Source organism: Magnolia sinica, chromosome 11, assembly GCF_029962835.1.
Source record: "Magnolia sinica isolate HGM2019 chromosome 11, MsV1, whole genome shotgun sequence".
NCBI classification, from domain to species: domain Eukaryota; kingdom Viridiplantae; phylum Streptophyta; class Magnoliopsida; order Magnoliales; family Magnoliaceae; genus Magnolia; species Magnolia sinica.
The window spans coordinates 83,095,044-83,383,401 of NC_080583.1; the positions used below are offsets into that span (position 1 = coordinate 83,095,044).

The 288,358-nt window shown below is 41.5% G+C and overlaps 12 protein-coding genes and 1 long non-coding RNA gene across 15 annotated transcripts; 8 read left to right on the top strand and 5 right to left on the bottom strand.

The window, feature by feature from the left end:
- Window positions 1-846: 846 nt before the first annotated feature.
- LOC131219537 (cytochrome b561 and DOMON domain-containing protein At2g04850) lies at window positions 847-2,449 on the bottom strand. Its single transcript, XM_058214734.1, has one exon. The coding sequence runs from the start codon at window positions 2,386-2,388 to the stop codon at window positions 1,183-1,185; it is 1,206 nt and encodes a 401-aa protein (XP_058070717.1). The 5' UTR covers window positions 2,389-2,449; the 3' UTR covers window positions 847-1,182.
- Window positions 2,450-10,743: 8,294 nt separating this feature from the next.
- Window positions 10,744-11,882, top strand: LOC131219538 (HMG-Y-related protein A-like). Its single transcript, XM_058214735.1, has 2 exons — window positions 10,744-11,000; window positions 11,074-11,882. Exons 1-2 carry the CDS (start codon window positions 10,944-10,946, stop codon window positions 11,605-11,607), a joined length of 591 nt encoding a protein of 196 aa, XP_058070718.1. The 5' UTR covers window positions 10,744-10,943; the 3' UTR covers window positions 11,608-11,882.
- Window positions 11,883-20,407: 8,525 nt separating this feature from the next.
- On the top strand, window positions 20,408-33,517 carry LOC131219539 (GCN5-related N-acetyltransferase 9). Its single transcript, XM_058214736.1, has 6 exons — window positions 20,408-20,743; window positions 23,885-23,956; window positions 27,510-27,597; window positions 28,756-28,888; window positions 30,929-30,967; window positions 33,050-33,517. The coding sequence occupies exons 1-6, from the start codon at window positions 20,569-20,571 to the stop codon at window positions 33,119-33,121; spliced, it is 579 nt and encodes a 192-aa protein (XP_058070719.1). The 5' UTR covers window positions 20,408-20,568; the 3' UTR covers window positions 33,122-33,517.
- Window positions 33,518-36,167: 2,650 nt separating this feature from the next.
- LOC131219541 (uncharacterized) lies at window positions 36,168-98,228 on the bottom strand. Of its 3 annotated transcripts, XM_058214737.1 has the most exons (23): window positions 98,068-98,228; window positions 97,772-97,892; window positions 93,815-94,729; window positions 92,879-93,408; window positions 91,369-92,011; window positions 88,400-88,486; window positions 87,110-87,156; window positions 86,166-86,272; window positions 85,920-86,020; window positions 80,356-80,448; window positions 79,940-80,023; window positions 79,324-79,407; window positions 79,023-79,091; window positions 68,075-68,134; window positions 65,317-65,388; window positions 63,867-63,974; window positions 63,686-63,762; window positions 52,291-52,374; window positions 48,706-48,817; window positions 48,366-48,455; window positions 42,417-42,482; window positions 42,206-42,301; window positions 36,168-36,633 (listed from the first exon to the last, which is right to left on the bottom strand). In XM_058214737.1, exons 2-23 carry the CDS (start codon window positions 97,853-97,855, stop codon window positions 36,505-36,507), a joined length of 3,738 nt encoding a protein of 1,245 aa, XP_058070720.1. In that variant the 5' UTR covers window positions 97,856-97,892; window positions 98,068-98,228; the 3' UTR covers window positions 36,168-36,504. The 3 variants fall into 3 exon arrangements, with proteins under 3 accessions (XP_058070720.1, XP_058070721.1, XP_058070722.1); XM_058214738.1 differs by lacking the exon at window positions 52,291-52,374; XM_058214739.1 differs by lacking the exons at window positions 36,168-36,633; window positions 42,206-42,301; window positions 42,417-42,482 and adding an exon at window positions 42,685-42,824.
- Window positions 98,229-108,061: 9,833 nt separating this feature from the next.
- LOC131219542 (chloroplastic import inner membrane translocase subunit TIM22-2-like) lies at window positions 108,062-119,882 on the top strand. Its single transcript, XM_058214740.1, has 5 exons — window positions 108,062-108,275; window positions 117,225-117,289; window positions 118,052-118,124; window positions 118,228-118,281; window positions 119,482-119,882. Exons 1-5 carry the CDS (start codon window positions 108,107-108,109, stop codon window positions 119,727-119,729), a joined length of 609 nt encoding a protein of 202 aa, XP_058070723.1. The 5' UTR covers window positions 108,062-108,106; the 3' UTR covers window positions 119,730-119,882.
- Window positions 108,282-115,520, top strand: LOC131219543 (uncharacterized). The gene is made up of 3 exons (XR_009158252.1): window positions 108,282-110,009; window positions 110,058-111,367; window positions 114,520-115,520. It is a non-coding gene; the product is annotated as an uncharacterized LOC131219543 (long non-coding RNA).
- Window positions 119,883-122,668: 2,786 nt separating the features above from the next.
- Window positions 122,669-129,191, bottom strand: LOC131219544 (probable cytokinin riboside 5'-monophosphate phosphoribohydrolase LOGL10). The gene is made up of 4 exons (XM_058214742.1): window positions 128,885-129,191; window positions 125,535-125,663; window positions 124,326-124,510; window positions 122,669-123,420 (listed from the first exon to the last, which is right to left on the bottom strand). Exons 1-4 carry the CDS (start codon window positions 129,074-129,076, stop codon window positions 123,036-123,038), a joined length of 891 nt encoding a protein of 296 aa, XP_058070725.1. The 5' UTR covers window positions 129,077-129,191; the 3' UTR covers window positions 122,669-123,035.
- Window positions 129,192-132,337: 3,146 nt separating this feature from the next.
- On the bottom strand, window positions 132,338-142,582 carry LOC131219545 (inositol monophosphatase 3). Its single transcript, XM_058214743.1, has 12 exons — window positions 142,462-142,582; window positions 142,288-142,343; window positions 142,167-142,217; window positions 140,137-140,217; window positions 139,899-140,002; window positions 138,319-138,403; window positions 136,785-136,839; window positions 136,302-136,345; window positions 133,928-133,996; window positions 133,745-133,845; window positions 133,454-133,510; window positions 132,338-132,685 (listed from the first exon to the last, which is right to left on the bottom strand). Exons 1-12 carry the CDS (start codon window positions 142,472-142,474, stop codon window positions 132,589-132,591), a joined length of 813 nt encoding a protein of 270 aa, XP_058070726.1. The 5' UTR covers window positions 142,475-142,582; the 3' UTR covers window positions 132,338-132,588.
- Window positions 142,583-146,852: 4,270 nt separating this feature from the next.
- LOC131219546 (putative MO25-like protein At5g47540) lies at window positions 146,853-163,831 on the bottom strand. The gene is made up of 11 exons (XM_058214744.1): window positions 163,520-163,831; window positions 160,828-160,989; window positions 160,439-160,557; window positions 159,984-160,058; window positions 158,555-158,648; window positions 152,364-152,423; window positions 151,565-151,633; window positions 150,520-150,618; window positions 148,395-148,439; window positions 148,177-148,282; window positions 146,853-147,124 (listed from the first exon to the last, which is right to left on the bottom strand). The coding sequence occupies exons 1-11, from the start codon at window positions 163,646-163,648 to the stop codon at window positions 147,048-147,050; spliced, it is 1,035 nt and encodes a 344-aa protein (XP_058070727.1). The 5' UTR covers window positions 163,649-163,831; the 3' UTR covers window positions 146,853-147,047.
- Window positions 163,832-195,216: 31,385 nt separating this feature from the next.
- Window positions 195,217-197,130, top strand: LOC131218217 (uncharacterized). Its single transcript, XM_058212898.1, has 3 exons — window positions 195,217-195,468; window positions 195,994-196,410; window positions 196,507-197,130. The coding sequence occupies exons 1-3, from the start codon at window positions 195,217-195,219 to the stop codon at window positions 197,128-197,130; spliced, it is 1,293 nt and encodes a 430-aa protein (XP_058068881.1).
- Window positions 197,131-238,930: 41,800 nt separating this feature from the next.
- Window positions 238,931-243,725, top strand: LOC131219547 (pirin-like protein). The gene is made up of 6 exons (XM_058214745.1): window positions 238,931-239,086; window positions 239,723-239,772; window positions 239,865-239,903; window positions 240,052-240,080; window positions 241,362-241,528; window positions 243,107-243,725. Exons 1-6 carry the CDS (start codon window positions 238,971-238,973, stop codon window positions 243,609-243,611), a joined length of 906 nt encoding a protein of 301 aa, XP_058070728.1. The 5' UTR covers window positions 238,931-238,970; the 3' UTR covers window positions 243,612-243,725.
- An 11,841-nt stretch (window positions 243,726-255,566) lies between these two features.
- On the top strand, window positions 255,567-260,391 carry LOC131219548 (pirin-like protein). Its single transcript, XM_058214746.1, has 6 exons — window positions 255,567-255,729; window positions 256,366-256,415; window positions 256,508-256,546; window positions 256,695-256,723; window positions 258,005-258,171; window positions 259,773-260,391. Exons 1-6 carry the CDS (start codon window positions 255,614-255,616, stop codon window positions 260,275-260,277), a joined length of 906 nt encoding a protein of 301 aa, XP_058070729.1. The 5' UTR covers window positions 255,567-255,613; the 3' UTR covers window positions 260,278-260,391.
- Window positions 260,392-270,758: 10,367 nt separating this feature from the next.
- On the top strand, window positions 270,759-275,084 carry LOC131219549 (pirin-like protein). The gene is made up of 6 exons (XM_058214747.1): window positions 270,759-270,922; window positions 271,643-271,692; window positions 271,789-271,827; window positions 271,994-272,022; window positions 273,428-273,594; window positions 274,458-275,084. The coding sequence occupies exons 1-6, from the start codon at window positions 270,807-270,809 to the stop codon at window positions 274,960-274,962; spliced, it is 906 nt and encodes a 301-aa protein (XP_058070730.1). The 5' UTR covers window positions 270,759-270,806; the 3' UTR covers window positions 274,963-275,084.
- Window positions 275,085-288,358: the final 13,274 nt, after the last annotated feature.

A 288,358-nucleotide genomic window follows, 5' to 3' on the forward strand; every position in this document is an offset into this window, starting at 1 on the left:
TTGATGAAATGCCTCCAAGCAGCTGCTGCTGTTTTGCATACGGTGAGAAATTGAAGGTGCATTCCATATATTTGAGAAAATGTTGCAGAGGCTCAAACTAACCTAAGCTGCTGACAGAACCGAGTTGAGCTGGCCAATCAGGCTCGAGGACTGAGCTGTGTTTGGGCTGGGGTCAGCTACTGGCCGAGCAGAATCGAGCTGTGCCAAGCACGACTCGGTTCAACTCGTGTACAGCTCTAAGTATATTATATGTATATTATGGAACCATGTAAATTTTTGTTACCCTTATCTCTTAATTTTTTTTATTTACTTTTAAGATTTTATTTTTTAAAAAAAATATTAAAAAAAAAAAATTCTTTCTTTTATATTGCTTGCATCAATCCTGGTAGGTATTTTTTTTATAGCGGAGGTGATAGCATATGTTAAAACATTTGAGCTATTCTAGGCCTACCATTGATCTTTACGTGGCATCCAAGAGCAGACCACCCTGACCCGTTAAGAGCCAAGAAATTTTATATATATATATATATATAAAAATTAAAAAACCCTTCAATTCTGCAAATGCTTCAGCAAATGGATGGTTCAAATTGCCTATTGGACATTTCTTCATAAACAATCTTGACCATCAATTTTATGGCATCTTGATTAGACGTCTAGAATCATCCAATCTACTGGGCTGCCTATGTGTCCTGCAAAATTTGAAATTTGCCCAAGCTTCAAAGTAAAATCCTCTCAAATCCAAAAAATCTTCTCTTTCAACCCAACAGAAAAAAAAAAATGAATTACATGAAGGAATAACATTGATCCAATAAACCCAAACACAAAACAACTCATTTTAATACAAAATTTCAAAAGAACACATTTTCTTTATAATTGAAAAGAAACACCCACATGATATAAGGTGTGGGCCCCACCAATCACATGGCAAACATGAATGGTAATCACGACTCTCCATCTGAAACCCCACTCCATCAATGGACCACATACCAAAATTAGCACCCATCCATGCACTAATCCTACTCATCTGATCAAATCTGAACCGTCCATTTTAGGTTGTCAATCGAATGGCCAAAAATCATCCAATTACGTTGATTTTTTGCCCATATCCAATCCAGACGGAGATACATGAAATCAACGGTCCTGATCACCAAAATCAAGCCCCACATGTACGGTGGAGATGTTTTAATTTGAATTACTCCCACACCCCTTTTCAAATCCACCCATCAATCCCTCTCTCCTCAACTTCTCTTCCTTAGCTTTTCTACAAAAAACCACCCAACTATTCACTTCCAATGCAATACAAACCCCCACCACTGTAGAAAGTGACAAACAATACCCTAATTTTTGATAGGATAGCCCATATCCCATCACTTCAAACCCCTGAAAAACATTCACAACCCCCAAAACTACACATGCATACCCCACAAAATGGTGGTATGATTTCCAATATTTCCTAAACTTGTGTGTTGTTTTGGGCCTAAACAAAAGAGCCAGTGTCTGTGTGGCCCCTAAACAAAATGCAGCGATCCCCAGCTTCCTGTGGAGCCCATACACCACGCCGGGCGAATCCTGACCGAGCCTGATCCCGATCGCAAATCCAACGGTCCCGATTGAGAATCCAGCTAGCTGGGTGGCCGCATGGGCATAGAACCATGTCGGGCCCAGTGACTGGACCTGGCGTAGGTATCGGGCCCCGATTGCTCCGACGGGTAGTAAGAACCCCCACGAGATTGCGTTGAGGATTGCGTGGGCGGTCTTTAAGGAACGAATGTTTGTGGGGCCCACTGCGGATCCACCGGACATGAGATCAACGGTTGCGATGGAACTGAGATCAGTTATGGTGGTTGGATGGACGGTTGGGGAGTAGCCTTGGACGTAGAGACCGCGATTCCAGACGTTATGGATTTTGGTCCTGTTGGGGACCAGCTTCAACGTGGCGAAGATCTGCACCGTTGATCCTTCTCGGACGGCCATATTTTCCCGCCCGCTCGTTAGTGTGGCTGATGAGGCAATCAGGTGGACATCGAGCGGTCGAGATAGAAGTGGGCCCCGCTGGAGTTTAACGGATGGATCGAGGATGTATGGGAGGATGATCAGACGGCCAGTGCTTGGATCGGAGAAAGCAATCAACGCGCGGGTCCCAGTCATCTCAGGAGATGTGGGGTTGATTCCCCACGCGACCCACCCGGATGGTGAGATGAACGTCCCTGAGAAGGCCACGTCGAGGGTGGCGTTTTTTGGGTGGTATGTCCATGCAATGGAAGCTTGTTGTGTGGGCAGGGACATGCACTCCTGATAGGTTTTTGCACCGATCTCAGCCGTACAGTGGGCTGCAGCTGCTGTGGGTGGCCCACATGAGAGGAGAAGAAGGAATAAGAAGAAGATCATGGTTTTGTGGGGAGTAGAACAGAGTGGTGGAAATGAAAGAGAAGTGTCTGTGTGATAACTTGTATAAGATATGAAATGGATGGTTTTGATGGGAAGTTGGGTGGTGGGCCAGGGACTGATCAAGTGGTCATGATTGTTTTTTGTTTGTGTCTTAGCTTTCAAGGCAAGGGAGCTTTTGGTGGGACGCGGATTGCGTCCGACCCCCGGTCCGTCTCCAGCTGGGAACGGGCAGGAGCTTTGAGTGGTGACCGTGATGTATGGGTCTCATCCACACCGTCCATCCATTTTTTCGTATCATTTTAGAATATAAACTTAAAAATTAGACAGATCAAAGGTTCAAGGGGACTACAAAATGGGGATTAAACTCTTACCGTTGAAAACTTCTTGTGGGCCCCAGAAGTTTTGGATGGAGCTGATATTTGTGGTTTCTCTTCATCCAGGTCTATGTAACTTTATGAATAGGTTGGATGGAAAATAAACATCAAGGTGGACCGTAGAAAAGTTTCAACGGTGACAACCATTATCACTGCTGCTTCCTGTGGTGTGGTCCACTTGAGTCTTGGATATTCCTAATATTTTGAATTATGATGTAAAATGATAGTTAAAAATGGATGGACGGTGTGGATAAGGCCCATACATCACAATGGACACTCAAAACTCCTACCCGTTCCCAGCTGGAGACAGGCGGAGGTAGGACGCAATTCGCGTCCGCTTTTGGTATATCGCGGGAGGATTGATTTGGTGGGTGGGCCGTTTCGATTTGAAAGTTTAAGGGATATCATTGCTACTCTGATTGAGTGTGGCCATCTATACACATGCACACGGTGGATATGGAATTTTGTGTAAATCTAATTCAATCCAAACCGTCCAAATTGTTTCTATGAGGTAAATGGTGGCAGATCCTAAAACCATCAGATTGATTGCTTGATCGTTTATATTCCGATTGATTGACAAGTTACTGTGTTGAATTTGGAGATGGCTATTGATGACAAAATATATAGTAATCCGTTAAAAGATTTTTAGATTACGATTTGGACGGTTTAGATCCCGTACATGCAAGACAGTTGCACGGGCCAGCAAACCTCACAAATTCCCATTGATTTGAATTCGTATAATGAGAGGAATTATATAATCCACTACTCGAGGAAATGTACACTGTCCTCTGATTTTTACGAGTGGGCCCCATATTTAGATGATCCATACGGTTAATGCGACATACCCCACACGAGATGGACCAGCTACCAAAGATTCGCTCCGTAGGATAATGTTAACCATCCAATTGGGGGCCTGCAGATTGGACGGCTAAGAAAAGAAATACAGCAACGGTCCCTGCTAAAACTAAAAGAAGGCGAAAGTTTTGGATGGCTTGGATCTCCCAATCAAGGAGATCTTTGGGGCATGGTGCTTCCAAGGTGGGACCCACTAGACTGACGTTGATCATTGAAGGAAAGATAGAATTCACACATGTAGTGATTGTGAGGGTGATAGAATTCACACAGGAAGTGATTGTTGTTTGTGACTTTTGTGGCAAGTGCTTGTCTTTTAAGGAAAGATAATGATGGTGATTATTGAGTGTAGGTCACAACTGGGCTGGCTGGAATCTGGGCCTAGCCCAAGCCCAGTTCTCTTCGCGCCACTTGACATGGGTCCACAGCCAGCCTATTAAGCCTTCAGGTCTGGCCCGCCATGGATCGGCTAAGATCTTATTCACCTGTTCGATCGGCTCGGTTAAAAAGTCCATGCCTGATGATTAGGGCTGTCAATGGATAGGATCGAGAGGAGCCCACAAAGTAAGATCTAGGCCCAAGCCCAGCTCGATCTGGCCCAAGCCTTGCCCTTTTGTGCAAGACTTGGGTTGTTCATTAAGTGTGCCTACTATCGTGATATATGACAAAAATACCCTTGAAACCCTAATGGGCCGGGTCAATAAGCTCTTAGACAAAGATCGAGCCTGCACTATGCCTAGTCCATGGGCCTATATTGCAGTCCAAGCCCAGCATGAAGCAAGCCAGGCCCAAAAGCCCGATGAGCTAACCTAACCAATTGATAGAACTACCCATCTTTAACCCAGTTGAGTTATGTTGGTTGATTTGCCTAGTCATATTAGGATAAGTATGCGACTTTTGTAAAGGAATCCGACTCCTCTACTTGCTATAAGTAGAAATATCTTACTTTCTGCATCATGATTAGTTCATGTCATCATTGATGTTGTCGTTACTGCTGCATTAAATGTAATATGTGATGATGTGGTCCAATAAAATTGCAACAAGCAGGATTTTCTTACTTGTGGCAAGCATAGGATTGGGATGCATTAGCATGTGTATGTAAGTGGAATAATGATCCAGTGGGCTAAGTGTATGAAACCCATTCATGCACGTAGTTACTTTTGGATTTATTTGCATATGCATCACCTATGTGGACCGTCAACTAGACCCCTTATCTCTGCTACTTAGTAGCATGACACATAAGGTATGTAGATAAAAATACTCTCTTTTTTTCGTATTAAAAAAATAAATAAATAAATAAACAAATAAATGCTTTTCATGTTCTTGCTTTTTTTCTTGTAAAATCTTAGCCATTCAAATCTTTAAAGGCTTGTGGGATCCGTAGATTTGAGGGGATTTGAGGGTATTCCAAATCTATTGGTCATCTGGCGGGGTAGATCAGAGGTTATTTTATATCTAGGGGATTTCAAATCCTCACTTGTGATGAGTTTTTACATCCCTCCCTTTTAATTGGATTACTAATTCTCTCCTTTTTTTTGTTTTTTCATTTTTTTGTTGGAGAAATGCATGCATAACATATATGTCACTGGATCATTAATCAATTGTACACGTGGCCCACTGGTGATATCTCAAAATAATTAGATTATCCACTGCATCACTAAAATTACATTGATAGAATGACCTGAGCAATTCAAACGTTAGCCATATAAATCAACGGTTAAAAAATGTTGGTTAGTCACTTAGTTGTGATCCTATGATTGTGGCTCATCCAAGGCTTGGAATTTCATCATTTTTTGCCATTCACCAGGCTTTCTACAATAATTGTATCAAACATCGCATTTATACACTAATTATGGATTTTAAAGTTGATTTAGCAATTACATTTAAACTCTTATAAATATACTACATAATTTAAGTGCATGGCTATTTTTTATTTACTAGGAATTTGAATCCAAGGTTATAAACACAAATCAGAGAATTATGAATCCATGAATTCCAAATTTAGGGGATTTCCAAACCTGGTAATCTAAATCCACGGTGCCAAACGAAGCCTAATATGTCTTAGAAAAGTGTTACATTTTTAAGTTCCTAAAATACGCCCTCCGCCACTAGTAAACTCATTGCACGGGTAAAATTGACTAAACATTATTTATGGTAAGTACAAGTATGTAAGGGGAATTGATGAGGATACATACTCCTTGCAATTATTATTATTTACTTATTTTATCTTTTAATACTTGACCTCATGAAAGGACATGAAAATTTTCAAATCTAAATAAAAAACATTTAAAAACCCTAGTAGACAAGGCAATCTATTGATGGTACCACAGATCCATAGGTATCAACTGGACCTAAGTTTAACAAGTTCAGGTATAATTTTTAGACCCATTAAGAAATCAAGTTGGGTCCAGGCCATGACTATGGATGTTGAGGGGATGAGTAGAATATGTGTGTGAAACATTGTTTCTATAGGCACCCCACCCGAAACGAGATTTAAATTATTCTTCGGTTTTAGTATAAGCCAAGCTAACTTTAGCTAAATCATCAAAGTCCTTCAGAGAGCCTAAAAACACATCATGGATACTGTCATCTTTGAATGCCCACAACAGCCTTAGAAGCCTAGACAATTCCATTAGAAATGGCACATGGCGCGACCCGAGGATGATTAACGGGTCAAATTGGCAGGCTCATAGCCCAATCCAAGCATATGACAACTAATCTCTCAGAATGTTCAAACATTTTGAAAGTAGATAATGATGATTAAGCCATATTTTCCAGACTCCAGTGGACCTGATCAGTTGATACTTGAAGACTAGTGATGTATGGAATCCTGTAAACCTCGGAGCCTTGTATATAACAGTTACAGGGCAAATAATGACAAAACTCCGTAACAAGTACCTAAGGTACAGTTATCAAAAGCAACACCTGCCATTGTAATAATAAACTATACGAGGTGGGCCATTTGCCAAAAGCGAAAAGCAAAGTTATGGAGGTTTATTTAAATCCCATCACAATAGACCATTTGGTGTAAGGGAGAAGATCCATAGAGGATTATTAATTATCTGTCAGGTCAGTTGTGCCAATTTGAAGGATCCGGAGTTATTTGGGTTTTGTAAACAATGTTCAAAATACTATTGCCTCTGATTTGACAGTCCTGTCAACGTCTCCCTTTTGTGCCACCTAGGAACTACACTAAACTCGAACCGAATAATATAATGAAGGTGAAAGAATAGAGTTAGAATTGGAGACATTCAACCATCCTTTTTATTGAAGAAATGGTGCGTGGTTTCTTTATTTTCGTCTCACATCTCAAATTGACTGACTCTACATTCCACATTCTAACACACTTGTAAAGCTCACTCTACATTCTTTACTTCTTTTATTTTTTTACTTTTTTCTTTTGCGGACCGAAGATTTCAACACCCTACAAAGTATGGCCTGATATATTACTATTAAAGTTTAACTGAATCCCTTAAAACCCTGAAAAGTTTTGTAAAGTACAAACCACACTTTGTGTGGGCGAAAAAGGTTACCTAACTCATTGTTTCATAACCGTGACCCTTATCCAAAATTTATGATACAGATCAACCGCAAGAGTCACGAGGGATAGAAAGGTTATGTGATTATTCAGTCCTCAAATGATTCTATGTTTTATAGCCAACCATAGATTCTGAAATTTATTTGGCTAGTGACAACTCCAATCCAAACATCTAAAACCCTAGCATGCTCCATTGCATAGCACAATCAAGGAAACAAAAGGCAAAATAATCATACAAAAAACTAATAGCTCGGTGGTGCTCCCGCGTGGCGGCATCCACAATTTCCTTATAGGAAACGGTTCTCCTCCTCTTATGTATGCATATTGGTAAATCCTAAGTTCCTTATGATTTTGCATGTGCTCTTTATGGGCAATGTCGTTTATATAAGGGAACATATGTGGAGATTACAGTAATATTATTTATCTTCCTCGATGGGAGATTTCATATATAATAGAAGATTCAGAAAAGGGTAAGCCTTATGCTTTTGATTTATACTATTTTAGGAAAGAAGAAAACTTTATGTTGTTAACCCATTGACACAGGTATATTGCTAGATTGTAAATCTCCATGCCTCTAGTCTCTTATTTTTCTCTTTGCCTTTTGGATTTTAATTTGCCTATTTTCTCTAATGGTTTTGTTTTACTTATATTGATTGTGTACAGGTGTTTTGCATAACAAATGAAAACCTTGTTTGAAAGCTAGAAAGTAGGCGTCCACGCATCCCTATCGGATCATTTGTGGTTGCATGTGTGGAGCATTGGTATATATGATAGAGTAATAAATATAGAACTAGACACACTTGGATTTCTGATGTGACGGGTTTTGGGATCCGTCAAGTCATAGAACATACGTCCAAAGAGTTTCTGGAATGCAATGCATGAAAACCAGGCTATCATGAGTCATTTGATGAGACGAGATCCAAAATTTCAGCAAGTTACAAAGCTTAGACCCCATGAAAAGCTAGCGAAGGGGGTTGAGTTCTTTATTCATTTGCTTCTGACTCTTCTTGAAGTCTTCATAGACTTTCATCAGTGCGACTACGAGATCAATTGGTAGAGTTCTTTAATTCTCTCTCATGATAGGCAAGGTTCATCTGTCTAATCTAAGTCAACTAATCCACTACGAGATCACTAGTACTAATTCTATCATGTGGTAACTTAGAAAGCATTTTAGATCATATAACTTATCGCCTATATAAAGATATAAGTGTGAAACTAGTACCTTTAGAATTCTCGGCATTTGGCTTTGGGGCATGATCCGTTGATGGCTTTGGGCCCTCACATGGTGGTGCAGTGGCATCGTACTCCTGAGTCACATCGTCCTGTGGTGGTGTTGGGTCAACGTAACCCTAAACAGGTATTATTGGGGTGTGTACTCCTGAGGCTGAACTAGATTGTTTGCAGATGATGTCAGGGCATAGATGTGCCCTGGAGCCGGTGGTCACGGTGTCTAGATTTTCGATCTCAATTGTTAATGTGGAGGCCTAACTTGTTGTTGCATTTGTTAAGGCTACGCGGATCTTTATGTATATGGTTGTGGTGGCATTAGAGTCAATTGTATACCCTGAGAAGGTAGAGAAGGTGTCTGGTATGAAATTGGTTGCACAAACAATGGAGGCAGTCAGTAGAATTGTTGTAAAGGTCCTTGATTTTGCAAATATTGAAAATGGAAGGACCGTCAACAGAGGCGGACGGAATGACCTATGCGTCCACAGTTATACAGTGAAGGTGCCTAGTATGGTCTTGACTGACTCTACTCTTCACATCATTTCTGAGCTCTTGGTTCTTCTAGTGCTCATTCAAGTCCTCTATTGCGATGGCACGTTCCAATGCTTCAGCATAAGTCTTCACGAGAAACAGTGCTAATCAGCTACAGGTGGAGGGTCTGAGTCCATCAATAAACTTTTGCGCTTTGCAGAGTTCATCAGGTATCAAAAATGTCATGAAATGTGACAAGTCAATGACCTTTGTGTCGTATTGTCATACCGTTATGCCACATTGCTCTAGCTTTGTGAATTCTACTGCTTTCTGATTGCATACATATGCGAAAAAATATTTGTCATCAAACTTAGCACAAAATTGTGTCCATGTCCAAGTTTAATCTCGTGGTTCTCCCTGACGGTTAATTCACACCAATAGTCAGCTTCTCCATCAAGCTTGTATATAGTTAATTCAACCTTTTGGTGTTCATAGCATTTCATTGTCGTAAATATTTTCTCTATATGACTCTTCTATCCTTCAGCTTTGCTTGAGTCAGGCCCACCCTCGAATGTAGGCGGCCTTTGTTTCTTAAACTTCTCAAGCAACGATTGCATTCCTTCATGGGATATGTACACAGATCGGGCTTCATTCTGGGTATTGGCCCTAAGCATTTGAGTGCCCATGAGGGCCGTGAATCCTTCCATCGCATTGAGGATCTTTCAAACTCCATCAAAGGCACCATCAAACTCTATCAAAGGCGCCATTGAACATATTGCGCGGAGTTTTGCAAAGTTGCGTATCTGCGAAATTTGTTTTCGATTTCGATTGTGATTCTTCCTAAGGCTATATATAAAGGTGTAATCAGGATTAGAGGTATATTAGAGCTTTTCCACTTCGTTCCTAGGGTTTCGAGGGTGTAGCTTGGGGTGATTCGAAGCTTATTCGAATAAGGTATTCTCTAAACTCTTGTAATTTCTACTTTCATGGTGATTATTTGTCACTTTGCGATGAGGTTTTTTTCTGAAAGGATTTTTCCACATTAAAATCGGTGTATTTGCATTGTGCTTGATTGGTGTGATTGGATTACTTCACTTGATTCATCTCGGTGTACTTCTATGGTCCACAACAATTTAGTGGTTAGTAGAGTTGTATATGAGTCGAACTGAGTCGAGCTTGGCAGCAACTCAACTCGACTCAGCCACTAGCTGACCCCAGCTCCAACTCGGCTCGGTCCGATACACGAGCTTGACCGGCCAGCTCAACCCGGTTCGGTCAGCAACTTGGGCTAGTTCAAGCCAAGATCGACCCTATGCGGCATTTTCTCAAACACGTGGAGTGCACCTTCAATTTCTCACAATATGTAAAACAACAGCAGCAGTTTATAGGTATTTCATCAAACACTCAGTAGGCAACATCATAATTAAGATACAGGGGCATTTGTTTTATATCCATACCTTCCTCACCACCAGCCGACACTACGTTAAGTCATTTCATCAAACACTTGGTGAGCAACATCAATATTAAAATAACCGAATCACTGAATTGGTTCGATCCGAGTTCGATTTGAGTTGGGGTTCAATCCGAGTCGACTCGAGCTTGGACTAGCTCGAACTTGGCTCGAAATTTTTTCAAACTCCAAAAATCAGCTTGACTCAACTTGAACTCAGTTTCGAATTGAGAGACGAGTCGAGCGAGTTAACCAAGCTAAGTTCATGTACAGCTCAGGTGGTTTAGACACATATCACAAAGTCGCATTTATTAGTCAAGCTCGGATGAGATGGACCCTGGCCCAACCCCTTGAAGCCCTTCCAGAACCCTTTAGGGTTGCAATGGCTCAAGTTGGCCCACCCATCAATTGGTCTATTATGTGGCGGGTCTGGGCCCAGGCTAAATAGGTTGCTACTCAGACTAGAATCCAACCCTGCCTTACCCCCACACCCACACCCACCACATGGGGTACATGTTAATGGAAGGAGACCTGCTAGCCGGTGGCTTTTCTTTTCTTTCTTTCCCGTATTTTGTTTTATTTTCTCCGAGGCAGAGCTCGCTCCTCCCCCCACTCTTTCTCTCTCTCTCTCTCTCTCTCTCTGATGGCAGGTTCTTTGGTTCATCTCAGTCGCACGCCAGATCATCCACCTTATGCAGAGGTAAAATCTCTCTCTCTCTCTCTCTCTCTCTCTCTCTCTCTCTCTCTCTCATTTTCTCCTCCTATAATTTCAGATGATCTCGGATGCGATCATGTCCCTGGGGGAAGAATGCGGATCTAGTGAGTCGTCCATCTCAACATACATCAAATCGAACCACCAAGATCTGCCCGTGGCCCACTCCAACCTCCTCTCCTACCATCTCTCCAAACTCATCCGGCTCGGTGAAATCGACCAATCCACCCCCAATTCCTACTCAGTTTCTACTGACCCAACCCCTAAAAATCCTAACCCTAATCCCTCCCCCCCACCTCGCCGTGGTCGCTCTCATTCCAAAAACCCTAACCCTAATCCTTCCCCCCCACCCCCACCTCGCCGTGGTCGCCCTCCCAAGACGGAGACGCTCAAAAACAGAGGCAGCGAGCGCAGGAGAAGCGGGAAACCACCCGAGCGGAAGCCCGATCGGGACGAGAAGGCGGGTTTGTTGCCGGGCGCAGCTGCGATCGATGTTGGGGATGTCCCGCTGCCACTGCCACGACGTCGTGGACGGCCTCCGAAGCGTAAAAATGCTTGCGCGGTGGGCCCCAGTGGAGTGGGGTCGGAAGGGTAAGAGGGTTGAAGACGAGCTCGACGGTGGTTAAAATGTCCAAGGTAGGAGGGAGAGAGGCCGTGAATTTGAATGGTTTTAAATTCAAATTTGAGGGGGTTTAAGGGGATTTGATTTCAAATTTGAGGGTTTCAACGGTTTCAAATCCCTCCAAGCTAAAAGCTAGGGTTGTATGTGTAATATGTGTGTCACTAGATTATTAATCTATCGGGCACATGGCCCACTGATGATATTTCAAAATAATTAGATTATCAATTGCATCACTATAATTACTTTAATGCAATGATTTGTGTCATCCAAACATTGTCCATGTAAATCAACCAATAAAAATCGTTGGTTAGTCACTTGGATGTGATCTTTTGCCTTTGGCTCATCTAAATCTTGAAATTTTATCATTTTGGGGCAAAGTATATATGTCAACAGCCTTGTTATAAGCATGATGTCAAACATTATATATGTGCACCAATTAGAGATATTGAAGTTGATTTGGTAATTAAATTCAATCACTTGTAAATTTACCATAACTACCTTTTGGACTATAGGAGATTCTGAATCCAGAATGTGAATTACGACAAGAGGATTTCAAATACAGGGGCTCTGAATCTAGGGAGTTCCAAATCCATGCTCCGAAACTGGCTTTTTAGAGGAATATTTTCCCATCTTTATTAAGTGACGGTTTGGAAACGTGGAATCAATAGATTTTTTTATATGAAAAATGTGATGATTATCGATTGCTAAGTTCATTGCTTACTAAAAATTTGATTTTAAGTAGGTTTTATTTAATTGTAACAGGAGTCCTCAAATTAATTAGACTACAAGAAACAAGAAATCACCTTTAAAAATAGAAAATAAAAATAACGACGGAGAATTACGTTGTTTCTTGTGTAAGAAATCTCTATGGAAAGTGTATTGATTATTTTTGGAAAATCCACGTATCAAACCAACCGTCTTGTCAGTGGATTAATTTTCACAATGACCTTGTGTATCCAATCATGACCTAAGTGTTTTAATTACTGGCAATGAGTTGGTAGAAGGATCACACATGTGACGTGATCATATGTGAGGTTATCTTTATTGGGTTAGACTTTATGCACTGGGGCATGTGTACATTAGTGCATGTGTATGTGTACGTTAGTCTTTTGAGTTTTTGGTAGTGGTTTTTAACTATTGGGGATATTTTTGTAATTTCACATTTTATTTTATTTTTTAATGTCCTGGTGTGATAAACAAAAGCGGCTAGGGCTGTACACCAGGACCACACCATTTTTAAGTGAAAGCTTTAATATAATAAAACAAGTAGTGGGATTTGTGGGGATGTTTTTCTCCAAAACCAACATGGCATCAGAGCTATGTTGATCCATTATTCTTCTTGATCTCTCACTTCTTCATCTTACTTATTATTATTATTATTATTATTTTCATTCTCTCTGGTGGGAAACCCTAACGTGTTTGGGTTTGACCCAACCTAATCTCTTTCGGTTGTTGTATCCCCACGTGATGGGTGGTGAAATGATATTTAATGAAGGTGTGTAAGGCCTACTTTTGCATTCTACCCATGTGAGCCATCTTTCATCCAGTATGCAATCTACCGCCTATCCAATTTTTCAGATCATTTTAGGGTACAAACCCAAAGAAAAATGCAGATTTAAAGCTAAAGTGGACCACACCATTGAAGATAGTAGGAATTGATGCTACTGTTGAAAACTTCGTGAGGTCACAAAGGGCTCTGGTCAAGCTGATATTTGTATTTTAACTTCATCGGGTTATATGGAAAATAAGCCTCACGGATGGCCCTAGGAAAGTTTCAACCAGAGTTTGTTCAATCCCATTGCTTTATGTTGAGTGAGCTTTCGATGTACTTCATTTTTAGGCTAATGTTTTAGAATTATCTAGAAAAATTGATGGATGGTGTAGATCTAACACAAAAATCATAGTGAGAGCTAAAAAAGTTTTATATGTTAAAAGTTGTGTTGTGTGGTTAGCAATCTATTTGGGAGAGAGCAATTTGGCGTATCTTTGTAACGTCGTGAATTTTTGCTATTTTAAATTTTTTTAAAATTCTTAAAACTTTTTCTGACCAACCTATCATTGACCAATCGAGACAACCATAATCAAATAAAGACCTACCTAAAGCCCAGATAACTATGGGTTAGATCTTAATTAATAAACCAAATCAACACAGTTACTCATTTAGCCTAAGAACTAACGGTCTAGAGTGATCATGACTGAATCATCATTTTCGCTAATTTCAAATAGGTCACACTATGAATTTAATTAACGCAGACCCTAACAACTGCGCACAAGAAATCTTTTTATCCAATTCATTCAAAAAATGTCATGATTATCTGAATAAGCTCTAAATCGCTCATTAGTGGACTACTAAATCCGAGGCTATAAAAAGACGTTCGTCTTAGTGGGTTTGACGTCTATCGCGGGTGGCGAACGAAAATAATATCTAGAATTACTCTACTTAGGCCAAAGGTCGAGTGCTTGGAATACACAAATGTATTAGACTGAAATCTGAAATTTAAGTGAAATAGACCCCTCACTCTTTTGTGAACTTGTGACTTTTTCACCATTAGATCACAACGGAACTCGAGGTACGAGTTAAAGATATTTTCTCCTCATATTCATATAGTCGTAGCCCCGATTAATCACCGACGACCGTCTATCGCAAGTGGGGTCCCCATGGTTTATCGAAGCGTCTAATTGTCGCCAAATTGTGATGTAACATAGATCCCATGGTGGGACACCTACCCTCTGGTGCGGATGAGGCTGTGGGCCTCCATTGAGGTCCTGTAAGTCAGAAACACCCTCCACCAAGACAAGTCTAATGGAAAATGAGGCACCGGTGCTATTTGTGCACATTCTGGTACTATAAATAGCTCCCATTTCTCACTCTCTCACTCCCATACGAATTTTCACTTGCAAAAAGAGAGGAGAGAGAGGAAGAGAATGTGAGAAAGTGTAAGAGGGAGTAGATCGGAGCATTCACCCCATTCCCACTAGCCCGTGATGTAGCCGCAACCACACCACACATCAGAATTGCCCCGACGACAATCAAAGGTAACTAACAAGCCATTTTTTAAGATTTGGGCCTTGAGGGCTGATTGCATGTGCCCTTACAAGCTAACCTCACTAGCATAGGGCACCGGCAAGCTAATCCATAGGACCTTAGCCTTAGGTGTGGACCATTACCTTTAGGTTGCCGATTATGGAGCCCATGTCGCAATCAACGATTTATGTAGTGAATGGATGATTGCATGCTAACTAGTGTATACTAGTTCGATTGATTGCCCTTCATAAATTTCGAATTTTTGTGTAATGTAGCCTGAACATCTGATTGCATGCTAGAATAGGGTGAAATTGTTGAAATTTCATGCTTATGCTCCGTATTATTCTCCTACATATGCACCTAATTTTGCCTTATCACATGTAAATTGTGATGATTTGGGTAGTACGCCTACATGTTTGATAAAATGTCCAAATCAAGTAGAATTTTTCTTGATTTGTTGTTTGGTACTCTTTCCTATAATTACGATAATTAATTTATTAAGTATATTGATTAATTGTAGCTATTTAATTAATTGGGTTGGCCGGTAAACCATAAATTTACGAGGGCAGCCTTATTTGGATTGGCCACCGCAGACTAGTCTGATTGACCCGGGGCGAACACGGACAACCGATAATAGTCAAACTACATGAGATGCTTACACCCAATGTCGGTTACACCGAGGTTTGCCCAAGTCAACCGAACCAGCCTAATAGCCAACCAACCATATATGTCCACCATGTACAATCATGCCTGCCTGAATCTGGAGCACCCCATGCCCATGAGAGGTTTACTAATAACCATTAGTGATACGATCCTCAAGTCTCATGAGCTAGGCATGGTGTTATGGACACCGTGTCCATGTTGTCAACCTATGCTGTCATGACGAGCCTCCCCGTAGTGACCAATGAGCAACTAATAAGGCTATCAGCCTAGTACATCAAACTGTAATGATGCCGCGATCGTTCCACAATTGCGTTTGAGTGATGACCCTTACATCATTTGTCGGCGGCCTAAACCTGTGCGTCCGGGCTGTGTCATCCGGGTCCTAAGTGATTGGTTGGGCCAGTGTTAGCCTCATATTAATTGAGGAGTTATCGTCTAAGTGGTAAACCCTAATATGGATCAAGGATCACAGGCACAGAGCCGCTACGGCCGCCCTGGGCCTAACAATCTAGATAAGGTCATTGATTATATGGAGGTTTTCAGCTTTTCCAATTTTGTTGGATGAACGGACTTAATTAGTTCACTTGGTTAGTATGAACATTCATTGCATCGCATTAGTTTAAATTGTGGTGACTCGAGAATTGTGGTCGTGTGATGAGGGAGTGTTGGTATTTGCGAATGAGACGTCGGAGTCACTATGAGGGAGTGTTGGATTGTGAGGACATGCATCATCTCATAATAGCATGCACGTGCATTAATAAGAGCATCTAGGATCTAAATGTACTTTATCATTGACCGTGTTTGTGAAATTGATAACATGTGTAACTTGATGTTAATTGAACCACTGAGTTGATCCCTCACTCCCACTCTGGGATGGTGTTTTAAAACACCAACCAAACACTGTTATAGATGCAGGTACTATGGAGTCCAATGCGTTGGAGGAGGCGCACACAGACTCGAAGGAGGAGTCCTCGTACTTCTAGTTGCTGGGTGGGCCGATGTCGGACACCTGTGGGACGTCAATGAAATTTTAGAGTCGACACATTTTGTATTTTTGGAACTGTAAATTTTTCTCAGTTGTACTTTTACTTGTTAACTGATTTACTTGAATTAAAATTTACGTTTATTACAGGGTATATCGCATAATCTATTTTAATTCTATAAATTGCTCAAATGCCAGGTGAAACGAACTGTAGAATCCCGCTTCCGTAAAGCATAAGTGGCATCCGGGATAACGGGAGTCGAGCATTTACTCGGCTCCTAAAATCTGGGTCGTTACAATCTTGTTAGCTGGAGTCATCGAAATTCCTATGCCTTCAACATAAATGATCTGTGCTCTTTGTTAAAAAGCATATCCTAGCGGAAGCAGATTACGTCCTACCCTCACCAATATCTAGCCATGGTTGTGCATATATGTATGGGGGCCACCATTATGTATCCATCTATTCACACCATTTTTTCCAGTTCTCATATCAATTTAAGGTATGAGCCAAAAAATAAGGCAGATGCAACACCGAAGTGGACCATACTAAATAGTAAACTTGGGTTGCATTAAATGCAAAAGCATTAAATGTAGGTTATTTTTGCGTTGCATTAAATGCAAGAGTCATTTTTGGTTTGGTCCACTTAAGCTTTGTAGCTGCTCATTTTTTAGCTCATACCTTAGTATGATACGAGAAAAGGGATGGACAACATGAATAGAAAAATACATCACGGTGGGCCCTCACACAAATCTGCCCATTCGTGGCTGGGGGTAGGACCCAATCGGCGTCCAATCGTCCAATCCTGGCTGACAATTTAGAATTTTTGTCATAATGAGGTTTTACGTTATATTAATTATTTAAAAAAAAAAATGTCTGACCCAAATTACTAAATGCTTTATTTATGTGTCCTCATAAGATCAATTGGATGGCCACCCTTATTTTGAATGGGTTGTAAGATTCATCATCTAAAAGCTTTATCCCAACTAATTAGCGTAAGCTACATGAACCCTGTGCCATAATTCCACTCTATCAAAGGTAAAAACTTCAATTAGACCACTCATCTTAAAATTTTAATAATAAGAAGAAAAAGGGTGTTTCAGTGATTAGATGTGCCACACCTGTACGAACAAGTTAGACTGTTTGTTGTCCAGTCATTCAAATGGTGTGGCCCATCTAATAAGTGGATTTCCCTGATTTTTGTAAAGGATGACCTTCATGGTAGGGCCTGTCATTTGCATAGTGTTAAAATTACATGGCATGTTGATGAAGAAGATTTGCTCTACCATCCCTATGGGTGAGGAGATGATCTTACCAAAACCTAATAGCACTCATGATTTCTTTAGAACACCAATCACAAATATTTTAGTAGTTTTTAAATTTTGGTTTCTCATCATTGAAATTTAGAATTTTTTTGGACGAAGGTTCATAGGATTTTACTATGTGGATGACATTATTCGAAATTAAGTGGGACTTATATGAGGTGTATCATTGTTGGTATGGTTTTCTCGATCACCCGTGTATGCTCATTTTGTTGTGCGCAGTGTGCTAGGACCGATGTGAGTCTCGGTTCAAACCGCGATCACCGTTAACCCCGGCGTAGAGATAGAGCGGCGGGTCGATCAACCACCGTCTATTCAGCCAACAATCTTGCGCTCATTTTTAAGTAAATGATTTGTAAGGAAAAGAATTTATCCTTTAATGAGCTCTTTTTATCTTGTCAATCAAGGACTTACGAATGTGCAACGTTGTATAATTGAATGGGTGGAGGTGGATGGAAACGAATGCAAATTTTGAACGTGATCGATCACGGTCTTCTTACCACTAAGCGGGATTGCCAACCCTAGCTAAGAGCAACAACAGATCGATGAGCGGGCGTTGGCAATTGAGATTACAAAAAGCTAATGTTGGACCAAGATTTGAGCATAGGTGGCCAGGTTCTAAGGCTAATAGTCTTCATTCGAGATCCGGAGTGCATGCACATATGGAATGAAATTACAACCACGAATTAAAAATATGAATCGGTCCGGCATGGTCATAGGGACGGACTGATGTTACTTCTATCCTAAAGGTCTCACCTAATGAGCGATGGATGAAGTAAGCTAAGATGTTATGTTAAGATAATCATCAACATTGCGGGTAAAGAATTTGTGTTTGGATTAAAGGATTGGAACCCTTCTTCTATGTTTGCTCTTGCTTTTTATAACTTATCATGTTTTAGGTTGAAGATAATGGATGGCCCACGTGGCACCTCCGCGTGTATCCAGTTAGAAACGAGTAGTTATCATCCTCTTGATAATAGTTGCCTCAGTCGAACATGCTTCAACACTGACACATCCATAACGACTATTCATCATTATCCATAAATTTTGTTGGTTCGATCTAAAGAGTTTTTTTAAAAAAAAACATGGTGTGCCGCTAGACATATGCTACATGGCATAATCTGTGTTGTTGATCTGATCTACTAGATTTTGGTATAAACATTGCCCCCTTATGTTTCTTGTCATTCGGCAAAGGATAGCGAGAAACGTGATATGATATTAATGGTTGTCAATGTGTCACATACCTCATTCGTCAAATCTCTTCTCGATCTGAACCAAACCCAATATCCCAATCCTTCTCTTCTCGATCTGAACCAAACTTATTAAGTCATTCTTACTAAGATGAACCGAAAACACAAGTATCAGCATGATTCAAAACTTTTGTAGCCCCACGGATATTTCAACCGTCGATGTTCAATCCTTACGTTTTTGGCCCATTCGAGTATTGAATGTACGGGTTGGATTTCTTACAAACATCCCTAAAATGAACTCCCAGCAATTGCTGGAAGCCTACCCAGCAATTGGACTTCTACAGTTGAATGTGGACTGGTGTTGTATATATCTTCCTAACCATTGCCCATCAAGGAAATTTTAGGGCATGGTTCATCCATGGCCACAATCGTGAGATCAACGGTCTTGATTTGTGCATTCTGAAAGCCCACAAGCATGACCAAACGCAGATTCCCAGAGTAAGCCTTTTGTGTGAAGTCAATTCAGTCCATCCCTCTTGCCAGGTTATTTTAGAACATGTTACAACATGTTACGGAAAAGAAATTTAGGTGTACCCAAAACTCAAGGGGTAATTTTTTACTATAGACGCGGCCTTCCATCGATAGGTTTTTCCTTAACCAACAAAAACTAACCTATTAATCTAGACTTCCACCCATATGAACAAACTAATAGAAATAAAAATACTCAAACTTTTCACTGCTCTGATTCAAGGACAAAGGTTTTTTGTCTAAATCCTTTTTTCCATACCTAAAAAATTTACTTTAGTAACATAAGTTTTCGGCTGTTTAGGAAAAAAAAAAATGCATAAAAGGTAAGCATATATGGTGCTACCATATCCAAAACTCAAGTGGGTCACACATGAGAGGAGAAATTTGGGAAATAAATTTCTACCGTTGAAACCTTCCTAGGCTCCACCTTGATGTTTATATGCCATCCAAATCGTTTATAAGGTCATTCCCACTGAGATGAAGTGAAAACACACACACAGGAAAAAAAGAAAAAGAAAAAGCCCAATATAAAACTTTTATAGTCATAAGAATGTTTCAACGATGCTCACTAAATCCCAACTCTTTCCTCTTGTGTGGCCCACTTGAGTTTTGGATGCACCTCAAAATTTTTACTACATTTACTAAAATAACCTCTCAAAAAGGATCAACGGAGTTGATTTCTCAAAAACATGGTGGTGGGCCCCACGCAACAACCTTGGGTTAGGAAGTTCCTCAAAAAGCCTCGGCTGGAAATCCACGTCCACCATGACCTGACACTGGCCCGCATATAGGGGCTGGGATTGTCCTGTGGATGGGGCTTCAAAACGAAACGTACGGCTTTGATTTGACGAATTTAAGGGGTGGGCGAGAACGGGCCCAATCACTTCGGCCTCGGGCTTTAACAAGAAGGGCGACACCGAAGATGGGCCTTGGGCCACATATTAACAGGCTTGGCCCAAACCCATTGTCCTCTCTACCGGGGCTTATCGGATAAACGATCTGGACCACAAATCCATCGGGCCGACATGTCTATATTTGGAGCTCGAGTATTCCACAAAATCCACGACTCCAGGAACATGCGAGAGAGTGAGGCCCCTACTTGGATCTAGTGAATGGACGGTTAGGATCACCAATCCGTTGGGCCCACTTGTCTGTAGTCAAGGCTCGAGGATTCCATTTATATATCCTCGGCTCCACTGTCACGAAGAGAGAGAGAGAGAGAGAGAATGGGAGTGATCTTGGAAGGGAAGAAGGTGATATTAGTACCGTACATGAGGGAGCACGTGCCCAAGTACCACGAATGGATGCGGGACCCATATCTCTTGCAGGCCACAGGATCCGAGCCCTTGACACTGGACCAAGAGTACGACATGCACCTCTCCTGGACCCAGGACCCCAACAGTAACCTCTCTCTCTCTCTCTCTCTCTCTCTCTCTCTCTCTCTCTCTCCTGCTTTTGATGCCCATACCCCATTCATACACTGGCAATGGTTGCCATTCACACGAGTATTTCGTCTACCCAAACAGAAAGGGGTGTGTCTATCAAAATTTAGGGCGTCAGTATCAACTTCACTGTTTATATATATATATATATATATATATATATATTATATATATATATATATATATATATATATATAAAGGCGAATTATTTGATACTCTGGCCGCGTATGTAGCTTGATGCGCAGGCATTTGGAAATTGTACACATGGCACACAGTAACTCAAATTAAACCAACTAAATTGTGGGCCCGGAGTGTCGTTAACTCACAATCCTGAAATCAGATTGGTTGAATAATCCGAACCTCTGATTCATGGACACTTGCTGGTTGACCATTAGGGCCTGTTTGGATGCCTGTAAGCTCTTTAAGTTGTGACTTACAGGTTTTGGTGTTTGAATGTAAGCTGTAAGTCACTTATAAGGTAAGTTGGTTTTTGTTTTTAGGTAACCTGCATGTTAGTTACAGTTAAGAAGTTGTATATTCACACCAAGTAGAGAATGGAGTAGAAAATTATTCCAAAATGTTATAATCATATAGAAGAAATGTTGACACTAATTATGACATGTTGTTAAGCTTGTCTAGATGAATATTTAAGTCAATTATTAGGCTAAACCAATCATCAAGTGGGTCATAAAAATGGGCTCACGGATTCAAACTACCTACAATATAGAAATCCTAATAATGCTAAGATGCGCCAAAACAAAAAAACACAAGTCAATGGATTGATACAACTCATATGCAACTCACAAGAAGAGGAGAAGCATTGTACAATAGCATTGGATTACATAATCAGATGCTACAACTAGAATTCATGGCTCCCTTATCCAAACTATTGACCTGGTAAGCCCTGCTCAAATAGGGCCATGTAGAAGGAGACAAGATCAATTGCTTCAAGAACAAAAGGTTGCATAGGGATACATGGACAGTCCAATCAATTGTTCCGAATCGGGTCCCACCGTCACGGCCTCACTGAATTGAGCCCACTTCAAATAAAAGTAGAAAAAAGCTCTTAACCTTATAACTATAGAGAGGGAGAGGGGGGAAGAGAGAGAGGCGCACGTTGACCCTAATCGCATAGAGAGAGAGAGAGAGAGAGACAGAGAGAGAGAGAGACAGAGAGAACTTACTAGAACTTCAATTGCTGGAGCTTTGCTGTAATGGAGGTGTGTTTCCCCCTGCTTCCCCTCTTTTTAAAAATCAGACAGTTCGCATGTAAGTCACTTACAGGGAAGTGACTTCTCACCCCCAGCCCCTGGAAGTTTCCTGGCAATTTTTCCTATAAGTGACTTACATGTGAATTTCCTCCCCCAAACACCACGTGTAAGTGACTTCCTTATAAGTCACTTCCCACTAACCCAACTTATAGGCATCCAAACAAGCCCTTAGATTTTTTCATTTTTAACCGTCCTATAAATGTCCACAAATCCAATAGTTAAATAATCTCATAATCTCAATTTTTAGGTTCATGATACATCTAAACTAGGGGCCCTTAATTTGGACAGTTTAGTTTGAATTACTTGTATGCCACGTATTCAGTATCTATATATTCTCCATTCATACTCAACCCCATTATTAAATGCAATGTCCCTTTTTCCCTTAAGGATGAAACACTTATTTTCATTGTCCCATCTAGCGAGAATAGAGTCTAGAAATGTACTAGATACGCTTAAATTCCTTAAAGAGAGTATCTGATATTGCTTTAATATCTTGTTCTTTTAATTTTAGTTTATTAATAAAATTAAAAACTTTGATGGAGCATATCTAGTAGTATAATTGATATTTGTTGATTGAAGGGTCTCTTCCTACATTTAATGAGAAACAATCACGATTGAACCCAACCCATACTTTTTTACGTATTCTATCGTAATTCATTCTAAATTTGATCAACATTATCCAAAATAGAAGGAGAAATTACTCACCATGTATAACTCAATGTGGCTTGAAGAAGATGTCACACTACATGAATATACCCTTATTTAGAGGACAATTAAAATATGAGTGGAAATTAAAGTGATAATATAAGAAAATAAATGCTTCGAGATGAGACTAAATTTGGAATAGGCTCAACCCAAGCTATTCAAATTTCAGGTCTAATAGACTATTGAAGTAATTTTTATTTTTATTTTTCAGTAAGTTTAAATCAATTTTTTGTATTATCGTGTATTTCAAAAAGTTTTAAATAAATTTAAGCCAAACTCGTGTCCATTCTAAGGAACAAGTTGTACGAGAAAATATTAACATTTTTGTTGGGTAGAAGCTTAGTGAAACTAAGTATCCTATTGTTGCTTCGATGGTCCGTGACTTCTTGGGAATGAGTGTGATCTATTGCTGCATCTTACATAGGTCATTTTGCATTTAATATCGAAGGTAGACTACCAGTTAGCTACAGAAGAAGAGTTAAGGAATTTATGAAAGGTAATTTTGATTTCTAAAATATAAATTTTTGGTGATTTGTTTATGTTTCTATTTAATGCATTGATTACATTTTATGCAATCTAGGTCGAATCTGGACCGAAATCAGGTTGGCCTGGTTTGCTCAGACCAAATTGACTTGAGCCTGGTAGATCACTAACATCCGACTCAAATCAATGATTAAAAAAAAATATTAAGAAACTTGAACAAAGCTTCAACAGTTAATCAACTTCAATACAATAGGTCAAACAAGATTGGGGTGTGTATTCACCTTTTTTTTTTCCAAACTTGAACAAAGCTTCAGCAGTTAACAAATCAATGATTGAATGAAGGCAATAGTCTATCCAAAGAGAAAATTGTGTGCGCGCCCCCCCCCCCCCCCCCTTTCAATTGTCAAGGTTTTCTTGGGAAATGCGTTAAGGCCCCCTGTTTTTATAGATTCATTCTTTTGTGTACATATGGCAACAATTAGCATCTACTATGTATTCTATTCAGATAGAAGGGGTGTATCTATCAAAAACTAGGGATGTAAAGATCAGCTCTTCCATGTTCCCTTTTCTTTGTTCTTTGATTCAAGATCTGTTGCTAGTCTTTAACTTGATGAAATGAATATGAGATGTGGGTGTTGCAGAGCACACATTCATTGTCTTGGATAAGCAAATGATTGTTGGAGACTTTGTTCATGGAGATCCCCATGTTGAAGGTAAGATTATATATTTCTTTCTTTCCTTCTTCTTTTCTATGGATTTTGTTAGGAAATAGATATTCCGAGTGGTTATTTCATTTTTATTCCTGCTTGTCTTATTTGTGGGTGATAGAGGCTAGGGTTTTCCAGGATATAAAATACGACTAGAATTGTGTTAGTGGACTAACTTACAACTGATGTGTTTTGAAGTCATCAACATGAAGTATGCTTTTTAGAAAGTAAAGGAAAATTATAGTAAAGCCCTTTAACCAATTCCTATCAGTAACACTCCCCTTCAAGCTAGGAGCAATGGAGCATAGATTTCAATCATACCAGCTTGGAACAAGCTTCAGCATTAGGTTCTGGAAGGGCATGGGTAGGGACTTTATTCCTGGGCCATGGCTTTTCCATCTATCTACTCCCTTGACACAATCAAGGAGGTGAAAGTGAGTGTTATGAGCTTTTGGGGGAACCCATGGTTTGGAATGTTCCTCTCATACAAAATCTAAATGAGGATACTAGAGACTTTGCTGCTCTGATGGGTATCCTTCATGAGGCACATATTGACACCTCACGTGAAGATACTAAAGGGGCATTTGGATCGTCAGTTACTTGAGATAAGCTACTTATGGCTCAAGTAATTTATCTTAGTTTCTACTTATTAAGCAAATAAGTATGTTTGGTAAACAACATACTTATCAGCTTCTCCTCTCTTTCATCTCTCCTGTTGCCTCTCTTCAACAACTTATGAAAAGTGAAAAAGCTAAAAAAAACTAACTGAAGTGATTAAGTAATTTTAAGTAAAAAAGTTTCTTATAACTAATCATAAACCAAACTTATCTGAAATAAGTTACTAATGCTGTAAGTAGAAAAAGCAACTTATTTGGTGGTATCCAAACAGGCCCCGAGTGGCGGAGGCGAGCAATGAATGGTAGGTTCTCAGCCAAGTCCATTTTCTCTAAACTATGTGTTGGGTGTGGCTCTGACTACCCTTGTGCTAAGATATGGAAAGCCCCTATTCCTCATCGAGTGTGAGCATTTACTTCATTAGCCGTTGCCAATAAAATCCTTACAGTGGATAATCTTGAAAGGAGAAATATGGCGATGGTGAATATGTGCATCGTGTATGGGAAAAGCAAGGAATCTGTGGCTCACCTCTTCGTACATTGGCTGGTTGCAAGTGAATGTTGGGGTCAATTGTTTAAACCGTTAAAAGTTAAATGCGTCAATGGGGGAGGTTTTTGCAGGCTGGACCAGTGGTCCGTTTTCAGATCACTGAAGGTGATTATTGTCCCTTTTCCCCTTCTCAGTTATTTGGGGGTTATAGAAGGAAAGGAACATAAGAATTTTTTAAGGCAAGAGCATTTCAAAGACAGCTCTGTCCTATTCTATTGTCTCTTCGGTTCTTGGTTTAGCCTCCCAGAGTTTTCAGGAATCTCAGTTACTGACTTGAGAGGAAATGGGAGTCAATACTTTCTTGGTGGTCTGAACCGTCTGATCAGGGTTCAGGCTTATGTTTTTATTTTATTTTGGATCTGCTGTCCCCCGTCCTTTGTGTTTTGTTTTGGTCCCGCAGTGGAGTGACGATAAGGTCACCTTCTTCTGCAAGTTCTTTCATTTTGCTGTTTTGGGTTTAATGATATTGTCATCTTCTCAAAGAAAAAAAAAGGGGGGGTTCCATAAAGCGTGCCTTTTCCAATTTCCTATGTAGATAATAGATGAATCATCTTAATGGATTCCAGTCTCCATAAATAGTTTCACAAACAGAAGGAGAAGAGTATATTAGAGAGGCTGAATTTTCAGCTATGTAGCACAAGGCCATGAAAAAGAACTCAAAAGACTTCCCTCATCCCCATCATAATCTTAGCCTTTCCCCAAACAATTTGGTGTTGGCTTTTAAATGGTAGGCTGCCAAAAAAAGTTCTATGAGTGGCTGCCCACTAGACATCAACCTTCCACTGTTAAACTGGCCATGGTAGCGGCTCACATCGAACTGCATATATATGCCAAACACATTCCCTCCCAGTAGTGAACCTAGCCCAATGATTACAAGCACACCCTAATAGGGCCGTAATTTGGGCTTGGGTCAACCTGAACCCAATTGATGCAACCCAATTTCAGGTTGGGTTGGGTCAGGTTGTCAAGGTCGTTGTGTCAGGTTTGGGTTGGTGTTCCAACCCGATTTGCAAATTCGAGTTGGGTTGGGAATAGTCACATGTATTTGGGTTGGGTGGTTTGGGTTGGTGTTCCAACCTGATTTGCAAATTTGGTTCGGGTTGGGAATAATCACATTTATTTTGGTTGGGTCAAGTATAGAGAAATTCAGGTTGGGCACCTCATGTTAGGCTGTGGGTTGGGTCCTCTTGAGATTGGGTCGGTCTAGGGTTGACCATCAACCCAACCCAAACTGCTCTAGTTGCACCCCGACACTCCAAAAGGATGAGCAAGCAAAGGAAAGTCATGGAGGGGTGTACTTGTCAAGCAAACCGTGAAGCAACCACACATCTGAAAGGTCATGCTCATGTAGTTGGCTGCACAAAATAGTAAGGAACCCACTGATACATTATAACCAACACGACTCGCATGCCGACATGATCAGGCCTGACATTTCACCTTAGCACAACTATTGCGTTTCCCACAAAGAGAAATTTGCAAACAGAACCATCCAACAAATTATAATTGATTTAATGGGCCATTCATAGTTTCAGGGTCCAAATTAGTTCATATTTGCACATGTATTGCCTAGTGCAGTAATTATCAAAATATCACCTTTAAATCATCTCGCCCAAAGTTGGAGCCATCCCAAAATTCATTAAAATTGAGTTCCAATTTCCAAATATCGCTTGCAACTTTCTTTGTTTCTTTCTTTCTTTTCTCAGATTATTCAGCTTTAGAACCTTATTTAAGCTAGCAGTTCAACAAAAAACTTTAACCTTTGAGGGGGCATCACCAGACCATACTGCACCCCAAATTTCATTCGACCAAGCATGGATTACAAAAGGATCAGGAAGAAAAAATGCCATCTCGTCTTGTTGAATGGCCCAGATTTTTGTCAGGAGCCAAATACTGCATAAACAGTAAAACGATGATGATATCTCTATACCAGAACACTGTTGGTAATCGAATCTTTTACACAAGATCATCTTCATCATCATCAGCTAAGCCTTATACCAAACATGAATCCTTTTCTGCCATTCCACTCTATCAAGGGTTTGGAATGTCATATTGTTCAGATTCATGTTGGAAGTTCACGGCATAAGTTTGACGCTGGCTGCCAACCTGACGCAAGCCTCCACTATCTGGGATGGGGACCGGCAATGAGAGCATATAACTACCACAGGCACAAGGTAATAGACTATTACATAAGTTGATTACAATCAAGTGCCATCAAATAGTCTATTACATAGGTTAATTACAATCAACGAGTTGAATCTTTTACACAAGATATTATTAAATATTTTTCTTCCGTGATCTTCGAACAAATTTTAATTAATTGCTTGCTTGATACTGTGCATCATGTTTTTAGTGTTTGCAATTTGCAAGGTGATAACGATAGCATTCTTTGTTTCAGCTATGGTTGGTGACGTGAATATTTACATGAATGACCTTGATGACTTACAGATGGCTGAGATTGAAATAATGATCGCAGAACCCAAAAGGTACCGATCAATTCCATTTACGATATATTCTACAAGTGTGTGTGTGTGTGTGTGTGTGTGTGTGAGAGAGAGAGAGAGAGAGAGAGAGAGAGAGAGAGAGTGTGTGTGTGTGTGTTGTGCTGTTGCTAGTTGCCAACTTATTAAAAAATGGTTACGTAATGGCCATTACAACTTACAACCATTACATAACATTAATGGTGGTAAGCGTTACGCGTTATGGGGCAATAACGACTGTTATATAAAAAATGGCCCAATTGACCGTATCGTAATGGTAATGGTACAGCCACCGTAACCATTATAGAATACCTTGTTCCTTGCTTTAAATCCGCATCTGTTGTCTTATTGACCATTCATACATTTCAAAAACATACTAATTTTGGCCTTGTAGATTCATTTTTTTGCTGTGGCATGTGATTTATCGCAATGGTTTTATTCTCATCATAGTTCAAAAAGCTCGAAAAATCAACTTGGCTCGATATATAGCCAGGTTGGGTCAACACAAAGACTCAACATAGTCTTAATTTGACTTCACTCGTTTAAATAATTAAATTTAGAGTATCTAGGGCGGCTTGGAAATTTAAATTGTGGTAAATAGACAGTTTGAAAAAAATACCCAACATAAAAGACAACAATACCTCGTAGCCCTCTGGTAGTATGTATTGCCATTTTAAAATGAGATTGCCTGTTCGACTCTTTCTACAGGCATACTTTTTCTGACAACAAGGTTAAATAGTTGACTAGTCGAGTGATTTGGTTGAGTTGTGCCAATCTCAATGTGTCGACCGAGTTTGTGAGCCGACTCAACGAGTCTTGGCTGAGTCTCTGCTGTTAGCAAGTTTCTAAGAGTCTCTGCTCGAAATCTTGCGAGGTCCAGTTGACTTGGCCGAGTTTCAAGTCGACCAACTGACTTTCAGAATTATGATTCTCATTGTTTCGAGTTTTGGTTAAAATGCAAAGATTTTGTACTCAATTTCTAGGATTTTTGTATCTAGGGGGAAATAAAATATTTTCTCACATGTGCTTCACTGCTTTGTTCTTGTGCCATTATGTTCTTCGAAAAACGCTAGAGAAGTTTTTCTTTTTTGGATGTGGGACTTCTTACTAATCTTTTTAAGGGTTTGTCTTAGTTTGCTAATGTGGCTCCTATTGGTAGCACAGCCGTGGAAAAGGGCTTGGAGAAGAATCTGTTTTGATGATGATGGCTTTTGCAGTCAAGAATTTCGGGATCCAATCATTCCGTGGTAAAATTGGAGAATCAAACACTGCATCTCTTAGGCTCTTCAGGAAATTGGTCTCTCTCTCTCTCTCTCTCTCTCTCTCTCTCTCTCTCTCTCTCTCTCTCTCTCTGTGGAAAAATTGTGCCCATCTGGTGATCGTAAGCGTCCGATCAATAGCATGAAAATGGACAGCCAAGATTGATTGGAGAAACAAAATAGGTCCAATCATCATCTTGAAACATCTAGTAGATAGATCCCACTTTGTATTTCTTATGATTCTAAACTAATACATTGATTTGAGGATTCTAACCATGTGATTTATGCTTGTAAACAGCAGACAATTGTAACAATTGGCCCCATTCAAAGTGTTAGGATCATCCATGGCGTGATTCTTGCACCATGGCTTGCTCCTAGTTGTATGAATGAATGAATGGTTCAGATCGACAGTAGGTCACCCTTGCCATCTAAAAGGTTTAGGGACATCGCTAAGGTCCCCATGAGGGTGGAGACATCGGATGCCCAACATCCCCAAACCTTCTTAATCCTATGTGGGATGCCTATCATTGATTTGAACCGTCTTTTCATTCACAAAACTTGGAGCAAGCCATAGGTCAAAAGTCATACCAATATGATCCTAAACATCTGATCAATAGCGCGGAAAATGAACCGTCAATATTTTGTAAAACAAAATAGGTCCAATCATCACTCGAAACATCTATTATATAGATCTCACTTTGTACTGTTTATGATTCCAAAGTAGCACTTTGGTTCAGTGATTCTAACCATGTGAGCTATGGCCCTTAAACAACAAACGATTGTAACAAATTAGCCCCATTCAAAAGCTTGGGATCATCAGATCGACATGATTCTTGCACCATGGCTTGTTCCTAGTGGTACTACTGAATAAACTGTCCTGATTGATGATTGGATGTCTCACATGTCATTCAAAAGGATTGGGGACATTGCTAACATCCCCATGAATGTGTGGATGTTAGCAAAATCTATGTGCGCGCCTGTGCATGATGCATGCATATAAACATGCGTATGTATATATACAGGAGAAATGCTCCATTGCTTTCAGAGCACTACAAGTTATACTGCTCCTAATTACAGTCCAATTGATCGATCTGAACTGTCTGTTAAGTCTAGGACTCATTTCATGGACCACCACACAAAAATCACATTGATCCGATACATCATCCATCCTTGATTTGGCCTTGTTTTCTATTGCCATACCTTTTCCAAGTTATGGATGGGATGGCTACAATTGCCTTAGAAAAGTTTTAGAATCATACGCGATCCATGATGGGCCCCAATGAATAGATGGATCAAATTGTCGATTGGACTTGTTTTGTGGAAACAATCTTGACCGTCTAAATTAATGGCCATTGATCAATGGTTAATATGTTGAATTTGTGTGTTTGCATTGTAGCCCACGAAATGTGCGTCAGACCTAGTGAACAGTCTGGATCAACGAATTGGATTGTCTGAGTATCCCAATGCAACTAGGAGCACTATAACTTTTTTCCTTTTTTTTTTTTAGGAGAGAACTGGAGCATTTCTCTATGCTCGATAGTGTTGAGCAAAACTGAGGCCCACATGCTGTGCATGAGTAAAACTTTGAACCTTTGGCCGTCTGATGGTTGCAAGCACTAAGGAATTGCAGATGTGGCATGCAAGTAACTCAGATTGCACCATCCAGACTGTGGGCCCTAATTTAGATAGATCATAAACGAAACTTGCACTGATGAAAGTTGAAATGGAAAGAACCAACGATCTGAGTTAAAAAGACAAATGCCCATTAATCAGCTTTTAGGATTGTCCAACTGATCTGGTTTTTTAATGATGGCATATCTACAGTGGGTCCCTCAATTTGGATGGTTTAATTTGAGCTAATATATGCCACATGTAGAACTTATGTCTTCCTACATATTAACATCACACTGCTAGAGTAACAAATAACTCCCCTAAGCCTTGGACAGCTTTTCACATCAGCCGTCGTTTTAAGATTGAGCTAATATAAGCCACGTGTGTGTGTTTGTATCCATTTTTGTGCTTGTGCATGTCGGTATGTATGATAGAGAAACTAATCAGAGTCATGTGGTTGGATGTAGGGCTTTGAAGATGCTACTTACAGTGAAGTCTTCAAAGAGGTGAGGTTCAAGCTCAACTATTTACAGACATCATTAACTCACATGAATGATTATCGCATTGCTAGTGGGTGTAGCTGGTGCAATGCACATAGAGAACGGAAGGAAGAGAAATCGTGCTAGCCTGTTTTGTGTAGGCATGCGGAGGGCTTGACTTGTGCTAACTGATTGCTATGCGGGACAAACACGCATCCGATCCACCCTGTCCATCGGATGCGCCGTCACATTTTCACCATGGATCTAAAATGCTGTAAAATCCAAGACTTATATTGCCCTCACCATAGGGAACGGTGTAAAATCATGCCTAAAACCCATAAATTCACATTGTTTGGGCCCCGTGAGTCTTGAAATCTCTTGATTTCTGGGGAGTCCATTCATCCTGGTGTGTAACATCAGTTGAGCGGATTGGATGGCATGTACAGACCACGGTGAACACCTCACGCAATTTGGATGATTTTAATCGTGTGACTTCCAATATCAACTGCTTCCAATGGTGTAGCCCACCTGAGTGTTGAATCGGCCTGGTTTTTGGGCCCCAGTCCAGACCATGGTATTAAAAAACAGTAATGTTACAGCCATAACAGCTGTGACATAACGGCAACAGTGGTGTCCATTATACAATACGATGCCGTGCCCAATTTGCAAAGATAGCCATAACGACAGGCCGATATGAGGACATAACAGACTGGTACCGGGCTGACATGGGACCAATACATCTTTTCCTTTAAAAGGAATTTGGACCGTTCCAGGGTTGTAACAGCTGTAACAGCCCAAATCGTATGGCTATAAGGCTGGATGTTATGGCCACTATTACTGTTATTGAATGAATACCTTGGTCCAAACAGAAGGTGGCACACCTGATGGACAGGGTGGATTTCATCCACACGAAGTTGTTTCGTCCACATCAGCAAAAGTAATGTCCTCATACATAAGCTAGGAAAATTCAAAATCGGATGAGAGAATTTTCAAAAATCAGCAGGAGAGAAAAAGTCGGCGCTGTGGGAGGCTTGTGCAGGTAAAACATAAGCTGTTGGTTGGCTTTTTGCAGGTGAACTATGAATTGTCTATTGGACAACACCCACATTTTCATTTTCTTAATATACCCCTATCTTCAATTTAAAGGTCTTCCAATGTCATTTGAATATCTGAACCTCGAAAACTAATTGCAGGGCCAAAACGTCCAAAAAGGCTATTTGCATTATATATTGTATAGATACATACTGGTACACTTAGGTGCCATTGCTCTTATCATGTTTTCTTTAGGTTTCCTTTGGATGCATCATCCAATTGAGTTGGTATGATTAGTTTAATCAAGTGAAACAGACTAGAATCCAAACCACACATGTTACTGGCAGGTTGGTTTAGATAGGAATGTGATTGTAGTTTGAGAGACTTTTTTTTCAGGTTTTTCTTTAATGGCATGTCCTATTATCTTATCGCAAAATTATTGTGATTTAAATGTGAAATTATTTCAAAATTTAAACAATTCATTACATACATATTTTAAAAATTTTAATTTATTTGTTAAATTATAATAAATATTTTTATATTTTAATTTCAGTGAGATTTGACAAATAATATCTCAAGAAAGACCTTAGAATTTGGAATCTCCTGAGAAAATTGCAAACTGAAAAATTGCCGAGAATGCAATTTATTACTATGGTTACAATATATAAAATAGCTGAAATTAACAAATGCACACCTTAGATCATGCTGGCTACATGGGTTTGTTTTCCTCGTCTTAGGTTGCGACTTCGAATCTCACCATTCTGAATCAGCGAGCAGATTCGACGAGTCTTGTTATCTCATGACCAGGTCACACTCATGATCAAGTTGCAAAGTGACTCAGCTTGAAATCTAGCTGAGTCAAGCTGAGTCAGCTGAGTCTTGAGTCGAATCACCCAGTTTTAGAACTATGGTTTGAACTGAAGGTTTGCAATTCAGTTCACTTGTGCATCCAAACACAGCCTCATGTTTAAACAGTAATGCTTGCAAGTAAATTCACCCAAGCATCCAAATGCGGTGTAAACCATGTTTATATGCAGTCATTAATTTTGAATTATCCTTTAATTGGATGTTTGGCAGGTGACTTTGGAGTTACTGGCGAGCAAGCTAAGGTGTAATGAGCTGGTAGATAGCATGACCATTCATTCGTAGCCATCCGTTGCCATGTCGGTCAGTTCAAGCCATTAGCTCAATGTTGCAATCTTGAGTTTGGAGGTCAGATCTTTTTCTTTTTTCAATTGAAGAGCTCCAACATTGTATTGATACGTAATTTGAACGGTTTAGATCATATTTATATAACTTGTTGCTGTCCACATTTGTATGATAGAGTGAGAGATATTGACTGTTCAGATCGTGTTGATGTAACTTGTTACAGTCCACAAGTAGGCTGTAGCTTATATGATAAATATGGGAGGCTGCCTGTCCATGTATCTCGAATCCGAACTGTCCAAGTGGTGAGACCTGTACATTGGCTATGAATTCGAAATCGGATAGTTGGACACGTCTTTTATTATTATTATTATTATTTTGGTGGACAGTTTGATTGAATTCTGATTAGTGGATGCGATTTTGTTGAATTTGGACTGTTTTCTACTGCTGATATTTTAAACAGTTGAACAGATTTCCATTGCTGTACTAGTTATGGTCATTCATTCAATGTAAGATTTTGTATGTGGCCCATCCAGAGTGCGTCCCAACATTTGGACGGTTTGGATTTGAGGCAAACAACTGCGAGCAGGTGGGGGGTGCCTTGTGTGTACGCTAGCTTCAATGCTCGTGCCGTGATGAATCTAAGTGCTCTACCTGACTTGCAGGCATTTTCATTTGGGCCTGCATCGGGCAGATGGAGCCCACATTTTGGTCATCCAAACCGTTCATCTGGTAGACTTCACTGTGGATTGGCATTGCTGTGAGAGTTACCCGTAAAATGACAGCCATCCGATTATTGGTCAGCAAGGAGTGGTTGAAAGTGAGGATCTAAGCTGAGTTATTGCCATTGTCTGTCATCTGGTCAGCTGGGCTGAAATGGACGCCAATCGCGTGGTGACTCCAACACCACCCCACGTAGCTGGGGTCCTCTGTAGGTTATGTTTTATCCACACCGTCCACCCGTTTTGCTGGCTCATTTTAGGACGTGAACCCAAAATTGAAGCAGATCCAAAGCTCAAGTGGACCACACCATAGGAAAGAGTGGGGATTGAACGCCTACCATTGAAAACAAAAGGGATGGACAGCGTGGTTAAAACACATACATCAAAACACATACCACGGTGGGCCTATGGAGTCCTGACACCACGTAGCTAGGTGGTGTTGGGTCACAACGCAATCCTCCAGCTGAAACTGTGACACGTGGGATAGTGATTTAGGAGAACCATGACCTGGACTTCCGAAGACCGTTTATAGAGCGACCACTTCCAATATAATGGGTAGCATTAATCAAACGGTTAGGAACAACCCATTAAGTGATTTTGAGAGGACAAGCTATCAACGGTGGGCCACACATGATGAGCCATCAGGATAATCTTATCAAAGCGATTCTTGACAGGGATAGGCCATCAAAGGTGGACCATATACTAGACGGTCCATACCAGTGATCAAACCTTTTTCTAGTAATGCTCAAAATAAAATGGCCATTCTCCCAACCATTGACTAGATGGTTAGATCATCCATTCATAGTGAATTGTTGGGGATGGGCCAGCAAAGGTGGACCACACGTGATGGACAGTCTGGATTAATTATCTTACCTTTTTGGTTAATCAATGTGAACCATCCATTCTCCATGCCATTAATAAATGGTTGGGATCATTTGATGAGTGTTTTTTTTTTTTTTAAGAATGGTCCAGTTTAATGATCAGACCTTTCTTTCCTGGTACAATGAATATGGATCATCCATTCTCCGTATCATTGATCATTTGGTTAGGGTCATCTAATCAAAGTAATTTTAAGATAGATGGGGCATGAAAGATTTGAGCCCTTTGTGATATAATCAACAGGAACCGTTCATCATCCAAGAAAATTGATAAGATGGTTGCGATCGTAAAATCATAGTCATTTTCCAGAGGCATAAACCCTCAAATGGTGGCTGCTCAAGATGAATGGTTTATATCAATGGCCAGTCCTTTTCTAGTACAACCAATATGCACCTTTCAGTCTACAAGCAGTTGATTATATGGGTAGGATCATAGGCTCAAAAGAGATCTTTGAGAGGGATGGGCCACAACTGATGCATGGTTCAAGTCAAGGATTAGACCTTATGTAGTATAATTAGTTGGACCATCCACTCTCCTCAGAATTGATCAAATGGATAGGATTGATCCATTAAATTGACATTTTTAGAGGGGGTTGGGCCATCAAAGGTGGGTTGCCCATGATGGATGGTCCTAGTATTAATTGATGAAATGGCTAAGATTGATGGTTCAATGTCTCCTTTTCAGCAATGGTTAGCCCATCATAGACGGCCCACACAATTCGACCTTTCCTAGCATATCAGCATGGATGTCTATTCTCCAAACCATTGATCAAATAATTAGGATTATCCAATCAGAGTAATTTTTGAGAGGGTTGGGCCATCGAAGACGGTCGCACATACCTCCAAACAATATGATCACAATTTTAGGCCTTCAAAGGTGGCTACTCATGATGAAGGGTCCAGATCAATGACCAGCCCTCTTCTATTACAATCAACTATGCACCTGTCAATCTCACCATTGATCATATGGTTAGGAATTAGGATCATCTGCTATAAAAGTTATTTTTGAGAAGGATGGGCCACAAAGGTTAGAGCACACTCATCTAGGTGGGCAGCACATACCTCTAAAATTATCTCCCTTTGCCTTCCATTTGTTTCATAAACCCAGTGGTAAGGGCCTGATTTTGGGGCAATACCTACATGGCAGGATCCACCTGAGCCGGGCCGCCTTATGCACAGTGACAAATTTCATTCTTGGCAATTTCGTGGCCAGGAAATTTCTTGGGAGCTTTTCAAATTTGAGGTTTTCCTTGGGACATTATCCGGAAAATCTCACCTAAATTAAAAATATTTACTCTTTGGGTAAGCAAATATCTAAAAAAAATTCCAGATTATTTTGAAAATATTGCGATAATCTTCTAGTGTATTTTTTGCGAGATTTTCAAAATGGCAGTGATATTTGTCACACTGCTTATACACACATCTGACATTAGTAAAGTTCATCTTCAATGAGATAAAATGGATGTTTAAAAATACCTGATGTATATATACATACCTCTCTAATAAATTTAAAAATAATAGAGGGAATAACCTAAATACGTACATGGAAACATACAGCATGAACCAGCTCAGCCAACAATTTCTGTTTTCCTTTTCTTTTTCTTCTTTTGGGCTTCAGTGAGCCTAACTTTCTCTATTGATGAATATGAATGAAAAAACATCCCGCCGCAAAAAAAAAAAATTTAAAGACAAAAATAAAATAGAAACTGTTATTCATGCCTGAATCTTGCATGGCTTCTTCAAAATTTCAGGGATGGCGATGGCACCTCACCTTTACCTCTTTATATTAAGAAAACATGGCTTCCATGGCTTCTTCAACTCTCGGCTTGCCTTTAGGCCTTCCACATTGCTTGGCGTCTTTACTCGCCAAATATTTGAGTGCTTTCTCTAGCGTGACACTATGAGGATCCATGCCCTGCTTTGATCGTTTAAAAGCCCACATGCATATGAAAGGAAAGATTAACATCTCACACATGCAAAAAAAATAAAATAAAAATACACCACCTTGCAAAAGACTTGTCTACACAGGCCGCATTAAAGACTGAAGGGTTGGGATCTCTTCCAATCTTGACGTGTGTTAGGGGTGAGCCCATCAAATCAATGGTGCATATTACCGTATGAGGGACCCCACGTGTACAGAATCCTGCTCCTCGGCGAACAATCTGTTTGCTAAGGCTCAGGACCCCATAATTCCTCATTATTTACATGAAGATGTAAGTCAGCTAAAGGAGCAAGGACAGAAGACTGAAGCAAGCTTCATAAAGCCATTTTACGATTCTGACTACTATGAAACATAAAAAAGGGAAATGGAAAAAGCCCAGACCATGGGAAACAACAACCAAATTTTTTACTGATGGTGCATTTGATTGCACCAAATATCATTAAATATGAAATTTCATGATATTTGGTGCAACAAAATGACATTATAATAAAATAATGTAACGCTAATGGTTAGGGAAACTACTCCATGCATAATGACCATTATTTCATCATCTAACGACTGTTATTGAGAAAATAACTGCAGTTATTTTTTTAAAGAAAGGTCGGTGTTTAGTTGGTGTTGTCCGTTACATAACACAACGATAGTGGCAATTGCTGTTATAACAGGTATTCTCACTTCTTCTTCTTTTCTTTTCTTTTTTTTCACAAGTGTGGGCTGAGGTTGTCTCCTCCCTGAAGGACCATAATAAATTGGGTTTTGTCCAAAAAAAAACATCATAACAGCAAAACACAGACAGATTATTAAGTGGAAGTGGTTGCAGATTCATGAGTTGATAAATGAAATATAAGCATCAAAGAGATACAGTAAGTTAGAGGAGAAATGATTTATAACAGTTGATAGCCTTTAAAACGGGAAAATAAATAAATAAATAAATAAAAATATAGTGCCAGTCACTATTTGTGTTCTGTGCAGTGATTTAAATAACAATAGCCGGTATCACACCAGCAATACAAAATCAAGGCAGAGTTATAAAACTACCCTGTATTGCCAAAAATATCCCATGATTTTGCAATATATCAATGATATATCAGCATATTGCGATATGTTGAATAAATCACAATATAAGACTCTGGTGTACTGTTGATATATACGATATGTATCAACGATACCAAGACACTTTTCTTTTTCTTGAAAGATATCTATACGAAGAGACATCATCGCCTTTGCAAAAAAAAAAAAAAAAAAAAAAAAAAAAAAGGGAAGAAGAAGAAGAAGAAGAAGAAGAAGAAGAAGGGAAACTCTCTCTAATTTTGGGAAAATGTTGAATAAGGAAAAATATGAAATTCCCCATATTCACCCATTTAACTTGCAACTAGAGTGTGGAAAGATCATGGAGAGTGCTTCTAGGCTGATCTACAGATTGACAGAAGTTCTTAGAATTTTTGAAAAAAAAAATTATTTAATTAAAAATATTGATTTTTTTAAAAGAAAATTACACTGGGCAATCAAAATTGGTTCCCGTCTCTCGTTGCTAGCTCAAATTTGGTTTATTTGGGAGGAGAAGAAAAACCAGTATTTTAGAAATCAAAGTGGGAAGGCAGTAGAGGTTTTTAGAAAAGCTAAATTGAATGTTATGGAATGGGCTTTAGCTCTAAAAGCTGGGTGGTAGTTCTTTTTTTCCCCTTTTTCTTTGTCTGATTTGTAATTTTTTGGCTTTGGCTCTTTCTAATAAACTCATCACCTTTAGAGAGGGGGGGTAGGGAGAACAAAAAATTGGTTCCTAATATGTGTTGATGAGTGAATGTAAATAAATCCAATAACCTTTCTCTTTTGGTTGTAGAAAGAGACTCGAAGCTAGTCGTAGAGATGTTTCTTAAATGGCAGCAGGCAGCTGTGCAATGTTTATGATTTCGGGATGGAAGCTTAGGAGCTTATGTTGGAACAGGCTGCTCTGTTTCATGTGTTTTGTGAGAGTAATCGTTTTGCTGATGCTTTGGCCAATAAAACCTGTGATTTGAGCCAAAACCATGGTTACTCATATTGTCTTCTTTAGGGCCTGTTTCCACAAACCCCTTTTTCGTCAATTTTCTCGGTTGACTTTTCCGTCAATTCGCCAAAAACCAAATTGGTGAGTGGGTGCTTTCTAGCACCGATGTTGTTGAGTGGAGCATTAGATGTTTGCAGAAGTGCATCCAAATGTGGAAGCCAAGCTGGGGTTTGGCGCAAAATGATATTTTAGCAACAAGAAACCCAATGTGCAAGTCCTAATGGGCCTTATCAGGCAGGGTCAGAAATGTTCTTCCAACACCCCCCCCCCCCACCCCCCCGGCAAAAAAAAAAAAACATTATGTTTGAAAACAATTCATATATTATCCCTAAATGAGCTGGATGGACTGCAGCTGATGCGTAATAACCGGGTTTCGTTTTCTTCTTATACTTTCACACTGATTTTGATTATAATATGAAAAAAACAAACAAACAAACAAATAAGGCCACTGCATAGATTCTGGGGAAAAAAGGGGGCCGCTCAGAGCTTCTCTATAGAGACAAAGTGATGGAGAGAGGGGAACAAATGTCAACAACTACGAACTTGAGAACAACGATGTGGAATAAATAGAAGGATGTGAAAGCTCTATTTTGTCATCCACAATCCCTTCTTACAACACAAATAGACCATGAAGTTGCATTGATGGGGACATCTCGCACATACGCACACCCCCCTTACGCACGTACGCAAGGAGGAGGGCCCCACCTTCGATTTGGATCGATGATGACATCCATGGAGGACCTCCTAGTTAGAGGACTGTGTTTTGGTTCCTTGAAGTAGACCCGATCATCATGTGGATCACATCATTGGATCTCATGATCGTGGCCCACTACCCTAGGTGACCTAGGACTTTGAGTTTTGCTTATCACCGCTATTAGGAACATCATGAACGGTTTAGATTGCATTGATTAATTGTTATTTTTTATTACTTATCTTTAAGTAATAATATGCGCACATGGCACGGCTTTTAGGGTATAAGATTTTTTTATAAATAGGCATCCCTTGTAGTCTTTTTTCTCATTGAAGATGATTAATAAAATTCTGCGTTTTCCTGCTTCTCTAATTCTCTGAGTTGTGGAAACCTAATTGGGTGCGAAACCCTCCCTTCTTCGAAGGGCTAACTACCATGGTTCGAAGCCACACCCATCCCAAATCGCCACAATTTCCTACCCTCCATATTCCTCAGCTCCTACAGCCATCCCCTCATCAAATCCACCCACGTTTGCAGCTAGTCTTTCCCCTACAGCAGATTTCTAAAATTTGGCCCTGCGGGAGGGCTGAAACTTCGGCGGAGCACCGTGTTCAAACCGATCATCCGTGTGGCCTGAAATTTGGAGGGAAAGTGGCTCAACCCTGGCCGACTAGGCCCTTGCTGGCGGATTCCAGATTCGTGGGCCCCACACATGTGCAGGTCACCATCCACGCACATGCGTCAGGCCAGTTTGTTGTCCACTCGTGCGGGCCGATCACAGGTGCTCTCTCTCCTCTCCTTCACTCCTCTCTCAACTGATTTCCCTAGCTCTAACCCTAGATTGTCCTAAATCCCTATTTCTATGCCCCTTTTTCAACCCTAGGGTTCCCCGAATTGAAACTTGTGAATCCCTTGGATTGGGGAAATATTTCTGTGCATGTGTGGATGAATTTACTCTCCTTTGAGCATTGTTTTGTCTATAACTTTATTTGATCCAGCCCTAGCATGTGTAAGCCTGGACCCGCATAGATTCCCCTTGTTGAATGCTTGATTTTTTATTTTTTTTTGGTGGGATGTGGAATTTTGTGTGATTGTTTCTGAACTAGTATGATCTAAAGCCTGGAATCTCGCATAGCATATTTAAATTTCCATGTCCCGCATCATGCATGAATCCCAAAAGACTGACAAACTCAACAACGGAAGCTAAGAGATTAAGCGAGCAAAGGAGGATTACTTGAACAGGGAGCATAAAAAGGGAGAAAAAAAAAAAAAGGGAGAAAATCAACTCACAAAAGAAAAGGGTTAAACCTTAAAGGTGAACTAAATCTTCCAATCTTTTGGTTATCAAAATCCAATAACAACTGGCGGTTGTTTCTGTTGTGAAACAGTCCTTAAATAGTCACTAGACTAACCTAAAGCAACCTTAATCCTAAGCCACACATTGGCTTCTTGTCTTCTTTTTTTTCTTTTTTTTTGAAAGATAACGATTTCTATATAAGATGGCAAAGGATAACAAAAACAGAGATAGTCGGCCCGCTGAGATAGCAGGAAGACTACTCGCCTAGAAAAGATAAATTACATCCCTTTAAGGAAACAACATTAGAAGCCCATTCTACTATCAGATATTTCGCCCCTTTAACTAGAGACTCCGCTCAGTTTGAGGTATCCTTGAAGCATCTCCCATTCCTTTCTTCCCACACGGACCACCAGACAGCTAGGAGGGCCATTCTCCAAATCTCCTTTCTATGATTGCCTAATCTAGCACCTTGCCATGCATTGAGCAACCAACCTGTGGATTCTGGAAAGGACCAATACATTCCAAAGAGGGACAGAATTGCTGGCCAGATTTGGTTGGTGAGCAGGCAGTGAATGAACAGATGGTCTACTGATTCTTCGTTTTCCATACAACACAGGGAGACATTAGTGATTATCATACCTCTTTTTCTCAAAATATCAATTGTCAGGACCTTCTTCTTTCCAACTAGCCATCCGAAGGCCGCTATCTTTGGAGGAACTTTAGATTTCCACCCTCGATCTTTCAAGTTCTCAAAATTGGCAGAGGATTCGCTACCAATAGAAATATATAAGGACTAGACCGAAAATGTGCTGGATTTGTCTAATTTCCATACTAAGGTATCTTCACTGTTCTAATCCGGCTTGCAAATATTTATTCAATTAAGGAGAGCCGTATAATCTTCAATCTACCAGTCCTGGAGATCTCTTCTGCACATAAGGTTCCATACAATTTCATCCCCCACAACAATATAGCAATCTGCAACTTTGATGGATCGATTTGGAGCTAAACGAAATAAGCTCCGGAATTCTTCTTTGAGAGTAGCTTCTCCCATCCAGACGTCTTCCCAGAAACCAGTATTTTTGCCATCTCCTAGAGCAGTACCAATGCCTTTTAGAGCCTCCTTCTTTATGGAAAATACATGGCTTTAATCTCATATATACCTTGAAAAACTCATTTAAAGACTTACAATTAGGTGGCTTAGACCCCATGAAATCTGCCAACTCTATTCATACAATGCAAAACTTATAACTTAAGCTTCTTAGTTAGATTAGAAACATTAGTTTATTAAAAACTTGTAACCAGTAACTTAAGCCAGCATAAACCTCAGCTCCAAAAGATAAAAATTCAAGGGAGAGTGAAATATAATTTTGAAAACAAGTTGACCACAAAACCATTATTGACATTGTAGCACTGTAAAGCATAGCTGTAGAGATGTGCGGAGAGACTAGTGAAGAGCATCACCTTTCAATGGGGAGGGAAAAAAAAAAGAAAAAAAGAAAAAGAAAACTACCTTTGGCACTGGTGCAACGGTGCGCCGATGTCTAACTGAAAATCCAATTTTTGATACTCTTAGTGACACTGGTTCTTGATCCTGTGGATGACTCCCCTGCATCAAGAGAATAAGGTTGATGAGAATTCTTTTCATTGTCATACGAGTAATTGAACAGAACAGGAGAAACAAAAATTAACTTTGCAAGAGAACTAGAAGGGCAGAGGTATACCAATGTTACAGGGTAGCGCAGCAACTCAAGAGCATCCTCTAACGTGATAGACTCTACATCCTTTGCCTAAAACAGACAATCAATACAAGGTTTCAGATCCAAATTACCATGTCAGGTTTGAATGGTCAAATAAAACTCTAGTTACCTTAAGTATCCAGGAAAACAATCTCAAAATACTCATTTCAGCTGGCCATCTCCTTAATAATTGCTTACCTCAATGAAATGAGCATAGAATTCTTGAAAAGAGAGCACCAGTGCTCAGTCAGTTGAATTCTTTTTATATGTTTTCATTGTGATGCTTAAGCTAGCCTATATATTGAAGAAAGCCCCAGCACGCCTCCTTGGCTAAGTAATATTACCCGTGCAGCAACGAGAACTCATGATGGCTTCACCACTCAGAACCTATACCTACTCACAAACTGTGGTTCCAATGATAGAATTGGATAGCATATAGACCAATGCACACATGATAAGAATGTGCAATGATGTTGCCCAAGGAAACCCTTGTAAATGATGCACCCAACTGCAAGGAGACCTCAATTGGCTACAATATTATCAAATCCTGGCACTGAACCATCTGAATTTTACAGGGAGCATTCACCACCAATAACATAAAATCTACATCCCAAAATAAAGTTATAGCTGAAATCTATGTACCTCAGCAACTAATCACATAATTTCAAGCAATCATCACCATAAAGATTGTCAATCCACACACTACAGTATGCCCTCTGATAAGAAGGAAGTATTATATGTAAGTTCTCTTCTTTCATAAATTTTTTTAATTTTTTTTTAAAAAAGTGACTCTATTATAATATCAACTGCAAAACTTCTAAATTGTTACACAACTATTTTTGTACTAGAATGTATTCAGGAACAGATGGAAGAGAAAACGAATGATGCAACAGTCCATGCAAGTGGAAGCACGGTTCGTGATACAGACCATTGATAATCAATGAGCTCCATTATGGAGGCGTGATGACTGATGCCTCAAAATCTTTCTCAAGCTAAAGTATCCTAACCCTTCAAGCAGCGGCCAACAAATTGACAGGAAAAAAAAAAAAAAAAGGACGGCCAATCTGAAAGATACTTTGGCCTTATTGACAGTGGATTACAAAATTCCCACAGTTTAATGAACCCTTTACAAATTACAATGTGATTGCTTGGGGTTGTATTCCGTTAAGTTCTCTCTATTTTTGTGATGGAACGCTATCTTCTTCTTCTTCTTTTTTGTGAAAGGCAAAGATATCTTTATTTTAATTTTTTTTTAAAGCACAAAGCAAAACAAAAATACAGATGATGAGAGATCATCTAGGACAACAGAAGCAAAGAATGCTAACCCCTTTACAATCTTCATGCTTGCCCATCATAGAGTATGTGCTTTGTTTTTGTTTTGTTTGTTTTTGTTTTGGGGGGGGGGGGGGTGCAGGGCCCACCGTGGTGCATGGCACCCAACTGGTCTAACGTTGTTGTTCCATAATAAAAATAGGATGCCCCAAAAATCAAGAAAATCCCAACTATCAAGTGGGACACCATGTGAATTTTCATTTTTTTTCAGTGGCTTTCCATTGTTTTCTATCATGTGGTCCACATGATTACACCACGGTGGGCGCCACATGCAGCAAGTTGCACATTTTCATCTACAACTGGTTGCGTGTAAGACCTTCCCTGTGTGCGCACGCACATCATATCACAATAATCATCATCACCTAAAGCCTAATCTCAACTAATTGGGGTTGGCTACAAAACCCCCCACCGTCATTCCACTAGATCAAGGACCATATCTTCAGTTACTCATCTTGCCACCCATCCATCTCAACATCCTCATTTCAACTATATCATTCTATGAATGTGTTGCTCCTCGAATGCCCACCATTCTGTTCCATAAAGCATGGTTGGTCTTGTAGTTGTCCTATAATATCTCCTCTTAGTTTGATTGGTATGCAGCGATCACATAAAACTCCAAAGGCACATCACAACTTAATCCACCTAGTTCTAATTCTATGAGAAAAATCATTCTCAATCTCTCCATTCTCATGAACTATTGACCCAAGATATCAGAAGTAGTCATTTTGGTAGACTTCATGGTCATCAATCATAACCAATTCCTTGTTTCCACTCCTATTGCTATTAAAATTGCATTCATATACATTATTTTTATCCAACTATGTTTTTTTAGAGAGAACAACAAATTTATTAAGACGGTTGCAAATATGGGAAAAGAATACAACACCCTCACCACACTAAGAAGAAACAAAAAGATTACAGCCAAATTGGCCCTCACATATCTAGCCCAATCCAACACAAGACCCTTGATCTTACTGAAAACCTCAACCACCTCCATTCTTTTGTTCCTAAAGCAACGACAATTCCTAGCCCCCCAAATAACCCAAAGGATATCCATGAGGGTTGACCTCCATTTAGCCTTTTCGGATTTCCCAATGCCTCCTCCATGCCAAGCCTACAAAAGATCACCCACCGACTTCAGCATCACTCAATCGGTACGGAGCAACCTTTAAAAAAAAAAAAAAAAAGGACCCAGACTTTATATACAAAACCACAATGGAGAAAAAGATGATCAACTGTTTCAGCATTCTCCACGCACATCAAATAGACATTGGGAAGAACCAATGATCTCCTTTGAAAATTATCAACTATAAGCACCCTCTTGTGTGCCACAAGCCAAATGAACACCGCAACTCGGGAAGGGGGTCCATAAAACCAATGTTGAAACGAATGCAACAGACGAGGAGTAGACAACCCCGTGATGCATTAAAATTCCCTTTCAATGACCCATTAACTAAGATGGAGAAGGAGGCTAATTTGACACAACACAAACGATCAAGCATATAATCTAAAAAATCACAGTCAACATGATCATACGAATTTTCAATATCTAGCTTGCACACAACACCGCCCTTCCTATCCATATGCCTAGAATTGATGCATTCATGTGCAATAAGGGCGCTATCCAAAATTTGCAACACCCCCCCCCCCCCCGATTAACCGATATGACCTTTGATTAAAGTCCCCTGAACCTGCAAGCCAGAATCTTGGCCAACATCTTATAGCGCCCCCCAATAAGACTAATCAGCCTAAAATCAGATGATTTGACCTTTGGAATTAGGGTTATGAACGAAAAGCTCCAAACTCATTAGAAAGCCAACCACGCTCGAAGGTTTCCGCAAGATACTCTATCACATCCTTTTTAACTGGGTGTTAGGGCTTCTAATAAAACAACATAGGGAAACCATCAGGGCCCAGAGCCTTGTCTCCGCACATGGAGCTTAGGACAACAATCACCTCTTCCTCTACAATTGTCACTTCCAGCACCTTAATGTCTTCATTACTCAATCTTAGAAATTCCAAGTTATCAAGCCACGGTCTCAGCCACCGATCCTCGAACAAAAGCTTAAGAGTAAAATTGGACTATGGAATCTCAAATCTTGTTTTTATTTGAAGTTCTTACCCCATTCACAACTAAAGAAGAAATTCTATTCCCACAAGCCCGAGCACTAGCAACATTGTGGAAAGAGTGCTTATTTTTATCCCCTTTCTTAAACCACAAAGCTCTAGATCTCTATCACCATTTTATTTCCTCTTCCCTCGAATGACTGGAAAAAGAAGCAAACAATCACCCCTCCTCTTTTTATCTCCCTTTGAGAGCCCACCACCTTCTTCCATAAGGTCCAATTCATACGAATCTCTTCTGTTATGTTATAGAATTCAGCCTTCCTAGCACCAAGCACTGCTTCCTTCCACAATTTAATTTTAGCTTTCAAAATTTTGATTTTGCTGCTCAGTCTAAAACCAGCATAACCCTCTACCAAGAAGGAAGTCAACCAATCCACCACAAGCTGATCGGTCAATTTCCAGCCAAGCCAATTTGAACCTGAAAGATCTAGGGCCCCAATTTTCTTCAGCCACCTTTAGGATAATCGGACGATGATCGAAAGCAATTCTCGTCAGTTCGCGCTAAATAACTAAAGGAAATTTCTCAACCAATCCGCCGATAGTAAAAATTTGTCCAAATGCACTAACACTACGTAATCCTGCCCGATGGACCATGTAAACCCGCACCCCCCAATGAAAGGTCAACCATGACATGACAGGCCACCCAATCTGAGAAAAGCTTCCTACTCCTGGTTATATGCCCACCCCTAGAATTTTCATTGGAAAATCGAACCACATTAAAATCCCTAGCAACACACCATGGTATCTCCCACAACAGCCTTACACTATCAAGCTCTGCCCACAGCTATTCCCTCAATCTGTATTTACACGGCCCTTAAACTACTATAAACACCCGTTGAAAACCTAAAAATACATTGCAGAGTCTGACTAAAAGAGACACAACACCAACAAAGACTTCCGCTCTATTCCACTTATTAGAATTCCAAGAAAATAAAATCCTTCCAGCAGTCCCATTCACGTCGACAGTAATCTAATCTTTGGGCCCCTCAGAGAAAATCAAGCATACCTCTATCAATGGATTAAAGCTTGGATTCCTAAAACCTTTATATTCTGAAGCATTCTTCCATATTTCTAGCTTTGTGATAATCACCAACCTTGTCTCGTTATCAAAACTATGTCATCCAGGGAGTGTTTGATTGGGTGAAAAAAAAGAGTTAAAGTAAAATATAGTTGATGACATAAGTGAGTCTAAAGTTTGATATAAACACAAAGAAAAGGAAATACCTTGCACCAGTTTGTCTTGCTAGAAAAATGATAAAGAAAAGTGTTTTCCCTTTCCATTTTCCAGTGGTTGAGTTGTAATTTTCAAAGAGAAACCTCTCTTCCCTATAATTTTATGATTAAAAACACCACATTAGAGGGAAACATCTTTTCCAACCAATTGACTATTTGAAAAGGAGAAGGTTTTACTCCCTTGTTATGGAAAGGAAATTGATCTCCTCCTCTTTTTATATTTCTCAAAAAGGGAAAATGTGACATTAAATGAATACTATATGTTTTCCTTTGTTCTCCTTCAGTTTCCCTCAATACAAACGAGCCCCTACAAACAAAGTGCACCATTGGACCTTTTCCAGTAAATGCCTGGTTAACTTGTCCATAAAGCAATGAAAAAAATATACAGACTCAACACCAACCCCTGGTGTACACCCAGATCCATAGCTCCAGTGGTAGACTGAGTGAAAGATACCTCGTTTCAACACTGAGGTCTTGGTATCGATCCCTAGTGGGGGTGGCTAATAGTGAAGTGTGAACTGACAGTGGGTGTACTAACAAGCTTACCAAAAAAAAAAAAAAGACACCAACCCCTGGTGTAGACCTATTGTAATTCGAAACTCACTTGTCTCTCCAATAGTGGTCAGCATATTAGCTAGCCTCGCTCATACATGTCAATATATCCTTTGGAGATTCCTTTCTTTCCTAGCATGCAGTAGATTCTCTCTAGTGACAATATCACATGCTTTCTCTACATAAATAAAGACCGTGTGGAGATCATTTCTCCTCTCCTTGAACTTCTCCATTGACTGTCTATGATAGCCTTGATGGCTGACCTCCCCACCATAAATCCAATTGATTTTCTTATACATGTGTCTTGTGCCTTATTCTTTGCTCAATCGCTCTCTCCCATAGTTTCACAGCACGACTCACTAGTTTAATTCAACGATAATTATTGCATCTTTATTTTTTATTTTTTTAAGATTGCCAAAAGCTTTTTAGAAGGCTAAAAGTCCAAAGAAGAAAAACAAGAGACAAACACCAAAAGAAAATAACTATACAAAAACCAAAAGAAAATACATAAAGAACAAAAAGCAAGAACCAAAACAAAGCAAAACAAAAGAGCCTAAACCACTATACAACCCAAGTTGGGCCAAAGCCCAGACCGAACTAGTACCGTGGGAACCATTTACAAGAATATAGGAGTCATAAAGATGCATATTATCAAGGGTAAAGAAAATTTTAAAATATTAATAATAATACCTTCAAAATAGAGGCTCTTTTTGGTGAGAATCCTTTCCTGTCATCACCCAATTGTACATAGAATCCATATGGGCCATTCTTCACATATATCTAAAAAAAATGAAAGCAAAAATGTTGAGTATACATCCATTGCTAAAAACCAATCAAAAAAGGAAAAAGAAAAAGTATCACTAGAAATAAATCTAAAAGTTCAAACTTTTTAAGATATCACAATTGTTAGATGAGCTGGTGAAGACAGTGTAGTGTGTGTGAGTGATCCAGGGTTCAAACCCGGGTAGTGTTGTCTTTTTTGAAAAAAAAAAAACAAGTACCAAAATGATAATTAAAAAAAAAGCACAACCTTTTCATTAGAACCAGGATAAAGACCCAGTAATTTTGGCTCAAAGCTCTGGTCTGGTTTTTGAGGAGCAACACCATCATCATCGTCGGAAAATATCGTCCTAGCGATGTACCTACATACAACATTAGAGATAATTCAGCCATTTACTGGAATGGATCAAATGAGCACCATAATTAAGAATGCATGGCCAGTAGCAACCCACTGGAACTACAATGACAAAACTGAGCAATAAAAACCACTCAAGCATATTAAATATCCTTCTAAATTCATTGGTGATAGAGACATAATGCCCATATTCCTGTATTATAATTGCTTGTTATTATATTATTCATTTCATAATACTTTTCTGGTCATTCTACACATCTATAAGGGTGTATATATATCATCACATAAAGTTTCTTTCACTCTCATGACTTTTGTACCTAATATCATTCTACAACAACTTCAAAAAACGTTTCACCTGATGGTTTTTTCCTTCTTTCGTCATAGTCATCATTATATCAGAGGACCATCCCAAATTCCAAATTACCGACAGAACTAACACCTGTCGAATATGTACTGTGGAAATGTCTTAAACTTTAAACCTGTTTATGTCACTGTGACTTAGTCACATATTGATTAAAAGCAATTATGTGCACCCAACTCCTAGCGAAAGGAGTGTTGTACTTTCTTCTTCTTCTTCTTTTTTTTTTACACACGCACCCCCACACACACATGCTTACACACGCACACGCACACACACGCACGCCGTGGGATTTCACCACTGGTGGGTACTCGAACCCTTGACCCGGTGTTGAAACTCCTGGGAGTCTACCACCCGGGTAAGAGTAAGGACCCAACTCGAAAGGAGTGTTGTACTTAATTTTCAGTAATTGAGTTCTATCTCCATGTCAAAGCTAATGTTTTAAAAACCAGATCAGACATAACAGTCAGATTGGATTCGACTGGAACTGGAGCTATTTCCGGGTTGATCCAAATTTAGTCATTTGCTTTCACATGAAACGTTTCAAAACATCCAATCACCAGTGGCTCGCTTATGGTGTTATGGGTTGCAAAAATGGGGACATTTCATTATTCCATCTCGATTACATAGGCTGTACCGCAAAAACAAACCAATACATCAGCAGGACTCGAGTCCAAGTCTCCCATCTAGAAGGAGGCATGCACACCAACTCAGCTAACAAGATAGATACATGTGGACAAGATTTGGGAGGAAAATTCATAGAAAGTTGTGTCGTCACCATAAAATCAAACTAAAAGGGTAATTCTAATGTCCATCAATTGGAAGATTGATATGTTGTCAGGGGTACAAAATCAACAATGTCCATTGTGAAAAGTTAGGATGGTCCAATAAAAAGAAGATTTTTATTTTATATCCAATATATGTTGGGGTCCCACACGTGCCACATGTACATTCTGTGCATGCGCAAGTATGGATCATTATTTCATTACATCTAGTTTATCAAATGGCTACTGAGAACTATTTCGATTATAATTGACGATATGATGATGATGAGCAGAATCGGCTAATGGGCGGATGGTAACAAAACCAGTGGTTTGACCAAATCAGATTGGACAGCCAACCTTTCCAGTGTGATGACTGGTCCAATTATTAAGATATTGGTCAAGACTCGGAGTGGTGATACTGATATGCAACAATCATGTTAGCGTAGGCGTAATGCATAGTTGTATAACTTTGTAAATTGAGTATAAGAAAATACCCCATGATCATCATTCGGCCGATGCATGCATCGTCTTGCCTAAAGTTAGATTATGACACCAAAAACTAGGAAATAGAGATAACTTGAGTAGTAGTGCCATACTGCCATTATTAGGTATAACCATTGTTTTAAGTATTGATGATATCGGCTGATATATCCCACGATATATCATGTATCCCACCCGTGCGATACAAAATACACAAGCAGTGGGATATATGATATATCCCACATGTTTGATCCAGTGAGCATTTTCGATTTTTGATCCTTTTTTTCTCTATAAATCATGTTAAATCAGTGTCAAATTGTTACAAATCCATACTTTTTCATGTTTTGCACAAAAAATCATGGATTGGGAGCTTCGATTTCGAGATTTGTAGGAGATGGGCCAAGTTACATAAAATTGAAAAAAAAAAAAAAAAAAAATTTCCTAATTTCTCGCAAATCGGTTGCAATCTATATGTCCAAACATAAAATTAAATATGCAAGTAACCTAATCTAGTGATTCTTCTTTTGCTTTTGAATGTATTGCTTGTGTTTCCACACGTCTTCTTACATTTATAAATTATATGAATAGACTTTGAATATATTTGCATCAATTCAATTAGACGATGCATAGATTAGGACCGCATACAAAGAAAACCTATTATGTGCACTTGTTTTTTGTAATGTTTTGATTTATAAGTGTGCATTGATGTCTATTTTTAACAAGTACTAAAGTTTCATTGAAAATTTCAACCAAATTCCCAATGTTTCCAACAACAACAGTACGTTATGCGATACAACCAATATATCCCATGTGATAACTGATACATATCTGTATTCCAAGGGTGCGATACGTAACGCGATACCGATATTTCGAACACTGGGTATATATAACATGCACTTAGTATGGACAAATATATGCTCCTAAATCTGATTATATGTATATTATTCTCAGATCCTCAGTCTGTATAATGAGTGGCCATGGTGCAGGTGATCAAGGCCATTATCTACTGAGCCCCAAAATCGATGGACCATCTGACAAAAATCTCCCATGCGGGAGAATCCTGACCATCCAATCCTTTGCCTTTTCCCTTTAAATGTCGATCATAGCTGCATTATTTCTTTACCAGCTATTTGCAGTGCCAATTTAAGGCCAAGGCATGATCTATCAACAATGGGGCCCACCAAATCAATGGTTGGTAAGGTGAACTACGGATCCCACTTGTCCAAACTGAGGACCCAGGGATATCGTATTTATCCTCGATTAAGGAATAATGTCAAAAACATTTTGATATAACATGATCCAGGGCAAAACATGATCCAGGACAAACCAGTGAGTGAGTTCTGCAGCATACTTGTGTTACACACATAGCATGTATTCATTTATCAGAGTACATTATTACAAATTTTAATATGATGATGAAAATTTTCAATTTTACCTAGCCTACACAAAAGTTTGAGTTCCAAAGCTTTCCACAAAGCATTGGAGCGCTTTCAATCCACAATACGAGCTAAGAAAGGATGATACATCATGAGCGAACAGATTTACACGAGGATTCAATAGAATATTTGATTGATATATCAAAATCTTGATTTAGATCCAGTCACATTTAACATTTTAGTTCTGCACCTGACATCTATTGATTTCCTACAACTAAGAAGAGCCTAAAATTAGCATAGCAAGAACCTAGAAAGAAAAGAAAATCAATGAAATCATGAATCCACATGTATTGAAGTAATGTACAGCACATGTTCAGGTAGCGAAATGATAAAGACAGCAATAAAATCATAGTACAACAATCCAAAAACATGTTATTATGTAAACAGAGAAAACAAAAAGAATAACAACAGTTGAAGTGAAGTCATGTTCAATAAAACTCACTTGCATTTCGGATGCTGGTTACAACCAATAAAATAGCCTGCTCCAAATCTACTTACTTTGAAGACCAAAGTGCCCTCCATACAACTGTATCAGGTTTGCACTTAAATGTCATAGCAAGAACAATAAGGCAAAAAAAAAAAAAAAAAGTAGTTCAAATGCAGTTTTTAGATGTGAAGAAAATACAACAACATGCGGGTTGCATTTCCAATAACCAGATGTTTAGAAGAGAAAGCACGAACTTGATGATCATTGATAACTGCAAAAACAATAAAGAACTCAACAATGCACCTGCTCCCACAAAGTTAGAAAACTAGAGGCATTCTGTCCATACACCATTTTCAAGCAAGGATATACCAGTGGTTTAAATAGCTTTGCGATGTAGCATGTAGCTTCGCGATTTAGTGTGTAGCTTATGCTACATAACACAGCTTAGCCTTAATGCCAAGTAGATCATGAACGTACCTCCTTAAGTCGCATGTAGCCAATGCTACATGCTAATTTTGCACACTCTACATGCTACATAGCCTACGATACACGCTACGTAACTTGTGCTACAAGTTATTTTTCAATAATACCAATTAATGTTTTCAATGGTTTTTTACATTTTTCATTTGTAAATAAAAACTAGTTGATCTTTTCAATGATTTTAGTAAGATAATATTAGAAATAGTATTAAATCAGTTAGGTTGCTCTTTACCTTTATACTTAATCTTTGCCTACTTTTCATATTATTTTAGGCTGTATTTGGTTGCACCAAATGTCATTAAATTTTATTAAATTTCATTCTTAATCAGACTAATTTGATGCAGAACAACGTGATATTTGGCGCAACCAAGCACAATCTTAACTAAAAATCTAGAAGAGCTTTAAGCCTCACACCTCAGATGGGTGAACACTACGCTACACACTATTCACTATTTAAGAAACTGGGATATACGTACTAGATTCATGTCAATTGTGTGCCGAGCAAGTCAATAAGCTTCCATATGCATGATTTTTATTTATTTTTTTAATTTTTACAGAGAAGGTGAGGAGCAATAAACCAAGATTTTGGAAATTTGAAAGCACATTTTGTGTTATCTTTGCTCAACAATGTTTCCTTTGTACTGATTTAATTGTTTGAGTGCTCGAGCAACCAAATGTATGCGTGAGCACAAGGAAGTGTACGTGTATAGAGGAATATTGTGGATAGCATAATACCTTCACAATAAACACCTTCTTAGAGGATTTAGTCATAGATCACATCAATTCAATTTGGAGCTATCAGTGTCCTATCAAATTAGAAACAGACCATTGGGCTCTAGCCATTATGTAGCCTCTCTCCAAACTGCTCCTCAAGAATTAGTATGGTACAGGAGCGGTGTTCGAATTATCTCCGATATTCTCTTTATCTCCAGCTCAGCGATACCGATAACACTAGTAGCGATACCGATAACCCGGGTAGTATAAAAAATTCCAGGTATTAGCAATGTATTGCTAGGTATCGCCAACGTATCAATATCGATAATGTAATCGCCAATATTCAACTATGTAAATTCTAGGTGTCGCTTGTATTGCCAATGCATCAATAACGCCAATGTATTGCCAATATTTTCGACAATGTAAATTCTGGGTAATGCTTGTTTCACAAGTGTATCAATGATATTTCAATAATATCGCCAACGTATTGATATCATCAAAATTTTGTTTATTAGTAAAAGTATATATATATATATATATATATATATATATATATATATATATATATATATATATATATATATATATTCCAATTTTTTTTTCATGGGCACATGGTTTAATGTAGTGTTCAATTTGTCATTGATAATATCTCGATATTATCGATATCGCAACATGCACAATATTGAGACCACAATCTTTCATTTCCTTTCCAATTGTTGATGATTTCTTGGTGAAATATCATGTGTTGTTGATATTTTGCAATATCGATGGATGTTTGGATGGAAGGATGGATGGTTAAATAGGCCAGATGAGATGGTTGGACTGATTTCTTACAACAACACATGCTTTTAAGGGCCCATTAAATGGTTTATTGTGTATGCATTTTATTTTTATTTTTTGCAATTTTTTAATTTCTAAATATGTACATTTTAACATCTCATGAAGTTTCGCTAAAAGTTCCATCATTTTTCCCATGTTTCCCTGCATTTTTGGTTATTAACGATATTATCGTCGATATCGATACTGTTTCCGTATCCCTGACCAACGAAACTTGTATCAATACCGATACTTTGAACACTGTACGGGAGTTAAGGAAACAATTAACTATCGATTATCAATTAATTGTGGTTCAAAATATACAACTTGAATGTGTCTGACTTTATCCATTTCAGTATTTTTATCATTGCATTTAAAGTATCTGTGAATTTCATTAACATTTCCCAAGAACTTGTTGGAGACTAAAAAGTTCTATGAATGTTACAAATTAACCCCCTAAAGCTCATGACATGGTTGACTTAAAACAGGCATAAGGGAAGAAAGTAAAGAAGATTATTCGCAGATAATTCAATCTTAGCATCCGTGATCCATCCTTAGGCTACATCCATGAACTTACAACCCCACAATAGGTTAAGAACCTTGACCAAGGACTCTATATATAGATTGTAGCACTATCATGGTTAAATGCTACATATTTGAATGCTTGAAAAAACTGGAGTGCCTGACTTGGGCACATGGATAAGTGATCCCCCTCCCCAGAACTCGAACACTAGATTACCTAGGTTTGAAACTGTAAAGAAAGAGAATTTTGTGTATACCTATGTATATTTTCTTGTATTCATTAGTACTACCATACTCCATATTTTATTTCATTTATATAGTGTTAGTCACTTTGGCTAATATACAAGACACAAGTGGCCCCGAACTGCCTTACTCCTTTCCTCTCCTTTCTTTTCCCTTTCTTCCTTTGTTCCTTCTCTCTCTTGCTTCAAATCTCTCTCTTTGTCTACTTTCTACTTGGTATCGGAGACTCCTTCCTATGCTGACTACAGGCTACATTGGCGGGGCCCATCGCTGACGTCATTAGACTATACGGATGATGGCTGCAATGTACGCTCGGGTGGCCCTTGAAGGAAAATAAGTAGGGGACCTAAACGAGCATGATTTTAGTGGAAATTTTTATGATTTTCTAGGGGTTTTTTTTTTTTGGAAGTTTTAGGGATGTTTTCTCAAAAATAGAGGGAAAAACAAAAAAGAAACCCACCCTAGTTATACGAAGAGTCGGAAGCACAATGTATCTTGAGAAATCGAAAGCACGAGAAGAGATTGTCGGGTGGCAGAAGGTGATACAAAGAACAGTATTGAAGGAGGGGAAGGATCTAGTAGAGTATCTCATGATCTTCATTGCCAGATTTCCTGATGGCTGGCTTCCCATCAATTTTTCTAGGGTTTTCGGGAATGCAGGGGTAGTTATGGATGTTCATATCCCCCGAAATTGAGATACGAATCTCCATCAAGGATTTGCTTTCATAAGAATGAGTTCTAATGATGAAGTCCATTGTGCAATCGAGATGTTGCATTGAGAATGTTTCACATGGGTAAAGTTTCGAGTGTAGATAGCTTGTTTTGGCCCGGATGTTAAAAACGGGGAGGTTAGGTTTAAGCATGAAGGAAAGAAGGGAATAAGCAAGAAAGGTAGGAAGGAGACCTCTATCAAGGTTGTGTCCGAACCAATGAGGCAGCCATTTATAGCTTCAGTGGCAGAGAGCAACTCGCCTTCTTTCAGGGACATCTTGGTGAGTAATTAGCCAACCTTCGGTGAAGCGGTAGTTGTCGGAGCACAAAAGGAGGCCCCTCATCTTCAACAGACAGTCAAAAACACAGAAAAGGTCGACGAGGTAAAATGGATTTCAACATCAATGGTCAGTGACGGACGGTCCTATTGTTCATATTAGACTAGAGGTCATTGAAAGTCGTTGGTTAATCTTCATTGATCACTTATAGCAAAAACGATGCCACAAGTGTCACTCCTGCAAACAGTGTCTTGGTTTCGAGAGCTTGACATTCCAAAATCGGATTTCTCAGTGAAACCCATAGCTGTGGATGAAATTTGGGTTAATTTCAGGGATAGGGCATGCTGTGATAAAATGCTACTAGCGGGAGTTTGGCTTCCTGATTGCCCCTTCTGGTCCCTTAAGTGGTGGTCGGAGAACAACATTTTGGTAGGGAGATGGTGTGGATCTTAATCTGGGGGATTCCGATGGAGCTTTGGTTGCAAGATGTTTTCATCACTTTGAGTTCTACTTTGGGAGAATTGATCGCTATCGACCCTTTGATAGAAAATGGGGAGGAAGTCGGAGTAGCTCGAATGTGTATTAGAAAGAAACGTAGTAGGGCTATTCCAAATTCGATCAAGATCGTTGTCAAGGAAAAATAGTTGATTCTGAAGGTCTAGGAGGAGGAGAGCTAGGGAGTTCCAAGTAGACGGGGTGGAATATGGGCTAGTTGAAAGGTAGCATGTACTCCAGCGAGAATCATCGATAGCAACAGAGGGGAAGATGGTGTACTGCATCCATGTTCCAACGTTCTACCAAATTTTAGAAAGGACGCGTGTCACCTACCAGCACGATCAGCAGTAGTAGGTGAGGATTGAACAACGGATATCTCGTCTAATTTCTCTCCATGTGACGCAGGTGTCGGGAAAGAGCAGTACTCTAACGAGATCACAGCCTTGGACCCAATTCTAAAGCTTGCTACCCTTGGTTTGGAGCCACCCATGCGGCAAATGCAGCTTCAGCAGATGGTTTGCGACACGCACTTGGTCATTCCAAATTAGCAGGCTAGGTCGTAGCTCCGACACCCTAATGAGCCTAGCTCCGAACTTATTTTTTTAAATCCGAGCTTGTTATTTCGCTCACTTCACACACATGTCCTTCCAAGATGGATGATATATTTTTGCCATCGCCACGTGCCGATAACCCTTGCCTTCGTCTAACGCTCATGAGTCCTTCCACACGTATCGATCTTAAGTCTGCCACATGCAAATCTCCAGATATAGAAGCAAAAAACATATCCTCTCATAGGGAGATTCCTTATCGCAATGTTCTTCTAAGCCTTCTCCAGCCTTCTAAAGGAGAATGAGGAGTCGTGGGGTCTAATTTTCAAGTTTCAACTCAAGATTCTCCCTCAGATACAGAAGACCACTATAAGAACCTCAGCGGCATCCTAAAGGAGTAGGAGGATGACTCTAGCAGGGAAGTGGAGTTTCTTCCGGAAGAAGCAAAGGTCGATGAAGACAATTTGACTCCTAAGAATTCGACAGAGGCTATTTTGGTTGATTCCCTTGTTGTTGTTGAACTTTCATCTGAGGATCGGTTGATGGAAGAGGCCCTCATAGTCGCCCCTCTGTGTAACGAAAGGACCAGGTAATCAGGGCTTCTTCCCCAACCAGATGGAGTCCTCATCGACGAATCTCAAGACCCAGTGTCTACTCAACCCACTCTATCTCAAACTCAAATTAAATGGTCCAAGGATATTCGTGAAGAGTGGTAGGGATGGTTGGTATGTCCTTTGGAGTGAATGACAAAGATGTTTATGATTTCTTTCAGTTTGTAGAAGGGAAGGGGGATTAGAGATTTTGCTCGAGGAGCAGTTTTTGAAGGCTAAAAACTACCAAAAATGGAGGGAAGCAGAAAGCCTAAGGCTAATATCACTTTAATTCAAGAAACCAAGCTGAATTTGATCAATAAATGTATGCTTTCTTCCATCTGGGGTATTTCGAATGTTGATTGGGTTTCTCTAAATATGTGTGTGTGTGTGTGTGTGTGGTGTGTGTGTGTTTAGACCTTTGGTGTGGAATTCCGATATTTGAAATATGGTCGACAGTATGACAGGATCTTTTTCTCTGTCTGTTGTTTTACAAGATTGCTCCTTTGGTTTCATTTGGGTTCTTTCTTCAGTATATGGGCCCCGAATCCTCGCACAACGTGAACAAAGTTGGGTTGAACTCTCTTCAATCAGGCAGAGATAGGATCACCCATGTTGTATTGGGGGTGATTTTAATTAAGTTCGATTTTCCTATGAAAAGTCTAAGCAAGGTCCAGTCTCCAGTAGCATGTGGAAATTTTCTGATTGGATCGAGTTTCATGATCTAATCGATTTACCTCTTAGGGGGGCTAATTTCACGTGGACCAAAAATCAAGCTTCCCCAAGTCCCTCGCGTTTGGATCTTTTTCTAGTTTCTCACTCTTAGATTGATAAGTCTCCCTTCGTCACTCAACGAGGCCTACCGAGAATGTTTTCTGATCGCATGCCTATACTTCTCATGGTCAAAGAAGATAGCCGAGGCCATCATCCATTCAGGTTCTAGTGTGCATGGTTGGAAATTGATGGCTTTAATGATCTCATATTTGATTGGTGGTCGTCTTTTGAAGTTACAGGATATGCAGGGTTCAGCTAGGGAATTAAGCTTAGGCAGCTTAAGGAGAAGACTGAAATATGGAAGGAAAAAAAAAAGGTTTTAGGGGTTCATAACGCAGAGTTCAATAAAATGTTGGGGAAAGTTCACAAAGTGGATCTCAAGGCAGAAGGCAGTCGGTTGTCGGAAGTAGAAAGAATTGAGAGGGATGATTTAAAGGCTAAGTGTGCATCCGTCTCTAAAGAAGAAGAAATCAGGTGGCATCAACGGTCTAGGGCCTTATAGCTCAAGGAGGGAAACAAGAATATGAAATTCTTCCACAACATGGCTAGCGCCCGAGCTCGAGTTAATCGTATTAGCAATTTGGTTGTTAATGGAGCTAGGATCACCCAAAAGGATCAGATTTGCAGCACCATTGTTCAATTCTATCAAAATCTTCTCATCGGGGAGTAGTGGAGGAGGCCCAAGTTGGATAAACTATTTTTTTCCCTCTTCAGCAGTCCAAGAAGCTACTGATTTAGAAAAGCCATTTTCGAAAGAAGAAGTGAAATCAACTCCTGATTCAATGTGCGGGGATAAAGCTCCCGGCCCTGACGGATTTCCAATGATGTTTCTTCAAAAATATTGGCGGACAGTCAGATGGGATGTCAAAAAAAAAAAAGGATGGGATGTCGAGGATTTTTTTCTTCGAATGCTACGAGAGAGGTTGCCTTTTTAAGGATCTCAAGGCCACCCTTATCGCCTTGATCCCAAAAATCGAAGGTGTAGAATCCCTTAAAGAATTTAGGCCAATAAGTCTTATAGGTAACTCGTATAAGCTGCTGGCTGAAGTCTTGACTTTGAGATTTAGAAGGGTTTTGTCCTTTGTCATTTCCGAAAATCAAGAAGCTTTCATTAGCGGTAGGCAAATACTTGATTCCGCTGTGATAGCCCATGAAAGCTTAGACTCTAGATATAGAAAAGGTATTGGAGGTATTGTTTGCAAGGTAGGTATCGAGAAGACCTACGATCACATTGACTAGCAGTTTTTAGATTATATGTTGGAAAGGATTGGATGCAAAACCAAATGGTGAGGTTGGATGCAAGGTTGTATTCGGTCTCCCTAGTCCCTCCTTTAATGTTTTGGTTAACGGGGCCCCTTTTGGTTACTTTAAGGCTTCTCGCGGTATTATGTGACGATCCTTTGTCCTCATACCTTTTCGTTGTTATCAGCCAAGCGTTGAGTATGATGCTTGTTAAAGAGGAGGAAAATTGTCTTATTAGCGGGTTCAATGTTGCAAATCCAAGGGTGAAAATTAGCCATCTCAGTATGCAGATGATACAATACTTTTTTGTGATGTGGACTTCACTTGGGTTGACAATCTTCGTAAGGTCGTGGTTTGTTTTGAAGCAACTTCAGGGCTCAACATTAACATATCCAAAAGCGAAATGTTGGGTGTTCATGTCTCCCAAGATAATCTTCGCTAGTTGGCTACTGTTTTTTGGTGCAAACCAGGGTCTTTTCCTTCGTCTTACCTTGGGTTACCATTGTGTATCAGCTAGTCGGCTAAGCATCTTTGGGGCAAATTGGTCGACAAAATTGAGAGGAACCTATCCAGGTGGGAAGCATTGATATCTTTCTTTGGGGGCCCATTTGACTCTCATCAAATTGGCATTTTCCAACATGCCTATTTATTTCATGTCTCTTTTCAAGTGTCCCAAGTCTGTTTTGGATAGACTAGAGAAATTGAAGAGGTTTTTTTTTTTTTTTTTTTTGGAAAGGAACCGAGGATTCCGCCAAGTTTCATTTGCTCAAATGGGGGGAAGTTTGGAAGCCAATAGCGGAGGGAGGGGCTAGTTTGAAGCGTCTTGATCTAATGAACATTGTCCTTCTTGGTAAATGGCATTGGAGATTCGCGCGATAGTGGAAAGTTGTGGAGAGAGATTATTGTTTTGCGGTTGGGGTATAAAATCCCCTTCACTTTATCGTGCATCTCATATTTGGAAATCCATTTCCGCTACCGATCATCCCTTTTGTTCGGGAATCTCTCTCTTGGGAAAGGGCAACCGTAAACGCTTTTGGTTGGACATTTGGTGTGGAGATAGACCACTCCAGGATCTTTTCCCGAGACATGCCCGGCTCGCTCCTAACTGTTTCGTCATGGTGAATCACTCTCTCTCATCTCGGTGGTGTTGTCATTTGGTCTCCCCCTTCTCGGTGGAATCTGTCAAATGAGTTGGATGAGCTTCTTTCTCTTCTCAACTTGTTGAACCTTAGCATGCCCCCGATTCAAGATGAAGACTCCTTAGTTTGGAAAGTTCATGCTTCTGGTCGTTTCTCTGTGGGCTCATTTTATGGGTTGCTCCTTCGGCTTCAATCTTCCCACTTCAGTTTATCACGTCATTTCCCTTATTTCCATCGGTCGTATGGTGCTCCCCTGAGGATAGCGGCATTCACTTGGCTTGTGAGTAGAAAAGGAGTTCTAACGAAAGATAACCTTCAAAGAAGGTCTCTCATCCTCCCGAACATCTGTCTCATGTGCATGAGGGAAGAAAAATCCATTGACCATCTCTTCATTCACTAGGCCTTTGCCCAGCAAGTTTGCACTTCTTCCGCATTTTCCATAACTCGTGGGTGATGCCAAAGTCGGTTGATAAGTTTTTGTGGGCTTGTCATGGGAGTGGAGTGGGAAAGTCCCAAAAATCCATTTGGAGACTCGTCACAACAGGAAGTTTTTGGTTTATTTGGAGGGCTCATAATAATCGATGCTTAATAACAAGGATTACTCTATTATGAAAACTATTCATATGGTTACAAACGATGTTTCCAAATAGGCCTTTTATGTAAATTCAGCTATGCACACGCTGATTTGCCCTCCTGGTTTTTTTTAATCCTTGTATTTTTCCCGCTTTGGTGGTCTTCAATAAAAATTCTTTGCTCTCTCTCTCTCTCTCTCTCTCTCTCTCTCTCTCTCTCTCTCTCTATATATATATATATAAACCACCCTAGTTTTCTTGTTGTGTTTGGCTTGGATAACAATGTACAAACCTCATAAACAAGAATTGATAAATTAAATCAAGATTTGGAGGCATGGTGAAGATTTTCGTGGAGTATAGTTGCCATACAGCCTTGGCTTAGGGTTTTTTTTCTGCTGGTTTTTTGGTTCAAAGGTGTGAGTCAGTAATGGGCAGTGTATATTCTCATTTGTGAGAAGTCTTTTGTGAAGCTTGGCATAAGTGCCTGAAATAAATTTTTGTGAGTTGTTTGGGGTGTGGTTTAGGCTTCATGGTGGGTACATCTCCAAATTCAAGTGATGTTTCAAGTTCCTTGATGGCTCCAAAGGGAATTAATGCTCCTAGGGTGGGTGATAATCCTGGATGCTAGATTATAATGTCAGATTTAATGGCCAGAACTATTTGGCATGGTCTTGATATTGCCAAAGTATCGATATTGCCAAAAATCTGTTTATTAAAAAATTTTCCATTTCAAACATTTTTATGGGCGTGTGGTTGTATCATGTATGCAGCGTTCAAATTGTCGACAATAATATCAATCATATCATGATATTATCGTTATCACAATATAGGCTATATCAAGACCATAGTCTTTCGTTTCCTTTCAGTTGTCGATGATTTCTTGATGAAATATCATGTGTCGATATTTTGAAATATCAATGTATGTTTGGATGAAAGGTTCGAGGGATAAAAGGGATGGATGGGATATGGTTGGACTGGTTTCTTACGACAGCACATGCTTTTAGGCCCCCATTAAATGGAACCTTATTATGTATGCATTGTTTTTGCAATTTTTTGATTCCTAAATATGCAAATATCCATGTTTTAGCATCTCTCGAAGTTTCACTGAAAATTTCCACCATTTTCCCCATGCTTCCCCAATGTTTCCCTGCATTTTTTGGTTGTCCGTGAAATTATTGGCCATATGGATATTGTTTCCATACCCCTGACCAAAGAAACTTGTAGTTACCGATACTTGGAACACTGGTTTGAAGAAGTTAGGTTGTGGGTGGAACAAGTAAGGAGACAGCAGAAGATAAATCCCACTCATGCTGATTGGGAGGTTGAAAATATGACTACCTTGTCTTAGTTATTTCACTCCATGAAGCTAGAAACCAGTGAAAGCTTCATGTATTATGAAATAGACAGAGATTTGAGATTCTGTTGCGGGCTTGCAGCTTCATACTCTACAAAAAAGAATGGTGCTAGAATATTTCAACTGACCCACAGAATCACCCATTTTTGTCAGAGGTAGAAGTCTTTGAGAAACTACTGTACTACTCTTTACGGCCATGTTTTTAGAGGGGGTCACCATCAACCTATTCCATCTTGTTGCGCTCAAGAACATGTTGAAATAGAGCTGCAGCAAATCTTCGACCTTCTTGCAGGGCTCAACTATAAGTATGAAACTACTCATACTCAGATTCTTAGTTGGGAGCCTCTTCCCTCTTGGGACTGTCTTTGCTCTTCTTCAACAGGAGGATAGCCCAAAGAAGGTTATATCTAGTATTCCAAAGATATCTGCTTTGGCCAATTCATACAGTGATCTACGTAGTGTACCAGGTAAACATGGCGATGCTCTGGGGCAGTCAGATCGGAGTGGAAAGTTTGGATCCAGTACATAATGGGATTCTCCTACGTTTTCTCTCCATTTTACAATTACCTAATAATTCAGGATTCTTATTGAAAGGTCATTGTAAATTTGTAATCCATTCTCCTACGTTTTCTCCCCATTTTAAAATTACCAAATAATTCATCATTCTTTTTGTAAGGTCATTGTAATTCATGAATTAAGAATAAAATGCAAACTATAAAATAATTTGTTCTTTATTTGAGAAAATGGATTTTCTTTGAAATAGCAAATAATATCCGATGCTTTAATAAGTTTATAACCTTTTTTTTCAAATAGTCCATACAGAAATGTAGAGCATGATAAGTCACTCAAATACTTCATGCCATCTCTCTCCCACTGCATTCCAATACACAAAGCTCAATCTACACACTAAATATCTCACAACACATATATACCTTGGGCATCTCCGGCTTTTATCAGGAAGGGATGCAAACAAGAAGTGCCCATACGTTTCCTCCAACATTTTCTCAACCTACAATTTACAATAAGCAATTAAAGCAGGTTAAGCCAATGAAAACATTGAGATCATGCTTAACTAGAAATTCTGCATACCTTCAAAAAAGAACCAGTTCATACCTGCCGAATATCAACCTTGCCTGCACGATCGCAATACATGCTAAATCGTGCCCAATAATCTTTCAAGAGGCCTTTCCATGCAGTTGTTCCAGCAGAAACATTGTCTAGCTGATAAAAGAATGAACAAGTTTAAGCCTATATATATATATATATAAATTCAAGAGTCCATTGGCAACAATAAACAGGAAACTTAAGGAAAATGTTGGCATACTCATTATCTTCCACCAAAAGACTATCAGCAAAGTCTTGCATAAAGCACAAAAGCAACACATGGAAGTAATGCTAAAAAGAGCAAATAAGCTAGCATTCAGACTCTAGGGGAATGTCATAGATACCATGAGAAACACCATATTTTACTGGCAAAGATTAAAATATTTATCAATGTTCAATCAATAGATTCATAAGCCACATCTGAAATAACTGGCTAACATTCTGATCACCAAAAATAGCCAGGCGCTGTGGTGGCTGTGCTTGTTAGCATTCTTCCAGAACATATGGGGGGAACGCAATGCTCGTTGCTTCCGCAATAAGGAGGGGCCTTGGGAAGAAGTCCTTATGGAAAGTTAAGAGGGACATTCTGGATTGGGCAGCAGGTTATTGCCTGGTACATTTTAGTGATGCTCAATCAGTTTTGGGGGTGTAACAGTATTTTTGGTGTGTTTTCTGTTGTTTTTTTTTTTTTTTTTTTTTCTTTCAGTTCTTTAACAAAATATATTGCCCTTAAAAAAAAATAGATTCATAAGCCACAAGGCACGAAGGCAAAGACCCAAGAAATCAAGCTCCTTGCCATCAATTCCCCAAAAGAAAAAGCTCTTAATGCCAAACAACACAAAACCCATGTCCGATGCCTTGATGCACCCTCTAAATAGGGATTAAAAGCATGCTCTAAATAAGCGTGATGCACCTCTCGTTCAAATGAAAATTAATGTGAACTTTTCCTTGAATATTTTGTGCATCAAATAGCATCTTTGCAACCTCAGGAAGTCTTTGAGAGACCGCAAAAACAAAAAGATAAGAGCAGTACCTATTTTGCAGGTGAGAGAAAAAAAAAAAAAAACTAACAAATAGTTTCGAAAGTATGAAACAAAGCTACTACCTGTCCATGCAACAATCCCTGTTAACATAGGGAGTTGGATTTTTCTCATCATCATGTCCATGATTCACATTCCACCAAGTTTGTCTAAGCTGGTTAATTGACCCTTTCAACAACCTCATCAGGCTAAAATATATTCAGATTCCACAAGAGAAGCATCAAATAGGCCCAAGCACATATTACTGCTATGTTAGATAAGTCTAAAAACCATAGAAAAATAAAATATTTGGATGCAACAAGTTATAATTACATATTATACAACATTCCAATAACACAGATACTCCGTACTCACAAACATTATCTTGGTATGTAAGGAACTTAACATGACTGAACGTACAAATTTGACAAGACAAATACCTCCGTCTCCATATCAGCTGTGAAACTATAATCTGTAACCTCAGAGAAATGGTGGGAGAGAAATGCAGACACCTGATGTGAAAGAAAAAAGAAAAGAAACCAGTCAAATCTAAAAAGATGAGGATTCTTGAACAAGAAGCTATTGGACTAAAGCAAATTACATATAAAAATATTAATAGCAGCAGTTAAGCTAGAAAGATATGTTCAAAATGGAAATCATAAAAAACAATTGAATTTGGAAGAGAAAAAAAAGATGAACAATGACCAACCACGCTACTATCATGAAATTTTCTGAACTTTCAAATTACATTTAAAAATTATTAAAAGTGACTGTTAATCTAGTAATACATGTACAAAACGGAAAGCATGAACAACAAATGAATTTGGAAGAGGAAAAAAGATGAACGATGACATCCAACCGCTTTTTCTACAATTCAATTTCGCAAGTTTGAAGACATCTTTCTCACCTTCTTTTGCCCTTCCTCTCTACCATCTTCGTAAGTTTGAAAACATCCTTCTCACCTTCTTTTGTTCCCAATCTATTATACAAATCAACGTATGGCTTAAGTTTAGCCTCACTACTTTCTTACTATTCATTTTGGCACTAAATATTCCTTGTTTCTAGTTACTTGCCTTGAAACAAGATCATTTCTCACCAATAGCTTTTTAGACCCCATCATTCACCACTAGGTTTCCTTATATGGATGGCCTTTCCATTTGGATACTCCTGAAACTTCTGTTGCCGCAGTCATCTCGTTCTACACAATATTAACTTCATCAACATTCCACTTCTCCCATCAATTTAATACTAAATAACTCTGCACTCTCTCCTTTTAAATTCCACTAGTCATTTTATAAACCCGTTAATTTCACTCCCTCTCTTCCATCTCTTCCATCTCTTAATGCAAACATCCATAACCACTAATGCATGTTGCATCGACACACTCTCCCCTAACCTTGCAGTCTTTCATATCAATCCTATGTGGAGAGAACTGAGAAGTTAGTCTGGCTTGCATATGATCTGCTTTTGAAGGTTACCAAACATTCATCTTTCTTTTAAAGTATGTGTTTGCAAGAGATATATCATATGTCATAGCAAAATCTAGGATATTACTTGCATTGATCCATCCATGTCCTCCCAAATTGTCTCCTTATTCTATCCTCTAAACCTGTCTGCGGCGCATGTGCCCTAATGATGTTCTCTCCTCTCCCCGCACAAGATTTATTAATTAAAGCCTATTACTTGCTCTCTCAACATCTACAACTTTATATTTTAAATATTTGTTTACCACTATCCCTGCCGGGTTTCTATTGCTGTCCTTTCCTATATACAAAAGTTTATATCCATCAATCTCTAGTTTTTGCCTATTTATAATTGTCTCCCACATGCAAGCTATGTTAAATCTCCTTCGTTCCATAGTATCTACTAACTTCATACTCTTACCAATCAGTGTTCCTACATTCCATATGGCAAGGAAAATCCTATTTTCTGGGACTCGCTTCTTTACCCGCACTCATCCAAAATAGCACCAGAGCCCTTGCCCACTTCTCGTTGCAACTGGGGTGTCGTTGCGGCGCATCGCTTATAGGGGTTGCCCTAGCCAACACTAACCCATTTCTCCTTGCACTGGGGAGCCAATGCACTGGTCACTTACAAGGAAAACCCTACGCAACCCTTGTCAATTTCTTGCTGCACCTAGCTGTCGGTATGCGTCGCTTATAGGGAACCCCCTAGCATGAGCTCAAAATGTTAGATTGTCAGAATTCGTGATAAAAGTAGTGGCAGAAATTTGATACCGGCTAGCAACTTGACACAACCCTCCTTTATCTGAACTTAGGATAGGTAATGAGAGCGCAAAACTCCCACTAGCGGAGTTTGGCATAACAAACTGTAAAGTTGAGAAAATGTAGTGGCAACTTGCAAGGGAAACCCCATCAATCGAATGTCCTCCAAATCTTATCTATCAGATTACCACTCTCACATCAAATTGAATCACTTTTTTAAACACACAGCCTGTTGAGCGACAAATGTCACTAGTCTTCCTCTTTAATAGCATTTTGGTTGCATATGTATCTCATTATAGTGTAAGACATCGTCCATGATAGTTCACCAATCATGTGAGATACTAGTGACAGGACCGTAAGATACCATGCAGTATATATAGGGTTGTCAAGCGGTCAATTCAGGTAGGATCCAGGTGCACCCATACCCAGACAGATCGGGCCATGGGTCTTGTAAGATCGGGTCCCGCGTGGTCAGGATCCAGATCCCGTTGGACTCAAGTACCCATCGGGTTAAATAAACCTCTTTGATGTTGTAATTATAGGAACACGGTAGTTGTAATTTCCCCTTGCCACACGTACTTTGAAAGGACTTCTCTTCCATATTTCAGTTTTCCTGCATCTACTGTTTCACATTCCTGCAGTGAGTGACAGCTGCAACTTTAAATGTGATTTCTTGCATTAAATGTCTCAATCTTAAACATTATAGTCATACGTTATATGTATACAAAATTATACATAGTACTAATGGGTACCCGTCATCAGGCAATGGAACCGAACCCAACCTGGTTTTAAAACAGAACATGTAATTGGACCCAAACATGTTTTAATTGGGTCGGGTTCCTTGTGTACCTGGACCTGCGGGTGATAGCCTCAAGTATTTAGATGTACCTAGCCTATCATTCAAAGCTAACATAAAGTTAGAGCACTATGATAAATAGTGGAAGTTTCTCTACTGTTGAAAAAGAGAACATACCATGCGACCTCTGAACTCTGGAAACAGTTTTCGACTTTTCATCGTTACGTAGTTTCTTTCCTGGATGCCACCAACAATTCTAGAGTTAAAGAATGGCTACAAAGTCCAAATAAATAATGTAAAATTTTCAATGTAATCAGCAACCATGAAACTTTTGCAAATAAGATCATGGACTCAAACTAGCGATATCCATTCCCAGAAAGAACCATTTATATTTGATTATCCAACATTTTTGTGAAAATTGCACTTATAATCTGCCAATAAAGTGAAATCACGAACAAATTAGAAATAGTAGGTTATGTCACATGCTAAGTATGCCAAACATTAAAAAGATAGCATCCTACTCGTACTTAACTTCATATCTTCTTGGTAAAAGCTTGTTTATTATAATTCTCTCTCCTTTGTTTCGGTCATTTGTTGCTTCTTTGTTAAATTCCTTCTAGCGTCACAGACTATCTTGCTCATCCAAAATGGAATGAGGCAATGTAAGAAGAAAATGCAAGCACTTGAAAAAATGGCGGTGGGGGGGGGCGGGGCGGCTCACTGTCAAGTGCTGTCCAGATGGCTCCATTGGCAAGTATAAAGCCCATTCAGTTGCAAGGGCCTTTACACAAATATTTCATCTAGACTATCTAGAGACATTTGCTCCAATTGCAAAGCTAAATTCTATATGAATTCTCTTATCTATTGCCACTCACATGTAATGGCCGATGTATCAATTGAATGTGAAGAATGTGTTTCTGCATGAGGAGCTTCACGAGGAAGTTTATATGGCCTTTCCTACTAGGTTTAAGCCTAAGGAGGAGATTGGAAGAGTCTATAGGTTGAAAAAGGCTCTCTATGGCCTAAAACAATCTCCCATGGTCTGAAAGATCAGTAGTGTCATGCTGAAGATAGGGTGTAACTGGAGTTGAACAGATCATACACTTGTTGTGAAGAGAAAGGAAGAGAGAATTACTATCCTGATTTTATGATAGGATATGACGCAGCTGAGACTGACAGGCACAAAACGTATTTACATCAGGAGTTCGACATTAAAGATTTGGGACCACTTAGATACTTATTGGGAATTGAGATTGCTCAGTCAAAGCTTAGGATACTTGTATCCAATGTTTTAAATATCGACGATATCGGCCGATATATCCCACGATATATCTTGTATCCCACCTGTGCAATACCAATACAAACAGGTAGTGCCGATATATCCCACATGTTTGATCCGGTGAGCATTTTCAGTTTCCAATCCCTTTTTTGTTGAAAATATGTTAAATCAATGTCAAATGGTTATAAATCCATTAGTTCTTTATGTTCTCCATTTCTTTTCGAAAATTTCCTTCAACCAGTTGTCAATTGAGACTAATTTCGAAGTATTTAGGAGCATTTGATGAAATGATTATCACATACATTCTAATTTTGAAATTTGAGTGTAGGTGGTCCAATTTGGGGAAATTTTGAAATTTTCCCAATTTCTCCCAAATTGCTTGTAATGTTGCACCCTAAACATGAAATCAAGCATGAATGAGGGTTAATCTTCTGATTTGTTAAGTCCTTATCAATTTTTGGAAAATTAAAATCATTTTCTAATTAAAAATTGTTAAATATTTTTTTCTAGAAATTTTCCTTCAACCAGCTGCCGTCAATTGAGACTAATTTCGGAGTATTTAGGAGTGTTTGATGAAATGATCATCACATACACTCTAAATGTTATGCATTCAATTTGAATACAGTTGCATTAGTTCAATCAAACAGCACACAGCTTGGGACCCTATACAAAGGAAACCTATTATGTACACTTCTTTTTTGAGATGTTATGATTTAAACATGTGTATTAAGGTCCTTTCTAACAATCCCTTAAGTTTCATTGAAAAATTCAACCATTTTCCTAATGTTTCTCCATGTTTCCCAAAAAGTACGATAAATTACCTATTACAAACGATATATCCTGTGCGATAACCAACACATATCTATATCCCAAGGATGCGATACGTAACACGATACTGATATTTCGAACACTGCTTGTATCTCATACGCATTGGATCTATTAAAGAAACGAGTATGTTGAGGCAAGGCCGGTTAATACACTAATAGAACAAAATCTCCAAGGTGCTAAAAAGAGCTCGTGGGCAAGCTCATTTACCTTAAAATAACTAGATAAGATATTCCAAATGCGGTCACCTCAATCATCTCACATGACAACCATCTACAAAATATTGAGATACCTGAAGCCAACACTTGGGAAAGTATTTTGTATTCAAATCATGGGTATAAGAACATGGAGGAATACAATGATGCAAATTAGGTTGGACAAAATAAAAGCAAGCGATCTATTACAGGATTTGCACCTCCACCAATGGGAATCTTGTCACTTGGAAGAGCAAGAAAGAGTCTTTGGTGGCTAGAATGAGTGTTGAAGCAATGTATCAGGCTATGGCATATTGTACCTATGAATTAATGCATCTCAAGATGTTTCTGACTGAGTTGGGATTTTGATCGGGACATCACGCGCACAGGCACACCCCCTATGCACGTACGCAAGGAGGAGGAGGGCCCCACCATCGATTTGGATTAATGACGACGTCCAATGAGGGCCTCCTAATTAGAGGACTGCGTTTTTGTTCGTTGGAGTGGACCCGATAGTCATGTGAATCCTATCATGGGTTCTCATGATCGTGGCCCGCTATTCTAATTACTCTAGTACTTTGGGTTTTGCTTATTATTGTTATTAGGAGTATCATGGATGGTTTAGATTGCTTTAATTACTTGTTATTTTTTATTACTTCGTCACCAAGTAATAGATTGCGCACATAGCGCGAGTTTTTGGATATAGGGTTTTCTTATAAATAGGCACCCCTTGTAAATTTTTTCTCATTGAAGATTAATAAAATTTCTGCGTTTTTCTGTTCCTCTAAATTTTGAGCTGTGGAGATTCAATTGGGTGTGAAACCCTCCCTTCCTCGAAGGGCTATTACTGTAGTGCGAAGCCACACCTATCCCGATTCGCCCCCACCTTCCATCCATATTTCTCCTCCTACAATCATCTACGCTTCAAATCCATCCTCTATTGCAGCCGTTTTTCTCTACAGCAGATTTCCAGAATCCGGCCCTACAGGAGGGCTAAAACTTCGGCGAAGCACCACGCACAAACCGTACATAGGATCGAGCTGAAATTTAGGGGTTGTGGAGTTTACTCCCGGCTGACCAGGGTCAAGCTGGCCTTTTTCTGAATAGTAGGCCCCACACACGTGCGGCCTGGATCACACGCACATGCGTCTGGGCCATTGTTGTTGTCTACACGTGCGGTACTTCTCTGGTTCGTCTCTCTCCTCTCTTTCACTCCTCTTTCAACCAAAATCCCTAAACCTAACCCTAGATTAGTCAAATCCCCAATTTTATACCCTTTCTTCAACCTTAGGATTCCCCGAATTGAAATTTTTGAATCCCTTAGATTGGGGGAAGTATTTATATGCATGTGTGGATGAATTTACCCTCCGTTGATTCTTGTTTGGTCTATAATTTTGATTGATCCGGCCCTAACATGTGTAGGCCTGGATCCGCATAAGATTCTCATTGATTGAGTGTTTGAGCTTTTGTGTGTGATGTGGAATTTTGTGTAATTGTTTCTGAACTAGTGTGATCTAAAGCCTGAAAATCTTGCACGTCATACTTGAATTTCATGTCTTGCATCAAATTAGGTATCAGAGCCCAAGGTTTTTTATAGGGGAAAGCATTACATGTTTAGGGTTTAGTTTATTTGTGTACATTATGCATTAAATATCATCATATAGAGTTGTTTAGAGGTCCATAATTTCTGATATAGGCTGCTGAATTTTCTGCTATCAGAAAATCCGCATATCTCTTTGCTGGATTTTCTGTTGACAGATTTTTTGGATAGATAGGTTGCTGGAAATTGAGTAGTATTGTGTCGTTTTCTCCATATAGAGTCCTATAGGAGCATTTAGTCCTATCTAGGCGCATATAGTCGTAGTAGAAGGTCCTTAGATTGAGTTAGTAGTTGTATGCCCACACGTACGGGTCATGGTTTTGGCTTACACCCTACACTAAATATGGAGCAATTGCAATAGTCAATGAACAAGCTAACCAGGCAGTTTGAGTCTTTAGGTAAGCGCTTAGAACAACGTATGGACCAACACTTTGAGCAGTTTAATGTGCGCGTTATCCAACTAGAGACCTCCGTCGAGGCAAACCCCACCATTGGGGAGGATGCCCAATCTCAGGCAGGTGGTCAGGAGGTTAGACCAAGGAATGGAGGTGGCTAAGGAATTGGTCATGGGCGCACACCCGTGCACCCACCCAGCGAGGGACATCATGATCAATATGACCCATATGCGTAACTCTTCAAAAGAGTTAGAGTAGATGCCCATACGTTTGATGGTCACTTAGACCTTAAAGCTTTTTTAGACTGGCTGGCGGATATGGACCACTATTTTGAGTGGTATGACATGTCGGATGCTAGTCGAGTCCGATTCGCCAAGATGAAGATTGTGGGCCAAGCAAAGAAATTTTGGGCTACTGTAGAGCGAAAGAAAAAAGCGAGGGAGCTCCCAATAGTCCATTAGGGAGAAATGAAAGAAACATTTAAGGAGAAATACCTCCCTTTCTCTTATCGCTTACGGTTGATCGAGGAATGGCAGTCTCTTACATAAGGTTCCATGAGTGTGGCGGAATACATTGAGAAGTTCGAAGAGTATTTGACCAGGTGTGAAGTTGATGAGAATCCCATACTCACCCTTGCTCAATTTAAAACGGGCCTTCGTACTGATATTAGGAGAGAATTGCTCGCCAAAGACATATACACTATTGAACAGTTGTATCAAGTAGTGTTAGAGGCTGAGCAATAACTCAAAGCATCTGTGGGAAGGCGATTTGAGTTTCGCGATTCTGGCGCCAAGGCCAACCCTTCTGGGGCTAAGCCTAACGCTGGATACCAACCCTACTAGTAATTTTCAACCCAAATCCAAGGATAATAAGGGTAAAGAAGTTATCAGGTCTAGCTCATGTAAGAGTGGAGCAACTAGGTGTTTTAAGTGTCAAGGATTTGGTCACTTTGCCCACAAGTGCGGCACGAGAGAGGGCACCAAGGTGCTACTTATTGATGGGCAAATAGAGGTAGTGCCCCAAGAGAGTGAAGGCGAAGAGGAAGAATATGAGCCAATAGAAACCCCTAGTGATGAGGAAAAGGGAGCATAAGAGTCTGCGACCCTCGCAGTTGTGCGATGCGCCCTTGCTCAAGCCAAGAACACTGACAATTGGCGTCGCAACACGATCTTCTATACTTATGCAAAATGTGGAGAAAAGAGTAGTAAGATGATCGTGGATAGTGGTAGTTGTGGCAACGTGGCATCAACTAGCACTGTGAGCCATTCGATCTTGAAGCTTGAAGCCCATCCTCAACCCTATAGAGTGTCCTGGGTTGATGAAACTTCCATTCCAGTCTCGCACCGTTGTCTTGTTCCTATTCAGGTTAGATCTTATAAAGACACACTTTGGTGTGATGTTGTTCCCATGGATGTAGGCCATATCATTCTAGGTAGAGCGTGGCTCTATGACAAGGATGTCACCATATTTGGCCATTCGAATGTGTGTACATTCTGGTTTGAGGGCAAGAAAGTCACCACTGGAAAGGAGTCCACCACACAGAGTGGCGTGAGCGACTCAAAAGAATTGAAGGAGTCGAAGTCCAAGTTCAAGTCTCTCCATATTCTAAATGCCAAAGCCTTTAAGTGAGAAACTGAAGCGGACTCGATGGTATACGCCCTTATGGCTAGGGAAAGTGTACCAGAGACTAGCGTAGAGTTATCCACTGAGGCCATTCAGGTAGTGCATGAGTTTCATAATCTCTTTCCTAATGATCTACCGAATGAGCTTCCCCCTATGAGGGATAAACAACATGCCATTGATTTAATCCCTAGGGCGACTCTACCAAACCTCCCTCATTACAGAATGAACCCAAAGGAACATGCAGAGTTGAAGAGACAGATTGATGAGCTTCTAGAAAAGAGTTTCATTTGAGAGAACATGAGCCCGTGTGCCGTGCTCGCCTTTCTTATACCTAAGAAGGATGGCACATGGAAAATATGTGTTGATAGTAGGGTCATCAACAAATCACAGTCAAGTATCAGTTTCCCATACCGCGTCTTGATGACATGTTGGATATGATGGGTAATGCTACTATCTTTTCAAAAATTGACCTCAAAAGTGGGTATCACCAAATCCATGTACGCCCTGGTGATCAATGGAAGACGACCTTCAAGACGATGGATGGGCTATATGAGTGGCTAGTAATGTCTTTTGGGCTAACTAACGCCCCAAGCACCTTCATGCGTGTGAGGACCCAAGTGTTGAGGCCCTTCATGGGGAAGTTCCTGATCGTATACTTTGATGATATCTTGATTTATAACATGACCAAGGAACAACACCTCAACCATTTGAGGCAGATTTGTAGGATCCTTAGAGTCAAGAAATTGTACGTCAATCTAAAGAAGTGTGCGTTTTTGTCTAGTAGTGTTATCTTCTTAGGTTTTGTTGTGTTAGCTGAGGGCGTATCGACGGATCCCGAGAAGGTCAAGGCCATCGTCAATTGGCCTGAACCCTGCAATATTTATATGTGCGCAGCTTTCACGGTTTATCCACCTTCTATAGGCGGTTCATTCGAGGCTTCAGTTCCATTATAGCTCTCATCACGAATTGCATAAAAAAATGGAGAGTTTCAATGGACAAAGGCAGCCTCGAAGGCCTTCAAGGAGATAAAGGTCAAGATGACCGAAGCTCCAGTCACGCGACTTCTGGATTTTTCGAAGGCTTTTGAAGTCGCATGTGACGCGTCAGGAGTTGGCATAGGAGGAGTACTTAGTCAAGAAGGGCATCATGTAGCCTTTTTTAGTGAGAAACTGAATGAGGCGAAACAAAAGTATTCCACCTATGACAAAAAGTTTTATGCGGTAGTGCAATCACTGCGCCATTTGCGTCATTACCTATTGCAGCAAAAATTCGTCTTATTCTCAGATCACGAGGCCTTGAGATATCTTAACTCTCAAAAGAAATTAAACCCTAGGCACGCCAAGTAGATTCAATTCCTTCAAGAGTACACTTTTGTGCTTAAGCACAAGACCGGTGTAGAGAATAAGCATGCCGACACGTTGAGTCGTCGAGTCGCATTACTCAATTTCATGTGTTGAAGTCACGGGCCTCGAATGCATCAAAGAAGATTATTCTGAGTGTCCAGATTTTGGAGTTGTGTACGCGTCGTTGTAAGAGAGTCCGTCAGGACCTAGCAGTGAGTAGTTAATTTTAAACGGATATTTATTTAGGAGTGACCGCTTGTGCATACCACGCACCTCCCTCCATGATTTTCTTATTTAGGAGTTATATTCAGGAGGGGTCGCAGGTCATTTCGGTCAAGACAAGATCATTGCCCTAGTGGAGGATAGGTTTCATTGGTCAAGCCTCAAGCGAGACGTGGCCAAAATTATAGGGCAATATCGTACTTGTCAACTGGCAAAGCAAAAATAAAATAAAATACAGGATTATACACACTTTTGCCAGTTCCATTCATCCCTTGGCAGGACATCAGTATGGATTTCGTGCTTGGACTCCCCAAGACTATTTGGAAACACGATTCCATATTTGTTGTCGTAGACCACTTTTCTAAAATGGCTCACTTCATTCCTTGTTCTAAAACCTCCAACGCATCTCATGTTACCAAGCTGTTCTTTAGTGAGGTCATCAAACTGCATGGGTTACCAAAAACCATAGTGTCTGACTGTGACGTGCGATTCATGAGTTACTTTTGGAAGACACTATAACACATGATGAATACTAGGCTCCAATTTTATTCTGCCTGCCACCCTCAGACCGATGGTCAGATTGAGGTGGTCAATAAGAGCCTGGGGAGTTTGCTCAGATGTTTAGTGGGGAAGCACATCAGGACGTGGGACACTGTATTACCTATAGCCGAGTTTGCATTCAATAGGTCCACAGGTCTAAGTCCTTTTGAAGTCGTTACTGGTTATAAGCCTAGGAAGCCTATTGATCTTGTCCCTATGTCACTGTCCCATAGGCCATTAGAGTCTGCAGAGTCATTCGCACATCACATTCATTCATTGCATCAAGAAATCAGGCGAAAGATCATTACTAGTAATGAACATTACAAATTTTCTGCAGACCAGCATAAACATTTCAAGGAATTCAATGTAGGAGACTCTGTGATGGTCCGTATTAAGCCTGAGCGGTATCCTCAGAGAGCCGTTCGTAAATTACACACGTAACGCTGGACCCTTCAAAATTATAAAACGAAACGGTCTCAATGCGTATGTAATAGATCTTCCACCTTCCATAAGAATTAGTTCCACATTCAATGTGGAAGATCTAATTACTTTTCAGAGGACCACTGATATTTTGTCCAGCCCTTCGCCCAACCATCCTGCTTCCCCAGACCTGTCCCTTGATTCATGGCCTCTTCCTGACCCTTCCTCTCAGCCTCTACCTCCCATACCTAACCTTCCCACACCCAGAAAGGAAATAGAGGATATTCTGGACCATCAGATAGTATCAACGTCGGACGGCGGGTTTCAAAAGTACCTAGTTAAGTGGAAGTCACGCCTAGCTTCAGACAGTACGTGACTCACTGAGGAGCTTCAGAGACTTGATCCTGACATCTTGGAGCGGTTCAGGAGTTTTATTTCGCCAGTAGCGAAATCTTCGCAGCCGGGGAGAGTTGATGGGGACATCACGCGCATACACACGCCCCCCTAAGCACGTACACAAGGAATGCCTCACCATCGATCTGAATCGATGACGACATCGAGGGAGGGCCTCTTAGTTAGAGGACTACGTTTTGGTTCATTAGAGTGGACCCGATAGTCATGTGAATCCCACCATGGGTTCTCATGATCGTGGCCCACTATTATAATTAATATAGTACTTTGGGTTTTGTTTATTATTGTTATTAGGAGTATCATGGACAGTTTAGATTGCTTTGATTACTTGTCATTTTTTTATTACTTCGTCGCCAAGTAATAGGTTGCGCACATGGTGCGAGTTTTTAGGTATAGATTTTTTTTTATAAATAGGCACCCCTTGTAGGTTTTTTTTCTCATTAAAAATTAATAAAATTTCTACGTTTTTCTGCTCCTCTAAATTTCTAAGTTGTGGAGATTCAATTGGGTGTGAAACTCTCCCTTCCTCGAAGGGCTAACTACCGTAGTGCGAAGCCACACCTATCCCGATTCGCTCCCACCTTCTTTCATCCATATTTCTCTTCTCCTACAATCATCTACGCTTTAAATCCATCATCTATTGCAGCCGTTTTTCTCTCTACAGCAGATTTCCAGAATCTGGCCCTACAGGAGGGCTGAAACTTCGGTGGAGCACCACGCACAAACCGTGCATCGGATCAAGCTGAAATTTGAGAGTTTTAAAGTCCACCCCTGGCCAACCAGGGCCAAGCTGGCCTTTTTCTGAATAGTGGGCCCCACACACGTGCGGCCAGGATCACACGCACGTGCGTTTGGGCCATTGTTTTTGTCCACATGTGCGGTACTTCTCTGGTTCGTCTCTCCTCTCTTTCACTCCTCTTTCACCCAAAATCCCTAAACCTAACCCTAGATTATCCAAATCCCCAATTTTATGCCCTTTCTTCAACCTTAGGGTTCCCCGAATTCTGAATCCCTTGGATTGGGGGAATTATTTTTGTGCGTGTGTGGATGAATTTACCCTCCTTTGATTCTTGTTTAGTCTATAATTTTAATTGATCCGGCCCTAGCATGTGTAGGCCTGGATCCGCATAAGATTCCCCTTAATTGAGTGTTTGAGCTTTTGTGTGGGATGTGGAATTTTGTGTAATTATTTCCGAACTAGTGTGATCTAAAGCCTGAAAATCTTGCAAATCATACTTGAATTTCATGTCCTGCATCAAATTTGAAGTTGTTTCTCCTATAGTTTTGACGATGATGGCCAAGTAGCAATGCACATTGCAAATGACCCAGTGTATCATGATAGAACTAAACGTATAAAAGTAAATTGTCATTTAATCTAGGAAAATGTTGCCAAAAAAATCATTAATATGCCTTGGATCCGATCAGAATTTCAAGGGATTGATATTCTTAGTCTCCCACAGCTAGGTATGATTGATATCCATGCCACAACTTGAGGGGGAGTGTTGGGATACATATCTTATTTTATTAATACTAGGGGCATTCTCGTAATTTTGTTTTGCTTAGTAGGGGCATAATTGTCCTTTTGTTTTGATTGGTTTTACCCTAATAATAGGAAATGGTGGAGAATAATGAGAAGAGGTGCAATCTCCATCCGTTTTCTCCTCGCTTTTCATCTCTTCTTCTCTTCAACAAAGTTATCCCAAAGCATCAGCTAATGTAAGTCCAACTTTCAGCTCCTCAAGAACTCCTCAATTTCCCAATTTTTCCTTTTATTCTAAAATTTTCAGTTCATTAAGACGACAGCATGGTTTAAGGTATCAACTAATAAGAATCATTGCGGTGATTCTTATTAATTTTGGCTGTCTGAAGCACACAAAAGGTAGATATCTAAAAACGATGGAGTACGCCTAAAAAAATGTAAACAAACAATGCTGAACCATAACATTTCTCATTAGTACTAGTGCTACAAACTATTCATCCAAAAAATCTAGGTATGAGCAGCTGGAAACGTTGGGAAAATCTAAATTTTTTAGAATAACAGTAACATTACTTTCATGTAATGGCATTTAGCACTTCAATCCTTCCACTTTCTTTAGGAGTATCAGTTCACAAGTTTTATGGCACTAGATATACCACGAAAAAAATTTCCAGTAATTTTCATTCAAAACCAGAGAGTAACACATCAGAGAGTATATCTGGTAGTATATCTGGTAGAATTTCATGTGCCAAAAACATAACTCATAACGGACAAAATTGCCATATATGAGAAATACCTTTAACACTTTCATTATGGATGCATAAGTAGAGGGTCTTCCAATTCCAAGTTCTTCCAGCCTTTTAACCTTTACAATAGTAAAATGAATAAAAGAAGGATCCATAGATTAGTAGAAGAATGAGTAGCTATTAAGTTTGGTCATAAGTAGTGTTATGCCAAAAAGAAATTGGGAGTAACTGTATTTGATGAATAAGAACTAAAAGACAAACTGGCAGGATTCCTTATAAGTTATACCAGACATGAAAAGGATGGCCAAACTGGCAGGATTCCACATACCAGACATGAAAAGGACGGCTTACCAATGTTGCCTCAGAATAGCGCGGAGGAGGTTCTGTATGGTGTTGTTTGAGTTCCACCTTACCAAGATGCACTTGATCCCCTGACTAAAAACCAGAACACAGCAACATTCTTGTAACTCAAAGCAAAAATTGTTTTATCAAAATTAACTGTGTCTGTCTGTCTGTCTGTTTGTCTGTCTGTCTGTCTGTGTGCCTGTCTGTGTAAAAACTTCTTATAAAAAATACTATATAACTTTTCCAAAAAGGAAAAGGAAAAAAATTCTCCAGAAGTATCTTTTTTATTCAAGTATCCGTTTTAGTCAAAGTTAATATAATGATTAACAGGAATAAGGTATCCTCTTTAAGTGTGTAGTTATTAACTTATTATTCTTAGACACAGTAACAATATGTTAAGCAGGAAAAACATGAAGAGTTTGACTTAGATGAAGTAAGATTCTGTTTTCTTTTCATGATTTTTCATATGTATTTCTTATTGTGAAACCAGGCACTTCATCTTTGAGTAAGATAACAAAAGGGCAAGAAGATATTCACAAAAGAATCCATAGCATAAGTAGGAATGTAACCAGTTTCATGCGTAAGTGTGATTTTGCAATGATCACGCAAGGATGATGGCTACCTTCAGTGTGCAGAGAACATTAAAAGCTTCCTCACGAGCAATCCCTTCATTTTCATCATGTCCAACAGCTGCAGTTTCTCTATCCTAGAAAATTGTAGAAAAGAACTATTGAGCAATTCCAGAAATATTCATGGTAAAGTTCACGGTAGAATGACAAACTACTCCTAACCATTAAAAACTGACAATTCAGAGTACTTTTGGCACAAAGAAGAGCATATGTTGAATATCCGTACTAGTGCAATACGATGGGCAAAGAAATTCAAGGACTCCAGGGAACAACGTGTATATTGAAAGATGTTGAAAGATTAAACATATCTATCCCAAAAAAAAAAAAAGTGAAAGATTAAAAATATCTATCAAAATGTCATACACCTGTACTCCTGATAATAAAATGAAAATGTTTAGGAAGGATCAACCTTATAAACTGCTTGGTATCCAAGAAACCCAACTCTCGAACTCGTTGACCGGAGAACCATTGCCTCTCCAACATTCGCAATATTAACTTGTACCTAGGTTGGTCAATATTGACATCAAATAATATATTAAACTGGAAGGGAATACCAATCTTAGTCGACAAACGAAAATCCAAGCACAATAGTCACAAACAATAACTGTGATTAACAACAGAAAAGAACCTAAGAAGGCCAAAATCAACAATATGTAATCAATTCCACTGTGTTGAGTTGGCAGTTGGGACAATAAAACAAGAGGATAATGATATCTAAATGCAATACACAGTTTTCTTGAAAACTAATTAATATGCAAACGCATGGTCGTGCAAACAAACATGCATGTCCATGATAACCTGCACTTAGAAACTGTTCACATTGCAGTGGCTGTAAGTGGACAGGGAAAAAAGAATCAACAGCACATCAGAGAGATACTAAAAACCACAAAATGATTGCTTTCTGAAGTGGTATTGAGGTTATTCAATGTGTTCTTTCTATAATTAGAAGAAACTTTACAAAAGAAAAAGGAAAAAAGCAAAACCAACTATCCACAGAGGCAATGGATAATCTGTGCCATTACAAAGCACATTTCTCCAAATCCATTCTTTGGTTAAAACATCTGCACATCCACTTCTCTCGGAACTTGCCTAAAGAAAACAGGAAGAGAGGCCAACATATTCCTAATATTCCAAGAAATGACACCTCCTAGTAGTTGAATAAGCTACCCAAAAAGCATTGTTCGAGTCCCCTTCCAAAATCAAAAGCCTGCAAAACAACTCAACAAATAGACTGGCCCCCACTTTTTCTTTTCCCCCACTTCAAGTGCCATGAGCTACGCATAACTAGGCTCCCCTGCTCCCACCGGCTCAGAAAACATTAAACCTATGGAGCTCATACCATTATGAAGAACACCATTGATGCCAAAGAGTCGTCATGGGAGTTCCCATCCACATTCAGGTTCCACCCACCCAATGGAGGGGGCTGCCAAGAGATCGACACCTTAAGTGGCACTCCAATTCCTCATCAAATCTGTCCCCTTGTATCTTTTGACTGCTCCAAGAAACAAACTATTTAACAATTGCCGATGTGAAAAAGTGATGTGCCATACGTTCAAACCGTGCATCAGGATAGGAAGTATGGTGGTGGAGGGTAGAAGAGTAGAGGAGAAAGAGTAGGTTTGCGAGAAGGCAGTCAGCTTTTACTCCCTACTCAACAATGATGGGTGGGCAAGACCCCATCTTGATGACCTGGTTTTAGTAGATTCTCGGAGGACTAGGCAGCTTCACCCTTCTAGGAGGTTGAAGTCAAAACAGCAGTGATGTCATTGGAAAGGGGCAAGGCCCCGTATCCAAATGGATTCCCACTGGCCTTTTTCCATTAGTTATGAGATATGGTCAAAGGTGATTTGATGGACTTCATGGCGGAGTTTTTCGAGAGGGGCCATTTGTCGACTGAGTTAGGAGCGTCCTCTATAATTATCATTTTAAAGGTGTCAGGGGCAGAAAGCTTAAGGATTTCAGGGTAATCATTTTAATTGGGGATTCATACAAGATTCTCACAAAGACATTGACGACCAGATTCAAGGCAATGCTAGCAAATGGCGAATCTAAGAACTAGGAGGCTTTTATTGAAAGCAGACAAATTTTAGATAGTGCACTAATAGCCCACGAGCGCATCAATTCTTGGTTCAAGGAAGGAGCAAAAGGCTTGGTGTGCAAGCTGAATATGGAAAAGGAATATGATCAAGTCAATTGGAACTATTTAGACTATGTATTATAGCATATGGGGTGCAGCCTGAAGTGGAAGGGTTGGATGAGTGAATGCATTTAGTCCGCAAATTTCTTGGTATTAATTAATGGATCCCCAAAAGGCTTTTCCAAGCCGTCAAGGGGGATTCCACAAGGTGACCCCCTCTCCCCATTCCTCTTCATCACTGTGGCTGAAGCTTTGAGCAGAACGCGAGCAAGAGATAAATGAAGCAGGAATCATAAGTGGTTCCAAAGTGGATAAGGAGAATCCTCCAATTTCACACCTTCAGTTCACAATGACACTATCCTATTTTGCGAAGCAAATGATGCTATGGTGGACAAGCTAAGTAGAGGTGGGCATCGAGTCGAGTCAGACTGGATTAGGTCCAACTCGACTTGATCTGGTTTTTGCAAGTACCCGACCCGAACTCGATCCGATTCGGGACTGAGTCCAGCGGGGTTGACTCGATCTGAACCGATTCCTTGCTGGCCTGACCCGAACCGAGTCTGACCCAGTCAGGGAAACCGAGTCGGATCGAGTTGAGTTTGTCCGGTTGATTCGGACTAGGCTGAGTCAAGTCAAGTCGGAGACTCTGATGTTAGGAAGGAAACGGGAGGGAAATCGGAAGAGAAAGAGAGAGAGAGAGAGAGAGACAGAGAGAGGAGGAAAATCGGAAGAGAAAGAGGGAGAGAAAGGAGGAGGGAATGAGAGGAAGTCGGCTTGAGCTGCGGTGCCGCATAAGTTCATCTGGCGGCGTCAGCTCGAGTAGGGTTAGTGTTCAGGTAGAAGAAGGGTAAAGGTTTTTTTAAAAATAAAAATAAAATCTGACTTTATAATACCCAATTCCGGATTAGATCGGATCGAGTTGCTACATGACCCAAACTCGACTCGGTTTGGCGTCGGATCCGAGTGGGTCTACTTGATCCGACCCAACCCTGGCTTTCAGTTCGGGTCGGATCGGATCCGACCGATTCAGTCGAGTCGAGTCGGAACCTACCCACCTCTAAAGCTAAGGATGGTGATCTTATGTTTTGAAGCAAGGTTCGAGCCTCAAAGTTAACATGGCCAAGAGTGAGATATTAGGGGTGTGAATGACTAAGGAGGAAGTTGAGCAGATGGCAGGAATTTTTTAATGTCAAGTGGGATCCTTCCCATCTGCTAATCTCGGGCTTCCTCTCTACATTGGAAAGCCAGCAAAGCATTTGTGGGATGTAGTTGTGAAGAGATTTGAAAGAAAATTATCAAAATGGAATAGTCGGTACATTTCCTTCGGTGGCCGGATTACTCTCATAAAAGCAACTTCATCGAAACTCCCATTAAATTTCAAATGCCAGAAGTCAATTTTGGCTAAGTTGGAAAAGTTAAGTGATTTTTTATGGCAAGGTTCAGAGGACAAGAAAAGATTTCACCTTATAGGGTGGGAAAAGGTGTATAGGCCGTATAAGGAGGGGTAGGTATTAGGGACTTGGAGAAGATAAACTTGGCTCTCTTAGGGAAGTGTTTGTGGCGTTTTGGGACAAAGGAGGACTCCTTATGGTGAGGAGTCATAGTAGGAAGTATGGATGTCAAGTAGGAGGTTGGGGTGTCAAAGATTCTTCTCTTTACAAAGCGTCGTGAGTTTGGAAGGGTATATCTAGGCTTGAGTTTAACTTCAGCGCGAGGATTGGCTTCTCTATTGGCAATGCAGAGAGAACTCATTTTTAGGAGGATGTGTAGGCTCAAGAAACTTCTCTCCAAACAATGTTCCCAATAGTTGCACATCTATCCACGAAAAGGGATAGCATGGTCTCCAATTGCTATTCTTTCGTTTGGACTTAAGTGGTGTGGATACCACCATGTTGAAGAAATATCCTAAATGAGGAAATTGAAGAATTTGTGAGGCTTCTTGTCGATCTTCACCTCCACATGTTGGTAAGAGAAGGGGAGAGAATGATATGGTTAAAGGACAAATCAAGATGCTTCTCTGTACGATCCTTTTATGAGTCTCTTTGGAAGTTTGAATGGTATAGCACCCGCGAAAACATGGCAAATGTTTGGCACTATGGAACCCATCCAAAAGTCGCAGCCTTTGGGTGGCTTGCAGGAAGGAAGCGAAATCTTACCATTGATAATCTCCAAAAGAGGTCCATGATTCCTCCCAATGTGTACGTCATGTGCATGGTGGATGTTGAGACAATTAATTAGCTTTTCATCCATTGCCCATTCGTGAGAAAGGTGTAGAGCTGCTTCATTGGCCTCTTCGATATACCTTTCGTTATGCCGGAGTCTATTGGGGAGTTGTTTTTGCTTTGGCATGGAGTTCGGCTAGAAAGGTTAGATCAATTTGGAGATTGACCTTGTTGGCTTCATTATGGTCTATTTGGGGGGAAAGGAACAACAGGTGCTTTTGAAATGAGCCCACCAAGGCGGCGGAGGTCTTCTCCAAAGAGAAGCTTCTTATAGTGGAATGGGCCTTGTATTAAATCTTTAGAAGATTGTAACTTTTCCTTTTTGCTTCAGTTGTAGTTGGTTCTTGGGCCATCTTAGTGCTCTTAATAAAATGTTTGTTACTCTTCACAAAAACAAAAACAAAAACAAAAAAAAAAAAAAAAAAAAAAAAAAAACCTTATCCTCAATCCAAGACAACTACCAAATTGTCCTTGAATCCGAAGACGGAGGATTTGCCCACAAATTTCAGTCAATACCCAACCAATTACCCTCTAACTTCTCTCATTTTGTAGGAATGACACTACATATCTCTATAAAAGGACTAGAATTCCCCATTTTCCAGGCCTTTTGATCATTCTCATGCACTAAGTCCCGTATACTTCAGAGAGGAGAGAGAAGTAAGAAGAGAAGAGAATCGCAGAGAAATGGAGAGATGAAGAAGGGATTAGTGCTCAGTAAGATGCATGGTTTGGCTATTTCAATACAGGATTTTGCTCTAAACACGCCAATTACCCTGGTGAAAGGTGAAGATTGAAGAAGCTAGACCAAATCCGAGGCCCTTGCATAAGATCATAAAAGCTTAGCATCCTTTTCTTTTCTTTTATATTTCATTTACTTGCAATGAAATTTATCTCAGAGACTATATTTGCAGATGAAGGAAGGTGCCTAACCCCTTCTTCCTTCATAACCAAATCCCTTACCTTTGAACCTATCGTTAAATCAATGTATTGAAGTCATTCGATTAGATCTTCTGTGTGCTCTCTATATACAAACACCAAAGAGCTAATGGTGACTCCCATTTCACCATTCCAGCCGATTGCATCCACACCATGATCAAGTGCCTCAAAACTGTGCTACAGTTCCTGGCGACTCCACAGGGGAGTTTTGAGATCTAGCTCCAGTTCGAGAAAGATCACAAGCTAGTGCAAATTTCCATCACATAGTTCATTTTACTGCTTTTATATGTCTCCCTTTCATCTTTGGAATTTTGTTTGAATCCCTCTCCCACCTCTCCTTCTAAACTTTTCACTTTTTTTACTAGAAATCACAGCCCACAATCTGAGAAATCAGCCGGAATTTTGAAGAGATGGGCAGATTTAGCAGGTTGCAACAAAAACTGTCGGCACGGAGCAGGCACAAAAAAGATCCACCTGCACCAGTTGTGATTTCTGTGTAGATTCAGCCAAGGACAGGGGATCGACCAGATCTCTTTATGTTTTCTATGAATGGTATGGACATCCACATAGTGGTATGGACATTCCTAGGTTCATTAAAAGGGTCTACTTCTATGGCCTATTTACTTATTCATCATTTACTAATCACACAAAGGGGGTGGGTGGGTGGGGGGTACGCACCTTATCGACTGTTGCAGCTTCCATTTGGCATGCCATTGTCCGAGACCATATAAGAGTGTATAGTTTCAAGGAATCTTCATCAAGTATTCCAACTAGCGATGCTGAAGCAAAGGAGAACATTAGAACATTTTTTAAGACTAGTTAGTTATAGTAAGGGGAAGCAAGATAAAGAGCTCCAAGTTGCAGCGTATGTGAAAATATAGAATGAATTAAGAAACTTAAACCTAGGATTATATGCAAAATTACATGGTAACCTCCTTATATTTGTTGGCCGAATAGCTTCATGGGCCTCTTGTGCATTCTTCACCTTAAAGTACTTGGGAGTGCTCTTCGGTGTATAATCCTGTCCATACCTATAAATTAAAGTAAGAACTAATTTAATAAACTGACAGAATTTGAATAGCAAAACAAACCTTTTTCTTTATACATAAGCTGGGCTGGAACCCGAGACCTCAATGTTGAAACATGCAGTCTACCACTGAGCTACAATCTTGCACCCATTACTAGCTAGTTAACACACCACGAGAGACGCTAAGAGTAAGAAACTATAGGCGGGGAAGGAAAGAATTGCACTTTGTTTCAGTTTGCATTTCATTCTGAAGCATAAACTCTGCTGACCTTATGTTGAAAAAGAAATGATAGCTATCAAATTAGAGAAGCTCAGGGTAAAAAGGTGGGACTATGATGCCAAAGAACATGGGAGGCGTAACATATGTTGACACAGGATTTTCATAGGTAGAGATAAAATTCGTCTTTCTTTTCTATGGTGTAATAAGATCTCAGGTCGGCTATCACTGTAATTTATCTTTTAGGCACTAACAGCACCATTCATGAGAATGATGAACGATCCCTCTAGATTTGCTCAGAAAGATGGTGAGCCATCCGTAATTGTCCAAAATGGAATATCTGAAAGTGTACAAGAAGGTGCATGAAAGTTTTTCACCACAAAACCTAGTGAAATGCAATCCATTCTAGACAACAATCACCATGATGATGTGTAGGAATCAATGAATAACTGGATATATAACTTCTTTATGACTAAAACTTCTCCTTTTTTTTAAACGACTTCTCAATAGAGGAATATCACAAACAAAAGCACGCCCGCACCATGCAGATATGCTTGCAATGCAGCCAGAGAAACATCTATCAACCTACTTGCAGACTAAGCATAGATGTCATAAAGTGCTTACCTTTCCATAACCAAGGAGCGGATATCCTTCACAGCTTCATCACAAACCTTAAAAAAAAGCAACAATCGATAAGAATTTTTATCGGAGGCAAAAACAAGACCATATCACCATTAACAAGGAAAAAAGCAGCAGATAACCAGTCTGAGACGTGAAGGGGCTGCCACAGTAATACATGGTTTAGTTTCCGAGACCCAATATTGAACTTTCAAACTTAAACAGTCTGAAAAACCATAGCAGATAAAGCTAGTTTCAAATCCATTAGGAACGTCAAACACAAATGCTAGTGCTATGATTGTAGCTTAACACCAGCACTCCATCCATATGAATGCTCAGTGAAAGAAGTTAAGAAGAGAAAACTGGGAAAGTGGCACGCCAATAGTTGAGGGGAAGTTCTTATATCCACACTCAAAGAATCAACTCTGAGCATAAACAGCTGTAATTGATTTTTAAAGCTTCACACTAGGTTGAATAAGATATAATGAGAATATGAATTATTCTCTTTAAGAAATGTATATAGATTAGAGAATGATAAGTCATCAGCATTCAATTTGAACTTTCAAAGATCAAAACTAAATTACATGGATTAGAATTACTCCGCAGAGGCAGGCACTGACTTCAAACACAGGCGATCTAATGCAAGATAAGCTGTGGGTGGTTGTTGGCTTTATTTCAGATGGATCAGTTTATACCTGGGATGATCAGAACAATGTTCCAAGCTTGCTAGTGGTGAGGTGCTGGTAAGAAAAGGCAAGCTTTGTAGAGGCTAGCTTTACTCGAGGGGACTGATCAATTTAGAACAAGCATAACCTCAGGACTTCCAACAATAAATCAGATAGATCAACCGAGATCTTTCAGTGCACAGAGGATAGAGTGAAAGAATGGGCTTTGGGATCAAAACATTTACAGAATGTTGTGAGGACTTCTTGTGGTGCTACTTAGGGTTTGCAGGGGGCTGGCTGATCTCTCATCATCATTCTCTTTTGTGGCTCTTGCTTTGTAGCTTTTTGTTTGGTTTCTAATAAGATCTGCATTAGCATTCAAAAAAAATGTAGATCGACTATACAGCAGCCAAGGAAAAAAAAAGTTTGCAGAAAAAGCTAATGGTGGTTAAAGATGGATAAAGGAAGCATATGAATTACATGAGGCCGAACATGCATCATAACAGGCTAAGGAAGTTTTACGTAATTATTTTTGGTCTCCAAGCAGCGATGCATATTTCAATTGAATCCATTACCCAAGGGTCTAAAGAAAGACATCATGAAGCCAAGGTGACTTATAAATGATACCTACATGCAGACCATCAGTTCGCATGTACGTTATCAACCCAGTAGCCTCATCATTTGATAGTTTAACTCCTTCGTACAGCTTTTGAGCCACCTGAAATTAAATGACAAATGTAAGCACCATAGCAAACAACAGGCACCAATGACATTATAGAATGGATTTACAAATTCAGCTTAACAGGATCATTGTGTGTGATGTCTAACCTAGAAAAAGCTCATGCAGGAGTACAATCATTGAGGGTGTGTTTGGATTGGGAGTAAACAAGGGGAATGCAAGGGCGTGTTTTATGTCTCTTTAAATAGTTGGAACTGAAAAAGATACCCCCATTATGGCTCATTGAGGAATAACGGTAACTATAGTCGATATCAGCCAATATATCCCACAATATATCTTATATCCCACTTGTGTGATACGAAACGCACAGGTAGTGCGGATATATCCCACATGTACAATCTATTGAGCATTTTCAATTTCCAATCCCTTTTTTAATTATGTTAAATCAGTATCAAATGGTTATAAATCCATTGGTTCTTCATGTTTTGCATTAAAAATCATGAATTTGGAGCTTTGATTTTGATATCCATTGGTTCTTCATGTTCTCCGTGTTTTTTTTTCCCAAAATTTTCCTTCAAGCAGCTGCCAATTGAGACTAATTTTGAAGTATTAAGGAGTATTTGATGAAATGATCATCACATACACTCTAATTTCGAAATCTGAGTGTGGGTAGTCCAATTTGGGGAAATTTGAGGAAATTTCAAAATTTTCCCAATTTCTCCCAAATTGCTTGCACTGTCACACTCCAAACATGAAATCAAGCATGTATGAGGGCTGATCTATTGATATGTTAAGTCCTTGTCAATTTTTAGAAAACGAAAATTATTTTTTAATTAAAATATTTATTAAAAAAAATTCCTTCAACCAGCTGTCAATTGAGACTAATTTCAAAGTATTTAGGAGTTTGATGAAATGATCATCACATACACTCTAAATTTTATACATTCAATTTGAATATAGTTGCATTAGTTCAGTCAGACAGCACATGGCTTAGGACCCTATACGAAGGAAACCTACTATGCGCACTTCTTTTTTGAGATGTTATGATTTAACGGTGTGTATTAAGGTCTTTTTTTAACAATCCCTGAAGTTTCATTGAAAAACTCAACCATTTCCCCAATGTTTCCCCATGTTTCCCAAAAAGCACGATAACTTGCTTGATACAAACGATATATCCCATGCGATAACCAATACGTAGTATCCCAAGGATGCAATACATAACACGATACTGATATTTCGAACACTAACTGTAGTTTGTTCCTTTCAAATTGCTTTAGGTTTCTTTTTCTTCTAATGCCTACATAAGGTCATTTAGGGGTGGAATTGCTCTTCTTATGTTATGCTTATTGAATGAAAGATATAACGGCTTTCTTTGAGGGTTTAGCATGTGCTGCTAATCGATAGAAGAGAGTGGATGTGTAATCATTATTTCAGACTATTGGACTGCCAGTCTTAGTTTCTTTGTCGGTGACTATCCAATCTGGCTTATGCTGTTAATCAAAAGTAGAGAGGGTGTGCTGTTAATCGAGCACTTCTTTCTTGGAGTTTTAAGCAACCCATAATGCCCTATAAACAATATGATTGGGTATTTTCAATAGTTTTGGGATTCTTGTTGGTTACTTACTTTCTAGTCTATATTTGGTTATTTTCTTTTTCATACTCCAGCTAGCAAGGCAAGAGAAGTCTTCATTGGTTAAGGAAATAAGCTTGTAGACAAAGTTCATTTCAAATCAGGAAAATCTTGTAGACAAAGGCGGAAGGCCCATACAGGTGAAAGGCCACATGTTTTGACCATACTACGAATATTTGAGTGAATAATGCAACTTGATGTTTTTGATTTGATTCATTCTAATTCTATCAACTAGAAGATTGTATTCTTCAAGAATTTTTTTTTTCTAGTTTGTACGACTAGAAGGCAATCAGAAACATTCTACATTCCCTTTATTCTATTTGGGGTTTTCTTATCTACTTGTGGCATCAAAGAGAGGAGATCTTAACTGCTGCAAAGGCCTCTTCTTCTTCTATTGGTCCTTCCACCCAAGCTTCATCAACCTAGTTTATTTGTTCAAAGACAACAATTTCCAGATTTGGATGGTTCGACCCATACCCTGACAGCACCTCATAGAAGTTAACTATCACCTTACAAATAGTCTTTCGGAACTGCTTCCCATGGCTATCATGCGGTCACTTTGGAACGAGCGAAGGGTGTTCGATGACAAAAAGAACTCCAAAAACAGTGGAAAACAAAGAATAAAGTGGAATTAAATTACCAAAGAAGCATCTGGATCCATGGCGGTGCAGACAGCCAATACTCATGCCTGAATCTACTTAGTAGGGCTGTTTGGATACATTTCTACATCCATTATGCAGATATGCATTGTATGTGTATACTCGTCTTCTTTAATTATCAATTAATAACATTTTACCATTTCCAATCAAAATAAAATAGAATACACTTGAGAAAAGCTGGTTGATCCCTTTTAAGAAACTTCCGTTAGGATCATAGTCAAAAACTGTGCAAGTTTGTGTTCATGTGCGTTATTGTCTATCTATTGCCAGTGATCGACCTGACATGTACTAGATAAAGCCAACATTATCACTAAGTTTCTAACTCGGCGAATTTGGTCAAATAACTACACTAAGCAATATTAACCCAATAAAGCCAACAGCTTGACAGAAAATGAAGTTATATCAGTATGTTTAAACATCCATCACCATTTTCCGAATTAAGTTTCTATCAACAGCACAATTACAAATTAGGATATCGTCGTAAATAAAAAATGGTGAAATAATAAGCATTTAGCACAATATAATAAAAGCATGAAATGAAAGAATCCTTAATGCTAAAATCATTCTCCAAGAGAAAAATTCACTTGCACAATTTAGCAAAGTGGAACAACTCAAACATCATAACCTCTGACCTTCATTGTATATTCAGTGTAAAAGTTTAATCTGTTTGAAGCGTCCTGCTGAAGAGTTGATGTAATATATGGTGTGGGCGGATTTCGCTGCATTTTGCTTCTTTTAGTGCCCACCACTTGAAAGTTAGAAGAAGTAACATTCTGCTCAATAGCCTTTGCCTCTGCTTGCGAGCTTATGGAGAATTTCTCTAACTTGTTGGAATCAAAATGTGTCAGCTGTGACTGGAAGTTAATGCCCCCTTCTTTCACTTTTTGCAACTCAACTTCAACAGTCCAATACTCCTGTGACTTAAATTCATCGATCTCTGTTTCCCTATCACATATGAGGGCAAGAGCCACAGACTGGACTCGACCAGCTGACTGGCAACCAGGTAATTTCCTCCATAAAAGTGGTGAAATATTGAATCCAATCAAATAATCAAGAGCACGCCGTGCAAGATAAGCATGGACCAAGTCCTTGTTTATGTCTCTCGGAGACTGAAGTGCCCTTTTAATGGATGATTCAGTTATTTCATGAAAGACGACCCTTGCTACAGTAATGCCTTCATTTAAAGCATCCTGCTGTTGCAACATCTCAGAAATGTGCCAAGCAATTGCCTCTCCTTCACGATCAGGATCAGATGCAAGTATAAGATTTTTAGCTCTAAGAGATGGAAGATGAAAAAAAAAAAAAAACAATGAAAATGATCAGAAGATTAACCAAAGCACAAAATGATGAAGTGGCTCAGCACATGATAACAAATAGAAACTATATAGAAACTTTCTTATCATTAACTATTCAGAATAATGACAACTTGGAATCCATCACATATTCACAATAAGAATCTCAGAAGATAAACAAACATTCGACAAATTGACAGGTTGGCTGAGAAAGTGCCCAAGTTGTTCTGCATCATCTGGAACGCTTCATGTGAAGAAATGGGTCAAATAACCCATTTTCCCAAAATGGGAAACAATCCACCAGAGACAAGAACACAAGTCGACCAATTTAACTTGCCCAAATCACAATTTCAGAACAAGCTAGCTGCATCAAGTAATGAGTGACTCGTCCACTACACCAATTTAACTTGCCCAAATTGCAATTTCGGAACAAGCAAGCTACATCAAGTTACGAGTTTTCAAGCATTGACTCAGATATGTAGACTGAAATATGAAAAGCAGTCTTACCATCCTTGCACTATAATGAAAAATTGAAAATATGAAGTTTCAATCCACAAAAAGAAAGAAGTACATAATTCAGAAGTTATTTAGGAAACAAGAGCAGCAAAATGCAATAAACAATACAATGTCATGAAAAAACAAGTGCAGTTGCATCCATCATAAACAATGCAGTATGACAACAGTGTTACTTCGCAACTAAGAGACAACACTCATCCAGCTCAAGAGTTGAGTTGGTTCACAGGCGCCCCCTTTAGAGGGGAGACTTCAGATCGAGTCTCGTAGATGAGATTTCTTGCAGAAACCCAGACCAAAAAAAAACTAAGAGAAAGCACAAAGAAAAGAACCATACCCCTTTAGTGCTACCTTAATGCTCTTAAGATGAGTCCAGGCAGCAGCCGGAACCTCCCAAACCATGCTGAAATCATCATCAGGCCGTACAGATCCTGACCTACCAGCCAAGTCCCTCACATGGCCATAACTAGGAAGGACTTCAAACATATCTCCAAGGTATTTCTGAATAACATTTGCTTTTGCAACAGACTCCACCACCACAATAGATTTGCCATCAGGAGGAAACAAAGGACCTAACTTCCCACTCCAGGTCTTTACTTTGCATGCAACAGGCCTACTGCGTTCAGCTGCGCTTGATGCACGGGCTGAGGTCGCTATAGATTTGGAAGTCAGTGGTGAATCGCCAGTGGATAACACCTGCAATGCAGGCTTGCTCTGTTTTGCTGGGATCTTATCTAAATTCGTAACCGTAACTTTTTTCCGAGGACTTCTCTTTCTGGAAGAGTTTTCAGCTGTTTTCTTGGATTGATGAAGCGTGAGAGCCTGATTATCAACCACTGGCAAGGGCGTCTCCTCTGGTTGATGAATCTGAAATGCTGCAGCATTAGTTAAAGTGGAAGTATAAAATTTCCATCAAGCATTTTCTCAGCCAATGAACTTGATATCTAGTGCCCACCCTCTGGTAATCCAAATTGTTCATATGATGGACCCCATGGCAGATGAAAGATACCGCAAAATATCCCCACATCCCAACCTTCTGGCTGGGCCCCTGTTATTGATGGACCTTGGTTGTAGTTGTCCTCTTTCATCAAGTGGCTAGCATCAACAGAGGAAGACACTTGGGTATAATGGGTACTGTTGCTGGGATGAACAACACAGCACCTTTTCTTTCAATCAAGCATCATAAGACATCTTTGTTAAAATTAGTAAAAAAAATTTATGGTAGAAATGTAGTGGGCTCAATCGGATTCTTCAACGGAACAATCAGATTTACCTCATTAGCTGCATTCTTAGAGGTCTGGCCAGAAATAGTGCCATTAGGTCTCTTCCCTTGCGAAGCCCCATTAGAAACTTGGGGCACACCTGCCCCAGAAGGCTGGTTGATGTCAGAAAGAGGTTCCTCTTTCTTCTTACTTCTTGTCCGCTGACTTTGTTTCACCCGTGCTTTGGTATTTTTGGTAGTATTGCTGCTCTTAGCAGTTGTTGTAGATTTCCCAGATATCACATCCTTCATGGCTGCCTGATAAACATTTTCATCTGTGCTCTTCTTGTCTCGACTCCCCTGTTTATTGGGTTGTGCAGTAACTACAATTTTCAAGACCGACTTACTGCTCTTTGAAGGTCCCTTTTCGACAGGCAGGTTGGGGACTGTAACATGCAGCCCACCATCAAGGTTGCTATGAACGTCCAACAAATTGGCCTGCTTTTGTGTTCCATGGACCACCTGGACGGCAAGAGTATTTTGACTCTGTCCGTTGCCCATGACCATATTATTGCTTCTCTTTGTCATTGCTCTTGGAACCTGAATCTTTCCCATAGCCTTAACTGATAAGAATCTCCTAACCATCAGTTCACAAAGCAATGAATTCGATCTACCACTGTCATCAGCTTCAAAACTCCTAAAAGTGAAGATATTCATCGGATTCCTTGTATTCAGAGTCCCGAATCTTAATTGAGCATTGAAATTAGCAGTGTCTCTATGCACGTGTCCATTCGTAAGGCTTCTTAACAGCGGATGACCATGCTCGACCTTTAACTGGGAATTCTTTAATCGATCCATGGAAGCTCTGCAATTATCCCCTGCTTTCCTAATTTTAAGCTGAATGCACTTTCCATGTTTCCCACCATTTCCAAATGACGAATATGGCAGGCAATTGCCTGAGAATTTCTGCAGCGCACTGTTTTGAGGCTGAAAATGAAACAGAGAATTTTTTTGAAGAATTAACAGAACTTAGTATAATCTAGTGGAGAAAAAACTGAACAATTCTAAGCAGATTTATTTAACGATAAGTGTGTTGTGCCGTGATGCCTTGTGTCATCAGCATTTAGGACGTAAGAGTCAACACCGATTTACCCAATGAACAGATGGATGAAGATATTATGATGAACAAGGAAAATGATGATGGTAATATATCTATACTACAATAAAAAGTCAGAAAAACTTTTCATATTGTTATTTTTTAATCATGTATTTTTCTGTACTTTACAAACTACCCCTAGAAATGTAGTTCATTCTTAAGATCCAATTTGTGTGCCCCACGGCATCCATACCCTCCAAACTGTAGTTCCCTGTGATGGATGGAGAACATTTTCAAAAGTCCAAGTGCATAAGCAATCAGGATTTTTTTCTCGCATTCACATAACAAAAATGGATCAGCAGTCAGATCCAACTCGTCTGGAATGCGGCAGCCATGTGAACACCATGCATGAACGCCGAACAGGACCCACAGGTTTTCAGTTTTAGCAAAATGGGCCCATGGTGGGTCAATCCGAACCGTTGATATGTTATGGATCAGTGCGGATGGACCATGCTCCAAATAATTTCCAGATTGGTGGCCTACGGTGTTACCTAGACACATGGCACATGCTTAGTTTCAAAGTCTGCTAAAGTGTTGGCATCGCAACCTCCAAAAATCTAAGCACAAAGACACTTCTATGCACAATAAATGGTATCTTAATTAAAGAAATGAAATGGCAAGTTAAATAAATATTAAATAAAAAATAAAAACATTGTTATTTCTTTATAGGTAAGCTAGACTCAAAACCAACACTTAACAATGAATAAAGAAAAAGGAAATTAAAACAGAATATTCACATAGCTCCAATAAAACAAATTACTAGCAATCTAAACAAACCAATGATTAACTAATGAAACACAGAAAATCAAGCAAAATCATCTCAAGAAGCAATAGGTTATATGAACACCACTTGTTCTTTTAAGAAATTAGGGTCCCCAGCAAATGAGCAAAACGAACAACAAAGCTTGTGTTTTTTCGTTATGTGGGTCATCGTAACCATAATGTGAGTATGACATAAAATCTAGAGAGCGAGGAGATGAAGCCCTTCCAAGAAGTTTCTTTAACAACAAGAGGATGGAGGCAAGCTTAAGGGCCAAGAGTTACATAACCAAAAGAAGGTTGCGTAACCAAAAAAAAAAGAAACATGAAAGAAACCTTTGTTGATAATTTTTCACACCTTTGACCTCACTTAAAGTGTCCAATATGCACCATTTTTCAATGACATCACCAAAACTGTCCATGCAGATATTGAAGTGTTGTGTGATGTCTAGGAGTGTCCAAGGATCCCCAAATGTCAGCATGGCAAAAGCCCATAAAGTAGAAGTGTCCAGGCAGAATTAGCAGCACATAGATACTAAGATAGTTGAGAGAACAGTACATATTTTAACACAAATAATATTGGTCACTGAATTGTTCCAAGCTGGAAAGTTTTGGGGGCATGTTCCTTCCAAGATGCAAATCACCATATCAATGGCCTGGATTACCAAACCATGGGCTCTCTTTGTCAAAAATGGAAATAGAGGGTGAATCGGCTGAGTCAGGCAACTCAGCTCGACTCGACCCAGTCCGCCCCAACTCAACTCCAGACTGGACAAGTCAGTCCAGGTCACTGAATCTAAAAACCATGCTATTTACACAGATAAAATAACCTTCCTATATTGTCTGAACTTGCAACGAAGATAAATACTAAAAAGCAATCCAAATATAAAGAAGTCCAATCTCATTAAAACTCCTTTTATACCAATTATATTAGGTGACGAAGTAACTGGGGGGATAACATGGAATGGCTGAACAGAACAGAATTCATGCAGCCAACCCCATTTAGTTGGGATAAGGCTTAGATGACGATGACAAAATCTAGATACCCAGGAATGACTGTATACCCAGTCTTGTGGTGTTCGTAGGCCATAAGGTTGTCCAAAATCCCAATCATTTGATGAATTATCCAATTAGATCTGCAGGCTGCGATCTGATCACACCACACCTGTGATCAGGCAAAAAACCGGGGCCCATTGTGGACCCCAAGCAAAATCAAACAGTCCAGCATCACCCACTGAGTAACTAAGCCGAGTTGAATGGGGCTTGGACCTAACAGTGGTCTTTTTTTAGTTGGGCCTCAAGCTTAAATTCTAGATCTCTTTAGTAAATGTGTCAGGCTTGCGCCACACTTTGTGGGTTGTGGGTCGGCCTCAGGTTTTAATTCTTAGCCTGTTAAATCCCTCAGAAATAAAAATAAAAATATTGGCCTGTTTATCATGGGCTCAGGTACACATTCAATGAAAATTCAAAAATTTGGAAGGCTCAGATCTTCCAATCTGGAATCTACTTGTGCCATTGTCCATCCGCCATGGGTTCCACCAGATCTACAGTTTGGATCACTGTACCATAGGCCCCAGGGGTACAAACCAAGGGCCTTGTGATACTGCATTATCATCAGGTCAACTATCATATACTTCCTCAACTACAAGAGCTTACTCACAGTGACAACATCAGTGAAATCCAATAAGGACGGATAAAAAAGCAAGACAGGAACAAGTATTGATAATTCCACTGCCGCGGAAGTACTTCTATGCAGTCATGCGAAAATTTGTAATGACCAAATTACCCCTCCAGGAGTCAGAAAATTGAAAATAAAAATAAATCAATTCAGCAGTGGGGATATGAATTCCCAAAAACCAAATCAAAGTCCAACAGATTGTTAACATTTTCAAGCCAAAAAACTAGAAATACCGCAAAAAGAGAATTTGTGTCTTCGGAAACGAAAGTAGTGAGACATTTACACAAGCTTATCTTTTCAATGCACACACACCCATTTCTACTCTTGGTACTTGGACGGCCGTACTTGCTATTCTAACACCAGACAGTCGGAAAGGCCAGTGTGGTGAATCAAAACAAGGGGTGTAAATAACAATTCCCTTTGGGAAAATACTCACCATGATTGGAAAACGAGAGAGATTGGAGAAGCTTCTTCCCTGCACGCAACTTGCCGGAAAGAGCTTATGAAGCCGAAGCGCCATCTGCACTTTCCGGGGATCGATTCAAAGGCGGAAACCTCTGCAGAGAGATACGAGAATTCAAATCAGAAGCAGAAAGAGACGAAGAACAACGCAACGAAGACGACGAAATGAGGATGATGATGACGATGGATGATGCTGATGGATGATGATGATGGATGGTGATGATTGTGGATGATGGTGGTGGTGTTGATGTGTGGACGGTCGTGATTTACCTGGGTTTTGGTAGGGTTTTTGCGCGGCATTTGAAGAACATGTTCGGCGGAAGGAAGAGGGTGGAGATAGGGAGGGAGGGAGGGAGGGATATATAAAAGGCGAATTATTTGTTACTCTGCCAGCGTTTGACGCTTGATACGCGAGCTCTTAGAAATTGTACACGCGGAATATATTAACTCGTACGAAACAGACAGAGTACATGTCTCTTTGTTATAGCCCAGAAATCAGATTGGTCGAACAATGGTAGGCTGTGATTCGGAGATACTTCTTTGTTGAAATAAGACTACTGATTTTTTCATTCTGAACTGTTCATTAAATGTCCACCAAATCTGATAATCAGATCATCAAATAAGCATCAAAATCGGTTTGTGGTATATTTGAACTATTATCTAAAGTTTTGACGGCCTAATTTGAATCATTTCTATGACACGTGTGCATTTTCAAAGTCCAGGCGTATCATTTATCACTCTCTATGAGAGTATTGAAATTTTTTTTCAGACACAGAAGGCGTTCGGAAGTACCGAATTTTAATATACGGGGGGAGGGAACGCGAATCTAGTCTTAGGGCGAAAAATTAGCACAGTAGATGCTTACTCTTTCGGTGCTCTCTTTTTTTTTTTTTGTTTCTGGCCGAAAACTTATATTACAAAAGTAGTTTATTTTTCATATACCGATAAAAACTTTAGATGAAAGTATTCATATATTTAAATAAAAGTAGCTGAAAAAGTTAAAATATTTATGTCTTTATTAAATTGTTTGTACAAATAAAGATTTAGATTAATAAGATGGGTTTTGTCCATGCCGAAAAAATGAAGGTCGGTGATAAGCCAGGTCTATAGTAAAAAATTACCCCTTTTAGGGCAAAGGAAGGAAAATTGGTGCTTTAAAAGAGGATGAAGATGTGTGTGAATGCAAGGAGCATCTCTACATGTGGGTTTCACGTGGCTCAATCAACACCATCCAAGTCATGGGCCCTGTTTTGATTTTGTGACTACCACTAGAGTTATTTCTAGTGGAATGTGTTCATCCCCATTACTGTCACTCTTCACAAGAACCAATCAAAATAGGTTATGGATAAATTATATGAATCTACACGATGTATTGAAAGATTTGAAGATATGTAGATGAGAGATTTCTCAATAATAAAAGCGGGAACATACCAACAATGTTGCATCATTGTTCGAGCAGCCAATGGAAGAGCAATTATGAAAAAAAGGTCATAAGACAAATAGCCAAAGAAACAAATGCAGAAGGAGTGATGACAAGACAAATAGCTGAAGAAACAACTTTAGTAATGAATAGTTATGTTAGTTGTTAGAACATGAGAATGATCTAAATGGCATATCAAGCTTCAAATAGTAAAATATGTCATTGGAGATAATTCATCTTATACTAATCTAATCAAATTAAACATTATCTTTCAATTATTATTTTGATTACCAATTAATTTACAATTTTTATTATAATTCATCAATTTTCAAACAAAGTAAATTACATTTCTTAGTATAATCCTCTACTTCACCCTGTCATTTACATTCCGGCATGTAGTTCACAGTGATAATTAAGTAGTTGGTAAATTTAATTGTAATTTGGGTCTATACTCACATGTTGAATTCAATAAATTTACTTATAAAAGTGTTTTATTACTATTCTTTGTAACCAATTAGAAAAATTCATTTCTCATTTTATTTTATGTGTTAAAATTTTATTTCATATGGAAGTTAAAAGTTCGGCCAAGTATCAGATGACAACCTCATTTTCTAGATATCAATTAATTGTGTTTACGCATTAAATGAGTGGTTAAATAAGTAACTGGTTTCATTATATTTTGGTCATACATCATGCATCTGTTAATCTTGGCACTTAGGGTTATAGCTGTTCAGATTAAATTAATCAACAAATTCAATCATAGCACGCACTACAGCCAAAAACAATGGCCAACATACTGTTTTGAAACATGACTAGTAGAAACTCAACGGTGGTTGTGATGATAACATTACAAATTCAAGGGCCAGAATCCATTTATTGTACGCCACCTGTGTATATCCAATTTGATTATAGTCTTTTGTCACAGTGGAGCCTATAATTTGGACGGTTTGGATCTATTGCCTTGAAGCGATTTCTACATTTGTGATGTAGGGCGGAAGAACCGTGTACCTCTCTACTCATGGTCTGTCCCACTGAGCATTGATCACGAATGGTGAGAAGTGGGGCCCAAGAGATGACGGTCTGGATCGCACTAAGGGCCCCGCAAAATATATATTCAACGGTCTTGATTGCGTAGCCGGACCAACAGATACACTATTACACTTTCGTATCCACTCGCTTGACTTGAAAATACCAAAAATGCTAGTATCGGTGCAGTAGATCTATGGTCTGGATCGCTTAGCAAAGGGGCAGATTGATGGGCTTGTATTTGCAAATTAGTGGACGCAGGTTCGGTAGATCCGGCACTGCAGTGATGTATTTGTTTTATATCCGCACCATCCATCCATTTTGCCGGATCATTTTAAGGCATGAGCTAAAAAATGAAACAGATCCAAATCTCAAGTGGACCACACCATAGTAAACGATGCTGATTGATTGACCATGGACCGCCTAGATTAATGATAGAGCCCTTTCCGTTACAAATGATCTTGACCATCCATTTGGACGCTACATGATTATGATGGCTTTCGAATCATTTAGATGAGCCAGTGGGAGAAAACACACAACATAATCTGGATGCGGCTAATCAGGTGGGCCCAAACATTTAGATTCTGGGTAGAAAACCGAGCTGGTCAGCTCTTACGTTGGGACCTACGGAACTGACCAATGGCCCACAATAAAAATATAAGCGGGGCCCACCACCCGGTCATCCCACCAGTGGGACCCACTTTCGCTGGCAAACACGCAAGCGAAAAATCACAATTGGGGTTGAATAGTATACAAAAGAGTCCAGCTGCGTATCGGAACCATCAAAATGGTGGGCCGAAGCATGGATATACCATTCACATGTTTTACTTATACACCGTCTATTTGAAGGCCACTGAAAAAAAGTGTTATTATCTTCCAAATTAAGAAATTTTTGGAGAACCAGCCATCCACATCAGCAGCCCTCAGATCAACGGTCTTGATCACCTAACACTGGGCTCCATGCATCAGTGCATCGTTCACGTACGGATGCATGAGGGCGTTCCGCAAACGAAGTTTCACCAGCATCCAGCATTTGAAGGTCGACCCATTTATGGCCCTATTTACGAGACCAAGCCCACCTTATTTTCCCCTGTGAGAATACGCCCCAGCTGTACGGATGACTTGCCAAAGGTCAAAAATGCCCCTGCTCGTTCCTTCAAGCGGATAGGTGGTGCTCGAAGACGAGCGCTGGCACTCCTCGAACTTCAAGATGTACGAACGGTTCAAAAGATATCAAAGTTGAATGGGCCCCAAAGTTACGTATTTATTATATCCACAACGTTCATCCATATTTCGAGATCACTTCGGAGCATTATCCAAGCAAAAAAATTCATATCCAAAGAGCGACTGGACCACACCACAAAGAGCAGCAGAAAATTGAATTTCACCGTTAAAAATTTTGTAGGGCCCACCATTACATTGATTTTCCATCCAATCTATTCATGAGGTCACAAAAGCCGGATGAAGAGGGAAAAAAATTTAATAATGATCCAAAACTTCGTGACCCCAAAAGGGTTTTGATAGTAGACGTTCAATCCTCCATGACCTTTTACGGTGTGGTCCACTTGATAGGTACATCTGTCTTATTTTTCGCCTCAAGCCTTAATACAAGTTCATTGAATATACGGACGGTTTGAATATAACACATACCTCATAATAGGACCCACAAAAAGCGTAGGGGATCTTCAGTAGTAAAAAATAAAATAATAATAAATAAATAGACTAGGAACTTATGGCTACGGTATTTTCTATAGCTACGGATTATAACCGTAGCGATAGTCATAGCCCTGCCATTTCGATATGTCATTTTATATGTATCGAAGGTCTTTCAATTAATCGAAAAAGGTCCAAACCAATGAGTTTGCCTCAAAAATCTTGCATTTTCGATACATATCGAAGAGTATTCGATATGTATCAAAGGTAATATGACCAATATTTACGGATTAAAACCGTAGCTATAAGTTTAGCTGATCTCTTTATGAAAAAAATTTAATTTTTTAATTTTTAATTTTACATGGAGAACTTTATTCTACCTTCAATTTTCTCTAAAACATATTTATATAAATATGTATATATATAAGCATATAAAAAAAATTTCTCTCTTTTTCTCATTTCTTTCTTTACTCATTTAACTAGAATATCTTCTAAACCAAAATTAGTTACTTGACGTACCTTATATGATTTTGGGGTAGGAGAAGCTACTTTAGCCAACCAACTTGGTTATTTTTCAAGATTCCATTAGATCTATGGTTGAAAATCCATTTCATTCACTTCGCGGTCAATTTCAATCAGTTCGCGAATTTCATTCATTTCCCTTCACTTCACAGTCATTTCCATGCATTTCACGGTCAATCCCAGCGATTCCATTTTAATTCACGGTCATTTCCATGCATTTCACGGTCAATTCCCTTCACTTCACGGTCATTTGCATGCATTTCACGGTCAATTCGCTTCAATTCATGATCATTCCCATGCATTTCACGGTCATCTCAAACTATTCCGTGTTGATTCACGGTCATTTCGAGGCATTTCACGGTCAATTCCCTTCACTTCACAATCATTTGCATGCATTTCACGGTCAATTCGCTTCAATTCATGATCATTCTCATGCATTTCACGGTCATCCCAAACTATTCAGTGTTGATTTACGGTTGTTTCGAGGCATTTTGCGGTCAATTCCCTTCACTTCACGGTCAGTTGCATGCATTTCGCGATCAATTCGCTTCAAACCATGATCATTCACATGAATTTAACGGTCGTACCAAACAATTCCGTGTTGATTCACGGTCGTTTCGAGGCATTTCGCGGTCAATTTCCTTCACTTCACGGTCAATTGCATGCATTTCGCGGTCAAATCGCTTCAAACCATGATCATTCCCATGCATTTCACGGTCGTCCCAAACAATTCCGTGTTGATTCACGGTCGTTTTGAGGCATTTCGTGGTCAATTCCCTTCACTCTACGGTCATTTGCATGCATTTTGCGGTCAATTCGCTTCAAATCATGATCATTCCCATGCATTTCATGGTCGTCCCAAATAATTCCGTGTTGACACGGTCGTTTTGAGGCATTTCGCAGTTAATTCCTGCACTTCACGGTCATTTGCATGCATTTCGGATCAATTCGCTTCAAACCATGATCATTCCCATGTATTTCACGGTCGTTCCAAATAATTCGTGTTGATTCACGGTCGTTTTGAGGCATTTCACGGTCAATTTCCTTCATTCCACGGTCATTTGCATGCATTTCGCGGTCAAATTGCTTCAAACCATAATCATTCTCATGCATTTCACGGTCGTCCCAAACAATTACGTGTTGATTTACGATCGTTTGAGGCATTTCACGGTCAATTCCCTTCACTTCACGATCGTTTGCATGTATTTCGTGGTCAATTCGCTTTAAACCATGATCATTCTCATGCACTTCACGGTTGTCCCAAACAATTGTGTTGATTCACGATCGTTTCGAGGCATTTTGCGGTTAATTCCCTTCACTTCACGGTCATTTGCATGCATTTCGCGTCAATTCGCTTTAAACCATGATCATTCCCATACATTTCACGTCGTCCCAAACAATTCCGTGTTGATTCACTATCGTTTTGAGGCATTTCGTGGTCAATTTCCTTCACTCCACTGTCATTTATGCGGTCAATTCACTTCAAACCATGATCATTCCCATGCATTTCACGGTCATCCCAAACAATTCCGTGTTGATTCACGGTCGTTTCGAGGCATTTCGCGGTCAATTCCCTTCACTTCACGGTCATTTGCATGCATTTCGTGGTCAATTCGCTTCAAACCATGATCATTCTCATGCATTTCACGGTCGTCCCAAACAATTCCGTGTTGATTCACGGTCGTTTCGAGGCATTTCGCGGTCAATTCCCTTCCCTTCACGGTCAGTTGCATGCATTTCACGTTCAACTCGCTTCAAACCATGATCATTCCCATGCATTTCACGGTCGTCCCAAACAATTCTGTGTTGATTCACGGTCATTTTGAAGCATTTCGCACAAATTGCTTCAAACCATGATCATTCCCATGCATTTCATGGTCGTCCCAAACAATTCCGTGTTGATTCACGGTCATTTTGAGGCATTTCACGGTCAAATTCCTTCACTTCATGGTCATTGCAGGATTTCGCCATCAATTCGCTTCAAACCATGATCATTCTCATGCACTTCACTGGTCGTCCCAAACAATTTCGTGTTGATTCACTGTTTGCATGCATTTCACGCTTAATTCCCTTCACTTCATGTCATTGCATGCATTTCGCGATCAATTCGCTTCAAACCATGATCATTCCCATGCATTTCACTCGTCCCAAACAATTCCGTGTTGATTCACGTCGTTTCGAGGCATTTCACAGGCAATTCCCTTCACTTCATGATCATTTGCATGCATTTCATGTCAAATCGCTTCAAACCATGACCATTCCCATGCATTTCACGGTCATCCCAAACAATTCCGTGTTGATTCACGGTCGTTTGAGGCATTTCACGGTCAATTCCCTTCACTTCATGGTCGATTGCATGCATTTCGGGTCAATCGCTTCAAACCATGATCATTCCCATGCACTTCACGATTGTCCTAAACAATTCGCGTTGATTCACGGTCGTTTGAGGCATTTCGCGGTCAATTCCCTTCACTTCACGTCATTGCATGCATTTCACGGTCAATTCGCTTCAAACCATGATTATTCCCATGCACTTACGGTCGTCCCAACAATTTCGTGTTAATTCATGGTCGTTTGAGGCATTTCATGGTCAATTCCCTTTCACTTCACGGATCATTTGCATGCATTTCGCGTCAAATCGCTTCAAACCATGATCATTCCCATGCATTTTACGGTCGTCCCAAACAATTCCGTGTTGATTCACGGTCGTTTGAGGCATTTCGCGGTCAATTCCTTTCACTTCACGATCATTTGCATGCATTTTCGGCAATTCGCTTCAAACCATGATCATTCCCATGCATTTCACGGTCCCAAACAATTCGTATTGATTCACGGTCTTTGAGGCATTTCGCGGTCAATTCCCTTCACTTCACGATCATTTGCATGCATTTCGCGCAAATCGCTTCAAACCATGATCATTCTTATGCATATCGCGGTCAATGTGTTGATTCACGGTCATTTAGGCACATTTCACGGTCATCGTGCATGATTTCGCTTCGCTAAACCATGATTATTCCCATGCACTTCACGGTCGTCCCAAACAATTCATGCATGACCGTGAAGTGAAGGGAATTGACCTCGAAATGCCTCAAACGACCGTGAATTAATACGGAATAGTTTGGGATAACCGTGAAGTGCATGGGAATGATCATGAATGGAATTTGCCGCGAAATGCATGCAAATGACCGTGAAGTGAAGGAATTGGACCGTGAAATGCCTCTCAATGACCGTGAATCAACACTAATAGTTTGGGATAACCGTGAAATGCATGGAATTGTCCATGAAGTGGAGGGAATTGAGTGAAATGCATGGAAATGACCGCAAACTGATTGAAATTGACCGCGAAGTGAATGAAATGGATTTTCAACCATCGACCTAATGGAATCTTGGAAAATAACTAGGTTAGTTGGCTAAAGTAGCTTCTTCTACTCCAAAATCATATAGGGTACATCAAGTAACTAATTTTGATTTAGAAGATATTCTTGTTAAATGAATAGAGAAATAAATAAATAAAAGAGAGAATTTTTTTTATATGCTTATATATACATATTTATATAAATATGTATTAGAGAAAATTGTAGGTAGAATAAAGTTCTCCATGTAAAAAATAAAAAATAAAAAATAAAAAAATTTGCATAGACTTTTACGGCTATAGCTATAATCTGTAGCTATATCTTCGATACATATCGAATACACTTCGATTAATCGAAATTTGCAGGATTTTTTATGCAAAGTTGCTGGACAGTTTTAGACCTTTTCCGATTAATCGAAAGACAATCGATATATCGAAGTACATATCGGAAGACCTTCGATGTATGGTAGAGGACATAATTCGTAGCCATAGATACTAGACTTTTTTTTTTCCCTGTTGTAATCCCCACCGCCTTTGTGGGTCCTTTTATGAGGTATGTGTTATATCCAAACCGGCTATCTATTTGGTGAACTCGTAATAATGCTTGGGAAGAAAAATAAGGTAGATTTAGCTATCAAGTGGACCACACTGTAAAAGGCAGTGGAAGATTGAACGTCTACCATTGAAACCCTTTTAGGGGTCCCAGAAGTTTTGAATCATTACGAAATTTGTTTTTCCTTTTCATCCAGGTCTTTGTGACATTATGAATAGATTGGATGGAAAATAAATGTTATGGTGGGCCCTACAAAAGTTTCGACGGTGAAAATCAATTTTCTGCTGCTCTTTGTGGTGTGGTCCAGTTGCTCTTTGGATATGATTTTTTTCGTTTGGATAATGCTCCGAAATGATCTCGAAATATGTTTTACTTATACACTGTCTGCTTGAATGCCACCGAAAAAAGTGTTAATATCTTCCAAATTCAGAAATTTCTGGAGAACCAGCCATCCGCATCAGCAGGCCTCAGATCAACGGTTTTGATCACCTAAAACTGGGCTCCATGCATCAGTGCATCTTTCACGTACGGATGCATGAGGGCGTTCCGCAAACGAAGTTTCACCAGCAGCCAGCGTGTGAAGGTCTGCCAAAAAATAAAAATAGCAATCTGAATTTTTAGGGTACGAAGTTTCATTTTTTTAATGAAAATATTCATGCTGGTTAGGGTAAATCAGTTGAAAAGGACGTGTATTTTTATCTTTTTGGGTTTCGATATTTAAAATTTAAGTCTAATTTAATAATTAAGGTTTTTTTTTTTATTTGGTTGAATGAAAAACACGTACGTAGTACGTCAGTCTATACTAAAAAACGTACCCAAAAAAAACAGTGTATACATGCAGAGGACAAATAAGCTTATTCTACAGACGTTGAGGTGGGGCCCATCTTGTTGCATGCATTACATCTGATCCGTCAAGAAGAATCTACCAGCTATGGAAGTAGGACGCTCCAAAAATCAAATCTATCCAACCAGAAACTGGGCCATCACATGCATTTGGATGGTTTTGGGTGGTTATCCTTTATTTTCATGGTGTGGCCCAAATGAAGATTATAATGGCCTAAATTTCCGGAAATCCTACCATCATGGTGGGGCCCACTTAACGAACAATCTAGATGGCATTAAAAGAAAACCCGGTGGGCCACCTACAGAAAACATAGACAACCCCCAAAAAAGAAGCTTTGAATGACGTGGTGTCCTGCATGATCGTTGGATTGCAGTGATTTCAGAGGTATCCATATCCCACGATGGATAGACCCTTCTGGACGGATCAGATGCCATGAAAACATCAAAGTGGGTCCCACGCGCTAGAGTGGTAGAATAAGGTTATTGTACAGGAGAGCTTTGCCAAGTACACACGCATGTGCAATAAAGCTCATGTACACGCACGCTAAACGTATGCCAGCATGGAATATGCGTGCAAGATCTAATCCATCCATCAGGTTGGTCTAACATTCTCCGAAAAAATCTGATCCATTCAGAATGGGCACCCAACACTGGAAACAGGTGGACGGTTTAGAAAACTTCAACCAACTTTTTCAGAGCGGTAGATTTATTTTGAAATCTGTGGCCTATATGAGCATTGGTTCAACGTGAATCTTGGTCCATGATTTCAATTCAGCGGTACCTTTCTGATGGATGGATTAGATTTCATGAAAACATCAAGTGGGCCCCACGTGCAAAAGTGGTAGAATATGCTTATTCTACAGGATCTGTCCTTAAACAGCTGAAGAGATAAAACTGAATTACAGCAGGCAGAGAGAGAGAGAGAGAGAGAGAGAGAGAGATGGCGATGGTGGCGCCTCCAAGCAGCGAGTCCGAGCCTGAAATCGAGAACAACGAGAACCCAAATCGCCCAGATGGCTTAAATCCATCTGGCTCTCCTCTGGTTTGCGTTGCAAGGTTTGCGGGCGACTCAGCTGCCGGCGCTCTCATGGGCTCGGTGTTTGGTTACGGTCCGTTTTTTCTCTCATCCCTTCATCATATCTTCAATGAAAATTCAATCAATGTATGTTGATCAATCGAATTCTTCTTATATGGGTTGTTCTTGCATCTGGGGTTTTCTCAAATTTCCTTTCTTGTTTGGAAAAATTTCTCCTTGTTTTTAGTTCTTGGCGCCGCCCGTTTGAATTTCTGGTTTATCGCGGTTGAATTTTAATTCTGGTTATTTGGGGCTTCTTTTTTTCTGATAATATTGAGTTGGGTTGCTTTTATTTACGATTGAAAGGATGTTTTTTTTTTTTTTTTTGGGTTGAAATTTTGGGGGTTTATATTTGAATTTGATTTTTTTTGGTTCTGTTTGATGTGATGTTATAATGCAGGTTAGTTTTTTGCTATTTCCTGTCAGGATTTTAAAATTGCCTTTGTGGAATAGTGGTGGGATTGTTTTCTAGTGGTTTTGGGAAGTTTTTTAAGCATGGACATCTCATATTGCACCTTTTGACAATAGGAACTATTGCGGGATATTTCGGCAAATATCGCAGATATTGCGTAAAGTATCACAAAGGGAAACATTGGGGAGGCTTAGGCAAATGGTGAAATTTTTCAGTGAAACTTCAGGAATTGTTAGAAGTAGGGGTGGAAATGGTTTGGCTCTGCCCACAGGACAAATGAACCGATCCGCTTCTGGGGTGAGTTTGGGCCAAGCTAAATGGGTTAGTGGGTTGGGTTCGGGTAGAATATGTGGCCCATTAAGTAAACGGGTCGGGTTCATGTTGAACCCTACCCAACCTAAACTGTTCATAAATTTTATCAGTGGGTTAGATGACATGGCCTGACTCAACACAAAACCCAAAACAAATTAATACACAATAAGTAGATACATGCATAGAGTGTATGTATGTTGGTATGTATTCTCTAATTGGATCAGGCTGGCGTACCTTTAGCCCCGTATTCCATTCTTAAACCCAAGCATAGCCATGCCACATTGGGTCAAGTTGGTCAAGCTCGACCTGATTACAATTAAATGGGTTTGGTGAAGTCAGCTTGGGTTTGGTGAAGTTTAAGTGGGTCAAGTCGGGCCACAGGGTAATGGGTCGTGGGTCAGGTTTGGGCTGAAACTATTGGTCCGTTTAGTAAATGGGTCAGGCTTGTTGGACTGACCTTGACCCGGCTTGAATCCAACCCACCACCACCCCTAGTTAAAAGAGTCGTGACTATACAACAGCAATTCATACATTACAAGAAAAAAGTTTAATAGTTTTCCATCTCTTTGGTGACAAAACTGTGTGTTGTTTGTGTTGCCTTTCAAAAAGCCTCTATTGTTGGCCACATCCAAAATGAGTTCATATCATTCAAATGTTATACAATCCAAGCAATAAAACACAAATAATACAACTAAATCCTAAAAGGAACAAAAAAATATGTTGGCTTTAGATATGCATGGAGTTAGAGGTGGCTCAAAGTCGTTGTCCCTATCCCTACTGTGGGCAATCATAATAATGCTGCTCCACATCAGTGCTATACTATGCCCAACTCATGAGTTGATGATACCTGGCCATTTACTCTCCAACATATTGATGGTACTCATCCCCAATAATGTTCACCGGATTGCTTAATGGTGGATTCTGATCGTAACTGTCATAGTTGCTTACTGTGATGCCAATTGTGGTTGTGGCTAGACACCTCTGTTCTCATATGCGTATCTTAGAAAAATCTGCCCATAGCCATACTCGTGTTTGTATCCATAGGTTAACTCATAGGCATAACCATAGCTATACTCGTGTTTGCATCCATAGGCTAACTCATAGGCATAACCATAGCTGAATGCCTGCAAATGGGTGTAATAGCTACATAGATGCTCATCCCATGATCACATGAGCCATTTTCATAAGGCAGCGTGGAGGTGGAGCTCCCTGTTCATCACTAGCATATATGGACCCAAGGCTCCGTGAAATAATCTTCTCATCGCGTGGCAACTGTTTCTTACAATGCAAAAAATGTTCATTAAGCTTTGTTGCCTATGCACAATTGTGGCATGAGTGTCATATTCTAGTCTCGAGTGGCGTGGTGAAAGTGCTCTTCTTAGTGAATGGGCCAACATGCATCTAACTCGGGCTCATGAACATCATTGACAATGCCACTACCACCCCCATTGTCATTGCCTCTGTTGTTGTCTCTATCGTCTCCATTATCATCTCTTTGAGATGGGGACAAAGTCCTATCATTGCTCTCTTCATTACTCAGGCTCAACTCATGCAATGCCTTGTGTGACTTTAATCTACCACCCTAGATGCTGCACTGGTGAGGTCATCAACAAGTCTTCATGCTGAGACCTTATTTTAACATCCTTTCACCCGCATCAATGCCATGCCTATTGCAGCTATAGCTTTCGTGGGATTAGAGCATCCATTTGGCTCATCCAAGTATGATCGCATAATCGACTCATAAAGTGGGTTCTCCGTGCACTGCTCATTAATGAATGCGTCTCCATTGACGGTCATTAAGTCCTAGGTGTCACACTCTAGCTCTTACCTAGTAGAATTTCCAATAGGAGATAAAATGATAGAGAGATAAATTGATGTGTGGACGCTGGATCACGGGCAGATCGTGTTCACAGGTCCATTTTTAGGGCTTTCATGTGTGTTTGAGGCATGGGGTATTATATTTGACTGAGAGTCGCCACTAGTCAATTACTTAGATTTCCACAGTCAACTAGACCTTGTAAAAACCTTAAGAAGGAATAGTTGGATTCCCTGTCTTAAAATGACTACTGATCTGTGACTGGAAATTTTGAGTAAGGGACCACGGTTACAAAGAGGGAAGGTGTTAATCACCCTCTCTGCCTGTATAACTATACGATTGTTACTCAATAGGATTAAACGAAATATTAGGGATTGGATTGGTTCTTGTATACTGATGATGCGAATGTGTGTGTCATGTGGTGTGGCGATGTGGTGTCTGCAACAAGCGATGGCTTGGGTCGGATAAATCTACCTTGACGCACCCACTTAGAGAAGCAGTCAAAGCCTAGTTAGAGTTTTTGATGGGCAAGATCCAGTATATCGGCAAGTCGCAGAGCATACACTTGGACCGACTAGACCAACAGGTGGGTCAAAGTGGAAATGATGATGCGCAATTCTAATGCAAATATGAAAAAAGTTTATCCGAGCTAAACAAGTGAACGAGTCTATCCCAAGGGTTGATTTGAGTGGCTTGGATTGGTGTTTTGTTTGCTCAGGTGGATAGGGGTTATGCTTGGCTAGATTGACCTAGGTTAGAACTCCTTTCTTGTTATTCTTTCTTCTCTTTGGTGGATGAATGAAAAATCTAAGAGATATGAGATTTTGAGATGACTTGGTGTGTGCAAGATGATTTGAAATGAAAGACAATGGGGTATTTATAGGTTTTTGGGATAGCATTTTGGTTATTCTTGAGAAGTCTATGGGTAAAAGAGGTTCCAAGTGGTAGGATTGGCTGCCACCATGTGGTGCAATCCGAGCAATTGGATTGAGGACAAATGTTGTAATTTTGGCCAAATGTAAGGGTAACAGGGTCTTTTTTTACTTTAGCGCGTTTGCCATTAAGAGTAATATGATGTCATCACTCTACCTAACCTCCCTGCGAAAGATGGAGGTTGTTTACATGCTAGGCGCGTCTACATGGATAGCCTCCATTTTTTACGGGGGTGCTCTTGGGGTAGTTTTTCCTCTTATTCACTCGTATTTGCATTATTGTGGTCCTAAGCGCTAATGGGCTTGGGCTTGAACTGAGTTTAAATTAGGGCTCGAAGTTGGGCTTAGGTTGGTTTGATTGAGTTTGACTGGGTTGATCGGGTTGACTAAGTTTGATTGTGTTCGACTGAGTTGACTGGGTTTGATTGAGTTGACTTAGTTCGATTGAGGTGGTTTTAACTGTGCTTTAATCAACTTGTCAGCCCTGGGTGGGGTGTCTACAAATGTCCCTCTTTGGCAGAGGTTGCTTGCAACCAGGTGCCAAAGCGAGTGGACACCCCACTTTCACTAGTCAGTCTTGGGTGTGGTTGGGATTTGTTGCCTTCCTTGGTGTCAGTGCCAGTTGTTTGTCCGGAAATATATAACTTGCACATATCCAGAGGGTTTGGGGAAAACATTACAATTGTCCCTGCACTTTCCGGCCAACCAATCGCAACCCTTTCACATATGATCGGTACTAGTAATGGAATGAATCTGGAAAGTAGTGCCCTTGAGCTTTATGCGGCCTTACGGGGATCCCCTTTTGGATCTGGAATGTCCTTTGCTTATGCGATCACCCCAAGAGTACTTGCATTGCATAATCGTCAAAGTCGACCTTATGGTAAACTCACTACGCTGACTTGGACTCGATCAAGTTTCGCAAGTATCCAGGACTAGGTATGTGCATGTGACTTTTTTTCCGTGCAACCTTCTGGATTCGACACTTAGGTTGCAATTCTTCTTTTCTACCATTTCAGATGGTTTCTTCTGACTAGGACTTGGCCTGTAATTCATCCTCACATTGAGCATTTCTTACGACTGTCCTAACACTAGAGTTCAGATTGATCGTACTTTGTGTGCATACGGATCGGACTATTCTAGGAAAACCGTAAGACATCTGTAGACACCTCACCTAGGGCTGACAAGTTGATTAAATCACAGTCGGAATCACCTCAGTCGAATCCAATCAATCTAGTCAACTCAATCAAACCCAATCAACTTAATCAACCCAGTTAAACTCAATCAGACTAAATCATGCCCAATTTCGAGCCTCAATCCAAGTCCAAGCCTAAGCCCATTAGCGCTTAGGACCACAATAATGCAAATCCGAGTGGATCAGAGGATAAAATCACTCCATGAGCACCCTTGAAAAAAACAAAAAAATGTGGGCTATCATTTAGTGGGGGGCGCATTGTGCACCACCCGTCAAGTGGACAGCTTCCATCTTTCGTAGGGAGGTTAGGTGGGGTGATGACATCATTGAACTCTTTTTGACAAATGCGCCGAAGTAAAAAAGACCCCGCTGCCCTTTCCTTTGGCTAAAATTATGGCCTTTGCCCTCAATCCAACCGCTCAAATTGCACCATGTGACGGCAGCCAATCTTAGCCCTTGGAACCTCTTTTACGCATATGTTTTCCAAGAAAAATCAAAATACTATCCCAAAAACCTATAAATACCCTATTCCCTTTCATTTCAAATCATCTTTCATATAAGTCATATCAGACTCTCATATCTCTTAGATTTTCTACTCATCCACCGATGATGTTACTACTTTCTTATTTATATGGGTAATATATATGGCTGGTTGGGCAGGCCAAGTTACCATGCCCGACCCATTTACCTATATGGGGCACGTTTTGTGGTCTGACTTGGATATAATTAATTCAGCCTGATCTCTCCGTTTAGCGGGGTTGGGTTGGTTAGCCTGTCAGTTGACTCAACCTGTCGCTAGCCTAAGGTCCATGGGCTATTAGTAACACGAAGTTTGGTCAGCCCACGTGCACCTCCTTGGCATGTGTGCTAGGTATCAAAACCAAGCATTAGTTGATGGATTTAAGTAGCAGTTTTGCAGTATGACTTGCCTAGGCACTGAAATCAGTACAACTCAGTTCGACTTGGTCTGCTTGATCCTCTATCAATGTCATGTCTCATTTCGTTTCATTTCAGACTGAAACAGATGCGAGTCAGACAATACCTAGCCGTATTGGATGATTTGTCAAACAATTTCAGGTGGGACCCAGACCCACCACGAAGATGACCTGGCCCAAAGTCAGGCTGCTTGCTCATTTACGCAGGTCCCATTTCTACTTCTATGGACTATTTGCATTTTTTACTGCCATTGTTTTTGTTAATGCGGGCCCCATAGATACATAATGAGGCTCGCTCGATTCACTGCTTGGATGTCCCATGCACTTGCATGCTAGCATGTGGCTGTTGTGTTGATGCTCAGGCAGAGAGGTCCATTTATTGGCTTAGCCGAACTCTTAATAACACTTCTGAAACTGCATTTTCCCTTTTATGAGTGATTTGAGCTCGCTTTAATGCTAGATCTGAGAAATTTTAGTTTTTAGAGATTGATGATTAGGACACTAAGATGCGTTATGCAATTTTCCCAATTTGTTGGCAGTGTCATCGCGGTAGTAGTAGTGGCCTGTCACTTTTGTAGAGCACTTTACATTACAAGTGGTTTTACAAATTGTGCTTCCTGATTTCGAGGTGCCCTTTCTACTATAATTGGGTTTGCAAATTGTGGCATTTTGTTTCCAGGGAAGGTTTCACTGAATTGCTCTGGGGGAACACCATAGCACACCCTTGCACACTCTCCAATGCCAGGTTGGAAAGTTGTGTAATGTCTCATCCAGGGAATGCCGTAGCCCAATATGATTGTAGCATCAGTTCCATAATAAGAAAGTATGATATTTTGATCTGTGTGTGGATTTTGAGTGTAGGAATGATGTGGGCTTTCTTCAATTATTTTGTTATTGGGATTAGTCATGGGATTTTGCCTAGTTGGTGGTTGACATTAAGGAGTAGCCCAAGCAAGAGTGCAAGCATAGTTTCCAGATTCTTTGGCCTGGTTAGTAATTTTTAAAATTTGGGGAATCTAGTTATCTGCGCCTTTTCACTTAGATCAGTTTGTGGTTTAGATTCGCTAAGCTGGCAAACTTATTTTGTTCAATTTATGAGTACTGGAGAAGCCTCTCAATCGTCACTCTAGGTCTTATCTTCAAATCTTCTGAATCTCAGATATTTGTCACATCAGGTGATATTTGAGAGTCAGATGAGCTTAGGTGTTGGGGGTTCACAAAATTTTGACAAGTTCGTGTACAATAGAAATAGAGAATTCTGGCAAATTGAATTTGCTGAATTTGGCAAATGGAGATTCATATAAAAAAGAATTGCTGACCAGCTTGATTCACTGAGTTGAAATCCGCATCAGCAAAGGCTGGCTGCTTACCATAGATTATGGTTGCCTTCATCACCTCTTCTCATTGATTTTTCTTTTTCTTGTTTTTGGTAGTATTCTTCCGGGAGGACAACCATTACTTGGATCATCACTAATGGCTAACAATGGTGGCCCGCCAGCAGCTGTAATAGTTCTTAATGATAGATTGTCATACGTCATCAACTCAACCTAAAACCCTTAACTGTTTAGTTCTGACCCTCCCTTACGTGATTTTTCACCTATTCTTATCGCCACTCTCCAATATCAAAGTATTGTCCAAATCATGTGAATTTAAATGTAGATTGGCATCATCATGCTTTGATTGGGAATTTGGGATGCCAATTTTGTGTAACACTTCTTACAAAAAGTTCGTGTAACACAGAGCTCTGTGGGGCTTGCTGCGATGTCCATGTGAAATCCAATCCATCCATCAGTTTTGCCAGCTCATTTCAGGATGAGAGCCCAAAGATAAAGCAGATCTAAGACTCAAGTGGGCCGTTACCTCAGGAAGCAATTGGGATCGGTGTTTCAAATAGCCCCCGTAGCGTAGCGTGGCCGTAGCACTACGTAGCGTCCCAAATAGCATAAATCCCTTGTAGCGCTACAAGGGTCGTAGCGTACGTAGCGTAAGGTACAATGTATTTTTTTTAAAATTTTTTTCACGTTTTCTTTGTTTCTAATGTTGAGGAATGTGACACTTGTATTGTACTTGATACTTGTAACCTATGGGATTTTTATTTCTTTTTATAATTGTTACTCGTGGTTTCAATTAGACATTATTAATTAAAGTGGTTTGCTTAGAAAGTAATTGATAAAATGAATCATCTTTTAGGCGCGCGCGCGCACACACACATATATCCTTTTTTTCACTATTTATTATATTTATCCTATTTTTAAATTAAAAAATAGAAGTATCATGTAGCTTACGCTATACGCTACATATTTACGCTACACGTTATAGAGGGCTGAGCGCTACGCATCATGCCACCACTATTTAAAACACTGGTTGGGATTAAAAAAAGCCCACCGTTGGAACCTTCCTGGGGCTCACCATGACGTTTTTATGCCATCCAACCCGTCCATAAGGTGATTCCCACCAGGATGAGTGGAAAACCCAATAACAGCCTGAACCAAAACTTCCATGGGCCCCAAGAAGGTTTCAATGGTGGTTGTTCAATCCCCACTATTTCTTATGGTGTGGCCTAGCTGGCAAAACTGATGGCTGGAATGGATTCACAAGGACATCATGGTGGGCCCACAGAGCTTTGTGTTGCAGGAACTTGAAACTCGCATCCCTTTGATTTCTTTCACAGCTCAACAGAGCTAGACTATGTTCATCAACAATTTGGTCATCTACAACTTCATGCAATTCTTTTTGTATGAATTTTGTTATAAAGAGATGTGTACGCCATGCCGTTTCATGCCAACATTTCGGCCCCACATCACATGGGTTCCACCTCACACGAGCTACCCGCCTCATGCGGGTGGGGCCCGCCTCACATGAGCCACCCGCCTCAAACGGGCCGCCCATCCCAAGTGTGCCCCTGCATCCCACAGGCCACCCCACTTGAGCCCAATGTGAAAATGCCCTTGCATTAGTGTCTCTCCCTTTTCCTCTCCCCTAATCTCTCCATGTTTTTTCATGTGCAATAACCCCTGGTGTTAAAAATTGCAGAAGGTACTTTCCACTTAATTGAACTAGTTATTGTAATTCAATACAACTGTTTCGTCCAAACACATCCTCAACAATTCAAGCTATTGTATTATGTGAAATTAATTAACCACTATCTCCATGATCTCTATGTTCACAAATAGGGTTAAACGGGCTGGTTCTGGGTTGGTTGGGTCCCAAACTTCAAACTGATCAGGCTGGGCCTGTTGGGATGTCCCCATTAAAACCTTTAATTTGCTAAGCTAGGCATGGCCCACTTGCCACCTTATTCACAAAGATGTGTTACTTAAGACTGACTGCTTTTATTTATGTTCCAAACAATATGTATGCACATGCAATGTCTTGTGCTTTCAGGTTCAGGATTGCTGAAGAAGAAAGGATTTAAAGGATCCTTCGCTGATGCGGGGTCTTCTGCAAAGGTTTGTGGTGTGTTTTTTCAAAGAGGTTTGCTATGTCCAAACATGTATATGCCATGCCATTTCATGCCAACATGTCATGTGCATTTGAGTTCTGAGCAACCCGTTAGGTGGTAGGGATGCAGCTTGGGTGGGTTGGGCTTGGGTTCATCCTCAACATGACCCCAACCCACAACCCAACCTAACCTGAATTCCAACCTGAGGAGCCCAACTGAAGTACTCTATACTCGACCCGATCCAATCTAAGTCAACCCATATTCACGTGATCATTCCCAACCTGACCTAACCCAGGCCATATTTGCTTAAAGCGAACCCAACCTGAATTCAAATCGAGTTGGCTTTCCAACCTGCGGACCTTGACAACCTGATCCAACCTGACCCAAACCTGACTTTGCAGCCCTATTAGGTGGGCACAATATGTGGAACTTTTTCCCCAAAATTCAGGCAGGTCAATTCATCGAGTGGGCCTAGGGTATGAAGTAGATGGATGGCTAAGATTTTTTTCCCATCCATCTATTTGTTTCATCCACCAAGATCCACTGACAAGTGAACAACCCGACTTTTGCTCCAGGGCATCTACAAGCATGTCCCACCTGACAGACTGCTCAGATCTTGCACACGTGCCATGTTGGCATGTGTCATGACCTTTAGATTGGCAGATCGGTACATGTGTGGGCTTGGTGGACCTTTAATTCTCAATATTCAGGGCAGGCTTTCTAGGCAGCTGTTCCTAAACAAGATTATTTCCGCCCTTGCATGTATCAGACATTTGCAGTTTTATCTGGAGTTCACAGCCTTGTTGTCTGTTTCTTGAAGAGACTACGAGGAAAAGATGATGGTACGTTACATCCCGATCATGGCGTTGTTGCTCTCTTCTTCGGTTGTGGGTTTTATTTATTTATTTATTATTTGTTTAACGGCATTTGTGTTGTTGTTTGCAGTAATCAATGCAGGTGTTGCAGGATGTTGCACAGGTCTTGCTCTGAGTTTTCCAGGTACTTCAAGGTCTCCTAAACCAGTATAACATTCATGCATCATATTTACAGCCACAATCTGCAATCACCAAATGTTACACACATGTGAAATCTGCACCGTTCATCAGGCAGGCAATGTGGTGTATGTCCCTTAGCGCAAAACTCTGCCAAGTTCACTCACCAGGTGTGCCACGCATGTGTAGAAAAACGATGGTTAGAGGGTAACCAAATGGTCCGCATTGGAACATACATGGATCACCACTTGATGAGTGGGCCGCCTGATCTTCATGCTAGGTGGTATTCTCTAAGAGACCCGCTTGATGAACAATCCGTAGTTCTAAAACTTGCTGACTTGACTTGAAACTGGGCTGAATCAACCTGGGTAGACTCGTCAAGTCTATGGGAAACTCAGTCAAAAGAGTGACTTGTTCCTGATTTGGGTAGACTCATCAAGTCGACTCGGCACAACTTGCGGTGACTCGAATGGAGTCGGTCAGTTTGTTCCAGCATGTGAGAATCAAACTCACGGGTGTTGTCATATCCGTAACTTATATTACATTCATTATTTCTGACAATGTTAAAATTTCATCTCTGTTCATACTACTAATATTGTAATATTAAATATCGAGTCGTGTCGGGTCGAGTCTTCGAGTTTGACCAACCTGGCTGAACATTGAGTCGAGTTGAGTTTTTGGGTTTTTGAACTATGGAACAACCCAGGATCTTGCATATACATGCAATGTCGGCAAGTGTGCGATGCTTGAGCTAGCATGTGCTTAGCTGCAAACAGCATATAACATTTATATCTTTCCATGGAACTTTGCTATGCGCAAATGTGTCACCACACATGTGCCAGCATGGCATGATAGGTCTGAGATATGAATCCACCTTTAAGAAAGTAACCGCTATATTAATGTCCTAGACCATGAATAAGGTTGATCCATTGGTCATGTGGGCTGCATTTTGCAAAACAAATGTATGGCTCTGGAAAACTCGATGAACTTTTCTAGCCCATCCACCTGTTTCCAATATTGGGGCCTAGATGCTGAGTGGGCCAGATTTATTTTCGGGAAAACATGTAGAAGGATTGGATCTTGCACCAACATGCCGTGCTGGTACATGTGTGGCATGTACATGAGCTTTATGGTGCACGTGTGCTTGCTTAGCAAAGGAGCTCAATGCCAGGCTAGTTGAGGTACATCTGATTATTCTTTTTCTCAGGTGCCCCACAGGCTCTTCTGCAGAGCTGCGTTACCTTTGGAGCTTTCTCATGTATCATTGAAGGGCTGAACAGGCAGCAACCAGCACTGGCCCACCCTTCATCAATGGCTGTTGGTTCCACACACCCACATGCTGTTCTTCCTCCATTTACACTCCCTCTCCCAAATAACATCCTACAAGGCTTTTCTTCCTTTTGTCAGTCATTGCCAAAGCCTCCCAAGAAAATGCACTCACCACCCTTCAACTAAAACACATCACAGATGGCCCACTTCTGTTTTGGGCCTTTTTCTAGAGATTATGTAGCTTTTGAATATTGGATTCTGTAAATGAAAGTGAGTGTATTTGAATTGGATCTTTATTGCAGCTGATTTAGGGAATTTCTCCTCTTTATTGTATTTCAATCATGGGTTCTGTTCACATGCATTTGAGTGCATGTTAAGCTAACTGCTTTGTGGGGCCCACCTGTAATATTTATATGCACTTCAAATTGTGCATATGATGTGCCACATCATGTTTGTCTTATATCTCAAGAATCGTCGGATCCAAAATTTAGGTGGGATACACCAGAAGGAGCAATGTACAATCACCGTCAACAACCTATATATCCATGTCTTGTAGCCATCTGAGTTGAGTTGGACCGAGTTGGGGCTGACCCGACTCGACCCGATTTTGAAATAGACCTTACCTGAACTCGACCCAACTCGGTACCGACGCATGCCTGATCCAATCCGAGTCTGGGTCTGGCCTGGACTAACCCGGACTGAGTCCAACCCGGTCACAGGTACCTGGTTGGATCGAGTCAGCACTGAGTTGGGTTGGGTGCAGCGGGTATATGCGGGCTGAAATCACAGTTCAGAACTTAGTTGCACCTGCCGGAATTGCAACCTCCAACATGGCATCTTAGATCTGAAACCTCAAATCTGGGTTATTTATTTATTTATTTTATATGTCCGGGTCGGGTTTCAGATCAATTTGAGTTAGTATCAAAGTGGGCCTGTTTTTCAACCCTAACGCAACTCAACCCGGCCCAGCTGGAACTCGGGTTGGGTTAGTCGGGTTTGTTTTGACCCGAACCAAGTTCAGCTTTAGTCGGAATGCATGTGAAAAAATCCTTTCATCATATGACCGATGGAAATGAGATGATTTAGCCACCCTGCACCCCTGAAGTGGAAGGCCAGACAGGGGATTGGGACCGTCCGCCTAGTGGGCTCTGCCTTAAATATCCACTGCTGCAAAAACGACACTAACCAGGACAGTCCTATCCACATGCATTTTACTCACCTTTCCTGCGTGAACTGCAGCTTCTTAACCCCTTTTGCACTTCAACCATTTGAAGGCCAACCATCTCATGTTTAGAACATTCATTTAGGCTGAAATTCTAACTGTGGCCCACCTGTGATAGAGTCCAGATCCACCATTTACCTCGGCTCTATCTCATCATTTCCCATAACAGTATTGTGGGCCTTGGTTGATTTTGGGTAAGTTGTGTGGTTTTGCTGTACAGCCATATCCGGTGTGGCCCGATCATCATAGAACTTCTGCCAATGTATCATTTAAAAGCTGACCTCAATTTGTTGGAAGAAAGCTTGCACTGGTAAGAAAGGACTCCATTCATACTTGTACTTGCTGGCCTTTTAGATCTTGTAGCTGATCTTTCAAGAAGATGTTCGTGGCCCACTAAAGATCAAGTCAGGAATGTCAAGATTTCTCTAATACAGACAACGAGACCACGATCAGGACCGGTCATCTGCTGGCCCACCTCTGCCACTTTTAGGTGTTGGGCAGTCCTGATCAAACCACCTCTTGTATTTAACCATCCGCCTCCGCCACTTTTAGGTGTTGGGCAGTCCTGATCAAACCGCCTCTTGTATTTGACCATCCATAAAGTGATGGTTTCAAGTGAGGCGAGATTTGATACTATTGATATGTTATTGGACTGGATTGGATCTAGTTCCCCTGTCCTCTTAATCCCAATTGATGTATGGAGAGGGGAACCTGATCTAACCGATGTGTCTATCTCTCTTTACTTGAGTTTGAACCAAGGCCGGATGGGCTTGGAGAATGGTCCAGTCTCCTAATATTCAGAACCTTCTCAAGCACTGCTAATTCTCTTAATGTCTTTCAAAAAATCTCTCATTTTGGAAGAACTAAGAGATGGCCTCACCAAAAATATCATAGTCAGATATGTAATTAGATTCATTCTTTCGACATGTTCCTCTAAAGCCCTTAAAGGCATACATAAGGGTATGTGCCATTACATTAATAACGAAATACATAATACTAAAGGAAAATCAACCACAGATCTCTTCAAGTGCAAGTACAACTTTCTTGCATGCCAAACGCGTAGTGTCACCATGTGGTGGTTTTTAGGGCACTGGAAATGAGTGTAAACAAGGGGCCCACCTTTAATGGGGACCATCCATCATAGGGGGCTCAACTTTGAAGTTGGTTGTACATCATGTGGGGCCCACTTTGGATGTGGGCCATTCATTATTCAGGGCCAATCTTCGATGTGGACTGTCCATTTTGTGGGCCCCACCTTGATGTGAGTAATCTATTATGTGGTGCCCACCATCGATGCTATTTACCCATCATGTGGGGCCCACCTTCAATGTCCACTGCTCACCATGTGAAGCCCACCTTTGATATGGATCATCCGTCACATGGGGCCCACCTTGATGTTGGTTGTCCATCATGTCCTTCCCATTTTTATTTTTGTTTTGCTTTAGGTCATAGGTCATTTTAAGGTGTTCAGTAGCTTTTAAACAGCATTTTACAAAACTAACTTCAGTTAAATTAGCCATTGATTTATTGCTGTCATAGAAATAAGCAGCTTATTAATGTTATGAAAGGATAAATGATCTGATAAAATGAAAAACACCATTTTGGCCAAAGTGATCTGATTGGGTCTCTGCTATGTTCCTAACATGTGGGGTCCAAAATTGGAAACCAATCAGGTTTTGTGTCCATCAAGTGCAATGACATCTACACATCACACATGTGCCAGCAGGGCATGATAGATCCAAGGTGCAATCCATCTATCAGAATGATACCACTATATTGATGCCATAGCCCAAGTATCATGGCAATCAACTAGTCAGGTTGGCCACAGTTTGCAACCCATCCACCCATTTCCAATATTGGGACCCACAGGCCGAGTGGACCAGATTTATTTTTGTAAAACATGTAGAAGATCAACCAACTTGATGGATGGATTGGATCTGGCGTGTACATGAGTCTTACTGCACATGCCTGTGCACTTAACAAAGCTCACTATTTTAAATATCTACTTCCACTACAACATTTAGATATCAAATACCGAGTCGAGTCAAGTAACAAGACTCAGTCTCAAGTCATCAAGTCAACCCGGCCGAATCAAACATAGGGTCAGAGTCAAGATTTTTCAGTTTTCAAATCATGAATTTTTCATGTCCAAAATTTCCCAATCCATCTTTAGAGCTACGAGAACATTGATATTCAGTTCTTTCCATGGTCTCCTACAAGCTTTGGGATTGGATGAAGGAACTCCTATAACAACTGAAACTCTCCTCACTTCAACTACTACTATCTCTTCCAATTTCATTTTTATACTTTCTTCTACTTTGAGGGAGATTATAGAACTCTGCCAAATACTCCAAAGCTTCAAAGTTATCACTACATACCTTCCACAGTGCTGCAACCTCTCCTTTGGAAACAGTACCCCAATCTTCACAATCATCAAGGAAACCTAAAAGCTTTGAATAGAAAGAGTCATAGTTCATTAGTATGAAGGGAACAGGAAGTGTTGATCCTATCCTTTTCAGCTGAAGTAAGGCTAGTATCTCAAAGATTTCATCTAGAGTACCAATCCCGCCGGGCAATGCGACCACGGCCGTCCGTTCCGATGGGGTGTTCCTCACTACCGCGTCGACCAATCCGTGCTTCCTTGCGGAGAAGAACCTGTGGCATTTCTAGCGGTGACGGAGATTTCATTGGTGGATGTATGTGGTGTGCTTGGGTTTTCAGTTTGTACAAGTGGGGCCCATGGTTCGTGATCCGGATTGTTGGCGTGGTAGGAACATCGAAGCATTGGTTTTGGTCGGAACATGGACGAGTTATGAGACCAAAACGAGGATTGACAGGACCAGAATAGGAGTCGGCTTAGGGGAAAACAACATAATGAGCATAAAATTCACCCCATCCATCAAGTGAGCGTTGGTACCAAAAATCAAGCTGATTCAACACTCAGGTGGGCCACGCCATAGAATCTGACCTAAAAGCCTCTAAATTCACATGGTATGGCCCACTTGAGTTTTTGGAATAAGGTGATTTTTGGGTAGTTCTTTCACCCCAAATGAGGAACATCACACTAACAGATTGGACGGCATATAAACACAAGTGGGGGCCCTACACGAACACTATGGTGCGCAGCCTGTCCCAAGTTTTTCCAAGGGTGTGGCCTACCTGACATCTGGATGGTCATGATTCCTGGTTTCCAAGGTGAAAATGAGGCAATGTACCTGATAGACGGGGTGGATCTCATGAAACTTCACCCACGAGGCTCTTGGCGCCCAAGGTACCTAGCGTCACTCATTTCAAACCATGAATGGGACCCGGTGTGGATGCATGGTGCCCCAAATTCTACCAGATTGGGAAGAGCCTACTAATCCTATTTTTGGCCTTTCCTTTGGTTGAATGTGGAATGTCCCGTCAAGGACTTTTTTTTTTTGTGGTGTGTCCATCCATTGTGGGCCCCATCAGATTAACGGCCTGGATCACCAAATCATGGACCAGCTTGTACAAACTTATATTCTCGGTATGGTTCTTTGCAAACTCATCAAACTAGGTTGTTGCTAAATTCTTACCTGCAAGTAAGATAGGTTTCAGAAGGGAGGTAGGGATGGAATTTTGATGATGTCCATTGGCCTGCTTCTTTGTCTATCTTGAATCCACCCACTGGTTTTTGTGCTTTGAGAGCACCTTTAGTAGCGGCGTCCATCAGACCCGGGCCTGCTCCTGTCCATGAGGTGCAGTCCAAAAGGCTTGCAATCTGTAGGAAGAGGATGATAGATGGATCAAATAGTTGATTGGGCTTATTTTGTGTAAATGATATTGACCATCCATATTAAAGGCCATTGATCAAATGGTCAGTATTGGTCAAACCATGTGCTGTTTGCGTAGTAGCCCATAAAAAGTGTGTTGGACCTAATGAATGGTCTGGATCGATATATCGGACTGTGTAAGTGTCCCGATGCAACCATGACAATTATAACTTATAGTGCTATGAGAGAATTGGAGTATCTCTCATACATGACTAAATCGACATAGTAAACCTCTTTGAGGTTCATCATGCTTAGCCCATCAATGGAGCACATGTCGCTGCGCTCTCAGATGAAAATCACGCTGATTGGACAACATCAGCGACCTATTGTCACTGTTGAACATGGAGGGTTATCATTCATGTTTTTAAATGTCCATTTGAAGTCCAGAAATCAGCTGGATAGAAATAATCGAGTGGAAAGGTTTTCACTATAATTATAGTGCAGTCCAGTTGTGTGCGCTCCACCATGATGTGTTCATGACATCCATCGTGCAAGCCATCCCTCGTTTGGCCATGGACCAAAAAAATCAGGTCAATTCATGACTCCAGTGGGCTGCACGAGCAAGAATAGCTGGGAGGGGGAGGACATGCCATCTCAAGTGTTCCCTATGGTGTAGCGCACCCGAGTCATCGATCGGCACGATTTTTTGGCCCATACCAAACATGGGAGGGTGGGCATGATGGTCAAAGTGGATGTCATGACCACATCACAATAGGGCCCCTACCACCAAAAATGGGGGTAGTGCATGATGGTTTGAGTAGATGTCATGACGGCCCATACAACTCGTTTGTACCACAAATGTGGTGAAAATGTTTGCACTCGATCATTTTCCACTGTCCAATCAATGATATTTGATGGATGGTCCGCCTTGTACATCCACACATCAAATCAACCCAATCATGGATGGGCCAAGCGATGAACCCTAAGCATGACAAACTCTTTAAAAATGTTAAGGAGAAAGAAATTACTTGCCTCTCTCCCCAGCTCTAATGTTTGCAAGTAATGTGGATGGTCAGTCTTCACTCTCGAAGAACCCAGGTAGATGACTCCTCTTCCAAGCCTATGTATGAGTTCATAGCACCCCTGTATCTCTTTTTTCACCTTCAAGCAATGCAATGGCATTGACTAATCAGCCGTTTGAATGCATCTCTATTTTCAAAATGAGGCCTTGCTTGAAAATCCTCACAAATTGTAGCCTTCGAGGATTGGAACTCTACAAGTTGTTAGGACTATCGACGCTTTTCCCTATCCACATAAGCTATCGAAATGGTAAAACGGTAAATCTATCTTCTATCAATACATAGCATCCATGTTCACAGAGATTACAAACAAAAGAAGCGAGAAGAGTTTGAAATTTTTGTTGATTTGAAAGCCTTTCAGTTTGAAAAGGTATGATAAACGAAAAGAAAACGGAACTACGATGATCTTGGTACCAAGACAATGATCTCTAACCATCTGAAATGGACTAAATGCAAGAAAGCCGTCCATGTGAGAGGTTTGCTCAAAATGGTGTTTAGGTGTCAAACGGCCCTTTTGAGGGTGCATCCACACAGTCCCTAAAGTTAGTTCAGGAAAAAGAGCAGGAGGGATTAGAGTACACACGACAACCTGAATTTAAATTCCAAGAGTTACTTGAGAAAGCATGCAATACGGAGAAAATCTTACACAACTCTATCCGTGAAAGAGCATATTGTTACTTGTACAACAAACAGATAAATGATATCCTTGAAACTGTGCAAGAGAACAGCCTATCTGGTCTTGACTACAGCTGGTGGAAACCATAGTTATGGGAAGCTCTTTTTCCCCTTGCAAACATCAACATTTCTACCTTCTCATTTCCTGCATTTGTTTCACATGTCTAGCTAAATACTATAACAGTTGTGGTAAAATGAGATGCTTTACGCATCCATCTCTTGCATCATCTCCTGCATCCATTTCTCCGTCTAGTAACTAAAGTGAAAATGATGAACTGCCAATAAAGTTCAGCAATAACACATTCATTGAACTAGACTTGCCAGAAGAGATTTACATGGAGTTATCTCCTTCCCTCTTCAAGCAAGCTACAGAAGGTGCCATGTACAATGTACAATGTACAATAATGCAGTCATATATTGAAGAATGCTTGAAGCTGGCATTAAATAGGGAAGGAAAGTGAAGAATAAAAAATTTGTTTTACAGCTCTCCTTTTCTAAAACAGGTATCAATAAGAACTATTCGATAGAAAAGAAATAAGCTCAAACATGTGCAAAGAGGAGAAATCAGATCAAATAATGAAAAACAATCCATTCAGCTGCCCGTTTCTATACTTACAAGGCATTGGTTGTGATGCTTCCACCAGAAGGGGAACAAAGATTCGACCCCAAAGTTTTAAACTCGAAAACTTGACCTGACTCGAAAGTCCGTCGAGTCAAGTTACTCAAGCGATTTTCTTTGAGTCTTGAACATCAAGACTCGGTAATATTTTAAATTTACCGGTATTGTAGAGTCTTGAAAAGTTGTGTTGAATTCATCAAGTTTTTCAAAGTTTTGCTGAGTCAAGTCAACCAAGTCAAGCAGAGTTTTGAACAAACCCTGACCAAGTTGTGACCCAATTGAGCTTTTTTCAATCCCTGACAAAATATGACCAAGCCAAGTCCACTCAGCCAAGAAGCCCCCAAAGTTTTCAAATAAAGGTCAATTCAGGTGCTCAACCAAGGCTCAGGTTGACTTAAGCCATATCGAGTTTCATTAGCAGCTAGTGGCAGTGCTTTAAGACTATATAACAAGGACAGCCATTTACTAAAACAGTTGTGTCCGAAACCCATGCCAGGGCACACATTGACATACTAGGAAATTTAATAGTCCTTGGGACATGAGGTAATTGGCCCAGGGACTAAGAGCTAGTGGCATTACAAAATCTACATTGACATCCTAAATAGCACCGTGGTTTTAGACATTGGTTTCCAAGTGTGATTCACCCGGGGACCAGAATCGATACAATTCATTCCGATGAGCCAGATTCAGTCCATCCATTTCATTCTCAATTCTCAGATGTCAGCGGATACTAGGCACTTCACTTTGCGACCTTCCCATACTTATCCCTTGTGATTTCGGGTCAAATAGAAGTCCATTTAATGCAGTTACCATATTCCATGCTACCCTAAACACCAAGCTTGCCTCATTGGTTAGGAATTCGCATTAACCATGAGTTAGTAGTATATTCAAACATTAACCATGGTGCATTTGGTTGCACTTGCACCAAATATCATGAATTTCATGACTGATTAATCATGGAAAAAAAGAGGGAAACATACCAAAACAAAGAGAGAGAAATGGCAGAGACGTCCAGAAAAAGTCAATGAATGGAACTCCACAACTTAAATTTAAAATAAATAAATAAACCTAGTGGCACCATGCAAAAGCAAAACACAATATATGTATTTTGGCTAATATTAATGGTGCATTTGGTTGCACCAAATATCATGAATTTCATGACTGATTAATCATGGAAAAAAAGAGGGAAACATACCAAAACAAAGAGAGAGAAATGGCAGAGACGTCCAGATGAGCTAAATTCACGTTCATCGAACAGATAAAATAACTTTGTTTTCTATAAGGAATCCTGCATTACATTAGTTTCACCCAAATGGGTCTTCTCCTAAACTATCCAAAATCACCAAATTTCAAAGTGGCCGAAGAAAAACAGAGAAAAATATTAAAACAATTCAAGAAACTAGCATTCAGAGAAGGAGCAAAAAATTCTAAAAATCGAGCAAAAATGGGGAATGTGTTTCTCTCAGCTACCCTTCAATTAGATAGCTTAGTTTTCTACAACAAATTCAGCATAAAAGAATTTAAAAAACTAACCAAAAACACAAATTTCAAGGAACCCAATAAAAGCACAATCATGAAAAAAGGAAACTATGTTTTCTACAAGAAACCCAAATGGGACTAACTACAGAACTAACAAAAATCACAAATTTCGCTGATATGTTTCGACAAGAAATCCAAACGGGACTTATACAACACTAACAAAAATCACAAATTTAAAAGAATCCAACAGAGAGAGAGAGAGAGAGAGAGAGAGAGAGAGAGAGAGAGAGAGAGAGAGAGAGAGAGAGAGAAAATCAAGAAAAAAAAATGTCAAATGGGTTCTTCTCATCTCAGCAACCTTCGATTCTTCAAACAGATTTTTTTAAAAAAATTGATATGTTTTCTACAAGAAATCCAAATCTCTAAATCATAATGTCAGATAATCCAATATAGAAACGGCTTAAAATCAAAGGGAAAAAAAATAAATCAAATTGGTCCTTTAAAAAAAAAATAATTATTATAAATTTTACCTCATCTGGGCTTGTTCTTTCTGAAAATTCAATAGACTCATTCCTGCACATGAGAATTCTTCCAGAGAGAATCTTAGATTTAAGCTTAAAACATGAAGCTTGATTCTTCACATGAAGCTTCATCATTCTCTGATGAGTAGTATTTCTGTACAGAAACTGAGAATCCAGAGAAAAAGTCATGGAAAATCCCATTTTCAGATCCTAAGGAAATGTAGCAGAGATTTTCTTCTTCTTCCTCCTCTTTAAAATGGTGGATGGATTTTCGTAGAGGGGATTTAGGAATTAGATTCGCTTTCAAGCATTGTCAGTGCAGGCGATCTGATTCTTCCAAGTTGCCTGTTGAATAAAGAAATTTTGTACTCTGGCGGAGTTTGACGGATGATACGCAGGCACACAGAGAGGTGCGGGAATTGCCTCGGAAACTTGGTGGGGCCCACCATGAAGTTTTGGAGAAATCCACCCGTGCATCTATTTTTCCAGCTCATGTTTGGACATGAGCCTAAAATTGAGGCAGATCCAAGACTCAAGTGGGCCACTCCAAAGGAAAAAGTAAGGAGGGAAATGCCCACCGTTGAAACCTTCTTAGGTCCACTGTCATATTTTAATACCATCCAAACCGTTGATAAGGTCATGTCCCAGTGGGATGAACTGAAAACACGAAAATATTATACTGAACCAGAACCTTTTTGTGGCCTATAATGGGCATTATATCCCCGATATTTCCTATGGTGTGGCCCACTTAAGTTTTGGGCCCAACCGAATTTCCATCCTGAATTGCTATAACTAATCCCATCTTAGCAGTGCCAGTTTTCTAAGCCAGAGGTGTCCTTTCATAAGAAGGATATAAACATTATTTTACTTCAATACCCTTAAATGATTTAAGTGGTGAATGATTTTATAGCCTTTTCAGTTTGGTTGTTTGGATGCCCTTAAATGATCTCTGTGGTAAATGATTCACAGGTAAATGATGGTATAACTTTTAAAATTTTAGCCGCAATAAATAATTGTCTGTGTTTAATTAAGCTTCTAAAGAATTTGGATAATCTGGTTACCACAATCTGATTGGGCCACATCATCCCACACTATTTAATGCAGCGGTACGAAGGAAAACATGTGTTTTCTGTTTGTTGCAAGCAGATATTATCCTCTAAATTATTTAAGTCTTGTAAATGAAGAGCGCAGTCTTTCCATCTATAGTTTAATAGAGCATGCAAATGAAATCACATCTTTTTTACTTGCAAATGATTTACAACAAATATTTTTTAACATTCAAACGTAGATTATAAATCATTTACAATTAGCCCCATTTATAGGCATCCAAACAATCCCTTTAAAGAAATCTTTATCCTTTCCTTGTGAGATCCATCTTTGACACACACATCCACACCCGGCGCTTTTTTTACTAGGCCCATGTCAATATTATAGGGTATTCCTATGAAGGTTATGGGCAATTCTGACCCACTTGAAAAGCACTTAGAAATTGCATACATGGAATATAACTAATCTAACCTAACCCACTTAAAATTTATCAGGCCCAAGCTTGTCATGACCTCACCTATTTAGTTGTAATTGGGTTAAAAAAAATTGGAACATAGGACGAAAGAATAACAAGGCCTACCTGATTAGTGGATACATACATTTTACTTATTATCTATTAATCTGGTTCGGGTTTTAGCCGGGTCAGGTTGTGTCATTTAGCCCAACTCATTGATAAGCTATATGGGTGGGTTGGGTTGGATAGGGTTCAACTCAAACCCGACGGCTTATTTAAATGGATAGCATTTTACACGTAAGTTCAGCTCACTCACCCATTTAGCTTGGCCCAAACCCACCTCAGAAGCCAGTCGGACTAGTTAACCCACAGGCTGACCTGACCACTACTTTTGAAGCCTGGAAAATGCCTACATGGACTGAGCAAAATCTTAGGATTGGACACAGTGTCTAAGGTCCCAAATATGAGACTAGGAGCATGCCTAGATTGGCAATCTAAGATACACCTTGTTTGTATCAGTAACTGCATTTCAAATACGTCCTCTTCAGATTTGCTAAGCCCACATGCATGCAAGGCATGATCCATCCAAACACAAGCATGTGTGTGAGATTTGAGCTTCCATCAGGTCGGCTACATTAATTAGATCTTCTCACTGAAATATAGTTCCTTCCAACGTTCCCAAAGTTGAAAAGAATCTCATGTCCATGAGGCAACAATTCTATGATAAGCAGCATTCACTGGAATCGAAAGGTTTAAGCGAGAGTGCACAACACAAACATGTGAAAGGTTAAGCCAGAGTGCACAAAACAAACAGGTAAGTTGAAATTTTTATCCCTACCCGACTTTGTGTTTCCATTAATATAAATAGGGTGGTAATGGGGCCAAATGGCCCAACCTACTTCTGAGGTGGGTTTGGGCCAAGCTAAATGGGTGGTGGGTTGGGCTTGGGTTAGAAATGTGGCTTGTTTAAGTAAATGGGTTGGGCTAAGGTTGAACCCTACCCAACTGACTGGCATAGATGGCTGATCAATGGATTGGGTCCAATAACCCAACCCAAAAGAAATAAATTAGTAGAAAATAAACACGAATACATCCTCATGATGTACGATCCAAACACGCTTAAGTGGGATGTGCTGAGCAGACATTTAGCCCATATTCCATTCTTTTTTGCAAAAGATTCAGTCCACTGTCCGATAGGAATTTCGCTTCAAAGGTGTGGGGGGGCTTTCACCAACGACACGGGCTCATGGGGGCCTTGCGGCCCCTACCGTGGGTCGGCAAACGGGCAGTGGGCACTGCATGTATGGACTACATGTGTATAGAATACATTTATCTAGTAAGGACCTTCCCTAATCCGCTCCATTAAAAAACACCACAGCAGAATTCTGACTACGGGAGGGCATTATTTGGTAAAATCAGAGCTAGGGAGGAATTTCAGGTTAAAATCTCGAAAGGGTAAAGAAAGGAAAAAAGAATTCAAAATACATTGAACGCTTTCTAAAGAAACCAGAAAGAAAATTAGTTGATACTCAGGCCGCAAAGAATATGGTAAATACAAAGATGGCTAATAATGAATTTGTTGAATTCATTTTCTTTACAAATTAAAAAGCAGAAAAATGTCAAATCAGGAGGGACTATTTTCTTTTTCCATGGAATCCTCTAAATCAAAGAGGCCCATAGGGCCCGTTTAGACGTGTACTTCCTTAAAAGGGAGTTTCTAGAAAGGGGGTTTCAACCTGCTTTTCCGGTCGATCACACGTTTCAGTGCCAATTTTGTCGACCAGGTTTTGCAAAGTGCATCCAAACGCACAACATAAAACAACAGTTTAGATCAGAATGGCATTTAAGGCCTCAAACACCCCTTCAAAGGGTGCGTCCAAGCGAACCCTTGGCATGCTTTTCCAATGCCGTTCAAGTAACTACACTACTAAAATTCCTGAATCACCCTCAAAATCATCATATTGCAAAATATACTATCAATTACCAAAATGATTCCCACCTTTCAAGGACTCCTGTAGGGGTTAAGTACACCTCATATAAATATATAACCTCAATAGTTGTTCAGCTTTCCAACTAAAAAATGGGCATTAGAATAAGTGGCTGGGGCAGCAGCCAGTTCGCTATCGTATCTTGATATGTATAGCTAAGTGGCATATAAATGGTTAAAAAAATACTAATAAATGAAGGCCTTCCAGTCTCGGGACTGGCAGCTCTACTCGGCTTCCTTTAGTGCATTGACAAGGAGGTCCTTGAGATAAGCATTCGTCGCTGCTACTCTCCTCGACATGATGTCAAAATCTCCACCCAATCTGATGCAAACCACAAGAAAAAATAAAATAAAATAATACCAGATGCTTATTCATGTTTGTAACACATAGGGGTCATTTGGATGCTTGTGAAAATTTTAGTTGCAAACACTCTACACCCGTAAAGAGTTTCATTAGTAAGTTCTTTATATTCTATCATGTTTGGCTTTAAGTGGAAAAGTTCTTGTAGGTAAATGGTTTTCTGCATTTGGCTAACTTGTCAAGTGCTTATCATGTAGAAAGTAAGGCATTCACCCCACAGCTCTTCTAAAATATTCGAAATGTTGTGTGAATCAATCCCTTGACCCTCGACACAACACAGAGCTTAGAGCGATAAATCCCAGGAATGTCTTCAAATAACATAAGGGCTTGAATTTGTTTTAGGACCCTAAGAGAGGGTCAATGGATGCACATGATAGGCAGATTGGATGTCCTGCACCTGTTATAGTTGGCCCCACACAAGCAGGAAAGTTTTTAATGGTCGACATCCCATCCCAACTGTTCCTGTCATGGGACCCACCTGATGAATGACCAAACCATCTAAGTCTACCTTACTACTAAATTCCCTCAATTGCATTTATTTATAATTCTATCCTTGTCTTGCCACTCATCTATCTCAACATCCTCATTTCAGCTACACTTAGCCAATGGGCATGCTGTTCCTTAACTGCCCAACATTTAGTCCCATAAAGCATGACTGGTCTTATTTATAGCCATCCTATACAATTAAATGATTTTACAGACAGGGTTTCTCTGTAGGATGGGACTTACGGATCAAACACTAGACCGCCTGCTTCTTGAACGATCACAGCACCACCAGCAACATCCCTGAATGTCCCCAAACAGCCCAGCAAACATCAAGAAACAAGGTTAAAGAAGATTCTTGTGCTCAAATGAATTGAAGGGGAGTGTTATTTCCACCTTTACAGAAGTAATTTGGTCATCTGAAGAGCTTCAAACGGTCTCTGCAATGACCAAGCTACCCTTGCTGTGGGTGGAAGTGAGCATTTAAAAGGGTGGATATATCAACTCCTGAATTTAAACCAATTTTCACAAGCATACCAAGGGCCGCCGAATCCAAACTCGTAGCAGAGATCAAGCCTCCCGCACGCGATGCCGCAGAGGTTCAAAGCACATGAGCCGCTCATCCTAAGGGACCTCACCTGATGAACCACAGGACCCAACTCTATGATTAAGAAGCGCTCGAGTCCGAAATGGAGATTAAACGACCAATTGTAGCTTTACCTTGAAAATCAAGCTGTTAATTCTATTTGTGGTGGTATCCACTGTTGATTTATCACGCGTTGTTCCGACCTGATCAAGTCATTGGCAGAAAACAAATATTAGTATGTTTCTATGAACAAACCTCTTTCATACACTTGTGCAGGTGCCTTATATGGATAGCAAGGTGTTCGGCAAGGTGATCTGCATAAGCATGGATAGAACGGTGGCAGTGTTAAAAATGTCATTTCCCCATCTAGGAACATCAAAGAAAAAACAAACATTTAGACATACATCTTTGAGAAATGCTCCAATGCTCTCGGAGCTCTATCACTTATAGTACCCCTAGCTGTATTCGGTAACTTGGACAGTCTAATGGATTGATCTAAACTGTCTAGTAAGTCTAGAACACATTTTAAGGGCTATAACAAAAAAAAAGAAGACCAATCAGATGATTAAATCCATCCTTAGATTTGGCCTTACCTTTTGTTGCCATCCTTTTAACAAGCCATGGATGGGATGGTTAGGATTGCGTAACAGAAATGATTCTTGAGAATCACAAGCAATCCATGATGGGAACTATAACGTAGATGGATTGAATTATTGGTTAGACCTATTTTTTGCACAAATGACCTTAACCATCCACATTACAGGCCATTGATCAGATGGTTAAGACCATCAGATTGGTGTCATATTTGCACAGTTGCCCATTAAATGTATTCTGGATCAATCAATTGGACTGTTTAAGTGCCCTAATGCAGATAGGAGCACTGTCTTGGGCATCTAGTTAGAAGGATCCTGCAACTAACCCATAAGCAGATGGAGTTCTACTTAGCAAGGGAGGTTGAATTCAAGTGCACACTGCATGTGGGTGGACAACCAACATGAAAACAGTCAATGTCACCACAAATGTAGCATTCTATGTTCTGGTTATGGGGACTCGATTCAAGCGGAGTTACTTGCAATCGAAGTCGGTGAAAGAATATTTTGGATTGCTTTGTTGGGCCTTGTTCAAGAAGACTCCTCAAAATGTAATTGCCTAGGCTCCAGGGTCTTTCTTGGAAACTATCTCCCTCTCAACAATGAGCTTAGGTTAACCTCATCACCCTCGTAGATTGCCTTGGACCTCATCACTAGGGAAGCAAACACCAATGCCAATTTGTTAGCCAAGGGGTCTCTAGAACCTCTTTTTGTATCAATGATTCCTAGCCAATGTATTGATGGGTTTTTGTGATTCTTTCCCATTTAACAATATCTCATTGTTATAGATAACAAAAAATAAAATCTGATATCCTTTGATTAGCTTGCCAGTTGGTTACAGCTTGGACAAATCTTGACCATCACCTCTAAAGGCCCTGAATCACCTGGTAGAGATTGTGGCAGTTGGTCCCAAGCCCAGGTAGAGGAGGTTTGATGACAGGTGGAAAGCCAAACGTCGAACTTTCACCAAGCAATTATAAGAGTTGTTTTTTTTTTTTATGGAAAGGTAAAGAATTGTATTAAAAAAGCCTGGGGAAAAAAGAATACAAAGCAAAAGGAAACAACAAAAGAACAGGGAAAACAGAGAGCAAGACCAAACTCTAATCAGGGTCCCATTTCCAGATGGTTAAGAAAACTTTGGAGATAGTTGCCGAGAGGGACCCACTCATTTCCTAAAGCAGTGATCATTCCTCTCTCTCCAAAGAGTCCACAAACCAGCCAACAAGGCTAGTCTCCGATTAGCTATATCGCTGGCTATTGGCATGGTGTCATGCCAAGAGGCAAACAATCCCCCTATAGATCCTGACAAGTACAAGAGTTGTTGCTTCAATTTCTGGTGAAACAATATTTTTTAAGCCAATTCCAAATAACTGGGACAGGACTATGATGATGATCGTCATCATTTTCCTTGAATGGTAAAGCTGAAATTTGCTTAGACCGAACAAAAGAAGAATACAAGCAAAGGGACATGGCAGTGAGGAGGATTTTGCGGAGTAACCCCACAACACCCCCCTTACCCCTGAAAATATAAAAAACCCAATCACCCATGACATCTTCCCTTCTAAAATCCATTAAAAAAAGATTGAGCTCCATTGTGCAAGAAATGACTCTTCCATTGGCCCTAAGGAACACAGCCTCTTTGGTGGCAGACATATTATTGAAAGTACGATTATTGTGTTCCTTCCGCAACAATCACACCTCAATGCCATCATTCAGTATCATAAACACCGAAAGGGAAACACAATTTTGCACGACAATGATGAAGCAGGCTACAAGACGAATAAGCCCCAAGAGCTTTAGGAACCAAAGCTATGTAACTGCATCAAAAAATAAAAGAAGCCGATTTCTCGCAGTTATTGCTAGAACCCATATATTATGTTGGCACTTCACAATAGAATCATGTGAAAGGTTTGCATACCTCTGTTGCGAGGAGAGACTTAACCAACTCAGTTTGCGAAGATGCTGTATCATTCAAGATTTTGGCATATTAGGGTTTAAAAATGACAGATTAAGGAACTTAAGGACACTGTTTAAGAATTCGAAACATTCAAGATACAAAAGAATTTCTGAAGGGGTTAAATTTAGCGTCCACTAGGGTAGGGGATCCTGCATAATCGAGATTAAATCTAATCCAGATTATAGCAGGCCCAATGCCCTCCATGTAGGATTTGCCTGATTAGAGTGGTGCCTTTTATCCCCACGATAATGAAGTTTTAAATTTTAAAAAAAAAAAAAACCAAAGACACTGCTAATGGAGTTTATGTGGAGGAAAGCACCAGTTTAGTGCAGAAAAATCCTACATGGAGGGCATGGGGCCCGCCAAAATTGGGATTAGACTAAATCCTGATTATGTGGGATCCCCTACCCAAACAGACGGACCCTTGGGAAGAAGTGTTCTCACCTTTTATGCATTTTCCATTTAGGAAAGCACCCTGTCCACGAATGCCAGTGAAGAGCTAAAACTCACAAACAGCACAAATTAGAATGGAGCTATACAAATTCACTCAGAATCATAATAAAACACAAATCTAAACTTGGAAGATGATCAAACCAAAAATAACATATAAATCAAATACTACCTGTCCTCTCAAAACGCTTAGGAGGACACAAACATGAACATTGAAAAGCAATATGTCCGGCCTGATAATTCCATGTGGTATTCCAGAGACACTTGTATAAATTCGACCAATGCCACAACTTCAGAACAAAATGACTGATTCACTAACATGTGTGGTTTCAGTTTAAGCAACAAAAGAAGTTCCAGAAAGGGCACTGTTAAGAGAAGTTGGGAGATCCTCTTAAGAAAGCAACTAGGTTTCTGAGAGCATTGATATCCCTTTGGAGAAGGTGGTGGAGATCAACAAATGCCAAAAAATGCCAAATTGAAATTGGGCACTCTTGAAGATGGATTTGCCAGGGCATCAGTATTGGATTTGATGAAGAATTATAAGGGTACAGTGGATGGTGGTAGACCAAAAATTAAGAAGGAAAGATGGAGGAACCCACCGTTTGGCCAGTAGAAATTGAACATAGATAATGTTTTATGTTTCGACTGACAATCTAGGCCCATCTAGTGTACAAATTTTCAAGACTAGAATATGGGATAAAAATAATGACTTTCTCTGGGCCAGCAGGTTCACCCAATTCAAGGCAGAAGCTAAAGCATCTAGAGAAGAATCAACATCTGTACATCAATTTACAAGTGGTTTCAAGGAATGTAATGGTGTGGGCATGCATTCAAGTACTTAGAGCCTTAGAGGTTGTCATTCATCTTCAATGAATACATGACTTGGTTATAGTCAAATGTTTGCTAGCATAGGGAAACAAATCACCAACACTCGTGGGAAAGCGGGCCAGTTGACCTTCTTTAATGTGGGATGATTTTCCACTTCTTTCATTTTATTTTTTATTTTTGAATAAATTGTTTCCATTATCCAAAAAGAAAAAAAAAGTTTAAGCTCCAATGACAAACTCCAGAACTTGATTTTTGGTCCTAGCCGTGAGCTATGCAAAAAGACCCAGCCGGAGTTCTCTCTAGAGTCTTATGCCTGTTTAGGGACTGGGCGCGTAAAGCTTTGGGTTAGGTTTCGCTGGGGTGCAGTCGTGGGGCTGCTGAGTGGTTTTTTTTTTCTCTGCTAATAAAATCTCATCTTTCAAAAAAAATATATTCAACATTATCATACAGTCACATAGAAATGTGAGCATGCAGCTCACAGGGATCATCATTTATAAGATTTCAAGTCTGTGCATGTGTTACGAGGGATGATAGAGTTCATGCATTGGTGCAAACCAGACAGGTCGTCTTTACAGTTAACTGAAAATTCCTTGCTCAGCTAAAAGAAGAAGCATATACTGAAACCCAAAAGAGAGAGAGAGAGAGAGAGAGAGAGAGAGAGAGAGAGAGAGAAGAGAAGAGAATATGGCATGTGCCCCACCTCATTGATTATAGGGTTGTAAACGACACCAACGGTAGGAACCTTTCCAATTGTAAGACCAATCGATACACACACAAAAGGAAACCTACACATAGCAAGTCACAATTACCACACTGCTTATAATAAATGCAGAAACTTAGGATGCTTGACAAAAGTAAATGCCCTTTGTCTGTTTGGCCAGCAACTGTACAGGCAAGTTCAGCTTTCTGTCGTACAGACATTTAGTTTGGCAAGCCCCATTATAAAAGGGTCATTCCCCAAAAATCTCTTCATTATGATAGGTGGGCTATATCCTGTCACATTAGTTAAACCATCCATTTGCAAGCTAACTGCCAGATGGATGAGAATTTTGTGGTATGAGCATCCATAATCCTTAACAAGAACAGCCTGGATAGTGAAAGGTAGGGGTAATTTACACTTTCTGGGCCACACAGAAAAGCCATTTGGTTAGGCAGATCACCAGTATGTCCCTTAATCATTTAAGGACTCATGATTATAGACAAGGAAACTAGGATGCCTGACAAAATTAAATCTCCTTGTCTGCTTGGCAGCCAAGTCCACCTTTCTGCGATCCAGCAATTCATTTTGGTGAGCCCCATCATGAATGGGGGCCATGCCCACCAAAAATCTCCTCACTATGATAAGTGGATTCTTGCTGAATTTAAACCATTGGCTAAACCATCCATTTGCAGGCTACCAATCAGAAAATTAAGATTTTATTTCATTATTATTGTTTTTTAAATCAATAAAATCAGATAGTTAAGAGCATCTGGTGGATGAGAATTTTGAGGGAACCACCATCGTAGACTCGTAATACATAACATGAACAGTTTGGATCACTGAAAGGTGGGGCCAATGTACGCTTTCTCAACATCATCATCTAAAAGCCTTATCCCGATTAATTGGGGTTGGCTGCATAAATCCTGTTCTACAGTTCCGTTCTATCAAGGCTATACCTTCATTTAGATCACGGGTCATCAAGTCTTTTCTTACTCCATCCACATCCATTTGGGCCTTCCCCTTGCCCTTTTAGAACCTTCGACTTGTACTGAATCACTCTTAATCAGCGCAGTTCTTGGTCTCCATTGCACATGACTAAACCAACTGAGTCTACTTTCCCTCATCTTATTACCTATTAGTGCTACCCCTAAGTTCCCTCAAATGCATTCAATTCTGATTCTATGCTTCATTGTCTTGCCACTCATCCATCTCAACATCTTCATTTCAGCTACACTCATCCTATTTACATGTTGTTTGTTAACTGCCCAAAATTCTGTTCTATAAAGCATGGCTAATCTTATAGTTATCCTATAAAATTACCCTTTCAGTTTGAGTGGTGCACAACGATCATATAGAAGTCCGGACACACATCTCCATTTCCAGCTAGCTTGAAATCTATGGGTAACATCCCAATATCTCCACTCTCATGAATTATTGCCCCATGGCAACAAAAGTGGTCATTCTGGGAAACTTCTTGGCCAATGTACACTTTCTAGGCCAAACAATTGGTTAGGCAGCACCAATACAAGTTTCTTAATTATAAAAAGACCCACTACAAAAGAGAAGAAATTTGCACTAACCCGTGAACAAAATTAGTTGTTCCGTCAAGAGGGTCGACAATCCATGTAGGCTGGTCAGTCAGCTCTGCAGTACCAAAGGCAGCTGAAGTTTCTTCACCTATGAACTAAGAGAGCTGAATGAAATTAAGACAATACCAATAGTGCAGATACAAATCTAAAAACTTGACATCGCATCAATACCACTGCTAGGTTTTTATATTGGTAAAAAAAAAATAAAAAAATCAGTAGAAGAAATCACCTTGTGTTCGGGATAATGCTGCTTAAGATGATTAAATATGAGATCTTCACAGGCTTTATCAGTTTCTGTGACCAAATCCACCTTCAATCCAAGAACAAAAATCCATTATTACAGAAAGGAGGGAAAAAAAAAGAAAGAAAGAAAGAAAAAAGAAGGATTAAAATATGGAAGAGGGAATGATACTCCAAGACTATTTTCACCAAGTGAAATGAAATTAGTAGTAGTTTTGCATGTATCAAAAAACTGGCCTATGATCACGACCATCCATCCAGTTGGCACCATTGCAGATCAATGCATCATCCTTTAGCACAAAATGCATTCCGTTTGGAAGACCATAACCATCTGATTAGGGCTGTCAATGGCCTAGGCCAGGCTGGGTCTTTCCAAGCCCAACTTGCAAAGTGAAACCTAGGTCTGAGCCCAGTCCAAGCCCACGACAGAAAAAAAAAAAAGAAAAAAGAGGCCCAACCCGCATGTGAGATGGTTATGTCTGGGAAGAGCACACGCCAAGCTCAGCTAGGAAAGTATTAACACACACCCACTTTGATGCAAGATCCAGGCTGCTCATCAGGTGTGCTCAATGTGCATGTCCTAGGGACGAAAAACCACACCAATCCAATCATCCATTGCAATACACATCAAGGAGGAACAAACTATCATAGAAGAATTGATATGTTATGGAAAAATACATGATAGACATATTGAGAAGATGCCCTTAAAAAATCATAAACGGGTTTTACCGAGTTGGGCTTGGGCCAGGCTCATGGGCTCTTAGACATAGCATGAACATCAATTGATAAAGAAGGTTGAAAGCTCAATGGGACCAGCCCATCACAGCCCTATGTCTAATCAGAGTATGGCACATTTGTTTTTTTTATTTTCTTTTTCTTTTTCTTTCAGCCATCCAATAGCCAACAGATCCAATGGTTGGAATCATCCAGTTGGCACAATTATCAACAGCAAGGTGCACCCGATGAACGGTCCGGAATAGCGACGGGCACCCAATGAATGGTCGGATAATGGGATGGCCAATTGAAGCATACCAGCTGACTATCAATCTCATTTTGTTTCGGTGAGATTGAATACTACACTATCAGCTCCTCATGAATTCAACTGTATTCAAAGTCCCATATTTGGAAGGAAGACTACTACAGTGCATCCCAACATATTGCTATCTTTTACAAGGATTGTGGGCTCATAGCTGTTCGATCTGGGTTCATGTTGCAATGATCCAAACCATTTATATGATGGGCTCACTGTTGATGGTTACACCCACAAAAGAACTTTTAATAAAATTGGAAGATCCTAGCAATGGACCACAAAACAACGGTAAACAGAGATTCCAATATGAGAGTTTTCTACAGTATTCCCTATTCTTGATGAGGCCCATCATATAAACGATTTGGATCATTCAAACAAGACCCCAGATCCAAAGGCTAAAGTCCCATGTAAAAATAGTAATTAGCAATCTCTTTAGGAAGCAGCATTCTGCTAATCCCACGTGCGTGTACAACCCTGCCAACCTACACGCCAGTACACGTGCTAATGTGGTACACATGCAATATCCTAGCAATCCATTCAGGTGGCCCACACTAATCAGAAAACCTGGCGGGTTTACTCATCAGGTGGGCCACAGTCGATGAAACAAATGAGCTGCTAGAGAAAAAGATAAAGAAGTCGCTTTATTTATCCTTGTTTCATACAACGCAGCCCACCTGAGAAGTGGACCAGCCCCATTTCTATACCAGACTACCTAAACAGTGGGGCCCACCTGATGGACGGCTCGGATCTTGCACATATTTGCCACATTGGCATGTGCAGCTGCGATAGATAGATGGTCAAGACCATACGCGCGCGTGCGTGCAACCAACCAACTTTTATAGCATATCCGCAAAAGGAACGCAGCTAAAATACGCAAATTGCATATTCACATCACACAACCAAAAAGGAAAAAAAAAAAAAAAAACCACCAAAAATCAAAAAGCGAAATCCGAAAAATAAATAAATAAAGAAAATAAAATAAAAATTACCTGGCCTTTGTGCTCAATCAGCTTCTTCTCGTGAAATCCTTTCCGAATTATCTGAAAGAAAAAAAAAAATAAAATAAGAAAGAAAATTCGAAAAATTAGGGTTAGGGTTTTTCTTCTCTACCTCTCCGGCGCTTTTTGCAGCTTCAACGGCGACGGCGAGGAAGTCGTCAAGCGAATCTAATTTCATTACATTACAAGGAAAAAAAAATTGTTTTTTAACATAACAATTTCTTTAGAAAAATTAATCGAGAAAAAAGAAAAATGGGAGCATTTGGAGAAACGATTGAGTCCGTACAGTTTTCCGCCATTAAAGTGAGATTTTTCTTATTTTTTCTTCGTTTTTCAGTTCTTCTCCACGCTTCCTGAGGGGCGTATTCTCCATATATATATATATAGAGAGAGAGAGGAGTTCGTCTTCGTCCGCCGCGACTGAGGATCCAGCCACCCTCCAGGGCCCACATTCTGAAATCTACTGATGATTTCAACTGTCCAAGTTTTCGTTACTATCATAAATAAGCTATTCTCAGATTATCTATCTTCATCGGTGATTTAACACCATTGATTTTTATAGTTTAATGACAGCCATTGAAGCGAGTCTTTCCATTTTTCTGAGTTCATCTGTAGTGATTATTCTTTTTTGGAAAATAATACATATATTACACAATATGTACGGTTATGATTATCGGATCAATCAGAATCTGGGCCCCAGTATGCTGCGACACACAATAGATTCTAAATCGCGTTAGAGGAAAATCGAAATCTTCACAGACAGGGGCAGGACGGGGAGAAACAATGTCCCTGGCTTTGGACGGAACTACAAAACTACCATTGGAAATGGAGAGGGGGATCGGTGTAGTAGGGAGGACCGGAACGTGGTAGAGCCATCTGTCCACGGTACATCAGGAACGGTTGATGTATCGATCACGACCTTCCATATGGTGGGGTCCACTATGGATGGATATTAAATGAAGATATATAGAGATTTAATATTATATCCATCTGACAAATCGAATTCAAAGCAACGGATAGAAACAAAAAATGGCTAGGAGTCGACATTCAATGCTTGGAAGTGAAGAAACATGAAGGACTGGGATTGTGTGATGGGTGTGATTTTCGAAAGACAGCCATCCATGATTAGCCCACTAGATAGATGGATGAGATTGATGCATCTGCCATGTCTACCATGGGGCACGTGACATAAATGTGTGATCAGAGCCGTTGATTTGATGGGCCATCACGTGGATAGTCCAATCACCAGGAATCAATTGCAGTGTCAACCGTAGATCTCTGATAAGTGACCTACACCATGAACGGTTAAGAGAAACAGTTCACATTTAACTATTGGAATGCACAACAATTGGACGGTCAGGGTTATCTGATAGGTTGCAACCTTTGGCCCTAGCCAACTCAGACAGTGGCCCACCAGATCAAAAGTCTCGATCACTCCCATACTTTCTACTACCACCTCCTCGAGAGACTTGCCAGTAGATGGTACTATGTAGGCCCCACATATACAGTTCTATCCACGCCGTCCATCCATTTTAGCCCGAGGAGGAAAATCTAAATCTCAGGTAGACCACACTCCAGGAAAATATCAATGACCAAACGCCCGCCGTTAAAACTTTCATAGGGCCCACTGTAACGTTTATTTGTGGCCCCAAAAAAAATAATTAATGGTGGATGTTTAATTACCAGCGTTTTCTGTAGTGTGGCCCACCTGAGATTTGGACCTTCCTCGTTTTTGGGTCATGCCCTAAAATGAGCTGGAAAATGGATGAACGGTGCGGATAAAACACATACATCATGGTGGCCCAACAGAACACCATCCTATCGATGATTCATGCACATGCACTGTGGGATTGTGCACATGACGTCCACATAAACTAAAAAGATTTCGTACCACACACGTGTATGATTATCCGCATCCAGTGGGCCCAGCCGTAGATTCACCGTTGACAAAAGCATTTCGTTGATCGAAGTATCTCAACCGTCTAATAAATCGGCCTTCTCTCACTTAATGAGAAGCGTTGCTGATCTTTGTATTTTGGGATTCATCTGCTAGCAAATGGCTAGAACTGTCCTAACATTCTGATTTTTGGGCCACCGCCCATTTACGATTGGAAGGTTGCAATCTCATCCATGTTGTCACGTGTTCAAAAGGACAAGAGTCACGGAATCTGCTCCCAAAAAATAAATAAATAAATAAACCCTCCAAATCATACTAAATGTATAATGCCGCGATGCTAACTAAATCCAGACCAATAATCAATCTTTCATCTCAACCATCCATTTTATTTCCACGAATCAGCCGTTTAAGCTATCAACTTGTCGAGTAATTTTTTTAGTAATCCATCTAAAGTGGGGCCCACTGAGAGGGCTGTTCCATTGAATTCCGTTATGCCACGTGTACGATTACTGATGCCTGCGTATGAATCAGCAGTAGCTGCCAGAGCGTCAAGGTTCAATAATTGCATAGCACCTTCGCAATGCGTATTTCTGGGGAAAAGGAAGAATATTCTAATATGCTGGTTCGTTGTTCGTTTCCTGACAGCTAAAACACGCCACTTGCCCCATTCGCTCATTCCTTCGGACGTGGTGGATTCCATACTAACACGGACGGTGCTCTGTGGGCCCCACCATAGTGTATGTGTTTTATCCACACCGTCCATCCATTTTAGATCATTAATTTAGGGCACGAGACTTAAAAATAAGGCAGATCCAAACCTAAGGTAGACCACACCACACGAAAATATTGGTGATCGAACCCACCATTGAAAACTTCCTAGGGTCGATCTGCCTCGTTTTGGGGATCATACCCTAAAATGGATGTACGGCGTGGATAAAATGAATACATCATGGTGGGGCCCACAGAGCACCGTTCGATGCACGCGATACAGACATATATGCCTAGCTCGTTGATTTCACGCAGAGACCAAGATGCTTCCACGTCTCGCTATACTGTTAAGAAAAGGATCTTCTATGCTTGGTGACTAAGATCTTCTAATCTGGCCGGAGTGATGGCCAACATCCACTCGGGCACATCATTTTGATGGTTCAGATCACACAAGCAGTGGACTCATTTGGACAACACACGTTGTCATGGATCAGGGCCCAATAATTTCCAAACCGTTGAAGAACTAGCGCACGTTCTGAATAATTGAATATACGGCATTGATTATTTTTATTTATTTATTCCTCTTCTTTAACCGTCCGTTAGATGTACGCCGATCAGCTAAAGAACCAGTGTATTTTTTGAACAATGACCGGTTAGAGGAAAAGGATAAGCCGTCCATCCGTTTCACTGGCTCATTTTAGCACATGAGCCCAAAAATGAAGCAGATCAAAATGTAAAGTGGACTACGCTACGAAAGTTTTTGATCAAACTGATATTTGTATTTTCCCTTCATCTAGGTCAGCGTGGGTGTCGACGTCCCCACTTTCTCCTGTGACGTGGTCCACGAGCTGCTTCATTTTTTAGGTCATGTATCAAAATGAGTTAGAATAAAAAACACATATATCATGGTGGGCCCCATAGCACCTACCACCAGGGTCATTAGGGAATCAGATTCCGCCGGTAAGAGTGGAGGGCATGTGTACTTTCATATGCATATGGACGGGAACGGATTAGCTACTCCCCCTGACACCAGCCCCATGGCTGGTGGTCGGTGCTCTGTGGGCCCCACCATGATGTACGTGTTTCATCCATTCTGTTCATCCATTTTTACAGATCATTTTAGTGCTTGATACAAAAAACTATAGGGATATATATCTTAGTTGGGCCACACCACAGGACAAAAATAATGTACGGATATGCACAATTAAAATCCTCCTAAGGCCCACTGTACTGTTTATTTGACATCCAATCTGTTGATTTGGTCATAAAGACCTAGATGAAGGGAAAAAATAAATATCAGCTTGATCCAAAACTTTTATGGCCCCAAAAACGTTTTTAATGGTCAAAATTCATTCAACATTGTTTCCTGTAATGTAGTCCACTTGAGATTTAGATATATTTCATTTTTTTTTATCATATCATAAAATGATATATAAAAATAGATGGACGGCATGGATGACACACATACATCATGGTAGGCCCCACAGAGCACCGACCACCAGCCAATGGCTGGTGTTAGGGGGAGTAGCCAATCCGTTCCCCATATGGACCATCACACCGCCACACTACAGTCAGATCTAGGCCGATGATGAGGCAGAGACAACCATGAAGGTGCCTGGCCAGATATTCCAACCGTCCAAATAAGCTTTTGGCCTCAAAATCCACATCGCTTATCATTCAAGGTGCATTTCTGGTGCCCGTTCATTACTAAGATAATCCGATCAGTGATTTCTGGAGCCACTGGACAGCCATCCATGATGGGACCACAAGGCCACCACAGTATCGTTACACTGCCAGATTATCGTCTTTTCTCTCTATAAGATCTTCACCGTTCATTAGGCAGACTCAAACATGAAGGTGCATAAATCAGAGGATCCAACCATCAGACCAGCTTTTGCCCTTGAATCTGAACCATCGGTTTTTTATTTTTCAGGCGCTTTTGTATCCGTTATCTGGTCAGCCATCTGAGGAGCCAGCAGACATCCATCCATGGAGGGACCTGCAAGGCCCCAGCAGTCTTCATTGCACTCAGTGGCATAACAGCCTGCTCTGCAATGATACTGTGATCTATATGAAAAACCATAATCTACCTGGAATTTATCTACCATACAAATAAAGTTATGAGACAGACCCAATCTGTCGCGCCATTTCATCTGTGTTGATCGTCAGATCATTACCACAGATCTTTGGAATGGCTGCTGGTTTAGAAATAACTCATGAAATTTACAAATAAACATAGAAGAAACCACATATCGGCATAGCCCCACTCATGGATTGTCCCTGGGTTCCATGGCTGAAATTTGACTAACAACCAAAGCTTTATCGGCCTCAAACTGCTCGTCCTCTGAAACAACCATGGTGCCAAAACTGAATTGTCAGCCTGATCATAGAGAATTGCATGATGAAATGACGTGCGGTACCCTTCGAAGGCAGTGCCCGTGGTTCAGTGATCCAATTCCAGACCGTTGATCTGGTGGGGCTCCCATAGCTGATGGGACTCATGGATTGGAAAACACTAACAGCGATGTGCGGTAAGTCTCGCTGAAGGCTCATTTGGATACAACTCCCAAAAGGGGTTTTGGGAAGGAGGCACAACTTTGGTATGGACAAAATTAGTTGATTGATCAACTTGTTTTTGGCGAGTGCTGAGTGGGCTTTTTACTGCCTATTTCAACAAGTGGGCAATCAAACGGGTTAGCAGAAGTGCACCCAAACGCACAACATGAACTAGGGTTTGGCTCAAAATGGCATTTAAGCACAAATGCTCCTTTCGAGGGCGTATCCAAACAGTCATGCAGTTGAATGCGGGACCTCCGCTGCATCAGAGCAATGGACAAGAATTCGGATCTACAAACCATGGGGCCCACTTGTATAAACTAAGGGCCCTAGGATGGTATCGACACATCTCGGGAAAGATTACCTGTCTAAGAAAAAAAGAGGCTTCGAGATATAGCACCGTACCTTTTGGACCAAAGACAAATAACACCCTCCTTCACTTGCTTTTCAAAATTAACATTTTCTAATTTTCAAATATGGTAAAAAACCAACCATTGTTAGGCGGGCATCATATTTTTAAAAAATGTCAATACTACCCCTTCCCAATTCCCGAAATCCTGACCCTTAACCCTAACCTCGCCTCTCCACACCCTACTAAGCCTAACCCTACCCCCTCCCAACTTAAAAGGGTAAAAAGGTCTTTTGTAGTCAACAGTCAACTATAACGTTTATAACATGGTTCCGTTATGTTTCTGCCGATGGATGTTAACCACAGGGCAGTTTTCAAAGGGGGTTATTTGGAAAAACAATGTAGGGTATTATTTCTCTTTGGAACAAAAGGTAGGGTGCTATTTCAGAACCCAAAAAAAGAAGAAGAAAAGAATGGCTTTTATCTACTACCTTTATCAAGCTTGAAGTCGCTGAGGAAACGAAGAAGCTTGCTCCTGTTTGCAATGAGTATGCTGACAATCTCAGGCTGGTTGTTCTCGTTACCTGCAAATAGCCCCTGATGAAGATGAAAGCAAGGACACTATCAGAAACCTCAAAACTCAACATTGTAACTTGATTAGGAGCCAACGGAAAATTTCAACTCGAGCACAGCAGACTGGAATTGGCACCTTGAACAAATAAAATGCATCGATTTGGATGTTCTTGCTCGATTCCTGCAAATGACAGCCAAAAGGCCCATTCAGAATACTGAGTAATGTTGTCAAATAGGCATCGCACAAAAGCTGCTTCTTGTCAAAATAGGACAAGTGCATTTGGATTCTCAGTTGAACTGCATTGAAATCTGTTCAATTCATTATTGAAAGAGAATCTTGTGATGCTCTGGCAGAGTGTCATGGATGATGCACAGATTGACAGAAGTAATTTGAATTAAGCTGGTCCCAATTATGGGACCCAGTTTAGACATATCAAGAACCAAAAAGTATGTATATTTTATTGTCAGACTATGGGAATGGTGCATGATAAATTAAAAATAAAAAATCCAATGGTCCTATTTCAACAAACAAAGTGTCCACAGAGGAGGTTAGGATTGTTCAACAAATGTGATTTTGAGAACGATATATGACAACAGTGAATTCCACAATTTAGTCAGCTCAGTTTGAATTAATGCCGTCCCCACGTACAAGTGTACAATTTATTAGTGACTGCATATCATCAAATAACTCCCCTTGTAGAAATTGCCAGAATCGGAGGGGAACCATTTTCATTCACGAGGATAACTAAACCCCCTAATGCCAATTCTTGGTGTTTTGTGTTGGAATTGAAACGAAAACCATTGAAGTTTGGAGACAGTCCCTCACTTATTTGGCGAGGCCGGCCTCACATAATTGTACTCCATCTAATTGAATATATAGTTCTTTTTTTTTTAGTATAAAAAAATTTGAATTGAATTGTTATATATTCAATTCGATTGAATACACGAAAGCCGCCATGAGGACCTGTTTGGACAAGCTGTCAATCAAAGAAAATCAGATAGCCCCATAAAAATCATTTCAGAAAGGAGAGAAAATTAAAATGAAATGGATTAAAAACCCCACCTTTTCAACACCACCTTTAACTAGCGCCCCTGACAATTGGATAAAACAGATGCAAATTTTCAACATTTACATCCATGTGGATAACATATGCAGAAAATTCCAGTTCTGCTGTAATGCAGGGGCATTTCACACTGGGCTTGAGTGGGGTAACCCGTGGGATGCGGGGACACACTCGGTGTGGGCGGCCCATGTGATTTGGGGCCCACGAGGGGGGTTCGGCCAAGGTCTTAACCCATGAGATGTTGGGCCTGAGCTATGAGATAAGGGGATTAATTCGTTATACTCTAACAGTTCGAGCTTTTAGAGCAAGTGGTTAATTGTCCTGCATCAAATTAGTATCAAAGCGGGAGGTCTCGTGTTCGAGACTCCTCACTAGGGGTGATTAATGCAAGGGCATTTCACACCGGGCTCGAGTGGGGTAGCTCGTAGGATGCAGGGACACACTCGAGGTGGGTGACCCATGTGATTTGGGGCCCACGGGAGAGGTCTCGTGTTTGAGACTCTTCACCAGGGGTGATCAATGCAGGGGCATTTCACACCGGCCTGGGCTATGAGATAAAGGGATTAATTCGTCATACTCTGACCGTTCGAGCTTTTAGAGAAAGTGGTTAATTGTCCTGCATCATGCCGTGTTCAAATAGGGCCTTGATAGGTAGATATTGGTGTAGTGCCTCACATGGAGATGAGATGGAATCTGACACAACATAAGCTTCAGTTTAGAAAATGTCTTCAGAACTACTGAGGCCAGGCTTGGGTCATGAAATTCAAGGGCAGCCGGTCAGGCCTAAGCCTATTTTCAGGCCCAAGAAAAAAATGGGCCAGTGGCTTAGGCTAATCAATACCCAGCCTAAACCAGACCATTGACACAGCATTACATGTGCACCTTCTAGTAATCAGCCCCAACCTATGCGCACAGACTTACTTTTGTCCATCCTGAGTCCATAAATCTACTTAGAAAGACTTCCAACATAGATATGGCAAGAAGTTCAAGGTTGTACAAAGTGCATAAAAATGCTGATGTGCTATATTTCTATTAAAAGCAATAGGCACTTGCGCACACACACACACAGGTGAATTTCTTAATTATGTTAGTCTTGGAAAGTTGGCAGCTAATATTTTTTTTTTTTTTTTAAAAAGGAAAAAAAAGAAAGATAGAGAAGCATGACATGACAACGGACAATGAAAGAGAATTTCATACCCGCAGAAGATTCATTAGGATCCTCAAGTTATCTTTTGAGCTCGCATACCGCGCCATGACATCAGAATTGGAACGATCCAGTAGCATGTCACGCAAAAGCTGAAACAAAGGTATTGCAAGCTGTAACATGTGCATTTTAGTCGTGGACAAAAACACAAGATGTCAAACCAAATAACCCCGAAAGAACTGATGAAAGGGAAATCTAATTAGAACGCAGCACAACGTTTTCACTGTCAGTTCCATACACTTAAATTGCAGACAGACAAGGGTTCATGATCTGGAGCATTCACTGAATCGCTTCCACCATGGATGAACCACTATATGGAAATCACATCGAGGAATGTCCTGCCTGTCCAATTGGTGGGTCATTTTTTCCATTCAATCCTCCAACAGATTGCAGTATTCTTTTCCAACATCCATCTTTAGATTATTTTTCACATGTAATAGTCTGATCTGTGAGATTTTGCTACCATAGTCGATCCCCCACAGGTATATAGATGATATTTGGATCATGGACTGTGGTGCTACATGACAAATTTCAGTGACGTGTAGATAACGAAGTTAGAGAGGCGCTGCAATCAGTAGATTTCCACAACATTGAAAAAAAATGATATAAATATTAGTTTATGATCGGTGAGATTTTTCGATAGTTGATCTCAACGGGAACATAGACATTGAATGGATCATGGACTGTTGTACCACATGTCAAACTTGAGTGCAGCACGTTGGATAAGGAAACTGGGGGCGCGGTAGAATTCCCTTGGTAGAATTCCCAATATTGAATGAAATATTTTACAGAAATTACTTCATGCAACTAAAAAACATGAACTATATAAAAGAAGATATCCAGTATAATACCAATACAACAGATCCATATAATCACAATCGATGATACAAACAGAAGTTTCTTTTTTTTTTTTTGAATTAGATTTTTCATAGCGGACATTTCCACAAGCACATGACATGCATCGATAAATATGGCCAGAGGGAGGATCATATATTTATTTCATACACCAAACCATAGGACATCAAAGTTATGACTAACCTTGACAGCTTGACGTCTGGTGATGTAGTTGCTAGACTCTAGCAGTCTCGAGTTAAATTCTGCAAAAAACTGGAACAACGAGAAATGGTTGGAGAAGCAAGACAAAATAGTAGTGATTAGCCTATCTTTTTTTTCTTTTCTTTTTGGAACATTGATAATTTTATTGAGCTTAGCCAATCTAAAATATTAATAATGCAAGAGTTAAAACTTGAATAGTATGTCGCAAATTTCTGATATGTCGCAAAGCTCTGATACACCCTGGTTTTTATACAAATGGCGCCTCTGTGATCCATGAAATTTTGTTCACCCTTTTTGTAAGCTAATACCAGATGAAAATATGTGCATCATATTATCCAAATTCGAAAGCTTTTTATGACCACTGGCCTGAAAAGGTCTCGTAACAATTAAATTATTGGAGCCGCTATTTGCACCCAACCTCAATATTCCATTGACACCTTTGCCTCTAGATTCTACTTTTGGCATACAACATTCAACTATGGTATGTGCAGAAATAGAAAGAAATGGGTACCAGTGTCAGTCAGGGTGAGAGTAAATATTTTCTCCCATAAATTAAATAGAGATTACTTTCAAGTTCAAGTTTGTTTACTAGACATGAGATAATATTACCTGATTCCAGCCATTTGATTCAAGACAAAGTTTAAGGCAATTAGTAGTTTACTTCTCAAACATAAAAAAATAAAAATAAAAATAAAAATAAAGGCTATTGCTCATTGAACCAAATTACTGGATATCATCCCAAGTATGAATCTATATAAGCAAAGTGAAATTGAACTCTTACCCAGTCATAATTGTTTGTAAGAAATTCAGCTACCGTTGATTTATGCCTTGTCAAAAGCTCCTTCAATAAAATGAGATAGCAGTATCAGTATCCATGCTGATACGATTCCTAAATATGAGAGGACAGGAAGGTAACAATGGCAGAGAGTTTACCACTCAATAAAAAAGCTTAGAATTTAAAAAGATGCTAGGTCAGATGTCCTTTTTAAAAAATCAAGATGCAAGGTCGCTTGTATGTTCAATTAATGGAAATTTATAAGTTTATGCATTAAAAGGCCTTGCGTTTTGTACTACAAAATGATTCAACGAATTGGTTTTAGGCAAAAGGAGCCATGAGCAGAAATCTAACATTAGAGCTTCAAGTGTTGAACACTATCAGGCAAAATATAACTAGAATACTATGTATAGACGGGAGATAATCAATGTCAGCACATGAGAGAAAGCAATGTCATATGAATATGTTGTGTTGAAAGGTTGATAGTTGAATAAGGCCCATGGGGCCCAAGTCAGTGAAATAAGGCCCAAGTCAGTGTTATTCTTCAATTCTTTGAAGATTTTTTCGCAGGAATTGCTGGTTTTTGTGTTACCTTGATTAGGGTTTGCTGAATTTTTCCTGTTGAAACAGATTTTTGTGTTGCCATGGCTAAGGTTGTTGGATTTTTCTGTTGAAGCAGATTTTTGTATTGCTTAGCTAGGGTTTGCTAGATTTTTCTTGTTAAAGCAGATTTTTATGTTTCCTTGTCTAGGGTTGGCTATAATTTTTCTATTGAAGAGGATCTTTGTGTTGTCTTAGCTACGGTTTGCTAATTTTTTCTTATAGAGCAGATTTTTTGGTATTTTTCGTGTTTTCCTTCCTAATCCTCAGTGGTTCCCCTCTTTCCTTCCTTTTTCTTTTTCTTCTTCTTTCTTTCTTTCCTTCTTTTTCCTCTTCTTCTTCTTCTCCCTGTTAACTCTATGAGTTTTATTCTTCTAATATTTCTCAACTAGTGGTGTTTCCCCTCCTTCCCCTTTCCTATTCTTCTTTTCTTTCTTCTCTTTTCCTCTTTCATACCCTACACAACAATAGCTTCTTATTAACCCTTCTTTCCTTCACCCTTCATTCTACTTTGTCATTCTTTTTTTTTCTTCTTCTTCTTTTTTTTTTTTTTTACTTTTTCCTATTTTGAGAATTGTGGGGTTTTCACTGACTTGTGGTGATTCACGAAAGGGGGTAGCTTGTGGTTGGAATTTTTAGGGTTTTAAATTATTTGTTGTTGGATTTGAAGCCCCTCTGTTGATCGATTGAAGTTTTTGGTGATCCATTTCATGTGTTGCTAGATTTGAAGCCTCTTTAATATGCGGTTGAAGCAAGGTGTCCCAAATCGGTTACGTAACGGTAACTGTCATAACTGTTACGCGTTACGAGGTCGAAACGGCCATAACGGACCTATAACAATTTTTTTTAAAGGACCGTAACGACCAATACAGGGGCTGCAATAGCCATATGACCCGTATCATAATGGTAACAACGGTGGCCGTTAAGGCCACCGTTACTATTATGGGACACCTTGGGTTGAAGCCATTACCAATTTCTCTATAGTCTAGTTAGAGGTATTTGACTAGATTGTCTCTAACTGTATGACGTGTATTCACTCTTCTCCACCTCCTCCTCCAACAACTTAGTAGCTTATTCATTTCAAGCTTTCCTTACCAAGAAGTGTGATGTGACTAGTATTAATTTAGGGCAGTTGGCCCAACTCATTTATGTACCAGGTAATTGGCCCAGGCCCGTTTGTGCATCGGACAGTTGGTTCGGACCTAGTTGGACTGGGTGATTGTTCCAACCTTGGCTCAGACTTATAATTGTACTGGGCTTGTTTAAGTTGAGCAATTGGCTCATAATCGTTTTTTATATTGAACAATTGGTCCATTCTTATTTGTTCCAGACAGTTGACTGAACTTATGATTGTGTTGGCCAATTGACCCGGACTTGGTTAAGCTGGATAGTTGACCTAGACTTGTTGTTTATATTGGACATTTGGTCCATTCTTATTTGTTCTGGATAGTTGTTCAGATTTATGATTATGTTTGGCAGTTGGCCGAGCCTTGGTTGAGCTGGATAGTTTATCCACAATCATTTGTGCTTGGATGGTGGTACCATCACTGAAGTTGTAAAAGTGCATGTTTATCTGAAGGTATTGGTGGTCTCATCGCCTCCACTTCTTATCCGCTCATTCGCCTCTCGTCATGGTCAACGCTACCCATTTCCATAGCCATGCTATTTTTTATTTTCTACTTTTACGAAATCTTTTATGTGCCTCTCCAAACTCAAGCTTGTGGGGGAGTGTTGAAAGGTTGATAATTGAATAAGGCCAAAGTCCATGTAATAAAGCCCATAGTCCCCATTCGCGTTCTTACTATTATAAATAAGAGTCGAGGGTTGGGGTTTCAATAGACCCTATGCATCTCACGTTCTTGCTCTCTCTCTCTTCCATCATTCTTTTCTTTCTTTCTTCTTCTTCTCACTAGCCGTTTAACACGTTGATACATGACCACATGAGTTGAGAGAGGAAATTCTTTGTTATGGTTGAGAATGTTACAAAATCTCTAGAGAGAGAATCGAATGTAAAGACATTACTACTAGAGCACATATCAGCCACCACCGAAACCGGCACGCTATGACTAGGAAGACAAAGTGAATTTTTTGGTGAACTGAGATCTTGATTAAAGAAAATAAAGGCGGTATAGACACCCCACCTGATAAAGGAAGTTGGATCACTTAATTTGTCACATTAATTTATATATGTGTGTGTGTGTGTGTGTGTGTGTGTATCAGTATTTTAAATGGCTTAAGTCATGTGTAGCCTACACTACATAACAACCTACATAGTTCACATAACAAACATTTTTCTATTTTCAATAAATATACATAGTTAGTCTTTCCAATGTTATTAGTAAAATAATATAAGTAACAATATTACATCAATTTTGTTGCTCTTTCTTTACCTTTATATTTATACTTAATCATGCACTTTCCTATTACTTTAGGCTGCATTTGGTTGCACCAAATATCATGAAATTTTGTTATATTTCATTACTAATCAATTTAATTTTGTGCAAAATATCCCGAAACTAGTGCAACCCAGCGAACCTTGATTAAGTTTCATTTCTAATTAGTTTAATTTAGGCGACACAATATGCAGCTTACGCCCCATGCTTTAGAGGGGTGAATGTTACGGTACACGCTATTTAAAACACTTACGCACGGGGGGGAGAGAGAGAGATTGATTTTCTCTTAGGAACCAGCTCTCATGAGAACCCTTCTCACGTAATGTGTGCACAAAATCTGAACCATCCATTAGATGAGTCACCTCATGGAACCCCTAGGGCCCAAAAGTCAGCCTAATCCAAAAATCAATGTGAGCTTTTGCCCAACCCTTCATCCAAGCTGGATGAAGGGCCTGTATGGCCTAGATTGCATATACACATGACATGAGTTCTCAAGAGAACCGAGAAAAATCTCTCTCTCTCTCTCACTCACACACACACACACACAAACACAGGATACAGGCGGTATAGGAAATACAAATAAATAATTTGTGGCATAACACGACATAATATAGACACCCCACCTGATACAGTAAGTCAGACCACTTAATTGGGTCACATTAATCAAGAGAGAGTTCATGTTAATAGCATAACATGACACCCTATAGACACCGCACTGATACAGTAAGATCACTTAATTGGGTCACATTAATAGAGAGAGAGAGAGAGAGAGAGAGAGAGAGAGAGAGAGAGCAAAGACTGAGGGGAAAGTTGGGTTTGAAGAACTTGGAATCTCATAAGAGACCAAGCAAGCAAGACATTACTGCACATGTCCAAAGGAGTTTTTGGGCATCAATACGCTACACTTCATTCTCTTATCCATTTTTTCTTTCTCATTTAGTTCATTCTGCATTGTCATTTGCAGGCCAAATTTCCATTCTACGAATCTCAATTCCCCCAAAGTGTAGAGACCATGAATTGACATCACAGGGAAGGTTGCCTAACGCCTTCCTTCCCCATCACCAAGGCCCTTTGCCCGGAATTCTTCGGGATGGAGGACCGTATTGATTGGAGTCATTTTCAAAATCAAACTCATAATTAATAGTAGAGTTTTACCATTAAAAAAAAAATCTAATAGTTAATTTCATGGTCTTCTAGCTTTCCAGGGAATCTGACAAATTCAGCCAGTAGCGGCTCCAAAATTTTCTACTCCTAAATATTTTCCAGCAAGTTTCCCTGTCTGTTTCTTCACACACCTATGCGTACAAGCATGAAGAAATGCACAGGTATGACTTCCATACTGCCCTACCAAAACACAATACATATCAGTATCGAACTATACTCCATATTCCAAAACTAAACATGTTGAAATAAATGCCAGGTAGGAAAAGGACTCAAACATCCAAGAGCGTGTTCAGATGGATCAAGATTCAAAAGAGAGACTTTGTCATAATCATAGACGACACTCAAAAACATGATCCAAAAGAGAGACTTTGTCATAATCATAGATGACACTCAAAAACATACCGATGGGCATGTTGTTGCAATTTACTGTAAGCATACATGATCATTCTAAATATAAGATATGATGTCATTTGCATATAACCCATAGGGTCCTTTTGACGAGCGTAATAGGACTGAATGGATTGCATTGTGTGAGTAAGCTTATTTTATGATGATTATAGTTGTGAATTGTGATGACAATGGATGCACCTCATTTGGCAATAACATAACCTATCCATATAAACATATTTGATAATAAAGATTGCCTAATACTAGATGCTTCACACTACCAAGAATGTGAGAGGTGAGTATAATTTTTCAGTTATACTCCATCTATAGTTGATTGCACGATTTAGTCGGTTTAGATTTATCTTACAATCAATCATCACACATGTAAAGTATTCTAGTGCATGTGTATCAACCATTGTACTAGTCCAACCTACACTGGTCTCTTTTCCTTTTCAATTCAGAAACAGGGATTTCTTCAAAATGACTTGTGCAGAAGCGTGGGATTGTGCCTACTGTCGATGTGAGAGTAACAACTTACGGGTATACGATCCACACCAGATCATTCTAAATGTAAGATATGATGTCATTTGCATATAACCCATAGGGTCCTTTTGACGAGCGTAATAGGACTGCATGGATTGCATTGTGTGGGTAAGCTTATTTTATGATGATTATAGTTGTGATGACAATGGATGTACCTCATTTGGCAATAACACAACCTATCCATACAAACATATGTGATAATAAAGATTGTCTGATGCTACACTGGTCTCTTTTCCTTTTCAATTCAGACACAGGGACTTCTTCAAAATGACTTGTGCAGAAGCGTGGGATTGTGCCTATTGTTGACATGAGAGAAACAACTCATGCGTATATGATCCACACCATCCATCAAATGCGCCACTCCATGTTTGGCCAAGATCCCAAAAATCATACCATCTAAAACTCAAATGGGCCAAACCATAGGAAAAAGTGTAAAATCCTGATTAAAACCTCTAAATTCCCGTGAGGGTGCCCACCTTTATTTTTGAATAGCCTGAGTTCTGGGGCATCCCATCATGCTGGTAGGGTGCATCAAATGAATTGATTGGATGGCATATAAACACCACAGCGGTCCGTAGCACAACTAATGGTAGGCATCCACATCCCACCAGTTCTTATGGTGTGGCCCACTTGAGTTTTGGATGAGCCTGATTTGGGATCCAATGTGAATATGAGGTGACACACCTGATGGACGGTGTGGATTTCATGCACTGATCCTCCCTCCACGTGGCTACACCAATAACAAAAGAAGGTTCCTCTTATCAAAATAGCTGGATTCCGCCTTTTGTTGGAATCCAGCTGCATAGCGCAGCAATTAACACAGGAGATGAGGCGTGAAATAGCGCTGTTTTGATAACTCTGGTACAAGCATAGCACAAACACAGACTTATCTATCCAAAGAGTTATTTTTATGCTAACAACACTGACGCGCACCAAACTGGCCCCTATATAATTTTAAACAGGCAAAAGAGCTTTTCAAAACTGAATGAAAATATCAAGTTAATTTCATCATATTATCATGCTGGTCTAATACTAGTGGAAACGAGTTAAGAGGAGTCTGATAATCATAATCTAATAAAAATTAGTGGCATAATGTCCAGTATTCACTACCTTAAAAGTTGCAGAGGCATCTGATGCAATGTCAAAGTTCGGCAGCTGTATATAATCGAAAAACTTCTTCATGTGCTCAGACTCCAAGACATACCTGTGAAATGAACACACAAATTCTAATGGATTTCTATGCAATCTGAACACTTTGATATATATATATATATATATATATATATATATATATATATATATATATATATATAGGGAAAAGGTCTATGTGGTCGAGCTCATGGGAACTTCCCATGAGGTCGAGCTGTGTGGGCCCCGCCGTGATGCATGTCGAACATCAACACTGTGCATTTGATGGGTCCCCTTTAATTATAGGATATCCCAAAAATCGGCCGTATAATGAACTCAAGTGGGTCATACCATCTAAAATCATGTGAAGACATGCCTAAAACATATAGAAGCACTTGGTAGGGCCCACCTAAAATTTGGATGCGTCTGAAACTTGGTCTAACCCCTCATCCAAGTGGGGCACACATAATGGATGGGCTGGATTTGTGAACCACAGCTCGGTGGGCCCAAAAAATGATTATGAATGTTTAATGGGAGGATAACCCCTCTCAACTTTTGTACGTGGTGTGGCCCACAAAAGTCATCGATTGACTTGATTTTTAATACCTAGGCCCACCATGGAATGGTGCATCTGACTGACATTGTTGATGCTCAACATGCATCACGGTGGGGCCCACACATGACCGCATAGAACCTCTTCCACATATATATATCAGCTCTGTGAAAACTGAAGTCCTCACACTACCATCAACAGACATGGCCCCTACCAAAAAGTGACAGGGCTGACCATATTGTGTGTGGCCTCCTACTTCAGCAGCCAAGGAGGTACATAGTCTGGCGAGCTATAATTCTCTAAGACTATCATAGTGATGAAGAGTGGGGCAGTGTTATTAGGTAGGCAGTTGGTTGTGAACTTATGCCAAGCAATCATGAGAAAGCCGATCCCAAATAGCTGGGACAAAGCTATGATGATGGTGTAAGAGAAATATATTCTCATGTAACCAGAATTAATAGATGTCAAAGAGGAACTTGACTGAAACAATTTAGTCCATTTTCAAACATGATATGAACAGCCTATGCATACATGCAAAACTGGAAATACAGAATTATGGACCACGGTGAGTGACATATCCATTCTAAGGATTGCTCTATATTGGTTCATTTCACACAATAACAGGAGGAATTGAAATGATTTAATCCAAACAGACACCAAGCATTAGATAGAAGGGCAAATCCTCGTAAGGTACAAGGAAATATATTATTCACCTCTGACATAGATAAAGAAATATTCTTAACCAATCTAGAGCTCAAAAAATAAAAAATTCTTGCAAATATTCTCCAATTGTTCTGAAATTTTGAAGTCACGTGATAACAACCAATCAACAATCGGCATTGTTTATATTACAGATACCTGGCTATGCTCTGATGACGGATGCATTCCCTCAACATTGAACCATAATGTAACGCCATGTCCATATTTTCATACCTAAACAAAAGAAAGAAGTCATGCCATGTTGGTACAATGAGCTCAACATGTGAAAAAGTAAAAAATAGAACTCTATTTTCTGGCATTTCTTTGCACATGGGATAAGGTTTCAACCAATGAAAAAGAGTCTCCAGTCTTTTAAATCATCACTACCTCATCTAGTTTCCATTTCTTCATGGATTGGAAAAGTGAAGCATGCATGCAGAAAAGATGAGCAAACAACAAAAGCTGAAATGTATCTTAGAGTATTCAATCTATATCACAATCAACTAAAAAGCCAACTCACCAACTCATTTACACAAATAGCAACAAGGAAAGCAGACTCGTTCCGAAATAATAAGCCCCATATTATATCCATGGCTCTATGAAAAATAGCTCACCCGGATACCAAATGATCCATAAGATCTTTGTTTGCTTCCAGGTAATCAGAAGCAATCAATCGGGAATGAACCTGTTGCCTTTGCAAATTGGCAACAACTTGAGTTGCATCTTTGCGGGCCTACAAAAGATGATCCCTGTCATGAAAAACATCATCGAGCAGAGCAAGCAAACTTCATAGTGTAAATAATCATGGAATTTGAATACCCTTGTCAGATAAAATTCAAATAACTGCCTTCTTGCTGAATATAGATACGGATATTAAAAGGGCTGAAGTTGGAGGCTAAAAAATTTAAAACTGAAAAATGAAAACTTGAACAAACATGCCACATTGAAGCACAGAATTGATTCTCTCATATTATCTTAACAAAAAAATGTAATTCATGCTTACCTCCAAGTTCAATTTCGGGAGACAAATGATTAGAAGACGTAGTGTGTCCTCTCTGAAGAACTCCTGAGCCAACTGCACACAAGCTTCTGCGACTGGCTCTGATTCGCTATTGCCATATAGAATAGCCTTTAACTCCCGGATGAGTTTACATAATTCTGCCATCTGCACAAGAGTGCAAGTGTCAGCAGGAAACAATAGAAAAGTGGAATTTCGGTAAAAATTAGCTTGGTAAAAATAAGTTTATACATTCTGGTCTGCATGAAGGCTTTTACCGTGAAGTGTTGTACAATGATCCAGCCAAGAATAAGTTCAGTTTTCTCAGGAATTCAGTTTGTATATAAGTGGGCCCATGGAGTCATCCAAAACACTGGTACAATAGGCCTATCATTGATGCCCAATGCACTAAAAATGTCCAAGACTGAATGATTATTTACCTAGCCATTCTAATATTTGAATTGGTTCAGTTTGAATGCGTTCATTTGCATTATTCATTCTCAACTATCTATTTGCAGGCAGCAAACTAAGGACCTGTTTGGGATCATTGAAATCAAAATGTGAATTTGATGAATCCAAGAGCTTGTCAAATTCATAGATTCGCACTAGATTTGGATTTGGCAAAATCTCAAGTCCATCCTTTGGGGATCAAGCTATAAATCCATGGATTTGGGGAGCATTTATTGTAAGGGAATAACTTCTATTGCTTTTGGGAATCTCTCTCATTTTGTGGGTTTGCCAAGTCTTTAGCCTTTTGGGGGATTTGGACTTGCCCCAAATCCATGGATTTATGGGGGTGTGGATTTGGGAAATTAAAGGATTTGGCAAATCCTTGACGAAAAACAAATGAGGGAGATCTGAAGAAATCCCTCACCCCAAACAACCCTTAACTGAATACCACTTAACCCAATGCAAGAAATTCAGGTCAACATGGTAACCAAGGAAGAATTATAATTCCCCCTTTCGATATTGAAACCAACAGAGTTTGATTTGGGAAGATTTTCAGTGTAAGGGCCATCAGCAATAATGACAATATTGAAATGAATCTCCATTAGCAAGTGGGCAAGTTTTTTTTTTCCAATTAGGGAGATTATAGGAGCATGACCGACCCGTTATGGGTCCCACTAGATGAATTGCCTAGATCCAGAAGGTGGGACCCAAATGTACAGTTGCTGGCTGAACAAAAAATAAAAATAAAAATAATAGAACTGCCATTTTGTTCCTTGAGCTAAAAAAATTAAAGCTGCTCATGCCTTCCCTTGACCAAGACCATTCAGCTTGCAGAAATTGTGATGAATGTATCATGCCCCAAAAGATCTCCCGCCTCAGGAGGATCATATCAAACAATCAACAGATTCCTCTCTCGTCAAATGAAGACTGTTGGCTAAACCATCCATGTGCAGACCACCAATCAGGCAGTAAAGATCATTCAATGATGGAGATTTTCTTAACAGAACCCATAGAAACGGATCCCACCGAATGCACATTCTAATTCACAATCTTTAATCATCCAGTTAACCCAAACCAATTGAATCCCATTTTCCCCAATGCAAGAAAAAGAACAACAAAGGAAGAAGAACGAAATGGAACTTGAACAACCAAGATATCTAAATTTGCAATCTTTAATCAACTGGTGAAACCCAAACCAATCAAATCCCCATTTCCCTAAATAAGAAAAAAGGGAAAACAACAAAAAAGAACAACAAGAAATGCGAATCAAAATTTTCAAGAAAAATGAGAAACAACAAACAGGAAGATCAAAACGGAATGAGAACAAAAGAGAGATTTAAATTCACAATCTTTAATCTTCCGACAAAACCCAAACAGACTGAATTCCCATTTCCTTGAACCAATGAATGAAAAAACAACAAAAATGAAGATCAAAATGGAACGCAAACAACCAAGAAGTCTAAACTCACACTCTTTAACAATCCGACAAAACCCAAACCGATTGAATTTTGAAATTTCTTAAATTTTCAAGAAAAATGAAAAACAACAAAAAGGATAATCAAAATGGAACACAAACCACCAAGAAATCTAAATTCACAATATTTAATCATCTGAGAAAACCCAACAATTAGTATTCCCATTTCCTCGAATCAATAAATGATGACTAGAGATATGAACTCACAATTTGAAGAAACAAAAGACAAAATAATAATTAAAAAAAAAATAAAAATAAAAAATGATAACAGAACTGATCAACCCAGAACTCTAAATTTAAATTCCAAGCCGCTATCGAATTCCCATTTCTCCAAAGCAAGAAAATGAAAGCAACAAAAAAATAAAAAATAAAAAAATCTAACGGATCGTTTTGATGCCTGTAAATGGTTTAAGTTGTTCTGTTTGGTTTTCAGCTGTAAATGATTGTTTGTGTTTAGATAGGCTGTAAATTGTTTAAGTCCTGTATATGGAGAGCAAATCTTTCCATTTATAGCTGTTAGGCTGTAAATGGAGAGCCTGTAAATGCAATCCGAACTTTTTGCCTGTAATTGAGATGGGTCATTTACCAATTACCAGGCTGTAAATGATTTACAGGCAAAAAAGCCCATCCAAACGACCCCTAAATTCAATCTTTATTCATCTGATGAAATGCAGACCCATTAAATTCCCAATTTGTTAAAAAAATTGCCAATGTAGCAGCAAAAAGGACCGAAATGGGACGAATTCACATTGCGATCGGATCCCAAACTCTCACCTTCTCCTCCCGTTTCGACGCGGAAATCTCACGTGAATTGGAGCCAAGGTTGAAGTAGACAAGGAGGTCACGGGTCTGGCGGACGATCTCGGTCGGCGTCCTCGGCTTGGGTTTGAACAAGCCCTTCATCTTGCGTGCCTGGAAAAGCTCTGAAGAATCTGAAGGAGAAGGTGAGAAAGAGGAACTACCACACCAGAGCTAGGGTTAGGCTCTTTCTCTCTGTTAGGGTTAGGGTTTGAGGCGTAGAGAGAAGAGATTGCGAGATCGATGAGGTTGCACGAAAAGCCATGCAACGAAGTTATCGTGTGTATCTTTTTTTGAGAGAGGAAGAGAATATAAAGGGGTTGTTATAAGTGGACACGGATTGCGTCCAACCTCCACCCGGAAGGTAATCCGTCCGGGAAGGGATCTGTGGGGCCCATCGTGATGTAAGTGTCTTATCCACACCGTTCATCGCTTTTATCAGATCATTTTAATGCATCACGAAGAAATTAAACGGGTCCAAAAATCCAATGGACCACACCAAAGGAAGCTGCAGTGATAATGACACCCACCGTTGAAACCTTTCTAAGGGCCACCATGATGTTTTTTTTACCATCCAACCTATTCATAAGGTCATGTAGACGTGGATGAAGTGAAAAAAAAAAAATCATCTTGATCCGAAACTTCTCCAGCTCCCAAGAAATTTTTAATGGTGTGTGTTCAATCAATACTTTGTGGTCCAATTAAGATATATACCTGCCTCTTTTTTTGGTTCATATCTTAAAATAATCTTATAAAAACTATGAACTGCGTGGATAAAACAAATACATCACCTTGTGCCCCACATATCTCTGCCCGGTTGGATTACTGTCCGGGCAGCCGGGCAGGGTAGGACGCAATCCGCGTCCGTTATAAGTGGAGTACGCTGATTGGTGCTGCCCCGTATGTACCGACCTCGGAACAGGCTGGGACTTTGAGGGTCCCACCGTGATGTATAGATTATCCAAACCGTCCATCAATTTTTTCATATCATTTTAATATGTGATTATAAAATTGAGATATAGTCAAATCTTAAATAGTCCACAGATTAGGGATTAAACTATAACCATTAAAAACTTCTTGGGAGCTGTTGAAGTTTTGGAGCTGATATTTGTGTTTTTCGTTCATCCTGGACATTATGGTGGGCCTTAGGAATGTTTCAAAGTGTGGATGTCATTGTTACTTCTGCCTCATATGGTGTGGTCCACTTGAACGTTGGATCTAACTCAGTTCTGGGATTATATCTTAAAATGACATGAAAAAAAGGGATGGACGGTGTGGATAAACCCATACATCACGGTGAGACATTCAGATTCCCTGGCATGTTCCAAGGTCGGGACTGTCGGTGTTAGTTCCCAATCCGCGTCCATAGATGGACGGGAGACTATACGGTTGAGAAGGGAGATTCGGATCATGGTATAGCCATCTGGGACACGTGGCTGAGTGAAATGTCAATCAAGACCGTCCATGCAGTTTTTCATGCTGTTGATAGGATATGGATCAAACCATAGATCTTTTGGATTAAACTGTGAGCTTTATCGTTGGTATTCAGAGAGACGGTGGCAGATAAATAAATAAATAAATAAGCCTGACCTTGATCATGACTTCAATGAGTATTTTTGGACCAGAGAAGGTTTAATAAGCACTTTTGGAACATGAATTTTATCTATCTAAAGCTATTGATGTGATAGCAAACGAAAGTATGATAAAGCTATTTGGAGTGAATTACTTGCAGCATAACAGCCATAAGCTCTGTTGGGTCCACTATAATATGTGTTATATCTATTACATTTATTGGATTAATTCATTTCATCTTGTCATTTTAGGGTATATGTCCAAATATATAAGCTGATTCAAAACTCAAGTGGACCACACCCTATGGAAATAGTGGAAGATTGAGTGCACATCATTAAAAACTTTTTAAGGGTGAAGATGTTTCAAATAAAGTTATATTTTTAATTTTTTTTCTTCATTTGTGTCAAAGTCAAGATGGCAAATTCACACGACCGTTTGACATTGAGAATGTTTCAACATGGATGTCATTATTTTATTATTATTTGTTTTTGTTTTTATGGCCTGCATTGGATTTACCTAGCATGTGGGCTTTCTACCCTAAAATTAGGAGCTATTCTTTAGAATTTGGCCATGCTAACTTGGAAATCGTCAAACAACTGTATGAGTCAAGCATAAAATATTTTTGGTATTGTTGATTAATGTCTTAAATTGTAAATCAACAGGTTTGTTGATGACAACTCAATACCTTCGACCAGGCTTCGATGCCACCAAAGGCTGTTTGATGTCATCGAAAAAATTTAAAAATTTTATCTTTTATCGCTTGAACATTTTCGATGACATCAAAGATGTTTAATGTCATTGAAGGTTATTCGATGACATCGAAGTGACATCGAAAGTGCCATCAAACGATCGTGAAGAGTTACGTAGAGTTGTGTAAGTACGGAACTTGTTTCTTATTTTAATTACAATTCTCATAGAGGCTATAATTGGGATTTGAGAAGTATCATAGGTATTTTAAGGCTTTTTAATTCGTTCTAAAGGGTTTTAAGGGCTTACAAGGAAGATTCGAGGCTTGTTTGAATTAGGTAATTTCTATCTCTTATGCTTTATGCTTTCATAGTGCGTTAATGTCGTCTCGTGCTATAGTTTTTTCTTGAAAGATTTTTTCCACGTTAAGTTCGAATTGTTTGTGTTTGAACTTGATTGTGCGATTGGAGTACTTCACTTGATTCATCTATTTATGCTCATGCGGTCCCCCAACAAGTGGTATTAGAGATTAACATTGGGGCACAGATTGAATCTGAAAGCATAATATCAATCTTAAGTTTGATGTTGAGAAATATTTTGAAAAAAATAATTTTGAACTATGGAATGTCATGATGACCAGTCTCTTAGTTCAACAAGAATCGAATGATGCACGCCTTGAAAAGTGGCCAGAATCTATAACATGTGATGAATGGAATGTAACGTCTTGGAAATTTTCGTACTAGTCAAAACGGATTGACCGACCTATTTGGGATTAGTGGACTTAGGACACATGTGACCTAACACTACCCCCAGCCAAAACCCTAACCATGCAAGACCACAAACAAGGCTAGATCAAATTATCAACCCAGACCTAAGATAAATGCCGAGGACCAAATTCCTCCTGAGAGTGGCCCGATACACTGTTTCGGTAGTAAGACGGGTATCACCAGCCCAGTGGGCCCAAAATCCTAGAAAGGCATATGCCTTGGCGGCTTGACGCCCATCGCGAGTATTAAGTCAAGACGGTGCCCAGAAACTACTCAACTTAGGCCCACCGGCTGAGTGCATAACGAGCGTAAATAACCAACATGATAAATTGAAACTTAAAGAAGGACCAACACCTCATTCGATTATGGAATTGAGGAGTTCGAACCGTTGGATGTTAGCCAAATTTGGAACACCCATAAGGGTCATCGCCTTGGCCAGATCTGCAAAAGTTAGGGTCCAACTGGCGATGGGACATCGTTAAATCGCAAACGAGGCCCTCAAGGTCTATCTATACACCAAATCATTGGTCCGCAACGTCCTGTGGCTTATCCATTATAAGGGTCGTATCTCAGACTGTACCGTTCCGTAGGCTTTCACGGTCCTCTCAGTCGAATTCTGTCAACCCGTGACCTGTAATTAGCATTTGCACGCGACCCTAAGCATATTGTCGATCTGAGTCTGCTCGGCCCGAGACTTACATCATTGCGACCGCGCCGTCGTCGCGGTTCCAACACCGCATCTCACGCGCCAATGCGACTCCCAAGCCAGGAGATGTAGGCCCACGTTTATTTCGAGAAAAACGTCATGCGTTGCGAATTGCGAGAGAATCTCTACCAAATGTCACATCAATCCATCAATTAATCAAGTACTAGCAACCCAACACATCCCTCTCTTACACCACCTTACCCAAAGTCAACTCTCTCTCTCTCTCCACCCATCCCCCTCTAACCCAAAATTCAACCCAACCCATCCCTCTTCTTACACACCCATCCTTCTCTCCTTACATCACCTCTCTCTCTCTCTCTCTCTCATTTCTCTCCCATTCCAAGTAACTCCCAAGGGAGCAACCGCCCAAGCTTCTCATGAGAGAGCTAAGAGTGTGGCCCACCTTCCTATCCCAAGATCTCTCATCTCCACCATTCAAACTTCATCATCCTCATCAAAGAGAAAACCTAGGAGCTAAAGAGTCCATGGAGCCTAGGAGAAGTGGAATCGGTGGGTGATCGTAGCGTAGGACCTTAATTTGTATGTAGGGCCACTTGTGGTAGGACCCATCTTGATGTTTGTGTTGTAACAAAGGGGGGCCCATAGTGGCAGGGTCCCTCTAATATACCGATCTTCCTCTCTCTCTATCTCTCTTTCTCTCTTTCTCTTTCATTTTCCTTGGTGGTGATGTGGCTGTGTGGCCCACCCAGATGGATCCCACCATGATGAATGTATTTTATCCATGCTGTCCGCTGAGTGGGTCCACCTGGCAGTCCATTTGGACAGGCCTGGGCGGAGATGGGAAACCACAAATATCAGCGTGATTCAACGCTGGTGGGCCAGCACGTGGACCCCCAGATGTTCATGCCTATCCACACCATCCAACATTTTCTGGATGGTGGAGCCCACTGGCACATGTGATCTACACACCGTCCAGACCATTTTGATCCACGCCGTCCTTTAGGTTGGGACCCCATATGAGGGATGTGTTACACCCCAACCATTCATTAGGGACCCACCTTAATTTTAAAAAATTAATATTAATATTATTATATTTTAGATGATCCTACGTGGGACCCACCTTTTGCTATCTGGTGGGGGGCGGGCTATGTACAACAGCAAATAGTTGTTGTACTAACGTCAGCAAGGGCTTGAGGGTCTAATCTGATATGTGTTTCATTTACACCATCCATCCACACCGTCCAGATGGTTGGACGGTGGGACAGACATGGTGTATGTGTTTCATCAATGCCGTCCATCTAATTGTAACCCACACCGTCCGTCTAATGGACGATGGGCGAGCAGCCGCTACAAGTTGCTGTTATATGTGCAGCAGGAAGCACGGGGTCACCGTGATGTATGTGAAATCCTCTCCCTCCGTCCATGCCGTGTGGATCCACACCGTCCAGACCTTGGATGGTGGGACTCACCATGATGCATGTGTTGTATCTATACCATCCACTGGCCAGGGACGTGGACCCCACCATTGATGTATGTGTTACATCCAAACCGTCCATCCCATTTGGTGAGTTCGTCCTAAGGCTTGAGACAAAAAGAAAATGAGGTAGATCTATCAGGTGGACCACACTGCAGTAAATAGTGGGGGATTGAACGGCTACCCTTGAAACCCTTTTGGGTGCACAGAAGCTTTGGGTCAACATGATATTTGTTTTTTCCACTTAATTCAGATCTTTGTGACCATATGCACTGATTGAATGGAAAATAAACGCTATGGTGGGCCGTGTGGGGTTTTAACGGTGGAAATCATTATCACCACCGTTATTTGTGGTATGGTCCAGATGATCTTCCAATCATCATCTCCATCGCTATTTAGAGTGTAGTCCAGATAATCTTTCGATATAATTTATTTTTTTGAAATGCTCTAAAATGATCTTTAAAATATAGATGAATGGTGTAGATGGTGAGGCCCATTGGTGCGGCCCATTGATGCGGCCCACTTAATGTATATGAGGCCCATTGGTGCGGCCCACTTGATGTATATTGGGCCCGTATGAGAGGCCCATGGGTTGTAGCCCATTGTGATGTATTCGGGGCCCATGGGACGTGGCCCATTTGATATATATGAGGCCTATGTATTGCAGCCTATTTGATGTATATAAGGCCCATGTATTGTGGCCCATTTGATATATATGAGACCCATGTATCGTGGCCCATTTGATGTACGTGAGGCCCATATGATGAGGCCTGATGTGATGAATACGAGGCCCATGAGTGAGGCCCAATGTTATGCATATGTGGCCCATGAGTACAGCCCATCGTGATGTATATTGGGCCCTTGAGTGAGGCTCATGATGATATATATTAGGCCCTTATGTGAGGCCATAGACCCACTATATGTTTGGCCCTATGAGGGCCACTCCTTGAGAACAATGTTGGTTGAATGTTCACATTGATGGGCAATGATGGTTATATGTCCACATTGTAACCTTCCCTTAGGCCCTTTGTTAGGTCGATTGTCGAGGCCCTTTGTTAGGTTAATTGTCGAGGCCCTTTGTTAGGTCGATTGTCAAGGCCGATTATCGAGGCCCTTTATTAGGCAGATTGTCGAGGCCGATTGTCGGTGCCGGTTATCGATACCGATTATGTGTATGTGACAACATAGCATCATGATACATGCCCATACACATCATCTGCATGTTTATTATGAGGTGTGGTTGACCATTGCATATGTCATAGGGTAGGTTATTTATGGGACTCCCTGATAGGCGGAGTTGTCCCACATGAGTGCATGGTACGCGCAGGATTACTGCATGACTGGATGGTATGACTCATGCATCTCGCATTTTGTGATATGACCATCGTACGCCTTAGCGATATCAGGGCCATGGCTCCACAGGCATGTTGTGGATGGCTAGATGGGACACCGAAAATGTTTAATTTTAGCATACGGGCGTCATAGATGTCCCTGGGTGAAAATTTTCAAACCTCCGTAGTCAGGAGACGCCCCAACGTCAAGATCGAGTGGATATATATGAGTGCATGAAGGTCCTATACCAGTAGGTCACATCTCTCACTGTGTCGTGGTCGGTTTGGAGGGGGTGTGACCTTACCCGCCTGAGTGAGGGGGCAATATCTAGGTTGAGTTTAACTAGCTTGAGAAATGGGTCCGCTATCGACGAGCCGGCCCCGATATTGGTAGGCGGATAGTGAGGTCTCTTCCACTTACCCAGTTGTGCTCTCAGATAGGGGGCGGCAAGCTGGCATAAAGTGTAATAGACCCCGGTGATCATCGCAGAGATGTATAGTACTGATATATGGACTTATTAAGCAGGAGTTGCATACTCAACATTATACTCATTCATTCATTCATCCACTATCTACTCAAGCTGCTAGTTCGCAACTAATTTATATGTGTACCTTCGTAATGGTCAGGATTTCGGTTGGGGCGCGCAGCCAACATGAGGTAAGGAGTTTACCGCATTAAGCCTATCTATCCAAATTTAGGTATGGAATTGGTTTGGATAGAAGTCCCTTGTGATGGACCACATAGCCTACGATACTATGTACTATCATCCCGACTTCACACTCCAGCGTGGTCATTTCATTCGCACACATACTGCATCCGTGGCATATGGCATTTTAGGTTGCTATGTTTCTGCATTTATATGGCCTAGATGATCCTGACGGTATTTGTGGACTCATCAGGATTTGTATATTGCATTGCATTCTCAATATATGATATTTGGCTTACTATGTCTTCGCATTGCATAATTGATATACATTGCTTCCTCGGTATATGATATTGACTTATTATATTTTCGCATCACATAGCCTGGATAAGGCTGATGGTATTTATGGACTTACCAGCATGTTTCCGCATTACTCTGATATTGTACGATTTATGGATTGCCAGTATTTTCGCTTATTTTGATATTTATATGCTTGGCACGTGCATCACACACACTTACACCACCCTCTATGCTTTTTATAAGCTTATGCATGATAGATGTATGCAGGTGACGTTAGGTCACAGCAGCGTTGAACTTGGAGCGTGCAGCGGTCTTCTGGGACTTTGATTTTCGATATATGTATTTCCCTTTCAGCATTATACTCAACTGTTTATATTAGTGGATATGTGATGATGATGATGTTGTCTTTGTGATTTGGGTAAACTTGTAGTTATGCTTATTACAAGTTAAATGTACGTTGAAAAATCTTCCTTGTAGGATTTCAGAATCGAAATCTGGCATGTGGGCACTGGGAGTCAAGAATGGGGTATTACGGAGGTTGTCGGCACCGGATTTAGCGATCAGAAATTTTGTGAGCCTGGTTTCCGAGTTTAGGGCGTGACATTCACTACCGGGACTCTTATTCCTAGGCACGGATTACCCTGTGTGCCTCCCCTCATAACCCTATTGACCTAAACGAACCCTTATAGGTTTAGTATGACAGATCAAGTGCCATTGGGGCCATTTGCACTCAAACTGGTACTATAAGAACCCCACTTTCTCACACCCCTCTTCCTTTCACGAATTTGCCATTTGACCTAGGGGTTTTTTAAAGGGAGAAGCAAGGGAAATAGAAGGGAATGTAGGGAAAAAGAGGGGCTAACCGAGGAGAACTAATTTCCTCTTCCTTTAGGAGGACTCCGTGCCACGACCGTGAGCTTTTTCGAGTTCCCTAGAATCACAAAGAGGTGAGATCCAACCCTTGACCTAAACCCTAGGTTGATCGACTTTTCTCTTTCCAAATTTCCTTATAAACTCCGTATGTCGGATAGGTTCTGATACCCTTCGCCGAACTCTGTCTTTGAAAATGCTAAGGGAGAGAGACTCGCCACAAAGGTGCGGACTATTAATTTTAGGTTGCCTTTTATCGACCCCTGAGGGTCCAAATAGTGATCATGGGTCTTGAGCTACCTTTATAAATTAGTTACGCCATTTTACCTTTAAACGAGTTGTCATTTGTTTGTTTCAATTGATCTATTACAGTCCACATGTTTGATTAAATGCCTCATGATTTTCATTCAGATCTTTGTTGTTGATCACATGTTCGATGAAATGCCTAAGTGTAGTCATGATGATAAATGTTATTCATATGTTAATTTTGATGATTTCATAAATGCGTAAACCCATTGATGTTCATGTGTTCGATGAAATAGCTAAGTGTAGTCATGACGATAAATGCTATTCATATGTTAAATTTGATGGTTTCATAAATGTGTAAACCCACTGATGTTCATGTGTTCGATGAAAACATGTATATAAGGGTATTCTTGATTATGTGCATTCTAATGTATAGGGTCGTCGCCCACGGTTTATAGTGGAGGTTCATCATGGTTTGTCATGTTCATTGATGACTATTCCAAGAATGTATGGGTTTATATTTATAACGAATAAATTTAATATTTTCACCATCTTCAAGCAGTAGAAGATGATGGTGGAAAAACAAACAGGGTAAAAAGTGAAGGTACTAAGGACAGATAATGGCGGGGAATCCACTCATGGAGAATTCAATCGATATTGTAAAGATGAAGGAATCATAAGGTACAATACAATGCGCCACACACCAGAGTAAAATGGTGTGGCTGGACGGATGAATCGAACTCTCTTAGAGAGGGCCCGGTGCATGATTAGTAATGATGAGTTGGGCAATGACCTTTGGACTAAGGCGTTAACACGGCTTGTTACTTGGTTAATTTTTTCCCTTTTACGGCCATTGATTACAAGATTCCATATGAAGTATGAATTGGTCAGCATATAGATTACTCAGAACTACGTGTATTTAGTTGTGATGCTTACTCTCATGTACCGTTAGTTAAGAGAAATAAGCTACACCAAATAGTCAAAAAATACATCTTCGTTGGTTATGGTGGTGATGTGAATCGGTATAAGCTATACGACAGAATCACATAGAAAATCATCATTACCTGTAACGTCAAATTCGATGAAGGATCTCTGTTTCATAAGGATGAGCACGAGAAACTAGAATAGTTAGTGGTGAACATTCAGTTAGGCAGAAAATGAGACACATGATAGGACAGAGACGCAAATAGAGGTACATGAATAGTGGAGCAGCCACCTATGAGAATAAATTCGTCACGGGATCGCAGGCTATCAATGAGATACAAGGATGATTCTAACGTCGCATATACCCTCATTACATATGTGAGAGTTCCATTTGCTCTTCAAGAGGCTCTTGATGAGTCGGATGCCGAAAAGTGGAAAGCAACGATGGATTACGAGATGAACTCCATGTAAAAAAAAAAAGAGACGTGGGAGCTAGTGAAGCTTCCTGTTGGGTGAAAAGTGATCGGGTGCAAGTAGATTTTTAATAAGAAACATGATAGGTACAATGCAAGGTTGATAGTGAAGGGATATGCTCAGAGGGGAAGGTGTCGACTTCACTGAGATATTCACGTTGGTTGTGAAGCAAGTATGTATCAAATTCTTGTTGGCATTGGTTATCCAATACGATCTCGAACTAGAGTAGATGGATATAAAGACTGTCTTTTTGCATGAGGAATTGAAAGAGTAGGTTTACATGAAGCAATTAAAATGCTTCGAAATAAAAGAGGCAGAAAAAATGTCCGCAGGTTGAAGAGGTTGTTGTACGACCTAAAACAGTCGCTTAGGCAGTGGTATAAAAAAATTTGATTTTTTCATGGTAAGTCAGAAGTTTACCAGGAGTGAATATGATCACTGTGTCTATTACAAGACACTGAGTGATGGGAATTCATTATCTTAGTATTGTACGTCGATGACATGCTTATCGTCGGTCACAACATGTTTGAGATCGGCTTACTGAAGACTCAGTTATTAGAGACATTTGATATGAAAGATATGAGATCTATAAAGAAGGTTCTTGGCGTTGATATACACGGACATAGGAAATGGTGTAGGCTTTGGTTATCTTATAAAGAATACCTTGAGAAGGTGTTGATGAAGTATTAGATGTGCATGGCAAAGCCGGTCAGCGTTCCTCATGCGGCTCATTTTAAGCTTTTCTCTGAACAATATCATAAAACCAATGAAGAAAAACATGATATGTTTCATGTGCCTTATTCAAGTGCAGTTGGCAGTTTGATGTATGACATAGTCTGTACTAAATCGAATATTTCACATGCGGTGGGTATTGTTAGCAGATACATGTCTGACCCTAGAAAACAACAATAGGAAGCACTGAATGACTACTTCAGTATATTTGAGGTACACAAGATTACTATAATCATTTGAGAAATCATGAGCCAAGTTAGTAAGTTATATGAATTCTGATTACGCAGGTAACGTGGATGTAAGAATGTCAAATTCTGGTTGCTCATTTGTGCCAGTAGGTGGAGCGATCAGTTAAATGTCGAAGCTTCAGTCTGTGATGATTTTTTTTTACAACTAAAGCTGAGTATATGATAATGACAGAGGCATTCAAAGAAAGTTTTTGGTTGAAGGGGACGATAAATCAGTTGGGGCTTCTGCAGGAGGCTGTGCCGATTAATTATGACAGCAAAAGCGCACTATCAATTTGGTTAAAAATTTTGTTTATCACTTATATACTAAACATATTGATGTTCATCACCATTTTATCCGACAGATGCTTGAAGAACGATGTGTGACTATGAAGAAGATTCACACGAGTGTGAACCCGGTGAATATGTTCACTGAGGTGGTTCCCGCAGATAAGTTCAAGTTTTGTACAACTTCTCTTGACTTGACGAATGCATAAATGAAAAACAGAGTGTGCATGAGTAGGACTGAAATCGGGCATGTTAGGTTGGTTCGGGTTGGTGCTCAACTATAGCCCAACCAAAGGTTCCTATACCTCAACCCTAACCCCAACTCAACCTAACCTAACCCCGGGTTGGGAATTCTCAACCCAAGCCCAACCCAAGTGGGTTCGGTTGGGTTAATCAGGTTGGTCTGGTGGATGCGTGATAATATTTTCATTATCATATTAGTCTATTATATTTTTAACGTACATTTTATTTCTTGTATGTATAATTTTATTAATTATATATGTAGTTATTTATCGTAAGAACTTTATTTTTTTTTCTAAACAAACAAGCTAAAATATAGGACAACTGCTTTAAAAGTTATGCTGTGTAACACGTAATATACTTGTGAGAGAGAAATCCTATCTTATTAGCTTGAGTCATAAAAAAATGACGTAGACTAATGAAACCCGACAACATTGGAATTTCTTGTGCTTTTAACACAGATGATCCGCACTCAATTATAATTTATAAGTAACTTACACATTGATCGGGTTCAGGTTCGGGTTGGGTTGGGCAACCCAAGTCCTCAACCCGAGCCCCACCCAATTTTTATCGGGTTGGTGTTTATATAGCTCAAGCTGAGACTAAACCCGATGCATTATGCCCGAGCCCAACCCAATGTCGGGTTGGTCGGGTTGAACCCGCTCGACTTTCAGCTCTATGAATGAAAAGCAATTATAGAGTTACGATGCAAGATAGAATAAAAAATAAAGAAAAATGAGTTACGAAGAATGATGATTGAAGACATGATGAAGATTATTTATTGATGTCTTAAATCGGTAAAATAAAAGTTTTGTCAATAACAATTCAATGCCTACCCTAATGTTTATGCGTCATCCAACCTCTTTATAAGGCCACACAAACCTTAATTGGGAGAAAATAAGAATGAATACGGGGAGATAAGAATATAAGGTTGATCCAAAACTTTTCTAAGGGTAGGTATTCAATCATCACTGCTTATTGTGGTGTGGTCCACCTGCGTTTTGGATTGGCTTTTTTTTAGCTTATGACTTAAAATGAGTTGGAAAAACGGATGGATGACGTGGATATGTAATACAACTCGTGAGATTAGGATCAGCTTTAATTTTATGTACTTTTGGGTAAATTGAGCTGAAAAAATAAATGTACGGAGTGGATATAAAATACATACACAGATGTAGGGCCCACAGCTACGTCTTTACAAATTCACTCCGTCAATCTGTTTTGAACGACCAAAATAGACGGGATTCTAAAATTCAGTAAGATCCAAAACTCATGTGGGCCACACTAATGAAACAGTGGTAACAAAAACGTCCACTGTTGAAATCTTTCTGAAGCTGACCATGATGTTTAGATGCCATCCAAACCATTCATAGCGTTATTACCACTCAGATAAACTATAGGAAGAAATAACATCCTGATACAAAACTTATATCTCCCTTGGTAGTTCAATCCCCACTGTTTCGTGAGGTATGGCCCACCTTAGTTTTGGATCTTTTTAATTTTTAGAATACTATTCAATCGTGGTCTTTCAAAACAGATGAACGGAGTGGATTTATCACATACATCTCTACGGGCCCTACACAGCCTCTGTCACAGGAATATCCCTGTGCCGGGGTCACATGCAATCCGCTTCCACCGAATCCGGGTTCGGATGGGATTTTATCCTAATCCGCTCCCTTCAAAATGGACGTGGATGACGTACTGCCTGTGGGAGAAGGGACTCGACCCTAGCAGGGGCTTTTTGGGCCCACCTTGATGTATGTATTTTATCCACGCCGTCCATCCGTTTTACCAGATCTGGTTAGGGTATGAGTCTGAAAATGAGGCAAATCCAAATTCAAAATGGACCACACCACAGTAAGCAATGGTGATAATGGTGCTCACAGTTGAAACCTTCCTAGGGCCCACGGTTATATTTATTAGCCATCCAAACTGTTCAAAAGGTTAAATAGATTTGGATGAATGGATAACATAAATATCAGCTTGATCAAAAAGATCTGTGGCTCCTAAGAAGTTTTTAATGGTAAGCATTCAATTCTAATTTTGTGGTCCACACAAGCTTTGAATTTTCCTCATATTGGGCCTCAAATTCTAAATTGATATGGAAAAATAGAAGGACGGTGTGGATAAGATACACGCATCATGGTGGGCCCAATCCACGTCCGTTCAAAATGCAGCCTGAAGAGCGGCGTGTGGTTGCATGGTTAACACCAGAGTCTGGCTTCTGTAGAGACCCCTCCAGCACCCAGCTCGGTACCAGTTGGTGCTTGAAAAAGTATGTGAGCCCATCATGATATACGTGTCTTATCTCCACCGTCTATTCATTTTTCATTATTTCAGTGCATGGCCCAAAAAATGAGGTAGATCCAAATCTCAAGTGGACCCCACCTGGACGAAGGAAAATACAAATATCAGCTTGATTCAAAACTTTTGTAGCCCCTCGAGAAGTTTTTAATGGTGGATGTTCATTCACAGCTGATTCGTATGGTGTGGTCCAGTTGAGATTTGACTCGGGTATCCAACTCCAGGTGGACTCGGCCGAGTATCATCAGACTCGACCGCGTATTAAAACCATCATTAGGACGCGGATTTCCTTGGCAGGAAGTTCCTGCGCTGGGATGTAGGTGGGGTCTACTGTGTTGTTTGTGACAAATCCACTCCGCTCATACATTTTGAGAACTCATTTTAAGATGTACCACAAAAATGGAGGCAGATCCAACACTAAAGTACGCCACACGAAAGGGAAAATTGGGGAAAGAAATTCCTACAGATGAAACCTTCCAGGCTCCACCTTGATGTTTATATGCCATCCAAACTGTTTATAAAGTCATACCCACTGGGATGAAGTGAAAACACCCAATAAAAATTAGCCTGGTACTAAAGCTTTTGTGGCGATACAAATTTTCAACGGTAATAACTGAATTTCAACTGTTTCCTCTCGTGTGGCGCATTTAAGTTTTGTTTCTACCTCAATTTTTTCTTGAATATCCTAAAATGATCTCAAAAAACGGACGGACGAATTCGATTTTTCACAAACATCACATTGGGCCCCACCTATCATCCCAGCGCAGGAACTTCCCCCTCCATCTACTTGCACCAGTCCAAACATCATAAATGCATGCACCTTGCATGCACATGCATTCATACGTACCATTTTTTTTACAACCTGTCCACCTCCCATAAGCCATGCATGACGGTCCACGAGATATCACCTTTACAATAAAAAGGGTCACACATATTCCTATGTTCCTTTTTATCACATTCATCTCCCCATGCCTTATCATACCATCCTACGAACCATGTGGGCCCACTTGTACATGGAATCTGCCCAGCTAAGGTCTCACATGTCTCGCACCACAACCATGTGGGCCCACACACCTTTCTATCTACCCTTTTTCTTTTCAGAAGCACACCCTCATCAGTCGGGTTGGATCAAGAAGCGGTCTTTGTTGCTCAATACTTGACACGTGGCATGTAAAGAGTGGATCTGAACCGTTTACGCAGTGGGTATGATCCTTAGATGAACTCTCAATGGATGTTTCTAGCCGTCAGTTTCTGCCGTTGAATGCGTTTCCATCTCGACCGTCTATTTGAAGGACACCATCTACATGGATAGGATGGTTCGTTTGGTCTGGTTTTCAACTATAGGGATTTCATAGCAAGGACCCGATTAATGGACGGTATTCATCACCGCAAGACCTACCATACATGGCTTGTTTGGCAACATACATCCCTTCTTTGTCAACCGCGCCGGATGCAAAAGCTTCAGCTGCTTTCTATCCTTCGTCCCAGCCAGGTAATCACGTTCAACGGCACGTGAATGCAAATATACATGTTGCAATATTGGACATAAATAACATATGGTTCGCTTGGAATTATATTAAAATGGGGCCTACTTTTAAGTGATCTAAACCGTTGATATGATGAATCTGCATGTGGATAATTAGTACATGAAATATTGAAGCTATTGAATATTTGGCCCATTTTTATTTGAACATTAACTCTTTCCATGTTTTCTTTCCTAACTTGGTCGATCGAGTAAAAAATATATATTACTAGCCACCAATTTAAACGGTCGAGGTGTTCCTATCTAGGAGTATTATGTTAATTGCGATGGGGCCTATCATATCAACGTTTTGGAATTTTGAATTAATGTGTAAAAATGAAAGCTTGAGCAAACAACATTGTCCATGCCCAGCGATTCATAACTAGGGCTGTCAATGAGCCGGGTTAGGGACGGGCCGAGCTCGGTCCAACCTCGGCTTGTAATTTTGAACTTAAGCCCAAATGTAGCCTGTGCCCAGAACAGGCTGAAATAGTCTAGCCCGAGTTCGACCGGGGACATTTACACAAAGCTTGGCCCAACTTCACCCAAGCCCACGCCCTACATATCACCGTGGATAAATGATATTTTGGTGTGCCTCTCATGTGAAAGAGAGGGAGAGAATGAAAGAAAATGGGAAAATTAGTTTTAGAAAAGACCTACTGGGCCAGGCTAGGGTTATGGGCTTTGGGGTGTTAAGCCTAAGTCCGGCCCGATTTGCAATCAAGCTCTTGGGGCTGATACATCACCCCAAACCCGGCCTAATAAAGGCCAAGCCCGAAGGCCCGTCAAGATTACCTGGCCCATTGATAACACTACCCATAACGCATTATCTAGATGATCTAAGTGCTATTGGGAATTGTTATGGAAAAAATAGATCGTCCAATAAAATAAGGTCAGGTCTGAACATCGTATACTTCTCTAGGTCGGTCAAGCAACCGATACGACTAAGAGCTCAACTTTTGGCTTTCGAACGAGTAGGAAATGAGATCGGTCTCAACATTTCATCAGTCCTCGACAGCAGGTTGGATAACCTATTGATCTACTCGATGCCAAAAGGAACTTAGTTACTACTTGCCGAGGGAGTCAGATCGGCATAACCCTAGGTTGCATGACCTTAGGTTAGCATGACTTCTAGCCAACTCCGACTTGGTCCCGATATGTCTACTTGAGACTCCAACTGAGAATTTAGGAAGACGGTCACAAATTTGCTTGAGATTTTAGCCAAAGATTTCGGGAGATCCTCCCAATACGCTCGGGATATGATTACAATACGCGCCCACCAATTAAAGAGATTGACTTCTACTCCACTACCTTCTCCCACCTATAAATAGAAGCATCACTAATGAAAAAGGCACGCATAATCTAAGGCCTAAAACCCTATTCACAACCAGAGGGTCGCTTACTGCAACCATAATTTCCTTTATCCGCTCTTTATGCAGGCACTCAAAGGTCCAGATACGGCCCCTCATATTTCTACATCAACAGGACCTATAAGCATAGTGCACTAGGTACATCATAACACCTACATAATATAGAGGAGCCATCGGTTCAACAATTTCAAGCATCCGATTGATGGCCCATGAAATGGATAGCCTGTTGGAACAAATTTATCACATGTGGAATACAAGAAAGTCAAATCACACTGGCCATATTCTGGATCCAGTTTAGATGTATCATCCACCAAAATAACACTTATTTGACAATCTGACCCTTGGGTTGGTGGACAGCTATTGGACGATTAGAAATGTAAAATATCCAATGTTCCAATTTCAACAAACACGTGTCTACATATCAGGCTTGTTCAACAAAAGTATTTTTGGGACGTTGACTCGGCGAAAATGAACATCGCCCACGTGTAAAACTTCTATCCGTCTGCAGGCATGCCCACGTATCAAGCGTTAACATCACGAGTATCAAATAACTCCTGAAACTTAGATTCTATGGTGGTTTCAAAACCACGTATTAACGTAGCAGGTGCGTGGATTAAGATAAGAGATCGCCATCTTATTCACCCTTAAACAGACGCGGATTGCATGTGCCCCCTGTTGTTGGAAACTGTGTGGGCCCCACATAGACGCCAGTGACAAATCCACTCCGTACATCTGTTTTGAAAGGCCACGATAGGGAAATAATATAAAAATTAGGCAGATCCAAAAATCATGTGGGCCATACCACATTGAAAAATGGGGATTGAACGCCTGGGGTGATAAAAGTTTTGTATATGGATGATATTTGTGCCTACAGTTTATCCGAGTGGTAATAACGCTATGAACGGTTTGGATGGGATATAAACATCATGGTAAATTCCAGGAAGGTTTCAACGGTGGACATTTCTGTTCCCACTTTTTCATTGGTGTGGCCCACCTGATTTTTGGATCTGCCTATTTTTTAGCTTCCTGTTCTACCGTGGTATTTAAAAACAGATGGACGGAGTGGATTTATCATGGAAATTTCTGTGGGCTCCACACAGCACTGGCACAGGTACATCTCAGGCAATCCGCTTTCTTAGTCAATGGCCGCTACAACAAAGACCCACTAATAAAAGGTAGCCCCACTACTTGAATGGGCCGATTAGGTACACTTGTGGGTCACGAGCATTGCTTATGTTTGCACGAGTATGAAGCACCACACTCCACCAGAGTAGAGCCGGCTGTTCAGGTCGAAGCACGTGGTCGGCGGTGAGTAGCACGTGAGAGGACTAAGTCGTGGAAGAGTCAACAAACTGGAAAGATGAAAACTACAACATGCTTTACAGTAAACTGTATACGTGACTGAAATTAACCAATCTAAACCGTTCAAATAGTGGTCCATACTAAATATACCTTATAAATAAAATAAATAAATGAAGTGTATTGTCCATAATTTCCAACTGGTGGCGATCAAATGGACGGCTAAAATTGGAAGTATGTAATGGGCCATATTCAACAAAAGGTGGCTTTAATCAGAAGCTATGATAATGCAACCAGTCCTATTTGGAGGCTGTGAGTCCCATATAGATGGGTCCCGCGACTGGATAAGGTTTTAACTGAGGTAATTTAACGTACGTGTGCAGTATCGGATGCACGTGTATGGATGGTTATAATCTGCCAGCGTATCGGTTAACCCGTCAAGCGGGTTTGCGTTCAGTGGACGCGGATTAGCTGGTGTACCACATGTGTATGTAGACGCTCCTCGAGCTCCGAGTTGTACGAACGGTTCAAAGAAGATCAAAGTTGTATGGGCTCCGAAATGATGTGCTTATTATATCCACACCGTTCATCCAGTTTTCGAGATCATTTGAGTGAATGAACCAAAAAATGAATCATATCCAAACGTCAAATGGACCACACCACAAATAGCAGTGGGGATGATGATATTCACCGTTAAAACATTCGTACCATAACTTTTATTTTCCATCCAATCTGTTCATAAGGTCACAAAGACCTGGATGAAGAAAAAAACAAATACCATATTGATCCAAAACTTCTGTTTTTATTTAGATCTGTCTTATTTTTAATAACCCCCTTCCTTCTGTATTGTGGTCCACCTGATATTTAGATCTGTATTATTTTTAGTATAAAGCCTTAATACAAGCTCTCAAAATGGATGGACGGTTTGGATATAACAAATACCTCATGATGGGACCACATAACTTGCTGACGTCAATACATCAGCTGTATCGCTGGTGTGTGGTACACCTGCTAATCCGCTTCCGTATTCAGCACACCCCCTCCACGGCAGTCAACGATTGTCATCCATACGTCAGTGCTACGTCGGTGCTGGAAAAGCTCTGTAGGTCCACCATGATGTATGTGAGCTATCCACACCGTCCATCCATTTTGCCAGGTCTTTTTAGGTCATGAGCCCAAAAAGGAGGCAGATCCAAATCTCAGGTGGACCATACCACAGGAAACAGTGGTGATTGAACGCCCACCATTAAAAGCTTCTTGGGGGCGGATTTCTGCTGTTGGGGTCCGTACAATAAGGTCACTGTGGGGTGAGATCCACGCCGTATAATGTTAGCACGTGTAAAAAAAACACGCTGATCCAAAAGTCAAGATGGTATCAATGGTAAGGCCACCGTCCGCCCTTTTCCAACTTGAGTTTTGGACCGGCCCTTTATCTAACGTATCTGAAACGATGGAGATGTGACACACACGCCAATGTGGGCCCCATAGCTTTTTGGCAGAGCTCCTTACGTAGAAATTCGTGCCATTAGACGACGTTTGCTAACTCCGCACGTGTGGGACACCAGCCCATCCGCACGCGGTCACACGTGCAAATACTGAAGATTTGTGAAAAATCAGGGCTTTCCATCCTATTGGAATAATGCTTAGATCTTTCGCTTCAGGTGGGCCATAACATTAAAAAAAGATGTTTTCCGTCCGTCCATTTGTTTTGGTGTGCTATGATTTACTGGTAAATGTTGTTGTCAATTCAATTAAATCGGACCACTTATGGGATTGATGGTCTGGATTAAGTTTTCATGTGTGGTTGAATGCATAGGTGTGCTATAGTCTATTTAATTCAAAGCTTGACTGAGTTGATGGTGTTTTTCTGTGTTGAATTGAACAGGGAGATCAAAGATCCGAGGTCTCTTGGACTATCAGTATTCACGCCTATGTGCTTTGTGAAAAGATCGAGGTTTACCTTTCAAAAAGGGTTTTTTAGTTTTTTGGCCTCGTGGCACTATGCATGAGTCTACAAATTTAAAAACTTATTCTTTCACCGGCACTTTAAATTCAAAACACTTTCACTATATTGAAGAAGATGAATTATTGACAATTTTATTAATATTAGAAAATGTTGCTCATTACTATTAACAAATTACAAGACAATTAAATGAATAAACAAAAGAAAATAGATATACCCAATGTGCTTATCCGAACAAATAATCGAGACGGGTGTAATTAGCTAAATTAAAACTTAAATGAACACGGTCCTACAACTTAAGATTATAAAAAAGGATTACTTTTATTTTTAAGATATTGTAGTAGGAGCTGCTAGGCAGATCATTCATGCTCACGTTGTTGTTTTGAATATAGGAATCCTTTAAAATTCTCCAAAAGTGGTGATTTAGATTGGGAAAAATGACTCTAATTGGATATGGACTCCCAGTTTCCCAAATCTTCCTCTCGTACCTAGTCCATTGTGGAGGTGTTTGTGCTCCACTAAAGATTATGCCTAAATATGTCACGATTCCTCTGATCAAGATGGCCAAGTTAAGGGCTAGATCCTGATTCATCTTGGTCACTCAACGTCTCTAGCAATGGTCCGGCCTTATCCACATAGAAATGTCGAATAGCTAGTCTAGATCAGGCCTCCTCTAACATTTTCACCATTCATCACACGATAGTTTAGAATGGTGGAAAAGATAAATGAACAGGATCCATCACATCCTGACTTCACTGACTCTTGATCTCGGTCAAAGTTTGACTTTGAGGGTGCCCGAGTGGTTCCTCTATCTCTTCTTATCTTTGCATTGTTGGACGGGCTAAATCTGTCTAATGTGTTATTATCAGATATACTTACCTTCTCATCAAGCTCTTACATCCTTTTTGCTCCAATCAATTGACGGTTTATGACTAATTTACTACTTAGGTTCGGACCCATTGGCTTGGACATAGGTTCAATCCTTTTCAAAATCTTTTTGATTGTTGCTGCCTATTCCAAAGTCTTTAGAAAGATCTTCCATTCTACCTAAAAGGATTGTAAGATACAATTTCACTGAGAATTTCAACTCCAATATTTCGTGATAGATCTTTTTTCGATGAGTCTTTTATAAACGTGCATGGTCAGTTACCTCATAAATGAGTATGTTGATTCACTCCTTAAGAGGCATACTTAAAGGGGTGTTTGGAGCATGGGATTAGATGGGTTTAAGTGGGATGGAATTACGAAAATGTAATGATTACATAGTGTCGGGGATTATCGTCTAATCCCATGGCTTGAAGGCCATCCCACTTCATGTTTGGGAAATGGATTGGCTACTCATCCTGCTACTACTGGTCGGTGCTCTGTGGGCCCCATCATAATATATGTGTTTCATCCATCTTGTCCACCCATTCTTCCATGTCATTTTATGGCATAAGCCCAAAAATGAGTTTGATCCAAATCTTTAAGTGGGCTGCATAGGAGGTTTTTAATGGTGTAATTCAATCACTATTGTTTTCCCATAGTGGTCCACCTGAGATTTATATCTACCTTAATTTTGGAATCAAGTCCTAAAATTATATTTCAAAATGGATGAACGACATGGATAAAACACATATATTATGGTGGGCTTCACATAACACCAATCACTAGCTACACGAAACCCAAAGTAAGATTGTAGAAACCCTTTCTTTGGCACTAATTCTAAGAAGGGGCTTCACACCCCATATCTCATGTGAGTTCCAAATAGACGTTGCAATGATCCATGAGATCTTAAAACCCACTCCCACTAAATCTCATTTAAACCCATGTGCCACACCCACCCTACGAGCCTATAATATAACATGACATTAAGAACATAATATATAATGTTTAAAAGATTTCTTCAAGTGCGAGTATGCCTCTCGTATCTTCCAGACACAGTATCACCGTGTATCCGTATTTTTTTTGGCCCATGTAGAACCACACTCATGTAGAACCAGCAAGTCACTCGTTAACACGTGCACAGACGCTGTATGAAACACGTGTGACACTGCTATGGGACACGTATGAGACATTGGAACTTTCCATCAGGTTTGTTACGATTTTAGGGACGCGGAGTGCCTGGAGACCCGGTCACCACCCAACTCTGTGGGGGCCCAGATGATATATGTGTTCAATCTACACCGCCCATCCGTTTTTTCAGATCATTTTAGTACCTATACCAAAAAATTGAGGCAGATCGAAAGCTCAAGTAGACCACACCACAGGAAACAACGAAAATAATAATAGCCACCATTGAAATCATCTAAGGCCCACCGTTGAAAACACAAATATCACCCTGATCAAAACTTATGGACCCTCGATAAGTTTTTAACGGTAAGCGATTAATCCTCGTTGTTTTTTATGGTGTGGTCCACTTGAGCTTTTTTTAGTTGTGGCCTTAAAATGATCTGGCTTTCTTTTTTTTTTTTTTTTTTTTTTGGGGTTAAATAACACACGGACGCGGATCGCTACTGAACCCGACAGTAACAGTAGCGAGTCTCGCTACTGAAGTGATGTCACCACGTTTTATGAGGCCCACCACGATGTATGTGTTGTATCCACACCGTCCATTCATTTGGTTAGATTATTTTAGAGCATGAAACAAGGAATGAGGTAGATCCAAATCTTAAGTGGGCCCTACCAAAGAAAACAGTAGGGACAGTAACACCAACCGTTGAAACCTTCCTAAGGCCCACTACCATGTTTATTTGAGATTCAACCTGTTTATAAGTTAAAAAAGACATGGAATAATGGGAAATACAAATATGAGCCTGATCGAAAACTTCTGTTGCCTAAACAAGTTTTTAATGGTAGGCATTCAATTCCCACTTTTTTCTGTGGTGGGATCCACTTAAGCTTTGCATCTTCTTCATTCTTTGGTTCATCTCGTAAAATGATCTATCCAAATGGATGAACGGTGTGGATACATCACATACATCATGGTTGGGCCCACAAAACGTGGTGACGTCACTTCAGTAGCGAGGCTCGCTACTGTCGACTTCAGTAGCTAATCCGGGATGGACAACGCGGGTAAAACACGTAATCATGGAAGACCCACGGAGTCGGCCGGTGACCCGGTCTTCAGGTAATCCGCGTCTCACTTTTCAACATTACGTACTGTAAATAGATCTTTTAAAATCTCTTGTGGGCCACCAAGGAAATGGACGGCCAGTAAATTTGTATTTTAGCGTCAGGAGTACGTACATTATGGGAAACAAGCGGATTGGCTACTCCCCTGCCACCAGCCAATGGCTGTGGTCGGTGCTCTGTGGGGCCCAACATGATATATGTGTTTCATCCATTCTGTCCATATATTTTTCTAGATCATTTTATGGTATTATACCAAAAAATGAGGTATATATCAATCTCAAGTGGACCACATTACATGAAACAGTGTTGAATGAGCATAATAGACCATTAAAAACTTTTTAGGGGCCATAAAAATTTTGGATCAATCTGATATTTGTTTTTTCCCTTCATCTGGATTTGTATGACCTAATCAACAGATTGGATGTCAAATAAACAGTACGGTAGGCCTTAGGAGGATTTAAATGGTGGATATCCAATAACTATTGTTTTCCTGTGGTGTGGTGTACATGAGATTAATGTCCCTCTGATTTTTGGGTAAAGCCTAAAATTATCTTTAAAAATGATGAACGGAACGGATGAAATACATACACAATGGTGGGGCCCACAGAGCACCGACCACCCGTTGTGGCAGGGGAAGTAGCCAATCCGTTCCCCGTAAAACGGCCGGATTTTTTGAGGCAGAAGATAGGCTTTGGTGGATCCTTGACCGTGCAGCCCACCTTGATGTACGTGCTTTACATCAGTACCGTTCATCCGTTTGACAGCTCATTGTAGGACATATTTTTAAAATTAATCAGATCCAAATCTCAGATGGACCACACCACGGGAAACAATAGCCATTAAAAACTTTTTGTGGGCCACAATTTTTGGATCAAGCTGATATTTGTGTGGTTCCTTCATCTAGGTCTTTGTGACCTTATCAACGGATTGGATGGCATATAAACATTTTAGTGGTCTCCAAGAAGTTTTAATGGTGGTTCAATCACCACGGTTCCTGTGGTATGGCCCACCTAAGAATTTTGGATCTACTTCATTTTTTGGATCATGCTCTAAAATGAGCTTTCAAAAACGGATGAACGGCATGGATGCAAGAAAAATATATCAAGGTGGGCCCCACAGTCAGGGATCGACCGAATCCCCGCCCCCCTCCACACGCTCGAGTGAGTAGCAAAATTCGTGAGTAAACTGGTAAAACGGCACTCGGTTTCCTTTTTAGGACTCTCCAATGCCGACGTCAGAGCTGGAAAAGTTCCGTGGGCCCACATAATGTATATGTTTTATCCACACCGTCCATCTGTTTTTTCAGATCATGTTAGAGCAAGATACAAAAAATGAGGTAGATCCAAACATTAGGCAGACCACACCACAATAAACAATGGTGATTTAACGCCCACCATTAAAAAAATTTCTAGGGCCCACTATAATGTTTGTTTTCCATATAGTCTGTTGATAAGGTGGATGAAGGGAAAACACAAATATCGGCTCAACACAGAGATTTTGTGGCCCCAGGAAGTTTTTAATGGTGGTCGTTCAATCGCCAGTGGTTGCTGTGGTGTGGTCCACATAAGATTTGGATCTGCTTCGTTTTTGGAATCATGCCCTGAAATGAGCAGGAAAAATGGATGGATGGCATGGATAAAACATATACGTCGTGGTAAGAGCTATGATGTTTTCCACGTCTGACCGATCAGCACCCACATGCTGGTGGGTCACTACAGAGAATCCGAGTCCGATGAGACCGTTGTTCGTTCTGCATCTGCCGCGACTGAAAGCTCAAGGTCTAGCGTCCCCCGCTGGGGCCTACATACTGAGTGTTCCAATGATCAGAACCGTTGATACCATAGAATCCATTTTAGATGTACCATAATAAAAGAATTGCTTGGAAACGACGAAGGGGACCAGCACTATCAGTTCATGAATTTTCAACAATAAAAAGAAAATTTTTAGTGGGTTGCATAAGCAGATTCAGTGGATCTGCCCTGTGGTTTGATTGGGCCACGAGCTGCTATCAAAGTTCAGCCTCACAATCTCTGATAACGGGCTCACTGTAGCCTATGCACATTTTTTTATTTTATTTTATTATTTTATTTTATTTTAATTTAACACACCCCACACACCCCCACACACTCACGCTAGTGGAATTTCACTACCTGTAGCCTATGCACCTTACATCCTTGCCATTGGTATGTTTTGACAGCTCATTAATTTTAGGACATGATCCGAAATTATTATTAATTTTTTAATTTTTTAACACACGCACACACACCCCAGACACTCATGCTAGTGGAATTTCACTACCTGTAGCCTATGCATCTTACATCCTTGCCGTTGGTATGTTTTGACGGCTCATTTTAGGACATGATCCGAAAAATGAAGCGGATCCAAATCTAAGGTGGACCATACAATGAGAAAATGGTGGTGATTAATCATTAAAGACTTATTATAGGTCACATTAGTTTGAGAACATGTTGATAAATGTGGGGTCCCTTATCAATATTTTGGTTGGCAAATTGACATTGTGATGGGCCCTAATTCCCGTGGTGTGGTCTACCTGAGATTTGGATCTGCTTCAATTTCGGGATATGTTCAAAAGTGATATGTCAAAACAGATGGATGGTGTGGATGCAAGGCAAATAGATCGCAGTGGGCTCCACAGGCAAGGATCCACAGATGCCATGCCCAATTAATTGGTCAAACAACATTTAAACATGCTTTGTTGATGTCATCTTTGGAGGAGTGGGCCCAATCAGATATCACCATGTCCAGATTCATTGAATCCCTGTCCCAAAAGAGTTTGATTTTCATGGACATAAATTCAATGAATTCAAAGAACCACAGTAAATGTGATGAGATTTGATTGGGCCATACACCCTTGAGTAAGGAAAGAGTCATGAAAGCAGATCAGTGCTGACCTTGGTGGTGTGTTGATGTCACTAAGTTTTGTGAGCTCCGTCATAATATATTTGTTATATCCATACTGTCCATCTATTTGACTAATCTTTTAAAGACATAAGCTAATAAATGAGACATCCAAAATTCCAATGGAACATATCATAGGGGACAATAATTCCCTTGGTTGAAACCTTCCTTAGACCTACTTTGATGTTTATTTTCCACGTAACCTCTTCATAAGGCCACACAAACCTCGATGAAGGGAAAAAAAAACAAATTAACATCAAATCAATATAAAACTTTTATGACTCCCAAGAAGTTTTTAATAGTTGACGTTCAATCTTTAATACTTTCTGTTAGAGCTAGGCGTTGAGTTAAGTCAGACCGAGTAAGGGTTGACTCAAGTTGATCCGGTTTTGAAATAGGCCTAACTCAAACTCAATCTGACTTGATATCGAGTCCAGCATGCTTGACTCGATCCGAGTTCGGTCTGGCTTGGACTGATCCGGACCAAGTTCGATCAGGTCAAAAGTACCGAGTTGGGTCAAGTTGGCACTGAGTCAGATTGAGAGATGAGGGAGGGAGGGAGTGGAGAGGAGAGAGAGGAGGGGGAGGAGGAGGAGGGTGATGGTGGTGGGTGGTTGTCGGGCTTGGAAGAGGAAGATGAAGAGGAGGAGGATGAGGTAGGGAGGGAGGGAGTTGAGAGGAGAGAGAGGAGGAGGAGGAAGAGGAGGAGGAGGGTGGTTTTCGGGCTTGGAAGAGGAGGGGGATGAGGGAGGGAGGGAGAGAGAAAGGTTGGAATCGGGTCCGAGTAGGGTTTGAGAGTCGAGTTGATTCGGGTTTTGGATCAAGTCGAGTCTAACCGGATCGAGTTTCGGGCCGAGTCGAGTCGAGTTACTGCGTAACTCGAACTTGACTCTATTTAAGTTCGGATTGGGCGAAGCTTACTCGGTTCGGACCCGACTTACTCATTCGGTTCGAGTCGAATTACATCAGACCGCGTTGAGCAAGTCGCGTTAGCTAGATCGGGTGTCCCTGCCCACCTCTACTTTATGTGTTGGGATTCACTCGAGCTTTGGATCTATCTAATTTTTTGACTCATGCCATAACATGATATCTTCAAATGGATAGATATTGGTGTATGTATAACACATACATCATGGTAGGCCTTATAGAACTTGGTGACGTACACATGCTATATCACGACGCAATCATAATCAGCTCGGTTGGAGATACTTACATACACGTTACTCCACTTGACGCAATCATAATCAACACACTTATTTAAGTGGGCCCAAGATTGATCTTTTAATCAGCTCGGTGGCCTGCAAATGTACACTTAAAAAAATGAAAATAGTCATCGATAAGCATAGCCACACAAAGCATAATGATTTGTCAAACGCTCTTGTGGCGCCCACTCACAGCTTTTCCACATCTTACACATCCCTGCATAATGCCTTACCTGGATGTTTGACTTTGACCACTCTTTCTGTTGATATTTTCTATTATTTTCTTTCTGCTTTCGTATGTTTTAAATCATCGCATGCATCCGAACATACGATAGTTATAGTAATTACCCTACATCTGAGATGTGTGGGTCTGCATGATGTGTATATGAAATCCAAACCATTCATCTGGTGCCAGTACTCATTTTCAGTGTACATACGAAGAATCATCTCTATCAAGCTCTTAGGTGGGACGCACCACAGAGATCAATATACAATCGCGCATGAAACCCATATGTTTACTTTTGATGGTCCAGATAAACCTTGGAATGGATTTATTTTAGGTATATCCCTTCATCCTGATGGGGCCCACGTGATTATTGGGTTGGATGGAATATAAACAACACCGCTGACCCCAATTCCATCTGAAAATTTCCTTCATGGGCATCTCCCTTCTCTACGTTCCATATTGTTATTTTTTGTGTGGCCCATCTAAGTTATGGATCAGAATGATTTTTGGGATTCAAATAAAAAATGGAGCATTTCATCTAATGGACGGGTTGGATGGAAATCATACATCATGATAGATCCCACACGGCTGCATCGTATGGTAAGATATGTACGTTCGAACGCTTGCGATCATTCACGTAAGCATGAGGCATTGCCACGAGGGCAAGTGGGCCACCATCCTCTTAGAAAAGGAAAGAAAGAAGAAAAAGGAAGAATACCATGCAACGTATGCATATGGGTATTGCGCATGAAGGTTTAGATCACGCCGACGTCAGGTGGGGCCGACGGCCAAAATCAAAAGAGAGACTTTGATTCTCCGAAGGAGTATGGTAATCAGTACGCGTGCATGGAGATAATATGAACAAAAGGCACACGTGTTCTAAATCCAAACTTTTTGAATAGAGGGGCCCACTTTAGATTGGGCCATAACATGAAAATATCTATCTAGTGATGATCAAAACATGGACGGTGAAAACGAAAACAACTGAAAGAATCCAAACTAAACAAGAAGATATCTATTCAAAAAAGGCTTTGATGGTGATATTTCTGATGTTGGAGATATAGCCTATCTATAGTTTTCCATCTGGTGTTAGATGAACGGCATGGATGCGGTGGTTGTGTGCATGTGTATGAATGGTTGCACTCCGCCAACGTACCGAAATATCAAACAAGAGAAATTTACGACTGTGGACCCCACCTTTTATCCAGCGGTTTTTTGAAGCAATACAAACTTAGAATACGCAGTTGGACCTCCTCGTACGGAGTCGGAATTTCAGGACGAAAATACCCCTCCTCCTGACGGAAACGGATTCGGTACTCCCCCTGCCACCAGCTAATGGCGGACTGTCGGCATTCTGTGAGCCCCACCATGATGTATGCTTTTCATCCATGCCGTCCATACATTTTTCCACATCATTTTATGGTATGAGACCAAAAATGAGGTACATCCAAATCTCAAGTGTACCACGTTACAAGAAACAGTGTTGAATGAGCGTCAACCACTAGAAACCATTAGAGGGCCATAAAAATTTAGGATGAACTTGATTTTTGTTGTTTCCCTTCATCTATGCCTGTATGAACTAATCAACAGATTAGATGTCAATTAAACAGTTCATTGGGCCTTAGGAGAAATTTAATTGTTAATATCCAATTAATTTTATCTTCTTGTTGTGTGGTCCACCTGAGATTTATATCCCTCTCATTTTTTGGACGAATGATTAAAATGAACTGAAAAAATGGATGAACGGAATGGATGAAACACATACATCATGGTGGGGCTCACAGACCACCGACCACAGCCATTGGGTGGTGGCAGGGTGAGTAGCCAATCCGTTTCCTTTCCTTTAAACCCCTGTTGCTTTCACTCTCTTCTCAAAATAACAGTTTTTTACTCCTTTTCAACGATAAACCAACGCACGGAGGTTATTCTTCTCATTTTCCTCGTCGAATCTTAGTGAATCATGTAGATATCATCATTCTACATTTGCCATTTTCTTTCTTGGCTGGGGTTACGTGAAATCTCATGAAGTGGCTGTATTTGCAATCCTTAAGAAGGTTGAAAATATTCCCTCACTCCAAAGCACCTCTCTTCAACCTACATTTGACCTGTACTACGGTAGTCGGTGGTACAAATATTTTTAAAAAATGCTCGGCTCGTACAATTGCATTGCATGCGAAGTTCAGTCAATTCCATGTATTAGGCTTACTCAATTTCATGTGTTAGGCTTAGTTAATTTTATGTGTTGATCGGTCCAATCCATGTGGAACTCGCTCAATTCCATTTGAAGCTCACTCAATTCCATGTTAGAGCTCACTTGATCTCATGCTATGCTCGCTGAATTTCATGTTTACCCTGCTCAATTTCATGCTAGCATCGCTCAATTTAATGTTAGCCCAACTTAATTTCATGGTAGGTAAGATAAGGTCAATTTAATGTTTGATTCGATAAATTTCATGCCAGGATCAGTCAATTTAATGTTTGCCCAGCTTAATTTCATGCTTAGATAAGATAAGTTCAATTTAATGTTTGCCTCGATAAATTTCATGCTAGTATCGCTCAATTTAGTATTTGCCCAGCTCAATTTCATGATAGATAAGGTCAATTTAATGTTTGCCTCAATAAATTTCATGCTAGGATTGCTCAATTTAATGTTTGCCTAGCTCAATATCATGCTATGCTCGCTCGATTTAATTTTTGCCCCGCTCAATATCATGCTATGCCAGCTCGATTTAATGTTTGCCCCGCAGAATATGATGTTATGCTCGCTCGATTCAATCTTTGCCCCACTGAATATCATACTATGCTCACTCGATTTAATGTTTGCCCAGCTCAATATCATACTATTCTCGCTCGAAATATCATTTGCCCAGCTCAATATCATGCGACGCTCACTCGATTTAATGTTTGCTTGCATAGCTGAATTTATAGTTTGTCCCGCTCAATTTTCTGTTTGCCCTGATCAATATCTAGTTTGCCCGGCTGATTTTTTGGATTTTCCTGTTGAATTTTGTAGTTTGCCCCCCTCCATTTCTAGTTTGTCCCGCTCAATTTTTATGTTTGCTTTGCTCAATTTTAGTTTGCCCCGCTGAATTTCTAGTTTACCCTGCTGAGTTTCATGTTGGCCCCGCTCAATTCCATGTTTCCCCAGCTCAATTTCTAGTTTGCCCTGCTCATATTTCCAATGTGTGAGCTTTGGTTGTTTATTTGATGCTAGCTCAATGAATTTATTGATGTACTTATTTGATGCTAGCTACGGTCAATTTAATGCAAGTTGATGCGCATGTGTTAGACTTAATCAAATTTATGCGTTAGGCTTATTGAATTTGATGCGTTGATGGGGATTACATACACTCGATTTAATGTTTGCTTGCATAGCTTAATTAATAGTTTGCCCCACATAATTCTATGTTATGCTCGTTGAATTCCATTTCGCTCAATTTCATGTTTGCCCTGTTGAATCTCATGCTTACCCCCCCCACGCTGAATTTCATATTTGCCCTGCTCAATTTGTACGTTGTCTTACTCATTTTTCCAGTTTGCCCCGCTCAATGTCATGTTAGATTGCCTTACTCAATTTAATAAAATACGATACGAAATCATTCGTAGAAGGCCTAATCCATATAAGCTCTGGTTGTTTACATGAAAATTTAACGCGTTGCTTATTCTTTATTTCCTTAAGCTTTGTATCATTCTCATCTATAAGGGAAAGCGAGTTTTCAGTCTTTTATTATTTTATTGAGTTTTGTCTTATGGGAAGCTTCCGTTGTTTAACGATTTATTGATAATTTGTCATTGTATTGAATCTTGCAGATAATGGCTATGAGAATCATCTGTTGCTATGGCGGGGAGTTAGAATGTGAAAACAAGTAATGGACGTACACGAGTGGAAGTACGAAAACTATTTCGCTAGATGTTGATACTACGTACGAGGAACTTCTATCCAGAATGTACAGGATTATTAAGAGAACACCAACAGATTGTGATATTCAGATGAAAGTTTTGTATCCCTGCTCCAATAAATCAATTCCTCCAACGGTACTTGAGGACGACGATGATGTCAAAGTGTTCCTGGCAACACAGTTGGAGCATTCGAAAAAGTTCATCCCTTTAGTCATCGAGACAATCGAACACATTAATATGGCATCACACATTCAAAGTGTGGCAGAAGAGCATGGCGTGGAATTTGAATATAAGCCAAATCCATTACAAGTAGTAGGAACAAATGATCAACTGTCCGAGCCGCCCCAAACATCAAAATTTGTGAGTACCCAAGCCTGCGGTGCACGTGACATTGACCTCATTTGTGATTGCATGACACCGCCTCTAGCAACAACAGCAGATCTGCCGTCATCATCCACAGCCCGAAGATACATCAGTCCTGAAAGCAACATCCCACATCCAAACCTTCCCGAAACAACAAACTTCAACACCCGTCAAGTTCCTGTGCCGTTTGATGATGCTGCATTCACTAATGCAGCAATGCTGGAATATACGGATTCGTTGAGTGAATCAATCGAGATAGCCGTTGGGCAAACATTTAAGGACAAGAGTTGGTGTCAGCATGTTTTGAGCCAATTTGCCCTTCAAAATAAATTTCAGTACAGGGTACTGTACTCAAATTCTAGGAGATTTACAGTTGTATGCTTCGAAGAAAGATGCGAATGGAGGGTTCATGCATCACGCGTGGGTGATTCAGGAATTTTCAAGATACGGACTTATACGCCAAATCACACGTGTGGCATATCATGGATGAGGAGTGATCACCGGCAAGCAAGCAGTAAGTTAGCATGTGATTTGGTTGTTAGCCGCATAGAGCAACGCCTAGGGTTGAGGCCACGTGATATTATCTTCGCCATGCAAGAGAAGTATAATATTGTTATCAGTTATAGGAAGGCATGGGCAGCCAAGGAGCTTGCAATCAATCAGGTGATGGGGTCTTATGAAGACTCCTACAATCAACTCCCCTTGTATTTACATGAATTGAGGACGGTTAACCCAGGGACAGTGACTACCCTATATGTTAACAAAGAGACTTTCAGGTTCGAAAGATGTTTTGTTGCGCTCGGATAATGCGTTAGAAGTTTTCAGAAATCATTGAGGAGGGTATTAGCCATTGACGGGACACACTTAAAGGGAAAATACAAAGGTGTTTTATTCATCGCCACGGCCTTAGATGGGGACAATCATATATTTCCAGTTGCGTTTGACATCGGGGAATCGGAGAACGGTAGCAGTTGGAATTGGTTCCTTACTTACCTTGGCGATGCGATAGGGTCTCCGGAGGATCTTGTGATTATATCCGATAGACATAAAGGTTTACTGAAAGAGGTACCCCATGTCTTCCCACGTGCAATTCATGGCTACTACGCATATCATATCTACAGAAACTTGGTGGACACCTTTAAAGACAAGTCATTGGAGATGTACTACTGGCGGGCAGTGAAGACATGTAGGGTGGCTGAATTCGAAAAATTAATGCATGATATCGAAATGGCCAACCCCATAGTACATGCATGGTTGACAGAAATCGGATACGAGAGATGGGCATCTTCACACTTTCCAGGAAAAAGATTCAACTTGGTTACTACAAACATTTCCGAGTATGTCAATGCCCTCTTCAAAGAAGCACGCGAATACCCCGTTACGAAATTGATAGAAGGGGTTAGATTGAAGATACAGGAATTATTTTATAAGAGAAGAGAATCTGCGGCATCGTTTATAGGGCCATTGACACCATGGGCGGAGCAGCAGTTAAAGGATCTTGTGCAGAAAGCGCGAGATGTTCGCTGTCATCCTATTTCTCGAGACGAGTACTATGCTGTGGGAGATTATAATGATACAGTCAATCTCAGTAAGTTTTCGTGTACATGTCGCGAGTTTAGCGTGAAGGGGTATCCCTGTATGCATGTCTTGTCAGCATGTATAAACTACAATCTCCCTCATTACTCATACTGTTCCCCATTCTACACGGTGCAAAATTACAAAGCCACGTATAGCGAATCGGTGTACCCAGTACGTGACAAGAGTGAGTGGGAAGAAATTTCGGTGGGCTTCAAGGAGTATTGTGCTCAAATTAAACCTCCAGGACAAAGGAGGTCAGCTGGCAGACCCAAAAAGCTTAGAATTCCATCGCGTGGAGAAGAATCGAAAACAACAAAGTGTGGGCGATGCAAACAAACTGGGCATAATCGCCGAAGGTGCAAGTTTCCCATATCTGAAAAATAACATACTTTGTAAATTCTTTAGTGTTTTGATGTATAGCATACTTTGTAAACTTGGTGGATGATGAATGAACTTTCTACTTTGTCCCACTGTATTTTCAATTTGTCCCGCTAAGCTCGTCGAAAAGGAAAATGCACATGAATAGTATATGCAAGGCAATTGCCAAGATATTAGAATGAGCAAAACCAAAAACTGATGGCTGATAGACAAGAACTTCACATGCATAGAAGGGAAACCCCTTGGCCTGCTCATTTTCATGAGAAATTCACTGAATTCCTAGTTTGCCCCCCTCAATTTCATGTTTCCTCCACTGCGTTTCTATTTTGGCCCGCTCAAGTTTAAATGGCTACAAAGTAGGGCTGGACCACAGTTCCAAAGCACGATCGGAGGTGGAAGTGGCACCGGGAATAGAAGGATTATGCAACTAAGGATTGGAGCACATGCAAATAGTCACACCAATGAGGTGAATTACATCCACCTGAGATCTGCTGCAGAATTTGGACTACAAACCAGCCTCTAGTGGCCACCAACTAGATGGTTAAGATAATCCAATGAGGAGTGACTTTTGATTCTCCATCCAAAATGGGCCACATGACTGCATATGCCTAAATTGACTTAAATTACATGCACGGTGGATGAGTTGCAAACATTTAATAGACGATGGGAGAACACACGTGAGTCCTTGGAAATGACGTGGACAAATGAGACCCGACATCATTAGTGTACCTTCTACATAAACAATCCACACTCAATTATAATTTATAAGTAACTAATATAACAATCGGGTTTGTGTTGGGTCGAGCAACCTGGGACCTCAACCTAAGCCCAGCCTAAGTTTTCTCGGGTTGGTGTTTGTATAGCCCAACCCGAAAATCACCTGGGCAAACTAGGAGATCGGCGGTGCAAACATGAAATTCAGCGGGGTAAACTTAACAGATAATTTTATGGCTTAAGCCGATAAATCTAAACGTATCCAATGTTCAAATGGACCACACTCATTTTCATGTTTGCCCCGCTCTTTTTCATGCTTGCCCCGCTCTTTTTCATGTTTGCACCACTTATTTTAATGCCTACCCCACTCATTTTCATGTCTGCCCCGTTCATTTTCATGTTTGCCCCGCTCATTTTCATGTTTGCCCCCCTCTTTTTCATGCTTGCCTCGCTCTTTTTCATATTTGCCCCGTACTTTTTTATGCTTGCCCCGCTCATAATTGATTGTCCCATTGTTCTTCTAGTTTGTCCCGCTCATACTTAAGTTTGCCCCACTGTTTTTCTAGTTTGCCCCGCTCATACTTAAGTTTGCCCCACTGTTTTCCTAATTTGCCCCGCTCATAATTCAGTTTGCCCCGCTGTTTTTCTAGTTTGGCCCGCTCATATTTCAGTTTGCCCGCTGTTTTTTAAGTTTGCCTCGCTCATAATTCAGTTTGCCCCGCTGTTTTTATAGTTTGCCCCGCTCATATTTCAGTTTGCCCCGCTGCTTTTTAAGTTTGCATCGCTCATATTTCAGTTTGCCCCACTGTTTTTTAAGTTTGCCTCGCTCATATGACAGTTTGCCCCGCTGCTTTTCTAATTTGCCCCGCTCATATTTCAGTTTGCCCCCCTCGGGTGGTAGACTCTTAGGAGTTTCAACACCCAGTCAAGCGTTCGAGTATCCATAGGTGATGAAATTCCGCTAGTGTGAGTGTGTGGGGGTATGTGTTCATGTTTCCCCTACTAAATTTCATGTTTCCCCCGATCAAATTTCTAATTTGCCCCACTCAATGTTTTCTCAAAGTGATCGTTTTATATATATTGCAATAGAGAATTCCATCGTTTATAGTTGAAAAGAGGAGTCATAAGAGATATTATGGGGTGAATTCCATCGTATATATATCACTGATCAAAAGTGTCCATGTGGGGTGAAGATATTATCACGTGCACTCCACAGATTCCATGAAACATGCATCAAAGCAGCATTCCTCTTCTGCTTATAGTAAGGAGAAGATGATTTCCTAGTAAATAAGGAAACAAAGGAGAAATTTACGACTGTGGACCCCACCTTTTATCCAGCGGTTTTTTTGAAGCAATACAAACTTAGAATACGCAGTTGGACCTCCTCGTACGGAGTCGGAATTTCAGGACGAAAATACCCCTCCTCCTGACGGAAACGGCTCTTCCTCTTCGTTTCCTCTCTTTGCCTTTCCTCTCCCTTTTTGCTGCCACTTTCCCTGCCGTTGCTGTCACCCCCATTTCCCCACTGCATTTCCCGTAGAAAGACCCAAAAAAACACCCTTTTTGTCGGCCCCTTATCAGCATTTCATCTTTTCTTCTTGAAATGGTGGGTCCAGCGAAGAAAGCACACAAGACAGGTATATATATATATTATTTTATTATTATTACACACGGACAGACACACACCGCACACACTCACGCTGCACACACACCGCGCACACTCACGCTGGTGGAATTTCACCACCTATGGCACTCGAACTCCTGACCGGGAGTTGAAACTACTGAGAGGTTACCACCCAAGCAAGAGTAAGGACCCCACCTTTTATATGGAAATGGGTTGGCTACTCCCCCTGCCACCAGCCAATGGCTGGTGATCGGTGCTCTGTGGGCCCCATAATAATGTATGTTTTTCATCCATTCCGTCCATCTATTTTTCTAGATCAATTTATAGTAATAAACAAAAAATGAGATATATATCAGTCTCAAGGGGACCACATTACAGGAAACAATGTTAAATGAACTTCGACCATTAAAAACTTTCTGGGGCCATAAAAGTATTGGATCAAGTTGACCTTTGTTTTTTTTTCCCTTCATCTGGATATTTATGACCTAATCAACATATTGGATGTCAAACAAACAGTACAGTGGGCCTTAGGAGGACTTAAATGATGGATTTCCAATCACTATTGTTTTCTTGTGGTGTGGTCCACCTGAGATTTATATCCCTCTCATTTTTGGGATTAAAACCTAAAATGATATTTAAAAATGGATGAACGGAATGGATGAAATACATACATCATGGTGGGGCCCATAGAGCACCGACCACCAGCTCCGGGGCTGGTGTTAGGGGGAGTAGCCAATCCGTTTCCCTTTTATATTTTAAACCCAGTTGGGCCCACATTGAATTTACTATTCATGTTATCCATCCGTTAACGGAAAATTTTAAGGGGTTGAGCCCCATATTGAAGCAGATCAAAAGATCAAATGCTTCATACCACGGGAAACAGTGGGCATAATGATTTCCACCGCCGAAACCATAGTCGGCCCAACAGTGATGTTTGTTTGTTATCAAACCTATTCATAAGATCATACATATATGGATTAATAGAAAACACAATTATAAGCTTGATCCAAAACTTCTGTGGCCCCTAAGAAACGATCACCATTAGAAGTTCAATTCAAAATTTCATGTGGTGTGGTCAATTTCAACATTCCATTTCAACATTGGATATGTTTAAAATTTTCAGCTTCAGCCACGAAATTATTTGTTAAGTTTGCCCCACTGATTTTCATGTTTGCCCCGTTGATTTTCAAAAATCTCCCGCTGATTTTTCTCTTTGCCCCGCTGATTTTCTAGTTTGCCCCGCTAATTTTTCAATTTGCCCTGCTGATCTTCTAGTTTGCCCCGCTGATCTTCTAGTTTGCCCCGCTGATCTTCTAGTCTCCCTCGTTGATCTTCTAGTTTGCCCCGCTGATCTTCCAGTTTCCCTCGCTGATCTTCTAGTTTGCCCCGCTGATCTTCTAGTCTCCCCCGCTAATCTTCTAGTTTGCCCCGTTCAATTTCATGTTTGTCCCACTGAATGTCTAGGTGTCCTCCCTCAATGTCTAGGTTCCCTTCCACATATGGGGCTTTGGTGTATACATATTGCGATGAAAACGGATGGACATTACATAATCTGATGAACATGATGTATTACAAATGAAACACCATCATAGGGCGTAGCAAGCGTAATCGGATTGCGTACTGAGTTAGTAGTACGTTCCCATTGTACTATGTAAACTCAGTTGGGCCCACAATGAATGTATGTAATATATCCACACCGTCCATCCATTTTTTCATTTATTTTGAGGGGTCTAGCCCCCAAATTGAAGCATATCAAAAGATCAAGTGGATCATACCATGGGAAACAGTGGGCATAATGATTTCTACCACTGAAACCATAGCCGGCCCAACAGTGATGTTTGTTTGTTATCAAACCTATTCACAAGATCATACATATATGGATTAACAGAAAACACAACTGTAAGCTTAAACTGCCTGGCTGTGGCCCCTAAGAAATGATCAACTTCATGTGGTGTGGTCCATTTGAACATTGGATATGTTTAGATTTTTCGGCACAAGCTACGAAATTATTTGTTAAGTTTGCCCCGCTGATCTTCTAGTTTGCCCCGCTGATCTTCTAGTCTCTCCCGCTGATCTTCTAGTTTGCCCCGCTGTTCTTCTAGTCTCCCCCGCCGATCTTCTAGTTTGCCCCGCTGATCTTCTAGTTTGCCCCGCTGATCTTCTAGTCTCCCCCGCCGATCTTCTAGTTTGCCCCACTGATCTTCTAGTTTGCCCCGCTGATCTTCTAGTTTGCCCCGCTGATTTTCTAAGTTTGCCTCGCTCATATGATAGTTTGCCCCGCTGTTTTTCTAATTTGCCCCGCTCATATTTCAGTTTGCCCCCCTCGGGTGGTAGACTCTTAGGAGTTTCAACACCCAGTCAAGCGTTCGAGTATCCATAGGTGATGAAATTCATATTGTGATTCCTTTTTCAAAATTGCTTCTTAACCTAAGACATCATTTCATATTGTGATTCCTTTTTACACATCAAACACCCGTTAACCGATGGCGCTTTCGAATGATATCAATTGTAAAAGTCTTGTTCAATGTACTAGACCACAAAAAAGCCTCGCAAGAGAAATAACAAAGGATCAACCAATGCATAGTTATCCTAAAGGGCATGTTTGGATTTGTTGTAAAAGGGGCATTTGATGCATAAACACCCTTTTGAGCAACACCCCTTCAGAGCCACTAAGGCACTGATAGCTTTATTCACTTTTCTTGCATATCTGATCTAAACAACTGATGACATTTTTCCTTCACATACATGGACGATGCTATGAAGGGTAACATGGATGAGTTGCCACAATGACAATTTCACATCAAAATCTAGCCCATCAAAATGTTAGGGTGCTTTGCCTGGGAAGGGTGGCTACGAATTGTGAGCAAACCTTTTGTTGGGGGGATTTTCAGATATTGCTAGCATACATATTAGCAGAGATCATTAAAAACAAACCATAGATTCAAGAATTCCCAGCAAATATCACCTGAAACATAACTACATCCATACATTCTTCCCCTATATACCTAACCAGTAGAAAAAACATAAGGTACCCAACTACAAACTATTAAACTATTAGGTGGAAATTTCCTATTTCTTATAACCCACAAAACACAAAACACATAACCACAACCATGGCTTCACCCGAGACCTAATGGTCCTGTGAATCAGTCGGATGTGGCTCTGCTCCATCCTTTTGGACGCAGCATAACACTTCCTTTAAGGTGCGTAAGATCTTCTTGTTCCATTGCTCTTGTTCAGTCACTTTGGCCTTCATTTCAGTCCTGAAATCAGTTAATTCAGACCGAACCGATGTCAAATCCTCTTCCACCCGATTGAAGCGCTCATGTATAAGCGGGGGGGCCACAAAATCTTCGTCGATGTCTTCATCATCGTCTTCCTCTTCTGCCTCTTCGTCTTCCTCCTCCTCTCCTTCTCCTTCTTCATATCGTTCTCCTCTTTCAACCTCTTGTTCCCTGTTCAATTTCATCCATTTAATAGAATTAGCGTCAATAAAATTCAGCGGCTCAAGCCTCGCATTGCAGTTGAAACTAAACCCACAGTCCTTCGCCATCTTACAAACCAACCGTCCAAAGGGTAAGGACAGATTGGAATTTGTGGCCGCCATCAATATATGCCGCATTACAATAGATGGGTAGCAAACTTTTTGCGGGTACCTACTAAGTACAGAACCTCCAACATATACTGTGTTAGTTGTGTATGATTATCCGATCTAGGATACACATTGTACGTGAAAACAAGGTGGAGGAACCTGTAAACTGGAAGCATCTTTGTTACCTTCAAACAATTATCATCCTGTATCCAAGGCTTATTTTCACTACAAACATGAACAGTCCTCTCTTCCTTGTACCTGGACCTCTTCGAATCCTTATATGGAACAACCACTGTCCCACGTGGCACCCCAGAAATCCTCTCAATGTCAGTAATACTAAAAGTTCTCAAGGAATTACCGATTAACACGTCGAAGGTCATTGACTGTAGACTTGGATTTTTAATTGAAGCGTAGAAATGTCGCACAGTATCGACGTCGGCATTGTTGTAGGGTGTGAAGATGAGATTCCACCCAAGTGAGGCAAGCCACTTGCGCTCTTGGGTATCGGCGAACAAGTCCTTATGCACGTACCGCTCAAAGCATATCTTGCGTTTGGTGAATCTTCCAAAATCCACTGCTTGTTCTGCCCCGACTCCCCAGCCGCGAGACGTTGACGGACCCGCCCGAGACATGGATGGACCCTTTTGAGGTCCCGAGGTAACTCTCTTCTCCCGGGTAGCTGCGACCGTTGAGATTGGCGCTCCAGTGTCCTCCCTTCACTTGGAGCGACGATTGTATTGTTCTTCTTCTGTTTCCTGTGCACCACGCTTCTTAGCCATAAGGCTCACCATTAATGGGAACAGTAGCCATGAAGAAACGAGTAGAAGGAAAGCCCCCATTGGAAATTATCAATGGGTTTTGTTTGGAATTTTGTAGATTTCGGTGGAATAAGATAGAAAAATGAAGAAAATGAAGGAAATGAAAGTGGGTTATGGGATTTGTATGGGAGTAAAGAAGGGAGCAAAGAAGGATTTGAGAAAATAAGAAGGATTGTGGAAGAAGATTTTAGAGAATGGAATGAAGATGATGATGGGTTTAGGATTGTGGAAGAAGGGAACATGACTAGAAGATGAGAAGGTGTGTGGAAGAAGAGGAAGTGGGTTTTAGGCAATGGGTTTAGGAGATATAAGTTACATTTCGACCGGGCTTCGGGCTTCGGGCCTGTTGTTAGGCATTTTAATGGTCGAAACCGTCGACTGGCTAAAAGAACAGGACAGCGAGATGGGGTCAACCGGGTAACCATATATACAGCAAGATGGGGTTGACCGGGTCAACCCGGTCGACCGGGTCAAAATGTGTACAGCAAGATGGGGTCGACCGGGTCAACCCGGTCGGCCGGGTAAAAGTGAATTAGAGCCAGATGGGGTCGACCGGGTCAACCCGGTCGACCGGGTCAATATAACAGCAATACCCGGTCGACCGGGTCAACCCGGTCGACCGGGTAAAGGGCATATTCCGGAAAAAAAATAAAATGAAATAGATCCAAAACCAAGTTTCTTTTTCTTTTTTCCTTTATTTTAGGGCCTAGCTGATAATCCTTTATTCATTTTTCTTTTTTGTCAACCTCACTCAGCAAAACCAAGATTCAACTCAAATATAACATATGTATAGTATTTTTACGGATATTTGGAAAGAGAAAACCCGATTAAATGCTTCAACCTGGGGTTTGGGTCAAGGGTCGTCAGAACCTATCCAACACACGAAGTTTATAAGGATAGTTGGAAAGAGAAAATCCAATTAACCTATGATTTAGGTCAAGGGTCGGATCTCACCTCTTAGTTGATTCCCCGATTGTATTGTCTTCCGGTTCTCTGTGTTAGTTGTGTCAGGACACATGCATGCGGCCATAGCTACGAAAATTGGAAGAGAGCTCGAATTTGTTACCTTTTATCAGCCACACTTCGCATCCACTACGGTAGGACCGAGGTCTCCGGCGAATACACCCACACACACTTCGTCCATGTTGCTGGAATTGTTATAGGAGTGAGTGAAAGAGAGGGGTTAAAGGGTTTTATACCCTGGTTTTAGGTCAGTTGGCCCTGGCTTTCGCTAATTCACCCAAATGGCCTTGTTGGACTTTATTCCGGTCACCATTTCTCAATCAAGGGTCAGATTTGACTGCCCCACTGCAAGGACATATCTTCAATATTCAGAGCGAAAATTGAGGTGAAATCTGAAGGCCGAAATGCCCCAGTTGATTGTCTTAATTGGCAGGGCCATTTGTTTAAAAAACTCAATATTTTATTTCATGGCTTTAGCGATATGCACTTTACAAGTGCCCACTGGTCGATGCGATTCCTTCATTTACGGGTGCGGTCCGGATCTATCGTCCGTGATGTACCACAAGCCCAGTGAGCCCAAAGACCTCCCACTCAGTCAGATTTTTTTGCCCTTCACTGGGCGATGCATAGCCCTATAAGACAGTCGCCAAGTACAATTTGCACCGACACCAGGGATATAGCAATCCCATGGGTCTCAAGACACTCCACTGCCAACACCATCATTACCTCGAAATCCATGCCATCCACCGTAATACCATTCAATCCCTTCCAAACCACCCGGCCAAACGGGCCCTAAAATCAGCGGGGGAAACTATAAGGGCCCTTTTGGCCGGGTGGATTGGAAGGGACTGGATGGTATTGGAAGGGATTGGAAGTTAAATCCCGGGATTGGCCGGGCGTGCCAAACAGAGACGGTGATCTGACCCCAATCCCATAGATCTTAAGACAACCCACTGACAACATCATCATTACCTTTAAATCCCATCCAATCCACGCTAATTCGTTCATATTTGCCCCGGACGTGTTTGGTTCGAGGGATTGGAAGGGATGGGAAGGCTTAATCTTGGGATTGGCCGGGCGTGCCAAACAGACGGGATATGGCAATTCAGGGATATAGCAATCCCATGGGTCTCAAGACAATCCACTGACAACACCATCATTACCTCGAAATCCATGCCATCCACCGTAATACCATTCAATCCCTTCCAAACCACCCGGCCAAACGGGCCCTAAAATCAGCGGGGGAAACTATAAGGGCCCGTTTGGCCGGGTGGATTGGAAGGGACTGGATGGTATTGGAAGGGATTGGAAGTTAAATCCCGGGATTGGCCGGGCGTGCCAAACAGAGACGGTGATCTGACCCCAATCCCATAGATCTTAAGACAACCCACTGACAACATCATCATTACCTTTAAATCCCATCCAATCCACGCTAATCCGTTCAAATTTGCCCCGGACGTGTTTGGTTCGAGGGATTGGAAGGGATGGGAAGGCTTAATCTTGGGATTGGCCGGGCGTGCCAAACAGACGGGATATGGCAATTCAGGGATATAGCAATCCCATGGATCTCAAGACAATCCACTGACAACACCAACATTACCTAGAAATCCATGCCATCCACCTTAATACCATTCAATCCCTTCCAATCCACCCGGCCAAACGGGCCCTAAAATTTGCCAGGGACGTGTTTGGTTCGAGGGATTGGAAGGGATGGGGAGGTTTAATCCCGGGATTGGCCGGGCGTGCCAAACAGACTGGATGTAGCAATCCAGTCTAATAGCAATCCCATGGATCTCAAGACAATCCACTGCCAACACCATCATTACCTCGAAATCCATGCCATCCACCGTAATACCATTCAATCCCTTCCAAACCACCCGGCCAAACGGGCCCTAAAATCAGCGGGGCAAACTAGAATATCAGCGGGGGACACTACAAAAATAGCGGGGCCAACTACAAAATCAGCGGGGAAACTGTAGAATCAGCGGGGCAAACTACAAAATCAGCGGGCCAAACAGAAAAATCAGCGGGGCAAACATGAAAATGAGCGGGGGAAACATGAAAATCAGCGGGGCAAACTACTAAATCAGCGAGGCAAGCATGAAAATGAGCGGGGCAAGCATGAAAATGAGCGGGACAAGCATGAAGATGAGCCGACCAATCTCAAGCACTGAGTCACAGCAACAGCATACTTGATCGATAAGCATAGCGAGGCAAACGAAAAATATAGTGGGACAAAGTATAAAGTTCATTTCATCATCCACCAAAATTACAAGGTATGCTATACATCATAACTTACAATTCCGACGAATATGCCAAATTTTTTTAAAGTATGCTATCCACCAAAATTACAAAGTATGCTATACATCAAAACTTACAAAGTATGCTATACATCATAACTTACAATGTACATTCAACGATGTATATAGTACAATGTATACAACATATTTCGAAAATTCATCCCATGCCCTAAACAAATATCATCTACAAACTAGAGACAAGCAATCATATGCTATTGACTTCCTCCAAACGGCGGTGAATTTTTGCATGTCTATTCCCGCCAAGGTGAGACCGCTACACAAAATGTCGATGTATTTCATTACGAATATACCACAGTCATAACCATTGTCCTGCTTCAGCGCATATTCATCGACTCTGACGGTCCACTTCTTCCCTTCAAGCGCAGTGCTGTCTCCAGTAGCATGGAAGAGGATGGGGAGTGCATCAGTCATCATCTTCATTTTTTGCTTGTACTTCGGCAATAAACGGGTGCACAAGCTATCCACAATAACAATTTCTCTTGCTTTAGGATAAATGACTAGCAGAAACCAATGTGAATTATCGTGATTTATGGGCGCATAGACCTGTTCGTGATTCACAGGATAATATATTAGTCAAACATGATAGAAGACATAACAGTAAGAGATGATGTTCTGCGACAAGTGCATTACCCGTTCATAACACCAAATTGCTTTGGCGTATGGTCTATCTCGCTGTTTGGCAACTGCGTAGGCCGTACCCATCTGACTTATTAGCTCGGCCCGCTCTGACGCTGATATGGAGGCCTGGTATGCAGTCAAAATAGGCAAACACCCCTCAAGGCTTTGCTGTTACAAACATGATGAACGTTCACGTCATGTAAGAAAATCAAATTTTCAAACAAATTATGGATTAGCGCAATAAACAGTTACCGTAAAATACGTAAGACAGAATTTGCAATCTTGAGGATATGCTATTGTAAGGTCATTATGCCTTCTCTCAAGGAACTCGATGTATGTGTCGATAGCCTAATTAATAGGATAGTACGATTTAGTCATAGATAAATATAACACATAATTATATGTCAAGATTGCATAATATAGAATAAATTAGTAATACTTACCTCGCTATCAACCCACGCATCCTTCAGCTATATCGTACCAAACCATTTTCCCGCTGCCCTGGCTTTGTTTGCTTCATACTAGTCCTCTACCTCTTTAACCTCATGTGCGGATAGTATCCTGAAAGGATCCATCTGTAGAGGAAATGGTATCGGAGATGTTGCAAAAGCTGTTACTTGCTCGGGTTTGGGAACCGCCGCAGAGGTTGTTTCGAATGCAGATAGGGACAAGTATGGAGAAATCTTGTAATATGACGGCTTCGGTATCCTTTTGGTTCTCCTTTCATAAACAGGATGAGAAGTGGATGCATTCAATACATTACCTTTGACATTACTATATGACTGCACATCTAGGTCCCCATGTCCACGCTCTTTATCTTCAATATCATTTACTTCCCCTCTCTTCCTCAACTCCTCACCCTCCTTCGTCACAAAACATTCCCTCCGTGTACGACTACATTCTTTTTCCTTAATAAACTCATCCCTCTCATTCACTAACTTTTCCTTGTCCTCAAAAAACAAATCCTTCTCCCTCTTCAATTGTTCTTTCTCATTCAGCAACCTCTCCCTCTCGGCAAACATTGCTTCTTTCCTTCTCATCTCTTCCCTCTCTTTTCTCAATTCTTCCCTCTCCTTCTTCAATTCCTCTCTCCTTCTTCAACTCTTCCCTCTCAATTCGAAATTCCTCCATAAAAACAACATTCTTCATAATACCCCCCCTCGGTCTCTCTCCCTCCACGCCTTTCTCATCGTTATCATTTGACTCATCCTCCTCATGATCAGTCTCATTACCCTCATCATCATTATCTTCCTGGGTCTCGGTAACCTACAAGATGTATAGATGGATATGTAAGAGTAAGGATAAATTTACAATGACAGAAATTTATAGTTCATTTTTCATGATATCTCACCTGGAAACTGTCACGCACCGAGCGTACGGCATCCGTTTCCCATTCTCGTAGAGTTGGTTCTAATTTCGTAGCTACTAATGTCTGGAAAAGAACAAAGAGTAATGGTAAATAATTAAGCGTATACGTCAACTCAAGCAAAGTAAATACTGTTGATATATAAACTTACCGCTTTACTCTCGAAAATAACATTTATTCTGTTGTACCTCCAACATTTCCAGCCTCGGTATTGAATGAACTGTGGAATTTGATGGGGAACATATGAAATAATACACTCTTGTAGGGCCGGATATGTCTCTACTGCCCATACCTGTTAGAATGAAATCAATATATGGTTAAAAATCTATAATTGAATATAGAGGGAAAATATAGGAAAGAAAAGGTGGTCTTACTTGTAAGGGAAGGACGCAACCACATACAGTGTACCGATGGGACATTGATGCGGCAACAGCAGATTCGATTCCTTGCAACATTGTATAGTATCCCAGACTGCCCCAGGGATACATATAGAAATCATCTAGCGAGTTCACCAGGTGAATATAATCCAAGTTGCACATGGTTTTCGGTTCGGTTCCCCTAAGAAAGCACTCTACAACTAGAAGTAGGGCAACCTTCACGACGTCCTCATGTTTATTGGTGTCAACTAATCTCTCAAACACATTCATCAGGTGCTTCTTTAAGATTGGATATTCTTTGAAGTATTTATCTCTTAGTGTACTCGTAGTGCAACGATTCTTTGGTACAGTAAGATCTCCAATCTTAAGACCAGTAATGAGGGCGAAGTCCATCTCCGAAAACTGCAATCGCCTCCCCCTGATCTCAAATACTGAATCACCTTTGTATTTTAATAAAAGAACGTGAAATATAGCCCCTATAAATCTAAAGGATGTAACATGCAATAGAAACGAGAAGGGGGATTGCCTAAACAGATTTAGGCGACTATTGTGTTTTTCCACTCCACCCTTCACCTTCTCAAACCACCATGTCAGTGTATACCTAGATGTTGGGTTGGAGATTACGGCAGAATATTCGTCACCTACAGAAATGAATTGAAAAACATATCAAACATACAATTCACAAGATAAACATAGTGTACAAACTTGGAATCATTTCTGAAAACAATGTAGCATTTCATTAATTTGAACAAGTTTCATATGAAATATAAATATAAAATGAGAAAGGAAATACCAAAAATTGGACAGAGACAAACAATCAACATAAGCTATACATTGATCGGAGCTAACAAGAAATTGGAAATTGAACAGGGCAAGCTGGACATTTTACCAAGTTCAACGTTTTGGCCAGTTTAGTCTCTTTTTTATAGTGGTAGTGTCAACAACAAGATGTTATTTGCAACTACCTTTATAGTTGGTTCATTGGTCATATTTTCTTCTTGAAGAGAGTTGTTCATATTCAAAGAAGCAGGCCGAAATCATTATGCCCACTGTTTTCATCGCAAAATGTATACACCAAAGCCCCATATATGGAAGGGAACCTAGACATTGAGGGTGGACACCTAGACATTCAGCGGGACAAACCTGAAATTGAACGGGGCAAACTAGAAGATGAGCGGGGGAGACTAGAAGATCAGTGGGGGAGACTAGAAGATCAGCGGGGGAAACTAGAAGATCAGCGGGGCAAAATAGAAGATGAGCGGGGGAGACTAGAAGATCAGCGGGGGACACTAGAAGACTAGCGGGGGAAACTAGAAGATCAGCGGGGCAAACTAGAAGATCAGCGGGGCAAACTAGAAGATCAGCGGGGCAAACTCAACAAATAATTTCGTAGCTTGAGCCGAAAAATCTAAACATATCCAATGTTCAAATGGACCACACCACATGAAATTTTGAGTTGAACTTCTAATGTTGATCATTTCTTAGGGGCCACAGAAGTTTTGGTTCAAGTTTACAGTTGTGTTTTCTGTTAATCCATATATGTATGATCTTGTGGTAGAAATCATTATGCCCACTATTTCCCACGGTATGATCCACTTGATCTTTTGATATGCTTCAATTTGGGGGCTAGACATTACAAAATAGATGAAGAATCGGATGGACTGTGTGGATATATTACATGCATTCATTGTGGGCCCAACTGAGTTTACATAGTACAATGGGAACGTACTACTAACTCAGTACGCAATCCGATTACGCTGGCTACGCCCCATGATGGTGTTTTATTTGTAATACATCATGTTCATCGGATTATGTAATTCCCATCCGTTTTCATCGCAAAATGTATACACCAAAGCCCCATATGTGGAAGGGAACCTAGATATTGAGGGTAGACACCTAGACATTCAGTGGGACAAACTTGAAATTGAACGGGGCAAACTAGAAGATGAGCGGGGGAGACTAGAAGATGAGCGGGGGAGACTAGAAGATCAGCGGGGCAAACTAGAAGATCAGCGGGGGAGACTAGAAGATGAGTGGGGGAGACTAGAAGATGAGCGGGGGAGACTAGAAGATCAGCGGGGCAAACTAGAAGATCAGCGGGGCAAACTTAACAAATAATTTCGTAGCTTGCGCCGAAAAATCTAAACATATCCAATGTTCAAATGGACCACACCACATGAAGTTGATCATTTCTTAGGGGCCACAGCCAGGCCGTTCAAGCTTACAGTTGTGTTTTCTGTTAATCCATATATGTATGATCTTGTGAATAGGTTTGATAACAAACAAACATCACTGTTGGGCCGGCTATGGTTTCGGTGGTAGAAATCATTATGCCCACTGTTTCCCAAGGTATGATCCACTTGATCTTTTGATATGCTTCGATTTGGGGGCTAGACCCCTCAAAATAAATGAAAAAACGGATGGACGGTGTGGATATATTACATACATTCATTGTGGGCCCAACTGAGTTTACATAGTACAATGGGAACGTACTACTAACTCAGTACGCAATCCGATTACGCTGGCTACGCCCCATGATGGTGTTTTATTTGTAATACATCATGTTCATCGGATTATGTAATTCCCATCCGTTTTCATCGCAAAATGTATACACCAAAGCCCCATATGTGGAAGGGAACCTAGACATTGAGGGTGGACACCTAGACATTCAGCGGGACAAACCTGAAATTGAACGGGGCAAACTAGAAGATCAGCGGGGGAGACTAGAAGATCAGCGGGGGAAACTAGAAGATCAGCGGGGCAAACTAGAAGATCAGCGGGGGAGACTAGAAGATCAGCGGGGCAAACTAGAAGATCAGCGGGGCAAACTCAACAAATAATTTCGTAGCTTGCGTCGAAAAATCTAAACATATCCAATGTTCAAATGGACCACACCACATGAAATTTTGAGTTAAACTTCTAATGTTGATCATTTCTTAGGGGCCATAGAAGTTTTGGTTCAAGCTTACAATTGTGTTTTCTGTTAATCCATATATGTATGATCTTGTGGTAGAAATCATTATGCCCACTATTTCCCACGGTATGATCCACTTGATCTTTTGATATGCTTCAATTTGGGGGCTAGACATTACAAAATAAATGAAGAATCGGATGGACTGTGTGGATATATTACATGCATTCATTGTGGGCCCAACTGAGTTTACATAGTACAATGGGAACGTACTACTAACTCAGTACGCAATCCGATTACGCTGGCTACGCCCCATGATGGTGTTTTATTTGTAATACATCATGTTCATCGGATTATGTAATTCCCATCCGTTTTCATCGCAAAATGTATACACCAAAGCCCCATATGTGGAAGGGAACCTAGACATTCAGCGGGACAAACCTGAAATTGAACGGGGCAAACTAGAAGATCGGCGGGGGAGACTAGAAGATCAGCGGGGTAAACTAGAAGATGAGCGGGGGAGACTAGAAGATCAGCGGGGCAAACTAGAAGATCAGCGGGGCAAACTTAACAAATAATTTCGTAGCTTGCGCCGAAAAATCTAAACATATCCAATGTTCAAATGGACCACACCACATGAAGTTGATCATTTCTTAGGGGCCACAGCCAGGCCGTTCAAGCCTACAGTTGTGTTTTCTGTTAATCCATATATGTATGATCTTGTGAATAGGTTTGATAACAAACAAACATCACTGTTGGGCCGGCTATAGTTTCGGTGGTAGAAATCATTATGCCCACTGTTTCCCATGGTATGATCCACTTGATCTTTTGATATGCTTCGATTTGGGGGCTAGACCCCTCAAAATAAATGAAAAAACGGATGGACGGTGTGGATATATTACATACATTCATTGTGGGCCCAACTGAGTTTACATAGTACAATGGGAACGTACTACTAACTCAGTACGCAATCCGATTACGCTTGCTACGCCCTATGATGGTGTTTCATTTGTAATACATCATGTTCATCAGATTATGTAATGTCCATCCGTTTTCATCGCAATATGTATACACCAAAGCCCCATATGTGGAAGGGAACCTAGACATTGAGGGAGGACACCTAGACATTCAGTGGGACAAACATGAAATTGAACGGCACAAACATGAAATTGGAGACTAGAAGATCAGCGGGCAAACTAGAAGATCGGCGAGGAAACTAGAAGATCAGCGGGCAAACTAGAAGATCAGGGGGGCAAAAGAGCGGGGCAAACTAGAAGATAAGCGGGGCAAACTAGAAGATCAGCAGGGCAAATTGAAAAATTAGCGGGGCAAACTAGAAAATCAGCGGGCAAAGAGAAAAATCAGCGGGAGAATTTTGAAAATCAACGGGGCAAACATGAAAATCAGTAGGGCAAACTTAACAAATAATTTCGTGGCTGGAGCTGAAAATTTTAAACATATCCAATGTTGAAATGGAATGTTTAAATTGACCACACCACATGAAATTTTGAATTGAACTTCTAATGGTGATCGTTTCTTAGGGGCCACAGAAGTTTTGGATCAAGCTTATAATTGTGTTTTCTATTAATCCATATATGTATGATCTTATGAATAGGTTTGATAACAAACAAACATCACTGTTGGGCCGACTATGGTTTCGGCGGTGGAAATCATTATGCCCACTGTTTCCCATGGTATGATGCATTTGATCTTTTGATCTGCTTCAATATGGGGCTCAACCCCTTAAAATTTTCCGTTAACGGATGGATAGCATGAATAGTAAATTCAATGTGGGCCCAACTGAGTTTAAAATATAAAAGGGAAACGGATTGGCTACTCCCCTTGACACCAGCCCCGGAGCTGGTGGTCGGTGCTCTATGGGCCCCACCATGATGTATGTATTTCATCCATTCCGTTCATCCATTTTTAAATATCATTTTAGGTTTTAATCCCAAAAATGAGAGGGATATAAATCTCAGGTGGACCACACCACAAGAAAACAATAGTGATTGGAAATCCATCATTTAAGTCCTCCTAAGGCCCATTGTACTGTTTGTTTGGCATCCAATATGTTGATTAGGTCATAAATATCCAGATGAAGGGAAAAAAACAAAGGTCAACTTGATCCAATACTTTTATGGCCCCAGAAAGTTTTTAATGGTCGAAGTTCATTTAACATTGTTTCCTGTAATGTGGTCCCCTTGAGACTGATATATATCTCATTTTTTGTTTATTACTATAAATTGATCTAGAAAAATAGATGGACGGAATGGATGAAAAACATACATTATTATGGGGCCCACAGAGCACCGACCACCAGCCATTGGCTGGTGGCAGGGGGAGTAGCCAATCCGTTTCCATATAAAAGGTGGGGTCCTTACTCTTACTTGGGTGGTAACCTCTCAGTAGTTTCAACTCCCGGTCAGGAGTTCGAGTGCCATAGGTGGTGAAATTCCACCAGTGTGAGTGTGCGCGGTGTGTGTGCAGCGTGAGTGTGTGCGGTGTGTGTCTGTCCGTGTGTAATAATAATAAAATAATATATATATACCTGTCTTGTGTGCTTTCTTCGCTGGACCCACCATTTCAAGAAGAAAAGATAAAATGCTGATAAGGGGCCGACAAAAAGGGTGTTTTTTTGGGTCTTTCTACGGGAAATGCAGTGGGGAAATGGGGGTGACAGCAACGGTAGGGAAAGTGGCAGCAGAAAGGGAGAGGAAAAGCAAAGAGAGGAAACGGAGAGGAAGAGCCGTTTCCGTCAGGAGGAGGGGTATTTTCATCCTGAAATTCCGACTCCGTACGAGGAGGTCCAACTGCGTATTCTAAGTTTGTATTACTTCAAAAAAACCGCTGGATAAAAGGTGGGGTCCACAGTCGTAAATTTCTCATCAAACAATCTCCTTCGGGAAAAAACAGGGAGTTGTTTGATGCTCTGGCAGCGTATGACGCTCCATGCGCAGGCATCCAGAAACTGTACACGATGGATACATTAACCTAAACGGCTTAGATTCTGGAGATCTGGTTTGTGGACAGTTGTCCAATGAAATAAGACCGTTGGATCTATCTCATTTTTAGCCGTCTACTAAATGTCCACCAATCAGTATACTAAGCTAACTTTTTGGTTAATCGTACATATAAGCTGGGAAAATTTATTCAGAAGGTTTAATTTGAATGGTTTGTATTCCACGTATAAAATTTCTAAATAATTTTGAGGTGCCTGCGTATCATCCATCATGCTCTGCCAGAGTATCAATTGTTTTTCAAAACAAGTTCCTTGGACCGTGCGTTTCCATCAGCGTCTGGTCAGCTAAACGAAACAAAATTTCAAATGCTATATTCACGTGTTTTACAGACTCGGATTCGGTAGTAACAGGTCGGTGCTATAAAACTATGTGGGTCCCACCGTGACGGATTTATTTTATCCACGCCGTTTATCCAATTTTCCAGCTTATTTTAGGGCACGAGAGGAAGATCCAAATCTCATGTGGACCAGAAACTTTCTAGAGTTGAGTGTAATGTTAATTTGGAAACGGATTGGTTACTTCCCCTGCGACCAGCTCCGTGGCTGGTGGTCGGGGCTCTGTGGGCCCCACCATGATGTATATGTTTCATCCATTCTCTTCATCCATTTTTACAGCTCATTTTATGGCTTGACCACAAAAATGAGATGGATATAAATCTCAGGTGGACTACACCACATGAAAACAATAGTGATTGGATATCCACCATTAAAATCATCCTAAGGCCCAGTATACTGTTTATTTAACATCCAATCTGTTGATTAGGTCATGCAGGCCCAGATGAAGAGAAAAAACAAAGATCAGCTTGATCCAAAACTTTTATGGCCCCCAAATTTTTAATGGTCGACCCTCATTCAACATTGTTTCCTATAATGTGGTCCAATTGAGATTTGGATATAGACTCATACCGTAAAATGATCTTTAAAAATAGATGGATGGCATGGATGAAACACATACATCATGGTGGGGCCCACATAGCACTGACCACCAGCCATTGGCTGGTATCAAGGGAGTAGCCAATCCGTTTCCCGTTTATTTGCCATATAATTCGTTTTTTGAGTCACAAAGTCTTAGATAAAAAGAAAACATAAATATCAGCGTGATCCAAAACTTTTGTGGGCCTAAGAAGCTTTTCATGGTGGACATTCAATCACCACTATTTCAAGTGGTGTGGTCCACCTAAGATTTTGATCTATCTCATTTTTGAGATCATAATAAAATGAGCTGAGAAAATGGATGGATGGCATAGATAAAATGTATACATCATGGTTGGGTCCACAGAGCTTTTCCAGTACCAACGCGGCACTGGAGGGGTCACAACCGAATCCGAGTCCACATGCGAAAGACCACGCTGTTCAGATGATCCTCACCGTCAATTGGAAGATTCTTGTTCACTGAATGATGGCCGTTAGTTTGAGTCCTTTCCTTACCGCTGCCCTAAAGTCTTGTACGGCTAGGATCAAGAGATCAATGTGAATTTGGGGTGGGCCACATGAGCAGAAAGGCAAGCAAATGAAGGGAGTAGATTGCGCTCTTGCGAGTTACTGTGGGTTAGAGACATACACAACCATGTGTACATACACGGAAACTTGCACTCAATCCAGACCGTTCTATTCGGGAGCCCAGTCTGGTTGGGAAGTATCTAAATTTGGACCGTTGGTTAGTTTCCTTCCAAGCTGTCCAGTTAATGCCCAAGTATTAAATAATTAGGACTCTATCCACGGTGGGGCCCACATCTTGAACAGTTTAGATTGATTGCATGTCTGCCACGTATTGATATCTAGTATATGCATGTGTATGATCTTCCATGCTCCAGAGTATGCTATATCTCCCGGAAACGAAAGCATCACCATAGCATCAGCATGACGTGTAACATTAAATTCGAATCCCGACCGTTGAAGTAACTAACGTACAACCAATCAATTAGCGTCGTTTGTCTTACACGACATGGACACGGATTGCGAGGTGACCCTGCCGCCACCGACAGCCACGGTGGCAGGACTCTGTGGGGGCCACCGTAATGTATGTGTTTTATCCACACCGGTCCATCGGTTTGCCACGTCATTTAAATCTGTCAGCCTAAAATCAAGCGATATCTAAAGCTCAGGTGGGCCACACCATAGGAAGCAGTGAGGATGAAGGTCTACCGTTGAAAAATTCTCGGGGGCCACAGAAGTTTTGGATCAAGGTGAGTTCATCTAGGCGTATGTAACATTATCAACCGGTTAGATGACACATAAACATCAGTTTTTCCTGTGAAGTGGTCCACTCAAGCTTTGGCCATGCTTCCATTTTGGGCTCTTAGCTTAAAATGAACGGTCAAAACAGATGTACGGCGTGGATAAAATACATACATCCCGGTGGGCCCTACAGTAGCTGGGTCGCCATGCAATCTGTGTCCCGACTCATCCAGTGGTTTGAGTTGTGTGTTGAATAGGACGAGTTGGTTTTCCCATCTTATCAACATTTTTGAGGAATTTGAAGTGGTCAATTTTCAGGGATGATCCTGACCTTTGATATCTGTCGTTGAATGTGTGTCATTGAAAATTGAAAATTTTCTTTTCAAATTCTTAAACTCATGTAAAGTTCTTTTGAAAAGTTTCCTAACCACGTAGATGATCACGATCAGGAAAACGTGCGGCCAGATTTGCAGCTATCTTGTTTAATCGGTCTCGGGCTTGGGCAGGAGTGAGTATTAACTTAAAAAATGAGTTAAATAAAGATTAATTCAGAACTCAAGTAAACCACACCACAAGAGAGCAAAAGATAATGAGAATCCTACATTGAAACCTTCTGTGAAATTATCAAACTTACATTTGTGACGAACGAACGTGGGATTAGTAGAAAAATAAAAGAAAATTTGAAATATGTTATTAATGTCTTATCTAAAATAAAATTACAATGCTTTAAAAGTTTTAAAATGATTAAATTAAAATTTATTCAAAATAATAAAATTTATTAAAAATAAAAAGTTTTAATTTAATTTTGAGAGATGATGCTTAATATAATAAGAAGCAAATTTATAAGTTGGCTTCAGATGGCCTTTTCCAATCAAAATTCATTTATAAGTGGTACTTCCCTTAACAATTTTTATATCAAAAGTTATGATTGATTCTCTATTGGCACGTTGAATGACAATTTCTCTTTATTTCAGGCTAATTTTTTCAATCCAATAACCCTACGTAGGACTAGGCTTGAATTTGATGGCGATGAAAGACCCCATGGCCTAGTTACTTCGTGCCCTATGTAGAACTAGGCTTGGATTTAATGGACTAAGTTCATTTCTCTCCTACCTCTTTTCAATCCATCTATATTAACAATAGATCTACAGCCTATTCTCAGATTCGTCTTATAAATGAGTGGGACCACTCTCTTATAAAGATTTCAACCAAAGGGTATGTATCTCCCCGTGGTGAAGCAAGGCTGCAAGGGTTTTGAACTAGATTTATTTTATTGGTGGACCACATTGATGACTGCTTCATGGGTTTATTTTCAAGTAGACACAACCATATTGTTGATGGGTGATACCTGTCAGATGATACATCAAACCATGATATGGCCGGGGCAGATGATGGAAGGATCGGATATCACACCTGCACAGACATTTTGAATGGAACCTGTTGATGCAAAAATCTGGTTCGTCCTCCTAGACCTTCGTATACCTGCACAGAAAGAGGACAAAGGAGACCCTGGCTTGAGCAGGGGACCCTCCGATGCCAAAGTCAGGCCTGGATTCTGGGTCTAAATGTATTGAGGGGTTTTGAGAAAGAATTTTTGCCTACCTCACAAGACGATGGAGGTTCCTCTTTTATAGCTGCTGGAGCATTTAATCGTACGAGGATTCTTCTCCTTATATCGTGTGCGGGATCCTCTCCTGGTATCACGGAGATAGGATCGTGCCCATCTCCAGTCTTCATCCGATCCCGTGAGCTTCGGGGTCGGGGATCTTATCCCAAGATATTCGGGATGAGGCTTTATCTTGCGCTGGCCGATCTGATAAGAAGATCGGCCCGATGCACGTTCGGATTGCTGATGTGTCGTCCGAACCGACTTAACTTCTGTCTCGGTTTAGTGAACCATGCCTCGGATCTGACACATCCTTTGGCGACCCGAGGCATTAAGTCCGAGTCTCCGAACTCTGTATCTTTTGTCCCTAACAGTAAGCCCCCTTACTCCGTGTGTTTCATATGACACTTAGGAGTAGCGAGTTTTGAGTCGGTTCATAACTTAGTCCGAGACAATAAGTAGTCATTTAATGCATTCTGTGTCGCCTTTGACGGGAGACGGTTCAGTTTCTGACATCGCATGCGCCGACAGCCGTCAAATCGCTCGCCCCGCCAATGAGGGTTGGACACGTAGCAAGGGCATTATTGTCGTCAGTCGACGTGCGCCACGTGTCGAGTGGGGGAGTCGATGCAGGCATCGAATCATTTCCCCATTAATTGCTTCCGCCACATGGCAATCTTATAAAATGGTGGGGGTCCCGCATTTCGAACTTCTACTGCCATTCCCGCTTTGCATTTTCTTTGGAGCTTTTTCGGTCTTTCGTCTTCTTCCTTTCCTCTTTCTTAACTGTCAGCGGCTCCTTTCGCCATTTCCGTTTTCCTTCCTCCCTCCGGTGAGTCTCCCCTTCCTCTTTATTTAGTGATAATGGCGGCTAGAGGTTCTCGAAGTCCCCAGGAGGGAGTTTCCGGAGATGAAGGCGAAGCGCAACGTTTTTGGAATGTTGCGGAATCGCCTTCCTTACTAACAGAGATAGCAGTTGATGCGAACACTGCTTTTCTTTCTGAGAGGGTCACTGAAGCTCCGGCGGAGCGCCCTGCTTCCGTTGATCCTTCTCGTGGTGGGTCGTCTTTAATAACCCGCCCGGGAAGGCCTAATCTTCCAAGGGGCATGGAGGAAGAAGAGGAGGAGGAAGAGGAAATATTGATTGCCGAGGGAACCTCTGGGCCGGTTCCTGTTGATAAGTCGGCACACGCTGAGTCTGAAGGAGAAGGATCCGGGGATGATCTAAGCGGTCCGGTTCCTTCAGTTTTAACTGAGGCGGATTTAGACAGAATCCGAATTGGGTATCACATCCCCGAATCAGTTATCACTTATCTCCCCTGTCCGAATGACTTGCCGGATCATCCTCCTGCTGGGGCGGTCGCGATCTACCAAGTCTCGATGCAATGCGGCTTGCGTCTGCCCCTTCAGGCCATTGTCCGGGGAGTTTTATCTCGTATTCAGATTGCCCCGAGGTAAATAGTTTCGAATGGGTGGAGGAACTTATTCGGGTGTGCGGTGTTGTGGGCTGAGATGGAACAGCCACCGCTAACAGTCGACGAATTTCTCCACTTATACCAAGTGCGCGTGAACCCGAACTACCCCGGCTTTTATGTCTTCGCTGCTTGGCGGGGCGGAGGCGGCTCCCTAATAACTGACCCTCCCACTTCCAACAAACATTGGAGAGAACGTTGGTTTTGGGCCTGCGGTCGCTGGGAGACGGCTGAGTCCGGGTCCTGCGAGGCTCGTGTTCCTCGGGCGTTCCAGAGAGCAGGTGACTTGGGTCTTCTCTCTTGCCCTTCTTTATTTTTGTAATATTTTGAGTCGCGGGCTTGTGTCGCGAGATATTCAAGAAGCGGCAAAGCTCGGCTCAGTGCTTGCTCGGATCAAAGAGTTGAGGACGTTGGATCTGGCAGATAGGTCCTGGAGGTGCTCTTACAGCAGGAGCGTCTTCATCTCGCAGGTCTAGCTCGGCCGTCACAGATAATTGAAAATGTGTCTTCATGTATCTTATGAATTTTTCCTGACTTACTTCATTTTTTTTAATATTTTTAGATTTGCCCGAAGCTCGACCCCATCTCAGGATTGTTCCCGAATCGGCCCCCTCGAAAATGACTGGAGCTCGTCCTCCTCTTAGGGCGGTTTCGAAGTTAAAGGCTCCTCCGCGATCAGTTCTTCTGTCGGAGCCTCGGCCGCCGAAGAGACAAAGAGTGGTGCGGAAGGAGAAGGAGCCTGCGAGTTCTTCTGCCCCTACTGTCGCCGTAATTTCTGACCCGGAAGAAAGGGTGGAAGTGACGGTGGCCGCAGCCTCGGAACCTCAGGCGGCACCCGACTCGGGACACGTTGCGACGGATGTTCCGAGACAGGAGGAAGAGACTAGGGCTGCGTCTTCCAGAGGGGAAGAAGAGACGAGGACTGCATCCTCCAGAGGGGAGGAAACGAACCAAGAAGGGCCGTCCGTCCTGCAGAAGGTGGTGTAGGGGATGGTTCCCTGGGCCTTAGCCCATGGGGGCGAAAAAGAGTTCATCAGTCTCTACAACGCTACTTCATCACAAACCATCGGCCATGCAGCAATGATACTTTTTGAACTCGCTCCCTGCTTGGTTAAGGCTAGCAAAGAGTTATCTTCGACTCATCGGCTGCAGACTCTTCTGTCGGAAGCCGAAGGGCGACGCGAGGATGCCTAAACTCGGGTCGGCGTTCTGATAGGCGAGGCGGCCCTTGCCCGGAAAGCTGCCGAAGACGCAAAAGCAGAGGCGGCTTTCTCCAGGAGAGCCCTTGATGAAGCGCAAGCCGAGGTTACTCGGGTATTGGCTCTCCTTTCCAGAGCTGAAGAAGAGAACCGACGAGTTCTCGCAGTCCATGCTTCTTGTGCAGATGACTTGGCTCGGGCTAAGCTTGAGGCGGCGGGGCATATTCAGCAGGCCAACGAGAAGACTCGGGAGGCTGAGAAGGCTAGGGACCAAGCCGTCCAAGCTTTCCTTGAGTCAGCGGAGTTCGAGGATGAGAGGGATCGCTTGTTCCAAAGCGGATTTCTGGAATGTGTCAAAGACATAAAGAAATCTTTTCCTGACCTTGATCTCTCAGAAATCGAGGGTGGAGGAGCCTCGAATCCGAGAATCCGACGCCGCTGTTCTATTGGGGATGAGGCCGGTACATGCGAGAATGCTTCGGGTACCGTTCCTACTGGAGGACAGTAACCAGGGCCCCTTGTGTTTTTTTTTTTTTGAATCGATGTATTCACATGTTGTACTCGCATGTGGTTGATAAATGAAAGAAAACGCTTAGTTTTATTCATTTGACTTAGCTTTAATCTTTCTTAGTTCAGAGTCTTTAAACATTGAGTACCGAGCTAAGGATAGTAAATCTTGAGGTGCTCAGCGTTCCAAGGATGAGGCAATGATCGTCCGTTTAGATCTTCTAGCCGATACGTTCCTGGTCGGATGGTGCCCGAGACGATATAGGGTCCTTCCCAATTGGGTCCCAACGTACCCGATCCAAATTCCTTGGTATTGGAAAATACTTTTCGGAGAACCATATCTCCCATTCGAAACCTCCTTATCTTAACTCGGGTATTGTAGAATCGAGCCACTTGTCGTTGCCGTGCCTCCGTGCGCAGCCGCGCCACTTCCCTTTATTCGTCCAGAAGGTCGAGCCCGAGTGTAAGGAGTTCTTCATTTTCTTCTGCATTGAACGAAGTGATTCGAGCCGAAGGTAATCCGATTTCAACGGGAGTGACGGCTTCCGAGCCATACGGGAGTGAAAAGGGAGTTTCTCCTGTGGCGGTTCGAGCTGTAGTTCGGTAAGCCCAAAGAATTTGCGGGAGCTCTTCGGCCCATGCTCCTTTGGCCCGGTCAAGCTTGGTCCGAAGATGTTGCTTGATAATCTTGTTAACCGCCTCAACTTGTCCGTTAGTTTGAGGATGATGAGGTGAAGAATAGACGTTTCTGATTCCGAGGTTGTCGCACATCTCGCGAAAGCTCCTATTATTAAATTACCTTCCATTGTCTGTAATAATGGTACGGGGTACTCCGAATCGGCAGATAATGTTTTTCCATACAAACTCGGTGATCTTCTGCTCGGTTATTTTAGCTAATGGCTCTGCCTCGGCCCACTTCGTGAAATAATCCACTGCTACCACAGCAAACTTGGTCTGACCTTTTCCCATAGGGAGTGGACCTATGATGTCGACACCCCACTGTGCGAAGGGCCAGGGACCAGTCATTGGCGTCAGTGCCTCGGGGGCTTGCCTCGGAATTGCCGCGAACCGTTGACATTTGCCACATTTTTGGACGAGCTTACGAGCGTCGTGTTGGATAGTGGGCCAGTAATATCCCTGTCGTAGGACCTTGTGGGCGAGAGATCGCCTTCCAGAGTGGTTTCCGCAGATTCCTTCATGGATTTCACGTAATACATAGTTCGCCTCACTGGGTTTGAGGCACCGCAGCAACGGAGCGTAGTAACCTTTCTTATAGAGGGTTCCGTTGAGTATGGTGTAACGGGAGGCTCGGATCTTAACTCGTCGAGCCTCGGCACGATCTTCAGGCAGCTTTCCCTTGTCAAGGTATTGGCGGATTGGATCGATCCAGGATGGTTCCGAGTCGATTGTATTGACGGCCTCGTTAATTGGTTCATTTATACTCGGCTTATCGACGTATTCGACAGGGACGGACCTGGGTATATCGTCTTCATCGGCGGAGGCGAGCTTTGCTAATAAATCGGCTTTGCCGTTTTCTGTACGAGGGATCCGAGTGACACGACAGAGTTGAAATCCATTGATAAGTTCTTTCGCTTTCTCCATGTATGCTCTTAATTGGTCTTTCCGTGTCTGGTATACACCGGTAACTTAATTAACAACCAACTGAGAATCGCTGAAAACACTTAGGTGCGTGACTCCCATGCTAGCGGCGAGTCGGAGGCCGAGTAACAATGCTTCATATTCTGCTGTATTGTTCGACGCTTGGAATCCAAGTCGTAAGGCATACTATATATAGGTATGATCAGGGGTTTCCAGCACAACCCCAGCCCCACTTGCCTTCGAGTTGGAAGAACCGTCGACAAACAGTTTTCAGGGAATAGGGCAGGGTAGGGTCGGGGGAGCGGTTGTTGTTGGAACTGCAACATCCTTTGGCATATCGTTGACCGGGAGTTCGGTTGGTGGTGTTCCCTCGGCAATAAAATCAGCTACGGCTTGCCCTTTGATTGCTACCTTCGGTCTGTATTGAATGTCAAACTCACTCAGTTCGATAGCCCACTTCGTGAGTCGGCCGGAAGCTTCTGGTTTCTGCAATACCTGGCGAAGCGGAAGATCGGTCATCACGATGATGGTATGGGCATGGAAATACGGCCTGAGTCGGCGAGAGGAAGTTATTAAAGCCAAGGCCACTTTTTCCAAGCTTGGGTATCTCGTTTCTTCTGGCAATAACGCTTTGCTGACGTAATAAACCGGCAGTTGCTTTCCTTCGGATTCTCGTATCAAAGCCGAGCTAACCGCTGCCTCGGATACTGCTAGGTAAAGGAGCAGGGACTCCCCTGATTCGGGTTTTGATAAGAGAGGTGGAGAACCGAGATATGATTTTAATTGTTGGAATGCCGCTTCACATTCTTCCGTCCAACCCATTGTTTGTCTTCCTTTCAACTGTTTGAAGAAAGGGAGACATTTATCTGTGGCTCTGGACAGGAACCGATTAAGTGCTGCGACTCGTCCAGTCAACCTTTGGATGTCCTTAATGGTTTTAAGAGATTCCATATCAATCAAAGCCTTTATCTTCTCAGGGTTTGCCTCTATTCCTCGCTGACTAACCAAGAAACCGAGGAACTTTTCAGAGCCCACCCCAAAAGCACATTTACTCGGATTCAGCTTCATCCGAAACTTCCGTAGGATGAGAAACATTTCTTCCAAATTATTCACATGATCTGCCGCGTGTATACTTTTGACGAGCATGTCGTCAATGTATACTTCCATGGTTCGGCCTATAAGCCGAGCAAAGATTTTGTTAACTAATCTTTGATAAGTTGCGCCGGCATTCTTCAGACCAAATGGCATTACTCGGTAACAATAAAGGCCTTTGTCGGTGACAAAGGTAGTTTTTGATTTATCTGTTTGATGCATTGCAATTTGATTATACCCTAAATATGTATCCATGAAGCTAAGGAGCTCATGTCCGGCGGTACTATCTACTAGCTGGTCTATCCTCGGAAGCGGAAAGCTATCCTTCGGGCAGGCTTTATTTAAGTCAGTATAGTCAATACAGACTCGCCACTTCCCGTTGGATTTCTTTACAAGCACGACATTCGCGACCCATTTTGGATAGTGTATTTCTTCTATGAAATTAGCCTGGAGGAGTTTGTTGACTTCTTCTTCAATGATGGCGTATCGTTCAGGGCCGAGCGGTCGTCGCTTCTGTCGGATCGGTTGATATGACGGATCGACGTTGAGTCGGTGAGTCATCACAGAGGGGTCGATCTCGGGCATATCTTCATGACACCAGGCAAATACGTCGGCGTACCTACGGAGCAGGGCTATCAGCTTTTCTTTCAAGGGGGACTGTAAAGATGAGCCAATTCGTACCGTCTTGGATCCATCTGTTTCGACCAAGGGGACTGAGATGAAATCTTCGACCGGCTGCCCTCGTTCATGACTCTCGCCCCGAGGGTCCAATGATTCGATCGTTGATATGTTGATCGGACTTTTGTCGGCGGTTCCCTTTACAGCTATTATGTAACAACGCCTCGTATCTTGCTGGTCTCCTTTGACAATTCCTACTCCCGACTCAGTCAGAAATTTCAGTGAAAGATGGTATGTGGATACCACGGCCTGGAGGAGACTCAATGAAGGTTGGCCGAGTATTGCGTTGTATACTGAGGGTTGATCGACGACCAAGAATTCGACCATCATCGTCGTTTGATGTGGGGCACTACCAGCAGTGAGTGGTAACGAGACAATCCCTTCGGGCAGTACTTGTCCTTCGGAAAAATCGATTAACGGGGTCCGAACTGGGCGTAGCATGGATCGTTCGATCCCCATTTTGTCGAACGCCTGAGTAAACAACACGTCTGCAGATGACCCCGTATCGACGAGTATCCGGAACACTTTTCGGTTAGCGATCGTCAGGGTGACAATCAATGCGTCATCGTGGGGGTGATAGATACCTCGGGCATCTTCCTTTGTGAACGAAATGCAATATCTTTCCCTTTTCTTCTCCTTTGGTGGCCGATCTATAATCATAAGCTCGGACTTAGGCTGACTAAGTTTTCTCGCATGATTCCTTCGAGCATTGTTTGAGTCGCCCCCACCTCGCGGACCGCCGATAATTGTCCGGATTTCTTCCATAGGCTGACTCTCGGTCGGACGTCCCTCAGCTACCCCAGCTTTAACCACATGTTCTTTGAGTCGGCCGTCCTTTATGAGTCGTTCGATCTCTTCCTTTAGGTGACGGCAATCACTTGTGTTATGCCCGTGATCACGGTGATAATGACAGTATTTATCCTTGTCCCGCCGATTAGGATTACTCCTGAGCTTACTGGGCCAGTTGACAAAGCCTTCACTTTTGATTTCCATCAATACCTGTTCCTGAGTCTTGTTCAGGGGGGTATATGTGGAAAATCTTCGATCTGGTCGTTTGCCTGACTTTCGCTCATCATGCGCTTGATCATCCTTGCGTTTCCTTCCTCCGGCCGAGTCGGCTTCCTTTTTGGCCGACTCTTTGACCAAAGTTTTAGTTTCACGCAGAATTCGCGTTTCTTCGGCGTTTGCATACTTATCCGACCGTGCCATAAATTCTGCCAGAGTATCGGGCGGAGTTTTGTCTAGAGATGCCAGGAATGACTTATCTCTAACTCCTTGCATGAGCGCATTGAGAGCCGTTTCTTCTGAATGTTTTCGAAACTGAAGGGATTCGAAATTGAAACGCTTGATATAATCTTTCAATAGCTCTCCCTGCTTTTGAACTATGTTGTTCAGATGTGCAGGGGGCTTCAATTTCTTTTTTCCACCGATGAAGTTGGTGAGGAAGGCGTCGCTCAGCTCAACGAATGAGCTGATGGACTTTGGTTTCAACTGTTTGAACCACAGTCGAGCTACATCGGTCAATGTAAGAGAAAATGCCCGACACATTACCTCATCCGAGGCATCGTGGAGCTCCATATAGGTTCTGAAGCATTCGATATGCTCCGTCGGGTCGGTCTTGCCGGTGAAAGGAGTGATTTGAGGTAATCGAAACCTCTCGGGCAACCGAGCCTTCATTACCGAGTCCACAAAGGGGGACGCCTTTGCTTCGGATCTGGTCGAATACATATTCCGGCCATGCTTCATGTCCGCCATCTCTTTCGCCATTTCTTCCCGCACTTCTCTTTTAAAATTTTGAATATCGGCTTTCCAAGGTTCACTGCTCTCCGCCGTGCCTTCCATGGAAGGGCGGTTGCGCCTTCTTCGCTCTATCTCGTGTCGAAGATCGGTCGGGGGCAGGGAAGCGTTGGCCGACTGCGCTGGAGATGGTTCTGATTCGCCTTGGGGTTGGCTCGGTCGGAAAGACTGCGGCGCGGAAGGTTGAGGATCAACCGCCGCAGTCGGTACGTGCGCTGTCTCCCCTTGAGGATGCGGGAGTGGCTGCATTTGCTGCTGATACATTCGTTCCAGCATCTGCTTCATCATATTCATATCAGACCGGATTTCTTGAACCTCCTGGTCCAACCGCCCATCGTTGCGACCCCGCTGATTGTTGCTTGTTCTGGTCGCTCCTCGTTGGCGGTTGTTAGGTGGGTTCTGGGCTGCGGGGACCGCGACTGGACCCGCTGGCCCTGTAATCGTAATCTCATTCAAATCTTCTTCTGGGACCGTCCTTCTAGTCATCACCATGGAAGTCAATATAGAAATATGAGATGGATTTTTTGTACGATTCCCACAGACGGCGCCAAACTGTTGATGCAAAAATCTGGTTCGTCCTCCTAGACCTTCGTATACCTGCACAGAAAGAGGACAAAGGAGACCCTGGCTTGAGCAGGGGACCCTCCGATGCCAAAGTCAGGCCTGGATTCTGGGTCTAAATGTATTGAGAAAATTTAAGATATGTTATTACTGTCTTATCTAAAATAAAATTACAATGCTTTAAAAGTTTTAAACTGATTAAATTAAAATTTATCCAAAACAATAAAATTTATTAAAAATAAAAAGTTTTAATTTAATTTTGAGAGATGATGCTTAGTATAATAAGAAGCAAATTTGTAAGTTGGCTTTAGATGACCTTTTCCAATCAAAATTCATTTATAAGTGGTACTTAACAATTTTTATATCAAAAGTTTGATTGATTCTCTATTAATACTTTGAATGACAATTTCTCTTTATTTCAGATTAATTTTTTCAATCCAACAGCCCTACGCAGGACTAGGCTTGAATTTGATAGCGATGAAGGACCCCATGGCCTACTTACTTCGTGCCCCATGTGGAACTAGGCTTGGATTTAGTGGACTAAGTTCATTTCTCTCCTACCTTTTTTCGATCCATCTATATTAACAATAGATCTACAGCCTATTCTCATACTCATCTTATAAATGAGTGGGACCACTCTCTTATAAAGATTTCAACCAAAGGGTACGTATCTCCCCGTGGTGAAGCAAGAGTTTTGAACTAGATTTATTTTAATGGTGGACCACATTGATGACTGCTTCATGGGTTTATTTTCAAGTAGACACAACCATATTGTTGATGGGTGATACCTGTCAGATGATACATCAAACCATGATATGGCCGGGGCAGATGATGGAAGGATCGGATATCACACCTGCACAGACATTTTGAATGGAACCTGTTGATGCAAAAATCTGGTTCGTCCTCCTAGACCTTCGTATACCTGCACAGAAAGAGGACAAAGGAGACCCCGGCGGGGACCCTCCGATGCCAAGTCAGGCTAGATTCCGGGTCTAAATGTATTGAGGGTTTTGAGAAAGAATTTTTGCCTACCTCACAAGACGATGGAGGTTCCTCTTTTATAGCTCTGTTGGAGCATTTAATCGTACGAGGATTCTTCTCCTTATATCGTGTGCGGATCCTCTCCTGGTATCACGGAGATAGATCGTGCCCATCTCCAGCCTTCATCCGATCCCGTGAGCTTCGGGGTTGGGGATCTTATCCCAAGATATTCGGGATGAGGCGTTATCTTGCGCTGGCCGATCTGATAAGAAGATCGGCCCGATGCATACCCGGAGTGCGGCTGTGTCGTCCGAACAGACTTAACTTCTGTCTCGGCTTAGTGAACCATGCCCCGGATCTGACACGTCCTTTGGCAACCCGAGGCATTAAGTCCGAGTCTCCGAACTCTGTATCTTTTGCCCCCAACAATAGTCAAACTAAATTAATTAAGAAAAGTAAATGATCGTACATAAGTTTTTTGAAAAAAAGTTTCTCATTTGGTAGTATCTAAATGAGCCCTTAATATCATTTCCATTTAAATGATGGTTTAAATATACATGTTTGCCCGCCAATGAGGGTTGGACACGTAGCAAGGGCATTATTGTCGTCAGTCGACGTGCGCCACGTGTCGAGTGGGGGAGTCAATGCAGGCATCGAATCATTTCCCCATTAATTGCTTCCGCCACATGGCAATCTTATAAAATGGTGGGGGTCCCGCATTTCGAACTTCTACTGCCATTCCCGCTTTGCATTTTCTTTGGAGCTTTTTCGGTCTTTCGTCTTCTTCCTTTCCTCTTTCTTAACTGTCAGCGGCTCCTTTCGCCATTTCCATTTTCCTTCCTCCCTCCGGTGAGTCTCCCCTTCCTCTTTATTTAGTGATAATGGCGGCTAGAGGTTCTCGAAGTCCCCAGGAGGAAGTTTCTGGAGATGAAGGCGAAGCGCAACGTTTTTGGAATGTTGCGGAATCGCCTTCCTTACTAACAGAGATAGCAGTTGATGCGAACACTGCTTTTCTTTCTGAGAGGGTCACTGAAGCTCCGGCGGAGCGCCCTGCTTCCGTTGATCCTTCTCGTGGTGGGTCGTCTTTAATAACCCGCCCGGGAAGGCCTAATCTTCCAAGGGGCATGGAGGAAGAAGAGGAGGAGGAAGAGGAAATATTGATTGCCGAGGGAACCTCTGGGCCGGTTCCTGTTGAGAGTCTGCGCACGCCGAGTCCGAAGGAGAAGGATCGGGGGATGATCTAAGCGGTCCGGTTCCTTCAGTTTTAACCGAGGCGGATTTAGACAGAATCCGAATTGGGTATCACATCCCGAATCGGTTATCACTTATCTCCCCTGTCCGAATGACTTGCCGGATCATCCTCCTGGGGCGGTCGCGATCTACCAAGTCTCGATGCAATGCGGCTTGCGTCGGCCCCTTCAGCCATTGTCCAGGGAGTTTTATCTCGTATTCAGATCTCCTAGGCAAATAGTTTCGAATGGGTGGAGGAACTTATTCGGGTGTGCGGTGTTGTGGTCTGAGATGGAAAGACACCGCTAACAGTCGACGAATTTCTCCACTTATACCAAGTGCGCGTGAACCCGAACTACCCCGGCTTTTATGTCTTCGCTGCTTGGCGGGGCGGAGGCGGCTCCCTAATAACTGACCCTCCCACTTCCAACAAACATTGGAGAGAACGTTGGTTTTGGGCCTGCGGTCGCTGGGAGACGGCTGAGTCCGGGTCCTGCGAGGCTCGTGTTCCTCGGGCGTTCCAGAGAGCAGGTGACTTGGGTCTTCTCTCTTGCCCTTCTTTATTTTTGTAATATTCTGAGTCTGACGGGCTTGTGTCTGGCAGATATTCCGAAGAAGCGGCAGAAGCTCGGCTCCAGTGCTTCAGCTCGGATCAAAGAGTTGAGGACGTTGGATCTGGCAGATAGGTCCTGGAAGGTGCTCTTACAGCCGGAGCGTCTTCATCTCGCAGGTCTAGACTCGGCCGTCACAGGTAATTGAAAATGTATCTTCATGTATCTTCTGAATTTTTCCTGACTTACTTCGTTTTTTTTTTTTTTTTTTTAAATTTGCCCGAAGCTCGACCCCATCTCAGGATTGTTCCCGAATCGGCCCCCTCGAAAATGACTGGAGCTCGTCCTCCTCTTATGGCGGTTTCGAAGTTAAAGGCTCCTCCGCGATCAGTTCTTCTGTCGGAGCCTCGGCCGCCGAAGAGACAAAGAGTGGTGCGGAAGGAGAAGGAGCCTGCGAGTTCTTCTGCCCCTACTGTCGTCGTAATTTCTGACCCGGAAGAAAGGGTGGAAGTGACGGTGGCCGCAGCCTCGGAACCTCAGGCGGCACCCGACTCGGGACACGTTGCGACGGATGTTCCGAGACAGGAGGAAGAGACTAGGGCTGCGTCTTCCAGAGGGGAAGAAGAGACGAGGATTGCATTCTCCAGAGGGGAGGAAACGAACCAAGAAGGGCCGTCCGTCTTGCAGCAGAAGGTGGTGTAGGGGATGGTTCTGGGCCTTAGCCCATGGGGGCGAAAAAGAGTTCATCAGAGTCTCTACAACGCTACTTCATCACAAACCATCGGCCATGCGGCAAGGGTGCTTTTTGAACTCGCCCCTGCTTGGTTAAGGCCAGAAAGAGTTATCTTCGACTCATCGGTTGCAGGCTCTTCTGTGAAGTCGAAGGGCGACGCGAGGATGCCTAAACTCGGGTCGGCGTTCTGATAGGCGAGGCGGCCTGGAAGACGCAAAAGCAGAGGCGGCTTCCTCCAGGAGAGCCCTTGATGAAGCGCAAGCCGAGGTTACTCGGGTATTGGCTCTCCTTTCCAGAGTTGAAGAAGAGAACCGACGAGTTCTCGTAGTCCATGCTTCTTGTGCAGATGACTTGGCTCGGGCTAAGCTTGAGGCGGCGGGGCATATTCAGCAGGCCAACGAGAAGACTCGGGAGGCTGAGAAGGCTAGGGACCAAGCCGTCCAAGCTTTCCTTGAGTCAGCGGAGTTCGAGGATGAGAGGGATCGCTTGTTCCAAAGCGGATTTCTGGAATGTGTCAAAGACATAAAGAAATCTTTTCCTGACCTTGATCTCTCAGAAATCGAGGGTGGAGGAGCCTCGAAATCCGAGAATCCGGACGCCGCTGCTGAAGTCACTATTGGGGATGAGGCCGGTACATGCGAGAATGCTTCGGGTACCGTTCCTACTGGAGGACAGTAACCAGGGCCCCTTGTGTTTTTTTTTTAAAAAAAATCGATGTATTCACATGTTGTACTCGCATGTGGTTGATGAATGAAAGAAAACGCTTAGTTTTATTCATTTGACTTGGCTTTAATCTTTCTTAGTTCAGAGTCTTTAAACATTGAGTACCGAGCTAAGGATAGTAAATCTTGAGGTGCTCAGCGTTCCAAGGATGAGGCAATGATTGTCCGTTTAGATCTTCTAGCCGATACGTTCCTGGTCGGATGGTGCCCGAGACGATATAGGGTCCTTCCCAATTGGGTCCCAACGTACCCGATCCAAATTCCTTGGTATTGAAAAATACTTTTCGGAGAACCATATCTCCCATTCAAAACCTCTTGATCTTAACTCGGGTATTGTAGAATCGAGCCACTTGTCGTTGCCGTGCCTCCGTGCGCAACCGCGCCACTTCCCTTTGTTCGTCCAGAAGGTCGAGCCCGAGTGTAAGGAGTTCTTCATTTTCTTTCGCATTGAACGAAGTGATTCGAGCCGAAGGTAATCCGATTTCAACGGGAGTGACGGCTTCCGAGCCATACGCGAGTGAAAAGGGAGTTTCTCCTGTGGCGGTTCGAGCTGTAGTTCGGTAAGCCCAAAGAATTTTCGGGAGCTCTTCGGCCCATGCTCCTTTGGCCCGGTCAAGCTTGGTCTGAAGATGTTGCTTGATAATCTTGTTAACCGCCTCAACTTGTCCGTTAGTTTGAGGATGATGAGGTGAAGAATAGACGTTTCTGATTCCGAGGTTGTCGCACATCTCGCGAAAGCTCCTATTATCAAATTGCCTTCCATTGTCTGTAATAATGGTACGGGGTACTCCGAATCGGCAGATAATATTTTTCCATACAAACTCGGTGATCTTCTGCTCGGTTATTTTAGCTAATGGCTCTGTCTCGGCCCACTTCGTGAAATAATCCACTGCTACCACAGCAAACTTGGTCTGACCTTTTCCCATAGGGAGTGGACCTATGATGTCGACACCCCACTGTGCGAAGGGCCAGGGACCAGTCATCGGCGTCAGTGCCTCGGGGGCTTGCCTCGGAATTGCCGCAAACCGTTGACATTTGTCGCATTTTTGGACGAGCTTGCGAGCGTCGTGTTGGATAGTGGGCCAGTAATATCCCTGTCGTAAGACCTTGTGGGCGAGAGATCGCCCTCTAGAGTGGTTTCCGCAGATTCCTTCATGGATTTCACGTAATACATAGTTCGCCTCACTGGGTTTGAGGCACCGCAGCAACGGAGCGTAGTAACCTTTCTTATAGAGGGTTCCGTTGAGTATGGTGTAATGGGAGGCTCGGATCTTAACTCGTCGAGCCTCGGCACGATCTTCAGGAAGCTTTCCCTTGTCAAGGTATTGGCAGATTGGATTGATCCAGGATGGTTCCGAGTCGATTGTATTGACGGTATTGCTAATTGGTTCATTTATACTCGGCTTATCGACGTATTCGATAGGGACGGACCTGGGTATATCGTCTTCATCGACGGAGGCGAGCTTTGCTAATAAATCGGCTTTGCCGTTTTCTGTACGAGGGACCCAAGTGACACGACAGAGTTGAAATCCATTGATAAGTTCTTTCGCTTTCTCCATGTATGCTCTCAATTGGTCTTTCCGTGTCTGGTATACACCGGTAACTTGATTAACAACCAACTGAGAATCGCTGAAAACACTTAGGTGCGTGACTCCCATGCTAGCGGCGAGTCGGAGGCCAAGTAACAATGCTTCATATTCTGCTGTATTGTTCGACGCTTGGAATCCAAGTCGTAAGGCATACTGTATATACGTATGATCGGGGGTTTCCAGCACAACCCCAGCCCCACTTGCCTTCGAGTTGGAAGAACCGCCGACAAACAGTTTCCAGAAAATAAGGCAGGGTAGGGTCGGGGGAGCGGTTGTTGTTGGAACTGCAACATCCTTTGGCATATCGTTAACCGGGAGTTCGGTTGGTGGTGTTCCCTCGGCAATGAAATCAGCTACGGCTTGCCCTTTGATTGCTACCTTTGGTCTGTATTGAATGTCAAACTCACTCAGTTCGATAGCCCACTTCGTGAGTCGGCCGGAAGCTTCTGGTTTCTACAATACCTGGCGAAGCGGAAGATCGGTCGTCACGATGATGGTATGGGCATGGAAATATGGCCTAAGTCAGCGAGAGGAAGTTATTAAAGCCAAGGCCACTTTTTCCAAGCTTGGGTATCTCGTTTCTGCTGGCAATAACGCTTTGCTAACGTAATAAACCGGCAGTTGCTTTCCTTCGGATTCTCGTATCAAAGCCGAGCTAACCGCTGCCTCGGATACTGCTAGGTAAAGGAGCAGGGACTCCCCTGATTCGGGTTTTGATAAGAGAGGTGGAGAACCGAGATATGATTTTAATTGTTGGAATGCCGCTTCACATTCTTCCGTCCAACCCATTATTTGTCTTCCTTTCAACTGTTTGAAGAAAGGGAGACATTTATCTGTGGCTCTGGACAGGAACCGATTAAGTGTTGCGACTCGTCCAGTCAACCTTTGGATGTCCTTAATGGTTTTAAGAGATTCCATATCAATCAAAGCCTTTATCTTCTCAGGGTTTGCCTCTATTCCTCGATGACTAACCAAGAAACCGAGGAACTTTTCAGAGCCCACCCCAAAAGCACATTTACTCGGATTCAGCTTCATCCGAAACTTCCGTAGGATGAGAAACATTTCTTCCAAATTATTCACATGATTTGCCGCGTGTATACTTTGGACGAGCATGTCGTCAATGTATACTTCCATGGTTCGGCCTATAAGCGAGCAAAGATTTTGTTAACTAATCTTTGATAAGTTGCGCCGTCTTCAGACCGAATGGCATTACTCGGTAACAATAAAGGCCTTTGTCGGATGACAAAGGTAGTTTTTGATTTATCTGCTTTGATGCATTGCAATTTGATTATACCCTGAATATGTATCCATGAAGCTAATGAGCTCATGTCCGGCGGTACTCTCTACTAGCTGGTCTATCCTCGGAAGCGGAAAGCTATCCTTCGGACAGGCTTTATTTAAGTCAGTATAGTCAATACAGACTCGCCACTTCCCGTTGGATTTCTTTACAAGCACGACATTCGCGACCCATTTTGGATAGTGTATTTCTTCTATGAAATTAGCACGGAGGAGTTTGTTGACTTCTTCTTCAATGATGGCGTATCGCTCAGGGCGCTTCGGCCGCTTCTGTCGGATCGGTCGATATGACGGATCGAAGTTGAGTCGGTGAGTCATCACAGAGGGGTCGATCTCGGACATATCTTCATGACACCAGGCAAATACGTCGGCGTACCTACGGAGCAGGGCTATCAGCTTTTCTTTCAAGGGGGACTGTAAAGACGAGCCAATTCGTACCGTCTTGGATCCATCTGTTTCGACCAAGGGGACTGAGATAAGATCTTCGACCGGCTGCCCTCGTTCATGACTCTCGCCCCGAGGGTCCAATGATTCGATCGTTGATATGTTGATCGGACTTTTGTCTGCGGTTCCCTTTACAGCTATCATGTAACAACGCCTTGCATCTTGCTGGTCTCCTTTGACAATTCCTACTCCCGACTCAGTCGGGAATTTCAGTGAAAGATGGTATGTGGATACCACGGCCTGGAGGAGACTCAATGAAGGTCGGCCGAGTATTGCGTTGTATACTGAGGGTTGATCGACGACCAAGAATTCGACCATCATCGTCGTTTGATGTGGGGCACTACCAGCAGTGAGTGGTAACGAGACAATCCCTTCGGGCAGTACTTGTCCTTCAGAAAAATCGATTAACGGGGTCCGAACTGGGCGTAGCATGGATCGTTCGATCCCCATTTTGTCGAACGCCTGAGTAAACAACACGTCTGCAGATGACCCCGTATCGACGAGTATCCGGAACACTTTTCGGTTAGCGATCGTCAGGGTGACAATCAATGCGTCATCGTGGGGGTGATAGATACCTCGGGCATCTTCCTTTGTGAACGAAATGCAATATCTTTCCCTTTTCTTCTCCTTTGGTGGCCGATCTATAATCATAAGCTCGGACTTAGGCTGACTAAGTTTTCTCGCATGATTCCTTCGAGCATTGTTTGAGTCGCCCCCACCTCGCGGACCGCCGATAATTGTCCGGATTTCTTCCATAGGCTGACTCTCGGTCGGACGTCCCTCAGCTACCCCAGCTTTAACCACATGTTCTTTGAGTCGGCCGTCCTTTATGAGTCGTTCGATCTCTTCCTTTAGGTGACGGCAATCACTTGTGTTATGCCCGTGATCACGGTGATAATGACAGTATTTATCCTTGTCCCGCCGATTAGGATTACTCCTGAGCTTACTGGGCCAGTTGACAAAGCCTTCGCTTTTGATTTCCATCAATACCTGTTCCTGAGTCTTGTTCAGGGGGATATGTGGAAAATCTTCGATCTGGTTGTTTGCCTGACCTTCGCTCATCATGCGCTTGATCATCGCGTTTCCTTCCTCCGGCCGAGTCGGCTTCCTTTTTGGCCGACTCTTTGACCAAAGTTTTGGTTTCACGCAGAATTCGCGTTTCTTCGGCGTTTGCATACTTATCCGACCGTGCCATAAACTCTGCCAGAGTATCGGGCGGAGTTTTGTCTAGAGATGTCAGGAATGACTTATCTCTAACTCCTTGCATGAGCGCATTGAGAGCCGTTTTTTCTGAATGTTTTCGAACCTGAAGGGATTCGAAATTGAAACGCTTGATATAATCTTTCAATAGCTCTCCCTGCTTTTGAACTATGTTGTTCAGATGTGCAGGGGGCTTCAATTTCTTTTTTCCACCGATGAAGTTGGTGAGGAAGGCGTCGCTCAGCTCAACGAATGAGCTGATGGACTTTGGTTTCAACTGTTTGAACCACAGTCGAGCTACATCGGTCAATGTAAGAGAAAATGCCCGACACATTACCGCATCCGAGGCATCGTGGAGCTCCATATAGGTTCTGAAGCATTCGATATGCTCCGTCGGGTCGGTCTTGCCGGTGAAAGGAGTGATTTGAGGTAATCGAAACCTCTCGGGCAACCGAGACTTCATTACCGAGTCCACAAAGGGGGACGCTTTTGCTTCGGATCTGGTCGAATACATATTCTGGCCATGCTTCATGTCCGCCATCTCTTTCGCCATTTCTTCCCGCACTTCTCTTTTAAAATTTTGAGTATCGGCTTTCCAAGGTTCACTGCTCTCCGCCGTGCCTTCCATGGAAGGGCGGTTGCGCCTTCTTCGCTCTATCTCGTGTCGAAGATCGGTCGGGGGCAGGGAAGCGTTGGCCGACTGCGCTGGAGATGGTTCTGATTCGCCTTGGGGTTGGCTCGGTCGGAAAGACTGCGGCGCCGAAGGTTGAGGATCAACCGCCGCAGTCGGTACGTGCGCTGTCTCCCCTTGAGGATGCGGGAGTGGCTGCATTTGCTGCTGATACATTCGTTCCAGCATCTGCTTCATCATATTCATATCAGACCGGATTTCTTGAACCTCCTGGTCCAACCGCCCATCGTTGCGACCCAGCTGATTGTTGCTTGTTCTGGTCGCTCCTCGTTGGCGGTTGTTAGGTGGGTTCTGGGCTGCGGGGACCGCGACTGGACCCGCTGGCCCTGTAATCGTAATCTCATTCAAATCTTCTTCTGGGACCGTCCTTCTAGTCATCACCATGGAAGTCAATATAGAAATATGAGATGGATTTTTTGTACGATTCCCACAGACGGCGCCAAACTGTTGATGCAAAAATCTGGTTCGTCCTCCTAGACCTTCGTATACCTGCACAGAAAGAGGACAAAGGAGACCCTGGCTTGAGCAGGGGACCCTCCGATGCCAAAGTCAGGCCTGGATTCTGGGTCTAAATGTATTGAGGGGTTTTGAGAAAGAATTTTTGCCTACCTCACAAGACGATGAAGGTTCCTATTTTATAGCTGCTGGAGCATTTAATCGTACGAGGATTCTTCTCCTTATATCGTGTGCGGGATCCTCTCCTGGTATCACGGAGATAGGATCGTGCCCATCTCCAGTCTTCATCCGATCCCGTGAGCTTCGGGGTCGGGGATCTTATCCCAAGATATTCGGGATGAGGCTTTATCTTGCGCTGGCCGATCTTGCCGATCTGATAAGAAGATCGGCCCGATGCACGTCCGGACTGCTGATGTGTCGTCCGAACCGACTTAACTTCTGTCTCGGTTTAGTGAACCATGCCTCAGATCTGACACATCCTTTGGCGACCCGAGGCATTAAGTCCGAGTCTCCGAACTCTGTATCCCCAACAGTACCCACAGGTTTTTGTTGAATGTGCTCTCTACAAGGAGTGGGCCCGTAATCTATGGTGAGCCCCACAAGTTGAATGGTCGGGATGGATTGCATATGGATAGAACATGAGTGAGTAAGTGTGCATGTGTATTACACCACAATAGTCCTGCTGGGATGGGAAAAACATCAGCAGTACATCAGCATGATGTGTGATATTAGGAAGGAATCGTGGGGTTAGAAAATAGAAGGAACTACGAAAGAGCATAAAAGAAAGATTGACTTCATTTAATATAAAATCCAAACCATAGGCGGAGAAAAAGGTGTAGATATCTGTCCTTATAAATACCGCCACTTCTCTTTCCATTTGAATTCCAACACACGCACGTTTTTACAGAGAGAGAGAGAGAGAGAGAGAGAGAGAGAGAGAGATGGCAGGAATAGAAGAGTGCAATGTTGTTGAGAATCCACGACTTGTGGTGAGGAAATTTCAGGCAAGGCCACAACATGAAGGTGATGGAGCAGTTGTTAGAAGAAGCATTGGCAGGTTATTACAAGTTTCTCTCTCTCTCTCTCTCTCTCTCTCATATCCTTTTCATTTTTAATGGAATTTAAAGAAATTAAGCTCTTCTTCTACATCTCTCTCTCTCTCTCTCTCTCTCTCTCTCTCTCTCTCTTTCTCTCATATCGTTCTCATTTTTAATGGAATTTAAAGAAATTCAAGCTCTTTTGCTAAATGGGTCTCTCTCTCTCTCTCTCTCTCTCTCTCTCTCTCTCATTTCCTTGTAATTTTTTAATGAATTTTAAAGAAATTCAAGCTCTTTTGCTAAATGGCTCTCTCTCTCTCTCTCTCTCTCTCTCTCTCTCTCTCTCATTTCCTTGTAATTTTTGAATGATTTTTAAAGAAATTCAAGCTCTTTTCCTAAATGGCTCTCTCTCTCTCTCTCTCTCTCTCTCTCTCTCTCTCTCTCTCTCATTTTCTTCTCTTTTTTAAAAAAATTTACTGAAATTCAAGCTCTTTACTGAAAGTTCTCTCTCTCTCTCTCTCTCTGTGTGTGTGTGTGTGGAATTTAAAGAAATTCCTTTACTAAAAGGGTCTCTCTCACTTTCCAGTCTCGTATCCTTGAACGGAAGTTACTGAGAAATTCAATCTGTTTTACTGAAATGGGTCTTAATTTTTCAGGTTAGAGATGAAGTACTTCGACCCTTTCCTTCTTTTGGATGAATTCTCAAGTGGGTATTTTCTATCCTTTCATTTTGATTGTGCCTTCCAAGAAGAAATTTCTATTCCCTAACTCTCTCCTTTATTCTTCGAAATCCCGCAGTTTCAGCTCCAGCCGGATTTCCAGACCATCCACATAGAGGTTTTAATCCCATCGAATCTGTATTTCATTCCATCAGTTTTGGAATTAGATTCTCTCAGATTCTAATGGATTTGAACTGGGTCGAATTGGATTCTTTCTCTCTCTCTCTAACTATCTTTCTTTGTCTGTTTCTTCTCTTTTGTTTCAGGCTTCGAGACAGTGACTTACATGTTACAGGTATGTTATAACTGAACCAGCCGAAGCTAGACTTGTAGCGATTGTCATTCTAACTAGGGCTGTCAATAGGCCGGGCTAACCGTCAGTCTTTTGAGCCGGCTTGGGCTGGGTTTTAAAATTCAGGCTGGTTTTTAAATCAAGCTGAGTTTGGACTGTGTACAAACATTCCATCATCCTAGCAAACCTTTTTTTTTTGTTTTTTTGTTTTTTGTTTTTTTTTTTTTTTTTTTGTTTTATTTTTACACACGCGCACACACCCCTACACACTCAAGCTAGTGGAATTTCACCACTCATGGGTACTCGAACTCTTGACCGGGAGTTGAAACTCCTGAGAGTCTACCAACTGAGCCAGAGTAAGGGTCCATCCTAGCAAGCCTTTGTTTCGAGCTTGGGTCTAGCATAAAATTTTCGGGCTAGACTATTTTAGGCTGTCATAGGTTAGGGTCGATGTTAGACAATACAAGTGGACTTGGACAGAGCTTTGCCTTGCCCTAGCTTAGCATGTTGATTTGGTGTCGGTGTCAGGTAGCTCGCAACCCACCTTGGTGGTGAAATGACATGGCTAGATTTGGTTGATGGTCCCTATATCTTTTATAGCATATAGATCCACTAATCAAATCTCGCCATGTCATTGCACCACTGAAGTGGGCCCACTCCGCATCCTTTACTAGGTCTAGATTGACGAGAGTCCTCTACAACACTCATTTTAAGTAGTGCGCACAACACTCAATTTTCGATGCTAGGCACTAGGGCGAAGATTGACCTGATTCAAAACCCAAAGTAAGCCACACCACAAAGGAATAATGGGGATGGAGTGCTAACCATTGGTTTGTGTGTGGGGTCACCATTTGGTCTATCTTTCATCAAACCCATTCATCAAGTGTGACTCATCAGGATGAAGAGAACATACAAAAATCATCTTAATCCAAAATTCAAGTGGGCCAAGGTTGCAAGCTCAATCTCACATTATTCTCATAGGTGTGGCCCATTTGAGTTTTCCTTTGACTAATCTTTTGTGAATTAGGTGAAAATAAAGGTTATCATCAACATATACAAGATCATGGGCCCACTTGCACAAAACAATTATCACCATCCAATTATAATTATTGATTGGTAAAAGTTTAACGACTTAGCTCCCAACATGAAATTATTTATAGAATCTCATTACAATACCAACGAAGACACACATACACCATTTAATCTATGTATGTGATAGTACTATTTTCATACAAGAACTTCCTCAAAATGATTTTTTTTTTTTTTTTTTTCTATCTTTTGTAGGGAGCTGTGACCCATGAAGATTTCGCGGGCCATAAGGGCACAATCAAAGCCGGTGATCTGCAATGGATGACGGCCGGAAGGGGGATCGTGCATTCAGAAATGCCTGCAAGTGATGGAACTCAAAGGGGCCTGCAGCTGTGGGTCAACCTCTCTTCCAAGCATAAAATGTAAGGCTATGATCTAAATCGGGGTTGGGCCATACACCGAAACTCAGTATATATTACAGAGTGACCGAGTCACGACCATACACCAAAACTAAGTATATATTATAGAGTGACCGAGTCACGACCATACACTGAAACTCAGTATATATTATTGATTGACCGAGTCCTACACCAAAACTCAGTATATATTATTGAGTGACCGAGTCATGAGCCAAGTCGGCGCTGGGCCACTATGTTTTGAAATATTGTTATAGGATACGTTGGGACAATAGCTGTTGGATCTGGGGTCATGGTTTGTTGATCCTAACCGTTGATATAATGGCGGATGCCTTAAGGCCTGTTTGGCCGGGCGTATTGGATGGGATTGGAAGGGATTAGGGTGGATAGGTTTTTTAAATCCAGCAGTGTCCGTATTGAGGTATGTTTGGGCGGCGCAGGAGTGAAGAAGGATGGGATTGGAGGGTGGATTTGGATGGCTTCCGTGCTCGATTTGGAATTTCCTTGCTGGATTTCTTGTGGGATTGGTGGTATTTCTTGCGGTGATGCGCACCTATTTCCTGACTGATGATATAAAACCCATGTGGAGTATGTATGTAAATCCACTCTATCTATCAGGTGCAAACCCATATTTAAACCATAAATACTAAATATAGATATGATCAAAGATTCCTATTGGTCACACCAATGGCAACGATTCTGGTGTATCATATGGGATATGTTGTAATCCCATGCCCATCCAAACATGACAGGGACTGGATATGGCAAATCCCGTCCGCCCGTCCAAACATCCTATATGTATGTAAATCCACTCTATCTATCAGGTGCAAACCCATATTTAAACCATAAATACTAAATATAGATCTGATCAAAGATTCCTATTGGTCACACCAATGGCAACGATTCTGGTGTATCATATGGGATATGTTGTAATCCCATGCCCATCCAAACATGACAGGGGCTGGATATGGCAAATCCCGTCCGCCCGTCCAAACATCCCAGCAGGTGACTCGCTGGATTTTGAATACCATGGGATTGCAAGCAATCCACTGACGCAGTCAGTAATTTCTCGAAAGGGTGCAATCCATCGTAATACAATCCAATCCCATGGGATTTGCCTGTCCAAACATGCCCTAAATAATTCCAAGATTGGAAGATCCTAAACTTTCAATCAATGGCCCACCAAAAACAGCGGAAATGAGTTAGATGATAGGGTTGAAATAATCCAATTGTAGCCCATCCATGGTGACGAATGTTTTGAATTATTGAACTATGACCCCCCAACAGCTATAAGTGGGACCGACTTTTTAGTATTTTCGGATGCCCTCATATCCCCCTTATAAGATGATCCAAGCCATCCCATGAAACCAGATAATCGCAGATGTGGTCCATATTTGATGAGCGCCCAATTGAATGGTCACGATCATCTGATTGGAGAGATTTATTGAATATCCAATCGATGTCAATCATCCAAAAATCATTCCCACATGCACCTGCATTTGGGCAGCATACATTTCATCAAAAAATTGAATTTAAGCTCAGTAACGGTAACTAAAATTCAAATTCCTTCCATTTGAACTGCAGGATTGAACCAAAATATCAAGAATTACAGGGAAAAGACGTCACAAAAGCTTCGAAAGATGGTGTCGAAGTCCGAATCATCGCCGGAGAAGCGTTGGGAATTCGATCACCAGTCTATACAAGAACACCAACCATGTACTTAGACTTCACACTCAAACCAAAAGCTCATCTCCAGCAACCTATACCATCTGCATGGAATTCATTTGTCTACATCCTAGAAGGTGAGGGCGTTTTTGGCAATTTGAAATCTTCCCCCACCATGGCCCACCACATTCTCCTCCTGGGACCCGGCGATGGGCTCGAAGCATGGAACAACTCATCCAAAGTCCTCAGGTTTGTGGTCATTGGAGGCGAACCGTTGGGCGAGCCCATGGTGCAATTCGGGCCATTTGTGATGAACACACAGGAAGAGATCGATCAGACGATCGATGATTATCAGTTCTGTGTAAACGGATTCGAGAAGGCGAAGCAATGGCGATCTGCGGCTGCCATTGGGCTTGATTTTTAGCTTTTAACTGTATAATTTCAGCATCTATGGTTTGTTTTTTGAAGTATGATCAGTAATATTTTGTTCATTGTCTTTGAAAATTCAATAAAAGTTCGTGGAGAATAACACAAGTAATTATAGGAATTAATACAGCCATGATATGTGGGGCCCACAATGATGTGTGAATGCCATCCAATCTGTCCACCATCTTTTTCTCTCATGTGATTCTTGATGCTCGAAAATTAGGACGATCTGATGCTCATGTGGGCCCTGCCATGTAAAATCATGAAAGAAAACTATAAAATCACGGGGTGTGGCCCACATGTCGGTTCGGAATTGCCTGATTTTTGGGACGGCCATTCATTTTGGTGGAGCAGATCTTCAGAATGGATTGGATAGCATGTTAAAAAAACATAGTGGGCCCCACAGTCCATATTTTATGTTTTTAATAGTAGCAATCACCATCCCACACGTTCCCGTGTTGTGGCCCACTTGAGGATTGGATCGGTCTGATTTTTGGATTCTGAAGACAACATTACAGGGCTCACATGATGGACGGATTGGATGTGATGAAAACATCTTGGTGGTACAACAAATGGTGTAGGTTAAGTCTAACCTGCAGAGCTTGGGGATGGATTCGACCGTTATAAAAAGAAAAAAAATGAAAAGAAAGAAGTGAAAAAACTCCATGCAATTCAAGCTGTTCATGAAGTGTATATAAACTAGGTGAGCTTTCTTAGGCTATATATTTTTCCAGAAAATGTGGCCCACCTGATTTATGATTAGAAGATCAACCAGATTATTGGGCCAGTCCATAGAGGTGGGCCCCACGCTATAAATTGAAAAGCTTTGATCCTCGTGCAATGGTGCGCATAGAGATGGATCCCACTCATCATCGGTCAAGATCATTCAACTGGTGGGCCCTACCATAGAAAAAGAACTTTCTCTAACAGTCACAGCCATTCGGTTAGTGGAATTTTTCTGGTCGAACAGTGCGGCCCACCAGTACAAGCTCCTTAAGTAAAATGCATATTCTCTACAAAATACACACCATTCAAAGATCTAATGGTGGAGGAAAAACAGATCTGTACACTTGGCACATCTAAGAGATCCATGCCGTTCAACAGGTTGGCCACCATCATGGACCGTTAATGTCCAAGAACAAATTTGATTGGGTTGATCCTGACCATCTATAAGAGGACTGTTGCTCAATGAATTGTGGATTGCCACTCATTTTCACTTCCAACCCATTGTTTTAAGACACGGTGACTCAGACCGACTCGTTGAGTCACTCAACCTAGTCAAGGGCGAGTCAACTCTGTGAGACTCGTCCGAGTCTATGTTATTAATGTCTCATCTAAAATAAAATTACAATGCTTTAAAAGTTTTAAACTGATTAAATTAAAATTTATCCAAAATAATAAAATTTATTAAAAATAAAAAATTTTAATTTAATTTTGAGAGATGATGCTTAGTATAATAAGAAGCAAATTTATAAGTTGGCTTTAGATGACCTTTTCCAATCAAAATTCATTTATAAGTGGTACTTCTCTTAACAATTTTTATATCAAAAGTTATGATTGATTCCCTATTAGTACTTTGAATGACAATATCTCTTTATTTCAGGCTAATTTTTTCAATCCAACAGCCCTACGTAGGACTAGGCTTGTATTTGATAGCGATGAAAGACCCCATGGCCTAGTTACTTCGTGCGCTATGTAAAACTAGGCTTGGATTTAATGGACTAAGTTCATTTCTCTTCTACCTTTTTTCGATTCATCTATATTAACAATAGATCTACAGCCTATTCTCAGACTCATCTTATAAATGGGTGGGACCACTCTCTTATAAAGATTTCAACCAAAGGGTACGTATCTCCCCGTGGTGAAGCAAGAGTTTTGAACTAGATTTATTTTATTGGTGGACCACATTGATTACTGCTTCATGGGTTTATTTTCAAGTAGACACAACCATATTGTTGATGGGTGATACCTGTCAGATGACACATCAAACCATGATATGGCCGGGGCAGATGATGGAAGGATCGGACATCACACCTGCACAGACATTTTGAATGGAACCTGTTGATGCAAAAATCTGGTTCGTCCTCCTAGACCTTCGTATACCTGCACAGAAAGAGGACAAAGGAGACCCCGGCGGGGACCCTCCGATGCCAAGTCAGGCTAGATTCCGGGTCTAAATGTATTGAGGGTTTTGAGAAAGAATTTTTGCCTACCTCACAAGACGATGGAGGTTCCTCTTTTATAGCTCTGTTGGAGCATTTAATCGTACGAGGATTCTTCTCCTTATATCGTGTGCGGATCCTCTCCTGGTATCACGGAGATAGATCGTGCCCATCTCCAGCCTTCATCCGATCCCGTGAGCTTCGGGGTCGGGGATCTTATCCCAAGATATTCGGGATGAGGCTTTATCTTGCGTTGGCCGATCTGATAAGAAGATCGGCCCGATGCATACCCGGATTGCCGATGTGTCGTCCGAACCGACTTAACTTCTGTCTCGGCTTAGTGAACCATGCCCCGGATCTGACACGTCCTTTGGCAACCCGAGGCATTAAGTCCGAGTCTCCGAACTCTGTATCTTTTGCCCCCAACAATAGTCAAACTAAATTAATTAAGAAAAGTAAATGATCGTACATAAGTTTTTTGAAAAAAAGTTTCTCATTTGGTAGTATCTAAATGAGCCCTTAATATCATTTCCATTTAAATGATGGTTTAAATATACATGTTTGCCCGCCAATGAGGGTTGGACACGTAGCAAGGGCATTATTGTCGTTAGTCGACGTGCGCCACGTGTCGAGTGGGGGAGTCGATGCAGGCATCGAATCATTTCCCCATTAATTGCTTCCGCCACATGACAATCTTATAAAATGGTGGGGGTCCCGCATTTCGAACTTCTACTGCCATTCCCGCTTTGCATTTTCTTTGGAGCTTTTTCGGTCTTTCGTCTTCTTCCTTTCCTCTTTCTTAACTGTCAGCGGCTCCTTTCGCCATTTCCGTTTTCCTTCCTCCCTCCGGTGAGTCTCCCCTCCCTCTTTATTTAGTGATAATGGCGGCTAGAGGTTCTCGAAGTCCCCAGGAGGAAGTTTCTGGAGATGAAGGCGAAGCGCAACGTTTTTGGAATATTGCGGAATCGCCTTCCTTACTAACAGAGATAGCAGTTGATGCGAACACTGCTTTTCTTTCTGAGAGGGTCACTGAAGCTCCGGCGGAGCGCCCTGCTTCCGTTGATCCTTCTCGTGGTGGGTCGTCTTTAATAACCCGCCCGGGAAGGCCTAATCTTCCAAGGGGCATGGAGGAAGAAGAGGAGGAGGAAGAGGAAATATTGATTGCCGAGGGAACCTCTGGGCCGGTTCCTGTTGAGAGTCTGCGCACGCCGAGTCCGAAGGAGAAGGATCGGGGGATGATCTAAGCGGTCCGGTTCCTTCAGTTTTAACCGAGGCGGATTTAGACAGAATCCGAATTGGGTATCACATCCCGAATCGGTTATCACTTATCTCCCCTGTCCGAATGACTTGCCGGATCATCCTCCTGGGGCGGTCGCGATCTACCAAGTCTCGATGCAATGCGGCTTGCGTCGGCCCCTTCAGCCATTGTCCAGGGAGTTTTATCTCGTATTCAGATCTCCTAGGCAAATAGTTTCGAATGGGTGGAGGAACTTATTCGGGTGTGCGGTGTTGTGGTCTGAGATGGAAAGACACCGCTAACAGTCGACGAATTTCTCCACTTATACCAAGTGCGCGTGAACCCGAACTACCCCGGCTTTTATGTCTTCGCTGCTTGGCGGGGCGGAGGCGGCTCCCTAATAACTGACCCTCCCACTTCCAACAAACATTGGAGAGAACGTTGGTTTTGGGCCTGCGGTCGCTGGGAGACGGCTGAGTCCGGGTCCTGCGAGGCTGGTGTTCCTCGGGCGTTCCAGAGAGCAGGTGACTTGGGTCTTCTCTCTTACCCTTCTTTATTTTTGTAATATTCTGAGTCTGACGGGCTTGTGTCTGGCAGATATTCCGAAGAAGCGGCAAAAGCTCGGCTCCAGTGCTTCAGCTCGGATCAAAGAGTTGAGGACGTTGGATCTGGCAGATAGGTCCTGGAATGTGCTCTTACAGCCGGAGCGTCTTCATCTCGCAGGTCTAGACTCGGCCGTCACAGATAATTGAAAATGTGTCTTCATGTATCTTCTGAATTTTTCCTGACTTACTTCATTTTTTTTTTTTTTTTTAGATTTGCCCGAAGCTCGACCCCATCTCAGGATTGTTCCCGAATCGGCCCCCTCGGAAATGACTGGAGCTCGTCCTCCTCTTAGGGCGGTTTCGAAGTTAAAGGCTCCTCCGCGATCAGTTCTTCTGTCGGAGCCTCGGCCGCCGAAGAGACAAAGAGTGGTGCGGAAGGAGAAGGAGCCTGCGAGTTCTTCTGCCCCTACTGTCGCCGTAATTTCTGACCCGGAAGAAAGGGTGGAAGTGACGGTGGCCGCAGCCTCGGAACCTCAGGCGGCACCCGACTCGGGACACGTTGCGACGGATGTTCCGAGACAGGAGGAAGAGACTAGGGCTGCGTCTTCCAGAGGGGAAGAAGAGACGAGGACTGCATCCTCCAGAGGGGAGGAAACGAACCAAGAAGGGCCGTCCGTCTTGCAGCAGAAGGTGGTGTAGGGGATGGTTCTGGGCCTTAGCCCATGGGGGCGAAAAAGAGTTCATCAGAGTCTCTACAACGCTACTTCATCACAAACCATCGGCCATGCGGCAAGGGTGCTTTTTGAACTCGCCCCTGCTTGGTTAAGGCCAGAAAGAGTTATCTTCGACTCATCGGTTGCAGGCTCTTCTGTGAAGTCGAAGGGCGACGCGAGGATGCCTAAACTCGGGTCGGCGTTCTGATAGGCGAGGCGGCCTGGAAGACGCAAAAGCAGAGGCGACTTTCTCCAGGAGAGCCCTTGATGAAGCGCAAGCCGAGGTTACTCGGGTATTGGCTCTCCTTTCCAGAGCTGAAGAAGAGAACCGACGAGTTCTCGCAGTCCATGCTTCTTGTGCAGATGACTTGGCTCGGGCTAAGCTTGAGGCGGCGGGGCATATTCAGCAGGCCAACGAGAAGACTCGGGAGGCTGAGAAGGCTAGGGACCAAGCCGTCCAAGCTTTCCTTGAGTCAGCGGAGTTCGAGGATGAGAGGGATCGCTTGTTCCAAAGCGGATTTCTGGAATGTGTCAAAGACATAAAGAAATCTTTTCCTGACCTTGATCTCTCAGAAATCGAGGGTGGAGGAGCCTCGGAATCCGAGAATCCGGACGCCGCTGCTGAAGTCACTGTTGGGGATGAGGCCGGTACATGCGAGAATGCTTCGGGTACCGTTCCTACTGGAGGACAGTAACCAGGGCCCCTTGTGTTTTTTTTTTTTTGAATCGATGTATTCACATGTTGTACTCGCATGTGGTTGATAAATGAAAGAAAACGCTTAGTTTTATTCATTTGACTTAGCTTTAATCTTTCTTAGTTCAGAGTCTTTAAACATTGAGTACCGAGCTAAGGATAGTAAATCTTGAGGTGCTCAGCGTTCCAAGGATGAGGCAATGATCGTCCGTTTAGATCTTCTAGCCGATACGTTCCTGGTCGGATGGTGCCCGAGACAATATAGGGTCCTTCCCAATTGGGTCCCAACGTACCCGATCCAAATTCCTTGGTATTGAAAAATACTTTTCGGAGAACCATATCTCCCATTTGAAACCTCCTGATCTTAACTCGGGTATTGTAGAATCGAGCCACTTGTCGTTGCCGTGCCTCCGTGCGCAGCCGCGCCACTTCCCTTTGTTCGTCTAGAAGGTCGAGCCCGAGTGTAAGGAGTTCTTCATTTTCTTCTGCATTGAACGAAGTGATTCGAGCCGAAGGTAATCCGATTTCAACGGGAGTGACGGCTTCCGAGCCATACGGGAGTGAAAAGGGAGTTTCTCCTGTGGCGGTTCGAGCTGTAGTTCGGTAAGCCCAAAGAATTTTCGGGAGCTCTTCGGCCCATGCTCCTTTGGCCCGGTCAAGCTTGGTCCGAAGATGTTGCTTGATAATCTTGTTAACCGTCTCAACTTGTCCGTTAGTTTGAGGATTATGAGGTGAAGAATAGGCGTTTCTGATTCCGAGGTTGTCGCATATCTCGCGAAAGCTCCTATTATCAAATTGCCTTCCATTGTCTGTAATAATGGTACGGGGTACTCTGAATCGGCAGATAATGTTTTTCCATACAAACTCGGTGATCTTCTGCTCGGTTATTTTAGCTAATGGCTCTGCCTCGGCCTACTTCGTGAAATAATCCACTTCTACCACAGCAAACTTGGTCTGACCTTTTCTCATAGGGAGTAGACCTATGATGTCGACACCCCACTGTGCGAAGGGCCAGGGACCAGTCATCGGCGTCAGTGCCTCGGGGGCTTGCCTCGGAATTACCGCGAACCGTTGACATTTGTCGCATTTTTGGACGAGCTTGCGAGCGTCGTGTTGGATAGTGGGCCAGTAATATCCCTGTCGTAAGACCTTGTGGGCGAGAGATCGCCCTCCAGAGTGGTTTCCGCAGATTCCTTCATGGATTTCACGTAATACATAGTTCGCCTCACTGGGTTTGAGGCACCGCAGCAACGGAGCGTAGTAACCTTTCTTATAGAGGGTTCCGTTGAGTATGGTGTAACGGGAGGCTCGGATCTTAACTCGTCGAGCCTCGGTACGATCTTCAGGCAGCTTTCCCTTGTCAAGGTATTGGCGGATTGGATCGATCCAGGATGGTTCCGAGTCGATTGTATTGACGGCTTCGCTAATTGGTTCGTTTATGCTCGGCTTATCGACGTATTCGACAGGGACGGACCTGGGTATATCGTCTTCATCGGCGGAGGCGAGCTTTGCTAATAAATCGGCTTTGCCGTTTTCTGTACGAGGGATCCGAGTGACACGACAGAGTTGAAATCCATTGATAAGTTCTTTCGCTTTCTCCATGTATGCTCTTAATTGGTCTTTCCGTGTCTGGTATACACCGGTAACTTGATTAACAACCAACTGAGAATCGCTGAAAACACTTAGGTGCGTGACTCCCATGCTAGCGGCGAGTCGGAGGCCGAGTAACAATGCTTCATATTCTGCTGTATTGTTCGACGCTTGAAATCCAAGTCGTAAGGCATACTATATATAGGTATGATCGGGGGTTTCCAGCACAACCCCAGCCCCACTTGCCTTCGAGTTGGAAGAACCGCCGACAAACAGTTTCCAGAAAATAAGGCAGGGTAGGGTCGGGGGAGCGGTTGTTGTTGGAACTGCAACATCCTTTGGCATATCGTTAACCGGGAGTTCGGTTGGTGGTGTTCCCTCGGCAATAAAATCAGCTACGGCTTGCCCTTTGATTGCTACCTTCGGTCTATATTGAATGTCAAACTCACTTAGTTCGATAGCCCACTTTGTGAGTCGGCCGGATGCTTCTGGTTTCTGCAATACCTGGCGAAGTGGAAGATCGGATCACGATGATGGTATGGGCATGGAAATACGGCCTGAGTCGGCGAGAGGAAGTTATTAAAGCCAATGCCACTTTTTCCAAGCTTGGGTATCTCGTTTCTGCTGGCAATAACGCTTTGCTAACGTAATAAACCGGCAGTTGCTTTCCTTCGGATTCTCGTATCAAAGCCGAGCTAACCGCTGCCTCGGATACTGCTAGGTAAAGGAACAGGGACTCCCCTGATTCGGGTTTTGATAAGAGAGGTGGAGAACCGAGATATGATTTTAATTGTTGGAATGCCGCTTCACATTCTTCCGTCCAACCCATTATTTGTCTTCCTTTCAACTGTTTGAAGAAAGGGAGACATTTATCTGTGGCTCTGGACAGGAACCGATTAAGTGTTGCGACTCGTCCAGTCAACCTTTGGATGTCCTTAATGGTTTTAAGAGATTCCATATCAATCAAAGCCTTTATCTTCTCGGGGTTTGCCTATTCCTCGATGACTAACCAAGAAACCGAGGAACTTTTCGAGCCCACCCCAAAAGCACATTTACTCGGATTCAGCTTCATCGAAACTTCAGTAGGATGAGAAACATTTCTTCCAAATTATTCACATGATTTGCCGCGTGTATACTTTGGACGAGCATGTCGTCAATGTATACTTCCATGGTTCGGCCTATAAGCGAGCAAAGATTTTGTTAACTAATCTTTGATAAGTTGCGCCGTCTTCAGACCGAATGGCATTACTCGGTAACAATAAAGGCCTTTGTCGGATGACAAAGGTAGTTTTTGATTTATCTGTTTGATGCATTGCAATTTGATTATACCCTAAATATGTATCCATGAAGCTAAGGAGCTCATGTCCGGCGGTACTATCTACTAGCTGGTCTATCCTCGGAAGCGGAAAGCTATCCTTCGGGCAGGCTTTATTTAAGTCAGTATAGTCAATACAGACTCGCCACTTCCCGTTGGATTTCTTTACAAGCACGACATTCGCGACCCATTTTGGATAGTGTATTTCTTCTATGAAATTAGCACGGAGGAGTTTGTTGACTTCTTCTTCAATGATGGCGTATCGCTCAGGGCGCTTCGGCCGCTTCTGTCGGATCGGTTGATATGACGGATCGACGTTGAGTCGGTGAGTCATCACGGAGAGGGGTCGATCTCAGGCATATCTTCATGACACCAGGCAAATACGTCGGCGTACCTACGGAGCAGGGCTATCAGCTTTTCTTTCAAGGGGGACTGTAAAGACGAGCCAATTCGTACCGTCTTGGATCCATCTGTTTCGACCAAGGGGACTGAGATAAGATCTTCGACCGGCTGCCCTCGTTCATGACTCTCGCCCCGAGGGTCCAATGATTCGATCGTTGATATGTTGATCGGACTTTTGTCTGCGGTTCCCTTTACAGCTATCATGTAACAACGCCTTGCATCTTGCTGGTCTCCTTTGACAATTCCTACTCCCGACTCAGTCGGGAATTTCAGTGAAAGATGGTATGTGGATACCACGGCCTGGAGGAGACTCAATGAAGGTTGGCCGAGTATTGCGTTGTATACTGAGGGTTGATCGACGACCAAGAATTCGACCATCATCGTCGTCTGATGTGGAGCACTACCAGCAGTGAGTGGTAACGAGACAATCCCTTCGGGCAGTACTTGTCCTTCGAAAAAATTGATTAATGGGGTCCGAACTGGGCGTAGCACGGATCGTTCGATCCCCATTTTGTCGAACGCCTGAGTAAACAACACGTCTGCAGATGACCCCGTATCGACGAGTATCCGGAACACTTTTCGGTTAGCGATAGTCAGGGTGACAATCAATGCGTCATCGTGGGGGTGATAGATACCTCGGGCATCTTCCTCTGGGAACGAAATGCAATATCTTTCCCTTTTCTTCTCCTTTGGTGGCCGATCTATAATCATAAGCTCGGACTTAGGCTGACTAAGTTTTCTCGCATGATTCCTTCGAGCATTGTTTGAGTCGCCCCCACCTCGCGGACCGCCGATAATTGTCCGGATTTCTTCCATAGGCTGACTCTCGGTCGGACGTCCCTCAGCTACCCCAGCTTTAACCACATGTTCTTTGAGTCGGCCGTCCTTTATGAGTCGTTCGATCTCTTCCTTTAGGTGACGGCAATCACTTGTGTTATGCCCGTGATCACGGTGATAATGGCAGTATTTATCCTTGTCCCGCCGATTAGGATTACTCCTGAGCTTACTGGGCCAGTTGACAAAGCCTTCGCTTTTGATTTCCATCAATACCTGTTCCTGAGTCTTGTTCAGGGGGTATATGTGGAAAATCTTCGATCTGGTTGTTTGCCTGACCTTCGCTCATCATGCGCTTGATCATCCTTGCGTTTCCTTCCTCCGGCCGAGTCGGCTTCCTTTTTGGCCGACTCTTTGACCAAAGTTTTAGTTTCACGCAGAATTCGCGTTTCTTCGGCGTTTGCATACTTATCCGACCGTGCCATAAATTCTGCCAGAGTATCGGGCGGAGTTTTGTCTAGAGATGTCAGGAATGACTTATCTCTAACTCCTTGCATGAGCGCATTGAGAGCCGTTTCTTCTGAATGTTTTCGAACCTGAAGGGATTCGAAATTGAAACGCTTGATATAATCTTTCAATAGCTCTCCCTGCTTTTGAACTATGTTGTTCAGATGTGCAGGGGGCTTCAATTTCTTTTTTCCACCGATGAAGTTGGTGAGGAAGGCGTCGCTCAGCTCAACGAATGAGCTGATGGACTTTGGTTTCAACTGTTTGAACCACAGTCGAGCTACATCGGTCAATGTAAGAGAAAATGCCCGACACATTACCGCATCCGAGGCATCGTGGAGCTCCATATAGGTTCTGAAGCATTCGATATGCTCCGTCGGGTCGGTCTTGCCGGTGAAAAGAGTGATTTGAGGTAATCGAAACCTCTCGGGCAACCGAGACTTCATTACCGAGTCCACAAAGGGGGACGCTTTTGCTTCGGATCTGGTCGAATACATATTCTGGCCATGCTTCATGTCCGCCATCTCTTTCGCCATTTCTTCCCGCACTTCTCTTTTAAAATTTTGAGTATCGGCTTTCCAAGGTTCACTGCTCTCCGCCGTGCCTTCCATGGAAGGGCGGTTGCGCCTTCTTCGCTCTATCTCGTGTCGAAGATCGGTCGGGGGCAGGGAAGCGTTGGCCGACTGCGCTGGAGATGGTTCTGATTTGCCTTGGGGTTGGCTCGGTCGGAAAGACTGCGGCGCGGAAGGTTGAGGATCAACCGCCGCAGTCGGTACGTGCGCTGTCTCCCCTTGAGGATGCGGGAGTGGCTGCATTTGCTGCTGATACATTCGTTCCAGCATCTGCTTCATCATATTCATATCAGACCGGATTTCTTGAACCTCCTGGTCCAACCGCCCATCATTGCGACCCCGCTGATTGTTGCTTGTTCTGGTCGCTCCTCGTTGGCGGTTGTTAGGTGGGTTCTGGGCTGCGGGGACCGTGACTGGACCCGCTGGCCCTGTAATCGTAATCTCATTCAAATCTTCTTCTGGGACCGTCCTTCTAGTCATCACCATGGAATTCAATATAGAAATATGAGATGGATTTTTTGTACGGTTCCCACAGACGGCGCCAAATTGTTGATGCAAAAATCTGGTTCGTCCTCCTCATCCTTCGTATACCTGCACGGAAAGAGGACAAAGGAGACCCTGGCCTGAGCAGGGGACCCTCCGATGCCAAAGTCAGGCCTGGATTCTGGGTCTAAATGTATTGAAGGGTTTTGAGAAAGAGTTTTTGCCTACCTCACAAGACGATGGATGTTCCTTTTTTATAGCTGCTGGAGCATTTAATCGTACGAGGATTCTTCTCCTGATATCGTGTGCGGAATCCTCTCCTGGTATCACGGAGATAGGATCGTGCCCATCTCCAGTCTTCATCCGATCCCGTGAGCTTCGGGGTCGGGGATCTTATCCCAAGATATTCGGGATGAGGCTTTATCTTGCGCTGGCCGATCTTGCCGATCTGATAAGAAGATCGGCCCGATGCACGTCCGGACTGCTGATGTGTCGTCCGAACCGACTTAACTTCTGTCTCGGTTTAGTGAACCATGCCTCAGATCTGACACATCCTTTGGCGACCCGAGGCATTAAGTCCGAGTCTCCGAACTCTGTATCCCCAACAGTACCCACAGGTTTTTGTTGAATGTGCTCTCTACAAGGAGTGGGCCCGTAATCTATGGTGAGCCCCACAAGTTGAACGGTCGGGATGGAGTGCATATGGATAGAACATGAGTGAGTAAGTGTGCATGTGTATTACACCACAATAGTCCTGCTGGGATGGGAAAAACATCAGCAGTACATCAGCATGATGTGTGATATTAGGAAGGAATCGTGGGGTTAGAAAATAGAAGGAACTGAGAAAGAGCACAAAAGAAAGATTGACTTCATTTAAAATCAAATCCAAACCATAGGCGGAGAAAAAGGTGTAGATATCTGTCCTTATAAATACCGCCACTTCTCTTCCCATTTGAATTCCAACACACACACGTTTTTTCAGAGAGAGAGAGAGAGAGAGAGAGAGATGGCAGGAATAGAAGAGTGCAATGTTGTTGAGAATCCACGACTTGTGGTGAGGAAATTTCAGGCAAGGCCACAACATGAAGGTGATGGAGCAGTTGTTAGAAGAAGCATTGGCAGGTTATTACAAGTTTCTCTCTCTCTCTCTCTCTCTCTCTCTCTCTCTCTCTCATATCCTTTTCATTTTTAATGGAATTTAAAGAAATTAAGCTCTTCTTCTACATCTCTCTCTCTCTCTCTCTCTCTCTCTCTCTCTCTCTCTTTCTCTCATATCGTTCTCATTTTTAATGGAATTTAAAGAAATTCAAGCTCTTTTGCTAAATGGGTCTCTCTCTCTCTCTCTCTCTCTCTCTCTCTCTCTCATTTCCTTGTAATTTTTTAATGAATTTTAAAGAAATTCAAGCTCTTTTGCTAAATGGCTCTCTCTCTCTCTCTCTCTCTCTCTCTCTCTCTCTCTCTCTCATTTCCTTGTAATTTGTGAATGATTTTTAAAGAAATTCAAGCTCTTTTCCCAAATGGCTCTCTCTCTCTCTCTCTCTCTCTCTCTCTCATTTTCCTCTTTTTTAATAAAATTTACTGAAATTCAAGCTCTTTACTGAATATTCTCTCTCTCTCTCTCTCTCTCTCTCTCTCTCTCTGGAATTTAAAGAAATTCCTTTACTAAAAGGGTCTCTCTCACTTTCCAGTCTCGTATCCTTGAACGGAAGTTACTGAGAAATTCAATCTGTTTTACTGAAATGGGTCTTAATTTTTCAGGTTAGAGATGAAGTACTTCGACCCTTTCCTTCTTTTGGATGAATTCTCAAGTGGGTATTTTCTATCCTTTCATTTGGTTTGTGCCTTCCAAGAAGAAATTTCTATTCTCTAACTCTCTCCTTTCTTCTTCGAAATCCTGCAGTTTCAGCTCCAGCCGGATTTCCAGACCATCCACATAGAGGTTTTAATCCCATCGAATCTGTATTTCATCCCATCAGTTTTGGAATTAGATTCTCTCAGATTCTAATGGATTTGAACTGGGACGAATTGGATTCTCTCTCTCTCTCGCTAACTGTCTTTGTTTGTCTGTTTCTTCTCTTTTGTTTCAGGCTTCGAGACAGTGACTTACATGTTACAGGTATGTTATAACTGAACCAGCCGAAGCTAGACTTGTAGCGATTGTCATTCTAACTAGGGCTGTCAATAGGCCGGGCTAACCGTCAGTCTTTTGAGCCGGCTTGGGCTGGGTTTTAAAATTCAGGCTGGTTTTTAAATCAAGCTGAGTTTGGACTGTGTACAAACATTCCATCATCCTAGCAAACCTTTTTTTTTTGTTTTTTTGTTTTTTGTTTTTTGTTTTTTGTTTTTTTTTTTTTGTTTTATTTTTACACATGCGCACACACCCCTACACACTCAAGCTAGTGGAATTTCACCACTCATGGGTACTCGATCTCTTGACTGGGAGTTGAAACTCTTGAGAGTCTACCAACCGAGCCAGAGTAAGGGTCCATCCTAGCAAACCTTTGTTTCGAGCTTGGGTCTAGCATAAAATTTTCGGGCTAGACTATTTTAGGCTGTCATAGGTTAGGTCGATGTTAGACAATACAAGTGGATTTGGACAGAGCTTTGCCTAGCCCTAACTTAGCATGTTGATTTGGTGTCGGTGTCGGGTAGCTCGCAACCCACCTTGGTGGTGAAATGACATGGCTAGATTCGATTGGTGGTCCCTATATCTTTTATAGCATATAGATCTACTAATCAAATATCGCCATGTCATTTCACCACCAAAGTGGGCCCACTCCGCATCCTTTATTAGGTCTAGATCGACCAGAGTCCTCTGCAACACTCATTTTAAGTAGTGCGCACACCACTCAATTTTCGATGCTAGGCACTAGGGCGAAGATTGACCTGATTCAAAACCCGAAGTAAGCCATACCACAAAGGAATAATGGGGATGGAGTGCCAACCATTGGTTTGTGTGTGGAGTCACCATTTGGTCTATCTTTCATCAAACCCGTTCATCAAGTGTGACTCATCAGGATGAAGAGAACATACAAAAATCATCGTAATCAAAAATTCAAGTGGGCTAAGGTTGCAAGCTCAATCTCACATTATTCTCATAGGTGTGGCCCATTTGAGTTTTCCTTTAGCTAATCTTTTGTGAATTAGGTGAAAATAAGGGTTATCATCAACATATACAAGATCAGGGGCCCACTTGCATAAAACAATTATCACCATCCAATTATAATTATTGATTGGTAAAAGTTTAACGACTTAGCTCCCAACATGAAATTATTTATTATAATCTCGTTACAATACCAACGAAGACACACATACACCATTTATTCTATGTATGTGATAGTGCTATTTTCATACCAGAACTTCATCAAGATGATTTTTTTTTTTCTATCTTTTCTAGGGAGCTGTGACCCATGAAGATTTCGCGGGCCATAAGGGCACAATCAAAGCCGGTGATCTGCAATGGATGACGGCCGGAAGGGGGATCGTGCATTCAGAAATGCCTGCAAGTGATGGAACTCAAAGGGGCCTGCAGCTGTGGGTCAACCTCTCTTCCAAGCATAAAATGTAAGGTTATGATCTAAATCGGGGTTGGGCCATACACCGAAACTCAATATATATTACAGAGTGACTGAGTAACCACCATACACCAAAACTCAATATATATTATAGAGTGACCGAGTCACGACCATACACTGAAACTCAGTATATATTATTGATTGACCGAGTCCCGACCATACACCAAAACTCAGTATATATTATTGAGTGACCGAGTCATGAGCCAAGTCGGCGCTGGGCCACTATGTTTTGAAATATTGTGATAGGATACGTTGGGACAATAGCTCTTGGATCTGGGGTCATGGTTTGTTGATCCTAACCGTTGATATAATGGCGGATGCCTTAAGGCCTGTTTGGCCAGGCATATTGGATGGGATTGGAAGGGATTAGGGTAGATAGGTTTTTTAAATCCAGCAGCGTTCGTATTGAGGTATGTCTAGGCGGCGCAGGAGTGAAGAAGGGTGAGATTGGAGGGTGGATTTGGATGGCTTCCGTGCTGGATTTGGAATTTCTTTGTTGGATTTCTCATGGGATTGGTGGTATTTCTTGCTGAGATGCGCACCTATTTCCTGGCTAATGATATAAAACCCATGTGGAGCCCATTGTGTATATGTATGTAAATCCACTCTATCTATGAGGTGCAAACCCATATTTAAACCATAAATACTAAATATAGATCTAATCAAAGATTCCTATTGGTCACACCAATGCAACGATTCTGGTGTATCATATGGGATATGGTGTAATCCCATGCCCATCCAAACATGACAGGGGCTGGATATGGCAAATCCCGTCCGCCCGTCCAAACATCCTATATGTATGTAAATCCACTCTATCTATGAGGTGCAAACCCATATTTAAACCATAAATACTAAATATAGATCTGATCAAAGATTCCTATTGGTCACACCAATGCAACGATTCTGGTGTATCATATGGGATATGGTGTAATCCCATGCCCATCTAAACATGACAGGGGCTGGATATGGCAAATCCCGTCCGCCCGTCCAAACATCCTAGCAGGTGACTCGCTGGATTTTGAATACCATGGGATTGCAAGCAATCCACTGACGCAGTCAGTAATTTCTCGAAAAGGGTGCAATCCATAGTAATACAATCCAATCCCATGGGATTTGCCTGTCCAAACACGCCCTAAATAATTCCAAGATTGGAAGATCCTAAACTTTCAATCAATGGCCCACCAAAAACAGCGGAAATGAGTTAGATGATTAGAGGGTTGAAATAATCCAATTAATTGTAGCCCATCCATGGTGCCGAATGTTTTGAATTATTGTACTATGACCCCCCAGCAGCTATAAGTGGGACCGACTTTTTAGTATTTTCTGATGCCCTCATATCCCCCTTATAAGATGATCCAAGCCATCCCATGAAACCAGATAATCACAATTGTGGTCCATATTTGATGAGCGCCCAATTGAACGGTCACGATCATCTGATTGGAGAGATTTATTGAATATGCAATCGATGTCAATCATCCAAAAATCATTCCCACATGCACTTGCATTTGGGCAGCATACATTCCATCAAAAAATTGAATTTAAGCTCAGTAACGGTAACTAAAATTCAAATTCCTTCCATCTGAACTGCAGGATTGAACCAAAATATCAAGAATTACAGGGAAAAGATGTCACAAAAGCTTCGAAAGATGGCGTCGAAGTCCGAATCATCGCCGGAGAAGCGTTGGGAATTCGATCACCAGTCTATACAAGAACACCAACCATGTACTTAGACTTCACACTCAAACCAAAAGCTCATCTCCAGCAACCTATACCATCTGCATGGAATTCGTTTGTCTACATCCTAGAAGGTGAGGGCGTTTTTGGCAATTTGAAATCTTCCCCCACCATGGCCCACCACATTCTCCTCCTGGGACCCGGCGATGGGCTGGAAGCATGGAACAACTCATCCAAAGTCCTCAGGTTTGTGGTCATTGGAGGCAAACCATTGGGCGAGCCCATGGTGCAATTCGGGCCATTTGTGATGAACACACAGGAAGAGATCGATCAGACGATCGATGATTATCAGTACTGTGTAAACGGATTCGAGAAGGCGAAGCAATGGCGATCTACGGCTGCCATCGGGCTTGATTTTTAGCTTTTAACTGTATAATTTCAGCATCTATGGTTTGTTTTTTGAAGTTTGATAAGTAATATTTTGTTCATTGTCTTTGAAAATTCAATAAAAGTTCGTGGAGAATAACACAAGTAATTATAGGAATTAATACAGCCATGATATGTGGGGCCCACAATGATGTGTGAATGCCATCCAATCTGTCCACCATCTTTTTCTCTCATGTGATTCTTGATGCTAGAAAATCAGGACGATCAGATGCTCATGTGGGCCCTGCCATGTAAAATCATGAAAGAAAACTATAAAATCACGGGGTGTGGCCCACATGTCAGTTCGGAATTGCCTGATTTTTGGGACGGCCATTCATTTTGGTGGAGCAGATCTTCAGAATGGATTGGATAGCATGTTAAAAAACATAGTGGGCCCCACAGTCCATATTTTATGTTTTTAATAGTAGCCATCACCATCCCACACGTTCCCGTGTTGTGGCCCAATTGAGGATTGGATCGGTCTGATTTTTGGTTTCCGAAGACAACATTACAGGGTTCACATGATGGACGGATTGGATGTGATGAAAACATCTCGATGGTATAACAAACGGTGTAGGTTAAGTCTAACCTATAAAGCTTCGGGATGGATCCGACCGTTATAAAAAGAAAAAAACGAAAAGAAAGAAGTGAAAAAACTCAATCCAAGCCATTCATCAAGTGTATATAAACTAGGTGAGCTTTCTTAGGCTGTATATTTTTCCAGAAAATGTGTTCCACCTGATTAATGATTAGAAGATTAACCAGATTATTGGGCCAGTCCATAGAGGTGGGCCCCACACTACAAATTGAAAAGCTTTGATCCTCGTGCAATGGTGCGCATAGAGATGGATCCCACTCATCATTGGTCAAGATCATTCAACAGGTGGGCCCTACCATAGAAAAAGAACTTTCTCTTGAAACTCGATTCAAAGGGTCCAACCATTGGCTAAGGATCCATTGGTTGGGACGTTAACCAGAAGAGTCCATCCAGTTTTGGGTCCTGGCCTAATATTGTCTGGCGTTGGCCGTAACAAGGCCCAAGGTCAGGTGGGTATGGGTGCCATTTCAAACTCTAGAAGCCCCACCTAACACGGTGTATCTTATATTGGATCACATGAGATGACCTGTGAACTTGAAAAACCTTAGGAATACAACCCAACTCGTAAACCCCAATCCGTAATAAAACTCAACCAACCCAATTGAGCCAGTAAGATTCATGTGCAATTTGGAGTACAAATCATTACGGTAGAGATCCACGTTGCCCCAAACCACTTACAATGAATAGTAGACCACCGTAGATTTACCATAGGCACTAGTGGCAACAATACCACCAGCCAAGCCCATTCCAGCAAGCTCATACCATAAGTAGAGTTGTACACGAGCTTAATTGAGTTGAGCTTGGCCCAAATCAGCTCAGCTCGACTCAACCAACCAACAGGCTATCTCAGATCGAACTTGGCTCCGCTTGGTCTTTGAGCTTGACTGGCTAGCTCCGGCATGGAGCTTGAGTTCATATATGTATGGGAAAAGGTACTATGCGCTCTGCCTCACGAGTCCGTCCCATGAGGTCGAGCTGTGTGGGCCCCACCGTGATGCGTTTTTTGAACATCTACCCTATCAGTCAGATGCACCATTCCATCGTGGGCCTAGGTCTCAAAAATCAAGTCAATCCGTGACTTGTGTGGGCCAGACCACATACAGAAGTGGGGAGGGGCCGTGCACCATAAAAACGTTCATAATCATTTTTTGGGCCCACCGAGATGTGGTTCGCAAATCCAGCCCATCCATTATGTGTGTCCCACTTGAATGAGGGTTCAGACCAAGTTTCAGCAGCATTCAAAACTCAGGTGGGCCCCACTAAGTGCTTTTATATGTTTTAACGGTGTCTTCACATGATTTTAGATGGTATGGCCCACCTGAGTTCCATATACGGCTGATTTTTGGGATATCTTATAATTTAGAGGGGACCCATCAAATGCACGGTGTTGATGGTCGACACGCATCACGGTGGGGCCCACACAGCTCGACCTTACGGGAGCTTATCGTGAGGTCTAGCACATAGTTTCCCATGAGGTCGAGTTGTGTGGGCCCTACCATTATGCGTGTCGAACATTAACACCATGCATTTGATGGCTCCCCTTTAAATGACGGGATATCTCAAAAATAAGCCATATAAGGAAGTCAGGTGGGCCATACCATTTAAAATAATGTAAAGACATACCTAAAACATATAAAAGCACTTGATAGGGCTCACCTAAAATTTGGATGTGTCTGAAACTGTCTACCCCTTGTACAAGTGGAACACACATAATGGATGGCCTAGATTTGTTAATCATACCTCGATGGGCCCAACAAATGATTATGAATGTTTTGATGGGAGGATAACCCCTTTCAACTTTTGCATGTAGTGTGGCCCAGAAAGTCAATGATTGACTTGATTTTTAAGCACGAGGCCCACCATGGAATTTTGTATGTGACTGATGGGGTAGATGTTCGAGGTGCATTATGGTGGGGCTCACACAGTTCGACCTCACGGGAAGTTCCCATAAGCTCGACCGAATAAAACCTTTGACTATATATATATATATATATATATATATATATATATATATATATATATATATATATATATATATATATATATATATATATATATATATATATGAGTTGAATTGATTCGAGCCGAGTCAAGTTCTGAGCCCAATTGAATCAAGCTCGGACTCGGCTCGAAATTTTTTCGAGCTAAAAAATTGAACTCAATTGGGCTCAAACCCAATTTTGAGTCAAGCCAATCCAGTTAATGAAGCTAACTCCGTTTGTGTATAGCTCTAACCATAAGAAGGGCTCCAAGAGTTGTTGTGGCCGAAAATGCAAAAAATGATGAGATGAAGATTGCATTGCTACTTGAATCTTTGCAAATTTGAATAGATCCTCGGATCTCTCCTAAGATCTTTCTACATAATGGTTTGGGAGAACCAATGATCGGGGAGCAACACGATTTCCACCAAGGATAAAACGACCATTTCATCTTCCCTAATGGTGAATGTACCTAGTTTTCCACTTATCAAAGTGAATACAGGATGCCACATGTCTTCTAGCTATTCAGATCATTCCGATGATGTGTCGCCCTCCAAGTTGTTAGAATTCACCAAATTATCAGGGCTAACTTCAATAAATGGGAGCCCACCTCTCATTTGGAAACAACTGGGACTGGAGAAAGACTTGATCAAGGGAGAGACGAGAGGCTAGGAGAGAGAGAGGTACTCAGAGGGAGCAAATACTCAGCTCTTGCCACACTTGAGAGCTCCATGCATGCTAATCCCCAACCGTCCCTCTTAGCTTATCCTAGCATTCAACCCATCTCAATTGTCCATATAAGCTCACACAAGCATCCAAGCTACATCAATCATCCAAGATCAGTGAGTATGGTCAGATCCAAGATCTATTGTCACCTCCAGTAGGAGTACCTTAGCTCTCTTTTCCTCCTCCCACATCTCCAACTGCACGAGTGACAATCCTATCGTCCACCTTTATCTTTCTGCCCACGCTTTGCATATCTCTCCCCTCATATATCCCTGCTTATAATTAAGTGATCTTTAGTCGCATACTCTGTAACTTTTCAATCTCACCGAATTTTGGTGCATAAGAAACCACGTTTGTTTGACCACACTTTTTCCTCTCTTGGTCATTAGCATAAATTAGTTATTTGATTTTACTAAGTAATTACTAACTCCTTAAGTTAACCTTTGGTCGAGACACTCGATTCCTCTATTCAGTAACTTGGGTAGAGTAAAGTGTAAAGTGTGTGTACTTGTATTTTTTATACATTGTGTTGATGTCAAAATTTGGATCACCCTCTGCCGAGCCCTGAGTGCTCGGAGCGAACCCTGGACCTGCACAAAGATGAGACAAAGGAGACCCTGGCTTAAGCAGGGAACCCTTCGATGCTTAAGTTAGGCTGAGGAAACGGGGTCTAAATGACCCCTATTTATACTTGAGGGTTGCAGTGAACGTATCCGATAATCTCGGCATGGTCATTGCCAACAAACGAGGATCACGAGAGCGTGGTCGTTGGTAGTTACCCGGGGATCGTGCGTTATTGGGCTTATGTATTAATGTCATTGCTGACTAGATTCCCAACCGAGCTGATCTCATGGCTCCAATCTTACTCGCTAACCCGAGCTCGGGGCTCGGCGCCTAGCGAGTCCGGGCCGTGTTAGTAGAGTTGGTCCATTCCATATTCTCAAGCCTTATCAACTTATCATATCTTTCCCCCGACAATTGATATGTTGAGTAGAAAGGATCGGGTCGGTCGAGGGAGAAGGACGGATCGGCTCGGACGTATGACGGTTGTTCTGAGGCACTTGCTAGATCGTGCTCTCTGGATTGGCGTCGTGACTCTACAAGAACTCTCAAGTCGGAAGCTTGTCTTGCCCTGAAATCTAATCAGTCCGAGGCCTAACTCATTAATGCTGTAGTTAACCTCGATACGGCTCGATTCAGATTTACCCATAACAGAAGCCCCCTACTCTCTAAGTCTGAGCTTGGACTCAGAGAGTAATAAAGAGTAACGAGCCGAGGTTTGGAGAAGTGCTTCAAGCACAACATCGCCATGATAGCTCTCGAAGCCTATGCCTAGAAATCCGTTTCTTCGGCTTGAACCACTGAGTATTTTACACGTGGAGAATGGTGTCGAGGCGCTTCGGCCGAGCGAACCGGAAGACGCCACATGGATTTTGAAATGCAAAGAGACGGCGACGCATTGAGTACTGACAGCGCACAGGTTGGAGAGATGCGAAGAGGCAGTTGTCGCATTGAATGCTGGTAGCGTACGGGTTGGCTATCATTGTGCTGGACGTATCACACGTTGTCACATACACCGTGAGGCTTGAATCCGAGCTGCTTCGACTTCGGATGTCATCATCACCTACTAGCGGCTTGGGTTATAAAACCCCTGAGGCTTATTTCATTTTCACCCTTCTGCGTTCGAACTTTCTAGCTTTCTTCTCCTCTACAATCATCTGCTCAAGACCTTCTGCTGTCGGAAGAGAACTTTGTTAGTTGGAAAGAAGAATTTCTTGGTCAGAAAAGGGATTTCAGCGGTCAGAAAAGGGATTTCAATGGTTGGAAATGCTCACCGGAAAAAAAAATCTCAGCCGGAGTAAATCGCCTTGACCACTGTGAGTCTACTACTATCTAGCTCTTTCCTTCACAATGTTAAGTAATTCGAATGAAGTTCGTGAGGTCCTGAACGGGTTAGAGCCTGAGAGTACAAACTTCGAGCGAAAGGACTTAGAGGGTACTCTCGAGGCCGAACCCTTATACCCACCACCCAAGAAGAGCACCAGGGCCAAGTCCAAGGGTCGGGTGAAGGGAACGAAGAACATACCCCGGGATCGCGCTAGAAGGTTGCTGGCTGGACCGTCGGGAGGCCGACCCAAGGCTAGAGTCCCAGGCGGTTTAGTACTGATTGAGTTGTAGATGGCACATCTCCGTGCCGAGTTCCAAATCCCAGACTCGGATCAAATCAGGGCCCCCTCTACCCTCGAGGGACTCGGAGCCCTTGTTGATGGAGAGGTAGCAGTCTTCGTCTGCAGTCTTCAATGTGAACTTCAATTTCTGCTCCATCCTTTTCTGCGTGCACTGTTAGCCCAACTGAGGCTCGCCCCGGGTCAGCTCGTCCCCAACGCATGGCGGATCTTGGTGTCGACCTTCATCATTTGGCACAAGCTGAGGAGGCAGGAGCTGACGCCAGATTAGTTCCTGGCACTGTACCAGCCGAAGCACGACAAGGCTGAGCCCTATTGGTACTATTTCTCGACCAGGAACTAGTACACCCCCCGCCTTGTCGCCAAACTCCCTTCTTCCAACAAAGATTGGAAGGGGAAGTGGTTCTGGGCCTCGGGGGAGTGGGAGGCTCCAGCGTCCGAACTCGGGCGCCTCCGGGTCCGAGTACCCTCTAAGTTCGCCCTTCCAGGTAGATTTGCGTAGGCTCGTCTTAGCTAGCTTTTTATACTAACTTTCGCTCCTCGTCTTGTTTATAGATTATCTATGGGACCCGCCAGAGCTGTCTTCCTCCCTCTGAGCTCAGATAGCCAAAGCTCGGCTACTCAAAGAGGAGGACCGCACCTGACATTCCGTCATCAGCCCGGACAACCTCGTCTCGTCCAGTTTTTGTAGATTCCGACCTCTCCCCAATGCCTTAGGTAGATTTCACGACTTGGTTTTTTTGCTCATCATTTTTTGTCCCAAGTAGGTAAAGTTGACTCCTTCTGCTGATCAGGTATGATTGAGGCAGCGGGGTCGAAAAAGAAGAGGAGGGGGGCAGCTCGCCTCTCATTCAATGCCATTCTGGCCGCAGCGCCAGAGACCCGGATCAAGATAACGGCCCAAAAGAAGAAGACTCCGACGACCGAGCCTATCGTGGCTGAGCCGTCTATTGCTGAGGTTGCCCTAGCGCAAGCGCTAGTGCCAGAGCCAACACCAGAACCAGCGCAGGCCTCCGAGGCCTTCCTGTCCCCACCTCCTGGGATGCGAAAGGAGGTAGTGGGAGAATCCGCAGTGCCTCTCTCACGACTCGGTGGCCGATGCCGAGAACCCCAATTTTGCGTTCACCGCTGCGGAGGTGAATACAATTTTGGCTCATGGGGCCAACGCATCAATCGGCCCACTGCACCTGAGGCTGAGGATCAAGCCTCGATGGCTAGTGGCGTTGGGCGCGTTGCTGACTCAGTCCCTTCTGAGGAACAAGAGCTTTTCGTGTCTGGCAACCACATGTCATTGTTAAACGACTGGGCGGCAAAGTACGCAACAGAGGCGTCCATCGTCCGCACCATGACTCAGCTCCTCGAGTCGGTGGTCAACGACTTCGTGTCATGTTGTTACACGGTAAACTTTTCAGTCTCGCTCACTTGTCTTTTACTTGTCAATTTTCGATTGTCGACCTAATCTTCTGGACTCTTGCTTTTTCAGGTGTTGCCGATGCTTTTCCACATTCGAGAGAGGCTGAGGACGATGACTCAATTGGAAAAGGAAAAGTCCGAGCTAAAGGAAAGCTTGAAAGCCTCGGCTAGGGAAGCCGAGAAGTTGAAGTTCTAGAAAAGTAGATATATGGCATGGATGAAACACATACATTGTGTTGGGGCCCACATAGCACCGACTAGCCAATCCGTTTCCTGTTTATTTGCCATCCAACTTATTCTTTAAGTCACAAAGACTTGGATAAAGAGAAAACATAAATATCAGCTTGATCCAAAACTTTTGTGGGCCCCAGGAAGCTTTCAATGGTAGACATTCAATCACCGCTATTTCAAGTGGTGTGGTCTACCTGAGATTTGGATCTGTCTCATTTTTAAGATCATACAATAAAATGAGCTGAGAAAATGGATGGATGGTATAGATAAAATATATACATCATGGTGGGGCCCACAGAGCTTTTCCAGTACCAACGCGGCACTGGAGGATCACGAGATCAATGTGACTTTCGGGTGGGCCACATGAACATTAAGGCCAACAAATGAAGGGAGTAGATTGCGCTTTGGTGAGTTACTGTGGGTTAGAGACATACACAACCACGTGTACACACACGGAAACTTGCACTCAATCCAGACCGTTCGATTCGGGAGCTCAGTCTGGTTGGGAAGTATCTAAATTTGGACCGTTGGTTAGTTTCCTTTCAATCTGTCCAGTTAATGCCAAGCATTAAATAATTAGAAGTCTATCCACGGTGGGGCCCACATCTTGAACAGTTTGGATTGATTGCAAGTCTTCCAAATATTGATATCTAGTATATGCATGTGTATGATCTTCCACGCTCCAGAGTATGCTATATCTCCCCATAAACGAAAGCATCACCGTAGCATCAGCATGACGTGTAACATTAAATTCGAATCTCTACCGTTGAAGTAACTAACGTACAACCATTCAATTAGCGTCGTTTGTCTTACACGAGATGACACGGATTGCGAGGTGACCCTGCCGCCACCGACAGCCACGGTGGCAGGACTCTGTGGGGGCCACCATATTGTATGTGTTTTATCCACGCCGGTCCATCGGTTTGCCAGCTCATTTTAATCTGTCAGCCCAAAAATCAAGGGATATCTAAAGCTCAGGTGGGCCACACCATAGGAAACAGTGAGGATGAAGGTCTACCGTTGAAAAATTCTTTGGGGCCACGGAAGTTTTGGATCAAGGTGAGTTCATCTAGGCGTATGTAACATTATAAACCGGTTAGATGACAAATAAACATCAGTTTTTCCTGTGAAGTGGTCCACTCAAGCTTTGGCCATGCTTCAATTTTGGGCTCTTAGCTTAAAATGAACGGTCAAAACAGATGTACGGCGTGGATAAAATACATACATCAAGTAAAAAACCAGTTGGTTTTCCATCTTACCAACATTTTGGAGGAATTAGCAGTGGTTAAATTTCGGAGATGATCCTGACCTTTGATATCTGTAGTTGAACGTGTGTCATTGGAAATTTTCTTTTCAAATTCTTAAACTCATGTATATTTCTTTTGAAAAGTTTCCTAACCATGTAGATGATCAAGATCAGGAAAACGTGCAGCCAGATTTGCAGCTAGCTTGTTCAATCGGACCATGAGGAACCCTCATGTTGGTTCAGCCCCAGGATCAAGCCCTAGTGAATACTAACTTAAGGTTATCTGACTTACATTTGTGACGCAAGGAAGGAATGTAAGATTAACAGAGGAAGAATGCCAGAAGCTCGGTTCGGCGACTAGGTGACCCCGAGCTTGAACTCGACTCAGCTCGGTTGGGTTAGCAGCTTAGGCCACTTCGAGTCAAGTTCGAGCCAAGTTCACTTGTGCTGCATTTTCACAAACACATGAAGTGCACCATCAACTTCTCACCGCATGTAAAACAACAACAATGATTTTACAGTACTTCATCAAACATTCAGTAGGCAACATCAAAATCTAAACACAAGGGTATTTGTTTCATATCCATACATTCCTTGCTACCAGTTGACACTTCATTGAGTCATTTCATTAAACACTTGGTGAGCAACATTAATATCAAAATAACCGAGTCACCGAACTAGTTCGATCCGAGTTCGATTTGAGTCGAGTCGAGCACGGGCAAGCTCGAACTCAATTCGAAATTTTTTCGAGCTCAAAAAATTAGTTCGACTCAACTCGAACTTATTCATACCGAGTCGAGTCAAGCTTTTTCGAGTACAGTCGAGTTGAGCGAGCTAATCAAGCTAACTCGGTTCGTGTATGGCCCTAAAAAAATACCATATTCTCCACATAGTATGAATCTTGAATCCACAAGGTATAACAACTCTTGAATATATAAAAAATAAAAGAAAATTTGAAATATATTATTAATGTCTTATCTAAAATAAAATTATAATGCTTTAAAAGTTTTAAATTGACTAAATTAAAATTTATCTAAAATAAATTTTTTTTATTTTTGAGAGATGATGCTTGGTATATTAAGAAGCAAACTCATAAGTTGGCTCCCGATGGCCTTTTCCAATCAAAATTCATATGTAATACTTCACTTAACAATTTTTAGATCAAAAGTTATGGTTGATTTACTGTTAGCATTTGGAATGACAATTTCTCCTTATCCAAAATGAAATTTTCCAATCCAACGCCTCAGGGCCTTTATTTATTTATTTATTTTAACACACGCGCACATACACCACCACACACTCACGCCGTAGTGAGATTTCACCACCCAGGGTCTAATTACTTCCTGCCCTACCCAAGACTAGGCCTGAATTTGATGGCGACCAAACACCCCCACGGTCTAATTACTTCATGCCATATGCAGGACTAATTTCACTTCTCTTCAACCTTTTTTCTGATCCATCTGTATCAACAATATGTATGCAACCTACTCTACATCAGACTCATCTTATAAATGGGTGGGCCTATCTCTTATGAAGATTTCAACCAATCTCCCCCTGCGGTAGACCATGAGTTTTGAACCAGATTTATTTTCTTGGTGGACCACATTGATGATTGCTTCATGGGTTTATTTTCAAGTAGATACAACCGTATTGTTCATGCGTGATACCGGTCAGATGATACATCAAACCATGATATGGCCGAGGCAGATGATGGAAGGAGCAGATATCACACCTGCACACACAATTTGAATGGACCCCACAGGTTTTTGTTGAATGTGCTCTCTACAATGACTGGGCCCGTAATCCATGGTGAGCCCCACAAGTTGAACGGTGGGGATGGAGTGCACATGGATAGAACATGAGTGAGTAAGTGTGCATGTGTATGATACGACAATAGTCCTGCTGAGATGGGAAAAACATCAGCAGTACATCAGCATGATGTGTGATATTGGAAGGAATCGTGGGGTTAGAAGGAACTAAGAAAGAGCATAAAAGAAAGATTGACTTCATTTAAAATCAAATCCAAACCATAGGCGGAGGAAAAGGTATAGATATCTGTCCTTATAAATAGCACCACTTCTCTTTCCATTTGAATTCCAACACACACACGTTTTCTCAGAGAGAGAGAGAGAGAGAGAGAGAGAGATGGCAGGAATAGAGGAGTGCAATGTTGTTGAGAATCCACGACTTGTGGTGAGGAAATTTCAGGCAAGGCCACAACATGAAGGTGATGGAGCAGTTGTTAGAAGAAGCATTGGCAGGTTATTACAAGTTTCTCTCTCTCTCTCTCTCTCTCTCTCTCTCTCTCTCTCTCTCTCTCTCATATTTCCTTTTCATTTTTAATGGAATTTAAAGAAATTAAGCTATTTTGCTACGTGGGTCTCTCTCTCTCTCTCTCTCTCTCTCTCTCTCTCTCTCTCTCTCTCTCTCATATCCTTTTCATTTTTAATGGAATTTAAAGAAATTAAGCTCTTCTTCTACATCTCTCACACTCTCATATCGTTCTCATTTTTAATGGAATTTAAAGAAATTAAGCTATTTTGCTACGTGGTTCTCACTCTCTCTCGTATCCTTTTCATTTCTAATGGAATTTAAAGAAATTAAGCTCTTCTTCTACATCTCTCACTCTCTCATATCGTTCTCATTTTTAATGGAATTTAAAGAAATTCAAGCTCTCTCTCTCTCTCTCTCTCTCTCTCTCTCTCTCTCTCTCTCTCTCTCTCTCTCTCTCTCTCATTTATATATATATATATATATATATATATATATATATATATATATATATATATATATATATATATATATATATATAGTTTACTGTAATTCAAGCTCTTTAATGCTCTCTCTCTCTCTCTCTCTCTCTGGAATTTGAAGAATTTGCTTTACTAAATGGGCCTCTCTCACTTTCAAGTCTCATATCCTTGAATAGAAGTAACAGAGAATGTCAATATGTTTTACTGAAATGGGTCTTAATTTTTCAGGCTGGAGATGAAGTACTTCGACCCTTTTCTTCTTTTGGATGAATTCTCAAGTGGGTATTTTCTACCCTTTCATTTTGATTCTGGCTTCCAAGAAGAAATTTCAATTCTCTAACTCTCTCTCTCCTTGCTTCTTTGAAATCCTGCAGTTACAGCTCCAGCCGGATTTCCAGACCATCCACATAGAGGTTTTAACTCCATCAAATCTGTATTTCATCCCATCATTTTTGGAATTAGATTCTCTCATATTCTAATGGATTTTAACTGGGACGAATTGGATTCTCTCTCTCTCTCTCTCTCTCTCTCTCTCTAACTGTCTTTGTTTGTCTGTTTCTTCTCTCTGTTTTGTTTCAGGCTTCGAGACAGTGACATACATGTTACAGGTATGTATTAGTACCAACAAGGGTGCATTTGTAAAGTTAGTTTTGTTTTGTCCTTTTTTGTAAAAAGGAGCTCTACTAAGCCCATACGTGTGTATAAATCATCTCATACACATGGCACGTGCGAATTCGATCCTTCCATTAGAGGGCTTCAACAATAGCGCGGTTCAGTCCACTAATTGGGTGGGCCACTCAATTAGTAAGTGGGCTTAAATTCTAGGACCCGGCCGTTCTCGGGTCCAATATTCCACCTAAAGCGGGCTAGTCTTGTTACCCTAACGGGCCAGCCCAGTCCATTAATAGCCCTAACCCAATGGATAACAGAACCAGCCGAAGCTAGACTTGTAGCGGTTATCGTTCTAGCTAGGGCTCTCAATGGGCCGGGCTAACTGTCTTTTGAACTGGGTCTTAAAATTCACGCTGCCTTCTCAATCAAGTATAAAAATTTCATCATCCTAGCAAACCTTAGTTTGGAGCTTGGGTCTAGTATAAAAATTTCGGGCTAGACTATTTTAGCCTGTCATAGGTTAGGTTCTATTTTAAACAATAAAAGTCGGACTTGCACATAGCTTTGCCTAGCCCTAACTTAGCATGTTGATTCGTCGTCGGTGTCGGGTAGCTCGCAACCTACCTTGTTGGTGAAATTATAGGGCTAGATTCGATTGGTGGTTCCTATATCTTTTATAGCATATGGACCCTCCAATCAAATCTCGCCAAGTCATTTCACCACCGTAGTGGGTGGTGAGTTCATCACCACCCACTCGGCGTCTATTATTAGGTCCAGAACCACCAAAGTCCTCTACAACACCCAATCTCTTTGCACCCATGTTGTTTTATATGTGAAATCCACTAGGTGCAATCTTCGATGCTAGGCACTAGGGCCGAAGATTGACCCGATCCAAAACCCTAAGTAAGCCTCACCGCAAAGGAATAATGGCGATGGAGCGCCAACCATTGGTTTGTGTGTGGGTTCACCATGAGGTCTATCTTTCATCAAACCCGTTCATCAAGTGTGACTCATCAGGATGAAGAGAACATACAAAAATCATCTTAATCCAAAAGTCAAGTGAGCCAAGGTTGCAAGCATAATCTTACATTATTCTCATTGGTGTGGCCCATTTGAGTTTTTCTTTAGCTGATCTTTTGCGAATTAGGTGAAAATAAGGGTTATCATCAACATATACAAGATCATGGGCCCACTTGCACAAAACAATTATCACCGTCCAATTATAATTCTTGCTTGGTAAAAGTTTAACGACTTAACTACCAACATAAAATTATTTATTATAATCCCACTACAATACCATCAAAGACACTCATACACCATTTATTCTATGTATGTGATAGTGCTATTTTCATACAAGAACTTCCTCCAAAATGATTTTTTTTTTTTTTTCCATCTTTGTAGGGAGCTGTGACCCATGAAGATTTTGCGGGCCACAAGGGCACAATCAAAGCCGATGATCTGCAATGGATGACGGCCGGAAGGGGGATCGTGCATTCAGAAATGCCTGCAAGTGATGGAACTCAAAGAGGGCTGCAGCTGTGGGTCAATCTCTCTTCCAAATATAAAATGTAAGGTTATGATCTAAATCGGGGTTGAGCCATACACCCAAACTCAGTATATATTATTGAGTGACTGAGTCACAAGCATACACCGAAACTCAGTATATATTATTGAGCCACCGAGTCACAAGCCATACACTGAAACTCAGTATATATTATTGAGTGACCGAGTCATGAGCCATACAACTCAGTATATATTATCGAGTGACCGAGTCACGAGCCATACACTGAAACTCAGTACATATTATTGAGTGACCGAGTCACCACCATACACCGAAACTCAGTATATATTATTGAGTGACCTAGTCATGAGCCAAGTCCGGGCTGGGTCACTATGTTTTGAAATATTGTTATAGGATTCGTTGGGACAATAGCTGTTGGATCTGGGGTCATGGTTTGTTGATCCTAACCGTTGATATAATGGCGGATACCTTAAATAATTCCAAGATTGGAAGATCCTGAACTTTCAATCAATGGCCCACCAAAAACAGAGGAAATATTGTAGCCCATCCAAGGTGATGAATGTTTTGAATTATTGAACTATGACCCCCGAACAGCTATAAGTGGGACTGACTTTTCGGTATTTTCTGACGCCCTAATACCCCCCTTATAAGATGATCCAAGCCATCCCATGAAATTGGATAATCGCAATTGCGGTCTACATTTGATAAGCGGTCTACATTTGATAAGCGCCCAATTAAATTGTCACAATCATCTGATCGGGAAGATGCATCGTACATCCAAATGATATCAATCATCGAAAAGTGGTCCCCACATGCACCTGCATTTTTGCAGCATACATTCCATCCAAAATTTGAATTTAAGCTCAGCAACGGTAACCAAAATTCAAATTCCTTCCATCTGAGCTGCAGGATTGAACCAAAATATCAAGAATTACAGGGAAAGGACGCCGCAAAAGCTTCAAAAGATGGCGTCGAAGTCCGAATCATCGCCGGAGAAGCGTTGGGAATTCGATCACCAGTCTATACAAGAACACCAACCATGTACTTAGACTTCACACTCAAACCAAAAGCTCATCTCCAGCAACCTATACCATCTTCATGGAATTCATTTGTCTACATCCTAGAAGGTGAGGGTGTTTTTGGCAATTCGAAATCTTCCCCCACCATGGCCCACCACATTCTCCTCCTGGGACCCGGCGACGGGCTCGAAGCATGGAACAACTCATCCAAAATCCTTAGGTTTGTGGTCATTGGAGGAGAACCGTTGGGCGAGCCCATGGTGCAATTCGGGCCATTTGTGATGAACACACAGGAAGAGATCGATCGGACGATCGATGATTATCAGTACTGCATCAACGGATTCGAGAAGGCAAAACAATGGCGATCTGCGTCTGCCATCGGGCTTGATTTTTAGGTTTTAATTGTATAATTTCAGCATCTATGGTTTGTTTTTGAAGTATGATAAGTAATATTTTGTTCATTGTCTTTGAAAATTCAATAAAAGTTCATGGAGAATAACACAAGTAATTATAGGAATTAATATAACCATGATATGTGGGGCCCACCATAATGTGTGCATGGCATCCAATCTGTCCAACATCTTTTTCTCTCATGTGATTCTTGATGCTCGAAAATCAGGACGATCTGATGTTCATGTGGGCCTTGCCATGTAAAATCATGAAAGAAAACTATAAAAATCATGGGGTGTAGCCCACCTCTCCGTTTGGAATTGCCTGATTTTTGGGAATCCATTCATTTTGGTGGAGCAGATCTTCTGAATGGATTGGATAGCATGTTAAAAAAAAAAACAGTGGGCACCACATCCATATGTTATGTTTTTAATAGTGGCTATCACCATCCCACACGTTCCCGTGTTGTGGCCCCCCTTAAGTATTGGATTAGCCTGATTTTTTGGATTCCAGGAGAACATTACAGGACTCACATGATGGACGGATTAGATGTGATGAAAACATTTTGGTGGGTACTACAAACGATGTAGGTTAAGCCTAACTTACAAAGCTTCAGGATGAATCCGACTGTTAAAAAAAGAAAAGAAAGAAGAGAGAAAAACTCCATGCAATCCAAGCCATTCATCAAGTGTAGAGCTTTCTTAGGCTGTATATTTTTCTAGAAATCAAGAAGGAGAAGAAGATCAAGGTGAACAATATTAAAAAAAAAAAAAAAAAAAAAAAAAACAAGAAGAAGAAGAAGAAGAAGATGATGATGAAGGAGAGACGAAGAGGTGAAGAAAAAAAAGCATATATGGAATAAGAAAAAGCAGTTTTTGAATTCAGTCCTTCGAATTCCAGTCTTCATGGGTGTGGCGGTGCATGGTGCCACACACGAATCCTATCCGGCCCACAATCGGCCAGTTTACCATCAACATTCTTGGAAAAATCAATCTCAAAAACCTGTCCGACATGATACTAGTATTGACGAATCACTGGAGGTTCTTCTTCTTGGGTAATCCCATACAACAATGTTTTGATGATAACTGGAGCATCCAATTTCATATTGACGGTGACCAGAAAATTTTACGTTCGAAAAACCGCTCTCGTATCCCCCTTGGAGGACTTTAATGGGGCGATGGACCATGGGCCGGCGGGGCATATTAATATCCCAAACGTTAATATTCTCTCTCCGATCTGAACACGTAGCAATACGGGTTACCCCATTTGGGTTCCAATCAAACGAAGTAATAGGTACAGGATCAGCTTGGTCTTGCATGCTGATGACAACGTTTTGACTTCTATTCTCCCTGATACGTAGAAAACCATCGAAAGAACTGTAACAATACATGTTCGGAAACCTTTCATACAATTTGATGCACGATACATATATAGGATAACTGAAACTCTGATGTGGAATTCTTGAGGCAATCGACCAAAGGTTTACTGCACCATCTAAACAACAAGATACAAATCCATCATTTTTTGGATTCCAGTCTACGGAAGTGGTAAAAACACCCGTGTTCACGTGAGCGGGTACAGAGAACGTAGATAGGGCATTTAGAAATGTATCGACAAGACATACGCTTCCTTGAGATGTTGTCACCGTAATGTTCCTTGGGTTGGTCAAATACCAGCTACAGTTAAAAAACTTCTAGTTAACTTGAAGCATGAAGGTTCGACGTAGCTCCAGATTTGCTTGAAAATTGAATATATACGAAAAACCATTGGCCATGCGAGGTATTATGCATGCAACCTCCTCCTCAAACAACTGGTCGAAATATATAGAATTTGTAGGTAAATTTTTCATGTAAGAAGAGAAGAGCCGGAGTGCCGGTGTCGTTTGCCGGAAGAAGAGAAGAAGAAGAAGGTGCCAGTACCGAAAGAAGAGAAGAAGAAGAAGGTGTCAGTACTGGAAGAAGAGAAGAAGAGAAGAAGAAGAAGGTGCCAGTACCGAAAGAAGAGAAGAAGAAGAAGGTGCCAGTACCGGAAGAAGAGAAGAAGAGAAGAAGAAGAAGGTTGTTTTGAGAAATGTCTTCTTCTTCTTCATCTTCTTGCTTGTATATAATAGAATTTAGTTGGCTACAATTTTCCTGCCTTTTTTAGCATATCAGGAAAGCGTTCGTTGCATTTTAACCATTTCTATCTTCTTTATTTTTCTTGGTTTTGAATTGCATATAAGATCTTTCTTATGCGGCCAAATTTGTGATCCAAACCGTCCAAATAATATTGGGCCCTACTGTATCTATATCAGATTAGACAACGGTTGAATTTTTCTCCATTTTGATCCTTCCCTAAAATAGATAATTAAGATCATACATAGTAGAATTGTCGTATTTGGATGGGTTGACTACGCCTCTATGGCACAAGTAACATGGTCCTACGTATTCGTGTTAGCCAAACGGGTAGGAGCTTTGAGTAGCCACCATGATGTATGGGTATTATCCACATTGTCAATCCATTTTTTTCATGTCGTTTTATAGTATAAAATCAAAATTGAGGTAGATCCAACACATATGTGGACTACACAATGGGGATTAGACTCTTACCGTTGAAAACTTCCTGGTCCACAAAAGTTTTGGATGGAGCTTATATTTGTGTTTTCTCTCCATGTCCATGTAACTTTATGAATAGATTAGATGGAAAATAAACATTACAGGACTCACATGATGGATGGATTAACCTGTATTGTGGCCCACACGTTCCCGTGTTGTGGCCCACTTAAGTATTGGATCAGCCTGATTTTTTGGATTTCTGGAGAACATTACAGGACTCACATGATGGACGGATTAGATGTGATGAAAACATCTTAATGGGTACTAACAACGGTGTAAGTTAAGCCTAACCTACAAAGCTTTAGGATGGATCCGACCGTTAAAAAAAGAAAAGAAAGAAGAGAAAAAAAACTCCATGCAATCCAAGCCGTTCATCAAGTGTAGAGCTTTCTTAGGCTGTATATTTTTCTAGAAATCAAGAAGGAGAAGAAGATCAAGGTGAACCAACATAAAAAAAAAAAAACAAGAAGAAGAAGAAGAAGAAGATGATGAAGAAGAAGGAGAGAGGAAGAGGTTAAGAAAAAGAAGTAGTTTTTGAATTCAGTCCTTCGAATTCCAGTCTTCATGGGTGTGGCAGTGTATGGTGCCACACATGAATTCCATCCGGCCCACAACTGGCCAGTTTACCATCAACATTCTTGAAAAAATCAATCCCCAAAACCGGTCCGGCATGATACTCGTATTGACGAATCACTGGAGGTTCTTCTTCTTGGGTAATCCCATGCAACAAAGTTTTGATGATAACTGGAGCATCTAATTTCATACTAACGGTGACTAGAAAATTTTACCTTCGAAAAATAGCTCTCGTGTCTCCCTTGGAGGACTTCAATGGGGCGATGGACCATGGGCCGGCGGGACATATTAATATCCCAAATGTTAATATTCTCCCTCTGATCTGAACATATAGCAATCCGGGTTACCCCATTTGGGTTCTAATCAAACGAAGTAATAGGTGCAGGATCAGCTTGGTCTTGCATGCTGATGACAACCTTTCGACTTCTATTGTCCCTGATACGAAGAAAACCATTAAAAGAACTGTAACAATACACGTTCGGAAACCTTTTGTACTATTTGATGCACGATACGTATGTAGGATGACTGAAACTCTGATGTGGAATTCGTGAGGCAATCGACCAAAGGCTTACTGCACCATCTGAATAACAAAATACAAATTCATCATTTTTTGGATTCCAGTATACGGAAGTGGTAAAAACACTTATGTTCATGCGATCGGGTACAGAGAATGTAGATAGGGCGTTTAGAAATGTATTGATAAGACATACGCTTCCTTGAGATGTTGCCACCGTAATGTTCCTCGGGTTGGTCAAACACCAGTTACAATAAAAAAACTCTCGGTTATCTTGAAGCATGAAGGTTCGACGTAGCTCTAGACTCGCTTGAAAAACGAATATATACGAAAAACCATTGGTCATGCGAGTTATTGTGCATACAACCTCCTCTTCAAACAACGGATCGAAATATATAGAATTTGTAGATAAATTTTCTGTGGAAGAAGAGAAGAGCCGGAGTGCTGGTGCTGTTTGCCGGAAGAAGAGAAGAAGAAGGTGCCAGTGCCGGAAGAAGAGAAGAAGAGAAGAAGAAGAAGAAGATTGTTTTGAGAAATGTCTTCTTCTTGTTCTTGTTCTTGCTTGTATATAATGGAATTTAGTTGGTTACAATTTTCCAGCATTTTTTAATAGATCTAGAAAGCGTTTGTTGCATTTTACCCGTTTTGATCTTCTTCTTTTTTTCTTGGTTTTGAATTGCGTGTAAGATCTTTCTTAGGCGGCCAAATTTGGGATCCAAACCGTCCAAATAATATTGGGCCTTACTGTATTTGTATCAGATTATACAACGGATGAATTTTTCTCCATTTTGATCCTTTCCTAAAATGGATAATTAAGATCATACATAGTAGCATGGTCGTGTTTGGATGGGTTGACTGCGCCTGTATGCCACAAGTAACATGGTCTTACGTATCCGTGTTAGCCAAACGGGCAGGAGCTTTGAGTGGCCACCGTGATATATGGGTATTATCCACATCGTTAATCCATTTTTTTCATGTTGTTTTACGGTATGAAATCAAAATTGAGGTAGATCCAACACATATGTGGACTACACAGTGGGGATTAGACTCTTACTGTTGAAAACTTCCTGGGCCACAAAAGTATTGGATCAAGCTTATATTTGTGTTTTCTCTGTATTGGATGGAGCTTATATTTGTGTTTTCTCTGCACGTCCATGTAACTTTATGAATAGATTAGATGAAAAATAAACATTACAGGACTCACATGATGGACGGATTAACCCGTATTGTGGCCCACACGTTCCCCTTGTTGTGGCCCACTTAAGTATTGGATCAACCTGATTTTTTGGATTCCAGGAGAACATTACAGGACTCACATGATGGACGGATTAGTTGTGATGAAAACATCTTAGTGGGTACTACAAATGATGTAGGTTAAGCCTAACCTACAAAGGTTCAGGATGGATCCGACCGTTAAAAAAAAAAAAAGAAAAGAAAGAAGAGAAAAAAGCTCCATGCAATCCAAGCCGTTCATCAAGTGTAGAGCTTTCTTAGGCTGTATATTTTTCCAGAAATCAAGAAGGAGAAGAAGATCAAGGTGAACAACATTAAAAAAAAAAAAAACAAGAAGAAGAAGATGATGAAGAAGGAGAGAGGAAGAGGTGAAGAAAAAGAAGCAGATACTGAATAAGAAGAAGCAGTTTTTGAATTCAGTCCTTCGAATTCCAGTCTTCACGGGTGTGGCAGTGCATGGTGCCACACACGAATCCCATTCGGCCCACAACTGGCTAGTTTACCATCAACATTCTTGGAAAAATCAATCCCCAAAATCGGTCCGGCATGATACTGGTATTGACGAATCACCGAAGATTATTCTTCTTGGGTAATCCCATACAACAACGTTTTAATGATAACTAGAGCATCCAATTTCATACTGACAGTGACAAAAAAAATTTACCTTCGAAAAACTGCTCTCGTGTCCTTCTTGGAGAACTTTGATGGGGTGATGGACCATGGGCCAGCGGGGCATATTAAGATCCCAAATGTTAATATTCTCTCTCCGATCTGAATACGTAGCAATAAGGGTTACCCCTTTTGGGTTCCAATCAAATGAAGTCATAGGTGCAGGATCAGCTTGGTCTTGCATGCTGATGACAACGTTTCGACTTTTATTTTCCCTGATACGTAGAAAACCATCGAAAGAACTGTAATAATACACTTTTGGAAACCTTTCATACCATTTGATGCACGATGCACATGTAGGATGACTGAAACTCTGATGTGGAATTCTTGAGGCAATCGACCAAAGGTTTAGTACACCATCTGAACAACAAGATGTAAATCCATCATTTTTTGGATTCCAGTCTACGAAGTGGTAGAAACACCTATGTTCATGCGATCAGGTGCAGAGAACGTAGATAGGGCGATTAGAAATGTATCGACGAGACATACGCTTCCTTGAGATATAGCCACCACAATCTTCCTCGGGTTGGTCAAACACCAGTTATAGTAAAAAAAACTCCTAGTTATCTTGAAGCATGAAGGTTCGATGTAGCTCCAGACTGGCTTAAAAAATGAATATATACGAAAAACCATTGGCCATATAGGTGTTGTGCATGCAACCAACTCTTCAAACAACGGGTCGAAATATATAGAATTTGTAGGTAAATTTTCCATGGAAGAAGAGAAGAGTCGGAGTGCTGGTGCCATTTGCTGGAAGAAGAGAAGAAGAAGAAGGTGTCAATGCCAGAAGAAGAGAAGAAGAGAAGAAGAAGAAGGTTGTTTTGAGAAATGTCTTCTTCTTCTTCTTGTTCTTATTTGTATATAATGGAGTTTAGTTGGTTACAATTTTCCCGCCTTTTTTAAAAGATCTGGAAAGCGTTTGTTGCATTTTACCTGTTTGTCTTCTTTCTTTTTCTTGGTTTTGAATTGCGTGTAAGATCTTTCTTAGGTAGCCAAATTTGTGATCCAAACCGTCCAAATAATATTGGGCCCTACTGTATCTGTATCAGATTATACAACGGTTGAATTTTTCTCCATTTTGATCCTTCCCTAAAATGGATAGTTAAGATCATACATAGTAGCATGGTCGTATTTAGATGGGATGACAGCGCCTGTATGGCACAAGTAACATGGTCTACGTATCCATGTTAGCCAAACGAGCAGGAGCTTTGAGTGACCATCATGATGTATGGGTTTATCCACACCGTCAATCCATTTTTTTCATGTCGTGTTACGGTATACAATCAAAATTGAGGTACATACAACACATGTGGACTACACAATGGGGATTAGACTCTTCTCGATGAAACTTCCTGGGCCACAAAAGTTTTGGATGGAGATTATATTTGTGTTTTCTCTCCATGTCCATATAACTTTATGAATAGATTAGATAGAAAATATACATTACAGGACTCACATATTGGACGGATTAACCCGTATTTTGGCCCACACGTTCCTATGTTGTGGCCCACTTAAGTATTGGATCAGCCTGATTTTTTTTTATTCAAGGAGAACATTACAGGACTCACATGATGGACGGATTAGATGTGATGAAAACATCTTGGTGGGTACTACGAACGGTGTAGGTTAAGCCTAACCTACAAAGCTTCAGGATGGATCCGACCGTTTAAAAAAGAAAAAAAAGAAGAGAAAAAAACTCCATGCAATCCAAGTCGTTCATCAAGTGTAAAGCTTTCTTAAGCTGTATATTTTTCCAAAAATCAAGAAGGAGAAGAAGATCAAGGTGAACAACATAAAAAAAGAAACAAGAAGAAGAAGAAGAAGAAGAAGAAGATGATGATGAAGAAGGAGAGGTGAAGAGGTGAAGAAAAAGAAGCAGATAAGGAATAAGAAGAAGTAGTTTTTGAATTCAATTCTTCGAATTCCAGTCTTCATGGGTGTGGCAGTGCATGATGCCACACACGAATCCCATCCGGCCCACAACCGGCCAGTTTACCATCAACATTCTTGAAAAAATCAATCCCCAAAATCGGTCCGGCATGATACTGGTATTGACGAATCACTGGAGGTTCTTCTTCTTGGGTAATCCCATACAATAATATTTTGATGATAACTGGAGCATCCAATTTCATATTGACGGTGACCAGAAAATTTTACCTTCGAAAAATCGCTCTCGTGTCCCCCTTGGAGGACTTTAATGCGGCGATGGACCATGGGCCGGCGAGGCATATTAATATCCCAAACATTTATATTCTCTCTCCGATCTGAACACGTAACAATACGGGTTACCCCATTTGGGTTCTAATCAAACGAAGTAATAGGTGCAGGATCAGCTTGGTCTTGCATGCTGATGACAACGTTTCGACTTCTATTGTCTCTGATACATAGAAAACCATCAAAAGAACTGTAACAATACACGTTCGAAAACCTTTCGTACCATTTGATGCACGATACGTATGTAGGATGACTGAAACTCTGATGTAAAATTCTTGAGGCAATCGACCAAAGGTTTACTACACCATCTGAACAACAAGATGCAAATCCATCATTTTTTAGATTCCAGTCTACGGAAGTGGTAAAAACACCTGTGTTCGCGCGAGCTAGTACATAGAACGTAGATAGGGCGTTTAGAAATGTATCGATGAGATATACGCTTCCTTGAGATGTTGCCACTGTAATATTCCTCGGGTTGGTCAAACACTAGCTACAGTATAAAAAAACTCCCAATTATCTTGAAGCATGAAGGTTCGACGTAGCTCCAGACTCGCTTGAAAAATGAATATATATGAAAAACCATTGGTCATGCGAGGTGTTATGCATGCAACCTCCTCTTCAAACAACGGGTCGAAATATATAGAATTTGTATGTAAATTTTCCATAGAAGAAGAGAAGTGTCGGAGTGCTTGTGCCGTTTGCCAAAAGAAGAGAAGAAGAAAAGAAGAAAGTTGTTATGAGAAATGTCTTCTTCTTCTTCTTGTTCTAGCTTGTATATAATGGAATTTAGTTGGTTAGAATTTTCCCACCTTTTTTAACAGATCTGGAAAGCGTTTGTTGCATTTTACTTGTTTCTATCTTCTTTCTTTTTCTTGGTTTTGAATTGCGTGTAGGATCTTTCTTAGGCGGCCAAATTTGTGATCCAAGCTGTCCAAATAATATTGGGCCCTACTGTATCTGTATCAAATTATACAACGGTTGAATTTTTCTCTATTTTGATCCTTCCCTAAAATGGATAGTTGAGATCATACATAGTAGCATGGTCGTATTTGGATGGGTTGATTGGCATAAGTAACATGGTCCTACATATCCGTGTTAGCCAAACGGGCAGGAGCTTTAAGTGGCCACTGTGATGTATGGGTATTATCCACACCGTCAATCAATTTTTTTCATGTCGTTTTACATTATAAAATCAAAATTGAGGTAGATACAACACATATGTGGACTACACAATGGGGATTAGACTCTTATCGTTGAAACTTCCTTAAGCCACAAAAGTTTTGGATGGAGCTTATATTTGTGTTTTCTCTCCACGTCCATGTAACTTTATGAATAGATTAGATGGAAAATATACATTATAGGACTCACATGATGGATGGATTAACCCGTATTGTGGCCCACACGTTCCCGTGTTGTGGCCCACTTAAGTATTGGATCAGCCTAATTTTTTGGATTCCAGGAGAACATTACAGGACTCACATGATGGATGGATTAGATGTGATGAAAACATCTTGGTAGGTACTACGAAAGGTGAAGGTTAAGCCTAACCTACAAAGCTTCAGGATGGATCCGACCGTTAAAAGAAGAAAAGAAAGAAGAGAAAAAAACTCCATGCAATCCAAGCTGTTCATCAAGTGTAGAGCTTAATTAGGAGCATGAGAAGAAGATCAAGGTGAACAACATCAAAAAAAGAAGAAGAAGAAGAAGAAGAAGATGATGATGATGAAGGAGAGATGAAGAGGTGAAGAAAAAGAAGTAGATACTGAATACGAAGAAGCAATTTTTGAATTCAGACCTTCGAATTCCAATCTTCATGGGTGTGGCAGTGCATTGTGCCACACATGAATCCCATCCGGCCCACAACCGGCCAGTTTACCATTAACATTCTTAGAAAAATCAATCCCCAAAATCGGTTCAGCATGATACTGGTATTGATGAAGCACCGGAGGTTCTTCTTTTTGGGTAATCCCATATAACAACGTTTTGATGATAACTGGAGCATCCAATTTCATACTGACGGTGACTAGAAAATTTTACCCTCGAAAAATCGCTCTCGTGTCCCCATTGGAGGACTTTAATGGGGTGATGGACCATGGGCTGGTAGGGCATATTAATATCCCAAACATTAATATTCTCTCTCCGATCTGAACACGTAGCAATATGGGTTACCCCGTTTGGGTTCCAATCAAATGAAGTAATAGGTGCAGGATCAGCTTGGTCTTGCATATTGATGACAACGTTTCGACTTCTATTGTCCCTGATACGTAGAAAACCATCAAAAGAACTGTAACAATACACGTTCAGAAACTTTTCGTACCATTTGATGCACGATACGTATGTAGGATGACTGAAACTCTGATGTGGAATTCTTGAGGCAATCGACCAAAGGTTACTGCACCATCTGAACAACAAGATGCAAATCCATCTTTTTTTTATTGTAGTCTATGGAAGTGGTAAAAACACCTGTGTTCATGCAAGCAGGTACAGATAACGTAGATAAGGTGTTAGAAATGTATCGACAAGACATACGCTTCCTTGAGATGTTGCCACCGTAATGTTCCCCGAGTTGGTCAAACACCAGCTACAGTAAAAAAAACTCTCGATTATCTTGAAGCATGAAGGTTCGACATAGCTCCAGACTCTCTTGAAAAACGAATATATACGAAAAACCATTAGCCATGCGAGGTGTTGTGCATGCAACCTCCTCTTCAAACAACTGGTCGAAATATATAGAATTTGTAGGTAAATTTTCCATGGAAGAAGAGAAGAGCCGGAGTGCTGGTGCCGTTTGCCGGAAGAAGAGAAGAAGAAGAAGATGATGATGAAGAAAGAGAGATGAAGAGGTGAAGAAAAGGAAGCAGATATTAAATAAGAAGAAACAATTTTTTAATTCAGTCCTTCGATTTCCAGTCTTCATGTGTGTGGCAGTACAGTGTGCCACACACGAATCCCATCCGGCCCACAACCGGCCAGTTTACCATCAACATTCTTAGAAAAATAAATCTCCAAAACTGGTTCGGCATGATACTAGTATTAACGAATCACCGGAGGTTCTTCTTCTTGGATAATTCCATACAACAAAGTTTTGATGATAACTGGAGCATCCAATTTCATACTGACGTTGACCAGAAAATTTTACCATCGAAAAACCGTTCTCGTGTCCCCCTTAGAGGACTTTAATCGGGCGATGGACCATGGGCCGGCGAGGCATATTAATATCCTAAACGTTAATATTCTCTCTCCGATCTTAACACGTAGTAATACGGGTTACCCCATTTAGGTTCCAATCAAACGAAGTAATAGGTGCAGGATTAGCTTGGTCTTGCATGTTGATGACAACGTTTCGACTTCATTTATCCCTGATACGTAGAAAACCATCAAAAGAACTGTAACAATACACGTTCAGAAACCTATCGTACCATTTGATGCGCGATACATATGTAGGATGACTGAAACTCTGATGTGGTATACTTGAGGCAATCGACCAAAGGTTTACTGCCCCATCTGAACAACAAGATGCAAATCCATCATTTTTTGGATTCCAGTCTACGGAAGTGGTAAAAACACCTGTGTTCATGCGAGTAGGTATAGAGAACGTAGATAGGACGTTTAGAAATGTATTGACGAGACATACGCTTCCTTGAGATGTTTCCACCGTAATGTTCCTCGGGTTGGTCAAACACCAACTAAAGTAAAAAAACTTCCGATTATCTTGAAGCGTGAAGGTTTGACGTAGCTTCAGACTCGCTTGAAAAATGAATATATATGAAAAATCATTGGCAATGCGAGGTGTTGTGTATGCAACCTCCTCTTTAAACAATGGGTCGAAATATATAGAATTTGTTGGTAAATTTTTCATAGAAGAAGAGAAGAGCCGGAGTGCTGGTGCCGTTTGCCGGAAGAAGAGGAAAAAAAGAAGGTACAAATGCCGGAAGAAGAGAAGAAGAAGAAGATGATGATGAAGAAGGAGAGATGAAGAGGTGAAGAAAAAGAAGCAGATATTGAATAAGAAGAAGCAGTTTTTGAATTCAGTCCTTCGATTTTCAGTCTTCATGTGTGTGGCAGTACATTGTGCCACACACGAATCCCATCCGGCCCACAACCGGCCAGTTTACCATCAACATTCTTAGAAAAATCAATCTCCAAAACCGATCCGGCATGATACTGGTATTAATGAATTACCGGAGGTTCTTCTTTTTGGGTAATCTCATACAACAACGTTTTGATGATAACTGGAGCATCCAATTTCATACTGACAGTGACCAAAAAATTTTACCATTGAAAAACTGCTCTTGTGTCCCCCTTAGAGGACTTTAATGGGGTGATGAACCATGGGCCGACAGGGCATAGTAATATACTAAACGTTAATATTCTCTCTCCGATTTTAACATGTAGCAATACGGGTTACCCCGTTTGGGTTCCAATCAAACGAAGTAATAGGTGGCGGATTAGCTTGGTCTTGCATGCTGATGACAACGTTTTGACTTCTTTTGTCCCTGATACGTAGAAAACTATCAAAAGAACTGTAACAATACACGTTCGGAAACCTATCGCGTGATACATATGTAGGATGACTGAAACTCTGATGTGGTATACTTGAGGCAATCGACCAAAGGTTTATTGCCCCATCTGAACAACAAGAAGCAAATCCATCATTTTTTGGATTCTAGTCTATGAAAGTGGTAAAAACACATGTGTTCACACGAGCGGGTACAGAGAATGTGGAAAAGACATTTAGAAATATATAGACGAGACATACGCTTCCTTGAGATGTTTCCACCGTAATGTTCCTCGGGTTGGTCAAACACCAGCTAAAGTAAAAAAATTTTCCAATTATCTTGAAGCATGAAGGTTCAACGTAGCTCCAGACTTGCTTGAAAAATGAATATATACGAAAAACAATTGGCTATACGAGGTGTTGTGCATGCAACCTCCTCTTTAAACAACGAGACGAAATATTTAGAATTTGTTGGTAAATTTTTCATAGAAGAAGAGAGGAGCTGGAGTGCTGGTGTCGTTTACTGGAAGAAGAGAAAAAAAGAAGGTACCAATGCCGAAAGAAGAGAAGAAGAAGAAGATGATGATGAAGAAGGAGAGATAAAGAGGTGAAGAAAAAGAAGCAAATATTGAATAAGAAGAAGCAGTTTTTGAATTCAGTCCTGCGAATTCCAGTCTCATGTGTGTGGCAGTACATTGTGCCATACACGAATCCCATCTGGCCCACAACCGGCCAGTTTACCATCAACATTCATAGAAAAATCAATCGCCAAAATCGGTACAGCATGATACTGGTATTAACGAATCACCGGAGGTTCTTCTTCTTGGGTAATCCCATACAACAATGTTTTGATGATAACTGGAGCATACAATTTCATACTGACGGTGACCAGAAAATTTTACCATCGAAAAATCGCTCTCATGTCCCCCTTGGAGGACTTTAATGGGGCGATGGACCATGGGCCGGCGGGGCATATTAATATCCTAAAGGTTAATATTCTCTCTCCGATCTTAACACGTAGCAATACGGGTTACCCCGTTTGGGTTCCAATCAAACGAAGTAATAGGTTCAGGATTAGCTTGGTCTTGCATGCTGATGACAACGTT

Coding starts and splice junctions, on each gene's coding strand:
- LOC131219547 (XM_058214745.1), top strand. CDS start 238,971: ATGGCAGGAATAGAAGAGTGCAATGTTGTTGAGAATCCACGACTTGTG. Junction 239,087..239,722: donor GTTAGAAGAAGCATTGGCAG/GTTATTACAAGT, acceptor TTAATTTTTCAG/GTTAGAGATGAAGTACTTCG. Junction 239,904..240,051: donor TCCAGACCATCCACATAGAG/GTTTTAATCCCA, acceptor CTTTTGTTTCAG/GCTTCGAGACAGTGACTTAC.
- LOC131219537 (XM_058214734.1), bottom strand. CDS start 2,388: ATGATCTTCTTCTTATTCCTTCTTCTCCTCTCATGTGGGCCACCCACA.
- LOC131219542 (XM_058214740.1), top strand. CDS start 108,107: ATGGCGATGGTGGCGCCTCCAAGCAGCGAGTCCGAGCCTGAAATCGAG. Junction 108,276..117,224: donor GGGCTCGGTGTTTGGTTACG/GTCCGTTTTTTC, acceptor TTGTGCTTTCAG/GTTCAGGATTGCTGAAGAAG. Junction 118,282..119,481: donor TCTTGCTCTGAGTTTTCCAG/GTACTTCAAGGT, acceptor TCTTTTTCTCAG/GTGCCCCACAGGCTCTTCTG.
- LOC131219538 (XM_058214735.1), top strand. CDS start 10,944: ATGGCAGGTTCTTTGGTTCATCTCAGTCGCACGCCAGATCATCCACCT. Junction 11,001..11,073: donor ATCATCCACCTTATGCAGAG/GTAAAATCTCTC, acceptor CTATAATTTCAG/ATGATCTCGGATGCGATCAT.
- LOC131219539 (XM_058214736.1), top strand. CDS start 20,569: ATGGGAGTGATCTTGGAAGGGAAGAAGGTGATATTAGTACCGTACATG. Junction 23,957..27,509: donor TGGAGATCCCCATGTTGAAG/GTAAGATTATAT, acceptor TCTTTGTTTCAG/CTATGGTTGGTGACGTGAAT. Junction 28,889..30,928: donor TTAGGCTCTTCAGGAAATTG/GTCTCTCTCTCT, acceptor GGTTGGATGTAG/GGCTTTGAAGATGCTACTTA.
- LOC131219545 (XM_058214743.1), bottom strand. Junction 133,846..133,927: donor TTAACAGCTTGATTTTCAAG/GTAAAGCTACAA, acceptor GTGGTTCATCAG/GTGAGGTCCCTTAGGATGAG. Junction 132,686..133,453: donor GGCGGTCTAGTGTTTGATCC/GTAAGTCCCATC, acceptor GGTTTGCATCAG/ATTGGGTGGAGATTTTGACA.
- LOC131219549 (XM_058214747.1), top strand. CDS start 270,807: ATGGCAGGAATAGAGGAGTGCAATGTTGTTGAGAATCCACGACTTGTG. Junction 270,923..271,642: donor GTTAGAAGAAGCATTGGCAG/GTTATTACAAGT, acceptor TTAATTTTTCAG/GCTGGAGATGAAGTACTTCG. Junction 272,023..273,427: donor CAGTGACATACATGTTACAG/GTATGTATTAGT, acceptor CCATCTTTGTAG/GGAGCTGTGACCCATGAAGA.
- LOC131219541 (XM_058214737.1), bottom strand. CDS start 97,855: ATGGCGCTTCGGCTTCATAAGCTCTTTCCGGCAAGTTGCGTGCAGGGA. Junction 63,763..63,866: donor GCAAGGTTGATATTCGGCAG/GTATGAACTGGT, acceptor TGTAAATTGTAG/GTTGAGAAAATGTTGGAGGA. Junction 42,483..48,365: donor AAAGAGCCTCTATTTTGAAG/GTATTATTATTA, acceptor TGTCTGTTTTAG/GCAAAGGATGTAGAGTCTAT.
- LOC131218217 (XM_058212898.1), top strand. CDS start 195,217: ATGACACCGCCTCTAGCAACAACAGCAGATCTGCCGTCATCATCCACA. Junction 195,469..195,993: donor ACAAGAGTTGGTGTCAGCAT/GTTTTGAGCCAA, acceptor AGAAGTTTTCAG/AAATCATTGAGGAGGGTATT. Junction 196,411..196,506: donor TCGAAATGGCCAACCCCATA/GTACATGCATGG, acceptor AACATTTCCGAG/TATGTCAATGCCCTCTTCAA.
- LOC131219548 (XM_058214746.1), top strand. CDS start 255,614: ATGGCAGGAATAGAAGAGTGCAATGTTGTTGAGAATCCACGACTTGTG. Junction 255,730..256,365: donor GTTAGAAGAAGCATTGGCAG/GTTATTACAAGT, acceptor TTAATTTTTCAG/GTTAGAGATGAAGTACTTCG. Junction 256,547..256,694: donor TCCAGACCATCCACATAGAG/GTTTTAATCCCA, acceptor CTTTTGTTTCAG/GCTTCGAGACAGTGACTTAC.
- LOC131219546 (XM_058214744.1), bottom strand. CDS start 163,648: ATGAAGGGCTTGTTCAAACCCAAGCCGAGGACGCCGACCGAGATCGTC. Junction 160,990..163,519: donor CGTCGAAACGGGAGGAGAAG/GTGAGAGTTTGG, acceptor ACTCTTGTGCAG/ATGGCAGAATTATGTAAACT. Junction 160,558..160,827: donor TCCCGAAATTGAACTTGGAG/GTAAGCATGAAT, acceptor CATCTTTTGTAG/GCCCGCAAAGATGCAACTCA.
- LOC131219544 (XM_058214742.1), bottom strand. CDS start 129,076: ATGGGATTTTCCATGACTTTTTCTCTGGATTCTCAGTTTCTGTACAGA. Junction 124,511..125,534: donor CATTAGAGCTGGGGAGAGAG/GCAAGTAATTTC, acceptor CTCTTCCTACAG/ATTGCAAGCCTTTTGGACTG. Junction 123,421..124,325: donor GAAACCTATCTTACTTGCAG/GTAAGAATTTAG, acceptor GAAATGCCACAG/GTTCTTCTCCGCAAGGAAGC.